Source organism: Larimichthys crocea, chromosome XXII, assembly GCF_000972845.2.
Source record: "Larimichthys crocea isolate SSNF chromosome XXII, L_crocea_2.0, whole genome shotgun sequence".
In the NCBI taxonomy this organism is placed as follows: domain Eukaryota; kingdom Metazoa; phylum Chordata; class Actinopteri; family Sciaenidae; genus Larimichthys; species Larimichthys crocea.
In genome coordinates this window covers 11,310,828-11,594,391 of record NC_040032.1, presented here as the reverse complement: position 1 = coordinate 11,594,391, position 283,564 = coordinate 11,310,828, and the positions used below count along the sequence as shown (strand labels likewise).

At 42.3% G+C, this 283,564-nt stretch overlaps 12 protein-coding genes across 25 annotated transcripts; 1 reads left to right on the top strand and 11 right to left on the bottom strand.

The window, feature by feature from the left end:
* Window positions 1–8,806: 8,806 nt before the first annotated feature.
* Window positions 8,807–20,256, bottom strand: exoc3l2a (exocyst complex component 3-like 2a). Of its 2 annotated transcripts, XM_027273489.1 has the most exons (13): window positions 19,572–20,256; window positions 17,102–17,670; window positions 16,155–16,372; window positions 14,919–15,672; window positions 14,700–14,814; window positions 14,505–14,615; window positions 14,318–14,418; window positions 13,983–14,093; window positions 13,766–13,901; window positions 13,270–13,392; window positions 13,030–13,185; window positions 11,991–12,112; window positions 8,807–10,825 (listed from the first exon to the last, which is right to left on the bottom strand). In XM_027273489.1, the coding sequence occupies exons 2-13, from the start codon at window positions 17,644–17,646 to the stop codon at window positions 10,504–10,506; spliced, it is 2,814 nt and encodes a 937-aa protein (XP_027129290.1). In that variant the 5' UTR covers window positions 17,647–17,670; window positions 19,572–20,256; the 3' UTR covers window positions 8,807–10,503. The 2 variants fall into 2 exon arrangements, with proteins under 2 accessions (XP_027129290.1, XP_027129289.1); XM_027273488.1 differs by lacking the exon at window positions 19,572–20,256 and having other exon boundaries at window positions 17,102–18,574.
* A 1,121-nt stretch (window positions 20,257–21,377) lies between these two features.
* Window positions 21,378–27,026, bottom strand: ppp1r14aa (protein phosphatase 1, regulatory (inhibitor) subunit 14Aa). 2 transcript variants are annotated; one of them, XR_003461456.1, is made up of 5 exons: window positions 26,657–27,025; window positions 25,041–25,121; window positions 24,902–24,934; window positions 22,968–23,211; window positions 21,378–21,903 (listed from the first exon to the last, which is right to left on the bottom strand). XR_003461456.1 is itself a non-coding variant. In XM_027273487.1 (4 exons), exons 1-4 carry the CDS (start codon window positions 26,852–26,854, stop codon window positions 23,035–23,037), a joined length of 489 nt encoding a protein of 162 aa, XP_027129288.1. In that variant the 5' UTR covers window positions 26,855–27,026; the 3' UTR covers window positions 22,967–23,034. The 2 variants fall into 2 exon arrangements, 1 of the variants encoding a protein (XP_027129288.1); XM_027273487.1 differs by lacking the exon at window positions 21,378–21,903 and having other exon boundaries at window positions 22,967–23,211; window positions 26,657–27,026.
* A 1,470-nt stretch (window positions 27,027–28,496) lies between these two features.
* Window positions 28,497–33,340, bottom strand: dlb (deltaB). Its single transcript, XM_027273248.1, has 7 exons — window positions 33,051–33,340; window positions 32,719–32,958; window positions 32,542–32,599; window positions 32,173–32,430; window positions 30,627–30,988; window positions 30,318–30,534; window positions 28,497–30,075 (listed from the first exon to the last, which is right to left on the bottom strand). The coding sequence occupies exons 1-7, from the start codon at window positions 33,099–33,101 to the stop codon at window positions 29,360–29,362; spliced, it is 1,902 nt and encodes a 633-aa protein (XP_027129049.1). The 5' UTR covers window positions 33,102–33,340; the 3' UTR covers window positions 28,497–29,359.
* Window positions 33,341–40,792: 7,452 nt separating this feature from the next.
* zgc:153990 (nuclear apoptosis-inducing factor 1) lies at window positions 40,793–47,555 on the bottom strand. Its single transcript, XM_019267821.2, has 5 exons — window positions 47,254–47,555; window positions 45,519–45,749; window positions 44,916–45,335; window positions 44,725–44,778; window positions 40,793–41,864 (listed from the first exon to the last, which is right to left on the bottom strand). The coding sequence occupies exons 2-5, from the start codon at window positions 45,643–45,645 to the stop codon at window positions 41,422–41,424; spliced, it is 1,044 nt and encodes a 347-aa protein (XP_019123366.1). The 5' UTR covers window positions 45,646–45,749; window positions 47,254–47,555; the 3' UTR covers window positions 40,793–41,421.
* Window positions 47,556–49,693: 2,138 nt separating this feature from the next.
* Window positions 49,694–55,536, bottom strand: capns1a (calpain, small subunit 1 a). 3 transcript variants are annotated; one of them, XM_027273670.1, is made up of 11 exons: window positions 55,471–55,536; window positions 54,037–54,093; window positions 53,921–53,957; window positions 53,742–53,834; window positions 53,587–53,644; window positions 53,409–53,473; window positions 52,776–52,844; window positions 51,954–52,032; window positions 51,516–51,632; window positions 51,349–51,407; window positions 49,694–51,254 (listed from the first exon to the last, which is right to left on the bottom strand). In XM_027273670.1, the coding sequence occupies exons 2-11, from the start codon at window positions 54,081–54,083 to the stop codon at window positions 51,228–51,230; spliced, it is 651 nt and encodes a 216-aa protein (XP_027129471.1). In that variant the 5' UTR covers window positions 54,084–54,093; window positions 55,471–55,536; the 3' UTR covers window positions 49,694–51,227. The 3 variants fall into 3 exon arrangements, with proteins under 3 accessions (XP_027129471.1, XP_027129470.1, XP_027129469.1); XM_027273669.1 differs by having other exon boundaries at window positions 55,410–55,529; XM_027273668.1 differs by having other exon boundaries at window positions 55,350–55,487.
* Window positions 55,537–64,158: 8,622 nt separating this feature from the next.
* nova1 (NOVA alternative splicing regulator 1) lies at window positions 64,159–87,015 on the bottom strand. 2 transcript variants are annotated; one of them, XM_027273718.1, is made up of 4 exons: window positions 86,100–87,015; window positions 78,780–78,923; window positions 71,399–71,565; window positions 64,159–71,020 (listed from the first exon to the last, which is right to left on the bottom strand). In XM_027273718.1, the coding sequence occupies exons 1-4, from the start codon at window positions 86,272–86,274 to the stop codon at window positions 70,001–70,003; spliced, it is 1,506 nt and encodes a 501-aa protein (XP_027129519.1). In that variant the 5' UTR covers window positions 86,275–87,015; the 3' UTR covers window positions 64,159–70,000. The 2 variants fall into 2 exon arrangements, with proteins under 2 accessions (XP_027129519.1, XP_027129520.1); XM_027273719.1 differs by lacking the exon at window positions 86,100–87,015 and adding an exon at window positions 81,650–82,054.
* Window positions 87,016–88,076: 1,061 nt separating this feature from the next.
* Window positions 88,077–94,927, bottom strand: kptn (kaptin (actin binding protein)). Its single transcript, XM_027273965.1, has 12 exons — window positions 94,474–94,927; window positions 92,727–92,809; window positions 92,559–92,643; window positions 92,374–92,428; window positions 91,569–91,647; window positions 91,029–91,102; window positions 90,496–90,602; window positions 90,066–90,170; window positions 89,850–89,913; window positions 89,615–89,750; window positions 88,879–89,052; window positions 88,077–88,421 (listed from the first exon to the last, which is right to left on the bottom strand). The coding sequence occupies exons 1-12, from the start codon at window positions 94,673–94,675 to the stop codon at window positions 88,257–88,259; spliced, it is 1,329 nt and encodes a 442-aa protein (XP_027129766.1). The 5' UTR covers window positions 94,676–94,927; the 3' UTR covers window positions 88,077–88,256.
* Window positions 94,928–101,350: 6,423 nt separating this feature from the next.
* crx (cone-rod homeobox) lies at window positions 101,351–104,327 on the top strand. The gene is made up of 3 exons (XM_010746711.3): window positions 101,351–101,845; window positions 102,734–102,885; window positions 103,062–104,327. Exons 1-3 carry the CDS (start codon window positions 101,749–101,751, stop codon window positions 103,695–103,697), a joined length of 885 nt encoding a protein of 294 aa, XP_010745013.2. The 5' UTR covers window positions 101,351–101,748; the 3' UTR covers window positions 103,698–104,327.
* A 2,392-nt stretch (window positions 104,328–106,719) lies between these two features.
* On the bottom strand, window positions 106,720–110,398 carry h3f3c (H3 histone, family 3C). Of its 2 annotated transcripts, XM_019267863.2 has the most exons (5): window positions 110,249–110,366; window positions 108,732–108,761; window positions 108,466–108,609; window positions 108,152–108,305; window positions 106,720–108,058 (listed from the first exon to the last, which is right to left on the bottom strand). In XM_019267863.2, exons 3-5 carry the CDS (start codon window positions 108,591–108,593, stop codon window positions 107,930–107,932), a joined length of 411 nt encoding a protein of 136 aa, XP_019123408.1. In that variant the 5' UTR covers window positions 108,594–108,609; window positions 108,732–108,761; window positions 110,249–110,366; the 3' UTR covers window positions 106,720–107,929. The 2 variants fall into 2 exon arrangements, with proteins under 2 accessions (XP_019123408.1, XP_019123407.1); XM_019267862.2 differs by lacking the exon at window positions 108,732–108,761 and having other exon boundaries at window positions 106,724–108,058; window positions 110,249–110,398.
* Window positions 110,399–113,171: 2,773 nt separating this feature from the next.
* Window positions 113,172–208,207, bottom strand: arhgap32b (Rho GTPase activating protein 32b). Of its 6 annotated transcripts, none has more exons than XM_019267849.2 (25): window positions 207,705–208,207; window positions 178,633–178,999; window positions 168,505–168,610; window positions 165,212–165,306; window positions 164,834–164,918; window positions 146,347–146,433; window positions 144,595–144,732; window positions 143,627–143,719; window positions 142,959–143,081; window positions 142,631–142,708; window positions 140,380–140,461; window positions 138,889–138,939; window positions 137,622–137,696; window positions 126,257–126,406; window positions 123,674–123,776; window positions 122,509–122,653; window positions 121,946–122,028; window positions 121,495–121,602; window positions 120,906–121,051; window positions 120,602–120,803; window positions 120,149–120,294; window positions 119,923–119,997; window positions 119,022–119,831; window positions 118,020–118,705; window positions 113,172–117,043 (listed from the first exon to the last, which is right to left on the bottom strand). In XM_019267849.2, the coding sequence occupies exons 2-25, from the start codon at window positions 178,728–178,730 to the stop codon at window positions 114,773–114,775; spliced, it is 6,036 nt and encodes a 2,011-aa protein (XP_019123394.2). In that variant the 5' UTR covers window positions 178,731–178,999; window positions 207,705–208,207; the 3' UTR covers window positions 113,172–114,772. The 6 variants fall into 6 exon arrangements, with proteins under 6 accessions (XP_019123394.2, XP_019123395.2, XP_019123399.2 ...); XM_019267850.2 differs by having other exon boundaries at window positions 178,633–178,950; XM_019267854.2 differs by lacking the exon at window positions 138,889–138,939.
* A 6,399-nt stretch (window positions 208,208–214,606) lies between these two features.
* On the bottom strand, window positions 214,607–222,684 carry vps26bl (vacuolar protein sorting 26 homolog B, like). Of its 3 annotated transcripts, none has more exons than XM_027273567.1 (7): window positions 222,267–222,684; window positions 220,114–220,270; window positions 219,231–219,395; window positions 218,938–219,113; window positions 218,717–218,859; window positions 217,605–217,756; window positions 214,607–217,193 (listed from the first exon to the last, which is right to left on the bottom strand). In XM_027273567.1, the coding sequence occupies exons 1-6, from the start codon at window positions 222,487–222,489 to the stop codon at window positions 217,619–217,621; spliced, it is 1,002 nt and encodes a 333-aa protein (XP_027129368.1). In that variant the 5' UTR covers window positions 222,490–222,684; the 3' UTR covers window positions 214,607–217,193; window positions 217,605–217,618. The 3 variants fall into 3 exon arrangements, with proteins under 3 accessions (XP_027129368.1, XP_027129369.1, XP_010745011.1); XM_027273568.1 differs by having other exon boundaries at window positions 217,609–217,756; XM_010746709.3 differs by having other exon boundaries at window positions 214,607–217,756; window positions 222,267–222,679.
* Window positions 222,685–226,298: 3,614 nt separating this feature from the next.
* Window positions 226,299–256,724, bottom strand: jam3b (junctional adhesion molecule 3b). The gene is made up of 10 exons (XM_010746708.3): window positions 256,579–256,724; window positions 233,265–233,333; window positions 233,067–233,180; window positions 232,828–232,980; window positions 232,164–232,366; window positions 230,736–230,835; window positions 230,077–230,206; window positions 229,933–229,987; window positions 229,352–229,543; window positions 226,299–226,697 (listed from the first exon to the last, which is right to left on the bottom strand). The coding sequence occupies exons 1-9, from the start codon at window positions 256,625–256,627 to the stop codon at window positions 229,508–229,510; spliced, it is 909 nt and encodes a 302-aa protein (XP_010745010.1). The 5' UTR covers window positions 256,628–256,724; the 3' UTR covers window positions 226,299–226,697; window positions 229,352–229,507.
* Between the last annotated feature and the right edge of the window lie 26,840 nt (window positions 256,725–283,564).

The following is a 283,564-nucleotide window of genomic DNA, read 5'->3' as shown; positions in this document are numbered from 1 at the left end:
TTTTGTTAGAGGATGGAAACATGGATACAATACTGTATCGCTTTATTTGCAACTTTATTTAACTTGCAACCCATCATCATAATCAACAGTGTTATAAAAATAGGAGTATACTGGGGTGCAGATGTTTTAACTCTTATAGAGTGTGTGTGTGTGTTTCTGTCTTTTGCATATCACTTCCCTTATCTGGCATGTGTTTACTGAATTTTGGACAAGAAACATAATGTTCATTACGAAGCGGAAAACCAAAAAAGAAAACTGTCAGGTGGGGAGGTGTCTGAGACAGTTCATTTTAAGAAAATTGTATAAGAACCAACTGAACCAACTCTTTTCTCTGTAACCCCTTTTGTGTGTTGCACTGTTAAACGCTCCTTCTTGTACAAGAATAATAAATTCAACTTAAACTTTGATACTTTGAATCCAGTCCTCCTTATTCAAGAGTTTTTTCTGTAACAAACAACACTGTTTCTGCTGTGGAAACGTTCCAGATTCTGAGATCCACAATCTCCCTGGACCCAAAGTGTAAGTCCAACAAGGACACTGTCATCAAGAAGGCCCAGCAGAGGATACAGTTCCTGCACCGGCTTAGGAAGCTCAACCTGCCGAAGTAGCTGCTGATCCAGTTCTAAACTGCTGTTATTCAGTCTGTCCTCTGTTCATTGATCACTGTCTGCTTTGGATCTGCCACTAAAACAGACAACAGTCAGGGCTGCAGAGACAATCATTGATGCAATCCTGCCCTCCATTCAGGATTTGTCCAGAGTTAGGAAACGGGAAAACCATCACTGTAAGTCCAAATATTCTTGACTTCCTCTTTGTACAGCACTGATGTACTCAAGGCTCTGAGTAACAGATTTCTTTTTCTAATTGGGTTTTTAAATGTGATTCTTAAGCATTTCTTTTGCCTCTGGGGTCAAAATAAAGTTGAGTTGCCTCTTAGTGAAGGTCTGAGTTTGGTCTTGTAATGCCGCTCTAAAGCCGTCAGAGGGCAGCAAAGTCTAACTGTTGTCTCTAACCATTGTTGTCTGGCTCTGGGAACATGTGGGGGTAAAGAAAAATACTATTTATCACTTTGTATCATAAATACAGCAGTTATACGTCTAAAATGATGAATTATACTCTGCATTCATCAAGCTGGATAATTAATTTGATATCATGTAACAGATTTGAGATTTAAGAGTGAGATATCTACAAATCTAGTTCTTCTGTTTACATTTAAGAGATGATACCTTCTGCTGCTTGTGCACAGTATTCGTACAAGCACATAAACAGACAGTATGATGGTGTTGCTGCCTTGATGTGCTGTACCTCTACTACCCTGTAGGTTTCACCACTGAGCTTCCATATAACACCAAACGCCTCCTGGGTTTCAGTTGAACCTGACAGGTGCCCCTCAGCTGGTTTCATGATCCACACGTGACCTGTTGTATAACACAGACAGGAGTAAGCATTAGGGTGCTCGTACAGATGCACCGAGCGGTGTGAAAAAGATGAGTAGGTTCATGTGTCAAAAGGTTACACGGTCCAATTGTTGAGTCGGAGAGGGCAAGTATGCGGCGCACCGTCAGCAGCAGGGCAGAGAGGATGTGGAGTCATTAGGCTCAAACTTAAACTCTCTGCTGATGAAAGATGGATGGGGGGTTCATGAAGGGGTGAGAGAAACTGCTTGGACCTCATGCTGCATTCACAACACAGCTTGTTTGGAGATTTTAAATCATTTGAACTCATCTGGACTGCAGGAACAAAGATGTTTGTACAAACTGGTAGTTGTCTCTTCTCAGCTAGATGGAAATGAACCACAAAGAAATTTAATGTCTAAAACTTGTCAGCAGTATTGATCATTAAATTTAAATTAATAAAAAAATTCATGCAATGTCAGAATTAGCATTAATTGTCTCATGTCTCATGATTCAGGTTTCTTGGAAAGCTTAAATGCTTCACACTGATACAGATCAGGATTTCTGTCCCAAGAAATCCTCAGTCACAATGTTTTAATACATTTCTGACATGTGTGATATGATTATGTATTTAAGAAATCAAGAAGTTGCAGAGGATCTGAGCCCGGATTTATACAACGCTTCAGAATTACAACAAAGCTCGAGGTAAAAAGTCAATTTGGAAAATAAAGGAACAGCCAATAAGATAACAAGAATTTAACCTACACTACGCCCATTGTTCGTTCTTTTAAAAACAATTGGTAGTGGTTACCAACAAAATGAAACAACACTTTAATATCACATTAATCTAGAAATGGGAAAGCAATAACAGGAAAAAGTCTGAACTGTAAACAAAAAGAGAACAAATGTCGAAACAGAAGGAAAGGTCACGGTTGGTAGATGATGAGAGAATTATTCTTATTGTTTACACTCTGCACTTAAGAACAATTTTGTACTTTATTAAAACATTTCCATTTTCTGCTCCTGCAAAAATACTTTTAGCCGACTTTACACATCAGTGTGACAGTTCTGTATGCTGTATGAATACTGCATATTAAATGCTACAAGGTGGTGATGAAAGACTGTTTGCGTATTGATTAACTGCTCTATTATTGTTTGGTGTGTGATGATAGTGATAAGGAAAATTACAGCACCCGAATGCAACAGGTTCAAATAATTACCTCAAGAATATCTTAAAATAATGTATGAATTTATTTTATTGTAAGCCTTTATCAAATGGTGCAAGGCCTGGTACCGGTGGTTGCGAATGTCTATCTTAAAAGATCAGTAAATACAACCACCTAACATGTAAAGTTGCACAAATAGCTGCACCTAAACAGGCTACAATATTAATACACTTCTTACAGATTAATGCAGATTAGTCAGTTAGTATTGTAGCTTATTGTGGCATTTTATTATTGAAATTAAGGATATGTATAATAATAATACTCCCAGTTGCAAGTCAGAATAAATACAGTGATAAATGTGATTATCCAAATCCAAATTGTCACTCTTTCACATCAACACATGGCACAGGAGCATGACTCATAATATAATCCAGCCTTCAGTGTGTTGAGTTTGCGCATGATGTTCAACAGTGCGTCAGTCTCACACCTGTTTTTATTCTCTTTTCATGTATCACGTCATGAGCTGTTGCCGTTGAAAGGTTAATGTGCAATAATAATTGATATTGCTGGAATTGAACACAATAGACAGGTTACATTATGGGTCAGCATAACCTCCTTTGCTATGTGGAAAAAAAAACACACAGTCCTCCAATCAAATCCAGTAAAGTGGATCTTTGGCTCCCTGTGGGTACTGGTGCAGAGGTCATACTTGTGTTTACACTTTCCTTCACCTCCCTGAGAGATCAGATAAGCTCTCTTTTGGGGTCTAATGTTGTGAGTTTACTCTAAATCCTAACTGAGATTTGGGTTTCCTGCAACACCTCTTCCTGATGGGGTACAGAACACAACCTGCTTACGTAAATAAGCCGGGGGAGAAGGCACAAGGAGCCAAAGGTGAGACTCTCTTGCCATATTTCACAAGAGGAACCATTGTTTAGTTCCAGACTTATTTCTTGCCATGCAAAGTAGTTTCCGTTCTTGCAAATGGCCCGAGCCAATAAATTTGTTGTTAACGGTCGGAACAGACAACTTACTGTGACAAAACAGCACGGGGGAGGCTTCTTCACGAACAGTGGAGCTGCTTTTAGCTGGACAAACAGTGCATCACCTTTGTTTACTGGCAGAAACACTGGCAGACCCAAATATGTAGTCATCAGGAAAATATTCAGGGCCAGTGTAAGCAACAAGAAGTCCTTGAATGATATATAGATCGACTGATTCATGCATGTTTTCATCCATTTTTAGATTTCACATTTGCAAAGCCTCGGCCGAACACATCGAGACATCATCTCCTGCCACTCTTTTCTGTTTTCTAGTTAGGCTGGTATGACTGGCTGTTTGTTTTTGGGGATACAATAACATAAATCCCTCCCAGAGGGTAAAGTTGAGGCCTCTCGGACAGGCCATGGACTTCCCTCACAAATACACAGCTTTTAAGGATGTCCGTTTGTCCACCCTGTTTTCCATGAAAAGATCTGACAGCACAGTCATTCACTGTCAACCCCACTCTCTCCTCTTTCTTTTGCCTCTCATCTATTTTTAACCTCTTGTTTTCGTCGAGTTACTGTGCGAGCTGTGGGGAATAATGCAGCCCTCTGTCACTGACGAGAAGAAGAGGCAAAGTTATTCTAATCGTGCTGTCACGCTGCGAGGCGATGAGGTCTTTCGACCTTCTTTTCAACACGGAAAAATCATCTTTTAAACACTGTTGCATGTTTAATTTTTCTCTTTAACTCATGCAAGCTCAGCACAACAGAAAAACTAACAAGCTGCAAGTTATAATTTCACTATGACAATGCATATATGCGGATGTTTGACATTCAAATGGTCAACAGCAATAAGCTGCACATTTTATTGCAAGGAGGGACCATTTAGTTTGACACAGAGGAAATGCAGGTGAAGAGTATACGAGTATTTATATCACTGTTACTGCTGCATGTCAAATAAATTCCTCTGCATGCAGGTAACAGCTCTGTGGCACACGGTTAAAAGGCAGTTAAAAGACGAGTGTGGAGGATTTTGCCGAGTGCAACCACCTTGCCGCAAACGTCTTAAAAATTAATCTCTCTGGAGATATTAGAGTATTATTTAGTCTCTCTGCTCTAAATGTCAGTTCAACGCACATGTCTAGAGATTTTAAACCTTGACAGTAAAAGACCATAATGCCATAAAATATGACAAAACTTTACTGTATTCAGTAAAACACAGTCATATATAATAAAATCTGTTTATGCAGCATTTTAAGGGAATTTATACAGAATGAAGTAATATTTTATATTAGAGACAGTTAATTGTACAGTTAAACTGTTATATTTAAAGGCATATGTCATTGTTTGGCAGTTTTTCACCCAAAAATCTACAGACATTTTAATAATAAATAAAACATAAACCTTAAGCCTAACATCATTTTGCTGTAATATTAGCTATGCTGCATTTACAGTAAAATTCTGGCAACCACAGCTGCCAGTTTTCACCATCAAAACAACAGTTATTTATTTATTTATTTATTTATTTTACAGTGCAGTGTTACAGACTCTGTGGAAAAGGACTAGCTGCATCTGTAATAAAAACACAAGACTTCTTATTTTCAGATAATTATGCACAAATAAAAACATAGTTATGTGTTTTATATTACATATTCTGCAATATTCTGTATATAGAGACCCCCAAAACTTACAGACTGGACCTTTAACACAAAGTACAGCTGATGCTGATGGGAATTTCATTAGTTAAATGTCTTTAGACTTAAAATGTCTTTACGAAACTTTATGGAAATCCATCCAATGTTTGCCATTTGAGCAAAATTTCAATGGAAATCCATCCAATGTTTGCCATTTGAGCAAAATTTCAAAAACTTCAGCGTTAGTCGACAGCCCTCCGTGGATCCATGCCACTCACTTGGCTGAAAAAACAAACAAACCGATGACTTTCTAAGATTATAAGTCACTTGCTTTTGTTCTTTCGTGATGATCACCACCTGCAGGTCAGAGGTTTCCCATCCTCTTATTTATCACTGTATGATTGGTTGATTGGCGTTGATGTAATGAGGCCCTTTCTGAGGCCAGGGGATGTGCTCGCATAAATACAGACATTCAAGACCAACAAAGCCTCCCCCTGTTTTTTTCTCACTATTATATAGACGTCAAAATAGTTTAAACAAAGGAAAACAAATACCTCCACAGGTTGGGATGTTTACAGTGTAAGTGGCATCAGGCCAACGCGGACCTGAGCAAAATATTTATATCCATGTATCCACCCAGTTTTAGCACAAATCAAATGTCTCAACATGTAAAGAAATAACGGCGCTGGTGCGTTCACATGTTTTCTGATATTTTTTAAGAATGACAAATGATTTTGTCTTTCTTAAAGTTTATTTTAGATCATAGTCTGACTTTTGAACAAAAGGTGAACTTCCTCCACTCCGCCTGTGACCGACGTCTGAGAATGATGATTTAATAGTGACTGCTGATAATGAAACAAACAGGTTGCCGTGACTGTTTCGGGCCTGATTTGGAAGTTGAGCGGGCACTGGCAGGCAGAGTGCATGCAGCTCCTCATCGCTAAATAAAGATTCACTTGATGGATACACTCAGATAACATAAATCAGGATATCCCATCAGGAGTGACGAAGTGCACCATTGTTTTGGTTCAAGTGGGCAGCCATCCTGACAGACAGTGTATACTGAACATGGGAGAGGACAGGAGGTTCTTTCTATTGAATCTTGCCCTGATAGGTCATGTCAGAATGGGACATTCATATGTAGTTACGCAAAGTGCTGGCTGAAACACCCAAAACCAGCTAAAAAAGTTGACATCTGATGAAGCTGATATCCTTTTGATGGAAACGTGGCTTGATTGTGTGATTTAATAGTCCTGGTTAAATAATTTAAATGGTATCATCTCAAAGAAAATTGTTCTGCTGAACAGTTAGGGACATTTTCCAAAGAAATGTTTGTGTCTGTGCAATAAAGCAACTTCATATCAGGACTGATTCATAAACTATGATGGAAAAACAGGTATTCAGGTCAAAGTTAATTTTATTAGTTATAGTTTATATTCAAAATGAAAGCATGACATCTTGAAGAATATGCTTGTTTGCTAAGAGTTAGATAAATGCAATGCATTTATTTTAAAATAAAAAAGTAGACTGTATGTTGCATCTTTTATTTTCTACCCTCCAAGTTGCTTTCTATTTATTTCAGTATGCAATCACTTGCAACAGTGCTTGCTGCAACTTACAGATATTAGTTTGAGACGCATTAAAGGGAACAACCCAATATTACAGTGAGCTGAAATATGAGTCTCATAGCCTGAGTTATGGGCGTATTGGTTCAATCATGAGTGGAAAAAAACTGCGGAGCGGACCTCGTCTAGACTAAACAAGAACTGACCTGAAACAAGTGCCGCTCTCTCTGTTACTCACACTGTCTTAATTGAGTACTTTTAGATATACGTAGCACTGCATGAGAAAGCAAACAAACAAACAAAGTGAAAGAGTGCAACCATGAAAAGTGCATCTCAGTGTGAACAAAGACAGGGCACGGCTTGCTTCCGAAAACAAACAGCGAATACAGCCAGATGGGTTTTCCATTGCAGAGCTGTGTTAATGAGAGGAAGCAGGGGAGTGCTTCCCAGGGATTGCATTGTGATACTGTGGCCCGTTCCACCTTCAACAAGTTGATCGAGGGAAACCTCCAAGAGCTTGGCCCTCATTCCTACCTGGCCTTCTCAGTCAGGAGTGGTAATCCCCGTTTGGGATACCTGGAAAACAGTGCTCCAGCATCCGCCTTCAGCCTGCTATATGAAAGGATGTCTGATAATGCTCTTAGATATGCATATGACTCAGAAGCTACCCTGCCAAACTTAACATTCAGTTTATGCCAACTTCACTTAACGTTCTTCCTGTTCTGTCCCACAAATTCGTGGAACATTAAAAATAAAAACAAGTGCACGGTGCAGTCCAAGGTCAGAGATATCTGAGATCTATTGTTGGTAACAGGTAAACAGCTTGAAGAAATATTTAAGGATGTTTGAAACTTATTTTTATTTAAAGGCATACAGTATATGAGTCATTCTGTTTTGGCGCATTCACACGTGAGCGCGCTGATTATATTTAGACATAAATCAAGCGTGTGTCAATAAGCGGAAATTCCTGCAGGACCAAACATTCAGAAAAATGTAACCTGTGAAGGGAACAAAGCACGTAATGACACGAGCATTAAACTAATCTCTGAGCAACTAGCCGTCATGAATGTCGGTAAATCTGAAGCAAAACTAAACAAACAAACCACTTACAGACGTCTGCAATAGAATCTGTTATCTAATGTCTTACTGTAACAATAATTTCACAACTTATAAAATATTATATTCTCTGTATTTGTCTATGTACAACACATTTAAATGCATTTCATCTTCTATCTACCACTCCATAAATAGCACAGGTATGTTCTGTTGTCCTTCTCAAGATTGAAACGAATCATACAGCCAGACATTTAAATCACTATCATGCATCTCTAATGTGCTTATAACACACCACTTCTATCCTAATATGTAACTTGTAAAATTGATGAAACTTGCAGGACACTTCAACATCATGCACGCTCATGCGTTTAACCTCTGACAGATTAATCACATGACACAAAACAGTCAAAAGGTATTCAAAGAAAGTATCAGAGAAATGAGCTGAAGCTGAAGTCCTTACTACTGCGTGTCATCTCTCTCTCTCTCCCCTAAGTTTCATGTCTATCTCTGCAGCTGTCGCTATCGAATAAAGCTTAACTTAAAAGTGTCAGAGAAAAATATGAAGACACCACATTTAAATTCACCCGTAGTCATGAATGTGTTGCACTTATTGTTCCTGAATTGTGACGTTTGAACTTCATTGTGCAGAATCTTATAATAGGACGTGCAGAGACATTCATCTGCTGAGGGAGGGAAGTTTTTCTGTGTTCACTCTAAATCCACAAGTGTGCACACACGAGCAGAGTTTTATGACAATGCAACAAGAATTCTAACACTGAGATTAAAACTGAAAAACAGGAGACATCCTGTTCATCAGTTAAACTTTTGAAATGAGCATTATTATTACATGTAAGGGAGGGGTAATTGCTTTTTTTTTTCTGGGAAAATGTCAAACATCATTTTTATGAGACACGTCTGCAGGGAATCGTAACGTCTTTTAATTTGTTGTTTCTGCTTCTATCACTGGGTGGTGCACTTTTATGGATCAAAGGGAAAAAGGCAGGATTTAACACTTTTTATTCCTTTAATGAGGTTAATACAGATTTAGGACCGGTCACAGACCCTGCTTGGCCAGTCTCCACAGGAGGGGCAGCGGTCCAAGCCCACTGCGTGCTTGTGGAGAGGAGCAAACAATGGAACACATCATTCAATCAGCTTGACCTCTCCAAAGACAAAAAAAAAACAGAGGATCAGACACCCTCCATACAGCAGCATTCACTAAATAAATACATGTTGTTAAATGATCTGGATGTGGCTGTGATTTAGGTGTGATAAAAGTCAAAATAAATCAGTTTAGTACTAAAATATGTTAGATGTTAGATGTATAATTCAAGTTTGCCAGATGATGGTAGAAAATTTAAATTTAAATGTGGCCTCGCTGGCATGCGGAGATGATGAGATGTCCAAACACCTGACAAGACTTCCACGATTTTTGGATAAATGTGTGTCAGTGTATCCAAAAAAAAACAGCTGTAAAATTCAACAGCTCGACAACAGACCTCAGGAGTTATTTCTACATTTCAGCCAGCTGGTCATTTAAGTTCAGATTCTCACAAAGGTCAGCGTGTAGAATGACCCCTGCTGAGGCTGGCTGACTTTGTTTTGAGAAGCCCACGAGCAGCTCGGACATGAAAAAGCTCCGTGGCCGCTTGCACCTTCACTCTGGACGGCAGAGGAGGAAGTTCCCTCCTAGCACATAACGTAAACTTGGCTCCAATAAAAGCATCCGTTGGCACCTCGGTGGACAACAGGAAATCTTCGTTTATCGAAAAACATCCCGTTGTTGGCCTCGGGGTGTATGACCCCTCTTGTTGTATGCCGGCAGAGCGTCATGTAGTAGCCGTGGTGGAGCCCCATATTTCAAGCTTTCAGTTTACTGAACAAAGCTGCCGTATCCTTAAGATAAACAACTAAGGCATAAAATGTGTATGTATATGTACTGGCTGCATTGGTTCTCTCTCAGGACCTCGTCTGCCTTTTGGTATGTATTGTTTAAAATCACTGTAGACTTAGTGTCTGACACTCCCATGTTCAGGGACCAGAACACCTAAAGTTAGAAGTAGCCGGAAAACCACAATGACGTCCATTCTAAGTGCTGATATAACTGTGACGGTGTGTTTTTCACCTGACGTACAGAATTATGAAATCTGTTTAATCTACCCAGTCAATGGGTTTTTATTACGTTTCCAGCAACAGATCCATTTCATTCACAGTGAGAGTTCAACACATTTACATTTCCACACACTATATCCTCACATACATATGGACTATATACCAGAGAATGGGTATATATATGGTTGGGTAAATACATGTTAAACAGCATAACATCATATTGCATTGCATCTGCTAGCAGATGTTTCTGATATCGGAGAATAACTGACTGAAGTTACATTTTGAGGATATTTGATACCACTTTGTTTACTTCTGTAGATGTGTAGATCAACATTAAAATACTAGAAATCACGGTGAGCTATCATGATACACAGTCTGTTTCACATTTCCATTAAAAATGCACATCTGGAGATGGAGAAATGCCGATAAGTCTGTGAGCGTGTACAGTACGAGGAGTACCTGAGGTCAAGTTTCTTTAAGTGGCTGGTAATAATACTTGGTACAATCAGTTTTAGGTCAAGGTGCATGTACATCTCATCAGTATCTTCACAGTATGTCTGTGACTGCTCTCCTAACACAAACACCGACAGCTAGTCTTCCCTGTGATGTTTATTTACGTCTTCCACATTCTGGCCCTCCGCAGGTTGAGATGATGCATTTCTGGCACTTGCCCTGTGGTTTCGCCTCGGACGGTGCTCTGAGAACCAGTTGGTGACGGTCATGGCCAAGCGGAGGAAACCCAGGCTGATGCAGTGCACCTCCGAGGTGATGGGGATGTCGGAAAAGAGGGCGTGGTCCCTGCACATGAGGGCATTGCTGCATTCAAAGTCTTTGACAATGTTGAGGATCTCCTGGCGCTCCGCCTGCCGCATCATCCCCCGAACGTTCAGCAGGGTGGAGACGTGCTTCTTCCTGTGGGGAGGAAGGATACGGGGAGGAAGGGGGGCAGACGGGTGTTAATGGAAATTGGGTCTGTTTGGTGTCGTCAAAGGCTGTCATGACTTTGAGTAACAGTCACATCTCTGTGAGTCATAGATCTTTTTCTGGGAATTAACAGAAATTTGGTGCCTCTGGTTGTGAAAAATCCTATTGACTGGTGCAAATACTTCCTCTTCGGTAATAATGCGGTCATAAATGTTTGAGCTATAAATACTCGTGCATTTCTCAGTCTGGAAGTCTGGTAGAAACAATGATCCATTAAATCTCCAGTTGGTGGATTAGTCTTGAAGTAACAAAGACTTTTCCACAATCTGGGGACCAAAATGTTAAAGATAGTTCGCTATTTTAATGACTTATGACTAACTTACAAAGCTTTAGTACATTTCTGTTCTTGGAAAAGCTCCAGGTTTCAAGGATTGACCCGTATGCCAACGTTTAGGCACAATCACGTGTGCATGAATGAGCTAAATGAAGCACCCAGAAAACTCAAGGAAGGCCGGTAGCCTTTGATCGCCTAAAATACCAGCAGGGGATGCCATGCAGTAAACAAAAGGGTTGAGTCAAGCAGTGAGTTAGCATGTCTCCAGGTCTGAAATACTATGTTTTGCTCTCCTCTTCCACACCTCTCCCTCTTTGATTCAAAGTGTGGCACCAGTCTGTCTCCTGCAGGGTGGCAGGAACAGGAAGTACTCGGCAGCAGCTTCCTGTCTGCTCCGCAGAGGGTTATGCGTCACACGAGGTCGTAGGTTGCCAACTGTCACTTGAGTCTTAATCTGTGCACAAACAGCCTGGGGCGACTGGGACTCCCCCCTTGAGGCCTCTCAGCCTCATCCATTCTCAAAACAGACCCGCACTGCTCTCCAAAAATAGCAAAGTTAATGTAGATATGTTTTCCGTGCCTCTTTTCCTTGTTTTGATCCATTGTGACAAAAAAGAAACAAAAAAACAAAAAAAAACATACGTAGTCTTACATTTTCCTCGCTCTGGCTAAGTGCCAAAAAAAGCACTGTGGATGTGTAGCAGTAAGCATAAAAGAATATAGGACCTTCGGGGGTACAGGGCCGAGAATCTGTTTTTCTAGACACTTCCTGGTTGCAGAAGAAATGTTCCAACACTCTTAGTTTGTTAAAGCTCTTACCGTATATCTGGAAACTCTTTCACCAGGACTGCAACTTCCATTTGGATGGAGGGAGTGTCCTCCAGGAGAATGATGTCAGCGAGGTGGCAGATGACGCTGTCCAACCAGGATGAACTTGATTCCTGAATGCAGACACAACAAAACTTCAAACTCATCATTCATCGTCATTCATCTTTGGGCTTTTCTTTGGATGCATTCACATTTTTTATCGCTGTTTATCCAAATGGCTTCTTCTTCCGTGTGTGTGTTTAACATGAGGCTGATTAATCCTTCTAAAGGCCAGAGGCCAAACACTGAAGTGATTTACGAAGCGAATAACAAAACTCCACCTCTGTTTTTCTAGGTCCTGTTTTTCCTCCAAGCCCTCAGGAAAAAGAAAGCAGAGTTCTTTGGCTTGGCATTCACTAAAAATAACGATGTCTTTTTTAGACAGCCATTAAAAACTCAACCTCCCACCCCCACAAGTTGCCAGTTTCCACGGACACTTCATCCCGCTCCTCGGCGAAAAAAGGCCATCAAGGCCATCCCAGAGCCACATCAAAGCCGGCCAGCTGACAGGAACAGGAAGTTCCTTCTGAACACAGCAGCTTCCTGTTGTCAGCCGAGGTGACGGACACTTGTTTGAACTCGCGCGCAGAGAGGGGGCAAATGCCACACTGTCAGGCCCAGTTGTTTTACACCCTCTTCCCCCCTCTGGCAAGTACTAACGTAAGCCCGGTTCATCCATCTCCATCTCACTGACGGCAGCCATTTTTCAGAGCTCACTGTATCAACACTGTCTGAGTTATTCCTGACCTAGGAAGTTCGAGGGTCAGGCTCCATTCACAGCCACCAGACTCTGCGTTCCCTGCGCCAACACCACTTAGTGTTTTGAAGAATCAGCATTTTGGAATTATTTATAATACTCAGGGTCTCCTGAAAAGTGATTATTTGGTCACGTTTTGGATGCTTTTGATGTCATTCTCCTTCTAGGGGTTCAAACTGTTTGTCACAATAAAGAGTATAATATCTTTAATGCCTGATTCAAGGACAGACTTACCAGATCCTTAAAGAGTCCTTTCAGCTGTTTGGCCTCATCTTGCAGGCGGAAGGCCATCCTCTTCCTCATCTTTGAGGATGTACAGATGACCCGTCCCCGCATGATGGATCGGACATACTCCACCAGGACTCGTCGGTGCACCTCGCCAACCAGCGTCTGTGAATCACAAAACGAAACCGGTTACATATAACCCAAACTTAAACATGTTGAACACCACCTGTTTGATCAAACAAACGTTACCTGATAAGGTGGAGAGTCCATCCTTCTGAACTTCTTGAAGTGTTGTTTGATGCAGGCTTCAATGGCCTCGAAGGCCTCCGTGTTGTTCAGCCACTTTCTCTTTATCAGTTTGTCAAAGAAAGGCTGGAAAAAAACAACAGACCAAGCTCGGATTAATACACAACACAAAGTACACCTGAATGTATGGCTGCTTTAAAAGATCTGAATACTTCTTTAACCACTAAACAGCTGTCATATTCCATGAATGGGAAACTGAAACACACACCAGACATTACTTTAATGGAAACTTCCAAATGTGTCACAGAGTATTTTCCACTTTGTTTTACTTTTGTATTGCATTGTCGTCATTAGATTTTTTTATTCCTACAGGAAATCGAATTTGATTGTTTTTTTTTTTCGGAAAACCCAGGAAGATATATCAAGAATCACTGAGTCATCTTATTAATGGGAAACCAACTTAGAGATCTCCTATGGGACTTGCTCATGACTTACTCACCCTGATATGCTCAAACAGTCTGTCGGTCAGCACCCTGACTGACTGGTTGATGATCCTGTCCAAGGAGGAGTTGGCTCTCTGTGCCGACTCCTCGCTGCTTTGTGGATCACACTGCCTGCAGCGCTCCACTAAGGATCTACAGGAGATAAGAAGCTGAACTTTCAGCGAACTAATGTAAAAAAAATATGAAAAGTTGAATAATGAATTGTTTATCTACCTGAGAGGAGGGCAACAGTTGACCAGAGCTATGGTCCTCGAAACATATCCGTCCCCTCTGTCTCCAAATTCAGCTTGAGTCTCATGAAACATTTCCACCTTCCTCTGGAAACTGGACACACAGTGAATTTATGAGAACCTACTGAATGCTAATACAATCTATAAATGAACAATCCTGTCCCGTCCTGTGCTAAAACACCAGGGCTTGCCCAAAAAGTCTTCAAGATATACTTGAATAAAAGATATACCAGCTCACCTGAAAAGACACCCTGTTCTTCAGGTTATAGATTTTGGTTAAAGCCAAGATTTTATGCCTCTGTGATCGTATACACTCACTTGTAGAGAAAGTCAGCCAGTCCAATTAGACTACAGCGAGCCACTCTCGCCCCTAGAAACTGGTTCACAGATGTAGATCTGTCCAAGTCCACCTTCACCCTCTGCAAGTGTGAAAGACATAAGCAATAAGACAGCTGCTATAAAAAAAGTAAATTTCCAAGAAGTTTTCCACTTTGTGATAACGTACCTGGATGACTGAGCGAGCCAGGTGAGACTGATACTCTTCTATGTGCAGAGTTTGGGCCCATCGCCTCTCCTCTTCATCCAGAATCTGAACCAACTCTGTTGTCACCTTCTCCTGAAGATTACAGCAAAAGAATTAAAATGTGTCTATCCAGATCTTTTGAGGAACAGCTGTGCCTAAAAATAAGTCCATTCTTACCCTGACAATGCTGATGCAGTCTTGTTCCAGCCTGTCCACTGTGTTTTGGGCCAGAATGGGTTCCAGTGGAGCATAGCTGATTGGTGTGGTTGTGCCGATGGTTCCGAGAACATCCCTGTTAGAAAATGACAAATCATTACGAAAGAAGTTTCTAATACAAGTTTGATATATCATTGTTGCACAGAAACATCCAGGTTTGTGGTCTGATAAGCACCCTACCTGTTGTAGATGTTGTAGAACCAGTCGAGTAGTGAGTAGACGTCTGTGATCTGCAGTGGGCCGCTGGTAATTGTTCGAAGACGTTTGGCCACGGCTCGATGGTAACTTTCCACATACACTTGGAAGGCAGCAAACTCCTCTGGGTAAATGGATACAGCATTCCTCCTTGCTGCATCCAGGTCATCCACCATCCGACTCCTCAGGCGCTCGAGGTATGAGGCCAGCTGGCCCGCCTGAGTGTCCACCTGATGTGGCAGGCTCCAGTCTGCAGCCTCCGCCACAGCCTGCCTCCACTTTGCCTTCAGTCGTCGGGGGCGCTGACTGGGATGGACGTGGATTTGGGGGCTCTCTCGCTCTGGCTTGATCTCCTCTCTCAGGGCCCAGGCAGCATCAGCATGCTCCTCCTGTTGGATCACCAGCACCACCAGCCCAAGGTTGGGACCAGCACTGGGCTGTCTGAGGGACTCACGCACTACATCCCACATCTCCCTCTGCAGGGCCTCATACAGGAGCTCCACATCCTTTGCCTTTCGTCGGCTCGAGTCCAATGTTGCATTGGAGCTGAGAGATTCATCATTCAAGGATGAGGATGATAAGGGGATCATGCCAGGAGGGGTGCTGGGGCAAAGGTTCGGAGTAAGGTTGGGAGGAGTCGGCAGGTGAGATAGCAGCTCACACTCTCGCTCCAGCTCCTGAATGTGTGTGTCAGCCAGGAGAAGATCCCTATGGTTGACCAACTGTAGAATCTCCAATACTGTGGGGAGCAAGAGGAGAAATGGTGTCTACTTTCATCCGCAAGAGTCACAAAATGGTTGACCAGCAAATCAGGAAAGGGTATATGTGTTTTTATGGTTATTGGGTAGTTGTGCGTATGCCTGACTGACAAACTGGGTTATTTGTTGCTCATTCTGCACACTTTTCTATTCCTAGCGAGGTTCCCTGTGGAGTGTGAACAGTAGCTTGGTTGAACGTCTATCTAAAGGAACCTGGTGTTGGAGGAAGTACAGTCATTTCCTGATTTCACAGTCTGGTGGTGATTGAACCCAGTGACTCGGTGATCTGGGGACCTTTCAGCATCATGAGAGAGTTGTCTAGGATTGGGAGGAAGTACAGCTGAAGCTTGAGGACCAACGTTCTCCACAGTAAGGTAAACATCTCGCAAAAGACGGATTTTTCTAGGTCAGTTGATAAGAAAAGGACCTGGAGTTTGTTTGTTTTTTTACACCTGATCGTTACCTGAGAGGGGCTCTCTGGTTTTCACCACCGGCTCCTCCTCGTCTGTTTCCTCCTCGGCCTCTTGGGACGCCTTGTCTGACATGGATTCCCTCTTCAGCTTGCCCAGACTGACCATCCTGAGGAAGGAGGACCGCCTGGAAGCCTCCGCCTCGGGTTCTGTGAACAGGTTTCCGCAGGGCAGGCTTTCTCGGCGCTCCTCCTTACGTCGACCTGTAAAGCTGTATGGTAAACACAGCAGCAACAAAGAACACGAATGAGACAAAATGCATTATCGGACTACATTGCTTACATATTTAGAGATGTATCAATTGGAGGAACAATTATGAAGCTTTGTATTGTACTGTACAATGTGACTGAGTAGCAGCTATGTTTGGAATGCCACATATTCACGCATCTGTTAAACTGTGCTGCTGTAAGCATGACGGCCTCGGTTAAAAATAGTCCCATTCAATGAGCACAGCAAGTACATAACACTGAAAAACAAGAGGTTTCCGTTGATCAACATGTTGCTATAGCATGTTACATAACTCCTCAGGAAATATTATATTACAGACCAGCAGCAGTAACAGTGTGTCCTCTGGGATTTACTCAGCTGTTCCAAAAGGCCTCGACTCGAACAGTTTTTCCATGACTGTATTGTTTAAAAATTCTCTTGTAACTGATTTCTTAAAATGTGCTTTTGTAACTAGGGACGATTTATTTTTATTTATTTGACTTCATTCGGTGGATGGATGGATTGTAGTAGAGCCCTTAAAGAAAGGTGTCATTCTTTTGGTTTATGAAGTTCTTAATAATACTACTCTTAATCAAAGATATCATACTTTTCAAGATTCATCCACAACTGCTGAAGCATTTAAAAAACACAATCTAAATTCTTCATAATTTAATGATACAACATCTAAAATCTTCTAACATTTGAACTCTTCTTCCTCCCCACCCCTCCTCACCGGAGCAGGGTCATAATTCCTTCGGAGCCCCTGCGTATTCCTTTCCTTTTCTCCCTCTCTGGTGGGAGAGTGTTTGAGTCTCCAGGGCTGTAATTCGGAGAGTTGTTCCCCCATACATTGCGTCCCGAAATGCGGAGACCCTTCCCCAGTTTTCCAAGGGTTTTGAGGGGTGACACTCCACAGATCCGCTCCAGGGTTCCCTTAAGAGGCCTCCCTTTTGGATTCCCTGCCCCATGTCTTTCTGCGTTTACCTCATTTTCCTCCTCTTCACCATCTCGAGTGGATCTGAGCTGGAGGTTACCCCTGACACCGCCCCCCATGATGAGGCCCGTGTCACCTCCATTCCTCTCGTCGTCATCCAGGTCCACATCCTCAAAGGGGTTCAGGTTCTTGTTCAGATCCGACAGGTCATTCAGTTTCAGGTCATTGAGATCATTCAAGTCCCTGAGGTCCAAGTCCAGCCGGGGCAGGATGAGTTCACCGTTCACTCTGGGGAACTCGTGGCAGCTTTTGGACCTTCCCGGGAGCTTCTTCAGGATGGGCATGGTTGCACTTGAGATTTTAATAAACTGAAACATGAGAACAATGTTAGCTTTAATCAAAATATTCAAATAACACTATCTAGTAATTTAAAATTGGGGTAAAACACAACCCATACAAGGCAGCAGTGATATCATAAAGAATTAATAGCCAGGATATCTTGCATAATACATGATAAAACCCTGTACAACACACGACTCTTTCCTCCCAGTGCATAGGTCGACAATGTGTGACTCAAAATTGAACTTGTGAAATGTAGAAAAAGTGTTTTTTGGCCGTACATCAGCCATCGGACAGTTTATATAACTCGAAACAAAAACATCCTTTCTCATGCTGGTTATGCAATACACTTCGCTAAGCAAAAAGGAAATATGTATTCAAAATATTACTGCGTTTACACGTGCTGAACGACGACCTTGTATAAATATTTTACAATCCATAAAACAAATAATTATGTTCGGTGGGTTAAGAAAGGTTAAACTGCAACCGACACAGTGGAAACAGGAGAATTATACAAAGACAAATGTTCACAAATGTTCAGGTTTTTGGACATTTTACTGTAAATGAAACATATACATATTTAAATACATTTAATTTGAGTCCAACTTTAAGAGTAAAGAAGATTTTCTCAGAACTCTAAACTAACTTTTGTTGTTTTCACAAGCCTATATATGCATTTAAATGTTTTTTTGTGGTAAAAACCAACAAAATCCACATTCATTGTTCTGTCCTTTCCTAATTTCAGTTATCAGGCTAAGCTTATATGACTATCAGTACTAGCAGAGCCAAATCAAGTGGCGTTTTTACCACGAAAACTTCTTCTTTGTGTTACTATCCACTGCAGCGCAGCAAGGAAACGCTGAGACACAGAGAGGAAATTTTGCACTTTGCATTGTTACTGCTGAAGGAACCAATAAAGTCGTATCAATAAAGTATATCTGGACATATCCTTTATGTATTTAACGTGGGTCTTCAACACCTGTACTTGCATATTATCCAAAGATCATTTGTACCATAGTTTTCTCATTTTCTCAAAGTTTTTTTTTAAATCTGATCCAGTAGAGTTGTAAATTAGCAGGAACATAATTGTTCTCTAATTGTACAAAATAAACAACATCCATTTTCTTTGTCCATGGCAGTGTTGTGTTTTTTTCTCAACACTGTAGTTGCACACCTGAAAGTTTCCTTGCTGCTGTCCTCTGAGCAACTCCACACTAGATAGTGGGAAAAAACTGTTTTTAATGCACTGGAATCAAAATGATGACTATGTGGTAATAAGTTGGTTTCTATGGTGAAATCGTGGAGCATTGGGATTTGAATAATTTCATGTAGAGGCAAAAAAAAAATCCAATGCCAAATGGAAATCATCAGTTTGACTTTTTTGCCTATTTGTGGTCTATATGTTAAAACAAAAAATGTTTGTTTGCAGTAGTTATAAGAGCAAACTCTCCAAACTTTGATATCAGCACTGATTCTTTCAGCTTTCATCCAGTTTGTCTTTGTGGCATGGATGTGTAATTCTTACTGTTTGTTTTTCTTTGTCTGAACATTATGTTCAAACTTTGTGTGTAATGCTGCAGCTACTCAAAAACTTCTCTTTTAATGTCCAGAAGAGTGGAGAACAGGAAAACATCTGCAAACGGCTGTAAAGGAGTTTACGATCAAGGCAAGAAACAATAGATGATATGACGAGAGCAGACATCATTAAGGATCTTCGTACAATAGGTCAAATCTAATCTTGTGAGATAAAGTCAAATCACTGTTTTAAACCTTTTTCAAGAAAACAATAAGTGTGGAGAAAGAAAAAAAAAGTCTTCTACAGTGAAACATTTGATGACACTGAAAACAGTTCATTCTACGGACCCAAATAAAAATTAATTAAAGCACCAGACTCCAAACAGTGTCTGTGAATGCAGATAAAGAGACTCACCTGATGAGATTGCCTTGCAGTGTTTCAGTACAATGTCATCCTGGAGTGTGCTGGCTTTGCAGGCTGCCAGGCTGTGGAGTGTGTGCATGTGTGTGTGTGACTGATGAGTGTGAGAGCGTGTCCGAAAGTACTCGGCGACTCAAGAGAGCAATGTGGCTGCCTGTGGTTTCCTGACGGGCTCTATTGTGGTGGAAGGTGATATGTTTTCCTGAGGAAAGGCCCGTCCCGTCCTTTCTCCCCCTCCTACGCCACAGACCCTCCAACCCCCCCAACACCCTTGGGACACTTCTAATTACACTAATTGCATTAACTGTACAGTGAAGGAGGACAGAGCATTCCTCTGCAGTATTTTATGTTTTTATCAACTCTGCACTCTCTTCATGTGTTTGCATGCACGTGTGGTACGTGTGCAATCTTGCTGTGTCTGATTTCTGTTGAAAATAAATTATGAGGATGATTCAGTGTCCGTGGCCTTGAATCCAAATTCCATTCATACACCATCAGCCGTGTAATTTTCCCCTGCGGAATATTTTAAGTGGACTGACCCGAGCTGAAATGACAGTCAACACTGACAACATATTGTCTTTGCTTTACAGCAAGAGCTTCAAGGTCAAAGTAGACATGACAGAGCTCAAATGTCACACAAGGAACAGATCAGTCAGGAGAAACAGCTGGAGTGCAATTCTTTAGAAAATATCCGAGCAAAGCAGCACGTCAACAAGGTAAGAAACACTTTTATTAAACATTTCCTGCATTTACTGTGGCTCCCTCCTGCCACCTAGTGCAAAGTCTGGTGTAGGACAAGAGGCAGTGCCCCACTGGTGACAGGGTCAACTACTATTTAGTTTTGTTGCTGGTGTGATAAGTAGACTTTTCACCATTTCAGCTGTTCCTGTCCTAAGAAGCGCCACCCTCTGACCTTTGTGGAGTCAGATCCGGGTTTGTTTGGGGTAAATAACCTGAACTCTGGTTATTTTGGAGTTTTTGTACTGAGCTGTACTTTCAGGATTACCATGGTCCACTGCTGTTGTGCGTCTATGTGTGCTAAACCCAGTTAACAGGTGGATGGGCTGTAGAAATGTTGCTGTCAAGACCTACGGTTTGCTAATTATCGATAGGGTTTGTACCACATGGACAGGGTGGTGTACTTCTGGTGACCTTCTCCCCTTCACTGCATGTGGTGGTGTGCTATTTTAACTAACTGTGGCTTTCGCATGGTTTTGTAGTGTTTAGTCTGTGTGCATGTGAGGTGGTGTTTAGGTATCCTGGTAGCACTCACGTAACCTTCTAGATATCTGATATCTAGAAGGTTACATGAGCGCTACCAGATTCTCTCTGCATTATTCTGTACCACTACTTCTGGGGAAGCGTGTCCACCTTTAGTTTTCCTGGGGCTTCTAACCTCAGGTGGCTTAGTCCAAGTTTAAGGCCCACAAGCCTCACTACTTTGTCCTGGTCACACATATATTATTTTATGTGCTGTATTTCTTACTTACTGTACTTCTTTCTCTGTATGTGTGCCATTTATGTAAATATAGTGATTTGCATTGTCGTGCATCTCTCCTGCAAAAGTTGTGGAAAAAAACATTGGAAGTGGACACTGGACACAGAGATATTCTAGTGACCCATGCTCCTCTCGATTTTAAGATACCAAACAATATTGACAGAAAACGAAGATTATCACTGTTCCGTAAACTGAAGCATATGAGCAACAAAGACAAAACAGATATTCCACGTATTCTAAGTTCACCTGAGCCTTAAAACCAGCACACACTACAGCATAATATAGAAGATAAAACACGCGCCCACATTGAAAGAAATTATTTTATTAGCAATTCCTGCAGAGAGCTGGTGTCTCTTTGCAGGAAAGTAGAAAATGTATTAACAATACATCTCGAAAAACAAAAGGAGGTGTTGAATGAGAGTGAGATATTAAAAAGAAGCTACTGTGTGTAAGAAATGCAACAGGATTATTTCCAGTGTTACATCATGCTGCTATGCTGAATCCACCTGAATTTCCTGTAACCATGACAATAAATAACATCATAATTTAACAGATGTTAAATAAGAGCATCTAATCTAGCAGTTTTAGAAAAAATTTTAAAAGTGGTGCGGCTAAAATGTGTTTCGGACACGTGTTTGGTGGAAGGTGGAAAGTACTGCAACTGTGACTCAGATAGTGAAGTCTTAACATCCACCCCTGGGTGATCTGTCTGTGATGTTGGATGCATATCAGGATGTTATTTTAAAATTAGAAACTGTGTATTCTATCCGACTTCATCAGTTAGTGTCAGAAGTGTGTGTGTGTGTGTGTGTGTGTGTGTGTGTGTGTGTTGGAGAGTCATAATAACTGTAAGAACAAGGTGGTGGCACATTTTTCCAGTCGAAGTCACATGTTTTGGTCTCCTGGGGATCCTGAGTGATGTGATTACTGACTATTTGTGTTAAGTGAGATCCTGAGAGTGAAGCTCTTACTCTTAGATACATTTCTATCTCATGTCTTGGCCGATTACCCAGGAGATGTGTCACACAAATAGTTGCTTTTTAAGTGGGTGGTTAAAAGGAATAATTTTAGATTTTTGGGACATGTGCTTATTTGCTGTCTTGCAGAGTTAAATGAGGAGACTGCTCGCACTCTCATCTGTCCATTAAATATGAGGCTACGGCCAACAACCATCAGATTAGCTCAGCATGAAGACTGGAAGCAGGAGAAATCATCTGTCCAAAGGTAATATAATCTGCCTACTTAACATCGTCAATCGTCACAAAAACTAAATGACATGTTGTTGTTGCTGTGCAGCCTGATTCTTAATCAAGAGGAGTGACTTCCTGTAGTCTTGTTGTGTTCATGGTTCAGCTTGGTGGATTTCCAACGTCTTTATGCAAAGCTAAGCAAATTGCCCCCTGGTTGTAGCATATTATTTAGTGCCCTGTTCCCAAAAGTTGGTACTCAGAGAAAAGGACAAAATGTGATGATGTGCAAAACTTTAAAATCCCAGATTAAATTGAAAACATCACAAATACGACTTATCGAATGTTGAAACTGAGAAATGTGATTGTTTTTGTGAAGTCCAATTAATCTCATTAGCTGTGAGTTGTTCCACCAGTTTGTTTTCTTTTAGCATTTCACAACTTTTCCAGAAAGTTTATTGCCACTGACCCAACTTTTCTGAAACATGTTGCTGGAATCAAATTCAAATTTCTCGGTTTCAAGATCTGATAAGTTGTGATATTTCTATTTACATACAGTGTTGCAACTTGAAACAGGGTTGTGATGTACAGATTTTTTTTTTTAAGTGATATTGATCTACTGATCTAACTCAACTAACTTTAAAAGCCGACAAAACTACATTTAAAGTAAAACTTTTTTTTTCTTGTCTGTGTATAAATGCATATGTGTGTGTGTGTGTGTGTGTGTGTGTGTGTGTGTGTGTGTGTGTGTGTGCCTTGGTTGGAGGGGTTTTCACAGGGTCTGGTTTTGGCCTCTGGTGTGTTGCAAGTGTTGGTGTGGGTGGTTGAACTGGTAGGGCTCATGGCGGTAGTGGCTGTGGCAGACGACCGGATGCTCGACGCCTTCAGTCTGTAGCTCTTTCTCCTTGTGAACTCCTTCCAGCTTTCCCACCAGCTCTCTGATGAAGGTCTGAGGAGGAGCACAGCCAGTGTCACATGATGCAGAGATAAAATTATATACAGTGTATATATATACTCACAAGTGTTTTGTGAGTATAACCACAATCTGTTATTTGACAAGTATTTTTCAGTAGCAATGAATATTTACAACATCATCTCTGATTCCCAAAAGCTTGTCAAACATCCACGCTGAGCTTGACATTTAGCAGATATGCAGTTTGTTAGCCCGGCTGCCTGGACTGTGAGCGCAGACCATAAAGGGACCACAGAGGGGTGTTTGTATCACAGTTTTTATTTTTTGGGACCACTGGGTTGTTGTTGGACTAGTCAGTAATATTAGCTGGCGGCTATGTCTTGTGTTGTTGACCTTGTTGATGTTTGGTTGTTTTTTTACACGTGTACAACTGTCCATATTTCCCACAGTGGGATTACACCCTGAGGACACTAAATCCAAAACCAATACCAGTTCCTACACAAGGTTGCTTTAAATACTGTTACAAGATTTATAAGAGATGATAATCAAATTTAATCAGGGTAAAAATCAAAACATTTTTAGCTGTTAAAGAGAGAGAGATACTTTATATGGAAACATGAGAATGAGGTCGCCGACAGTAACCCTGCTGTCAGTTTCGTCTATTTGCACCATTAAAAAAACAACTGGATAAAAATTCCAGCCAAGTGAAATGATTAAAGCAATATCCTCGCAGCTCTAATCAGAATAAAACAAACAGAAATTAAGAGTGAAGCAGCAGAAATAGTGCCAAACACGTGTGGCGTTCAGTGTGTTTCACGGTCGCATGTCCATAGATGGAAAAAGTCCTTGGAGAGATCCCAGGAGGAAGACCCAAAGACCGCCGAGGAGGAGCTTCCTACTAAAGCTCCTGCTATGACTGTATGTGTGGTGTGAATTCTCATTAGTCAAAATAACTCACTGGAAATGCTAAATACGTTATCAGAATATGAAAGCACACGCCAGACGTTACTTTCTTTGTGCATGGCATTCGGTTCACCCCTTCCACTGCTCACTGTGTATAAAGATGAGTCAGTATACAGATGGTGCGCTCTGTGACAGCCCCCTTCTACCAAACACTGACTTTAAGCACGTGTGTGACACTGGATTTATGTGTCTTTGCTTTGTTTTACGACATTAAAGTTATTTTCAGCATTGACTGTGCCTGTGTCAAAGCCTCACAGTAAGTACTGAACGTGTTTTAACTCAGGTCTCATGCTGTGGTATGTTTCGTAGAAACCTGATTCAGCTCTTAGAAAGTTTTTCAAGTTTCATGTTCAAATAAGGCTTCATCAGTTTGTGATAGACAAATCAAATGAGTATCTTCTCTCTTTGTATTCCTGCCTGTGTAGACATGGACATATTGTTTTTAAGACCGATCCTTGACACTGAAATAAAGGAAAGCAGCAGCTACTCTTTTGCCTGTGTTTGCATCTCTGACCAGGCCACAGCGAGGCCTTCGTTTGAGTCCAGAAGGACTCATTGTTTCAGCTTTAAAATGAAAAGAAAAGGCAGAAGAGCACAGAGAGGCTTTGTTGGGGCGTATGGAGTGACAATGGGTGAGACGAGGTCTCAGAAGCTGCAGCTTCGGTTTCACTGCATGTGACCAGTGTGTGTGTGTGTGTGTGTATTTACATGAATACAACGTGGGCATTATCATGACTAATCTATGTTTCAAGTTAAAACATACCAGTGTGTTGTTCTTGCAATTTTGAAGCAGCTTCTGTCAAAAAAACAAAGGTATTGTGTTATGTCATGTAACCAGCCACTCAATCATATGTTCATTTATTAATTTGTGTGTGTGTGTGCGTTCAGGCAGGTTGTGTTACCTGTAAGCTTTTGACTCGCTCCTCGTCATTAGGCAGGTCAATCAAGTCATCAATGTTCACCTCATCTGGCATGTCACCTTCCTGAAGTAAACATGGACACACAGATGCAATCTTAAAGTCATCATGCAGAGCGTGGACACACATTTATCATCTGATTCAACCACTTTAAACCCTCCTACAGTTTTATCCTATTGTCCTATTTATTCCAAGCCTTCACTGAGGCACACATCACATCACACTTGACTGGAGACTAAAGTTTTCGTAACTACATCATCACTTAAATGTGTAAAACATGTTAATTCAACCTAACATATCTGGTATTCTTCAAATTAAAGGAATGAATCAAGAAGAATTTATTGATTTATCTGATCTATTGTAAAAAAGATAACGTCTGCAGCCGTGCAACAACAAACGCTTCACTGTCGATCCAGTGATGTTGACAAAACTTCATAAAACAATAGAGAGAGAACTAATAATCCGACCTGAAAAACTGGATCAGGGGATTTTCTTTTTTCTACTTAGCAGATTTTTGGCATGCTTTTACATAAGGGTGGAGGAGGGTATGATACATTCTGCATGTGTGCATTGATTAGTGACAAACCATTGCTCGCACAATATAATATTTTCTGTTTCAGGAGCAACTGAAGACTTTGGGGTTCAGCCTGCACACATTTGTGTGTCCATCATTTGTACGTTTGGACTCAGGCAGCTGAATAGTGACAATGTTCACGTAAGACTGTAACAGTGGCTTCTTCTTGTCGGAACAAACAGCCATTGTACCAGCTGAAGGGAACAGTCCCACCCGCTCATCCACACCACTGCACTGCACTGCAAGTATAATTAGGAGTCCAACTCTGCAGCCCACCTCACCAGCTGCAGGGTGGGAGTTCAGGGTTTCGTCAATACAGTAAAACACAGAATGTGATATTTTGTGATATTATAAGAACGGTTGTTGTAATTGATAGATATTGTACTGTGTGATATTTTATTTTAATCTCATGCTGTTGCACATTTAGTCAAGAGTTTTGGATACAAGGACAAAGTTAATATGTCAGCTCTTGCATCAGATCTGCATGCATTGCATTGCTTTCCGTTTCCTTCCAGTCAACATGTTTGGCTTTCCTCCTCTCCTCTCCTCCATATTTCCTCATGAGAGCTCCTGAACTCTTAACAGCAGCCTCAGCAAACCAGATGCACAGTGTTTACCTCCTCCGGGGACCTTCAGCAACACTTCTCCTCCTCTATAATCGCCTTTTCCCTTTTTCTCATCATTCATTCCTTCCCTCCGTTCTTCACTGCCCATGTAAGGCAGAAAAGCCTTGGACAGATACACATCTTTAGGAGGGGAGGACAGCAGTGGACTTAACATTAACAGGATGATTGGCCTTGTAAGGAGAACCTCTCAGCTCCACATGTCACATGTCTTTGCTCAGATGTCAACTTTATTGTAAATATTTGAAACTTTCTGCCTCGTTTTCTGTGTTTAACTGCAGGAAGACACATTTTTAAAAATGTCTTTAATCTTTAATTTTGATGTCTATTTTCTCATTATATTACAATATACTTTAAAAAAGCAGCCCAGCTTTATTCTCTGAGTGCAGCTTTCTCTCACCCACCTGACCCAGGTACAGCTGGTCCAGGCTGTCTTCGATCCACTTCTCCACGTCCAGCCGTTTCTGCAGCTCTTTCCTGTTGTACTTCACGGTGACCCGCACATGTCTCTTCGGGATGTTACAAACATAATCCGGAGACAAATCCGATGAATGAACGTCGTCTTTTTTCTCAAATCTCCTGCCGGTCCGGTCGGCTGCCATTTCTGGTCTGGGACTGGTCTGACTAGTTCATCTCGTCTTTTTCAAGAGATGCGCGGTGGGAGGCGACGACGGCGCAGGCTGCAGGAGAGTTTAAATACAGGGCATCTATTCAAATACTATTTCCATGCCTTGAATCACATTCACTTGTAAACTTGAGGCCTGTCTTATCTAATCAAAGTTTTTATTCAAGTTACAGAAAAAAACATTCTTAAACAACTTGTAGGATAATATTATTCCAAAAATGGGCATGTGTAGCTCTAGATTCAGGACAGGAAATCAAACTAATTAAAGAGATGTGTCAGCTGATTGCTGATGATGTTACAGACCCAAACAGTTTACCAGATAAATACACAATCCTCTGCACAGCATGGAAACAACTGCAGCTCTTTAAAGCTTTCCATGCACTGTTCAATGTCACGTAAAGACAGAGGATGACTTTATGTTTGCTTTTATGTATGTGCTGTTCTATATCAGTCTGTAAATCAGAATTTCATTGTGTGTTTTTGTGGGAAGCTACAGTGTCGTTGCTGTATTTGATCACCATCTGCTGATCCCAGCATTAAATACTTTTCACAGTATACAGATGGGACTATGGTATGTGCAACCAGAGTCAGTTTAGTGCACATGACAGGAAATGGAAAACAAAGCCTGCCATGAAATGCAGCATACATTTGGTGCCAATATATATATGAGTTAGATAGGTCTGACAACAGAACAGCCAATGGGGGATTTGTTTATTGTATTTTATTTTATAAAGCAGCAAGAAAAATATTTAATATCTTAAAAACAAGAGTATTTGATAGAGAGAACATGTCCTTTAATTGTGACTTGTCTATCAGTCTATAGGCATGTAGACGACCACATTACATTTTCATTATAGGTGATATTCTGAAACAGAAGGCTATTGTTTCGACCTATATGAGTAACTTATATACAGTTAACCCAAATAAAATACCAACCGGGTCACTGTATACTTCCCACTTAAGCTTGAAATTAGTCGATTGTGTGTGGGGTGTTTCTGTTTTCTAGAGTTCTACTGGGATCTATAGAGGTTTATTTGCACTGATTGTAACTGTTGTGAAACAATCACATTGACTAGTCTCTCTCCCTCTCTCTCAAACATACAGATTTTGCAGCAAAGACTGAACCCAGACTCCGGTGTAGAAGATGGTACATGAAATAAACCATGCTGCGCTCGTGGAGGTTCAGGTGTCTTTGTTCTGGCAACCCACATGAGTTTTGAATTTGGACTGCAGTACTTATTTTAACCACGAGCTGTCAGTGTTACACATTTTACATCATGCTCCTTTAATTACTTTGGCTTGCCTTTGACATACTTTCCAATTAGAGATCAGTAGACTCTGTTTGAACTCCATTGGCTGACCATAAAATTCTTCAGTCTGCATAACGGGAAGTCTTCTTCTCTCTTTATTTGTGAATACATTCCACACGATCCGTGAAGGCCTAAAAATATCAAATATTATCTGGTTCCAGCTTCTCAAATGTGACGATGTGTTTCAGCTTTTTTAGGCAACTGATTGAACCAAAACAAGCAACTTAAATGAACCAATTAAAACAGCCATAAAGCACCGGAGACACAGACAAATTGATTTCAATCAGACTTTGAGCTTTGATGCAAACCTTTTATTCCACATCACAATCATAACACGATGAAGTTAAATAATATGAATGAAAAACATGTAACGTAACACAAACTTTGGCATGAACACAAAATGGCACATGAAAGAACGGTGTGATCAATAGTATATAAACTATATATATAAATTACAGTAATGGCTGTCCTTGTGTCATAAAACACACATTTACTTTATATCCCTGCACTGAATATCTTTGGGACATTTCACACAGCCTTCACAGCCAATAAAACATCCAGGTACAACATCAATCGTCGGTCTTCATTCACCATCATATAAATATATATCTACATCTGTGACAATCAAAGTGAAGCCATAAACTTAAGTTTTCAAATAAATAAATAATATAAAGAATAAAAAAAATGATGGTACTCACAATAAGGAAATAATGACCAAAGGAAGATTGAAAAGCAAAACAAAAGTTTTGTGTTTAAAATAATGAGAAACAATTTTTTAAAAAGTGAACATATTAAAAACAAAAACCCAGTAAAACATATTTTTGGGCAGGTTTTCCAAAAGTGGTCAGAGTTAAATGACTTCCTGTATTTGGTTTGTGTTGTAGGTCCTGTGAGAAGTGGATCGTATTATTTGTTTCTTTGGGTCTTAAACGTGGAAGAGCTTTGCCCCATATACTCTTTCAATAATCTTTGTAAATCATTTTCATCGTCACAATAGTTCATTTGTCGCTATTCTGTTTCTTGTGTTTACACTTTTAGCAGTATGCTATCTTCAGCCTGAGCAGAGACATTTCCAGCTCATGGATTTGCTCGTCTATTCACTGTGCATGAAGAGAGAGGAGCAACAAGTGCTAATATTCTTCTACGCCTTTGTGAATGTTTTCTTCCCTGCTTTATCTCAGCCCTGCCCCAGAGCCCAGGCCGGCCTCGTCCCTCCACATGAAGTCCTGACGCTCTCCTCTGGCCAGGCCGCCCTCCACGGGGTTGTGTCTGTACCCAGATCTTCCGTCGGGGCAGAGGGTGAGGCTGAGGCGAGCCGTGCTGTTGCTGATCTTGAACATGCCATTAGGACTGAGGAAGGCTTCTCTTTCGCTTCCTCCCAGGTTGTTGACCGTCTCCAAGTCATTGTAGACTGCAGTGTCGCTCAGCTGCTTCCTTCCCTGCATTCTCCTCCTCCTCCTTAAGAAGATAATACCCGCCACCAGAACCAGCACCAGGACAGCCAGAATGCAGGAGACAGTGAGGGTAGCAGAAGAAGGCTGGGAGGTTTGGCGCAAAGCAGGCTTGAAACTTGGCTGAAGTGTGAACTCACAGCTCGGGCCCATGAAGCCCTTAGGGCACTGGCATACAGGCCCGGTGAAGTGGGTAAAGCAGGTGCCACCGTTCTGGCATGGACGTTCGCCACAGGCGTCTGAGCGCACGCTGCAGTTCTTGCCAGTGTACCCCAAGGTGCAAGAGCAGGTGTAGTCATTCACGCCATCTTGGCAGGTTCCAGCATTCTGGCATGGGGTTGAGGCGCAGTCGTCAATGTTGATCTGGCAGTTGGCACCGGTGAAGCCTGCCTGACAGCGGCACAAGACGCTCTGGCCGAGATCCAGACACTCACCACCTGCAGAAGGAAGAAACGTTCTGTTCAGCATCCAAGAGATCGGGGACGACTACTCGTTTACAGGAGTGTTAATGAGATGACATGAAGCATTCTCTTTGGTTTAAGTTGCTGCAAGTGCATTAATGCAAGATTGTTGACTAATATTTATTCATGGAAACGATTTTATATTCAGCCAAGCAACTGCTGATCTGCACTTTGGCCACAAGATGTCACCAGATGGGAGGTTTCTTCTGCTCGCTCACCATTCAGACACGGCCTATTGCTGCAGCGGTCCAGCTTCTTCTCACAGTTGGAGCCGGTGTAGCTGGGAGGGCAACGGCAGGTGTAGCCTCCGGTCATCGTCTCCACACAGGTACCACCATTGAAGCAGGGACCATCTGCGCACGTCATGGCGATGATCTCGCAGTTCTTTCCATAAAAACCTTGCGGGCAGGTGCATGAGTAGTCGTTCTCCAGGTCCTGTGGACAGAGGAAGAAAAGCCTTCATGTTAGGGAGGTAATATCAACACAAAGTTGTTTTTATGACTATTTTAGTGCACCTTTATACTTACATTACAGCTGCCTCCGTTCTTGCAGGGGTTGCTGTCACACTCGTTGGTTTCCAGCTCACAGTTGGTTCCTCCGAAGCCGGGTCGGCAGGTGCAGGTGTAGCTGCCCTGGCCCGTGTTGGTGCAGGTTGCACCGTTGGCACAGGGCTTGTGGTTGGTGCAGTAGTTGAGGTCCTGGTCACAGAAGAGGCCCCCCCATCCCTCCTGACAGTTACACTGCCATGGCTGGCCGCACGTCCCGTGGAGGCAGCCAGGGTAGCGAACGCATTCATTACAGGAGGGGCCCTGCCAGCCCATGCGGCATGTACAGCCCCCTGGGGCCTCGCAGTAGCCGTGCTTCTCGCTGCAGTCCGCCGAGCAGATGGCTGTGGGAGGGGAGGGGAGGGTGTTTGATTACAATGGGCACGCCTTCGCACACATCTCTCTCACACACACACACATGTACAGGGCCCCCAGTCTGACCCCAGCCCTGTTCCAGACTTCACTGTTGGTTAAGTATTAAGCCAAGCAGCTGGTAGGCACACTGCCGGAGAGAAATGCTTTCTTTTATCTCCTCACACACACACACACACACACACACACACACACACACACACACGGATCACCTTGAAAAATGTGTGTGTGTAATGGGGGGCCACGGCTCTTTCTCTCATTGTAACAGAGAACAAAAGGCAGATGGAAGACCACAGACTGTCTTGCAAAAGAGTAAAACACTACACTACGGGACATCGCTCCAATAAAGGAAATACACTGCGTGCTCTGAAAGGAGTCCAGTCCGCAGTGTTTGTGAGGGAGATCAAATATCAAATATCAACCACAAGCTGAGCACTAAGAGACAAATCACCTTTTTATCCATTAACCTTAACAAAACCTAAATCTAACCCTTCAACTCATGGGAGAAAAAAATGTTTGAGTTTGCAAATTTTCAGGCTACTGTACATTTACTTACACAAAAGTATGTCTACATAATGTTTGGTAAAATTTTGTCTTTGGAAACTCTTAATTATGAGGCCATCCTCTTAATTTCTGAAGGTTAAATCGTGTCTTTTATTTGTTCATTCTGCTGTTTTTATTCAGGAATTTTACAGTTTGTAACTTTATTTTGAAAGGTTAGATGAAGTTTGTTGCATTTTTATAATTTGAGATATTACATGTTCTCCAAATAAATATGATATCAATATATTTTTGATATATAAGACTACAAAATATGAATTAAATTCAAGTTCATGGGCCACATACAACCCAATTTGGGCTCAAATGTTCTGGACTAGTAAAACCATTTTGCATAACAACACCTCCAAACTTTGTCCTTTTTACAATTATTAACTATTCATTTAAAAAACATGTTAAACAGCCTTAAGAAGTGCAATTAGTCGACATTATGTCTCAGTGTTTTCACATTTAGTCAGTCTACTGCCATTAAATGTACATGTATACTAGGGAAGTTCAGTTATCGCTTGCTCCCTCTACAGGCTGAACACTGAACTTCATCCAAGCACCACAAGTGCCTTGCTTGGTGGCGCACAGGTAATCTTTAACAAACACTCACGCTCAGAGCAGTAGTTTCCCTTCCAGCCCTCCAGGCAGATGCGGTTGCCCTCCTCGTCGCAGGTGTAGTGGCCCAGCGTGTCGTCTCTCGGCCTGCAGTAGTCAGCGCAGCCGTCTCCAAAGTAGTACTCGTCGCAGAATACATGGTAGGAGTAGCGCAGCTCGCTCTGCTCGCCGAAGTGCACGTCCTGGGACCAGTCCTCACCGATGGCGAGTCTCCTCCTGGTCGCCAGGCGGCTCACAAGGTTGTTTTGGTTGTCTGTAGGGGGGGAAATTATGTGTTTAAATAAAGTACAGCTGCAAAGCAGTGAAGCTGGTAAAGTTTTAGTGTCATCAGTGATTTCTAGAAAGAAGAAATAAAACAACCTACCTGTGTATTCAGTTGGAGATTCCGCGTTCCAGGCTTCAATGATCAACGAAAAAGTTCCCTGGAACAGGTAAAAACGCGTTTAGTGTTTGGCAGATTTTACGCAGCCATTTGACATTGTTAAGTTTAATGACAGATCAACAACTCTGTTATCACTTGTGTAAATGATTATTCACTTACCGGCCACTTGAAGTGGAAAGGCACCCTGATGGGAGCGCTGCTAGAAATCGACGTGTGATCGGCTCTGATGACGTTTGTGTGTCCGGTTCCGAAGGTGCACGGCGGCTCCGCGGAGATCACATCCTCCGGGTGTTTAAGGCAAATCCTGAAAAATATGTGACAGTCCCTGTGTCTTCTACAGATGCGCTGCGCCGTGTGGAATGAATGAATCTTCAGCTCGAACACACCAGAGGACAAAACCTGCAAAGACAGAAAGAAAGGTGACATCAGACGCGCTGTGCGTAAAGACATTTTGGAGGATGTTATTTCAGCACAAACGTAAACCAACTTACAACATGAACTAAGGCCAAAGCCAAGAGGTATCTCAGGTGTAGATGTGCCATTTCTTCTCAGAGTTTGCTCTCCAACTTCACTTAGATATCCGCATTCGTCGAGTTCAGTAATATTCCCAAAATATGTTTGAAAAAAAAAGTCAAAAAAGTTTCATCACTTTGTCTCCTTGATCCCTGTAGTGTCTCTTAAATCCTTGTCTTCTTCCTGGTCGTCTTCCCCTTCTTCGTCCTAAACTCGACACTTGTTTTGGTTCTGGTGTGTGAAGATGCTGAGTGCTTTTATACCCCTGAAGCTGCGCGTCACAAGCAAAGAGGTGGAGCCGGATCAGACCTCAGGGGAACAGTGCGACACAGGGGGGGCTGCTTGGGGATTTAGGGAACCCACACTACACCTGGACTGCTGCCTTCATAGGAATATGCATAAGAAGCTGGCGTGAGGCTGATATGGTTGAGATTATTGCGTGAAGCTTAACCATCCAGAAAAGTGAAAACTGGTGTGGGTGATGGAAGTGAATCCAAAAATGCGCAGAAAATGTCCAATGTGAAACATTTAACATCAGTCTGTCTGAAGTTTAAGATGCCAAACTGAAGAAACATTTTAAATTATAAGGAGCAATGTGTTTGGAAAACATGTGACTAAAATATTAAAACAAAGTTATCCAGATTATCCAGATGACACTGACGTTTTATTTCACCAAACATGCGCGTCAACCATCAACTTTAACACTTCAACACTTCCAGACTCAAAGATCATTGTTTATAAAGTTTTTTTTTCTTTGTCAAACTTCAAAAAGATCATAAGGAAGCGGGAAGATTAGCGCGTGGCCTTTCTTTTCTTTACATCCAACATTATAATTGCTCTGACGCGTGCGCGCTGACAAAGAGTGGGCAGGTCCCGGATAAGACGCATTGTGAGTCTGGCTGCTATTCAGACCTCTTGTCCTCTTGAAGGGTGAGAGAGGGGGGAGGAAAGAAAGAAAGGGGGAGATGTTGCTCGTGTGTGTGTGTGTGTGAAGAAAGAAAGGGGGAGATGTTGCTCGTGTGTGTGTGTGTGTGTGTGTGTGTGTGCGTGGGGTTCCTGCAGAGTTTGGACTATCATGTTGCTTTTGTCTGGGCCTCATGCGAACAGCTGTATGGTAATCAACGGCACATGGTCGACCGTGTGGGGCTATTGTGTCCCCATAGCGTCCACCCCACCCCAGCACACACACACACACACACACACACACACACACACACACACTAACCGCCACCCCCCCTTATTAATTGGTCGGCAGTCGGTTCCAGCACCTGTCGCTGGCAGGGCAGGGATGTAGTGGAGTGTAAACACACCTAAACTGTTATTTACACACTGCAGAGCTGATTCAACCGTCAACACTGATAAAACCACGTCTGAATAACAAGCAGCCAACACGTGAATGTTGCACGAGTCTGAAAAATAAGTTTACTGACAACATGAACGTGTGTTTGCTCGTTTTCTTCATGGTAATCGTCGCCTGGAGGTGAGTTGAACCACTTGTGTATCCCAACACTGATTGATCAGATACATAAAGATAAATAATCACTAACTGATATAAAAAGTTATATAAAGATTTCCATGAAACAGTTTGTTAATAACCTCACACTGCGTGTGTGTTAGGTTATGTGTCTGTGTCTGTGATGGTAGGTTGATGGGGGGTGGGGTGTTTTATTGATATTATAATGAGGAACGAGGACGCGTGCCTGAAGTGGCCCCCTTCTATAACCCGGCACGCTTCTCTGCAGGACAACAAGAAAACACACAAGTAAAATGGCAGCAGTGTTGTTCTGCTTTCTGTTTACTGACAGCTCACAAACAAAGTGACACCAAGAGGTCAACTCTACCACCATTTCTGCAAGTCACCCAAAGTAGAGACTACACTAGAGCTATGATGAGGTTTATCACACAATCCATTTAATAATAAATCAACCACAGACATGTTCTCTAAAAATGTAGCTTGTATGTAATAGAGGAGCACTCATCTTTTTAGTTTTAAGTGTAATTCCAAGGTCAACTTTTTAAATGTGCTTTACTGACTGTTATGTTTTCGGTGTGGTACCAGCGCGCCTTTCGCTTCATGATTTGTTTTTTGTTTTTTACAAAGATGAGGCAAAAAACACAAAGAAGGATTTTTGCAAATATTTCTGCTTTTTTTTTTAGTAAAAATACAAAAACAAGGGAAATGAAAGGGATAAAAATTATGTCTGAATCTTCTGTTAGATATTAATGGTTTCTTTGGACACCTTCTTAAGTTGACTCTCAAGTCATTTAAGATAATATATTTATGGAACACATGACAAAATGGTGAAACTACAGCCTCGGGCCTCAGTATAATCTGAAGAAAGAGCTCATAAATAAATGGTTATTACAGCTAATGAATAAGTGAACCAAGCACAGGCAGCAGCTCTGTGGCTTAAACGAAATATGAATCTGACATGTGAGAGGATAAAAGCCGTCTGCTCTCTATTTAGCAAAAATATAAAAACAAAACAAAGAAACAAAAAATAAAAATATAATTTTCATACAGTGCCTAGCTGATGCATTACTGTTCTCACATTTCTTTTTAAAAATCTCTTTTTTATATATATAAATAACACTGTTTTGACACTTGTTACTATGAATCTTGCGTGTGTGTGTTTGTATGTAGCACATGTTCCTACGCATCATATCTCTTACATCCTACAACCCGCATGTCACACACAAGGCCCATACATCATCTCCTGTTTCCTTATCAGAGACACTAACACTTGTTTTGGACGTATGTGTCCGTCTACAGTATACCTGCTGCATCCCTCCGCGGAGGAGGATGTGTGTCTTTGTGTCAGGAGAGCAGATGGACAGTGCACCCTCTCTGCTGTTGTCATCTGTATTACTTGCAGGAGTGTGACATGAGTGTGCCACAGGGCATGGGAACCAAAGAGGAGTCATGTCATCCCCCCTCCCCGGACTTCCCATTAGTCTGAGTGGACGGCATCTGCCTCGTCCACGGCCCACAGCAGCTTGGAGATCCTTCTCCCTGAGGACACTTGGAGAAAGAGAGGAGGAGGAGGAGGAGGTGGAGGAGGAAGAGGGGGCGGCTGCTGCAAATCTGACTCAGGCAGGCCCTCGGGGGAGAAGTCGGCCTGTTGTGGCCACTTCTGCAGCCCCAGCCTGCTGTCTGAGTGTGGGACAATGGGTGGTGTGGAATGGGTGTCTGGTGGGTCGTGATGTTTCTGTATGTGTTTGTGTGCAAGTGTGTGTGTGTGTGTCTCACAATGCATGCATGTCATTTGGTCGATCTCATTAAGATGCAGGATGCTTAAGCACTGCTGGGTACCAAAAAATGCAAACAGACCTGCCCCATCCCCATCCCCCCCATAGAGGGGTGTGAGGTGTTACTAGGCAAATCACAGGCTAACAATAATTCACACATAAATACTGTACGGTAACTTACAGCTTTTTATTACTCTTCCTGCCCCCGTCACAGATAATAAAGCTGGTGTTTTGGAACATTTCAGGCTATTCTTGTTTCCTCAGGCCATCTGTGCCCACTGAGGAAATCCAGTTTTTCCTTTACCCTCCTCCAGACTCTTGGAGCTGGCTTAACACAGACAGAATTAGTTCACTTTTCTTTAATCTGTTTCTTTTTTGTCCCAGGTTGTAAAATATTTCGAACCATCTGTTCCTAAAAATACAGATGTGGTTACAAAATACATCCATTACACTGTTAACCTTTACTGTATTATATTTTGTATTCTGCTATGCTCTGTGTGTGTTTAGGGATTATGACTACAGTTTGCAACTTCTGTATCTTGCAGCTGTGACTTGCTACAAGTTCCTGAGTAGAGTTGAGTAGCAAACTACATCTGAGAAGTTATTCCTGATAACCTAAAAGATAAATGTCAGATTCCCATTATAGGAATATTCAGTTATCAGGCCGAGAAACAACCGAACTTTAGTTTTAGTGTGTGTGAGGATCTCTGACCTTTCAGCTGAAATACTAATTCTGTTGTCTCATTGTCTCTTTTGGGGCTTAATTACCTAATTAAATAGCCTGAATCCCCTGAGCTGCAGCATCATCATGTCCATCTTCATGTTAGTTAGTTAGTTAGTTAGTTAGTTAGTTAGTTAGTTAGTTAGTTAGTTAGTTAGTTAGTTAGTTAGTACTTGTCTGCTGATTGTGGCTGAGAGGCTGCAGCAGAAAAACTGTCCGCAGTACAAGAGACTGGAAACTTCTTATACGTTAAAGTAATTAAAGAACTGACGAACTGCGAACTAACTTGAGCCGGTAAATGAATGTAGCGCATACAAAGCACAATGTTTCCCTCTGAAATGTTGGATACTTCTGTTAGTATACTATAGTGTACTTTCTGGTGTGGTGCACTATTTGACAGCTGTTGTGAACTTGAACTGGAAATCAAAACATTTTACCACTTCTTCTTCTTCTTCACTGAACATTTGACTTCCTAAATATAAATATAAAACATTATGTTCATTGGTATGGTAAATGTAACCTACTGGATCATCATACCTGTCAAGCCGATGCTCATGCAGACTTGTTTTTCTCTTGCCAAAGGCAGTACTAGTGAAAACCCTGCCATTAATAAACAGTGTCAACTTTCTAGGAACAATGAAACAGCCTAATTTGCCGAATCTCGAAAGGCCATAGATGTTTGAGTTTCTCCAGATGGTTTTGAATGGGTTTCATTGTCCATAAGAATCAATGAATTTCCTCATCCTATAGAAGAATGTGACTCTTTGATTGCAGTAAAAACTGAAATGATGACGATGAATCCAAAGTTTCACCCAATAGCAACAAAATATATGTTAAGACTGCAGTTAGACTGTTAAATACTGCGGTATATACTCTGTGTTTTTGCCTTAACATATGGAGCAAATAAATCTATGTGACTCATTAATCACCCCAAAACAACAGATAAGATGAGGTAAATAAAACTGAACTGTTTGACTTGGCAGCAGATGTATAATTACTCTTTTGTTGGAGCACAAAAGATAATTATTTAATCCCGACAGATCTGCCTTCCTTCTATCCTACCTTCCCTCTCCGGAGCCAGACTCTGTCCTGCAGCAGCTTCAGTGACAGATGGGAGATGAAAGAGGGAGCTGGGGAGGAACGAGGGAATGAGAACAGGTGGGGGTGAAAACTGAAGAAAAGGAAAGGGTACAGGGGTCAACTGGGGCAATAAGAGGGGGAGGAAACTTACATATAGATTTGCAGAAGGACAGATCGATGGATGGATTTTTCCCCCCCGTTTCATTGTGCCTCTCGAAATCTGTCTCTTTTTGCCAGATGTCGACTAACTCTGTCGAAACGTGAAAACATGCCTATAGGATAACGCTTGGATGAAGGTTGGAGCAACACCTATAATGATTTTATTCACATTTTTGGAGAATATAATATAATATATGATCCTTAAGACTGGTTCTGCTGACGCAGCATTGGACTGAACTGAATAAATGCAACATCCCATGTGGAACAGTACAGAGAAATGCAGTCTATAAAGGAATTTGGTACAGGTTTAGTGTAGATATCCACTTTCTGAGTAAAATAAGGGTTAGTCGTATTTTATTCTAAAGAAAGGAGAGGCGCATGGAGTAGAATACAGTTTTATAGGTACTCAAAGTGAATAATGCCCTTTCAGAGAGGCTTAAGTCTCAGGTTTAAGGGCTCCGTAAAGAACTGGAGGTAAAAGCCCGGCACACAATGTGAATACAGCTGCCTATTCAGGAGTCACCCAGCCCCCCCACTGCCAGACTGTAATGCTGCCCTCCTCCTGCAAAGGAGGAAGCCCCCAGCAGACTGTTGAACTCCTGCTGCATCCCGCCCTCCTCCCCTCCCTGCTGCGGCACGCTGGGCCAGCCCTGGCAGCTGTTTAGCTAACTGAGGCAGAAGGGGAACAATGCAATTTGACTTAACTCAACCTCCTTCTGTGTGTGTGTGTGTGTGTGTGTGCATGTGTGTTTGCATCAGTATTTTAACTAAGAATAGAGCCGTAGATCCAGCAAAACCCCCCCAACCTAAAATCCTATTATCCTCGGCTATTACACCAAATATAAATCATTTTACCAGTAGTAAAATTATAGAAATCTCTCTGTTGAATGCCTAAAATGCATTTAACAGTATCGCTCCATCTGGATTAAACAGCAGAGTGGAGTCACATTGTTATAACCAGTCTACCAAAGAGCGTGCCCAGCAATAAAGTTATCGATATTTGAAATAGAAAGGCAGAACTATGAATAAAACTTCCCATCTGTGACAGGAATAGTGGTTCTGGCTCTGATTCGGCATGATGTAAAGCAATGACACTACATAAATGGAGCACTACGACTATCTGGACTAAACATTATTTCATACATTGTCATTGTGAAGTTAAAAACTATGGATTCAAGGTTGGTTTGTTCAATCCAATCAGCATGCTAAAGAACAGAGAGTGCAATAAAACCTTTTAAAATTAATTAATGATCCTCACTTGAATAGATTGAACAGGGAGCACACGACCCAGGCCAAACAATAGAACAAGGCATCACTCGAGCAACTACAAAAACTTATTTGAGTTAGCTCATCTCGTTCAAAATAGTTTTTATGTTGAGAATTTTTACAGTTGGCTCTTCTACCAGTCCTGTTTGGTCATGTAATGTATCTGCTAAAGGCTCTTTGCACGTTCAAGCATGAGCAGTGCATGATTCATGGCACTTAAAGACTCAAGTGTCTTTGACACGAGTTACAAAAATGAGTTAAGTATATTGAAAGGTTATCAAGCCACCTTTGAAAACTATTTAGATTGTATAAACCACTGCTGCACAATACTTTACAGAGCAGAATATACTCTGGACACACATCTACCTCGTCTGCAGTGAGTCAAGACTGTGCAGCAGAGCCCCCTGCTGCGACTTACAAGAAACAGCAAATCTGGCTGGACAGAAAGTCGAGCAGGTCACTGGTTTAACTCTTGTTTGGCGCCTTGCACTGCAGCCCTCTACCTCTGCCACCTGTGTATGAATGTGGTATAAGGCGTCATATATAAGTCCAGTCCACTGACCTTTGTCTACATTTGTCAGGGTTGGGGAGAGGACAGTAACAGAAGAATAAATCTGAAGTTTTTCAACTTTTTTTGATGGCAACAGATCCAATAAAAAGACAAAAAAACATGTTAGTCTGTGTCTCAGTGCTTTGACTTTTCTTGTTTCTTCCTACTGAAGATTTAAATGTTCATAAATGGATCACGAACATACTTTAAGATAAAGAAGAATCAGATTTTTAGAAAGTTGGCAGCAGATTACTTTCCAGTTGGTGCTCCTGCAGCACAGTCATCACACATTTCCAACGGTGTGGCTCACTGATGCGTAGATTTTGGGAGAATAATTTGGCTACACAGATACAATCAGTTCATTGTCGGCTCTGTTCTTGTCAGAGTATTTATTGACAAAAGAAAACATGTTCATTTCCAGCTTCATCCTTTAAGGTCTGTGTGTGTGTGTGTGTAAAACAGGTTTTCTGTTGTGTAAACCGCGTCTCCGAAAACAGCCGACGGCTCATTTACAAGTCTTAAGATTAAAATCTGAGCACGAACCTCCCGAATGAACGAGGATCAGAACCGGTTTCTCGGTTTAACAGTCTACTGGATGATCAGACTTTGAAGCAGCTCTATCTTTAAGCTAAAAAGTGCAGCCCTGAATCCAGTCGGATTCCCACTGGAGCACTTTACAGACGACTTGTGTTCTGTTTAAATACATGAGGGTTTTATTCCATATTTCAAAGAAATTATTGAAACTTCCATATTCAAGTGTTTGCAATGTAAAAAACAAAAATCAGACAATCACAAAGTATTCAGTTACAGGTATTCTCAAAGTATCTTAGTAACTTTTAGCTTTCAGACATATAGACCATATAATGGTCAGGTGCGGAAATCCACTCACCATTACAGTACATGTGATAACCTCTCCAGACATGATGCAACTACAAGGACACATAAACGGATCTGACTGACTGACTTTTCAACATTAAAAGAATGTAAAGGCTTTGAACGTGGCGTGACTTATAATGCGAGTGGTAGGAGTCTCACTTTCAGTAGCAAAAAAAAAACAAAAAAAACAAAAACTCCACGTTCTTTCGTTATGGCTGACATGGTTTGTTTCTCAATCCATGGTCATGTAACCTCACAGACAGTGATTCCATCAATACAATGTTTCTATGAATACAGTTTTAAAATATAACCACAGAAAATCTGCAGAGTACTATCAAAAAGTACAGTAACCAGCAGTGGAGTCCAGTGGAACGTAAAGGTTCCTGCACCTGAAGGCCATGTATGTAGTCAGTGATACAGCTTAACAACATCTGTCTAAACTCTGTTGCTATAACGCTGGCCGTCCGTTTAGTTTGTCATGCATGAGTGCAATGGCTCCACCTGTGAAGTCTCTGAGAACCTGCACCGTCTCCCGCTGGAGCTGCAGCGACTCGCGCACAAACTCCTGCTGAGTCTCCGCCAGCTGCTGCACCGACTCGGACAGAAGCTCCAGAGAGCGTGAAACCGTCTCCAACAGGATGTTGGTGGCGTGCTGCTCTTGGAGGCTCATCGATGCGTTTTGCAGCATGCTGTCTCTCACGCTCTGTGAGGGCTGGCCCGGCAATGGAAGCGCGGCTGTTGACGTCGAAGGTCCGGAGGACGTCTGAGGTTGTCCTTGTTTCTGGATGCCGTTGTTGCCTTGGTGATCTTCTGTTGGTTTTGCTGTTTGAGTGGAAGGAAGCACGTCATCCCTTTGGTCATCGTCCGAGTCTCCGTACGCAGCTTCAGGATCTGGACGAGAGAAAAAGACTCATGTTGCTTTCTTTGTTTGTACTAGAGATGCACTGATCCGCTTTTTCCACCTCCAATACCGTTCTTAAAACCCACCTCTTCTCATTGGCTTCTGACACCATGTAGTGTTGATTTTATGTGTACACATGCATATTTTTATTTATTTATTTATTTTTATTTTATCTTGTGCGGGTAGTGCTTTTTTATTTTATAGTTTTTTTTTATTGTCTACTTCATGTTTTTACTGTGTTTCTATTGCGTTTTATCTTGTTGTGCAGCACTTTGGAAACCTTGTTTTTGCAAAAAATTTTGCTATAATTCTGATTCAATTGCATTGTCCTATTTCAACCTGTTTTAAATGTTGTATTCTTGTAATTTGATACTTTCATGGTTCTTTTTGTTTGTTTCTGTTATTTGCTGTCTACTTTTATTTATTGTAAGGTGTCCTTGGGTGACAGAAAGGCTTATATAAATAAAGTGGATTGGATTGAATATCGACATCTGAGGTTTAGTATCAGCCGATACCGATCCGATACAGAAAAACAGAATTACAACAAGCGGTATGTCTCATTCTTTTGTGCAAGGCAACATCAGACTAACTTAAACATTTCTTAATTTTTTAAAAACAAATAAACAGATATAAATGTACTGAATTACTTATTTAATACTCAGCTCTGCAGCCACTGACACTGTGGGTGTATGTTATGTGTTATTGTGTGTAACTGTGTATTTTGTGTTATGTGTCCTGTGTATTTTTTTGCTTTGTACTGTTTGTTATTGTGCTGTAATATGTTGTAATATATGTAACTGTGCACCAGTACAACAATCTTTAAAAAACAAAGTCAGTTCTTTGTAATGTTTTAGTTTAGTGCAGCACTAAGGTGGAGTCTTCACCTCTTCCCTTCTCCTCCTTCACCTCCTTCACCTCCTTCACAGTCAGCTGCTTCACGCCGCCTCCATGTCGCCTGCTCAGTTCAATAAACTCCGCGTGTTCTCCTGCGTGACATTTCTCCAGGTGTCTGATCAGGTTGGTCGTGTTGAAGCGTTTAGTGACCCGGCCGCCCCTCGAGACTTGCACTGCGCAGGTTTTGCAGGTCGCCGTGGATCCTGTAGAATTAGTGATCGTGAAAAACTTCCACACAGCTGATTTTTTCTCTCGCTCCATTTTTTAAAAAACAACGTGAGCTTCCGGCGTGTTGCGTGAGCGTGACGTCACTCGCGGCGCACCGCATAGATTCGGGCTGAACAGATCGGCCCATTGTCACCGAGACCCGATCTAGAATTTTCTTCAAAATCGGGACCGATACCGATACAAAATCTACTTTTCATCTGCAGTCACAATGAAAACATATTACACAATAACAAACAGTACAAAGCAAAACACACAGGACACATAACACAAAATACAAAGTTACAGTAGCACATAAGTAGTATTAGAGTATTAAATAAGTAATTCAGTACATTTATATTTGTTTATTTGTTTTTAAAAATTTAAGAGAGGTTTAAGTCAAGTCTGATGTTGCCTTGCACAAAAGAATGAGATATACCGCTTGTTAACGTAATTCTGCACTGTTTTTCTGTATCGCATCGGTATCGGCTGATACTAAACCTCAGATATCGGTATTCAATCCAATCCACTTTATTTATTCAATAATAATACATTTTATTTCATAGGAGCCTTTCTGTCACCCAAGGACACCTTACAATAAATAAAAGTAGACAGCAAATAACAGAAACAAACAAAAAGAACCATGAAAGTATCAAATTACAAGAATACAACATTAAAAACTGAACTGGTTGAAATAGGACGATGCAATTGAATCAGATGGAAAAGGCTGTTTTCTTTTTAATCAGGTGCAGACTTGAATATCTGACAGTGTTGTGAGTGACGTTAGAAAGAGAAATCGACGTTTGGAAAATCTTCCTCTGCTACGTTTTAATCACTTTGAAGAGTAAATGGAAGTGGACGATGGGGAAGTGTGAAGTATTTTCATAGTTCGGATATTTGTCGTTTCCTGTGTGCCACTGAGAGATTTTATTGTTTGTGTTATTCAGCCTGTTATCATTTTTGTTTGACACAGAGGCAGCTGTTCACATTTCTGACAGATTGTTCACTGCTCGTTAATTTAACCTTTAACCTTAACTGCTATTTATTTCATAAACTAAATTCTTTAGAAGGTTTTAAGATTTACATATTGCATAGTTCACTGTTACTGGTTTTATTTAACTGTTATTTATACATGTGTATATAGTGTTAAAATAGGATATAGAGTTAAAGTTTTGTTTTCTTGCTGTCACTCACTATCTCACTTACCGTTTGGGACCTGCTGTAACAAAAACAATTTCCCTGCGGGGATTAATAAAGTATTTCTGATTCTGATTTCTAAATGAATCTGAATCTGCTACCTGTTTACCTCATACTGTGTTTACTTAAGCACACTTTCATAACTGCATTTGGGTTAAAAAAAACATTAAGGAGTTACTTATGTTAAAAAAAGAATGAATTAATAAAACACTATGTGTTTTTCCTGTTGTTGTTGTCCTGCAGAGTTAGTTTGGTTGGATGACTGACGTTCTTCATTGTCAGGACGTCTCGGTGCATTTAAAGCAGGCTGTGTGTCTGTGTCAGTTAAGTTGCAGCATGTGCGAGGCGCTGCAAACGGCTTTTCATTTTTGGTAACGCATGAGTACTCTAACGCGTTACTTTTATTCATAGGTAACACTGTAACGTAACGGATTACTTTTAGTTGATGGTAACGTTGTAACCTAATTAACACTAATATCTGATTAGTGCATTTCTAATTTGTACCCAAATTTATTTTATTTATTTTTTCTTTTTTACCCAGATTTTGAAACTCACCTTCTATTGGAGGTACGTCATACTGTACATCGAAGGCAGATTGTGATGAGTCCCCTGCATCATTAAAAAAAAGAGTCATCTATGTGCCATATATTTATCTTGTAGGCAAAATAAGTTGACATATAGAATTGAGTGATATATAGACTTAAATATAGGTGAATAAATATTTAATTTTTGGGTGAACTACTCACTCATGTTATAGGTGGTTGGTGGGGGCATAGGCAGCATGTCCAGCGCCCCGTTAGGAGAATTCTGCAATCCCATCATATCCTCCTCTTCCATTTCTTCTTCCTCCTCCGGCACGTCGTCGTCATCTCCCAGCGGGCCGAAGTCCGCTCCGCTCTGGTCTTCCTCGTCCATCTCCAGAATTTGTAGCACTATTTTCTCCGTTTGATTTAGGTCTCGGGAAAGACGCGAGTTGAGACCCCTGTTGGGAACCGTCCCCGACCGCATGGCAGCCACTTTCCGCTTGGTGTCGCACTTTAGATCGGACCATTTCTTGATGACCTCTATGACCTCGCGTTGGCACTCGCCGATCTCATTGACGCGGGCAGTAATCTCTGCCCACGTGCGTTTCTTCATGTCTGTTGGGACGCCACGATTAAATTTGCCTTCAGGGAGAAAACAAAATAAGATTAAGCACATTTTATTATTCACAGATTTACCACCATTTATAGTAAACCCTTGTTTGGTTATCTTTGTTTATTTTATGTTTTTGATTAACCAGCTTCTGCACAAGAACTCTCAAAGCACAATCTCCACATTTAGACAGAGAATGACTTGAAGTCACGTACCCACGACGACCATACGATGCTTCCTCACTTCATCCAGCAGTATGTGGACTTCACTGAAGGAGAAGCGAGCTTTTCTTTTCTTAAAGCGTGTAACACTGTCTTGGTTGTAGTATATCGGTGAAGACATCCTCCACACACACACACGCACACACACACACACACACACACGCTGTCAGTAGGTATCCAGCTGTTTTGTAGTCTCCGCTGTGCTTCTCCAGCTGTGCCAAGACTCTGATTAACAAGAAGAAGAGATACTTTAATTAATCCATCGAGGAGAAATCCTTTTTTTTAAACATGCATTACATGCAAAAGTGGAGAGAGATGGTGGAGTGATGGGTAACCACCCAGAGAGCAGTCAGAGGGGTTCGGTGCCTTGCTTAAGTGCACCTTGGCACTGCCAGCTACCAGTCCACTCGCCATACTTTGGTCCAGTCAAGCCAAGTCTCAATGGACTGAGCTACTGCCGCCCTTAACAAAGTTTAAAATGAATGATACTATCCTCATATATCACTCACATACTGATCCATAAACTAGATAGATACTTTATTTATCCCAGTGCAGCAGCAGCATTACACACAGTGACGATAGACAACATAAGAATAGAAATATAAAGAACAAAATATACATAATAAAATATCAAAATAGCAATAGTAAATAAAATATATTGTACAAAAGTATATACAGCAAGTTGGCAGTGTTGATTTGGTGCAAAGTAAGAAAGGAGAAATGTGAAGTGACTGTACATTTTTAGCTGTTGGCAATCTGAAACTGATATTCGAGGCTGTAAACAAACAGCTGATTCGATGAAAGCTAAAGTATGTAACATCAAGTTTATTATAATACAGTATTTGTGAGTTACATTACACTCGTTCAGGCTCAACAGCTGAGCAATCATGGTGTGTGTGTGTAGGTAAAGTTAGTTCATCAGCTAAATAAATAATGAATGAGTGTTATTCACATTTAAACTGTCAGGTGGTTGCATGCACGTGTTTACCTGCAGAGGAACAGTGAGAGACTTTACAACACCTGCACCACCTGATCATGGTTTTTTCTTGCAGTTATTATTATTTATATCATGGTCACTTAGTTTTGTAATAGTATTTATATTAGGGTCACCACTCTTGCAATAATATTTATTATTTGTTTGCAGTATTTCTTACACTATACAATACTCTTTTTATACATCATGCCACTTTTATCCTCAGTCTGTTTTGAAGGTTGATTGTTTCTCGTGTTTATTTTGTAGTTTATAGATATTTCTGTTTGTTTATTGTTGGTTTTTTTTGTCTTTTCTACTTTTTTATAATCCTGTAGTGTTTGCTACACTCTCCTCTGCTGCTGTAACTAATAAATCTCCCCGTGTTTGGATGAATAAAGTGAATCTAATGTAATCTAATGAACAATGGACACATGCTTCAGCCCAGTTAGCTCACAGTTAGCTGCACCTACAGCTCAATGATACACACCTTTATCTACGTTTCACTTCATGTTTAAATACCTAACATTAGCAGGTGTTTAATCCCACACACACGCGGTGCTGTGTGCGTTTATTTTTATTTATTTCTCTGGCTTTAGTCGAGTGTTACACAACAACACACACCGGGCTAGCAGGACGGTTTAGCTCGAAGCTAAGAGCCGTTAGAGAAACGGCTGCAGAGGCCGTTAGCTCGCGGTAGCTCACCCCACAGAGGTTACACATGAATTATACAAACATTTAAAGAGATGGTGAACATACCCCTGAGTCAAACAAGTCGGGTTTTGGTCCAGAAACGTAATGATAAACTTCCTTATCGACAAAGATAGCTACGGTCAAGTTAGCGCGTGTGTGGAGATGTCCGGTAACCGTTGGTTTAGCAACTGAAGCTAACTTCACCGACTAACGTAATGACACCAGTTTGAAAACACGACTTTATATTTTAAATAGTGTAAATTAAAACAATAACTACGGCTGCTCTGGTGATTTATTTCGCTGACTACGCGGCTTTGTTCTTTTATTTCTTATATTTTTTTCTTCCACCCGTTGTAGTAATGTGCTTTTATTTTGAAGGAGCGCCAGTATAAAGCTGTTTTCTGGTGTTTGTAGCTTTGGACTGACTTCAAACACACACACACACACACAACACACCACACACACACACCCACACACACACACACACCACACCACACACACACACACACACACACCCACACACACACTATCACTGTAAATGTGCATTAAAAATAAATAAATAAATAAACTCAGGTCATAATTTACAGCCACTGCACATTTCTCCTTTCTTACTTTGCACTAAATCAACACTGCCAATTTTCTGTATATACTTTTGTACAATATTTTTTATTTACTATTGATATTTTGCTATTTTAATATGTATAGTTTGTTCTTTATATTTTTATTCTCATTGTCACTGTGTGTAATGCTGCTGCTGCACTATAATTTCCCAGCTTGGGATAAATAATAAAGTCAAAGTAACTTTACCTACACACACACACCATAATTGCTCAGCTGTTGAGCCTGAACGAGTGTAACGTAACTCACAAATACTGTATAATAATATACTTTGACGTTACATACTTTAGCTTTCATCAAATCAGCTGTTTGTTTACAGCCTCAAATGTCGGTTTCAGATTGCGAACAGCTAAAGATTTACAGTCACTGCACATTTCTCCTTTCTTACTTTGCACCAAATCAACACTGTCAATTTGCTGTATATACTTTTGTACAATATATTTTGTTTACTATTGTTGTTTTGATATTTTATTATGTATAGTTTATCTATCTATCTATCTATCTATCTATCTATCTATCTATCTATCTATCTATCTATCTATCTATCTATCTATCAAATCAGATCAAATCAAATCAGTCACAAAGTACATTTGCCTCTGAGGGCTTTACAATCTGTACAGGGAGTGACACCCTCTGTCCTTAGACCCTCGGTTCGAGTGAGGAAAAACTTGCCCACAAAAAACCTTTAACAGGGAAAAAATGTGTAAGAAAGCTCAGGAAGAGCCACAGAGGAGGGATCCCTCTCCCAGGACAGACAGGCATGCAATAGATGTCACGTGCACAGGACAAATCAACACAAACATATTGTACAATTACAATAAATGATAGAATGATTACAGCAGCAGTGGAACCTGTGATAGAGATAGAGAGACACAGATGCACAGCGGCAGCAAATCATCAGAGAGAGAGAGAGAGAGAGAGAGAAAGAAAGTCCCCCAGCAGTCTAATCCTATGGCAGCATAACTAAGGGATGACTATCTATCTATCTATCTATCTATCTATCTATCTATCTATCTATATTAACCAGTATGTTGCTGTTGTTGATGATCAAGTAATGTAACATGCAAAAAAAAAAAAAAGTATTTGTTTTTATTTTATTGTGACACTTTTTCTGCCAGTGGAGGGCACTGTTGGTGGATGGATGGATAGATGACTCATATTCACACAGGTAATATACCAGACCAGATTTAGGTAGCTATTTTTCATGAAAACACTTTGGGTGAAGCGTGGTTACATTGAGTCATTAAGCGTCTCCTTGAAGTGTGTACAAACTGATGTGTTCTTTTGGACCCTGTTTTTGCAGATGGACTTGAATTTCATTCCAAAAGATTTGGCTGATGTCTCCTCCCTCCAGACAGTTAAAGAATAGATCAGACACAGGCAATTAAGTGACATCCCTACAGTTGTGGTCTTGAACTAAAATCTAGAGTCCTCTTTGTCTGAGACCGAGTAAAAATGCAGACCGATTTCGAGTACTACAACACTCTAATCTACCGTTTCTGTCAAAGGAGTCTGGTGGCTTTGAACAGAGCAATATAACATTAAGAGCTTCCGTTCCCTGTTGGATGTTATCAGCCTGTATATAATGGAGTAACAATATGAACCAATTACTTAGATCACTGTTTTTCTAACTTTTTACACTGCGTACCACCTCAGAAAAAAGTACCACAGTACAGCAGTGTAGGCCGACCCTGTTCAGCTGCAGACTGTTTACACAGGAGGCAGGTTAATTACAAATAGGAAGATTATATATTGTTGACTGTTGAATGCTTCATTTGTTGTTAAGGGAAACTCCCAATCTGCACAATATCTGGGCATGCATGCGTGCAACGGGCAAGAACATAACTAGGTTATTATTAGGTAGAGCATCAAGAATAAGACAGACACATTTAACATACCCCTTTTATTTCAAATATGGCACACGTATTTATTTCACCAAGCATTTTAACAGTTTAATGACTGTGGCTAAAACTACATGGTTAAAAACCCTTTAATATTGGCTTCATGCATTAGTGGCATACACGTTATAACGTTATATATCTTCAATTTACATATTGTGCTGGAATTTTTTCCGGTGCAGGAAGTCTGAATAAAGAACACAGTGGTAAGAAAAGTAAAGTGGAAGCTGAGACATAGATAATGCCGCGGCCAAGTTAAACTAACCAGCATGAAACATTAAATGGAAAAATATTAGGCTGCCCAGACATAAACAAACTGGCATTCCTGACTCCTATGCATATACAGTAACAGTGCAACTCTGATGCAAGCATAATGGAGTGTATTAGTCATTAATAAACCATAATTAACTTGCAATAGGCTGATGCAAGTTCACCTAGATTGAAATATCTACTTTACTCTCCGGTCAGTGAACTTGGGGCTTGTTTCACAAAGACAATGAACATGGCTATCTCCTAAAGACATGACACACTGACCCAAATACATCTCTTCTCGTGGCTTCACGGGCGTATACACACCGACAGTTTTGTCACACCTGTTTGGGTGGGACAATCTACACCCTTGTGATTCTTAGTGAACGTGCAAGCTGGTTATTGAGTGAAGCTGCTAAGAATTTCCAAAGTCACCAAGAACCTTGTACTAACATGAACCCGAAAGGTGTACAATGACCTGTCTAACAGGTAGGACAAAACGAACAGTGGAGAGACAGGGATGTCAATCAAGCAGTCCGTACACGCCTACACAGTTCTGAGAAGAACATCATTAAAGAGATAAGTGGTGTGTGTGGCCATTAAAAACAAAAAACATGGGCCGCCTAACTAGTTTAACACTGTTAATCTGTGTTCACTCCGACAGAAAACCTGTGACGAGTGAGCCGGCTTTCCTGTTTTTGTCAGCAGGTGACAAACAGTTCAGTCAGGTATGTAAAACAATGTCACTCTTTATTTCTTAAACTGGCCTTCAGCAGTATTTCCTCATTTGCCTGTAACCTTTTAATCTTTGTGAAACCAGACCCAGCCACGCATGAACAGGAGCCTTCACATTAGTTAATTTTTTTTCCCATAAATTTCACGGTGTAAAAGCATCTTAACGTTGGCCTGCTTCCTCGTGTGTAGTTTTGGCTTGAGGCAGGTTAAAAAAGCAAATAAGTGGCACCTTAATCGTGTTGGCTACATACGTGTCCAGAACATTCAGTAGCATTCATGTTTTTTAAATCCTCAGCTATCGATTGTGAGTGCAGGTTTGTGTTTCTCCCGACCGGTAACACAGTACCAACCCTGTCTTGCAAGTATTATGGAATATTGCACACTTGGCATTACATTTTTAACATTTGAAATAAACCTGCACACACAAGGGATTCGCTGACTAACAGGAAGTTGTAGGGATGGTTGAAAAAAAGTATTTTGTACTGTGCAGACAAACAAAGTGGTTTCTGTATGACACGCAGGAGAGGCCTCGTCCCGGACTCAAGAGTACATGGTCAACTGAAGCCACTGAAAGGAAAGAAGAGCAGAGAAGATGACTTTATGTAACCACTGAAGTCCAATCAAACCTCACTGACGTTTAAAATAACTGAGATTACGTTACCTCCTGAACGTTGACTTTGATAGTCCCATTGTTGTCCTTATCCAGGGTTTTGAAGGCACCTGAAGAAGAAAAGATATTACAGCTACAACTCCTTCAGTTCAGTCTCATCACGCAGATAAAGCTGCTAAACCAACAAGTTAATCAATATATATTTTTTAATGACTCACGGCACATGGCGTCCAGCCTCACGAGGCAGCCAATGTAGTTGTCGAAATCCATGTTCCCGCTTTCGTCGCTGTATCTGCGGATTATCAGGTCGAACAGCTGATCGTTGAGAGGGAAACCTGAGGAGGAGATGAACCACAGACTGACTTTAATTTGACTGGCTTCCCATATCTATCACGGAAATTTTGACCAAGCGGTTCATCCATTTAAATAGCGTTCCCTCAAAATGACAAGATAATAAAATGATGCCAGCGAGAGCTAAAACGAATCACGATAAAACGCTCATATTTACATTCAGTTTATGAAACAATGATCCATCCGATGTTTGAAATGTGCACTTCATTTGTGAAGTTCTGTGGCTTTCATTACTGGTTTTAATAATGTGTGGTTTGCTCTGCATCTTTTCAGTAGCTGTGCAAACATTCAGCCAACAAACTCACCTGCGGCTCTGAATGCGCTTGGCAACTCGTCTGCACCGATGACACCGGAGCCGTCCGCGTCATAGGATTTGTACACTCCCTAAAAAACAACAATGTAAGTACTGAGAGCATTTATGTCACGTGAACGTTTCCTAGAAAGCAACAACCGCTGATTATTGTATGTTTTACAACCGGGTACGGCCGTTTTTCTTGTACTGTATGCTTCATCATGCACTAAATACATGAGTCACGTGACTGACAGAGCAGATTGATGCTAAGATTTTCCTTTGACAGAAAATTAAATCATCTGTTCCACATGTTGACAATTTAATAATGTGTGAACCTCAGTAAACGCAGTATACAGATTTATGTCTATGCAACACATAACAGTTAATTAAAATATGAGGGATTTGGCACTTTATACATTCAAATTAAAGTAATCCGTAACATCAATAAACAGCTGATACTGTTTATGATTTAAAAGGTCCAGTGTGTGACATTTATGGGGGCAGAGATGAAGCTTAATATTCGTGAGAACCTAAAAATTTGTCAAGAGCCAAGAGTCCACCATGTTGCACCATCATGTTTCTACAGTAGCCCTGAATGGACAAACCAAACATCGGCTCTAGATCGGGCGTTTTGCATTTCTCCCTGCCACTGCAGTTCCTCCTAAACAAGCAAGATTCAGTCACCACGGAATGCCATCTAACACACTGGCTCTTCGGGCTACAATGTCTTGTATGTTCGCTCTAACTGGAGATGATTAACACGGACCACAGGAATGTAACTGCGCTGCACAGAAACAGATGTGTCCAACGAACGCAACACGCCTGCTGTACTCGCCTGCCATTTCTTTATATTGTTCCAGAGGTGTTTGAATTCGTGAAAGCCGAGTTTCCCGGTGCTGTCGCTCTGAAATAGCGTTAAGGACAACAGACACAGAGTCATCAAGATTCCAGCTTTGATAAACAGTTGCCATACTTGTGGGTACGCTGTATTTGCCCAAGGTGTATCTTAACGTGCCTTCCTCTTTCATGTAGCACAGAAGTCACAGTAGAAACTGCAGATGGATTTTAAACTACTGATGTGAGGATGACATAAATCTCACTGAGCTACCTTTAAGTGGTTTTATAGTTAGATGTGAAAATATTACTGCTTACTAATAAAAAACTTCCAGAGCTAGGAAGCCAAGCACAGTCTTAGAGATCTTTTCATAATTTGGCCAAAGTTTCGGGATCATGGCTCCGTCTTTGGAGCAGCATGTCCAGATATCTCAGTGTTTAACCTTCACAGATTTCAAGGTCATTACTCATTACTATCCAATGCTGTAAGGGAGTTCATTTTTATGAGTCACTTCCCTTTTTTAAAATTCTTATAGCCAACTGTTCTCTCTCTCTCCTGCGCTGTCACCACCGGCTTCATACTGTCACCTCGATTACACAAACACATAAAGTCTCCTAACGACAGAAAGGATACATCCATGACTGCCACCATGCTCCTGCAAGACTCAATGCTGAAACCATCCGTCTTCAGGTCGTCACCTGAAACACAAGAAGACTCATCATGTTGTTTGTCTCTTTTAAAAAGATACATAAAACAGAGCACGAGACCACAAAGAACTACAAGAACCAGACAGACTCAATGTGACACTTACGCTTTGAAATGATTCTGTTGAGGATGTTCATCAGCTCGGTCGGGCTCACTTCCATGTCCTGTATGACAAACAGTCAACAGTGTGAACATCACAGCAGAAAAGCAGACATGGATGAAGGATGAGATGTTCTTATATTAATAAAAGGTAGCACTCACTTCTCCAGCGAGCTGCTGGAAGACTCTGCGAAACTGTTTCTCCTCGTCGCTCTCATGCTGCTCTGCGTACACGGCCGGCCTGCGTGGTGGAGGCTGCGGGAGAAGAGCGACGGCAAAACGTTAGAAAACCAAAACGGTGACGGTCAGACAGAGCCGGTAACATCAGTGTCGATACTCACAGGGTCAGAGGGCACAAACTGGTCTACGTCGATGTTGCTGCGAAGAGACGAGCAAGAAGTTAAAAACACAGATCAGATTTTTTTGGGGGGGTTTTAGACGGGTGGCAGATTCTCACCTGACGACATCGATGATGCCACTGATGAACTTCTTGGCAAAAAACATTTTCTCTCAGCTGTGAACGCAGAATGCGACATGAGTTAGACACCACACAGATCACTTAAAAACACTCGGAAACTATCACAGCAGTGATTACATGTGGTTAGAGCAGGGGGTCTTCAACCAGGGGTCCGTGACCCCTAGGCGGTCCGCAGAGGTACTGCAGGGGGTCCACCAGTTTGATTTAATTTTATATTTATACTGATAATTCTGTTTATACTGTGCCATATTTATACCATTTATATCTTTTCTATTCTCGGATGTCTTTTAGCTTGTATATATTTTTATATTTATACATCTTTTATATTTTATATTTCATGTTTATTGCTGTTTGCACCGGGATAAGAGGGAAACGCAATTTCGATTCTCTGTATGTCCATTGATAATAAAGTTAACTTAATATGCAATAAAAAGCTACTTTTGACAAAAACTATTACTATTAACATATTATTCACACATTACTGAACGTTTTATCAATTATAAACACATCTGGGTTAATAACCCAGCATATAAATAGGTTAATAAGGTGAATAAAGTAAATATAAGTTATTATATGTCAGACACGTTATGTTCTGTTTGTCTCTCGCCCATGAGGTCCAACAACTGACTATATACGGTACTGTGCAGAGGTCTATAATTAACAATTAGACGACATACAATAGTGAACATGACATGCATGCACAATGTAATGCTAATGGAAACCATGACTGGGCCTAAGCTGTGTGCAGATCTACGGCTGAACTTGTTATCTCTCATGCATTGGCTTGTTTAGTGTGTGATTCCCGGTTACACCCACACTACAGCTGCAGCAGCCACTTGAAACATTTTTCCTGTTGCGAAAACAAAAAATGTCAAATGCCGCACCCTGAAAGCTGAAAACAGAGCCAATTAAAAAATTAAAAAAGGTCATCCTGACACATTAAACCTTTATAAAAACTATAAGCACTTTAAAAAAAAACATTAACGGGTAAAACATGTTGTTTTTGAAGTTTAAAGATCGGCTACGCTCAGGTTAACTTACCGTAACTGTCAGTTAAACACGCACGAGAAAGAGCAAGAGCCGTTAAAGTGCGTTAACGTGAGCTCGGACATTAGCAGCTTATTTATTAATCTAACTAAAACCAAACTGCCGCTGACAAATCCAGTTTGTAAAACTGTGCAGCCTCTTAACTTAGCTCGGTACTCAGCCACCAGGACAGCTAACTAACTTTAGCACTAGCACGGGTTAAACACGCTACATGTTAGCACGGGTTTTCTTTTTACCGTAATTACCTGTGCTCTGATCCTCCACCGTTTATGCGCTAATGTCTGATCTGGATTGTGGATATTTACCGGGAGGAAGCTGCACTTTGTCGGAGTTGAGTCTGACGGTGATTGCGTGAGTTTCACTAACCTCAGCTAGCAGCAGTCCCAGGAGGAGGAGGAGGTGGAGGAGGAGGTGGTGGAGGAGGAGGCTCCGTCAACACGCCCCAGCTGACGCCGCAGAGAGTCAATGCGACACAAGAGCATGACTCGCCTCGTGTTTGCGCAATTTCTCCAAACACTTCACACACAGACTTCTCCATTCCCAGCGGAATGACAGAATTAATAATGAAAAGCTATAAAAATCAGAATGTGCATGAACTATTCTTCATATAAATGGTGTTCCCGAGTAAAACACGCACTAATAAACAATGTTAAGGAAATAACACCGAGAGGAAAAAACATTTGTATCTTTATGGATGTTGATTGGCATAAAGCCTGGCTTGTTGCTCCTTTTAAATTCTGTGTCACTTGCATTACATTTTAAAATAGTACATAACATACACCCATATAAAGCATATGTATCAAAAACTCATTTATTTTATAGTTGCCCATACAGTAGCACATTTAGGAAAGAACTTCAAAACTATATATCGTGTGAAACAAAACATAAAATCAACATTGAGGGAAAAAACTTTATTACTTATTTTGAATACAAAGAAAAGAAACTATGTATTATTGTCAACCTTTATATTTTATTAGGGAAATTTCACATCCATAAATGTAAATTTAAAGATTCATCACCATCATTTAAGCTTTGATTAGTCTCTTAATAAAAAATGTCTATAATGAATATTCATGCAGATATTTTCAACAGTCATAACTAGAAATGTATTTATATGTAAGATTACAAAGTCTGTTACATCTAAGTTTTATTTTTGCTTTTTTGTTTTCATGCTTTTCCCCTTTTGATCCTTATTATACTATCATGTAATTATGCTGGTGATATGTTACTATTGCACAACGTGAACTAGTATGACTGAATTCTTTATTTGTTTGTTTGTCTATATACATATACGTATATATATATATATATATATATGTGTCTATGGGGCTAACATAAAGCCTGATATAAATGGTTTGTTTTGGACATGCGCAGTGCGACGTGCAACGCTGGAAAAACGCATAAATCGCGTTATATTATGAACATAAAGAGTTTAACTTACACTCATACACTTTGTTATTGTTAAAAAACGTTATTTCTTATTAGTATATCTCATAAAATGATGGTAGAGTTCATTTTTGACAGCAATGCGTAAATCTACGTGTCATCTCCGGGTTCGAAGATTTATCTCTTCACAGCTATTTCATCTTTGTTGTGTTTTTCTTTTCTTCTTTTAATTTTTCAGTTTTATTAATTTATTTCTGGGCAGTGTAGGAACACAGTTAGAGCACGTCTCTGCCACCGTCTGGTCTGGAGTGTAAGTTTCTGTCTTTAGACAGATGAGATGTAAATATTTCTGCTATTCTACTTTTATGTTTCCTCTATAATGCATGCACAGTAAGTCCTTACACACACTTTGAGTTTCCCCCCTTTCCCCTGAGGACACACTTCCATAACACGCCTTTACTTGTTCTACACAAAACCCAACTGAACACAAGGAAGAGTAAAAGTCAAATATTTGTAGACTCACATGAAACACTATCTAAACTCTGACAATATCTATTTTTCTCACCTTTACAACTTCAACTATGATTTCCAAACAAATATTTTGAGGCAGTACAAACAGTAAATATATAACAGAAACACACAACAGTCCACTGTACGGGCTTCCAGACTAAAATTAAGATATCAGTATGGTGTGTGTTTGTCATTAATTCTTATGGTATCAGTATAATAAGCAATATAGAAGATTAATGAGGGTCATAGTGTTGCTGTAATATTTTCAATGTGTTCGCTGTAATGACAACTACACAAAGAAAGGTTATTACTAACTGTGCCAAAGTAAACCAGCTGCCGCACACCAACATTTAAAGCAAACAAACTGGTTCAGTTGCACCCTGCAGAGAGAAACTCAGCTCAGAGTCTTAACAAAGTCTGTTGCTGACTGTCTGCTGCTGTTTATATATTCATATATTAATACAGAAAACATTCAGACTTCCACAGAAGCGTTCGTTCTTTTATAGCCAAACAGGACACATGGACACAAGTCGGTCCCTGGACTCCCTGGAGTCTGAGAACTCCTGCTTCATAGCGACAGCCAAGGCCCCACTGGTGCTTCCCTGACATAAATCATTCAGTCTGACTTTGCTATATCTATAAATGAAAGCCGAATATTTTTTATGGCAGTTAAAACAATTTCATAGAGGAACTGCGACGCTGTTAAAAAATCCCTGACAATCCCTCTGAAGATTTGCCAATGGACTTGGGGCATGTTTAAAAATGATAGCACACCACATTGAATAATTAAACACAGCTTAATGAGAACGGAGAGAAAATTGTGTTTTCATTTATTTTGACAAAATCCTATTCTCTGATAATTGGATCATATAAGCAGTGATTACCCCGTACTTGTAATGGATTGTGCCAAACTGCCAAAGGAACTTTTTTGTGTGTGTGTGTGTGTGTGTGTGTGTTCTGCGATCCAGACTATGCAGAATCATATCAAGGAAATTGCTTTTCTTTCTGCAGAGCCTGAAGTCGACACAGATACAACCGTCGAATGTTACATTTCATCCTGTTAGGTGCACTTGGGGCTTGACCAGGAACTACAAAGTCTCTGTGAGTCCATCTGGGGAGCTGTGTTGTGCATGTTGTTCCCCATATCTCTGTCAAGTCACTTCCTGTAATCTGTATTAAAGATCAAATCCTGCAGTTTATTCACTCTGCACAGGGTCAGATATCAGAAAACATCCCTCACAGGCTGCAGGCTGTCTTTTAGCTTCACAGAACATGTCACTGAAACTCTGTGGCATCTGGCATGAAATTTTGAATATTGGCACAAAGTTCAAACGTCTGCCTTTCCTGCCATCGCTCAACACAGGCCAACACGGGCCAACAACAGAGGGCTGGAGGGTCACCCACAGAACAGCACCACCCTCAGGTATAACAGGCACAACATGGGATTGAATTGTTTGAATTGTTTGTCCACCACGCTGCCAAAGTGACACCTGAGGCATTCAAAAATGACAGATGATGGCCGTTTGACATGCAGATTTTAATACGTGTGTGTGTGTGTGAGTGAGAGTGTGTGTGAGTGTGTGTGCATGTGTGTTAAATAAAACCAGCAGGTGGAGTCAGAGAGCATTTGACAGCTCAGTCAAAGCAAACACAATACTGTATATATCTGCATTCAGCATGCAAATACTCCAGATCCAAGTCATTTCTATAAATGTTGATATAACCATGGATGATGCATGTTGCCACTGCTGATGTGAACCGGTCTGTCTGCTACATTTTAATCAGGCCTAAAGCTCTGACTGTCTCTCTGTGTGTCTGTCTGCCTGATGAATTTGCTTTCACAAATCAGTCACAATCACAAGAGGATCCTCTACACACACCTGACATCATATTTTATCTTTCTGCAACCATTGCAAAAAGAAATGATCCCAGTGTTCATTCATCACTGTTTTTCTCTCTCTGTAAAACCATGACAACAACAGCCAGAAGATGTACAGTATATTCATCCACCTGTGAGTGATCTAACACTCTGTCTCTCGTTTCTTGACTTCCAGGAAACTGGCCGAGTTTGTCTCAGCGCTGCTCTGTTTTTATCATAGCTACATCTTCTTTTAATCCCTCGTGGCCAGCACTATCATGGTTGCCTTGACAGTGCAGACACTTCGCCTGCTCTCTCTTCAACTGATAAGACACGGTACTAGAACAGACAAAAATAGGATTCATAAATACAACGGCAACATGTCCATGAACAGTGTCTGGATTCACTGCTGTTTTATTGCAGTGACGTTCAATCCTAAAAACAAATTGTGACCCCCAAAACGTCACATGGAATCATAGAAAGAAATCTGTGAACGTACAGATATGTATATAATCTGCTTGATTTCCTAACTGCTGTTTAGGTTACTAAATTATATATAAGTGGAGCCACTGCATCACAGACACCTGCCTTGATTCTGTGAATGCAGAATCCACTATTGTTCTGCAAACAAAACACCCCGTATGTCAGTTATCCGCCGTGCAGTGCATTAAGCAGAGAGAGAGAGGCATCTTCACTTGTGAAAATGTGACATTAATTGTGAGATTATTTAAATGCACGTGTTTCAGTATATCACATTTATTTTTATCTATATTTAAGACGTGATAATATATGATGTGCAGTGCAGAAACGGTGATATCTATCCTTCAGATCCCACTCCAGCTAAAATTACTCCATCCATGAAATAGAGGTATCCATGGTTACATCAGGAGCCATGTTAAAGGGAGCCTCAGTGTATCTCTATTCTTTAGCAGTCCCCACCTTTTTTCCTCATTCATCATTTGAAAGAAATCACTGTGCCACCCCAAGGTTTCCGACGGCTATGATTTGGTTTTGCAAATGAGATTTGCAGTGAATAATTTCAATAACATTGATGAAGACAGACTGGCTATTAAATACCTCTTAAATTATGAATGCAAACCATATTACATCTGCGGTTACCTGCTCGACTTTGAGGGAGTGAAACGCAGAGCTTCTGTACTTCAGTGCCACAGAGGCTGCAGATTGAAATATTGTATAGGAGCATCCCCAATACGACGTATTTGCAGTCTTCAGAACAACCTGTTACCTTGACAACGCAATTTTATCATTCAAGCCCATTGCTACCTTCTCTCACAGCAGGAATCAAATGTGTCTTAAATGTATACTGCTGCAGGGTTTTACACCTCAGTTCAAGGTAGAAAAGAGACTTTGGATGTGCAGAAAATATTTAATTGTGGTTTCACTGCATAGTGGACAATGTAAGATGATTTTCTTGCCTTTACAGAGGGAGGAGGGTGCTTTAGATCTAAACTGTACGATTAATGCAGATACTGTTTAAAAATAAGATAACCAAGACAAAAAAATGCTGTTGCTTTCTGTCAATTCCCCAAATACCAGTGACCTCAGGGTTGCTACTACTTCCAATGACTTATTCATGCGGTTATACGCCTAATTGTCAGGCCATATTTGCAAGTTAGTTAGTCATTCCGATAATTGTTATGCAAACTACATGCAAGCTTTCCACGTCCATCTGTCTCGGTCACTGAATTTCAGCATCCAAGCATCCAGGAAAGAATTTATATAAATCAAATTAGCAGTAAATGTTTGTCTTTGGACACCAAGAACAGAAGAAAGTTGATACTGAGTATCACTTCATTTACTGACATCAGCTCTCTACATGCATCTAAATGCAAAACTGGCTGGAATAACATTCTTGCAAAGAAAAACCTGAAATATATTGAACCCAACCTTTATAGAATCCCTATGTATGCCTCTAGTGTAGTATGTAAATTGAATCTTGGGTCTACAAACTCTGTGAAAATACTGTGGAAATGACCTCAGTATAGCTGCAGACTGTACATGTGTGCGTGATGTCACCTTCCTTGCTTGTGTGGCTGAGCTCAGTAGATTAGGGATGTATTTGCTTGATAATGAAGGTCAAACAGCGTAGGAGGAGGTGGACGAGGAGGAGGAGGAGGAGGAGGAGGAATGGCTGTGTGTGCTGGATGGATCATGGCAGGCTGACATGTTGCAGAACTTTTGAATTATTTTCCCTGGCTTGTAGTTCTGTGTGAAACGTGACTGGAACTGTGCTCAGAGCTCAGATTTCATTCGATGATGTCACATGTAGCGTGTGATTACAATCAGTGCTTTTTTTGCCGGGTCATGCACTCGAGTTGAGCGTCAACCTGGTTCAAATAGTAGCGATGGCATGCAGAGATCATTTCAATACCATTAAATAGCTAATTACTGGCTGTACAACCCAGTCATACATGGCTTAGATTGATACACTATACCATCACTGGCTCACACTGAGTATCAGATGTTAGTCAGTCTTATTATCCACCTCTGATTGTAAAGCCCTCCGAGGCAAATGTACTTTGTGACTTTGGGCTTTACAAATAAAATATGATTTGATTTGACTCTGGTAAGACGTTCCTCTCTGACCACAGCTACGGAGACTTCTCAAATTAATTTAATCAACTTGATTAAACAATGAGTTGCTGCCCGTTGGATAGTCTCACCCTGCCATAGGGAGCCTCTAACAATGAAAGATATTCATTACTCTGCAGGGCTTTGGTGGAGAGTTTGAATGTCCTGTGATGTTCTAAGTGATTACTCAGAGGATTCTCCATCATAAGATAGAAAAATGTTCATGGGAACAATAATCCTGATATTTTTAGCTGTAATATCCCAACAACTGGATGGATTTCCAGTCTACCAGCTTTGGTGATCCCGACATTTCCTCCGGCGTCACCAAATTTGCCACAAATGTTCATGTCCGTGTACAAGATGAATTTTTGAACGTTGTAATTCTTTAACTTTTCATCTAGCACCATCATGAGGTGCCAGGGCGGCTGTAAACTTGACTCTCGCTGGTTCTCTTTATTGGCCACATTAATTCCAAGTAATTTAAAAGGACCGCTACTAACTGAAACCCCCTCGCCTCACCCTCCTTCATAGCATGAAGGCAAACAAACAAGAGAGTAGAAACAAGGTGGTAGATATATAATTCTTGTTATTTTTCAGGTGATTATACTCTAATGAAAACATAGTTATTAATATTATATTTAATTTATTAATGTACCATTAATATCAGCCCTCCCACACACTTAATTAGGAAGTGCTCCATATTCTTCACTTATCTTCATCCGTCTGTTTGGATAGTTTTGGTCAGGTATTCCTAGCATAGTACCACCAAATGAAAACACTAATAATGTGTGGGTGTGCTGGGTCAATAGGTGTAAAAATAAATGTGGATTGGCACTGGCCTGTACAATCTAAGTTATTTAGCAGTGAAACCGCCTGTGATCACACATAGGACAAATATTTGGAGCTAGCCCGGTGCTAAATGAAACAAAATGTTGCTGTTTGTGACAAAAGAAGCTTTTTACTAAATCTAGTATCCATGATCTGACACCCTACCCTGCGTAAACAAACCAACCATCAAATGAATTCATGTAAATCAGCCGTGATATTTATGCTGCAACCACATAATTTGTTGCACCTTAATCTGATTCCTCATCACCCGAGCATTGTGTCCATGTAAACACGCGGCCATTGTTCACGTCTAATACGTGCTCAAACTCGACACTCCAGAAATCGATCTATTCATAGAACGTGTTGGTTGCGATTATATAAACACTCGACCTTTCACTCGAGAGCGAGAAAGAGCAAGGTGGCGAATAAAAGGAACAGAAGACAAGTGATGTTAAAATGAACATTTATAATGACTCTTTGTTGCCGTCGCAAAAATAATCTTTAAAAAACAATTCAATTATTAACACTGAAATGCTGACTTCACTGGTAGTCCACGAGTCATAAAACACAACTCACTGAATTTCTTTTACAAACACAGTACTACAGTTACATTAAATAGTCATTACCGTTAAATCTATTAATGAATAATGTTCAAATAAACTAATAATAAAAACAATGACACTTTTAAAATCCTCTCATTCCCTCACCATAGTAGCTGTTGTCGTTTTATCAACAGTGTATCATTTAGAAAATATACTGCTTCTGAGATGTTTCTCTGACAAAAGCAGAAAACAGACTGGCAGCATAACAATAATGGTACATGAGCTCAAACGTCGTACAATTACGGTGATGTTTTTCAAGGGGAGTGGAAATGGGACGTAACCATTCCAGTGATCTAACATTTAGTTATGTAGGCTGGCTGCCTTTTGGCTCAGTATGGAATTATTTGGCACTCTTGCTGACAATATTTTGCCATAAAAAGCTTTCACACTTTTTCTGAAATGGCACAAGAAGACATTTTTATCCTCTCATTTCTGAATAAATTCAGAGGACTTTATCGATTTTTCTTTTTTTAAAAGACATATAAATGCTGTCCTAGAAAGCCCTTAAGGTAGTTAACACTGTGGACTTTCACAGATTCTCCTCGTCACAAACGAAAGACAGAACCGTTGTCGGTAATATCAAAGAGAAATGTACCCAATCGGCAACATCACGTTTCTTAGTTTGGAATATTTTGATCTTATGCTGTCAGTCCATTTTTTTTTCTGAGATGGAAAGAACAGAGGTTAAAACGAAGTAGAAACCAAACCCCGAAAGAAATTTTACAATGACGTGAAAATGGTTGCAAGGTACCGGCATGCTTTCTTCAGTTTACACTTAAGCAAGCGTTCAACCCTGCAGAATTGTCCAGATAACCAGAAAAACAAAAGAACAGTCTCGCAGAGTTTGACAGTAAAAGTGGTGCAAAATATCCAACACGTAACATGAGTTCTTGGGGGATGGAGAAGGTCAACCAAGTTCATGGGAGGTTCAGAGGGTCAAAGACAAAAAAAATGGCCTCATATCTGGTTGGCAAAGAATACTGTATTTTCTCAGACGAAAGGGCTCAGAAATACCTTAATCCGTTTAAAGGGCGGACACAGTAGCAGGTGCTCAGTGTGATGAAACACAAATCGTGATATCGTGTAGGCTGAGAGAGTGAGACTCATGGAGAAGAGGTTGTAAGAGAGGAGCAAGCAGCCTTAGCCAGTTTGTAGCTTTTAAAACCAGTCCTAGCTTTCTTGTGAAAGGGCTCCGTGTGGGCGGATGAAACGTCCAGGATACATTTGGAGTGGAAATAAAAACAAACATAACAACTTTTGGAATGATACTGTAATTCGTTTTTTTTTTGGCATTCTGACATGAAGCCGTAAAATGCAACGACATGGGATTTGTAACACAAAATAATGAGAGAGAAATATCATTCATGTAACTAGGCCACTCAAAGTCTAATAGGTTTCCTCTGTGATTTTGATCATGTTGAGGTGGCAGAGGCAATCTTCATTTTTTGCTGGTGCCGATTTTGTCTCTTTGTGATCTGACTGTAATATCAGCCAGACCTTGAGCTTGCATCCCTCAGTACCTTCAGCCCAGTGCTTCAGTCCCAAAAAATTTGCTGGACAAAATGAAAGCCGTGTTCTAATTGATAATTTAAAGCAAAAAAAATAAATAAAAAAGGACAAACAGATCGCTCCTGGTTTCACATGTTCGCTAAAAACAAAGCACTCAGTGATTGACACAAACCTCTGCTGAAGGGAATGTGAAGGAGAAGCCTTCAAGTGAGGAAACAGGTGCTACTTTTCTATTTTGTCTGAGACTCCAGCCCTTTCCATCATTCATGAGACCCAACAGGGAATAAATACATTTAAAAAAAATAATAAAAGTAACATCAGAGCAACAGCAAAGAATGAGAAGAAAAAAAAAACTCTTGAATGCCAACATGGTTTGCTTCATTTCACACCCAGTATGACCCCACTGATCAGTAAAGTGCATTTATGCAACACCAAACAAACAAGATAATGTTGACAGCGAATCGGAAGTTGTGTTAAAACATATCTGGTTCATGACTATGGCCCGTGTGAGGCCTACCTGACTATAGCTGAAATCTGTTATTGACATAGATATTAACTCTACATGTATTTGACATTCCTGCCCTGAATTTACATTAAAGACTGATATAACATTCGACAGAAATTAAAAATAAAAAAGTAAATGGGTACATTCATAGATTAGATCTGGGCTTTCAAGCTGTGACATTAGAAATAAACCCTTGAAACATTATGGGACAGGTTATATGAGGTTCAACCTGTTTTGTAAAAACAAAAATAGATGCATGCCTGCTATCTTTAAAAAAAAAAAAAAAAGCAAAACACAAGGAGCCAATGCACTGAATAACATTTTCACGTTTGCTTGTTTCACATTTTTAATACTCCTCACTTTACCCTAAAAAATCAAATGATCTTCTTCTCGGATGATGTGTAGAGAGAGATGATGAACTTCATTGATGAGAATTGGATCTGAGATGTGTGTGTGTGTATGCGTGTGTGTGTATGTGTGTGTGTGTCTTTTTTTTTCTTTTTTTTTTAGGGCCAACATGACAATAAATGAGCTCCCTCCCAACTCACGACATAAAAAGAACAAAACAAAAAAACAAAACAAAAAAAATCTTCTTTTCTTTTTTTTAAACATGAGGCGAGTAAACTTAAGTGCTTTACATTTGACTGCATGCAGCGTTATGTCTTTGAATGTTTTGCGAGAGACACCTCGCAAAAAATTTTTGTAAGATTTTTTTTTCCTCCATAATTTTTTTTTTTTTAAACTTTTGATACCATGCAATAGAAGACGTGCAAAAAGATAACACCTAACTCCACAAACACATTTTTGATTGTTAATGGTATGTTATGAATGCTTATAACATGTTATGCTTAGTCCATGCTGGCCTATAGAGACATTTGTGAGACAGCAGTACTTAAGCCACAGGTCAAACAAACACACAAGGGATGCATGGAGTGTAAAACAACATGGATCCATAAAAATCACAATCTTTAACTCTTACTCTATGTACCTATGGGATAAAACAATGCACAAAAAGTTCTTTGTCCTTTGTTTTCTTAAGTAATGTATTTGATTATCTTTTCTTAACTTAAAAGACAGTGTTTGATTGGCACTTGATCAGCACTTCTAAACAAGTTATTGATATCTAACATTTGATCGCACATCTACAATTTCAGAAGCTGCGGAGGTCTAGTTTGGCACAGGTTGTACTATGGAGTCTATTATTACTTTTGCTATCTTACCAATACTGTATAGTATTCTATACACCTCGTTTTATGCTCCAGCCTTTCAGAGCATGTTTCTAATCAACAGACCAGACATCTTTTCAACTAAAATATTTTGTATAGTTTACTTATCAAATAGCAGCATTTTCATAACTTACAAAAAGTACATGTAAACCTATTCATTCAAAATCTTAGTAATTTCAAAGGTTCATACAACAGACATAAAACACAAAACAGGACAACATGCTACTATATTGCTTCCAATATTCTTTACATTTTCTTACTGTCAAACTAAATCATCAATGACAGAAATATGGACACCACCGGTTGATGATGAGTCATCATAATGCACAAACAAATCGCGAAGCTAATCTTAATCAGGCTTAGTTGGCACTCTCATCATCCACACAAATATAACATAGTTCACATTGTATCGACAACGCTGGACTGCATTTGGACTACAAACTAGAATAGCTACAATAAAGTACATATAGATCATATGACATGACATATTGTATTCCACAGAAATGAATTCTAGTCATTTTTCAGATAAGAGGATATGCATAAAGGATGTCATTGTTTCGGCTTGAGGTCACGAACAAGTTTCCACCTTACACTCGCTATCTTATGCATTCTGTCCTTTCTATGCTTTGTTTTGAGGCTGAGACTTGAGCTCAGTTTGTTCAGCCAACATATGAATATTTATTCAACCAAGATTTGCCTTCTTTTGGAAGAAAAAAACGACACTTTCTCTTCCCTTAAAAAGGCCAAAGTTCACGGTCTAAGCTTTTCTAAATCCTACTTGTTCTTCTTATAGAGGGAATTTGATACTTTGAGCTAACGTTGCTGGTTGGTCTTGTGGGTGTCACAGTTTTGGAGGCAGGTGTTTTCTGTGCATTTTTAAGCCTTGTGAACTCTACGGCCTGGGAAAATATTTTCATACCCTTATGACCTATAGTGCATAACTCCCACCAGCAGCACACCCAACACACCGCCCATGAGAAGACAAGACAGGAGGAAGGAGAAAGAGGGGGAGAGCACAGTGAAGGAAGAACCACAGACAGGGTTTTTAGGACACAGGAGGAATCTCAAGAGGGGTGAGAAACAGCAACATGCAGGGGGAATAAAATGTTGAGAGAAAGAGGAAAGTTAATGAGGGGCAGAGAGAAATAGTATTTGGCACAATGTATAGATCAGAGAGCTTAGAAGGAGAGCTCTCTGCAGTCAAGCAGTCCAGTTGCATTGATAAAACATCCCTTTGTTTTTGTGCTTGTATCTTATTATATGCTAAAACCTTGGGCAGTAAAAGGTTATCTTATGCTATGATTTCATTAGTGGCCCGATTGTAGTTATGGATGACTGTGAAGCCTTCCAGACACGTAGTGAAAGGAGAGATTTCAGTTAGGAAGAAAGGCTCACTGTTGCAATTGCCACACATAATGTTCAGACACAAAGACCTGTTTCAGACACCTGCAAATCCGTCTGCTTTCGAACATGAATTATGAAAAATGAAAAGGCTATTCGTTAAATTTCCCCAAAAAACGGGAGTGGTTCTGATTTGTGTTTTTTTTTCTTGGACGCTACTCAGCACCAACCCTCACAGCCGTGCAATTCAGAAAGCTGATCATAGAGCTTGGGTTGATTGGGGGAGTGGGGGGACGGGGCACTTGAAAGATGTCTTTAGAGCGGGGAGGTGGACGTCAATAAGGACTGGAGAATACAGTGCAGGAAAAAATGTGGTGGGAATAATTTGTGGTTCGCTGATCAGAAAAATGTCCGCTAATTTAAGTGCAGTGCATTGGTACTGGTAAACAGAAACATCACAAGACGCTGGAGTATAAATGCTCTTGTGGAGATATCCCTTCTGTCAGTATTGGTAGTTTTTTTTTTTGTGTATGTGACATAGATGTGCACATTAAAATATACTCACATCCCAGCAGGGACAGACACGCTTTACATTGTGTTCTTAATGTCTCACAGTGCAGTCTTCAGAGACCCAGTGTACTCAGGATGAACACCATGGATAGCAGCACAGAAGGAAGCCAAGGTAATCTTCGAGTGCTTGGAAATGCTCTAGACAATTAGCCTCCCTGCATTAGACAAACAATTGCCCATAAAAGACAACGATGCCAAAACATTTCATGATGTTTTATTACATGCTCCACCCGAAGTTAGAGAGCGTTAACGTGTTTTGGGAACGATAACAGGCTGCCTGGATGAACTGCAGAATCGCTTTTTTTTTTTTCCCACTTTTCTATTTTTTTTTTTTGTCTTGATGCAAATTAGGAAGGATGGCTCGCAGAAAAAGCGAGTCCAAACCTTCTTTTCAAGTGTCACTCTACTTCCCTTTCATTAGTGTATGTCTCTTGACTATTTGGTACCCTTAATGTAAAGGCAATAGTTTCTTTGTTCACAGATATTGGTTCATACAGCTTTTCTTATCAAAATGCTTTTTGTAGTGCTTTGTTCTCTTTGCGAACTGAACTGGTTTAGACACTGCGTCAAGGTAGTCTGAGCTTTAAGTTAATTCTCGGGAGTTACAACAAATGTGTGACTAAGGCAAAAACATTGTCAGGTAAAATCTTTGTCCACTATGGCCAATTGTTTTAAAATAAATACAAAAAAAAAAAAAGACCTGCAATGGGAGTGAGGATGGACTTCTTAAGACTGGATTGCTTTTCATCATGAAATGCTGAAATCAATCCTTTTTCATTAGGTGAGAGGGTGGGTCAGATCCAAATGGGCTACTAATGGCTGGACGACACATCAGCTCTTTTTTCTTTTTTATTTTTTTTACATCAAGTTAAAGAGAGTAGTCGCCAGAGAGGTTCTGATTTCATGGTAAAGGAGATATAAACCTAATTCTATAGCACCAAGAACGGGTTAAAGAACAACATATTTCTGTGTGTTTGTATTTGTGACTGAATATGCAAATATGTTTCAGCGTTTGTGGGTTTGTGGGAGCATTATCTATGTGTGTTCATGTAAAATATATTTATACATTCCTGTGTGTCTCCTCTATCCTCTCACATTGATTATTTAACCCCTGAACTATACTTGCAGACAGCAACAGTGAAGTTCAGACTGGGTTTGAGTTATACATTTCTTTCACTGCAACACAATATTTGATCCCTGTAAATGAAAAATAGCGATAGGCTAATATTGTTTTTACATTCAGATCAACCTGCATTCACAGGTTTAAATAATCTATTTGTGTTTGAATGAGACCATGTCAATAAATAAAGGATGAAAATATATAAAATACCCAAATTTAGAAACTTCAATTATGATATGAGCCAGAATCAGAAACATATGTCAACATAGATATGATTTCTTTAAAGAAATTATACTCAGATTGCTTCCCCATTGACTGAGATGACCTCAGGTGCTTGTCATAAAACCTCTCCCCTGTTAACAATGCCTTCTGCATTGTATACAAAGAGCAAGGTTTGTAAAACAGCTCTATCAGCTGGCTGGAACTTCATCTGATATGCTCAACTCGCCGGGAGCTGAGGTTTGCAACTGAAATTAAAACCAACACAACCCAAACAGAACAAAGGAAATAAAACAGCTATGAGGTTTTGGAGGAGGGTGAAACCCTGCGGCCTCACCCTTGAATCTGCAGCTTGGCAGTGGACCAGTTCAGCTTACTCTGATCACCATCGTCAAAAGGACTCGACACAAACTTTTAAAAAACATCAGGACGTCAGTCCTAAAAACACATTCACATATCACACACACTTATCTTGGTTGTCTCCCCCACCTCCTCCTTTGTGATTCTCTCATTTGATACTGAAATATTAAACAGATATTTGGACGTTTCTTTTTTCTATTCATCGTGACCCTCTCAATTCCCTTCTATCTCTGTCTTCATCCTTTCCTTCTTTTCCTCTTCTTTTTCCTTTTAGCCCACCTTTTGTGGGTTGGTAGCGCGCACGCCCTGCTCGTACGTGATCCGCTGGCTGATCAGATACTGCGCTGCTTGCGTAGCGGCTGGCGACCCTGTTATGGTAACTTTACGGTTCCGAGTACCAGGAATGAACTCTCCCTTTTTGGAGATCTGGATGCGGGCCCCTGTTAGCTCCTGGTACTCTACCAGCGTTTTCCCTCCTTTCCCCAAAATGGCACCGACCAGATTCTCGGGCACAGCAATCTCAACCACGTCCTTGGCCCCATCTGCAAGCTTCTCTGTTGCCAGTAGGGATGAGGCCATCAGTGGGGATGAAGCATTTAGGTAACCATTGGAAGCCCCTGTAGCAGCTGCTAGAGAACCCAGGGAGAACCCCCCGAGGCCTGTTGCAGGGTGGCCAGCACTGCCGGATGCATCGCTGGCGTAGGAGGCCAACAGGTTAGCTGCAGCAGCAGCAGCCGGGTTAGCACTGGCTGCTACTGCAGCGAGGACCCCAGAAGCAGCTGCAGGGTTGAGGCCCAGGCCCAGGGTGTTAGTGTTGTAGCCGTAGCTGGCCAGGGTGTTGAGGGCTGAGGTGATGGCCAGCAGATCGTTGCCAGAGAAGCTGGACATGGCGGCGGGGAAGGCGCCCATTCCCGTCAAGCCAGCCTGGCCCAGAAGGCTGGAGGCAGTGGCAGCCGCTGCGGCTGCATTGGGCAGCACCTCGGCCGTGTTAGCGTAGGGGGAGCCGGTGGGGTTGGAGTTGGCCACTGGGCCAGAGACGTTGGAATAGCTGATGTTCAGGCAGCTGCTGCTCTGAGGGTCCTCCTGGATCTTCTGCACTATGATTTCCACAGCCTTGCGGTTCTGTTCGGGCTCCCCACTGATGGTCACCACTCGCTCCTGCAGGTTGATGCCTTCTGGCTTCTGGGAGAGCTGCACCCAAGCCCCTGACTGCTCCATCACTGCCTTCACTGTGGCACCACCCTTGCCAATGATCAGCCCAGCTGTGCTATTGGGCACGATCAATTTGGCCTGTGGAGAGATAGAAAGATTGAAGTAGCAATAGAAAAAAAAAGGTAACAGGAGAAAGATTTAATAGCATAAATGGCTGACAGAAAGAAGGATATCTCTCACTGAGTCAGAGTACTACACCAGCCCCCGCTTTACTCAGCGATTTGTTAATCCCAGGGGTTTAGGCTGCAGCTGCCACACGGCTCTGTCTAGCTATGAAAGACTGTAGGTAAAAATAACCACATACCCTCACATTTTCCTGACCCTACCAGACTGTGGGTCACGGCCTAGAGAACAAGACTTGCGACTAATAAACAAGGTGTCCTGGAAGTGAACTGTTCCTACCACATAGCGACCACACACACACCCCTCACGACCCCTGAATGTCCGGCCTCTCACCTGTTTGACGCGGTCGGGGTTGACGGTGGTCTGTGGCTGCAGTATGCTGACTGGCTCGGGTTTCTGGGCGCTCTGGGGCATCTCGCGCACTTTCTCCGCAATAAAGTTGTGGACGCCATTGAGGGCTTCGACTGTACCCTGTATCAGACAGACACGTTCTGTTGTTCCTGTTGTGACGAGAGAGGAAGAAGACAAAGAAAAGTGATCAGTTGCTGTAATATTGCGACGAGTGGATACTTGGTGAGCAGATTTGAGGGATTTGCTATAAGGGGGCCGGACAAAAAAAAAAATCTACATTTATATTAAGATGTCTTGGCATTGAGAAATGTTCCTTGACATTTCACAAAGAGACCCAATTACGAAGCTATTCCTCGCTTCCTCCATTTACACAATCAACAGAGAAACAGCTGAAAGAAAGAACCGTGCTTGGTTAGCGAGCCACAGGGGGGGGGGAGGAGGATTCCTCTTCAATGATGTAACTCTTTCACTGCTGTAAAACTGAGCCCGTCCGTGCCTCACAGCCCTAACAGACTAAACACACACTTGTTTCGCCCTCTAGGCTTCTTTCTACACCCACATTGACGACCCAACCGGCATACCGTTGCCATGGTAAAGGGGCCAAGCCGTGGAAACAGGTGATGCAACAGGGAGTCCTTTATACTTCGCTAGCACGATTTTTTAAAACACTATCCCTTTTGTGTTTGTTTCTTCTTCTTCTTCTTCTTACTCTCTTGAACATTTCACTGTTACTTTCTTAAAGTGTCTCCCGATTACTTAACGGGCTGCAAATATCTCAGTGAGGGAGAAAAAAGTGTCACCACTGACGAGAAAAGACCACGCTGATAAGGTGATCTTGTGCCGGAGAAGTGCTGCTCTGCTTCGCAGTCGCTGGCATTTCCAACGGTACAAGATTGTGCGACGTACACATCCGCATCCGTCCTTGAAGCCGTTTATCAGCACTCACAGGAAATGCTAAGATGAATCCAGGGAAATTAGTCAAAGTCAGACCTCATTGGCTTTACGCCACAGACATGTCTAATAATGGGTTTAAATAGTCAATAGGTCAGCCGAAGCATATCAGGAAAAGCAGTGGGGGACTCTAATTGGGTAAAATGGGGGAAAGGACACCTGACCTGCAACTGACCTTATTTACAGAGTCTCCTAGTTAAGTTGCTGTTAATATATAAACAGTATTACAAAATGTGTTAAAGTCCCTAGTTGACCCTATTTCTGACCGTCGCCTTATTTTAACTAAAAATAAACCAAAACACAAATCCGACTGAAAGACAAACAAGCGGGCTATAAATGAGAGACGCACAGTTGACGCCTCCTGGTGTCGTCCTGCACCTGCCTGTCATTCTTGTAGTGACAAAGTGACAGCCTGAAGCCTGCGAGTGCAAGCACTTGACCTGCCGAAGATACAATTCATTACATAAATCACATGCGCGCCACTTTCTAGGCTTTGGCCGCCGACGGACGTTTTTTAAAAAATGTCAGAAGAATCCCGGGGCAGGTGTTTGAAAATGAATCAGACAAGATAAACAGTGTTATTTCCTATTATGCCCATTTCCTGTTGTTCCCCCTCGGTTTCTATTAATGTTGAATATACTGCAGGATATGGTAAAAGGATATTAATTCTCGTTTGCGAAATGTTCGTGTATATGCAGCTGGGATACAAACAAAAGGGCACAAAATATAAAATATGAGGAGGTTGGAACTAATGTGTGCAAAACCTAATTAGACTGGAGGTAAACATAAAAACTGGGCCGTGCAGACAGTGATTTCACCTTAGTCTGACTTATTTAGACTGAGCAATCTCTTTGTTTGTCCTACACCGATGCAACACATTATAAACTAGGCCATCTCAAGACATATTGTCTGTAGTAATCATTGCTTTAGCTTCACTTTTCCAGCATTCAAGGGGGAAGTAAGGAGGTCCCTCTGCTTTGCTCGGTACAGCAACCTCGAGTTAAATGTAGAAAGCTCTTCAAGGAGTGATAATACTGCTTCCAGGTCGGTTTATCCTAAGGCGGTATACGACTACAACTTTTGTCACCTAAAGAGGACGTGAAACTACTTTAATTCTTTCCATTTTTGCTCTCCACCCTTCCTCGATTGCTTGCATCAGCATTTTGACTTCTGTCTTTCTTTGAGGGTGACAAATCTCTTAATAAAAAGGTCTGGGTTTTGAGATGCAGTAAGAGTTAGCTTGTCCTCTTGCTGGCAGTAGGGGAGAGAAATGTGTCAGTGCCCCTGAGAGCACACATCTCAGCCTTCACCCCTCCCCCTGAGAGCAAGGACTTTCAGGTCTTCTATCTTGATCCTGAAGTAAGAAAAGTTTCAATACTTCTGTCTTGTTGCGTGAGCTTCCCTGTGATGAGAATCTGCCTTCGCTTGTCTAAATCCTTTGTCTGATGTATTCAGACTGTTAGCAAGCCACACGTAAAGTATCACCCGTAATTACTGTCATCACATCGGCAGATTTTTAAAGTAATTATTCACACTACAAACTGAGCTGAAATGTTTTTGTTGGAGATCCCAGTGCCGACTATATTCATCGTGTTACGTTGTTGCCATATGGCACGCTTTTGTAAAATGTAAACACTGAAACGAAGGGATCTTTTGTACCATGCCATTTATAACTACTAAATGAAAAACAGTCTCCTGGACAACTTTTACATTACTTCACTGTTGTTGCCGTCTTTGCAAATTAGACACACCATGCTTATCATGAGACTCACTCTTTCTGGCATCTATACAGACAAATACGGCATTAAATTACAGACTGCTGCATGTATCTGGTCCTAATCAGCTGTTAAGATAGACGAGTTATTGTTACCGGTACATTTCGAAATGCAGACAGAAACAGAATACTGTGGGACCTTTTTAATAAGCGATAGCATCATTTAGGACTGCAGTAGTGTAGGATCTAATGTCTGTGTCGCATTAAAATACACCAGGGATTTTACTATAGGGAGGGATACTGACACAGAGTGCAGCCTTCCAGGTTAACAGAACAGGAGACTGCTGTTGTTTGACGTTACACATGGTCAGTTTAAGGGTGTTAAATGGCAAGGTTGGTGATATCTTACATGTTTTGTTATTATATGTGAACAATCTTCATGAAAATACCAAAACCAACGCCATTGGTTCCTTCAAAATCTATAAAAAATTACTCAGCAATATATAGTTTAATTTTTCTGATGCTGACCACTGTCTGGAAGAGGAAATTTGCATTTGTAGTGGGACTATTTTCAGCAGCGGATTAATACGCTTAAAAAAAAAAAAATCAAACACATCAAATAAATCAAATGGTAGAGAGGCCGGAGAGCTGTGCTGAAAAGCAGACACAATTAAATCAAGATGTGAACTGGAAAACAACTGGTGGTCGCACGACACCGTTTTTCATTTTCATTTTCATGTGAGGACATCTCGCTGTGTGGTGAACGAGGCTGTGCAATCAAGTACAGCTCCATATTAATACTAACTGTGACAAATGACAACATTTAATGTCATCCTAAGCAGGAGTGACACTGTCCCACGGGGAGCATTAGAGAGTATATACTGCATATCGTAATGTATTCCATGTGCAAAATGCACGGAGCTAATAAACTGAATACTAATAACGGAGGGTGGTGTGATGGACTTCAGAAACACTTTGTGAAACAAACAAACCATTAAAATGTTTTACTCGTTAATAGTGAACTCATAAAATGTGATATCCACTGTATTATTCAAAGTACTGATAGAAGGTGGTGTACGTCCTGTTTTTATTATTTCACGTTAGGCACATTACTGCAACATTTTGTTTAGTCACTGCTAAAATAGAGCACTGTCATGTTACGGACGTACCTGGTTGCATTAATATTTTATGTAACTGCAACACAGTAAATTATATTAACAGATTTAATACAGTAATTAAAAAGGAAATCTGGCATTTTGTTGCAAACAACACACAAAATAGGATTTAATTTGCCATTTACTGCTAGGATTACTCAATACTTCAGTATATACTGACACCTGCAACAGAAGCTGACAAAGAAAATGTCTGGCAACGTAGTAACATGTTTCATTAATGGGCAAAAGAAGAGAAGCGGAGAATAATTCATCTCTAACTACTGCCTTTTCCTCACTTGCTGAAGTTCTTTATTAAATCACTAGGTTTGCAAGCTCATGCCCATCATAGCACTACTCCTTGTGACAAATAAACTGACGTCCTCGTGCCCCTTTAATCAACCAACTTTTGCCAATCACTAAAACAATTGCAGCAGCTGTTTGGTTGCCGTGTAACACGGAGACACATCCAATATTGTGCTTGCGGACTGGACAAACAGAGAGGCTTGTTCTACCGACACAACATTAAACACCACTTATCACTTGTATGTGATAAAAACAGAGCGATACTTCAGAATACTACAGTGTACACTGAGGTGCGACAACAACAAGACTTCCTTTGGCTTCTCCTTGACTAACGTCCACCGCGAAGACGTTGTGAGATATGAATCAGGAGAAAGAGGAACAAGGCTGCAGTTTCCATTAGTTTGAACTCCCTGCCCATGATGTCATCCTGCACATAAGTGATACTGTCCTATAGGGAGCATTAGTGAGTATATACAACATATGGAGATAGAGTTGGAAAAGCGTACTTTGGCTGGAGTTTCTTTGTCCGCTCCCTTCTCGAGGAAATACCTCACTTTATACCCAGTGGAATAGTTTTCCAGTGTGAGGTCACATTTTATGATTGATATTTTAATGATCAGATAATGGAAAACATACAGCCAGTGTTTCTATGACATCACACACATCATCTGTTCGTGCTGTAAGTAACTCAATACATGTACTTGGCCGTAGCCCAGCTGCACAAAGCAAAGACGGGTTTGAAGTTTTGTTTCTAAGTTTATGTTCAAATCGTGAACTCCCACGGCTCTCTCTGCAGCTGCTTAAATATGCGGATGTGTGTAAGTAGGTGTAAGTAGGTGTGTGTGTGTGTGTGTGTGCTGAATGCACAGTACGAGTGGGTGAATGCATAGCGTGCCGCATTTATGGGGGCTCGTGTAATCCAACCATGCAACAGTTCAAATGGGTTCAAGCCAAATAATAAAAGCAAGAAAGAAATCAGTGCCGACGTGCGAGGAGGCAAACATGCAAACAAAATTTTAAGAGAAGTATGATGTCATCTTATCTGGACTAAACTCTCCCAACTACCAGGAACCAAATCTGAGAGAAACAGTGAGTGGGGCGGAGGAAAGAGGAAACTTGGCGTGTGTTGGAGCAGCTTGAGTACAGCTGGGAGAGGGGTCATGTCCACAGAGAGAGATTGAAACGGGCTATTTCTGGGCCTGCCCCCCTGTCCCCTCGCTCACATACAATCATGCATCATCCACACCCTTCACTATCTCTCTGCTCATCCATCTCAGTCCACCACAGCAGGGCCCAGTTGTACAGTTCCCATCAGGACTTTGAATTCACGGTCTCATGTCTTACGCTGACGGATGGGAGAGACGTGAAGTGGGTGGGAGTCTCAGTCTGAGCTATCACAGAGAGGATTGCAGAAGAAAATGGCTGCACCGGTTGTTGTCCCTTGATTTCTCCAGTGTGCCATTGTGCTGTAGTTGTGCCGCAGGATGAGAGACGAGGGCGTGAACTGTGTGTAATGGCATTAGCATGCTAAATTCAACAACGGAGGAAGGTAAACAGATGTTGCCGTCAAGTTTGACGCGCTGAAACAAACGCCACTGAAATCCTGGACGGGATTTTTCATTCACATCTATATGTCGCTGTTACAAACTTCCCCAAGCTGCCCATACTCAACATAACTAGTTATTTAAAGCCTGATCTGACTTCTCAGAAAGTGGCACTCTCAGCTATTGTGCGGTCTACAGTACCAGTCGTTTCATTTTACTTGTGTGGGCCAGAACAACCGCCCAATCAAATTCTTGCCAGCACCCTCTCCCCGAACTCCTCTTCTCACTCATCACGATAATGAGTAGGGGGATGGGCAGAGCAGGTGGTGGCCTATGAACACATCCACAATCCAAAGAGAGAAATAAGGATACATATAACTCCTTTCATATGTTCCTATCCCAGCGAAGCAGCCATAATTCACTCCCTTAAACATAGTTGGCCTGGTGTGTGGAGGCTTTCATGCCGTGCCCCTCTGCACACGTGTCTTTTCACCATGGATAATGGTGGAGGAGGAAAGAAAGTACAGGAGAAATATTTGCGAGCGTATCTCCTTTTCCCTCTATCCCCACCCTCCCACCCACCTGTGCTTCCAGTAATTCCCTGCCACGGTTCAGGCAGTCCAATATATCACACGCAACTCCCAGACAGAACGGGTCAAATTCAAACCATCTTGTGCATTATTCGCCTGTGTAATATTTAGCGCTCTAAATAATCTAAAGACTCTCTTTCAGGCGAGATCGCTGAGGTCACGTTAAACACATTTAATAATAAAGGTGGCTATTATGATGGAAAAATGAGTCCTGGGGAACAATCTGTCTTTGCTATCTTTTAGTGGTGGTTGCTTAAGGCAATTAGAGAACTGACTGTGAACCCTATACTTCAAAAACATCTGTAGTATTTCTGCGTATTTTGTACTACTCATATTTCAGAGGTCATACGCACTGCTAACAATCTAAAGAGGTAATTATGAATACATATACATTTAAGAGGACACTACCACAAAGGGATTATTTGCTTGCATCAGTTATCACAGAAAACATCTGGACATAATAAGCAGCGAGGCTCAGCACCTGTTATTTTTCAGCAGGTTGAAGCCTCCTCTGAGGCATGAAGGACAAACACCCAGACTCCGTTTGAATTTGGAGGATAAGACGGTTCGAGCTCCGACCTCCGTGCGATAAGGGTCACCGAGCACGAGCGGCCTTGTTTTTCCTGACACCCTGACTCTCCCGGCACAATTAATGCTTTTCGATGTATACTGCGTCCTCTGCGCCACACACACACACACACACAATTTGTGCTAATTATTTTTGGGAGGGGGTTTGCAGCCTCATGCAAATTTGCAGACAGGTGTGACAGCTCTTGTAATGCATGAACACATACCTGTGTATAAAAAAAAAAAAATGCAACCTGCGAGCCAGACGCATTAATGCCGTGCAGACTTGAATGCTGCGTCTCTGCGTGCACGTTTAGTCCTTCAAGGACGTAACGATAATGAAGATCAAAGTGTTTACGATTGCTGTAATATTAAAATCGACTGCAATTACTCATGGAAAGCCAAATGAAGAGGACATATGAAATGCTCTCCTGCACCGCGGCGTTGCTCCTCGAGCTGGGTAGAGAGCCAGACGACTCCTCTCATACATACATAAGCCTTTATGCTCATCGATTTTAATTACCGAGTGTCCATTCTTACCTGGGTAGAAGTCTTTGGATTTGGACAGCTTAATGGTGGCACCCGTCTCTTTCTGCAGTTGTACGATGGTCTGGCCGCCCTTGCCAATTATAGAGCCGGCTGCATAGCTGGGGATCAGCACCTTCAGGAAGTACTCACCCTCCTCTGGGGGAGAGACACACAAAGTGGGAAAGGGTCACATCCCGTAAAGTAGCCTGGCACATCATCATGTATCTCATATTGGATCCCAACCCCCCCAACAGCCTGAACAAGCAGAACTCCACAATGGGAATACATAGCTTTGACACATATAGGGAAAGGTAATAACATCATTTTCTGTCTGTATTCCTCTGGTGAAAGGAAGGTTTCTGGAGGGAGATTTTGCTTTTTGAGTTCTTTGTAGGTTTCAGTGCATTCACATTTTTATCAGAGATTGGTGACATGTTCTGTGTCCTGTCCCAGATTTCTTGTAGAGTAAATGATGACCTCCTTTCCAGTTTGCAGAGGTCTAATTTTAACTGTTTTCAAGGAGTTTTTTTAGCAACCTCTGACTAAATACAAAGCCGGGTCCGGTGTTACAAATCATTCTTCGCACAGACAAATAAAAAAGGTTGAATTAACGATTCAATTTGGACACAAAACTGGGGCCGTATTTTTCTGAGGGAAAGAAAGTTACACACGAGAGGGCTAAACGCAAACACGTGAAGTCGTTATCCACGCAGTTCATGAATGCCACTACAGAGTGATCCTTCTTAATTAACAGACGTGAGAAGAACATATGGGAACCAATCCCACAGATTTGTTCAAAGGCTACACTGCCAAGATGGTCTAAATCTCCTCCATTTTGGAAGGGGCTTCCGTGGCTTACGGTGGCTTGTAGCAGTCGGTGATTGACAGCACGTCAGTTTGAGGAATCTGCAGCTAGACATGTTTCTTTCTTTTGGTTGGGAAAGTTTCCTTTCCCTACCAATGCTTAATTAGGAATTAATCAGCACCAAAGTGGGCAAAGTGTCTGTCCAAGAAAACCCTCATCATGTTGAGTGTGCTAATCTAGTAAAAAGCAATCAACCACATATTGAGCATGAACCCGAATATAATTAAATAATCTGCCAACAATACATTAATAGTATTATATTTATAGATGTGGAGCGGCTGTTATTTCCAACACCCAACCGAAATCCAAATATTATATCGATGACATCATGGTAAACACTTGGTACAGGTGCGTTTCTAGCACCGATACAAATAATCCTCCTCTCCATGCTGATTTCGATGCAATGACGTCATGGTCGGTCCTTTTCAGCTGCCTCGAGGGTGACGTCACTCGAGCGGGCAGAGATGTAAAAAGGCACTGTCCATCTTTGCACAACGAGATTTCTAATACGTTTTTCGAGCGTACTATGATGGGGATTTTTTTCCGAATCGAGGATTGCCAAAGTCACACGGACTGCCACCGTGTGTCGTCTCTGCATTCTGTGTTTTTGTGGAGGTTATCGAATGTGTGTGTGTGGGGGGGCTTGACCGGCATAGTGGTGGCAGGAAAGACGGATGGATGGTTGGATGGTTAGATGGATGGATGGATGGAGGTGGACCGCCCGCCCTGCACTGAGACCAACCTGTTGCCTCAGTAATGCACTCATTAGATTCAGATGTGAATGAACATGGCACTGTGACATTAAGGAATTTCACAGCCTAGATGTTAGCTCCTCTCCTTATTGCATTAATATGCCCCTCATGTTCCATTCAGACACAGGCTTGTTTTCGTGCACATCACCCATAACCAATGCCTCTGACAAATATACAGACAATGACATGATTGCTAATGGAATTCACTTTTGATTTAGTTTAATTAGTCATGGTTGTGGAGACAATCCCAAATCCCAGAACATATTACACCCACATTCACCTGAAAACAAGAGATGTGAAATGAAAATGTACACCACCATCGAAAGCTAGTAAATATGTTGGGTGCTGGTCAATGTGTCATTTTTCTGAGAGCATCCCAAAAACAGAAATAGGAGATAAACCTTGACACAGACATCTCGTAACCATCCACGTTCATCTCTGGCCGTTGTCTGATCTTTAGATTTCCATGCTATATTGCAGTCAGCCCTCTGCTTTTCTCACAACGAATAACAATAAAATGACCTTGGTGGAAAAAATAAAGATCATGCATATCTGACACGGTCACCGTAAAGCTTCTGTGCACTCACTGCCATCCCGAGATATCTGCTATCGTAGCCACACAGGAGGATTTAAATTGAATGATGCTGATTGCAAACATCCAAAAAACCTGTTGTTGACAGACAAGCCAAAAACCCCACTGCGTAACTTTCTGCTCATCTTCAACCAGAGTAAACCCAGCAGGGGAGGAAGCCACTAAGATTCCCTCCATCGCCCTCACATCCACGCTTGCTGTCATTAGTCAATAATTAATTCTGTCCTAGTGTCTGAGATCACAGTAACAGGTTTTAATGGCGTCATGTGGTAGAGTAAACATGGCAATCTGTTGCTGCAATCCGCCAGGGAACCGGAGCAGTGGGGCACATTGGGAAGCTGAGCCAGTGGGGTGTTAGTTCAAACCCCTGCTTCCAATCCTGGAAGGATAGCTTGGAGGAGAGACGCGGACACTGAGCCAAATGTGTTTAGTTAAGTCACTCTAGGGGGGTGGGTCAGGAGGAAATGCCTTGTGACCGTCCTCCCTCCTTCCCACTACCCCTCCAAGTACCCATTCTGCATTTCAATGGACTAACCTGCTGCTGACAGGCAGCAAGGACGACGGAACAAAAATGAGCAATAATGGACAAATGAGATGTAGGTGTGTGAAAATGCACGTAGTCTAACATGATGGATAAATTCAACAAGTCAGACAAAAAGAGTTTGAGGCTTACCCATTCTGAGATCTGCTGCTTCTCAAGTCCTCTGTCAGATCGCCATCAATGCCGGGGCACAATCTCTAAAGGGGATCTTAACATTAGCCTAGGCATAGGTGCAATGGTAGTGTTGAGGAATGCGGCCAGTCGACTTTTTCACGAGGTCTTATTCATCAGTGGGTGCAGAAAAAGAGATTTCACCGCAGCATCCGAGCCATGCCTGCAGCTGGCCAGAGCCTCAATTGTCTGAGAAAATGCTAATGCAGGCTCTCAGTGTTTTCAGTGAAAGACGGCACGCATTGTTCAAGCCTGCATCGGTTTGAAGGGGGGGGGGGTCTTCCCTGCCGCATCACCCTTTTCACTGCTCTCATCCATATTCATCGAGTGGCCTGTCCGTCTGCAGCAGCGCGCAGGACTGACACCTCGCTCGGCCAATGGGTAGCCTCCTCCCTCCAGCACGTCATGTCCCCACCCACCGATGCCGGTCCCAAAAAATTGAATTTTCTCCCCCCTACTCCGCCTCTTTTGACGCAGCACTATAAAGTATGGCAGTCCATTCACTCACTTTTTTTAGTGGAAAGTGACAAAGGTGAAGTGGCTGGGAGAGCGCGATTCGGCGGTGAATGGGGAAAGCATGTAGAGTGACCTTCAGCGGTGACTGAAGAGGTGTATGGATAACATAAGCAGATGATGAAGGAGGTGGAGGAGGAGTGATCGGAGACAACGTGCCTTACGCCACCCACCCTCCTTTCCTCCCTTTCCCCCACCCCCAATCCCTTAGACGGCCATGTTTGAGAGGGCGGAGGGGCTCATCAACCATTGCAAATGGCAGTGCCGCAGAATGGTGGAGGGGGGTGATGAAGCCAATCACTACGCCTATAAATCTTACACCGAGAGGTATCTTAACTGACCGAATGTGTGTAAAAACTGCAATGTGCATGTGTGTTCAGTATCTGCGTGTGGACACGAGGAGGGGGGGGTCCAGCTTCATTTAATAGTGCTTTCCAGGGAGCCTGTAAAATTGCTTTTTTTTTCTCTCCTGGCTGCTGATCAGTTTCATCCACAAATCAAACCCTAACACCGTGGCCCGTTTGGTTTAGGTTTATCGAACATCTTCCAGAAAATTCTAGCATTCTCATTAACTGAGAGATGCTTTAGTACATAGACACAGCCTCCCTGTAGACTCCACTCCCTCTCGCAGTCTATCTATCTCCCCCTTTTCTCTACGCTTTGCTCTGTCTTCATTTCTATCGCTCTCTCTCGTTCTCTCTTTCACTGCCACCTGGCAAATTCACAGTCCGCTCACGTCACATCGCTCTGCAAGGGCACCTGTGTCCTTCCCACCAAAAAAAAAAAAAAATATATATATATATACACAGCTTACATTCCTGTGCCAACCTTTCCATTAGCAACATTACGAGCTCATACCTAATCCCTCAGCCACACAACCTTTTTGGGGAGGCAAACGCTTGCCAGCAAACATGGGCTCAGTGTGGGTAATTAGAAAGAGAAATGAATGAAAGATGTTCATTTTGAGGAGAGAAGGACAATGCTGATAAAAGAAGAGTAATTTCCCTCATTCAGTGTCCACGGCTCTTAATGCACAACAAGGGGGGGCTCGGCTTTGAAAGAGCACGGGCTTTCTTCTCTTTGTTGGAACTGCCAGTCATGTTAATGATCAGTTCGGCAGGAATAACGTGATCAATATCAGACGTAGTCGAGGGGTTGGTGATTACAGGGACGGCTGAGGATTATCAGGCTGTCTCCCACTACTGCCAGACAGGCTGTGAATTTGCAACGTTACACATAACGCATGCAGATAACATGAAACGTGGAGGCGACGCTAAAAACAAATTACAAGAAGCGCGGGGGTGACAAGATATTTCTGAAACATCTGCTTGTCGTGGTGGCCATTACAAGTGGTCTTAATGTGAATTTCATGTGAACATGGAGGGAGCTTCGGTTCCTGAGCTCAGCCTGTAGCACTGGGCTCCTTTTTCCCCCTTTAAATTAGACACTTATCAGAATGACCAGTAGACTGGCTGCCGTTTCACCTCTGTAAGTCTAATAGAATAAAACACTTAAATGCATTTATAGCGATTTTAGAGAGGAATAAAGGGTCTGTAGACCATATACCATTCATACATTAATTGGGATTTACATGTGAGTAATACTAAATTTAGCAACTGTGATCCTTAAATCAGTCACCATGGGCTTTTTGCCATTTTAGAGAAATTTTATAAGAAAGTAAGGCAGCAGAATTTATTTGTCAGACTACATATTCTCTCACAAATACTGAACATGCATGTTAAAATAAATAATCTCTTAAAGGCCTTTAAAAAATAGTTTCTCTTGTATACTGTATGCATTTATTTTAAATATTAATATATACTATATGTGAATTGCACGTGTCAACCTTTAGTCGGGGGATGAGATGATGCTTACAAAGGGGATTGTCTCATTGCTTTCTTGATAAAGTGATCGTGTATTGCACACACGCATATTAAATCTTGCTTAGGAGGCCATCGGGAAAACCTTCTTCTTCAGAGTCAGACACGATTAATTGAGCAGCTCCAGACTCTAGGAGTATGCTGGAGCTGTGATGTAAAGGAGCACAGAGTCAGGCTGGTAAAATGGTGTCTATTCTTAGTATTATTATTTATTTATTTTTAAGATTTTCCAAACACAATTTCACACCGTCTAGCCATCCATATCACCTGGATCCTGGGAGGAAATATCAGGGGGCAGACTGAATGCTGAAAAGCTCGCCGACTTCTCTGTTCTACAGTGGTTTCGGGGGTGCTAATGGAGGACATATGGGGGCTGAATCTGCACTAAAATACTGTCTGGTGGCACAAGGGTCCTTATGTGCCTTGCTGAAATTACATTTCTGAGGTGCAGTGAGGTGCAGCAAAGGCGCACTCATGCTGTCAGAAATGGGATATAATGCCACTATCGTCGAATGGCAGGGTGTCCGGGACACGGAGACAGACAAAGCAAGTTTCAGTAACATATGGTGAAGAAATTGCCTGTTCTCCACGGACGTCTAATTAACACCAAGTTCTTGAATAAGTGGTGAGTCCCCATGTGCTGCAGACCATAGCAATCACAAGCTGGAATAAGATGTACAGTATAGCTGGCACGGTGAATCAGCCGTCATCCTCACTGCTGCAAATTCGACATCTTACTGATGAGTAATGAATAAAGCGACCGTGCACACCTCCTTGTTGATTCGGCCACCATTTCTCCTCCAGAGAAGGAAATCAGGATTTATCTCTTAAAATGTTCTGCAGTGTTTCCACACAGCAATAATCCCTGTAACATCTCCAACGTGTTATTATCCTTCAATTTAATGTGTGAGTTTAGACTTTATGGGGGGGCGGGGTTTCTTTAATTTGTCAACAACTCACACCATCCAGCTAAGCTCCTTGAGCACTTACATGTTTCTAATTAGTGTTTTTTTTACTATTTCATAATTGTAATCCTGTGTAACTGTGTGCTAACGCTTGAGACAGCCTAAAAAGCTTGGCATGGCATACACCATGACAGGCTAACAAAAATACCAAACAGATGCTGAGATTTGGCTAACACCGGCAACCTAAAAATAACGTGACTTTGATAGGAATCTAGGCTACGAGTGGGGATGAGTGTATAGCCTATAGTAACACAGGGTTGTGTGATTTTTCACCTCAACGTTTGCTTGTTTTAAATCAGAAGAATATTCCACTAAAACCTCAGAAATCCGGCACTACATCTGTATTTTTAAGTCGGTGTTCACAAATCACAACCCTCCAGCTTTGAGACTAGTTTCTTTTTAGGTTTCAGCACCTTGTATTCAGTTATCAGGCCATCAGAGTGCAGATTTGTGCCGTACCAAGCCTTACATGTGAATGGCTCTCAAACTAAAGGATGCAGCAAGGTGTTTGACTTCACCACTCATTCTCAGGATGTTTCACTTGTCATATATTCTCTCTTTGCTTATTCCTGCTTATATCTGTCAACAAAAGGCCTCCTCACATGGGGAGTGTGCTCATTTATTTCTGGCCTCTGCACAAGAGAGAGCATTAGGGAATCCCTGTCTTAGACAGACTACAGCCACAACACCACCACAACCAGAGGTCATATTAAAATAAAAAGCCTCCACACACGGATCATCACCTCTCTCACTCAGTCTTCATATCATACCTCCAGATGTGGAGCAAGTGAGGTGATTGGGTTCATACTCAAAAGCCTGACCTGAAGCTGAGGAGGCCACACTGACTCACTGAGGCTCTCCCTGCTGAGATATGCAGCGGTGTGAAGTAACCAGCCATGAGCACAGTCAGTGTTTCAAAGTGCCAACTGCACAGGTGCTGCAGCCCAGACCTGCCTTTATTTTTATTTTGCATGCATGCATTGTGTTTTACACTTCTACCAACACGTTAGGAGAGGTGCACGGTGGATGAGCTGCTTCTTGTGTGTGTCTTACCTCCAATGTTGGTGCGCTTGGTACAGCCGGCCTCCTCCGCCGGAGTTTCCAGCGGTCGTTTGCGGGAGTCCGCGTTATCCGCGTCCATGAGGGGCTGCTGCAGGCTGTGGAGGTTCGGATTTGAGTATATCCCGTTATGCTCCACGGCTGCTCCTCCACCACCGGCCATCATCATCTTTTTTCCTCCGGAGCTGTAGATAAATTTGCGCTATTGCCCTCACACACACACAAACACACACGCACACACACACACAGCGCCCTCACACTACCACATATCCCGATTACGCGCACCGCGATATGAACGACAAGTTTTGGGTGTCTCGAAACGCTCTCAAAGGGATCAAAATGTCAGACAACACCGGGATCAGGGTCTCCTCTTTCCGCTTGCTCGTCGCTGTCGTCCCCCCCTCCTCTCTCTCTGCCTCTTTCACGGAGCTAAATATAAAAATCCCATTGAGTGAAATGCGCTCATTTAACGCGCACACACCGTCCACCGCTCCAACGGCATGCTCCTTATTGTTGACGCGCAAAAACAACCCGCGCCTTAAAATAAAGCAGCAGCTCAGTGTGAGAGGAGACCAGCCATTTAAAAAACAAGTGCAACAGCTTCGAGGAGGTCTCAAGTCATCTTCACGTCATGTTTCTCTGCTGAAGTCCTCCTGTGTGATAAGTGCGGCTGTTGTTATTGTTGCCTTTTGTAGTGCAAGAGGGGAAGAAATAGAGTTTGGGAGCTCCACGGAGGACTACAGTGCCACTGACCGGCCGAAAGACGAGGCCAGGCAAGCCAAGATCTGATCTGATGTGAGGCGAGGAGCTTTTCCATGTCAGCTCACTGTCTGTTAAAGATGTTTCATTAGTTTGTCCTCGTTTTATACTTCAGTTTGACTTTTTCTTTTTCTTTTTTGAACCCCTGAGCCAAAAATGATAACAGAGGAGGGACCTAAAACATTATGTAACACTCAGCAATGAGTCATCTCAACTTCCACATTAAAATATAATTGATTGTATTTTTTATTTTCTAACACTAAAAATACATTAAAAAAAAATAAAAAGGCTGCACCTGTTTCTGACTTGTTAAAGGACCAGTGCAGAGAGTTTAATGGCATCTAATCAGAATCAGAAATACTTTATTAATCCCTGCAGGGAAATTGTTTTTGTTACAGCAGCTCCCAAACGGTAAGTGAGATAGTAAGTGAACAAGAAAACAAAACTAACACTATACACCTATACGATATCCTATTTTAACACTATACACACACATGTATAAATAACAATTAAATAAAAAACAAGTAACAGTGAACTATGCAATATGTAAATCTAAAAAAAGAATTTAGTTTTTCAGAGACTGTACAGAGAATACAGCTGTGAACTGTGGATTGTAACCGCCTCATTTCACCCTCTGCTTCGTAGCGTTAAGGAGACACTGCAAGATGCTGTAAAATGTCAAAGCTCCCATGTGGAGACAGAGTTTAGTTTGTCTGTTCTGAGCTACTGTAGAAACATGGTGGATTCCGCCAGAGAGGACCCTCTGCGTCTGTGGATATAAAAGGTTAAAAATAATACATTTTAAAAGGTTTTTCTAGATACTCAAAAGACACTTTACACGGTGAAAACATCAAACATCCAAACAGCACAATAAAAACACATTAGACAAATAAAAAATGTGTTTTTGTTGACTTGAAGGTCACGGAGAGATCAGCTGTAGAGAATCAGCAACTAGGGAAGCCACAATTTTTCAACTGCATGTCTGTCTCTGTGGGTTTCATGTTTACGAGTCATTCATTCATTAATCTGCATTAAAATAAAATGCAATAAAGTCAAGTGGCTTTTTTTTGTTCTTGTATTGCCACTACATTGATGTAAACATATTACATTTATGTCATATTCTAGAAATTAAATCTTTAATTAAAAGTAACATTATGAAAATCAAGATGAAGTCAAATGAATTGCACAAAGAAAGAACAAACAATCAGAGTGTATGGATGCAAATGTGTCATTTATTATCTGTAAATTACTGTACACTATCTACAGCACATTGATGTGAGCTCTTCACTTTCTTGTATTCAGTATTCAGTGTTTCGGGCAGCAGTGTGTGACGTTCAGTCTGAACCATCAGGACGATCCACATGTAAACAGAAGGCACAGTTCTTGTTTTTTTTAATCTGACGGTGTCTGAGCTGTACACTCCTCTTTCTTGGCTGGGGAATCATTTTCCTCCGTGTCTTGAGCTTTGGCTGACTCCGGCTCAGAGCCGGCTGTCAGCGCTGACACCCTCTGGGAGAGCCGCTCGAGGACCAACTCAGCAGTGCTGGTGAGAGTGTGCTGAAAAGAAAGGTGAACAAATGAGATGTGCAGGATGTCAGATGGTTCTGGAGGAAATATCATCAAGGAGCTGTTGGATGTGTGAGGATGACAGGGTTCTTTTGGGTTTATTAGGGTTGCTCAGTGACAGATAATGATGCTACAAGAAGTCTGATCTCTTTTAGCTTTCACACTTATGTGGTCCTCATGCGAAGGTATCGTCTTTACCCCCAAATGACGGAGACGGAAGAGACAAAGCAGGCACAGGGCCTGTGAAATCAGCTCCATCAATCCTGCTGCAGTCTCTTCTGATGGCCAGTAGAGGTCAGCAATTACTCCATGCTTGTTTCTAGTCACCTCTCCATTAGAAATAATATCTTTTGTCAGAGAATGCTCCTGTGTTGACCTGATAAGCAGATGAACCACCTGTAGCAGTCGGATTAATGAGGCACTGCTCAACACAGCTTCCTGCACATACCTGTAAGATATGCAGTCCCTTCAGTGTGAGGACAGCCATCTCCCTCAAACCATCCCCAGTCAGATCTAAGTAGATGATTGACAGTAGAGGACTGTTGAAGCTCCGCCTCCACTGCAGCTGAAACTGTCCGTCTCGCCCGCTCCCTGCCGGCTGGAACTTGTAACAAAGAAGTTCCTGCACGGCAAGAAAGGCAGATAACGACGTCGTCATCGTCGGTCACTCTAATCAGATCCGATACTGTCAACAAATCCCACGAAAAGACCAAACACCAACAACGAATCCAGAGTCTGATATCTTAATCCTCTGTGCCGTAGAGCTCCATTGTTGTCCAAAAACACATCAGTGAGTCAGACTGTTGTACTGGGTGACATGTTCCTTCGTTATTATGAGTTTATTTTGACTCAGGAACACCAAATGAGGATCCGCGGCTGCAAATAGTCCCCAACAAATGTCTCCTAATATCTGAGTAACATTCGTTATCGAATACCACTGAAGACACGAAACATAAGTCACAGTATTCGTGCAACTTGCACCCAAAGGAAGCAATCTGAAACTCTGATTCTTGTTTTTATTGGAAACGCATCACCTACAAAGTTTGGACTGCAAGTCACTGCAGAGCCTTAAAAATACAGAAAGTATGGAGAGCCGGACTAAGACGTTGTTTTTGATCTTTTAATGGAATTTATTAACCATAAGAAATCTAGACTATAACCAGTTAGTAAAGAGGAGATCTGACCTGTCCATATGTTCCCAACAGCACCTCCTTCTGCCCGTCAAAATCCAGGTCAATGACCAGAGCACAGAGCACTGCGTCCCACTGGTCACTCTCTGAGAGACACACCGGGCAAGACAAGCCTCGATCCTGGACGTCTCTGAGAAGACAAACACACAAAGACACCATCATGAGTGAAACATCCGCAAAACCAAGCGATCACACCACTGAAATCTTTGTAAGGTTTTCTGATTCTGACCTGTAGACGACTGCCATTTCTATTGTACTGGTTACCAGAAGGTTGTAGCCTTCCATCTCTAAACCTGAAAAACAAAGATGATTTTTGACAAACAGATCCACAGTGAGGCCAGACAGAAGACACAGCACACCTCCAAAAACAGCAACACGAAGACGAGACAGAGCAAACAAGCATGAAAGTCTTGAGATGTGAGACTGAAACAGAGCAGGAACGTACTTCTCTCGCCGCTGGGCAGGTCGGCATCAGGTTGGCAGCTCAGAGGAAACAGCAGCACTGTAGAGATCGGACTGTCAAACTGGAACCGCCAGCTCTGCAAAACCTCTGACACACAAAAGACACACTATCCTTCACACACAATAAGAATAGTTACTGAATTTTGTCGTCATTCAAAACAGAACCAAGATGGAAATAAGATATATAGATATCCTGAGCATGCACCGGACAGTGGTGGTGGTGGAGATGTCTAACTAGAATTACGACTAGGAGGCTGAACATTATTTCTGAATAGTAATTATGGTGTGAGCGATGTGTTTAGGGCCCCGGGATATATTCCTAAATCACACCGTGGAGGGAAATTGTGTGAAACGATCACGTGACAGAGTTTAAATCTCAGAGAATCCTTATTCTGGGTTCTGGTCTCCCTCACCTGGTCCCGTCTGGTTGACCAGAGCCAGTCCAACGCAGCCGTTCTGACAGCCAAACGCTGACAGTCGGCGGCCACCAGCTATACTCAACACATCCAACCACAGGACGCTGTGTAAAGAGAGGGAGGGGAGAAGTAAGCATTAAACACGGACAGTGAAACACTACTTTTCTTTATTCCCTGTGTATGTATGACTAGTTTCTCTTCTCTTTGTATGCCCCTTCTTCCATATTTCTATTCAAAATGAAACTGTTGTTGTCTTCAGACCTTTTCACTTCTCACTTTTATGCCTTAGTGATCGAGACTCTCGTTTCTATCAGACTCACAGGCTGAGCCTGAGCACAATCGTCTCTTTTGAGTCAATATTTGGGAATAAAATAAACTGGATTATGCCGGAAAATCACGAGACTGATAAACACGCAGAAATGAAAAGTGACTCACAGGTTGCTGATGGTCTAAATCACTCAATTATTCACCACACACTACCAAACAATAACAGACACAGAGCACACACAGCCAAACAGACTCAGACTAACTTGCTGGGCAGCTGTTGTAGCTCTGGGAAGAGTCTCTCCACTGGCTGCTCTTCAAACTGGTGGAGGGAGGCGTTCTGTTGGAGACAGAGCAGGGTCAGGCTGAAGGGTTAACCAAAGCTAACGTCTCCTGCAGATGTACAAAACTTGTTTTATCTCTCGTGCATGGAGAAATATGCTGTCCTGCAGCTTTCATCCCTTTTAATCTACAAATCTTCTATTTGACCGAACAGTGAATCTTTTTGTTGTCAACCGTCCAAAAACAAGGACGAACTTTGAGACTCGACTTCAGCCAGCATGGACGAGGAGGACTTTCCATTAACGACTGGGCAAACTCCAGCTACTGAAGAAGATCATGTGATATGATGGAAAGCTACAGAAGAGCTTCTAAATCAGGAGAATTAATCAACAAGAAGTGATGAACTAAAGAAGCATTGCTGCCGGCTCTACGGTGGAGGAGAAACTTCAGTAAGTATACAGATAAAGAAGAGTGACGGATTAAATCTACATCAGACACAGATTTCATCCAGCCTCTGATCTGACCTCCTTGTACAGGTGGATCCTCTGGTCATGACCGCTGAGCAGAAACACCGTCTCTCTGCCTCCATCGTCACACTGCACCCTGACGGAGAGAGAGGAGGTTGCTGATATTTAGTATCCATACGTTAATACGTTATACAAAAATTCACAGTTAAGTCCAGGCGTAAAACACCGTCAGATCAGGTGAGGAGGGTTTCGTATGAGATGCAGAGACATTAAATAATAAATAGTAGTAAATATAAATAAATAGTAACAGGTTCGGAGCAGCATATTAAAGGTGAGGTCAGTCTGATTGTTGAGTCGTCAAATACAAACAGCTCATCAACAGCTGCCTTTGTGCTGTGAATCAAACTCAACTTCAAAAAAGGATAAGGTCAAATTATTGATTCCCACTGTAGAGCAATGTTTCAACATCAGCGTCAATACGCAGTTGACATTTTAACTTGTTAAGTTGCTGGAATTGGAAAGTCGCTGGCCTGGAGCTCACAAAGTTTTCCTTTATTTACTGACACTTATAGTGGGAGATTAATTGGACTGTATATATTCTCTACATTTCCAGTATAACAGTAAAGTCTGTCCACATGTATGTAACGATGTCTCTCTGCTCTGTGGAACCGTTTTTCCTCCCAATTGATCGGTCAGGAGACGAGTCTTTGTTGTGTTTTGATCTGTGATCCTGAGAAAAACCTGCAGAGGCAGTTACCATAGCAACCCAACTCTTTAGAGACCTTAAAAAAAAGAAAAAGAAATCTGAATGCCTTTTGCTTCGTTCGCTCGCAGTGTCACAGCTCTGCGGCGGCAAACTTACTCTGTGTGGTAAAGCTGGAAGGGCGTGAACTGCAGCTCCAGATTCAGGCAACTCTCTGTCCAGAGAAACACACACCATCAACGTCAGCATGTGAAACGTCTGTTAGTGAGAGCAACACACACACACACACACACACACAACACACACACACACACACACACACATCAGGACACAACTTCACTCACGTGCTATAGACTCCAGGTTGAACTCGGAGCCGGGCTCATAGTCGCAGTAGATATTCAGGAACGGCGTGGCTTTGTCGCCGGAGTCCTGCAGGAGTTCAGCCGTAAATAACGATGAGAACCAGAAACGCAGACGCACATTATGACTCGTGGACTGAAATATGACAATACCTTCCCGAATGTGATGCCCACCACCAGACCTCTTTTGGGTGGAGACTTGTTGAAGGCGTCGATTGATACGATCTCTGCATCAACTGGACAGAGGAGACACGATCAAATCTTTTCACAGCATCGACAAACAAACATGTAATGTTAAAATGAAATAAAATCCTATTTGTACACTTAATACTTCAAATATTGATTGAGCCATGACTTTATAAGAAAATACATTTAGCTGTCTTTCATACCAACGTATTAAAAACAACTGAAGAAGTTAAAATAAATGTAACTTTATGTAAAGATCATAATCAGATATATTTATATATGTGATGTAATCCAAATTGCACGTCAACCATAAAGTTCAGGTCTTGCCATATGTAAATTTACGGAAAAAACATTTGAGAACTCTTAAAATTGAACTTTTTATTCACGTGGAATATTTTTTTATTATAGGAGAAACGTTTGAGAGCAGGACGGGACATCTGGCTTGGTGCAACAGTTACTACAGTAGTACTGTTTGGTTGTTTCATTGTTTATGAGCTCCTCTGTAAGTCACGTGCTTTGTATGGAAAATATTATTAATCAGTAAAGTGTAAAGAAATGTGCAGGTAAATAAAATAATATGCTGTTATAACAATAACAACAAATGTTCTGATAAGTTGATACTGTTAATCTGGGGATGCATGAAAGTATGTTCTTGTATAAAATACTGAAAGATACTGACATGTATTTATACATACATATAGATAATGTTTCAGTTTTTGTTGACTGTCAGAAAAGGTAATAACTCTAAACATGTTTAGGGTGGATGGTGAAGTATCTGAAATGTGGAGTAGAAGTAGTAATGGAAATATTCAAGTAAAGTGGAAATACCTCAAATTTAAATGTACTTGGAACTTGCATGTTTTTCTATTTTATTTTATTTCATTTATACCTTTGCAGTTATTATTTATATCATGGTCACTTACTTTTGTAATAGTATTTATATTATTTTTACCACTCTTGCAGTACTATTAATTATTTGTATCATGGTCACTTTCTTTGCAATATTTCTTACACTAACTTTACATTACAATACTCTTTTTATAGTTTTATCCTCAGTCTGTTTTGAAGGTTGATTGTTTCTCGTGTTTATTGTAGTTTATAGATATTTCTGTCTGTTTATTGTTGTTTTTTTTTGCTTTTTCTACTTTTTTCTAATCCTGTAGTGTTTGCTACACTCTCCTCTGCTGCTGTAACTAATAAATCTCCCGGTGGTGGATGAATAAAGTAAATCTAATGTAATCTAATACAGTGTATGTGTGTGTGTGTGTGTGTGTGCATGTGTTCATGTGTGTTTTTTACTCCCCTGTAAGAATATTGAATATAATTGAGGCCACACAGGGGCGATCTCTATTTAGCTGACCCATGTAATAATACTAATAAAATATATAATACTACTAATAATACATTTTATTTCACAGGCGCCTTTTGTCACTTACAAAAATGAGAGTGACGCAATAACAGAAACAAACAAAACGAGAACCATTCAAAAGTTCAACTTACAGATATACACTTTAAAAAATTAATAAAAATGTCTAAAATATTTTTTAATTAATTTTAAACAGGTTTTAAGTGTAATAATAAATAAACAAACAATAATAATGTGTTTACATCCCTCCATAGTCAGTCTGTCTCTCTGCTCTGGGTGTGTGTGGACCTCAGGTGCTGTCTCAGGTGTGTCGGTACCTGGTATGTAGGTGAACTGGAGTCTCGGTACCTGGTATGTAGGTGAACTGGACCTCTTTGGCCACGGGTCGGATCTTCTGCTGCAGCTCCTGGTACCTGAAGCACACCACCTTCCCTTTGAGAGTGGCCGCCAGCAGCTCCTGCTCGCCGGCCTGACACAGCCCGTACACGTTGCTCTGCGACGGGAAGCGGCTGAAACTGTCCTCGACGAAGGGATACGACTCCCGGAGCATGGTGAGGTGGACCGGGACCGGGACCGGGACCGTGAAGTGGACCGTGAAGTGGACACGGACTAACGGTTCATCGTCGGGTCACGAGTCACAACCGGTCAGAGAGCTGCTTAAGTTTAAGTTTAAACCTCCACAGTGTGATTTTATGTGTTATTATTTATCTTAGAGACAGAAAAGTCTCTAACAGCTGGTTCTGCTGGTTCTGCTGGTTCTCTCGTCTGACTGAAAATGAGTGAAACTCTCCTGAAAACAAAACATCCGGTTCTGTGACAAGCTGCGTTCAGGTCTATCGGGATATTTCACAATCAGGTCAAGTAAAGAAGCAAAGAATAACATAAATACTAACAATCCTGTTCTTGTTTTTGATTTTATTTATAGGTGGGCATGCATAAGTGCTCTGTGTGCATGTGTGCATATGTATAAAAATAGCCCTAGTTTTGCTTTTATATTGCTGCAGTTGTGTTTTGTGTCATTCTTATTTTGTCCATGTATATGCATGGGGGAGGGGCCTATTGGAGCATTGTGGTGAATGGATGTCTGCGTCTTTGTATCGTATGTAAACATTGTATATCTCTGTTGGCAACAAGGACCCCCTCGAAAATGAGATGATACATCTCAAGGGGTTATCCTTTGATAAATAAAGAACAAATAAAGAACAAATTATACAATAAAGGATTAATTTAATCAAACATAATTAGTTTTCAGGTGTATTCGTCATATGTAGGTTAACGCAGTTCATTCTTTCAGTTCAGTTCAGAGCTTTATTGTCCCTCCAGGGGAAATTTGATTTGCAGTGACAATGCAACTTACACAACAAACAATAAATAGACAAACAGTGACATAGAACAATGACGCAAAGTAAAACAACCGAAACTTGATTTAAACAATCCTAAATGGAGTAAAAAGATAAACAAATGCCTCAAGAACGGTGCAATTTAAGAGTTGTGCAAATTAATTGCATTGATTGCACGTGGAACAAAGGAGAATTTATAACTATTTGTTCGTGCCCTAGGTAGCATGTATCTCCGTCCAGACGGCAGAGAAATAAATTCCTGCAACAACGGGTGGTCAGGGCTAGACAGGATGGACCGAGCCTTCTGTAGGACTCGTCTGTCAAAGGGTCAACGGTACAATGAAAAAACTGTGAAAATAAACCTTTAAGAAACGAGAAACTCGACAGGACAGAGCTACAATCAGAATCAGAATCAGAAATACTTTATTAATCCCTGCAGGGAAATTGTTTTTGTTACAGCAGCTCCCAAACGGTAAGTGTGATAGTAGTAATAGCAAGAAAAACATTTTAACACTATACAGATATCCTGTTTTATACTATATACACATGTATAAATAACAGTTAAATAAAACCAGTAACAGTAAAATAAAAAACAAGTAACAGTGAACTATGCAATATGTAAATCTAAAACCTTATAAAGAATTTAGTCTTTGAGAGACTGTACAGAGAATACACTGATTATTTAAAGTGCAGGATGCATGTGTGGAAGATTTCACTTATGTATTGCACAAGCAAGTTCGATAGCTACTCTGTTATTTTGAGGGAGGAGTTGTAGAGACTGATGCTCACAGGTAGGAAAGACTTCTTGTGTCTCTCTGTGGAGCATCTTGGTGCCAGCAGTCTCTGACTGAAGCTGCTTCTAAGTCTGTCCAGCACCTCATGGACTGGGTGGGAGTCATTGTCCAAAATAGCCCGACACCTTAGACAGCATCCACCTTTCCAAACACCACAGTCAGCGAGTCCATCTGCACCCCCACAACATCACTGGCCCTACGAACAATAAATACTGAAGGTATTAAAATAATTGTATTTAAATGGATGCAAACAAATCCGGTCAGTCACATTCAAAGACAGTTAAAGATGTTTGTCCAGCAGATGTCAGTGATAACTAATGTTTCCTCTCCTGCTGGTCAGCTGGTTTATTTATTCCTGACAAGATGAAAGTTGGCCCCAACGGTGGAAGAATGCTACATTTAAAACGATGAAAAGCAAATTTAAATGTTGACTCCTACAAAAATGTAAATATTTAAAAGAAAGTTCATCTTTAACTGATAAATGCTGAGGGAAAAAAAACAGCAGAAGAAATAAGGCATGGAGGAGAAACTCCTGGATTATGTGAATTTTAGGTGCATAGATTAATCCAACATCGTTCTGTTCACACCTGATCTGTTGTCATTAACCTCTAATGGAATTAGCTGGCCGAGATACCAGAAACAAAACAACTCTAAGGAACAGAGGAAGCTTTTTAAACCTGACATGAAATGTCTGCTGGTTTTTAATCATGTTACTCTCTTCCGCTGTACTTGTGCACTGTAATATAAGTGCAAGAATAAGTGTAGGAATAGTGACTCAGTTTTCATATCATCAACTGATTTAGGAGCTGGTTCATCAATATTTGTTTTCATCATACAGCAGTTAGTTGAGTATATCGCCTTCATTCTCAGCTTCAATAAAGAAAACATCTACTACTGCAATATTAGGACTGACACAGGTTGTAAGTTTGTTTTGAAAAATCATGTTGATGTCACACTGACTCGTACGTCTGTTCTTACACTATGTAACTTTGTGCACACCACCAACTATTTCACTGATATGTCTGAGGATTTTTCTGATGGACAATAAAGTAAACATCTGCCAGCTGTAGCTGCTGTTAGCTACTGGTACTTCAGTTTGTTCTCTGCCCAGTTTTTGGACTACTGAGTGAAGGGGGTTTTCAGGCCCGGGGCGTGGGCGAATGTTGACCAGGAGGGAGGCTGGTGTCGAGCGATGTAACCGGGCTCAGCAGCATATCAACACTGTAGTCTTGACAACTTATTCATCAGTCGCTCTTGTCATCTGATCATAACAAAAAATGTGCGTTACAATGTCCAGCGTGTGTTATAATATCCGGTGCGTGTTGCAGGGGGTGAAGCAGACCGAGTCGATGCTCCATATTGTGACAGTTCAGAGGTGGCAGTGTGCTACACCCCCACTTCTCCTAATACCACCTGCTAATCCATCTGCAGGATTACTGTCCACTGTAATCACCCATCCTCCGCACTGACACACCTCCCCTCACACTGCAACTCCTGACTCATTACACACACACACAAATGTAGTTCTATACTGAATGTCAGACGTGTGAATCAGGTTCAGTGTTTCGAGTAATCAATCATAAAATGAGACATTCTCTACACGGATACACCGACAAGAGAAGACTATCCTTTTATTAATTTTGTTGCCTTGACACTATATTGATATTGTGAGTTATTGTTGTCCATTGGTGCCTTTTATATTTTTCCATACACCCATTTTTCCATAGTTCTATGTTCTGTATGTATTAATTATATTATGTATTAATATTATTGTCTGTTTACATCTCTATTTACATTGGAGCTGTATTACATAACATTGCATTGAGAGCTACTTGTGTACACATACTTGGCCAATAAAGCAGGTTCTGGTTCAGCCTCAAGAATGTAACTATAGTTGCAAATTTAGTCACTTTCCTGTGATAACCTTCAACGCTAAAAGATAAAGGGGCAGGTTCCCATTGTGGGAGGATCCGCTCGTCAGGGTGAGAAACAGCTGACCTTTAGTTTCGTGACATAAAGGTTTTACGATCACGTCAGATCAGAGCAGGAACTGTATGAATGTGTTACTCTTCAGACTCTGAACCACGTTGTGTGTGTGAGGACGTCAGCTGAAACACTTGTGACGTGGTATTCTTTGTCATGATGTATTAACAGTTGTACGCTCATGGATAAAGTACTTTACTGTTGTTAACAGCTGACATGACCACAGCTAAAAAACGTGACACAGTTTTGATTTTAATATTTAAAAGTGAAACCACTTGCTTTAAAGATCCAGTGTTTAGGATTTAGTGGCATCTAGTGGTGAGGTTGCAGATTGCAATCACCTGAACATCCCTCACCTCACCTTCCAAGTGTGTAGGAAAACATAAAACTTACAAAAAGGTGAGAGGACTCCATAGAAAAGTATCGTGTGTAGATATAAAGGCTCGTTCTAAGGTACAAAAAGCAAAACTATCTTCATTTAAGGTGATTATACACTACGTATGAATATTACATTTCTGCCATGTTCTGCCTATAGATCGCCCTAAATCTTACACATCGGAAATCTTTAAAACCAAGTAGATGAACTAGTTCACTGTTGTTGACTGAGACAGCTGACATGACGGCTGCTTTAGCCGCCGTAACAAGTGAATTTCCCCGGTGTGGGGAAGTCTTATCACGGCAACACTAGGAAGATACTAATTACTGCAGATCAATCATTGGACATCTCTTACAGGAAGAACAATCACAGCAGACACAGTGTACGTCTGAGCCTGTGGAGAATGTTTTGAATTTTAAAAATATGAGCCTCTGTTTCACGGTGTTCAGCTGCTCCCTCCTCCCTCAGAGGGTCAGAAGCATTGACACGGGACATGTTAAATCTGCAGGTTATATCGGGCTTCATAGTGACTCAGCAGCTTGAAAGTGCACACGTACTTCTAGGTCATGGGTCTGAATGTCCAGGTGGACTGGTGTCACACCTCGTACCTGTCTGTCAGCCGCGTCGACTGTCTCACAAACCAGAAGTGACTTTGAAACCATGATATAACTGAACGTTGAACACGGTGCTTGGTGGTGGTGGTGGTGTAATAGACTCGAGTGTGTGTGTGTGTGTCCAGTCTGACAGTATGGAGCTCCAACTGGACTGGAAGGGGGGGCTGATGGGGTTGGTTAGTGGCGGTCTTTGCTGAGCTGCTGGTGGCACCTGGTTTGCACTGAGGAGATTATTACAGTGTGTGTGTGTGTGTGTGTGTGTTGGTGTGTGTTTGTGTGTGTGCGTGTGTGCAGGATGAGTGATTGGGGCTGACAGCAGCCTCTGCATCGCTGGCTGGCCCGCAGATTTAGTCGACCTGTTTTAGACACTCTAATCTGGATTAACTGCATGCAGCAGTGTGTCAGTGGGGACAGGAACCGGAGCCTCCTCCACCCTCTGCCCCTTCACCTGCTTCACCTCCCCTCTGTCCACATACCTGCTCTCCCTCCTCCCCTCTCATCCTGCTCTCTCTCTCTCTCTTATTTCCATCTTCCTGAGTTTTCAGGCCTCGGTCGGCCGGCGAAACACAAATCTGCTCGGTCCTAAAATAAAAACGCATGCTTGCATCATTCAGAATGTGTCTCTATGAGTCCAGCTTTAGGGGGGAAGGGCAGTCGAGCAGGGATTATACTAGCTCAGTCTTCTTCCCCCACTTCCCTATTTGCTGTTGCAGCTGCAAGACAGAGCTCAAGCTGTTGGGTGGAGATTGCATTGCCATCAGCAACATCATCTGGACAGTGTTTATATGACATGGAAATAAGTCATAAAAACACCTTTTCCCACCTCAGAATCAACATTTTGATTTCAACGCCTCGAGTTAATGATTCCACGATATTTCAAGGCGACAGATTGTCCTGATGACTGAAATTAAGACTTAAGAAAATGTCAAATTTGTTAGAGACTTTCAGAGCATGATATGAACCTGTAATGCACATACACAGCCTCTTCTATGAGTCACCGTATATGTGCACATGCATGAATCTCAGACTCATCCCTGAGCAGTATTCTCTCAAACACTGTAGTCCACACAGACAAAAACAAAGTGGGACTCCAGGATCCTCCTGATTCTCTGTATCCATTTCTATGTAAAACTGCTGTCTGTGTATGTTCCCTTCAGGTGCTGCAGCTGTCTCCTCGCTCTGAATCCACGTCGCTCTCCCTCCTCTCTCTCCACCTTCGATTCCTCCCGTTGCCACATTCTCTCAAATCTTCTTACAGTTTTTTCTCGTTTCTCGTTTTACACCAACTCGTTCCACTTCCACATGTTGTAGCAGCCACACTTCGCCTCCAGCCTCCTTTCCTGCTCCACCACTGAACGGATCGCTCTGACTTTCCTCCCTTTATCTGGAGATAAGATACTTACTTTTCAGATAAAGCATATTATGATAAATCAAATGAGCTTTGTCGGTTTTGTGCATCTGTGTGTGTGTGTGTGTGTGTGTGTGTGTGTGTGGATGCAGCATGTGTGTGTGCAGCTGTTTTTGGAGATAACTGTAATCTGTCAATTAAGTGTGAATGAATGAACTGAATCAGAGGTTAATTTATCAGCAGGAGGAAAGGAGAAAGCAGAGAAGACTGAAGGAAATTGGCATTTTAATAAAAATAATAATATTTCTAATATAGAAATTATTGCTGTTCTTTGTTTCTTTTAAACAAATTAAGGTAAAAAGTTTTAAAAATGAAGGTTTGGAAGTGGAAGATATTCAATATTTGCTAGTTGTTAAATATTTATCCGTCATACAGATTTTAAATCAACATCCACAACATTTTTTAACATATTAATGTCATTATTTATACTTGAACTACTTGATTTATAAGATTGTATTGTAAATTTAATCCCAGTGGGTCAGGGTTATTCATATCAGAAAAAAATGGGACAAATAATCTAAAATTTATATGAATAAACTTAGTTTAAATATAGTTTTTCTTACTGTGTAGCCTGTTGCTTTGGATAGTTTACCTTTATGTGCGTGCGCATGTGTGTGTGTGTGTGTGTGTGTGTGTGTGTGTGTGTGTGTGTGTGTGGGAGGGGTTTGCTGGAGCCACTTGCTCCCTCTAATTAGCAGCGTGTGCCGGTGAAGAAACTCAGTGGAGCGACTTCACCAAGGCGCAAAGGCATCCGGAGGGCCACTTCACCTGTGTGTGTATGTGTGCGTGCCTGTGTGTGTTTGTGTGATGACTTAACTGTGTGAAATCCAGACTTGCAGAAGCAGTTCGGATGCTCAGTGCGCTGCAGTGTGCTCTGCTGCAAAGCTGACACACAGTCAAATCTGAAATTTCAGACAGAGGAAAAAGGAAAATCAGAAACAAGACTTTGAGGTTTCTCTGGTGAACTCTCCGCGCGTCTTCTTCTTCAGCAGGTTGGATCCGACGCACCGACTTGTTGCCCCCAGCTGAGCTCTGAGGGGGCCCTCGGCTGTTGTGTTGCGTGTCCGACATACAAGTCAGCGACAGGACTTAAAAGCCTGCTGTAAGGATGATGTCCTACATAAAGCAACCTCATTACACCATGAACGGGTTAAATTTGCCTGGCCCCGGGATGGATGTGCTACACACAACCGTCGCATATCCATGTAAGTATTAACTATTATATTTTTTAAAACTTATTTTTCTGTTTTACCTTGACTGTTCTGTGCGTTCTGCTCTCGTAATTTAGATTGTATGATCCAGACAAAATGACGCGTAAAGGCGCTCCGGCTGTGCGTAACGCTGGAGAATAAATAAAAGATGATAAAGTATTTGTTTCACAAGAGCCCATGAATTTATAAAACAGCCTGGATAATAATGCAAAGAAGCTAAACTAACTATAAAATGCACTATGAAAATATCTTTACTACGCTGATTTAAGCCAAAAGAGAAAATAAATATTTAACAGTAACTTTTTGGAGGATGATGGTTTGTTTAATAAAAGGTTCATCTTTGAATTTTGACATTATTCTGCTGTCATAAATATAATGAATTAGCACAGATACATTTGTTAATGGGCACAAAGACGCAGATGATCTGTGCTCCTAAACTCTGTCCGGATTCAGAGAATTTTTCAAAATATTTTCCCATCAAAGGATCTCAACTGTAGCACTTACTGTGCTACAAGATAGATCAACATGACCACATCCATGCCTGCTCACTCTACTTGTTCTGAAACAAATATATCCAGGCATTCTGCTGTGTGCAACAGAGGGCAGATAGATATGACTGTACAAACTGTGGTTAAACTCATTAATTATTCTCTGGGAAAACTCTTCAAAGAGCTTCTGAGTATTTGTGATAAAATCAGCAATAATTTGATTCCCAGAGTCAAAAAAAAGTCATAAACAGTGGCGAGGTTTCAGCTGGAAAACAACAAATCTACCAAAACAAGCTCTTAGATAACTGTTCCCTTTAAAATAACAGTTATATATGTCATGTCGTCTCTTGCTGTCAGGATGATAATCCCCTCTCTGCGTCTCTTTGGTTTGCAGCCACTCCCCGGAAGCAGCGTAGGGAGCGCACCACCTTTACCCGGACACAGCTGGACATCTTGGAGGCGTTGTTCTCTAAGACGCGCTACCCGGACATCTTCATGAGGGAGGAGGTGGCCCTCAAGATCAACCTGCCTGAGTCACGTGTGCAGGTACTGGAGAAGTAGGCTACTGCCAAGATGAAGGCCAGGCTAGACAACTTTTAAAGGCAGCGAATGTCTTCTACAGAAGAACATCAGCATATACTCCTTTACCTCTCTATCCCGCAGCTCTAATTATCTCCAAGTTTCTGTACTAACATGTTGGATATTCTTCTTTTCATCTCCAGGTTTGGTTTAAAAACCGCCGTGCCAAGTGTCGTCAGCAGCAGCAGCAGAGCAGTGGCCAGTCCAAGCCCCGTCCTCCCAAAAAGAAGGCTTCTCCAGTGCAGGAACCCAACGTTCCTGATCCCGTTTCTAACCCATCTGGCTCCTACAGCCCCTCCTCTGCCCAGTCAGGCCCCAGCCTGGCTCCAAGCTCCAGCACTGGAAACACTGCTGTGTCCATCTGGAGCCCGGCCATCTCGCCCCTGCCCGACCCCCTGGCCTCCTCAGCCCCGTGCATGCAGCGGCCCTCACCTTACCCCATGAGCTACGGCCAGCCATCGGCCTACTCCCAGGGCTACGCCAGCACCACCTCCTACTTCACCGGCCTGGACTGCAGTGCCTACCTCTCCCCCATGCACTCGCAGCTGTCAGGCACCGTGGGCGCCCTCAGCCCCATCACCGTGCCCTCGATGGGGGGCTCCCTAAGCCAGTCACCGGCCTCGCTGTCCTCACAGGGCTACAGCACTGCCTCCTCCCTGGGCTTCACCTCTGTTGACTGCCTGGATTACAAGGACCAGCAGGCCTGGAAACTGGGCTTCACCACAATGGACTGCCTGGACCACAAGGACCAAAACTCCTGGAAGTTCCAGGTCCTCTAGAATGCGCGAACGGGTGGCGTTCATGTGCGCCATGTGAGATAGTGTGAAGCAGGTCATCCGGAGGACTTGTTATCTTTGATATTCAGTTATTTGTTTGTAAGATTTTGTTTCATTTTCTAAAGGTGACCTCTGTAGAAATGCATTTTATTTTGAACGACTTTGGAGGTGAAGATGGAATCTGTTGTCTTCTTCGTGCTACGTTAAATAAGAGAAGAAAAGCCGTTTGTAGGAACATGCTGGAGTCACGCGTGCAGCAACGCTCTGAGCCATCTCTCCTTTTAACACGACGTCATTTTTTGTTTTAAACTTGCATTGTCATAGAGCGAAAGGACCCGCAGCTTTGACAGGAAGGAGCTCTGAAGTCCTATAGGTCACTTCCTCCTTCAGGGTTTAATTATTTTAAGCTATTTATTATTATTTCATGCTACATTTAAATATTTAATTTGGTTGTTGTTTAGACGTTTTCGAGCATTTTCTTTCTTGTGTTGCATATTCCAGTGTTAGCCCTTTAGTGTTATCATCCCAATATGTTTGATGGAACATTTTTAGATCTTCTGTTTTAGTTGTGTGACATATTAAAGTGATCTATTCTTTACACCCTTTGTGCGCTGATGATCATTGAGAATCTGTTTGATTATAGTTTATAAACCTGTTAGAGGTTCTGATGCAGTTGGAGCTGTTAATTAGAGGTCAGGTGGACGTAAAGTGGTCGTGTTGTGTTCAGGTCTGGACCTGTCATGTTTGTCATATGGGCTGCACAGCTCTCACTGGTCCATCTTGGTTATTTTAGCTTATCTGATTCTGGGAGTGTCCCAATCCTCTTAGCCTCCCTTCAGCAATGCCCTAAGTGAATTAGTTAGGATTATTGCCCTACCCTCTGTCTCTCTCTCTGTCTCTCACCCGTCTCACCCATCTTGGCCTTCCCTTCCTTCTATCTTTGTCCATCTTTTGTTATTCTCTCTCCAACTGTCCTGTTTACTCAGGTTGTTGCTTCACCTCACTGTGCGCCATCAAAGGTAACACATATTCCAACAACAATGCAGTTTAATAAAGCTTTGAGATATCAACTCCCCGTCTTTCAACCTCTCCACACCCCTGCACCGCTCCGTCAATCTCCCCAACTCCTCTGACAACTTGGTAATCCCCACATGGCCTGATTAGTGCCACGCACATTTATCTATGACATCAAATATGCGAAAATATTCCACGGACGTGCGTGTCGCGTCTGTTTGTTTGTGTGTTGACGGTAAGGGAGGATTATTTCTCTGTTACTTAACAACAAAAACAACATTTGACCTATACGTTCTCGCTGATTTCCTGGACATGTTTTACCATATTTTTAACGTGAAATTTAATTTTAGGTTTCACATTTTGCTAAACAGTTCTCAATAAATCTGAAAGTTTTGCTTTTTAGCATTCATGTCAGCTAAATCAGTAAAGTCTCGATAAAGTATCACTCTGGAGAGATTTCTGATGTTATTCTGATACAAATAATAAAAACAAAGGCTGCTTGTCTGACCCTTGTTACAACATTTTGATTATATATTCAGATGTACTGCACTGAGAGAAGTGACCGGGCACTGAGAGACATTTCAAAGCATTTTTCCGCACTCAACACTGACCTAATCCCACTCTGTGCCCGGTTTAATCCCTCCGCCCTCCCTCTCTGTGGTGTGATTGGTTAATCCCTTTGTCTGTGCACCCTGATTGGTTAACCTCTCTTGGAGGGTGCAGTGCACTTGTAATCTTCCCCCTCAGCACTGAGAGTTTCAGACAGACATTTGCGCTGTAATCCCAGGGAGGAGCAGATGTGATGGGGGATGGACGGGCAGGCAGCGACCAGACCTTGAGGAAGGTGAACGCCCGGAAAACAAAAACATGGCACACGTCTGAGGAGGAAACGTTAATGTTGAACACACAACACAGAGCTGATAACAGCTTGGGTTTTATTTCATATAGCAACAGATGCTTTATGTTTGGCATATTAACCAAATGAAAGATAGCTCCAGGTATGTACAGGTCACTTCACCTACTACTGAGATCCACACAAATACATCTTCCTGGAGACTTTTCCCATATCATTTATTTAAAAAGTGATATTATCATATGAATGTAAATATGTTTTATCATATTAGAGCATTTAATGTGCTCTTTGCTCTTCTCTCTCTTCTAGCAGCAGTTGGAATCAACTTAAGGGTGTGGATTTTGATTTATTGTGGAAGAAGTATTCACTTTACTGAAGTTAAAGTACTTATACCACAATGTAAAAAAATGCTTAATTCTAAATAAAACTGGCTAAATACTAGCAATTACAAATATATTGTACTTATAAGTTAAAGTACAGAGGAATAATCAGCAAAAGTTTCAAAGTAACTATGAGAAACTAAACAGGTGGAGTTTCCCAAGGCTCTATTGTCGGGCGTCTACATGGTTTCACTAGTGCAGATTGTAGAAAACAACAAAATATCTCACTGTATGCAGATGACACATCGATTTATATGTAAGATTTAGAAAACGCACCAGTAAGCAATGATAAAATCAGACTTCTGACTGAGCAGGATGTAAAAGGTCTCTCTAAAAAGGTTAAAGGTTACAGATCACATCACTTCACTTCTCAGATCTGTGGCTTCCTGTGTGGCAAAGCACTGACTTAAAAAAAAAACACATTTCTGATTTGCTACTTTGTTATGAAGCGCCCAGACTTCTCAGATAAGACACATCAGTTTACTGTCACGAGTCAAACTAAACATAAGAGGCAGCGTTCAGCTTTAATGCTATGAAATAAACTGTTACAACTGACTGTGAATCAGGGTTTAAACTTTGTGGCTAAATTTATTAATATCTTTAATCTTCCATTTTATTTTTGCTTTCTTGTAAAAAATATTTGTCCTTCTATATTTTCCTGATGTCATTTTATCTGTGGTACTGTACAAATCCCAAACTTTCTTTAGGATACAAACTGAAGGATATGAAACACGATGAAACACTGAAAAAGGAAATAAGTCACACCGACGAGCATCAGTTTCTTTTAACATCTATTTATTACCACCATAATATGAGAAATTTGGAAAATACAAAGATCAGCTTATTTATACGTCTGAAAATCTCGAGGAATAAGAAAAATATAAAAGAAAACAAATATGAGGTTATATTGTGTATCACAAATTTTTTTTGAGAAAGGGAGACAGATTTTAATGCTCAGAAACTACAGAGTGTGCAAGAGACACACGGACACTAAACATGCAGAGTGTAACTTTCACTATAATGTCGATTCATACTGTTGTGACGAGTCTAAAGCCTAACTGTGGAGAGATGAAGAGAGACAGAAGCAGAGAGTGAGGACTGATCTACAGACGAGGAGATGGTGAAGCATCGCCCCCGTGTGGCTGCCGTTAGATTCGAAGTTGTGAAACAGAGAAGCCCTTCCTGATTTTCTATAGAGAATCAGATCACTGTAACAAAAAAAACTGTTTATTGTTTGTTTTTAAATCTTAATGTGACGATTTTAGAAGTGGTAAAGAGAAGAGACGCTCATCCATGAATTATATGTGTAAAAAAAATAGACACCATATCCACAACGATAATCAATATTCTTAAGCAACCAAAAGATTCTTGTTTGTTTTGAGTACAAGTGGGTTTTGAAAGATCAGACATCCACACGTCCACACAAACAGACCCGACAAGCCACCGTCGCCTCCCAGTTTGAAAAAGGTCTGGCTGCAGCTGTGGAGTGGAGGGGAAGTCTGGGTGTAGAGGAGGGAGGAGAGTGTTCAGACGGGGCCTCGGGACTAGTTTTAATAGCACCCTGCTGTGGAAGTTGCAGCTCCCCTTAAGCAGACTAGCCCCTCGGCCGCATCCCTCTGCGTCAGATCTGTTTGCCACACGAACTACACCCGCTTCCTTCCCCTCGAAAAGGTGGGCTTAATGTTTCGAGGCACCACCCAAACCCGGTGATGGATGTTTACCGTGTGCACGTGTGCGTCTGATCCGCGAAACCTTTTACATGCACAAAAAAGGTACCCTAAAAACATTTGGTGAAGACGAAAACCTATGAGAGACCAGACTTCAACATATTTCTATCTCTTCATAATCAAGGTTACTCTAAAGTCTACAGAGAAGCTGGGCACGGGGGAGGGAGGGTGACGGGGATGGGTGGAGGTGGAGGGTAGAGTGAAAGAGTGAGGGCAGGGATAGGTAAAGAAAAAGAGGACAGAGGTGAGAAATTAGGCTGTCTAAGCGCGCTCTCCGCGGATGCGGCGTGCCAGCTGGATGTCTTTGGGCATAATGGTGACACGCTTGGCATGGATGGCACACAGGTTAGTGTCCTCGAACAGACCCACCAGGTACGCCTCACTGGCCTCCTGCAGAGGGAGACGGAGAGATGATAGATTAGCAGGAGAAGTCGGTTTCAGAGTTTGAAAGATAAACTGATGTAGCTTTTTTATTTTTAATACCTGCAGGGCTCCGATGGCAGCGCTCTGGAAACGCAGGTCGGTCTTGAAGTCCTGGGCGATCTCCCTGACCAAGCGCTGGAAGGGCAGCTTGCGGATCAGCAGCTCAGTGGACTTCTGGTACCGACGGATCTCTCTCAGAGCCACGGTACCAGGCCTGAAAGACACAACCAGATTAATAATTTACCTTCTTACAGGCGCAACAGGATTTTAACAATGCCTCCATGTGTTACCTCCAAATGTTCAGACAGCTCAAATCATCTCATCTTGATAAACACAGTTTAAATGATGTTACATGTGAAAGAATCGGCTGTTACCTGTAACGATGGGGCTTCTTGACACCACCGGTAGAGGGGGCGCTCTTACGGGCAGCCTTGGTGGCGAGCTGCTTACGAGGAGCCTTTCCTCCAGTGGACTTACGGGCAGTCTGCTTGGTACGAGCCATTACGACGAGGTATCACCTGAAGGGAAGATTTCAATGGTACGGTTAATACTTTTTCAACGTTAAGTTCAGTGTGGGCACTGTGAATAAAACAGTCCAATTTTGAAACTAAATAATAATCTTCTATCTTCGGATATTTACATGTTTGGAGCCCTGAACGTGACAAGAACACTGTGAAAAAACAAAAGTCAAAACATATAACTGTTAAATGATGATACAGTCAATTAAATTGTTATATACGAACTGAGTGTCAGTTTTTTTTTGACTAGTTCTGGTGGTGACAAACAAAGAAATTATACAAAATATATGATGTCTTGTTCTCTTCCCACTACATTATGTTTCATTTTAAAGCTTTTGTTACTAGTTATTTTGCAGATTATCAGCAAATAAGAGACTTTGGTGTGACTATAGAAACTAATAAACTATCTGGCAGTAATGGCATCATAAAAAATGATCAAAACGAAAATACATTTTCAAAATTAAATGTGCTTTTTTTTTTTAATGTAGCACTGTTTCACTTTTTTTTTTACAATATAGATTTATATTTAATAGATAACACAAGATAAATAGGTAGATATGTTAATAACAGTATAATTAAACACTAATAATTTAATTTAGTATTTTCTACCTTGTGTATCATGAGCTTCTGTAACAAGTCAATATATATATACAAGGAACAGTGACAAAACAATATTTTATACAATTGTGTATACCATCTGCACATTGAAGTAAACCATGAATTAAATCATTAACAATGATTAATTCATGGTTTACATTCATGTAATATATATATATTAGTAGTTATTTTGCAGATTAACAGCAAATAACACTGTGATGTGAATATAGAAACTAATAAACAGTAATGGCAGTAATTAAATTAGCTCCACCTTTACCAGCTTATTATAATATATATATATATATTCTGCATTATATACATATATAAACACAGGGTTATGGTCGTTTTGTTGCTGTTTATTATTCTGTTTTTTCCACCTCCAGCTCAAAGTCTCGGGTGTTCAGTCACATTTTGGCCGCCTGGGAAAACTTTTCCTCCGGTGTTGGCAGCTGCACGGAGCCAATCCAGACACCGTGTCCTCCGGATCACACCAATCACACCGCCGAACAGCTTATTCGTTCGGAAAATCCACCAATCAGCAACGCCCGGGTAACACGTTCGGACCAATCGGGTTTGAGTCTGCATGGTTGACGGGGGGCGGGACCAGCGGGGCTTTTATACCGCAAGATTATGGCCGCAGACCGAAACGAACCCGCCGACACACAGAGGCGACGAGCGGGACGTGAACTCGGACGATTCCCGTCTAAAACAAACAACGTGTCCGCACAAGAGTGGCAACAAAACGTAGCAGACAAGTGTGGCTATCGAATAAGCGCCACGGCTTTGCTTAGAGGTGATATATTAAAGCGAAACAGCGGCACATGAAGAAGTGGAGCGGCTTGTGTTCAGGCAGTGGAAGTACTGAGCCGTTTCTTCACCGAGCCTCCGTCAACGGCTGCTTTTCTCTCCCTCCACACGACAAGCAGCGTCGAAATAAACCGTTATTTCAGCACTAAAACAACTTTATCCGACTGGTTTTTTCTCACCAAAAGGTGAACGTTAGCGTTATGTTTTAAAAAGTGTGATTAAAAACGTGACTTACCGAGGCTGAATGTAAGGTTTTTTTGTTCGCTCCCGCACGGATACAAAGTGTGTTGTGGTTGTCTGTCAGATATTTACTATCTCTCACACAATGGAAGCGGAGCGAGAGCGAGCAAAATGGCGGTGGTGTCAATCATCCGTCTGCCCAACGTTTGTAAACAGAGAAACTCTGAGCGGGAACTTTTTATTTTATTACAAATACTCATTAAAATACTTTAAAACACGACCTGACTCTACCGCTATAGTAATATTAATTTAAAAAAAGTGACGTAATATTATGTAATTATTTTATTTTTTCACTATTTACATGTTTTACCAAACGCCAACGTTTGTAAACAGAAACTGAGCGGGAACTTTTTATGTTATTACAAATACTCATTAAAAATACTCATTAAAAAATACTTTAAAACACGACCTGACTCTACCGTTATAGTAATATTAATAAAAAAAGTGACGTAATATTATGTAATTATTTTATGTTTTCACTATTTACATGTTTTACCAAACGCCAACGTTTGTAAACAGAAACTGAGCGGGAACTTTTTATGTTATTACAAATACTCATTAAAAAATACTCATTAAAAAATACTTTAAAACACGACCTGACTCTACCGCTATAGTAACATTAATAAAAAAAGTGACGTAATATTATGTAATTATTTTATGTTTTGACTATTTACATGTTTTACCAAACGCCAACGTTTGTAAACAGAGACTCTGAGCGGGAACTTTTTATTTTATTACAAATACTCATTAAAAATACTTTAAAACACGACCTGACTCTACCCTTATAGTAATATTAATAAAAAAAAAAGTAACAGTTATTTTATGTTTTGACTATTTATGTTTTCTCAACCGCCAATATTCAAATTAATGTTAAAAAATCAACATATGCTCAATAATAATAATAAAAATGATCAAAACAAAAATACATTTTCAAATTAAATCCACTTTTAACTCTATTTTCACTGTTATAATATCCTTTTATGATATGGATTTATATTTAATAGATATAACACAAGATAAATAGGTAGATAAGTTAATAACAGTATATAATAACACTAATAATTTAATTTAGCCTTGTAAGTAACAATATTATGTAATTATTTTGTTTTGACGATTTACATGTTTTCTCAACCGCCAATATTGAAATGAATGTTAAAAAAAATCAGCATATGCTCAATAATAATAATAAAAATGATCAACACGAAAATACATTTTCAAAATTAAATGTACTTTTAACTCACCATGACTTAATGTAGCACTGTTTCGCAGTTTTTTATAATATAGATTTATATTTAATAGATATAACACAAGATAAATAGGTAGATATGTTAATAACAGTATATAATAACACTAATAATCAAATTTTCTACCTTGTGTATCACGAGCTGCTGTAACAAGTCAATATATATATATACAAGGAACAGTGACAAAACAATATATTTTATACAATTGTGTTAAATTAGTAGCACCATTACCATCTGCAGCATTAAAATGAACCATGAATTAAATCATTTATAATGATCAAACATTCATTTAATATATTATTATTGTGAAATGGGACATTCTGCATTATGAGCGATTTTAGTTCTGGTACTTAATTGATGCTCTGATACACTGTGGTATTAGTAAAGATCACTACTTTCTCCCACTGATTTTAACGTTTAAAAAAGATAAAATGAACAAATCATTTGTGTGGAAAACACAATTCACGAAATTAAAGGATATACTTAAGCCTCAAAGGGTGTAGAGATGAAAACCAATATTAGTTTAGTTATTCCTATATGCACGTCATTGCTTATGGTATGTATCACTGAATATTATGAAATATGGAAGCAAAGTAAATATATTTACCTGCAATGGTCAGAGGTTATATTCTTGCGATGGCATCGTCATTTCTTCATATTCCAGTTAATGTGGATGAGATTTAATCATATGCTGTCATCAGTTATTCTGACATGAAGGTTATGCCCAGCTCCACACTGACGCTGCAGAAATACCAAGCTTCATTTTGATGGATGTTTGGCCCCGGAGAGGTCAAATCATTTATATGACCATTTGTAGTGCCCCCTGTTGGCCACTCAGTTTGACCATGTGTTAGTACTCCTCATGACACCAGAGCAGCCAGAATTCAAACTGAAGGATTTGTCTTTTAGACACTGAATATCAGACTGTCCCTGAATCTGGGGGTAATATACACTGAGTTAATTCGTCACAGGGGGTCAGAGTCGACATGTTTACTGAAACAAAGCTCTTATCTCTGACCAGAATGCTGTATCTGCATTATAGTAACATCTGTGCTCGCAGATGTTTTTCTATACCAGAAGTTAGGACGTGTAAGTTTAGGAAGAGATCAGATAGGGAGTGTTGAGTTATTGTAGGAGGAGGATGCAGCCTAGCGGGAAAGCAGGAGCAAATGACACCCCCGACCTGATGATTTCAGATTTACTGCAGTTGAGTTTTATGCATCCAGTCTTCATCATCTGTTAATTAAAAAGCCTGGAGCAGGTGGTGGCAGACTGGTTCTTTGAGGAGAGGTAGAGCTGGGTGTCATCGGCATACAGGGAAAAAAAAAAAACGTTGGCTGGAGACCGAGCACTGAACCCTGAGGGACGCCACGGAGAGTTTGAGGTGGTTGATGATGTCAAAGGCATTGTTGAGATAATGTTTTCTAATATTGGGATCATGTCAGTAACAATTCAGGATAAATATCTTTGACTTGAGGACAAAGACATTGGTTATAGTCTTCATATAGCTGAGTACACTCACTTATACCTTCATACCTGTTATGCTTCATGACAACTACTTAAATATTTTCTGCTCCTGTCTCCTAAATTTTGGTGTCAAATTGAATCCTTCAAGTAATCGTCAGGAGGTGGATTAGTAACATCACGCACATATTAAAAGACATGGATTATAGCTATTCCTGAACAGTTTTATTTATTTCATATCTAACTTTAGATACCTCTAGATTGAGACAAGAGTGTTTTCACATTCAAGTACACGGTGCCTTACTTCAAATGCCCCATCTGAAAAGGGAGAGGCTTTAGATAAGGCAAGAGGAGCAAAACCTGCAAGCGATATAGAAGTCAAACAGTTACAGAGTACAACCTGGGTTTAGACATATTTGAAACATATCCAGACATTATGGTGACCCAAAAGGGCGCGTAGTATAATACCAGATGAATGTACTATACATCGATTTCCAGCCTGAAAATAAATGGCCCCAGATATCTTTAGAAAACACAAACAAAAACATTTCCCACCCTCGTTGAACAAGTGAGGCGATACAAAACTAAATAACCCCAGCAGGTCACCTGTCAACCCTGAACTGTCAAGAATCATCAAAAGTGATCTTAAATCTAGATATCACAATGTTTGTGCATTATGAAAATGGTCTATGACAATGACAGTAAAACAAATCATGGTTTGTAGGGAACAAAATTTAAGGCTCATCACCGAGTTGTTTCTCTCCCCACAAAGCAGCGGCAACACGTTTCTCCACCACGTCGTTTGAGAGGACAATGTTTTCAGCTTTATTCAGTCTGTCCAGTTCATGAAAGTACCGTGAATGTGATGAAAAAAAAACAAGAAAAAACAAAACAAAAAGGAAATTAAAAAATAACCTCTTACACATCTGCTTACACATCTACAAAGGTACAACAGGCATACATCCAATCTTCACCTCTTTATCCCACATGTGCAACAACTGCGCCCAAAGTTGTTTGGTCCCTCTTCCAGTGAAGAACAAACGAGTACCAAAACATTCCATTAAGAAGTCGTTGAAATCTGTTTATAGCAAAGTTACATAAAATGGCACAGTCACAGAGAAAATTAGACAATGATAACCACTATATTAACTCAAAGTAACCCACTGCAGCCCCCTTTGTCGGATTCCTCGAGACAAACACGGACACGCCGTACCGCCTACTTGTGTACATGTTAGCAGAGGGAGGGCGTGGTGACCTACGTGTATCCTCCTCTGATAACTTGTGCTGTAACGTCCACAAAAATAAAAAATAAAAAACGCAATGGGTAGTGAAGTACACAGAACTGTTCTGTAAGAGATAAGAGAGTGCATGCATTTCTAAAATGCAAACCTTTAATCCCAGCTGATGCTCATACCCAACGCCACACCTAGAAAGAAAAACAAAATACAACTAAAAATCCCTTTTTACTAGTGATTCTATTCATATATATATATATATAGTATATATATTTTACATTTGTGTGGTTCCTGTAAAAGTACCTTGCGTCTTTCATATCATATACATTTATGACTGGCTACTGTCTCAATCAATCACAATAATATGACCTCTTGGACAATAATTTCAGGTACATTCAGGACTTTCTGTAAAAAGTCATTTTTCTTTACAATTCATTAAAAATACAGAGGAGCAAAAATATTGGTGATACGACAGTCCACTGTCCTGCAGAGGCTGCTCAACCGTAGCTCAACAGAGTCTCTCTTCTACACAGCTAAAGATAATTTCACACGTTTCGTCCGCCCCACTTAAACGCTTCATTCTGTACGGATCTCTGTCTCTGGCCTCTGCATGGCCAGGTCAGTCTGGATAAAGGCGCCCTGGCCCAGTGCTGTGGAGTACGCTCTGTTGTTGTGGCTCGCCGTGAATCCTGGGGCGGGATACGAGCCGGAGCCTCCACGTTTTTGAACAGGGGCCTGAGGATGAGGTACTGGGTGGTAATCGTCCAAGTTATCATAGTGGGACTGCGGCGTTTTAGTGCCGTGTTTTTGATATGAGTAGTCTCTGTCCAGTTCAGGCTTCCCCTGGCTGTAGTGCGGCGGCTCTCGGACGCTTTGCGATCGCTCCGGTTTGGAGCGGGCGAGTTGCTCCCTCGGGGCTGATAGCTGGTCGTCTATGTTGTGGTAGCCGCCCTGGTGGTGGTCGGAATCAGCACACTCGTAACGTGGTTGCATGTTCCTCTTGTTGGGATACTCCTGCTGCCAGTGTTTAGACCTGCTGCCGTCTCCACCCTGCTTGTCGTCTCCAGTCTCATACTTGGCCTCCTGTCGGCCGCTCTCCTGCGGATGGGAGAGGCTGTGGCTCAGAGTGGTGGGAAGGGAGTGCGAAGATTGGCATTTCTTGGATCCGCTTTGCTTGACCAGCCCGTCTGACTTGTCGGCCACCGCGCTGCCCTGGACGTGCTTGTCGGTCTCCATGTACATGAGGACGTCAGGGTCTGACACCATATGTCTTGGGAGGTAGCGTCCATCTTTGCTGTCGGCTGCAACAAGCACAGCTTTCCCCGGGTCAGATTTACTGCGCAGGTGCAGGGTTTCATAGCCTGATATATCCGCTGGTGCAAACAAGCCGACGTTGTCGTACTGAGAGAGGACGGGGCCTTTAACCTTCTGTCTCGCCCTGCTCTCCCTGCGAATGGAGTGCATGCGAAGCCTTTCTGCCTCTTCTGGGTCCCAAGCAAGGTAAGCGGCAGCTTCCTTGCTTCCGTGACCAGGCGGCATGTCCCTGCTCACAAAGCTGTGCTCCTTCCCAGGTGGGAGAACATGGCGAGCGAGGTAGTGGTATCCAGTTGCCTTTCCTCCAGGTCGGCTAGCGCCGGCTCCCGGATCTCGACCTCCAAACGAGTGGACGTGCCGGACTCGGATGGTGCCATAAGGGTCGATGTCGTAAAAAGGCGCCTCCAAAGGGCTCGAACCAGGGGAGTACGGACTGTAGCGATACTGAACCCGTCCATTCTCAAAGTAAGGCTGCAGCTGGGTGACGTGGTAGTCGGCTTGTGAGGACTGCTGTGCGGGCTGCTGGTAGGCTTTGCACTGATAGATGGGCCGGTGGTAGAAGAACATCTCGTCATCTGGAGGAACTTCAGTCCTTTGGATGGGCACTGAGCGGATAGTGGAAGGAACGTGGAGCGAGTGAACTCTGCGGATGGTTGGATAGCCATGGGTTCGGTCATGGCTGTAACCTGGATGCCCTGGCCCTGGAGACACGTACACACTGCGAGTGTTTCCTCTGGACTTTATAGAGTGGTGGTACGACCTGGGGCCTAAAGTGCTGTATCTGTTGTCTACTCGGGCACTGTAGGGTATTTGAGGCTCAGATTTGGACACGAAGGAGAGGTGTGGAGGGATGCTGTCTGGCCGATAGTGGTGCGGCATGGACTGCGGGCCCAGAGGAACGGGCCTCTGGTGGTAGTACGCAGCTCCTGGAGGCTCAATTAAGACGGGCTCTCCTTTAGCGTGGTACAGGTAGGCTGGCTGGTGCGTGGAAGATTTACGTGGAGAAAGAGGGTGGTGAGGCAGAGCGTCCTCCAGATGACCGGGCGCAGGGCCTTCACCCAGGAATTGGTAGGAGGCTTCACTTTGGCTCAGTGCTGCTGTGGCCAGTTTGCTCTCTATGGTGCGGACAGGAGGAGCTGGAGGCGCGGGTGTGTACGAGTCGTGGTACTTTGTAGACTCTGTGCAGGGCTGTACCGGTTTTATGGCCTCCCAAGGCTTCTCAACAGGGTCAGCAGAGGTGGGCGCCACTCTGGCGCTGGCCTTTGAGGGCGGCTGGGGCTGGGTTTGGGTTTGGGGTTGGGGTTGGACTTGCGGTTGAGACTGGGTGTGAGGCTGTGACGCCGGATGAGACTGTGGATGAGGCTGTGTTTGAGGTTGAACCTGTGTTGGAAGATGAGGCTGTATCTGAGCTTGGCTCTGCTGCTGGGTTTGTGTTTGGTGCTGGGAAAGTGATACCGCCTGCCGTTTGGGCTTTTGTGGAGGTTCTGACGGTTTTGGAAGGATCGGGGGCGGTGCAGGCTCTTCTGGTTTGACCTGAGAAAAAAAAACACAAAACAGACGCTTATTTAGCATTTATTTGAGATTAAAGTTGACGGGTTGATCTGCTTTCCTGTTGTCTCTAAAACAAACTTTTGCACACAAGTCGAAGTTAAAACATGTTAAAAAAAGCAAAGAACTGGTTGCCAATTTCTCGAAAAGGGAACTTGGTAACCTAACTCCACACACACCTCAGCTAGATGCTTTCCAGTGTCACCAGTGTGGTTACTGGGCAGTTCCAGCACAGCCTTAATGCCTGTTAATCTTTATGTTTATATGTCTTATGTTCCCCAGTTTAAGGCTTTTTTGGACTTTAAAGTAGTGAATATTTAAAAGGTTCTGAAGACTTTTTGCTAACACCAAATTAAGATATTACAGATGCAACAAAACACCCAAAGAGATTCTCATAATGTCAGATAAGCTACAAACTTGACATCCCTCATGTCAAATTTATCACCACGTTTGGTATTTTTTACTGTATGCAACAAACATTTTGCATGTCATACAGTTTAGTGTGCACAACTTGTAAAACACAGCAGTGTAATAACTGCAAACTCCACCTCACTGAAGTTCACTAATTAACACCTTATATCTTGTTTGTTTAAAAGCAGACAGGTGCAGTCGCTCCGCAGAGTCTTCTCTGGTTGTCTGGCAACATCACAGTGATGAACAGACTTCAGGGGAATAAACAAGATATAACATTTTAATTAGTGAGTTTTAGAAGTGCTGGTACTGTAAAGAGCTTTTCTCTTCTTCTCGTTTCCCTGTCGCAGCTTCATATTAAATGCACAGAGGTGAGAGTGGTGTCTATCTTCTCATCTATCTAGCATACTTCACAAAATATAGATCTCTACCTCGCTCACGTTAGGCTGCATATAAATTATGAATCCATTTGGATGATGCTCAATATCACAATGTAAAGAGCTTTAATAATTTAGCAGCCATCTACATATAAAGCTGACCGGACGGTTACCTCAGGAACAGGCTGTGGTAACACTTTGTCTTTGCAGCTGTCGTTGGGCGTGGTGGCTGGAGTGTTGTTAGACGAGCTGGCACAGACGGAGATCTGTCCCGTGACAGGCTGCTGCTGATGCGGCCTCCTTTCTGGACTTTTCCTGGTTGGTGAAGTGAGGCCGATTGAAGTGGGGAGCGGGGCACACTTGTAAAGAGGAGTGTCTGATGAAGTGGAGTCTGTTTCTGGCTGTACGCCGGGCAGAGCTGTAGAAGAGTTGCCACCCTCTGATAGCTTGCCAACCGTGCTGGTTAACTCTTGCGGCTGCTGCTGCTTGATTGTAGGACTGGAAGCGGGGGGATAAGATGAGGCCGGGGTGACGGTTGGAGCAGTGCTGTTAGGCAGCGGGGAGCTTCCTCCCCCTGCTCCCTCGTCGGGATAAGTCGGGAAATGTGGGACCAGTGGATGCGGCGGCTCCTGGAAGTTAGAGGCCTCCTGTGGCTGCAGAGGGGACACCGGCGTGGGGGGCTCAGAGGACCGGGACTGAGACTGAATTGAGACCTGCTGGGCAGACTCAGCGAGGGCCAGGGCCAACATGCGGGCAGCATTTTTAGGAGGGGGAGGAGGAGGTGGGGCAGTAGTGGGAGCTGTAGAGTTGTGGGAACGAGGGGTGAGGAGGTCCTTCGAAGAGTCCGGAGCTACGACTCCTAGCAGGGACACAAAACACAAGGTGGGTCTGAAGAATGATTAAGTAAGAGAGACGTAGGTAAAGACAAGACACGACAGCAGGCAGGCTGGTTGTAAGAGGGGAAAAGTTAAGTGTGGTGCTCGGGCATAATATGAAAAGACTCATTTAAGATGAAATCCATGCAAACCTGGGAAACTAAACCTAGAAGAAAAGCATTCATATAATTAATGACATGATTTGTGACCTTATTTTTAGCCTACATGGTGAAAACAAAACAGCGACAAGGCAGAAAATGCCAGAAACTGCACTGAAAAAGGTCATTCTCTGCTCCCTACCCTGGTGCTCTTGGCTGCTGGCAGCCGGCGCTTGCTGTACGCCGTCCTCTCTCTTCAGCTCTTGACTGTCCGCGCTGTCAAAGGCTGCCAGCTTCGAGTGCAGCTCTATTTGGAAAGCTTCACTTAGCGACGGCTCTGCTGCCCTCAGCAGCACACTGCCCATCAGGGGAGGAGAGTCCTTGGCTACTGAAGGAGGAGATAATGGTTGTGGAGAGACAGCCTGTCCACCTGTGTTCTTGTGAAGCGTCTCTGTAGAGAAAAGCTCTGAGGTGGAAAATGGTGTCAAACTCGTGGCCTTTCCACATTTAATAGGTGACACAGCCTGTGTGGGTTTATCAGTGTAAGAATAGGACGTGGTCAGTTTCTTGCTCTCCATCCTCTCTCCAGCAGCCCGGTTAAAGTCCGTGGACAACAAGCTCGCCATGAAGGTGGCAGAGATGAGGTCAGAGCCGTTGGTCTTGCCGGGGCTTCTCTTTAACACGCAGCCCTCGGCCCCGGCCGGTGAGTCATCCAGGGGAAAGGCGTAGGAGGTGTCGGGGAGACTGCACTGGAAAGACATGGGGTCAAAGTCCAACGAGGCCATGCCAATGTCTGGCGGGCTGAGGTCCACATCTTCGCCAGCTGAGCGCGGAGGTGAGATGAGGGCAGGCACACAGATGGGGCCGTCGTCTCCGTCGCTGTCCTCCGTGGCGTCCAGGTTGTCGTAGGAGTTGCAGTGCTGCCGGCTGTCCAGCAGCTCGCCATTAAAGGAGGCCGACAGGGCGTCGCTGCTGGAGCGTGGCCGTCGAGGACGGTACACCTTCGACTCTCCTGAAAGAAGAAAATATATAAATCAGAGATGTATTTTATCTTCTTTTAACTAGTTAAACTTGTGAATCAAAGCAAAGTGGAAGACTCAAACCTTCAACATTGTGCAGGGAACTCAGAGACTCTTCACTTTTGGCTGATCTTAATGTTGCCGTGTCTCCTCTCCCTCCTGAAACATATCAATTAAAAGGTATCAACATGTAAACAGGAGACAGACAAAGCTTTTTTATTTATGTAAAATTATTTAGTGAAAAGTCGCAGCAGTTCGGTCGGGTCGTTTGTAAAAAGGTTTTCATTCCACCTGTGGAGGAATGACTCACCTGCGAGAGCCATGGCCTTCAGTTCATTGGGCTCACTGGGGTTGCGGTGCAGCTTGCGCTTGGACATGGCGGAAGACTTGCCCAGGTTGAAGAACGAACGCCAACTACCCACAGGAGACTTCTTGGATTTAATAGGAGGCCTCTTCCTACGATTAAACAAGTGGTGGACGAGCAGGCGGGGAACAGTTAGTTTGACTAACTCACACATGTGTAAAATCTTTATTTTTAATATATCTGCAGACAGTCACAGGAGGAATATGACTCTGCCTGCAGTGTGACGAGCAACCAGCAGAGGGAGACACATTCCAGCATTGTTCTTCAAGTCCAACTACCTTGAAGATATTTTTTGTGACAAGCAGATGTGCACTGTAAGATAAACATCTGTCTGTTTCTGTGTCTAAATTTACATTTATTATCGTTATCATAACCAGAAGAGAAGAGGAGTTAACGAACCTCTCAGTCGGAAACTCGATGACGGTGTGGAACTTCCCCTGCAGGGCAGCCGGACCTTCGCCCACCTCGATGTACTTGCTGTCTTCAGTGACTGGAGAGTTGATCTGAGCCTGGGTCCTGGCCTGGGCCTCCTCCAGAGTCAGGAGTTTAGTGGAGGGCGATGAAACCAGCAGGGATTTGGGCCGTGACAATGAATTGTGACCTGGTGATGCGCAGAGCAGAGAGCAGAGGTGTTTTAATGCTCGAGTAGAAGCAGCAGTGGGCGGTGGAATGACAGTTTTATCTAACAGACGCCTGTGCGTACCTGCTCCCTCTCGTATTAGTGTGCTGAGTTTAGTGCTGAAGAGGACGTCCACGTGGTTCAAGATGAACTCCACCACCACCGACTGGATTCGGACTTCCATGAAGGCTGCCGTGCCGCTGAAGCACGCGGATTCGATCTGTTTAGACCTGAAATAAACATCAGAACATAATCAAAAACAAACAAGTGAAGAGCGGCAAAGGAGAGCTCCACTTCAAAACAAGTGTAAAATTTCATGCCAAAAGACTCCACCTGATTACGCTGAAGTGGTTTTGATTTTAAGTCGCGTAATTTGTGTCAAATTGTTTCGAGATGCAATTTCCCGGCATCTGATGTTGATCAGCAGCCTCCCAACAAAGAGAAGAGCTGCTTAAATCCTTTCCATTCAGAGAGAATGACTCATTTAAAGCAGGAGATGGGGCGCTTTCTGCTGCACGGAGCCCGTTATCATGGCAGATTCAAGCCTGACAAACCGTTAACGTGAGAAGTATAAAAAGAGCCAAACTCAAGTCGGATAACACCGACACGGAGGCAGCTTTCAGGGTGACGATTAACAGTGTGTTGCATACGATGGAGGAGGGTGGGGTCTCACCTCAGCAGGTTGGGCGCCCAGACGATGGCCAGGTTCTTGCTGTGCATGTTGGTGATGTAGCTGAATGCTGCCAGGCGGGAAAGGTGCCTCATGAGGAACTCCAGGGTCCTACGAATCAAATATTCATTTATTCAGATTTAATTGCCTCCCAACTTAACGGCCATGATAGAGCTACTTTCTTCAGTGCATCAATATTTCACTACGCACTCAAATCTCGGCGGAGCGACACTTAGAAATTAGCATTTGTATGCTTTCACAACGGACAGGAAATTCAATTCATCATCAGCGACGTAAAGGTCCGCCGGGACCTGTTAAATGATTCCACTCAGCGCAGTGTGCAAATCCCTGATTTTAACTTCAACAGACAGACACACACACACACACAACTTTTGACGGTGCAATCTGTACTTCCTGAGCCTGCTAAAGGGGGGCACTGTGCCTCCACGCTGACCTGTAATGCGGCGGAGGAAGCTGCTGGATGACATCATGGATTTTGATGAGTCGCTCTTCGTCCGTCGCTGCTGATACAGCATCCTTCAGGGTGAAAACAAAAGAGATTGTGGAGGGGAAGATAAACAGACGGACGTGTGAGTGTATCAACATTAAACTCATTCACTTGTCATCCCCGGTTTCACGCCGCTGCTCTGAGCGCAGAGGGGACATCAGTCTGAAACACCCCTCCTCCCCAGCTGCCATAGTAACCAGCAAACATTTACTTCATCTTTGGGGACGGCTCTGTTGTGCTTGGAGATGGTTTTTATTCCAAGTCACACACACACACACACAGCGGTTTGCTGCATTTGTAATGATAGGGTGTGTCAAGCACAATGCTATGATTTCAGGGGTGTCTGTGACTCATAACTGTAAGATAAATTTGAGAAATTCCAACGAGGAATTTGAAATCAGTGCTGTGAAGTTAGATCCTCTAAGTGTTGGCGAGCATGTGCTGTAAAAGCCAGAAGACTAGTGGTAAAGATCGGAGTGTGTGTGTGTGTGTGTTTTGTCTTTGCTTACAGAGAACTTCTCATAGAGCTGGTAGGTGAGCAGGGGGTTGGGCAGCTCTCTGAAGTAGAGCTTACACAGCGAGCCAACACAGTGGATGTCCTGGATGTAAACATCTTTGGTCAGGTCGGGGATCTGCTCAGAGTCAAACTCGTGCCTGATGAAAGAGAAAAGAGAAAAGAGAAAAGAGAAAAGAGAAAGAGAGAGGAGGGCAGAGGCAGCGTCAACAAGCTGAGTTCTTCTGAAGGGAGACGCATGAATGGACGACCGCTGCAGCGTGATGGATGGAGACGAGACGTGAAAACAAGTCAGGCTGCATTTCAGGAGGAAATGATTGATACGAGCTCATGCAACAAAATAATCCCTTCGAAGCTGAGGCTCTTTGAGCAACGTGAACCCAATCCACACATTCATTTATACTAAAGTAGAAAATCTTGATTTGCTTTGCATAAGTCTAAAAACTGAAAAACTTCGTAGCTGTTTGTTGAACTTCTGCTGAACTTTGAAATATTTGCACTATGAGGGGAGAAATCTGACTTTTGACCTCCTCCGTGTATGAATTTACAGCAACCGGGTTACGACAGTGCGCGTAAACATGTTCTCCAAGTATCTGCATGACTCTGCATGTGGCCTGAGAGGTGAATTCCAGGGGATGAAATGTTCTCTCTGCTCACAAAGCTCAATATTGCTGAGAGATTAAAGCAGCATTAAAAGTTGAATTAGAGTCTTTCAACATTTTTATGAACTCCTCTTTTGTCACATCTGGATTCTGGCAGCTGGACAATGAGAGGAGCTTAGTGTTAAGTGAGGAAATCAAACTTTCTAAGTAGAAATTACATGTTGTTATCCCCCCTATGCTATATATTTACATGTAAGCATTACCCTCACACATCTCACAGCACGGCAACAACATGTGACATGTCCACATCTCACATGTTGCCTTTTAACAAGCCACAACTGTCCTGACTGCCAAAGTACAAGTTCTTCTCCTGGCACGACAACATTAGATAGTTAAAACGGTTGATGAGGAACAACTGCTGCTCTTCTTTTTAACAGATGGATGGAATCCACATGTTGTCATCGGCCTTTTAGATGAGTGGAGTTCGTGATAAAAAAAAAAAGAAGCATGGATCAAATACTGTAAGAAGCATGCAGCGCGCAGCAGTGCGTCTCCTACCGCAGTTTCTGGATGTTTGAGGCGATTCCAGAGAGCCGGTAGATGCCGTCCACCACACCGTGCTTCTCGATGAACTCGGTGCAGCTTTTGAGGACCTGGGGCACTGAGAAGAGGAAAAACAGCGTGCCGTCACATAACACGTCAGTCAATGTTTGTTCAGTTTTCAGTGAACGCTACAAGGACAAGAAAAGGATGACAGAGAAACCTCTGAACATCCAGAAGAGCTTTAAAAAATATCTTATTTCTTTATTTAGTGCTGTTGTTTGACCTTTGAACTATTTTCTACATGACACATATGATGAGATAATGTGTTGTTGTATGAGAGTGAGACAGCCAGTCATGTATGCTCGGCTTCAAAGCACAATGCCAGTGATTGTGTGTTATGCACAGACCAGAAGAAACAACACAAGAGCGTCTTCATTCTTCTTCAGCGACCATGAATCATACAGACGTGTTATTTATATGTGCGTGCGTATGGGAGATAAGCATGGTGTGTATGCGTATAAGGAGGCTCCCAGGCCTCCCACAGCTCACAGCTCACACATCATTCAGAGGATGACAGAGAGTGGGACACTCGCTGAAGCAGCTGTTCAGACGAATTCCAGACATAGCGAGAGAGAAAACAAGGCGAGATTTGAGGAAACCAGCTTTGGCATTCTTCAGCGGAGGAACGGGCAGCGAGGGCGGACTACTCCCCCTCCAAAGTCCTTCATGTGGGAAGAATTTTGTTATGAGGTCTTATCGCAAAGATACTCAACATGTTTGACACATGAATTCATCCACAACAACACGCAAAGCTACAACTTTGGTGATGATTTGGACTGCAGACAGATCTCGCCGCCGTTACCTCTGCGGCAGAGCGTGTTTACATTCGAGTGGAAGAGGAGATGTTTCTGCTAATGACGGGCTAATTAATGTAACCGCCTCTGCCAACCTCCACAGTTTGGGAGGTGAAAGTGCTGCATGGAGATCTTACAGTAATTAAACCCAGCAGGAATTAGTTGCTAACCTAAGATTTAAGTCCTCCAAACTCTGCGATCGTCTTGCATTGTAATCAGGAGAAATGCATAATTCAGTAATGAGAAAATATAGTACATGGAGGCTTTGATTTCCATTTTTTACCCAGACGTTTGTTGTTGGAGCAGCTGGTGACAGCCAGTCTGTTCAAACTGGACTAAAATTCATTAAAAGTTAGGATTTAGGCGACTCTAACTTTTTCTAGAGGCACTTCCACACCCTGGATTCATCTTTATAGCAGTTCCAGAGCTCTACTTGCAAACTACAAATCATTAACTGTGTTTCTATAGCTACGACTTCTTAGAAGCAGTCAGGAAACTTTGACCATTTGACCCGGCAAAGTGTGACAGAGTGGCTTATCAGTTCATGTCAAGGTAAGGCTGGATTTAAAAGGGTCGACGGCTGACTCCTTCACCCACGAATGTGCGGCTCATCTGTGGGCAGAAGCTTATTAAACGAACAGGACTCACTACAGTGTGATTACTGTATGCTAATGTGCAGGTAAGATGAAAACCATTCATGTCCTGCACACAGAATATGATCCATTAACATGAACAGATGAGTTTTCAAGTTGGTGCCAACATGAACTGAAATGAAAGTTATTGATCAAGCCTCGGCAGCAGAGTAGCATCATTACGCTGGATGGAGCTGGTATTACAGTGTAATCAGGACACCATTATCCTCCCACTCTGTCATTGAGACCATCACGTCAGCTCACCTGCCAGACTCCACGCTGCCGACAGGCTCGGAAAATCAATGTGGCTGCAGCAGATAAATGTAGGTATGCACTTAAGGCAAACAAATATCTTAATTACAAGCAGAAAGGGCCGGCGGCTGGCGGAGCGAGCCGGTGTTTACATGCAGAGCGAGCTGTGTGTTTCCAGAAGATACGCTGTGATTATGCCATTAGCTCAAAAGTTGGAGTGGAAGAAGCAGCAGGTGTGTTTTTGGGCATAGTAAAAGTTTCATCATTTAATGGATCATGATGGAAAAGAGCCAGAAGAACGGCCGCGTCTTAAATAAATACCGTGAATTCTCAAATTAAAGCTGATGGTCGCCTCACATAATGGTCTTTTTCTTGTCCGGGCGCAGCCGCTTCCTTGAGACTAATCATTACTGGGAGGTTGCCAGCCAACCAGCAACCATGAAGTCATTGCACCAAGCCAAGAAACAGGCCTGTAAAAACCACAGCTTGTTGCTTTTTACACTTTGTTTTTTTTGTGCAAAGTAAACAAATGATGTTGAACTTGTTAATTAGAGTTTTAGAGGCGCTGGTTGGCAGATTCTGCTACTTACGGGCAGAGCAAGTCTAACTGTTTTTATGCTAAGCTAAGATAATTGGCTGCAGCTTCAGATTGAACAGACGTTTGAGAGCAACTCTCAGCAACTTTAAGGTGAAAGGGCTGCAGGGATTGTTTCACTGATGGCAGAGATGTGAGATGACATGAGAGGAATTAGTGCATCAGGTAAACATGGAGTAAAGGGTGAGTTTGCATTAACCAGGGAACAGGTGAAACCAGGAATTAAAGCCCGTCTCAGGGCCGTGTGTGTCTGCACGTTTCTCACCATCGTGTCCTGAGTTGAGGAGGTGTTCTCCCAGGTCACAGCCGAACACCCTCTCCCGGAGGATGCCTCTCTGCTTCAGCTTCTGCTTGGTGGGCCTGGACTTCATGAAGGAGCGCAAGAAGGTGATCAGCTTCCCGTGCTTCTTAGACACTGAGGAATGAAGGAAAAAGGAAGGAGGAAGGAACACGTCTTAGATTTCCCGCACGACTGTTTACTACTCTACAGTAAGTGTGGGTTTGACACTGGATCGGCTTTCACAAAAAGGTCCGTCTGTGCACTGGAGTGAAACCCCATACGAGGGTTGTCCCCTTTGTGCGTTTGGGCTTCATTCTAATGCAAACCCTTCCTTTATGCATGTGTAGTTTCCTTGAGGCTGAAAGCTTCGTTCTTAAATACCACCTCCCAGGCAACTACAAAGGAATCCTCCACATCCAACACCAGTATCCTCTGCTCCGCTTCAAAACAAGACAAAAAAAAAAAGAAAAAGCAGCAGACCTACTTAAAAAACCCAAACCACACTGATCAGATACTATGTCTGGGAAAGGGTCGTAAGCTCCTTAAACTACACACCAGTTGTTTTCTCTGCTTTGGAGAGATGTGGAGAGGCTATCAAGTGAATCAAACAAGCTGCATTTGGACGGAGGAACAATGGAGCTGGCTTCGACTCCAGACGTTTGTTTGAAAAGATCTTCACTGAAAATCGTCACGTTGTCAGCCAACGGGGAGATGACAGTAGCAGAGTGTTTTTCCACTCTTGGGGCAGTTACTTGACTCGATTATGGAGATGAAATTAAACGATGGAAGCATCAATTTAGCTTTGAGTGAGACTTTAAGCCTTAAACTGAGACAGAAATCTGAAAAATACAGAATAAAGAGCAGCTACGCTGACGGAAAAACGACTGACCGAATGTCACAGTGCATCCAACAAGAGATTTATCAGACTGTAGGTGCAGCGATGCAAGTTAAACCTATTTCAACATCTTAACACTGCACTCACTGGGGTGAATATTCAAGGATATTCCAAAGCAAACCTCTCTCTGTGAAGATGATCCCTCTAATCCTGATATTTAAAGCATCTCTCTCAGCATCAGTCAGCCTTCCCTGCTTTTCACACCTTCACTGCACCGACTCCCAGTCCGCCCCTTGTCTTTTTTTGTTCTCTCGTCGGTGTCAGTGGATCGGCCCCTCAGCTCCCGTCACCTCTTCAGGTAAAACATCCTCGTCTTGGATCTCACCTTTTTCTAGTCCCTCTTTGATCGCCTGTGGACGCTCTGCATCGCGCTGCCCTTCACACCGACTTTGACCAACAACTCTGTCTCTTTTATGCCTCAGCTCTTCCACAGCACAGCTGTCCTTTCTCAGTCCTGGATCGTCGACATTCAATCTGACAGCTCACACGGTCTCGCTCAAATAAACAGCACCCCAGGAACAATCGGACAGCATTGAAAACATCCATTCGCTCTCCGGTCGATGATCATTGTTCTTTCAGCATGACCATCTGGAACTTCACTAAAACTCTCAAAAAACAGAGCGATCACACCAATATCTCCGATCTGTGGTGCTCTGGGCTTAAGTGGAAAAACTGATGCGACACAGCAGGTTTTTATTTATATTCCAGGTCACAGTCCTTTAACTGATTATAAACAGTTAAGATCACTTCTCTTATGTGTTTCACAGCCTTGACATCATATTTATTTTATCTCCTCCAGACTTCAGACCGACACAAACGCACAGGTTGCAATCTAAACAAGACTCTTCTAATTGATGCGCTTCGCCGAGCTCCGCTTCGATTGCGGTACATCTGAAACTAGGCCGGTGCTCATCAAACCATCTCCAGACACAAAACAAGCTGAGTGAAAGAAAAAAGCTCAGACTGAACTGTGTGTGTGTTTGGAAGATACCAAGAAGACAATAAAAGTGTCAAGGCAGCGTCTTCACTCGCAGCTCTTTTAGCAACGATCTGTCAGAAGTGATGAGATTATAACCCTGATTCCAAAAACGTTGGAGCGCTGAGATTAAAAACAGAAAGCAGCGATATGAGAATCCTTTTTCGACTTAGACGAAGTTTGAACGTGGCCCAAAAAAAGTTGGAAAGACTGGCAACGCCGTGGAACGTTCAGAAAACACCTGTTTGCAACATCACGCAAGTAAACAAGTTAATCTGTAACAGGTGACGTAAGGGGCATCCTCGAAAGGCGAGGCCCACCGCTTTGTGAAAAACTACGAGGGACAGTTTCTCAAGACACAATCGTAATGAATTTTAGGATTTCACCATCTCCAATGCATAATTTCATGAAAAGATTCAATCCTTGCACATAAGAGACGAAGCTGACTGTGATCCCTCAGGCAGAGCTGCATTAAAAACAGATTGTATAAAGAGTATTACTGCACATGCTCAGGAACACGTCAGAATATCGGTGTCGGTAAACAAAGTTGAGCAAGTTAAGGCATCAGATATCAACACCCATAAATGCCACGGCCTCTCTGGGTATGAGATCATGTGAGATGGACGGCGGTGGAAAGGCGTGCTGTGGTCTGACGAGTTCACATTTCAAACTGTCAAACTGTCAAACTGTCCTCCAGACTGGTCCAGACTGTTTCCAACACAAGGTCCAATTGTTCTGGGACTTGTTACAGGCATCAAACTCAGAGAGTTTGTCAGTTTGAACATTAAAATCCTGTCTTTGTATTTATTCAGTTAAATAAAGCTCCAAAGTTCTGTTTCTGTTTATATCTGAACTTTTTTTTGGGAGACTTTCGTGGCATCATGAAGCTCACACGCGTACTGTCATGAATATAACGACTTAAAACAAGCATCCACAAAAACCTCTGCTGTGTGAGAGTTGTCTCTCCCGCCCGGAGATCATTAGGTAAAACTTAATGACTGTGCCCGTTTCGTATACTAAACGTACACAGCGGACTTAATTGACAGTCTGTCGAGTGCATTCAGAATGCAAACATCAAGACCGCAGTAAAACTAATGAGCTGATGGGAATGGAAAGATGCTTTGTAGCTTGAATTAATCTGACAGTAGAAGACTAAAAAAGTCAAGCGACACTCATTACTTCTTGATTTCACACATCATAGTTTCCAGGTGTTGGCGAGCTTGACTACCGCTGTGCAGAATCCGCTAAACGTCCTTATGTGATGTCACTTGAGCGTGAAAGCAAAGTTCGGGTGGAGGTGGGGGTGCGTTGGGTTCGAGTGAGCTCAACAGACCTCTGCGGCAGATGTCTCTGCCGGCTACATCAGCCGCTTCAAGCGCAACAACCTCCACCCTCCACCTCCACCATCACCACCACCGACTCTGACCAAGCTGTCAGTGGTCAGCCCGCATTGTGGGTAGAGTTTGTGATGCCTGGTTTTGACAAGGAGGAACAATGGAATAAAAAAAAAGACGATCTCGCTGTCTGTGCTGCATCAATTTTGATCTTTTTTTTATTAAACTGTCTATCACGAGTCCAAATACTGTTGAGTGTTATGTCAGTGGAGTAAGATGATTCAGGGAGAAAAACTGGACACATGATTGTTAAAAATAACTAGTGACAGTCCGCACTCTGTTCTCTGCATGTCTCTATGCTGTAGTCACACATAATCACACAGGTGCCATCATATGAATCAAATATATTCTGCCAGTTTGTGTTTTCTACAGTTGAATTCTTTCCGACGACGCTCGAGGTATCTCAAAATAAACCAACCCCGACAGCGGAGACAGATTCATAACCGTTTCTCTCCTCCCGAGTTCAATTAATAATGTTTGAATCAAACTTTTGGGTCTCTATCGTGTGCCGTTTTTTAAACGAAGCAGCACAATCAACAGTGAATCAACAGCCGGGCTCCTGTGCCGGCATCCGCAAACAAGACTCATCGGTCCATCTCAAAAAATATAAAAAACAGAGCAACAATTCACCCCTCAGGGAGAAATTCCTTCTGTGCTGCTGTGCCCGCACACAAAACTGCTGAGGCAGCTTTGTTTACTCACTGTTGAGGCATCAAAAAAAGGCCTTCGGTATCATGTAGAGGAGGAAGGGAGGAAGGGAGGGAGGGTGACTGTGTTTGGCTTTACACTGACACGTCACTTTTTATTCAGGAAGCCAGACTTGACTGGAAGACGTGATTGAGGAAGAGGAGTGCAATGACAAGCATGACTCTCCGGAGGACGGACAGAGACTCCCATCTGCTTACTGTCAAGCTGGATGACAGCCCCGAGGGCCGGCAGCTCTCCCAAGCATGCTCGGCGCTGAAACTGCCTCCGAAGCACTCACTGCTGAAATCCAGCAGGGTAAAAGCATTTCATTTAAGAATAGCAGCACTGATAGAGCCTCTGATTACAAGATTTATGACCTGTGGGCACTTAAAGGAGTATTCCAGCGATTTAGGGGTCTCATTTAAGAGCGATGGCTGAGATATAATGACTTTTAGTCCGTTGTATGAGTCAAACTCCCAGCCCACTAAGGCATCCTTCATTTCCCATGATGCAGGGGGGGGCGGTAGGAGGCCCAGATGTTCACAGTTTTCCTCGCTGGCATTTGCATTTCTAACAGATAAAATCCAAAGCTTAAAACACAGGGAAGGATGGTCATAACACCCGAGGAACCGGGACAGGTTTCAGTTTCAGCCCTTCAACCGACTGTGTGTGACTATGACGAGGCTTTTCCCCCAAGAGGGCCCAGCGAGAGAGAGAGGATATGATGAGCCGGGGGTGAGGAGAAACCAGGCCAAGCATTACAGCAGACGTAATGGCAAACATCATGCTCTCTCTTTCCCCCCCCTCTCTCTCCAGCTCCAACCCAAAACCCGGTCGCCTCATTCTATTCGGTTAGCAAGCAGCTTTTTCCAAAGAGAAGGACACAGATGTGGAGGAAAACTCGAGCTTCATAGCGACACAATAGACTTCCTAAAGTAGAGCAGTGACACCATAGAGCCAATCGGCAGACTCTAGCCTGAGATATTTGATACAACTACTGTGTGTGTGTGTGTGTGGCACTGAATACACAGCCACCGGTAGGCGTGACCGCCGTTCCTCGGGGGCTTCAGAATTCTCACTTCGCGGCTCGGCTCAGCCCTTTCACCCTTTCAAGCCCTCGAGACTCAAAAGTCACGCAGGCATCTGAGCGGGAAATTCAGCTTCGCTGTAGTAAAAACATAACGTGAATGGGTCGGATGTGATTGCATCATCCATCTCGGGATCTGCATGGTGTGAGAAAACACTTCTGACTGAGGAATGTGAGTCGTGGATGATTTTCTGCTTCAGATTTAAGACTTTTAAGGGTGTTTGCAACGCGGAGGAGTCTGACAGTCATGTGAGTCGAAGAATGTGTGAAATTCTGTCTGTCAACTTCTTTTTGCCATGAGTAATCATGAGCCGGGACGCAACGAGCACAGCTTCTGATGGAACATCTCTTTTGTATGTGTTACGTCTGTTTGCAATGCTGCTGCTGCTGCTGCTTTACTGAAAAGATCAACTCTTAACTTGCCGCTACTCTGACGGTTTTAACGTCGATGTAGCTGAGCCTTTACGCAGTTAACTGTAAAACTGGTTGATCGCTGCATCCCTAATTGTGACAGAGACAGTTTTTACAAAGTAGTTTGTCTTTTAAAGCCACTTAAAGGTCCAGTGTGTAGGATTTCGTGGCACCTAGTGGTGAAGTTGCAGATTGCAGCCAAATTAATACTCTGCCACGTCTCACCCTCTCCTTCTGATCTAGATCAGAGTTTGGTTTGTCCGTTATGGACTACAAAAATGGTGGAGAGAGGACCCGCTCTCATTGCATGTATAAAGGTATAAATAAGACGTTTTCTTTCATGTCTATTATAAATATCACGTCCTGATCGCTCCTGCTGAGGTCTTTAGGATTGTTTCCAAGGTTTAAAAAGATAAATGAGAAATCAGATTTCGGGTCTAGAATCTGAGAACCAAATGGCTCGCTCCTTTCCAAATAAGCTTAACAGATGGGCACGAGCAGAAAATGAGAGCGCGGCCTCCCGAAACCGATCCACACTCTGCTTCTGGTTCGGGGGTGATAAAAAAAAGCGATAGTCCAAAACAGAGAGCAAGTAGAGATAGACTGGGTTTCCCACACTCGCCTGATTGCTGTTATTGAATAAAGGATGTTCACCGAGAGGCGACTACCACGGAGATAATGTTTGGATTACTTATCCAATGCTGTGTTTACACCCATTCACACATCCTGACCATCTCCCTGGATGGATGTTTAGTGTGTAAACAACAGAGCAGTGTCTGCCCATTAACAGCCAGTCATGAGTGACAGTGACCTCTGTTTGGACAAGTGTGTGTTGATAGTAGGAGCAAAATGTCTTATTGTTCCAGCTCTCAACGCACCAGTGAACATAACTTCAGCAGAGGGAGGAAGAGAGGACAGAGGCCGGCGTGGTCTCACACCATAATAAGGCTAAATGGTTTAATGTGGACCACAGCAGGCAGCATCAGTACGGAGAGCGGCAAATGGGCGTGACTCCACCTTTAATAAATACATTTAAATTTATAATAATTAACTGTCAAATATTTATTCTTTCTTTGCTAAAAAAACAAGTTCAATAACAACAAAAACTGCATTTTAAAGTCAAATGTTCCCACTTAGAATATTAATGACACTAGAGGGGAGTTATAAATATTCTAACACAAAATGTTATTCATAAGAATAATAATAGAATATGAATAAGAGTAAATGGAAAAGTGGAGTCATGAGAGGAAGGAGCAATATTTTCCACACTTCTTTAATGGTCTACCATCCTTCAAAGTAAAACCTTTTCACAATAAAAGTCATGCATCACAAGTTTAACTGGTTTAATTTCATATCCGTGAAGAAATACTGCAGTAAATAAATATACTGAGCTGTCATATAGTTCAGTTCCTTTCTTACCTTTGCTTCATAACGCTGGCCTTCAGGCTTTATGACTGATTTCACACACAACAAGTCCAAAGTGCAGCCGCAGACTTTCTCTATATTCTCGCAGCGGTGAAACCTCAGCTGAGAGGCGCTAAAACCGGCGAGGTCTCTTCAACCGAGTGAGAAAAGTTATTTTAAAGTTGAGAGTTTGGACACGCCGAGCAGAGGAGCAGGAGGAGGTGCAGCAGGAGCAGGAGGAGCAGGAGGAGGAGGAGGAGGAGAGCCGCAGACTGTCCTCTCTGCTCTGTCAGCTCGTGTCCGCACAGCGCCGCTTCACCACAATGTGCTGCGTTCACGGGCTCCCGGAAATATGGGAATTACCGCTTGCAGAGTAAGTGTGACAGAGGTGGATCAAAACGACGTGTGTTCAAACATTAGTGGCACTCCAGCCTCCAACAGCGCCTCACTAATAAATATAAATATTCAAAGACCTGAGGTGGGCTGGTGCTCAAACAAGTCACCTGTCAACGGCTCTTAATCCTGCATAACTTTAAGCCTTAATATAACCTGAACAGGTGAGTTGTATATAAATTCACCCTCAGTACAGTTGTCATGAACGGGGAAATTAGCTACGGACACCAAAACTGTTTTTTGTACCAGGCTGTAAACATGTTTATTTCTGCTGTGAAGTTGGACATTTGGACATGGGGACTTATGGAGACTGACTCACTTCTGGAGCCAGCCTCATGTGGACGAACTGCATTTCCTGATCCTCAAACTTCAGTTGAGGAAGTGCAATAGTTGGCACAGTCAGAAAGAAGGGCCAAAACAGTGACTTTTAGTAGGTATAATAAAAAAAAACACTTGTTGCCATGCCTGCTGGCTGTTTTTTGATTTCTTACTTCACGACACTACTGCTCCTTCTAAGATCCCATACCTGAGGCCAGGTATATATACACAAGATGTGTCAACGTGTTGGCCATCAGTTGCTCACACAGCGTTCATGTTCACTTCCCTTTCTACAGCCCTAGTCCAAGAAAATGTTTGCCAACACGTGCTTGATTATGTTACTTCCAACGGCATTTGAAGGCAGCACGGGAGTCAGGCAGCCAAGACACAAGCTCCTGGTTTACACAGTGGAAAACACACACACACACACACACACACACACACACACACACACACCTAACATGCAGCATCCACGTCAATCCTCTGTCACAGTTCTCCAAATGTGGCTGCGTGTTTAATTAAAATAATTATAATATAAATGGACTAATTGTTCAAAGCACCAAGTTGAAATAAAGCTGTTACAAACCCTCGGGCTGGTTCAGTTGACATACTTTGCTGTTACGGTTAATATCAGAGTGGAAGTACATTCAAACACGACTTCCTGTTATTCTTATTTTCTTCCCCCCCCCTGACCTAATCTCCTCTTGGCTGCTGCCAGGTTTACGGTTTCAGCGTCCTCCCACACTGACAGAATCAAACACATTTAAAAAAAAAACTTGTCAGGCTCCAACTGGTCTGGTGTCAGGTGGGAGGAGATATCCTCAAAAAAAAAAACTTGTACACAGCTGTCCAACCGACCCCGAGCTGATACTCGGAGAACGTTTCCAGTCCGGTTCTGAACACAGACGATGTCCTTTCCTTGACTTTAAAATCAGCTCCCCCCCCTTCCGAAGGGGCTCGTCGTCGTCGTCGGCGCCCCCTGAAAACATTATCTTATTAATTCTTTAACTGGCTTAGTCGCTTCGCAGACATCAGTCAAAATAAAGTCAAACTAATTTGTTGTTGGTCCGGAATCACAAGACCGCGGTCAGACTTTTCCTCTGCATGTGATCGCTTCGACACGCGTTTCACAAGTTACACAGAGACAAACATTTCAGATTTCTCCCAGCACGAAGGTTCTGGAAAGTAACTAAGTACATTTACTCAAGTTGTATGTTAAAATATTAGCAGTATACTTCACTGAGAATATTTCAGTTGCTTTTACTGAAGTTGGATTGCGAGTACAGGACTTGTATGTGAATACTTCCTCTGACTGTCCTTCCTCCTCCCTGCGTTACAATGAACAATAAGAATTTAATATATAAACAAGATACAGGGGTTAAATAGTTACCACATGATTTAAAATAGATTTAAAGGTGGATACTGAGTTTGCCTTACTGAGATCGTCAGGGATCGACAGGGACTTTTGTCAGGCAGGGAGTTTAGACCATGAACTCATCATGGATCAGTTTCAGTGACATTTCCGGGCTGACTGTGGAGGAGTTCGACTCGTCAGATCACCGGATTGGCCGGTGTGAAGTAAGCCTCCAGAAACTGAATCTGGCTCAACTGCTCCACCGTGTCGGCACTTCCTGTGGCCCGCACCACTGCAGCCAAAACGGGGTAACACCATTCAAATGAATAGAAATCAGCCTTTTGGGCCACACTGGATTTGGGCTGAATTTCTACAGCTGAGGGGCCCCGGCAGCAAAAGCCCGGTCACCTTTGGTGGCAAGTTGAGCCCATTAGAGGGGCCCTGCCGGAGGATCTCATGCTGGGATCAGGCTCATAGGACGACAGCAGATCACAAATGTAGGCAGACTATTCAAGGCTTTAAAAGCCAGAAGTAAAATCTCAAAGTCCAAAACTCAAAGCATGTTGTGCTCTATAAAACAGTTTTTTCCCCTATTATCACCCACTCAAGCTGGTTCTGAGCATCATAGTTTGACTTCTGAACCTGCTGATCATGTGGAGGAGCAGTCATAGACGACACAGGGCTGAATAAACAAGATACAGTACAGTCACCTGTGCAGGAAGTGGTGAGCTCCTGCCATGATGTCATACAGCAAATAGGATGAGAGCTTTGTGTCGATGAAGTACTTTACAGCTGCTATTTTGCATTTGATCTGAATCGTCTGGTTCAATCCCGGAAAGAAAAAGGGGATGTAAGTTTACAGTTCAATTTCTACCTCGTGTTTAAACTCCTGTGAGCTCTGAAGCTTTGCAACAACACGGTACGTACGTGACAATTTGTTTTAGTAATGACACCAAAGCAACAGATCACAATAACGATGCAGCACAGCTCTGAGTAATGTAACTGCAGGTATGTTTGGTCCACTGAAGGGAGCAAAGGCGTAAATAAAAAATAGTTTTACACACTTGCTCTCGGTTTACAACTCAACCCGAGTTTGTTAGTCTGTAATCACAAGCAGCCTCCCACAAACAAAGGTGCGGCCTACAGCAGCAGCAGCAGCACAGTCTCTTATTGAAGCTGCACAATGACACGTTACACAAGGGAGCTCGAATAGTTTCACAGCTCAGAAGACGGAGCACCAGGAAATGATCTGAGATCCTCGGGAACGGGAGGACAAATCTTACTCTGTCTCACACACATTCTCTCCCCCATTTCCCTTCCCCTTCACATAACCAGCTGTCTTGGCTCATGTGTGCTCACAGCTGCCCAAATCACTGGTCTCCAGACATGACGAAGACCCGCACCGAGGAGGGGGACAGAGGGGGCTCTACATCTGGGTCAGTGACTGGTGGGTCTGGAGCCGAAAGAAGGACGGCTGTCTTTGTTTTCATATCAATGTCAACAACATTTCTCAGTTTTATTTTGGTTGTGAAGAGAGCGGTCTCTATTCTCTGCAACACAACACACCCCAAACACATGGACCGAAGGACTAATAACTCCTAATAGCTTCGATCGTCTGTATTTTAACTGGAGCAGTGCAGCATGTTAACAATTTCCATGGTTTTACTGGGAAACAGCAAAGGTTAGTGGTGAGCAGAGTGGATTCTAGGCAGAGCAAGCATATTTTTCCAATGCTGTGTGGCTCCCTGCAGGAATTTGCTCTTTCAGTCACCATGGAGAGGGAGACAGAGATTCTTACTGTTGCAGGACAAAGCTTAACGCTCAATGGATGGGTTTACAGGCCCCCTCATTGTAAAAGGATTAAATAAATCAAGGCCGGCGGAGACCTAGTACCACGGCACCCCTACCGTGGCCTTTCTGGTTCAACCAAACACACACACACACACACAAACACAGCTGGCCTCCGTCCAGACACAGGGTCCATTCAGCGGCTTTGAGAAATGCTGTAGTAACCTGGCTCACCCCTCAAGTTATTTGCATACACCTTGAGCGGCGGAAAACAGAAAAAGAAGAGGCGGCTGGAGGGATAAGATTGTTCTTTTGAGAGAGAGCAACACTCAAAGAGTTGCTGAAACTTTTACACACTGTGTTTTTTTTTTTCAGACAGACGACATGCAAAACAAACTCAGGAAGAGAGATAATGTGGATAATTGTGTTAAAGGCCACAGACAGGACAGTTTATTATCTTGTGAAAGGTCCTCTTGTAATGAAACACCAAAAAGCACACAGGACTGTCCTGTGTGAAGCTACGGTGGCAGGTACACTAGTCACACAGTGCAAACACATCACTCGGGGTTGTAGAGTTAGTTTTTGGTTAGGGGGGGGTGAAGGATCGGCAGTGCAGCACACCAAAGGATTTTTTTTGGTCTACCTGAACTTAGGCTGTAGTGGTTTAGCGGGTCGGCCACCCATGCACTGTCCTGTATTACACTCTCCATCTCCAAGTCTGCATGCAGCCCGATGGACAGATGGACCAACAGACACATGGTTGGTTGGATGGATGGACGGATGGGTGACGGAGGGAAACATGAGAGAGTCGGCAGAGGGAGAGAAGCACTTCAAGTTAGAGAACAGAGCAACTGTTTAACTTTGAGGACTCTGAGGTCAGTAGCTTTGCATAGAAGTGATACTTTGATGCTGAAGCAGTAAACGCTTTTGTGAGACAGTGTGCAGATAAAAAAAAACAAAAAAACAAGCTTTGCATTCAATAATAAAACACGCAAAGACACGAGAGTTGTGTGGATTCTTAAATTTAACGTTAAAGTTATAATCCTTAAGATTCTCGAGAAATAAAATGACCCGCAACGTCTCTATATAATGTTGGTGGTGGGCGGGGTCTGCCATTCTTAACAGCATATCGGGGACGTATTAAGGTACACGTCCTACTTCTGCTGCTGACACGATCACAGGACACAAAATGTATTTTGGAGGACGTCCATTTGAGAGTTGCGAAGTTAGTGCTGACTGCAATTGTTCCTTCGAAAATGCATCAACCAAACAAGACAACGGTCACTTACGTTGGGGGTTATTTGTGGCGTTTTGGGGTAAATTTAGAACATTTTTTTGGGAGGTCATGGAACAGGACGGAACAACCACAGTGAGCTGTTAGATGAAAAACTTCTCAGCAAGCTAACCAACTCCTGATATTACTGTGTCCCTGCTGCGATGTGGAAAACTGCTCACGCTGTGTGCAGCACTAAATCAGATGGTGGTTGCGCACGACGTGATCGGAAAAGGCCAATTATTGACCTACTTCACTGAAAAAATGGAATAAAAGTCATAACTATGTTTTCATGAGTAATGGAAATAAGAACTTTTATGTTTTTCTAACCTTGAATGACCCGTTTACATCTACAGACACCTCATGGGAACTGTAATGTTTCTACAGTAGCACAGAACGGACAAACTTAACACTGACTAAATGGCGATTTTCTCGTTTTTTAGCTTGTAGATTCTCCGGGTGCTTTAAACGTCTCAACCGGGGGTTGAAATCTTAAGGATTATAACTTTAACTCTGTCCAAACTCGGATGAACAAAATCCAAATGTGTAATTACATTTGTGTGTGTGTGTGTGTGAGTGAGTAAAAAAGGTGGACAGTGAGTGGACGGGTGGATGAAGTGTGTATACCAACACGCACAGGGAGGGAAGAGACTCCAAGAAGCAGGCTGCAGGCCAGAGCAGGGGGAGGCTGAGGCAGAGGAGTCACAGTCAAATGCAACAAAATCAAGACACATGCTTAACACTACTGTACTTTCCTGTGCAGTGAGACAACAACAGGATTAATGATGCATTGCAGTGGAGAACAGGCAGTGCAGTTTTGACACATAAACAAGCAGCTTAAACACATTACATTTAGTTATTTGCTTGGTAACGAACTTGATCCAGGATCTGCTCGTTGTATTGTAATATTACTGACAACAGGGCATCTGCAGGTTATAGAGCACCAAATATTAGACTTATACTTTAAAGAATATAAGATTTGTTTAAAATAATCTAACAAATATACATAAAAATGAGCAATTCAGGAGAAAGAATTTAATATTTTAACTGTTGTCAGGACATCTAAATAAAATAGTTGACCTGCGGATACTCTGTAAAGGTTGACACATGCAAAAAACAAACAAAACGGCAACAAGCCTGAAAACAGACTTTAAAAGCAGGAGGGGAGTGTGCAGGCAGATTAAGTCACGGACTGTGAGTGCGCTGCAACAGTTAACTGCACTGCAGTCACACGGACTAAGAAGGCAACTTTGAATTTTATTTGGTTTGAAACTTGACATGGTAGTCCAACAGCGCTCGAAACCCTCCAGTGCCTTCAACGATACGAGCCCTCATGAACGTGGATCTCTGTGGCGTCTGTACTCTGTATTCTGGAGGAATAGTTAGGAACCATCCGACTCCAGCCGCTCACCCCGAAGCCGGCCGGGTGGTTTGTGACAGTGAGTCATATCGGTTGAATCTTTGGATTTGGAAGATGTGACGTCGACTCGAGACACTGAGGTTCGATGACACGAGCGGCTGTTTCTGTTGCTATGAACTCAGTGTGTGAAGGAGTGAGGGCAAAGTTCAAGGAGAGCTCAGGTCCGCCGTCGAGTGTTCTCTTTGATTCCCGAGAGGGTTTATGTTATACATTTGTCTCTGACGCTCTGAGGCGCGTGCTAAAGAGCTTATCTGTTTGCTCTGGACAGAGATAGATTAGCACAGTTATTTGCGAAGGATTTGCATAGTGCTGAGTCAATATAACATGATTAGCAAGCTATTTCAGGGGATGACGTCTCAGAATTATGAGTTCCCTTTCACAAGTATTATCTTTATACTGATGATTATGTGCGGTAAGAACAATGACAGAGCTCTGTTGTTCAATTTTAATTTTCATATTAGGCAATATTGAAACTTCAACTTCATATTATTTATTTAAAATCATAGAAATGTACTGTATATGTATGATACTATTAGTATTACACACACATTCTCTCATCCCAAACCACATCATCCATCACAGACTGAACCACTGCTTGAAAACGCAGCCGTAACATTACCTGCCATCAGTTATAAGAACCTTTTAACACATGGCTTAAGAGAAGAAGGAGGACGAGGAGGAGGAGGAAGGAGGAGGAAGGAGGAGTACCTGGTTTTGGCACCGTGTTGGTCATGGACTGCGGCACTTTATCATTTATGAGCTCCACACACTCGCTGGGAAAGAAGCCAACCTGCAGACAGCACAGGAATGAGACGGGCAGGGTGAGGCGTGAGATAGTTCAATCAGATTCAGGTAATAAAATGAAGAGAGACACACACACACACACACACACACACACACACACACACTGGGGTGTGTGACTGAGATGATGTTTTTGGACATCAGGTGTGTGTGTGTGGAGATGACCACAAGCTGTGGTGAAGCAGCTGTGTTTTTAAATCTAAAGGTGCCAGATGAAGCCCAGTGGCAAATGAGATAAACACACACACACACCAGTGTGGCTGACTGACTACCCCCTAATGGACACAGGTGGTACTGCACGTGTGTTTGTGTCACTTTACTAGTTAGTTTAGCTTCAGAATCGAGAAAGTGAAGCTCTGGTATATAAACCAGAAGGCTCGACGTCTATCAGAGGAAAAACAGCCTCTCCATGTGTTTATGTGTTCAGAGGGAGAGGCTCTGTAATCCAGAGGAGGGCGGTGGTCTCCTACAGCTGACAACTCGTCTGAAATACAACCGTACTGATCAGTAAGCTGGCTGCTGGCTGCCACCCTGCCAGTGAGCCTGACCGGCAGGACTCCTTCTTGTAGGGCGGCGAGCCAAAACACACAAAGAGGAGAGAGGGGCAGCGGGTCAGAGGAGGTTCAGCCAGACTTTAAGCCTCAAAAAACCGCTTTGTTGCAGCAGGGATAAGGTTTTAAGACTTTAAAATGAGTAAATGATGACCAGTATTTAATAATATAAAGTGTATTTACACAGCAACTCATTCTGACATTATTGAAACCACAATTTGGAGACTCGGAGCTTTAATTATCCCTCTTGCTTCATGCCTCAGTACACGTAAATGTGAGTTTTTGTTGAATTTGCGGCTGCGTTCTTCGTGTATTCGAGCCCTGATTTGCTGCAGCAGCACTTCATTCAGCTCCAGGGACTGACCTGCTGACACATTTTGTGAGGGAAGTAGGGCTCAACAGGCACAGGTCAGCTGTGGGGATTTATATGAGATCACCAAGCTCGGGAAATAAATAACACACTGACCTTGAATGCTATAATCTTCATATCTAATTATTAATGCCGCAGGATTTACAGCGGGGGAAAACAGGAGTTAATCAAATGGATATCATCCAAAGTTACAATCTTTAGCGCAGAATTTCCTCTTTGTGTTTCCCAGAGCAATATTTCAGCTCCACTGGGGCAAATCTGCACCTGACAAACAGGCCCAGTAGCCTGAGGCGCCGTGTTTTCATTAATTTGGATGGAACCGGTCCAATGATGCAGTGAGGGGGTTCCAACACGGAGGCTTCCAGCAAAACAACTCTCAACATCATCAGTGAACGAGTTGATGGTGACTCAGCTTCTGCAGCACCGGGACGTCGTCCGGTGCGGAGCTGCAGTGGTCGGTCACTTTCGCAACGTGCCCGGAATGTTACGACGTGTTTACCCGGCGGTCGCTGCGACGAGAGACGAAACAGTTGCCGAGTTGTAAAATCCTGTTTGTGAGCACCACAAACCGTTGCGCAGCGCTCTGGCATCTGATAAGCCTTTTAAATGCGTTAATCTGTCGCTCCAACTGGACTTCCTGGATTGTATTTCATCATTTCAGCACAGCACCTCCACCACGCGGCCCCATGACGCTCGTTTTAGTAAATCTGTTTTGTACACATTGGTCTGGGTGTAGCCTGTGTGCACAGAAGGTCAAAATAACTGGCTGTTGATTTAATAGCTGACAACAATTTCTTAAAGACCCAGAAAAGATTTATGCTCAAAAATATAATCATATGGTTAGTCAGCTGTGTCAGTTAGAGGCGAAATAGAGAGTACAATAAGCAAATAAAGTGCTTAAAGTGAACTGGAACTGGAACAAATGTCCTGAAGACGACACGTTTCAGTGTGTTATAGGATCGTCCTGAAGGCTGCACAGGAATACGAATCAGTTCGGCCACACACTGTGTGATCTGCTCAAAAGCTTCACATAAAAAGAGGATTTGTATCTTTGCTTTGTCTTTCCACAAACTCATAATATACGAGCTCTGGTTTATAAAAGCAACATTCTCTTCTTGTCCTTGAAATACCTTCAGATACAACCCTAATTAAAACTTTTACAGCCGGGAGGGAGCAGAGAGAAAAATAAAACGTGTTTGTATCCCGAGCCTGCAGAGTGTTGGTGCGAGCAGCGTACCTGAAAGCCGTGCTTGCCCCTCCACCATGTGGTGTCTTCTTTAGGGGGCATGTCAATCACGGACACGATGTCGCCAACCTGCGGCAGAGGAAGCAAAGACAGAAGATTAAAGATGTGTCTGATACATTTACATACGGTGAATATGATTTATCCGGACTCGATGTCTAAACACAGATGGCTTTATTTCTCCTGCACTTCTTTTGTTCCTTTCTCACAGTCGGTCTAATTCAATGTCATGAAATCTTCATGGAGCAAGTAACAACAGATGAGGAATATACTTTCAGCATATAGACAGAGCGTGTGTGTGTGTGTGTGTGTGTGTCGTCACCTCGAAGGACAGCTCGTCTGAGGCCTGAGCGATGTAACGCTTGATGACGTGGGCGGCAGCGATAGCTGGCACATTGATGGACGACTCTTCGTGGACCAACAGATGATTTCCCTTATTGTCGACCTAGCACACACAAACACAGACACACACACACAAGACCTACATGTCAGTTCAAAAGCGGCAGGCACTGAATATCAAATTACCATGGGAAAAAAGAAACACGACGATATAATAGTCCTGCCATTAAAGGCAATTTCGGTGGAGTGTAGAGTAAAATCAGAAACTTCTTCTCTACCAGCTCATTGGAGTATTTCTGCTGTTCAGGGATGTGTTAGTAGCTTTGAAGGATTCATGATTCAAGTAATCCTACAGCAAAGTGTGTGAATCCTTCCCCGAAAAGAAGACGATGAGGCTGCGGGTCCCTTATTTCAGTTTACAAGGAATCTTTCTGTCCTTATTTGTTGAAGCGTTTGTTGGTATTTCTCTTCCCTGGATTCAATAACTCAGCAGCGATTGAGATTAAGAAACCTCAGCGCGGCTATTATGCAGCGTTAAAAGAATGTTACCTTGCAGTTTTGTCAATAGAAAACTGCTTTTTAAATTATTATTTACTTAATTATAATGTGCAGTAACAGCATTCAGTAATCAAGGACAGGGCCAGGCCTTACCTCCATCCATGTGAGGGCGGGCCCACAGTTGATCTTGTTGTCAGCGATGGCCGAGAGCCGGGAGAGGTAAGCTAACAACATCTGGGAAACGGACTAAAATGAAAGAAAACACACACACACACACACACACACACACAGGGCAGTTAGAGTCATTACATTTACTTCAGACAGAAGCATTTACTGCTGTAATAACCCACCACTCACACACACACATAGAGAATAGAGCAGTAAACTTAGCTGCTTCAATGGGTGTTAATAATTACCATTAGCTCCTTTTGTTATGTGTTTCTCGAGTGACAAAGGTGGCCAATTACGAAGCTAAAGAGCGTCATGTGTTAATAAAACACTAAATGACATTTGCAGCCATGACTTCATATTACAAGGGAAATGTAATTTTATGGTTTCCACTGGCCAACATCTGCACAATGGAGCTAATGATGACACTAAACTCTAAAGAGAAGAAGTGCTGGGATGGAAGTTCCAGCTGTGGGAAGCGGAGATCTGCTTAGTTACATCACTGCTCACTGTTACGACCTTATGACCTTATAAACGCAGCTCCTGGTGCCCTGCAGGCAGCTTTCGGGAAAGCTTTCATTTCCAAAGCGTCGACAGACACAATACCCCTCTCAGTGGTGAACTGGTTTTACCAGTTTGGTTTGATACCTAACCTCTGCATTCCTTTTAAAGCTTCAATCTCGATGCATTCCACAGGCGAGCTGAAGAGAGAACGACTGGCGGAATATCAAATCGCGCATTCCCCTGACAAAAGCCACGTAGATCATATTGGATTTCAAAGCACAGTAAGTGGAAAATGTTTTATCTGGATAGCCGATACCTCGTTATCTTGTATTTTAAGGCCTGCAAATGCTATAATTCATTTAATTTAAGGGCTGGCTGAGCAAACTAAAGCCGTGTGAGACTGAAGAAAAGCAAAGAAGTGCGCAGATGTGCGCGTGTTCGGCGCTTACCTCTGACTGATCAGTCAGACTGTCCAGGCGAGGCAGCTCGGGCAGCTGGGAGAAGCGTCGGTCGTAGATGCAGAGGTGCAGGTGCTTGTCCAGGACGCGGAAATCCTCATAGCTGCGCTTCACGATCCAACTTCGACCCTTCGGAACGACAACAAAAATTAAAGATACACGCAACACACATTAGGGACACTGTTTCTCTCACAGTCTCAAAATAAGTGAGTCAGATCTCCCATGGACTTGTGCACCGAGATATTGGACATGTCTTCATAAACAAGGAACATCAATGGCTTACTCAGCCCTTCTTAGTAAAACGCAGTGATCAAATGCCAACAGTGCAAGTGCAAACCAAGAGAATTTGACCCTCAATCCACCACATTAAATGTGACTTTCCTTTCAAAAAATCTGAGGTTCTTCTTCCATGGGTTTGTTGTTTCTTTTTCATCCAGTAAAACAGGACTCCAAACCTCAAATTCCCTGCTGACAGAAACTAGCGGTGGAAAAAGTATTTCACTTTGATTTGGCCTAGAAACATCCGTCTGTACTGGGGCCAGGGCTTGTGCGCGACTGGGACTGCACTGCACCACTCGGCCCACTGAGTACTCGAGTACCGCTTTAAATGCGCCAGGCTTGGTTAAAGAGACGCAGGGAAGGAGCTCGGGGAAACTCTTGATGCTTTCCTGCTCCACTTTTCAGACGGTGCTTCTAGTTACCCCCACCTTTTCTGGGTCTGTGGAACTGAGTCTCACTGTGCTGTGCTACTTTCTCTGCGCAGAACTCAAGGCCAACTTTCTCTTCAAGTAGCACTAGTGTAGATTGTGCAGTTTTCCAATGGCAGTTGGAAGAAGTCGGAATTTCCAAGTGCACAGCCACATACTTGTGTGGCATTGAATTTGATCTGCAAAGGGGAAACGCATGAAACCAGAAAAATGTCACTGGGGGAGGCTGGGGCAAAGCAGCTGGAGTGCATGTGTGTGTTCTACTTTAAGGCTCTCGGGTTAATCAGATTTCTTGCAAAACTTTGTATATGATGTAATCATAAATAATTCGGCTGTTACTTTTTGACAAGACCTCTGCAGTGAGGATTGCACAACGGTCGGTAAGAAGAAGGCGACCGTAGACAGAGCGCTGTGATAAATAAAGAGGGGAATGCCACACAGGCCATCAATGACAGAAAGCAATACTCGGCGGATGCTGCCACCAGTAACTGTTGCAATGTATGATTGAATGTTCCAATAATGAAAACATCCAAACAGAAAACATGTGTAACCGAGCCTCCAAGAGACCAACATGAGCAATTAAACCCAAATAATTCAACTGTTGTAATATAAAGTATGCAGAAACATGCGCACAGTGCTTCGTGAAAGCTCGGTTTGATGAAATCACTCCCCGAAGGTCTCTCTGTCCGTCGACCCGTCCTGGCGTTGGTCCACGTTTCTTTTTCAACACGGCTCCCAAATAACTCGGATTTTTTTTTTTAAAACAATAAGTTCGGTGTCTCAGAAATGTCTGAATTTGAGCCAGCTCTCTGCTCTGCGGAGACAACTGTGCTGAACAGGTTGTACTGAGCCATCACTCGAGTCGGGAATCACCTCTGACAAGTTTTTAAAGAAAAGCTGAAAAGCATGGGTATATTTGAACAAGTGTGTGTGTGTGTGTGTGTGCTTATATTATGGTATATTCAGGTGTGTGCATGCTGTGGGAGGTTAGGTATGTGTCTGCACCATCAACCCCCAGAGGAGTCTGCTGTCTTACCTGGCAGTAAATATGAACTAAGTACACCAGCTCCTTCGACTCGTAGCCATTCCGTGTCACTTCACACTGTTCATCCCCGAGGGACAACTGAGAGAAGACACAGAGAAAGAGAAAAGAGTTGGAGCGTTAGATAAAGCATCTTTCATTTCGAGACTGGAGAAAATCAGATAGCAGTGATGGAGAAAAACCCACAAAACTTCAATTTAGATTCCTGAGGTTTGCCAAACATGTCAGGTGGAGAAATGTGCGAGACAAGAGAAGGATTTTTCATTTCATTTAATGATGCAGCATGACTGACTCAGGCATAAATGTAATATGATGTAGTTTTAATGAAGCGCTGGCACAGGATCTACAACAAATATGCAGTCTTTTATTAACTGTGAAGCTACTTTTAAAGGAAATTTCAAGGCAATATCAAGTTTCACTTCCCCAACGTCGCCCTTATTTCAGGTGTCCAAGATATTATTACTCAAAGAAAACATCTCTAAGACCTGCATTACCCTTCCTGCTCGAGCCAATCCAGACAAAGCGAGGATGAAAGGCAGCTTTTAATCCCAGTTCAGACCTATAATGCATTACAAGGAAAGAAAGGGGGGCAACACAAAACAACCGAAAGAAAAGGAGGGCACATTCAAACACCGACGGCCCACCGACAGGAAGCTTCTGAGAATAAATGGATATTGTATAAGGTGATTATACTCGCGAGTTCCAAGTGGAACAGTGCTGAGCGCCCACATATTGATGAAATCAAAATGAGGAAACAGGCATGAGCGCTGGCACTGCTAGAAAACAGAATCATATGGACAGATGTGACAGATACTGAGGCAACAACCTCACTGTGATTTAAGAAAGAGATCGCAGTGAGACTCTGGCTTCACATTCTTGTAATTATCAGCTGTTGCATTGCTTTATTGTTTATCATTAATTATATCCAAGGATAAACAACACATCATCGTCGTTACATAACGACACCTACACCTGAAGCTATGACATATTCTTTCTGCATTAATCCAATATTCCATCCCCGGAGGAGGTTCTGTTTTCCATGCTTGTTTGTTTGTCTGTCTGTCTCTCAGCCAGAAGGATTACAGAAAACTGGCCTGAATTTCATGAAGCTTGGTGCAGCATGGGTGTAGCATGGGCCAAAGAAAGAACCCATGAAATTTGGGTGGGGATCCGAAGAGGTGAACAGACGCCAGATACAAATCCCCCAGACCTCGTTCAATGTAATTTCGTATATTTTCCGATAAAGAGCAATCCCACAAAGGATGGAGACAAGTCCTAGCTACCGTCCTCAGTCAATCCCATTCTTTAAATATTCCTCATCTCCAAAAAGAGAGACAGAAAGTCTTGTAGAAGTCTGAAGAGGGTTACCTAAATTACTGCTATCCTTCTGAGCTAACTTGGCAGTTTTAAAGGCTCTGTAATAAACGTCTAAATTTCTAGAAGACCTGGTCCCTTAACAACGGCACCAACTGTTCAACTGTGAGAGTATCTGTCGTGATTTGTTTCAGGTATGAAGTATCTTCTTTTCAGCAAGTCTTAATCAAACTTTAATTAACAAAGGCCTGTTCCACTTCACAAACTTTATGACCCACATCTTAACTTGTACCCGGCATCACGGGTTCTGCTTTTTTTTAGTGGGAGAGTTCCTGAACTGCTCAGGAGGTGGTTCTACATCCAGGTTTGAGATACTGCCGGGGGGAAATGCTCATTTGCAACACCACAATTAATAAATACATAAATAAAACAGGTCATGCATATAGATAAGCACTCCAAGGAAGTGTGTTTGCAAAACTCTGTGCATGCATACTTTAACATACGTCATCTGGTGGTTTTTGCCTCCCCAGAGCATCACCCGGTGTAATAAATAGAACCTCGGTGGTTCTGTTATATACATTTTGCAGCAGCGGCCCACCACTCTGAAATTACTGCAGCCACTGCATCAGAATTTTATCAAATGTAGGTCGTAATTACACGACTCTGCTGGGCCGTTTGCTCCACTGAACTCAAACCAAAAGGTTGTCTGTGCTCTGTCTCCATTTTTAGGATGAGCAACTGGAACAGGGGCAGGACAGTCCCAAAGTCATGATAATGAAATAAAACAACGGGGCGACACAGAGACAAACGGGGCAGGGCAGAAATCCAAAAAGGGCCGGTCGCTCTGTGGTCAGCCTGTTAGACAAAAACAAGACAGAGTGAGATGCGTTGTTCGGCATCCTTTCTTATAATCCTGAATCCCAGCTCCAACAGTTCAAACGCAGAAGACTACATGGACAAGGATAAGTAAAGTCAACGTTCTGGCACGTGTGCACCACCCAGGGACAACGAAAACCCTTTCCACCGCTGAGGAAATACTGAAGCTCGTGCCTCAGCAGCCGACTAAATCAGCATACAATGAAGCACATCACTTAGCCAGGTATTATGAGGTCTTTGCACATATGCAATTAGCTCCAGGCTGGAGGGAGTCTCCATCATTAACAATGGTTATATTGTTAAAAGCCACTGAAACTAAGCCTGGCAGTACCTGCTGTTCAGGATTGGCTTCCTCAGCGTCTGTCTCTGGTTGTCAGCGCTCCAGGCCCGTCCACGTTTGGTACATCTGACTCATCACTCTCTCACAACTGCATTGATAAAGCCGTTTTTTTTAATTCTCAGCATCTGTTTGTTCAGACAAAAGAACTGTTTTTTTTTTCCTGAGCATACAACAGGAGGCATAAAAATTAAGACTGGAGGTATTTATGTGCTCTGAAGGTCCACTAAACAGATACTGTCGGAGCCGCGTGGTGGTGCCAGCAATGGGAGAGAAACACATGGAAGTGTTTTTGTTCCCATTAAAAAGAGGGCTTGATTTAAAGACAGTTGTTAATGGAGGCGCAGCAGTAAATACAGCCCTCACAGAACAACAATGTCCTTTTCTGTGGCTGGGACACAAACTAGCGTGGCAGCAAATGACCTAATTACCCCTCTGTTGTTCAGTCTGAGCAACCCTGAAATGTTTTGCACTCCATGTACAAGTAAAAGCCGTTCTCTCGACCGAGCAGCCAGCGAGAGCAATAAAAACAAAGTTTCGAAGTAAGCTCAGACTTTCAACCATCTCTCCCATTTCACTGGAAGAGTTTAAAGGTTTGGACCGACTATATACTTTTGGGAGAAGGACAGCTGCCCAGTGACCGACTGTGACCGAGGAGACATGTTGTTTTGATCGACTGGGATCACTGCAAACCAAGACGTCATGTAAGTTTGCTGTTTTAATATAGAACGTGGAAAAAAACTTTGCAGTGTGCCCGGATAAGAGCGGCATTACAAAGCCGTGACACGCTCATGATGGAATATTTTACCGATGATGGATTACACCTCTACGGGTTATCTTCAGCTGTGAATGTATTCGGCCTCACGTCCTCGCACTAAGCTGCTGTCAGATGGATTTTTAATATCGTTTGCTGGGAAAATTATTTTTTATCTATGTCAGCGTCTCGGCTGGTCGGCCAACTACAGACTAAAATGTCTGAACAACTATTGGATGGGTCAAAATTTGGTACAGACATTCATGGTCCCTAGAGGATGAATCATACCTACTGTGGTGATCCTATGACGTTTACGTCTGGTGCCACAAGCAGATTAGTTTCCACATATCCTTATAAATATTTGAACATGTACTTGATGGATCAACATCTAGCACTGATATCAAGTCAAACTTGTTTATGTACAAATAACCTAATAAAACTTATGAATCTGAACATCGGCTTCAATTGTAGTTTGTGTTTGGCGCCAATGAATGAATTAAGGTCATCCTGGAGACAGAAAAAACACCATCGGGTCGATACAAAACATCATTTTGGGACAGTTATGGGACGGACGTTGGACTCGGCCTAAAAAAAAGAATTAAGTGTGAGAAACGTCTGACACAAGCACACACGGCGAGAAGATGAACCGCAGCAATTACACCTGAAAGCAGCGAACCTGTCGCCGACCAGAAACCGTGGTGGGAAAATGCACTGCCCCCTCTCTCCCTTTAGCACAGCGAGGGAGGTTGGAAGTAATGCTAATGATATTAACTTTATTTGTGTAGAACCTTTCATATTAGAAATGCAGTTCAAGGTGCTTTACAACAGAAACATGACATGCACAGAGTTCTCTACATGAAAAAAGACGTAGAATAAACAAAAAAAACATAAAAGCTAAGATTGTTCAACCTTGACAAGTCTCTGTCGAATAAATATCTAAAATTTATGTTGTAATCTTAATCCGAAAATCAAAACCCTACTGAGATAAAATTACGAATGTGAGCTGTAAAGTCACCGCTGTAGTATTCCCATCAATCAGAGCCACACAGAGAGCTCAGGTCATCTAAGTGGACTCCCAGCAGCCTTCGCACTGTGAGTTTAATTTGCTTCCATTGGGACAGATGTTTTACCTCCCGAGAGGTGGCACTCGCAGATATGAGGTCATATTTCATCCTATCTCGCTGTACAATACTCGCTCTTGCTCTCGTGAATGGTATTTCTCAACAATACACAAAAGATATGAGGTCATTTATTCCATCAGCTATTGGCGTCTTAAACAAAATGTTATTTGGCTGGCTGCTTTCTGGCGTCCTCTCTCTCTCTCTCTTTCACTGACGGAGACAATAGCGACGAAGTTGACCTGTGCACTTTCTCGTATTTATTGCTGTTTTTATTCACTGCTGCACTGCCAAACATAAAAGCCACAGTGTGTTTGTGTAACACTTTCATGAGAACGTTTGATTGGAACAAAATGTGTGAAAATGTGTGAAAATCAGGACAAAAACATCTGGCCTAACCTCGAGCACCAGCAAACAGGATGAATGGGAAAACCTTAAAGCAACATTACATGCTGATGGAGCGCGGTGCTGGTGTTGTGCCAGAACCCGAACCAGGTCAGCAGGCAATGTAACTGTGCTCAGCAGCTTTTTTTGGACATAGTTAATGGCAGAGGGCAAGAGACCGAAGTGAGTGACTTTTAGTCTCTGGCAAGCGCTTTGCGAAATAAAATGATGAAAGACAGACAGACTGTTCGCTGGCTGCAATGACTCGCTTGGTGTCCGGGTGTGTCGGCAAAGTTGTCGATTCACTCACAAGCAATGAAAATCATAATAAATACACACGTACAAGTTGTTCAGATTTATGACTCTGAAACTGCAAACCAAATTGCAACAAATACAGTAAAATGAGGTTGGTAAAAAAGTTATTCTGTGGTACGATCAATGAGGTAGTGTGTCAATCAACATCAGAAAAACTGATAAGAATGAAACCCTTTACCCAACCACCAGAGGTGATGATGACATTATCTTATTCTGCAGTCCATGCCAGGGCTTGTACTTTGACATTATTTTAAGTATAAGACTAGTGCCTGCTCGACATGACAAATTCACCATTTCAGCAAGTGCATCTGCTTTTAGCCAGCAGTTTAAACAAATTACAACGTTCGACGTGGTCCAGTGCCAGATCCTGTGCACCCAAACTGAGCGGCGTGCTACAAAAGGTCTGTCTGCCGTTCTAGCTCTGTTTTCTGCAATGCATGCAACACACCACATTATAATTTGATTTCAGTCCAACCTGCACTGCAATAGCACACTAGCACACGTTGTCCCTGTAGAAGCAAAGCTTCAACAACACATAGGGGAGCTGCAGTCTGGCCAGTCCTGGGATATCCTGGGTTTTCAGTACAGTACAGTAACCAGCAAAATAATAGTGAATTTAACAACATATATATGTAGAATTAGCTGTTCTAGATGCACTGGGTCAAGCTCAAGCTCAACATTATGGGAACAATAGAAACAGACATGAAGGCAAATCAACTGAGCCAAGAAAGACCATTGTAATAACTCAAACAATCACACAGCTCTCTCTCTGTCCTCAAGCTATAAATGGTCATATTGGAAAAAAGGGTAGTCTGCACTTTCTTCTTGTTTACATTGTGAGAACAGGCTCAAAAAATCAAGAGGAATCCATCGTTTGAACCATCAACATGGTGGGGATTTTTCCACAGAGAGCAAGTTAGAGAAAGGTGAAGCTAACAAAGGTTTCTGCAGAGGAATCCATCAGCCGTATCTTGGACATGAGCAATTCTGATGAGTCCTCCAGGCACACAAGGACAAGGGGGAAGCATTGCTCTGATAACTGCAGCAGCAAAATGAAAGAAAAGAGCCAAATATCACAGATACAAACACAAAAAAAGACACTTTGTACTCACAGCAGTTTAGGTCTGCCTTTATGTCCTTGCTTGTTTTAGTTCCTACACTTTCCTTCCCTTCACGCCGCGCAGCTTCATGCTCTGAGTTTTGCCCCTCCTCAACACTCCAACACCTGTCCCCACTCTCTGTCTCTCTGTGCGAGTGTGAGAACGTACATCCCCGTCTCGTAAGAGTCCTGTTTCCCCCCCGGCGGGACGTAAATGTCAACTCTCCACTTTCTTTCTCTGCCGGTGACAGAGGGAGGCGGGAGGGAGGCAACAATATTAGCAGCAGCAGCAGCAGCGTTGTTGTTGTTGGGAGAAGGAGAGGAGGAGGTGATTTGGTGGATTCCTCAACAGGACAGCTTTCATCTCCTCCATTTTACCCTCACTCCCATCCTACCATCGTGATGCCCCATCCTGGTTTCCTCGCCTGTTTTCTTCTTCTTCTTCTCTTGAGCTTCCTTAGCAGAAATCTAACACCCAATTTGATTAGCAGCAGTTAATAACAGGAGGGAGTAAGCAGATGTGAAAATATCTCCTTTCAGTCCTCTTCTGCCGACCTCAGTCTGTCCCTCCAGCACATGCTATTCTCTCTCCCTTTACCCGAGTCTCCCCTGTCTGACATGCTGCTTCACCCCTCCCCCTTCTCTCCTCCTCTTCCCCCCCTCGCTGGTTGGTACGTTCCCAGGACAAAGAGAAGGGATGGAAGAGAGAGAGAAAGAGAGAGAGAGAGAGAGAGAGAGAGAAAAGAAGCAGAGGAGAGGGAGAGGGCAGGAGGTAACACAAAAAAAAGGAGGGGGAGGGGGTGCACTTGAGGGAGAGCGGTTTCCTTCCACATGTGCACTCGTCCTCTCGCACGGTGGCGTTTTGTTGGAAATCTGCAGCTCTTGCAAGTAGAAAATGAACAGAGAGTTAAAGCACATCTGGGCATTACACACCTCCAAGTCCATTTAATTAAGTTAAAGACTGATGCTTTGCAAGTGCAGCAAAAAAAAAAAAGGAAGCTGCTTCAAACTGCAAGCGAGCGTCTAAAAATTCACTCCACAATAAATAATCGCGGAGTGTGTCCAGCGCACTTTGCAAAGTGGAAATGGAGCCACCGAAAATATAACGCCGAACTAAAAGTGCAGGTTGCATCAGCTGGGATGACTTCATGTGTGCCATCCACACATGAGAGGGATTAAAAAGACATATTGCTGGAGAGCAGAGCAGAAATCTGAGCAAAAGTAGGAGGACATGTGGGAGCCAAGAGAGGCCACAAGGACACAGAGCTGCAAGAGACCAGCAAGACTCACAAAACTGCTTCCTGTTCTGCTTGAAAAATATACAAAGTGTGTGTGTGTGTGGGGAAGAAAAAGAGATCCAACCTCAAAAGAAGTTCAATTAAACTTCAGGTTGAAACAAACTAAAGTACTTACTCTTATTGCTGCAACCGTCATTCCTGAACTGACTTCCTCTAACCGCACCTGCCTCCAAACATTTCACAGCAGAAGTGCAGCGATGTGTCAGTTTGCTAAAAGTCACCGCCGAGCCAAAATCGTCCCCCGAAGATGAGCTGTCGGACGTTCCACTCAGTGAGTCGGGACGTCCGGTCGGACTGGCTGCCGAAGCAGAGCATCAAATCATTCTCTGCTACAAGTCTGCTTATGCTTATCAAATGATAATCCAATGATGACCCAGTTCATTCATCTCTCCGCTCTGCTATGCCAGCGACAGGTCGGACTGATTTATCACAAAGCACACGTGGGAAGGTCAGACGGTGTGTCCAGGAAATGCAGCCACGGGCTGATTCGGATTAGAAGAGTACAAACCCTCAAAAAAAAAAAAAAAATGTTTAGCATTTTCTGACCTTGCAGAATTAATCTCCCTCATTATTGTGTAAAATCTGTTAATTACAGATGTTCTGTAGCAGTGTGCTCTCGTCCTGAGATCCATGTTGAATTCCTGACTTCACTCAGACATGAATGAACTGGACTGCAGTGTTATCTTTGGGCCTGATCACATTATACGGAGCAGCTAATAGTAATCGACTACTCTGTGCACTACTGTTTTCGGGCAGTTAACTCTAACTTTATTTTTACAGGCATTTTGTCACATTTTAAAGAATCAATTAAACACGTTTAAACTTTTATAACGGATGGAGACAAATCTGGGAATCACCTAATTTCATGGCAATAAACCCAATAATTTTCCGAGACAGAATAAATCAGAGAGACACTAAAGTCAGACACAAAGTCTAGAAACGATTAAAATAGAAACCATCAAACGGACGTCGAGATATTTCAGTCTGGACCAAAGACAGACTGATACCTCCATCCCTGGAGCCACGCCGTCTACCTGCCTAATAAAAACAACCTCACTGCTTGAGGGGCTAACACTAATAATAATGTTATTTTCATCTATGGACATTGTAGGATTTGTCAGCGGCTTTGTGCAGATTCATCTGGGTTGATGGATGAGATGACTGATGACAAGACGCCAGGAGTCGGACTGCGGTCCCAAAAAAATAAAAAATAAAAGAGTATCATGACACAAAAACACGACAGGCCCTGGCAGCAGAAACACACTCTGCTTAATGAATTGTGATATAAATTTGTGTCCGTCTTTCTAATTTAATCTATGATGGGGGAAAAACAAGACCTCAATCCATTAGTCAAAGAATGTGAGGACTGTGACTCACATCGCGGTGATTCATCACTAATTAAGAGTAGGCACTACACAGGTGGAAGCCTCTCATTAATGTCAGAATAAATGGAGATGAAAGTTTGCAGAAAGCACCAGAGTAACGCTGCGATTAAAAATAATGGCCGGTCTCCCATGACACTATTTTCACGCTGAGGTATTTTTGTCAGACTGCAGAACTGGAGGTTTTTTCTCCGAGTGCAGGACTGCCTGTGGGGCTCTGCTGCAGTAACTTCAAGAGCTAAAGGAGGAAGTGTGAAGGAGCTACATCTGAAATCATTACTAAAGCTATAAAAATGGATGTAGCGAGGGGCCGAGGGGGGCGCAATGGGATTTAAAACACAGGGAGAGATCACTGTAAGGGGATGAGATCAGGACTTGGAGCAGGTTGACAAAACAAATCCCATTATGAGAAAGATTTGTTTACTGTAAGACATTTTTACTCAGAGGTCCAACAAAGACGACCGCTCGTTGCCGCCTTTTGCTGTTTCACACTGAACCAGAGAGATGGAAGTTACAGAGGAATCATGTGAAATGTGCGTAAGTAGATGTGGGCCTCGTTTTATACAGGCGTAGATTCTGCTGTTATTACCTCCACTGCCGGCTGAATAATGCCGCAATACCGCTGTAAACAAGCTGCAACCTTTGTGGCTATGAAGTCCCCAAGCGTCCACTTGAGGCTGGCTCCAGAAGTGAGTCAGTCTCCATAAGTCCCCATGTTCAAATGTCCAACTTCACAGCAGAAATAAACATGTTTACAGCCTGGTACAAAAAACTGTTTTGGTCTCTGTTGCTAATTTCCCCGTTCATGACAACTGTACTGAGGGTGAATTTATATACAACTCACCTGTTCACATTATATTAAGGCTTAAGGTTATGCAGGATTAAGAGCGAGGACGCTTTGATTGACGGGTAGGTGACATTACAGGTGTCAGGTCTGCCACTTGTCCACGTCTTCACCGATTTTTAGATTAGCCAGGAGGCCAGGAGACTACCTGTGCATATTTTGCCTGTTGGTGATGTCACGCATGTGCCGTCATTGGCTCAAACACAGAAGTACAAGTTGAAGGGCACTAACCTAATAAAAGGGCACCGAGTGGGGCTAAAATGGATTTCCACCTTAGTGCTGGGTCCATATTGTCAATATGTGCAGCCTACTAATTTAGGCCACTCTGGACAGTGACCATAGTAGTCACACGCTAATGTGTCAGTTAATGTAAATAAAAGGATATGAATCGATAACACAGGTCACGATGTATGGGCCGACAAATGGAAAGTATTTTTTCATGACATCTCAACATTCAGGCTTTACAGGAATGTAGAAAACACCATCTTGATGTCGAGAGGATGGTGCAATTTTGTCTTTTTTTTTCGATGTCAACTTTATTTCCCGGAGGCCAAAAAAGAGGCGAGACGTTCCGAACATGCTTTCAGTGCTCCTGGAGCGAAAGCTGTTCCTCCAGCAGCCAGCTCAACAGTTTAAGTGTTTTCACGTCCCAGGCGTTTCCCCCGCTGCTGGAGGGCCCCCCAGGTCAGGTAGGAGAGGAAAGGATGGTTTGTCAAGTGTGAAGGAGGAAATAAATCAGTCTGGCTGAGCTGCAGATGACATAACAAGAGAGAGAAGAACATGGAGAAGAGTTTGGCCGGACGGACGTCGGCTTAGCGGACAAATCAGAAGCAGTGTAGGAAAACATGAGTATCACTCTGGGAACATCTCCATCTGTACACAGCCCTGATGCATCTGACAAACACGTTTGCTACATGAATACAGACATAGACGGTTTTTATACTCGCTGACCTAAACAGCACGTGCTTTCCTTGGAAAAATCCTCCGGTGCACAGGAAGCGTTTTATACTTCCAGTTTAGCTGCAGGTGTAAAAACAACGTCCCATTTCTCCCACTGGCTTGAAGTGGACAGAGCCTGACTGTGAAATCAGCTGATTTGTTTGACTGTTCAAACTGTTGTTTAACTTTGAGTTGGTTTAAGGAGGGCGCGGCAGGTTCTGAGTTCGAATGTGGTTTGCCCTTGCCTGCATAGCTTTTCTACGATTTCTTCCCTATCACTACCAAGGCATCGGATCGACCTTCCCCGTGACGCTCCCAGTGTCCCCAGAGACCTCTGACAGCTTTGCTTTGTTTTAAAGGACCCCAAGCTGTAAATATCTGCAAAAGATTTACATTTTTTATTCACAGTTTTACTTAACAAGACACTTATTTTGACACAGTAGACAAATCTTAATGATTTGTGTGTAATTTGGGACTAAAAGTCTCACAGCTTAATGCTAAATTAATCGGACAGACCGGGCTCATTTCTCAACAGTGTACTGGATTTTCATTTTTTAAATGTTTGTGACAAACTGCATCAGCGAGTGTGGCAATTAAAACTAACTTTCTTAAACTAACTGAATTATAAGTAGTGATAAAATATGCAAACGCTTTCATGACTAATTGTGCAGTTTTTCCCAGACTGCATCACATATTGAACAGACTAACCGAGAGGTTTTATAATGAAAATCTCACAGTTACAAGCCTCTTGTTGTCCTCGCTTATATACCATGAGAGGGAGGTTATGTGTATTGTGTGTAGCGTGTGTGTAGCGTGTGTGTAGTGTGTGTGTGTGTGTGTGTGTGTGTGTGTTCCGGCTGGTCTTTTGTTTCCTCTAACAAGGGCAGAATGAGTCTAACCGTTACATCATCCTCTTCTCACAAGGAGTGAACAGAGGTCCTCTGGATGACCATGTGACAGAGTGGTTGACATCATATTTGTGCAGGCCGTGGTTCAAGTTTCAGTCGGTTAAACCTTCGACTGGTTTCTTTTATTCACGGTTGGAAAAATTGCATTTTACTGTCATGAATATTCTCTCGACCGGGCTGTTAGTTACTAACCCTGTGCCTTTAACGGACAGCCTGGGTGTGTGCTGTCTTCGCCGTGGTGCTGCAGTTGATGGATTGGGTCCCACTGGGGGAGGGAATTCATCTCTATACATCTCTCTTGGTTCATTGTGAGGGAAGGGGATAAGCAGCAGGAGCATATTGTGTCACGATGCTCAGCTAGCAGGGCGGACGCAGGCGGGCGAAGTGATGGAGGTATGGATAAGAGAGAAGGGTGGATGGTGCATGGATGAGTTAGAGCGCAGGCAAAATGACAAGCAGATCTCCCCCGCCCTCCTCCTCCTCCTCCTCGTCCTCGTCCAGACGGTTCCTGTCACGTCACAGTCTGAAGGTAGACGCAGCTGAGACGCATCAGCCGTACAGCAGCGCGCAGTGACCTGGCCTAAAGGAAAGCTGAGAGGGGCGTCAGTCTTCATCACACGCCCGAGCGCACACATACATGCAGCCCGCACACCACAATCAAAGCCTTTATAAGTGTCGTCGAGATGAGAGAGGGGGCACCCTTCACAGCTGTTAAACTCAGATTGATTGGCCGTGATGATTGTCAAAGGAGGGATACACCACCCTTCTCTGCCTTTGTCTCTCTCACGTACACACAGGCCACATATCATGCTCATGTTTATTATTAATCTACAGATGAGAGCATCGGATTCTGCAACATCTGCACAATGCAGGCAGTAAAAGTCACGTTTTCTATTCACGTCACCGTCTGCTGTGCATAATACTTCCTGTGTATTCCAGTAAACGTCTGCATGTAATGGAGAGATCTTTTGTGTTGGGAGGGCGGTGCACGGTACTGACGGTGGAAGAAAACAAACGGCAGGGACGTGAAAGATGGTGGACGTCAGGTTGATGCAAGAGGAACGCTCTGCTGTCGTACATTGTCTGTGAACTGTAGGGTTTATTTTTATCATCGTTTAACCTGTCTGGATTAACAGTCTGAACGCTTATGAGACAGACTCAATTAATATTAATGCTTCTATATGAGATACATAAACAAGCAAGACAATCAGTGAGAAGATCGGCTGTTTCTATTTGCTTATTCTTGATGCCAACATGACCCCTTCACCAGATTAGATTTGTCGGATTCCCCTCGAAATTAAGTCAACTTTATTGTCAATGCTGCCATATGTACAGGACATGCAGACAACTGAAATAATGCTTCTTTTATATCTCTGCTGTAAACAGCAATAAACGTCAAACAAACATGAATAAACATGAAATTTAAAATATAAACAAGTTTAAAGAGATCTAAGAAAAATATGGCAAATCTAGAAAGATATTCACGGTGTCGATCTAGCAGTAAAAGTGGTAACGTTAACTCTTACAGGTCGCAGTCTGCAAAGATATGTACGCAGATGTCTTTAAAGATCCCCTGCAGATAGATTTTAAGTTCTTACAATTACATTTCTCCATCATGGAAACATCCAGAATCTACCAACAACAAATGACTGAATTTGTTTTGACAAGTTTTGACATCACACTTGTGCAAGTTGCACACTCGCTCATGATTGGCTCCAAACTAGTAGTGACATCACCTCATCCTGCTCGTACATGCACGTGTTAAACTGATTTTTAATCAAGGTGACCACAAAGAAACTTTCCACAGAGAGAAGCTCAAACATCACAGTCACAGAACAACAAACAAAACACTTTTTAAGTGGAGTCCCCTTTAAAAAAAAAACTTCAAATGCTGTTAATCATCATACACTAAACAGTAGTTGAAAACTGTGGCAGTTTTTGGACGGTGCCAGTTTGTGCGGTTTTCAACTCTCCATTAATAGTAAAAATGTGTAAGTGCACGAACCTCAGTGTGCAACAAGGCGGGACAAAATGCTAGGTTGTAGATAAACCATATGGAAGAGCACTGCCCAGTGGCACAGCGGGATAGTAGTGCCGGAGTCAATAAAGTTGTTTTCCTTGTGTCTGGACGCAGACTGTATGGAGTAGTCACTGGCCTGCAGGGCTGGGAGACGGCTGAGTGGAAGCAGAGTGGAAAAGAGGGAAGCTGGAGGCCGTTCAAGAGAGACATCAAGCAGGGCACAAGCCACGGTGACACGGTGAAACTGTCTAGAGCAGTTTAGCAGTAGACGTGCAGTACGTACTCAGAAAAAGGAAGAGTAAATTAGGTTTTAAGAAAGTGGCTTCTTTATTAGATACACATGCTTCTTAAGGCAAACAGCCATCTCCTTTCAACAACAAACTGTGGCTGCAGCTCAATATAAACAGCATGTGGAGACGAGGTCAGCAAGTCCTTTTGCTGTTAAAGTAAACATAAGAATGTGTAACTTTAAATGTTATATGGTTTCATGTCTTGCTGCCAGACGCGGCCGTTCCGTCGTATCGTAAATACCTGCCCTCCGGCGATTTTTAGACAATGCGGAAAATGATCCAGTAAACCGAAAAATAGGCATTAATAAAAACACGCAGCGCACGAGCCAAAACGCAACGTGGACGCGCCAGGTCAGAGGAGAAAGGCCAGAAACTTTCTAACTACCAGGAGTCCAACAAATATCAGCTCAGAACAATCAGCACTGGGCAGAAAGGTGTTTGTAACTACGCTGGATCTCGACGTGGAGTTAGAATCAAGTGTAAACGTCGAGTTGCATGCAGTAAAAGGTGAAGCGGTATGGAGGATGTTCCTTTGTTGATGTGTCTGCCTCTCCACAGTCAGTCTACATTTATCAAAAGCATGCACACACTCTCAGAGAAACACAACCATTAATTCAGTTCTACGTTTTCCAGAAGGTCTGAACCTATAGGAGCACCTTTGGGACGGGCAGAGGAGAGAATACGAAGCATGATCACGTGGCAAGATGCTGCAGAGTCAGCACGGACTTGAACACATCCCCTACAGATTTTTTCTTCTTTTTCCAGCAGTGGCTCAAAAGATTTAATGAGTTGTTTGATCAATACCAATAAATCAACTTGAAAATTTTGCGAAAAGTTTTGACATTCAATAGAATCTCGGGCAGCGTGCCACAACAATAATGTGTCACCTCCATCAACTGAAGAAACTGAAGAGCTGTGTGAGACTTCTTAAGAATTTTTAATATTTTCAAAAGTAGCATGTCTCCAAAGATGAGCTCGAGTGCACTGACACTGTTCTGGCAGCCCCGACTGGACAAACATTACATTGTTTCATTCTTTTAAAGAGGCTCTATTCATAATGGTGGAGGTGGAGAACGGGCCCATCAGCTATTGTCACGCCTCAAATCCTCTTTACGGATTAGAAACTCAATATGGAAATACACAGTTGCAAAGAGTAAGAGGCTGGGAATGTCTCCTGTGTCAAAGCAAGTAAAAAAGTTGAAGATTTAAGTGCTGTTGAGGTGCAGCCGACCTCAAACTGTTGGTTTCTGGTTCTGTTTTAGTAGAACAAGCGTTTACACTGCATGCAATAAACAGCGAGTCAGACAGACTGTCATTAGATTTATAGATAATTCGTCTTTAGACAAAGTATTGAAAAGTTTGAGCTGATCATGGAGCTGGAAATGTCACAGTTGACAGTTGTAGAAGGGTAGATGTATCATGTCCAGTTGTTGGTAATGTTAGAGAGGAGGTCCTCTCTGAAGAGCTGGAGGTCTTCTGGAGGTTTTTGAAGGTAGTGAGGGACGCCCATGATCTTGTAGGAACTGGTAGGACGTTCCACCAACGAGAAAAGTTTGGATGTTGGAAGATGGATGCAGTCCATGAAAAGCAAACACGCAGAATCTGAATTTATCGAGTCACACAGTCCAATTACATGCAATACTGCTTCTCTGCATTCCCTTTAACTGAACCTGCATTAAACCGTGTGTACTAACACACCTACAGAAACACACAAATTGCATTCGCGGTGAGTCAGCCGCTTAACATGTAATTTGTAAACACTTTACCTCGAATCATCATGAAATTACACGTCTGCATGGACAGACTCCGCCGGGAGATAAACTCCTGTCAGATTCTCAGCTGAGCTGGAAAAGCAGGTTATTTGTAACAAGTATACAGCTACGGGTAAACCAACAAATGATACTTGTTCTGAGAGGAGAACAACCTTGATAATAATCAGACCGAGTTTAGAGATCTGTCCCCTCCCTGTCTGATCTTTGAAAGAGTGATGTAAATCCTACACATTGGTCCTTTCTCATCAGCTAAAAAGAAAAAACACAACCCCCCCTTTGGCAAATTGTCCGGCAGGTTACCAGAAAATATGATTCTGGTATTTTAAAAAGGGAAAAAAGTGCCACGCAAGTGCTGCTCTGAATGCTGGCACACTCCTCTCTGGCCTTCTGGACTATGAAATCGTAATGTTTCCACAACAAAAACCTTGTCTGACTCAAATTCTCCCTTGGCAAGGTTTTTTATTATGGAAATGAAAGAATGTGTCTTCCAGCAGAAGGTCTAGAGCCCGACCCCCGAGTCCTAAAGCCGCAGTTCAATGCACCGCACACAAAATCTTGGCGAAGGCTTGATGCGAAGTGCAGAACTACTGGTGGGTTTCTAACACAAATATACAACTAACATCACCAGGCCAACCTCGGCACAACGTCAAGGAGAGCCAACAGAGATGTAACAGATGCATCAAAACTGTCGGCCAACATGCAAAACTCATTGCAGACACATCGGGCGTACAATGAACTATGATGAGCACAAACATTTTATTCAGGGAAACACTCCCTGAATGCTTAACTGAGCAGCAATGTTTTCATTCATCAAAAACTCTTTAGTATTTACGTCGTGTCAGAATCATTTGGGCGAAACAAAGAGAACGCATTCGTGACCAGTTCATTAAGCGAGCAAACGTGTTTTGTTGAGACAAGATCATACATAGAATATACTGATTGACACGGGGAACAAATACAGATTAATGAATCCCTTAACAAACAAAGACAACGCCGACTTTTCTCTCGGGGGCTCGAGAAGTCGTGCTGAATGCTGAAACCATGGAGCAGCAAACAACCAAAGCAAAAGGCAGGGAGAATGTCTGCGAGCAATATGAAAAACCACAAATGGCAAGACAGTCATGCTGTGCCAGTATGAGCAGCCAGCAAACACACAGCTGGGATAACAAAGGGAGAAGCAATCTACTGATGACAGACAATTCAGTTTTCTTTATGCGCTGGATGAATAGATGGTTTCTGTGGGGTAACCTGAGTTACATCAACAAATGATCTGCACGTCAAGTGCTGCAGATGTGAGCTTTACAGCACACGCTGCCCTCCTGACAGCAGTGTTTAAAGAAGTTTAGCTGACTGCTGTCCCCTACTGGTTTCTTTACATAATTACAACGTCTGTTTGGGTGAGAAAGGGTAGAGATCGGACCGTGTGTGCAATCTTTATGACGCATTCTCTGAAAGTAAGAATACTTTTTTTATATTGACATGGACTAAAAATAATTGTTTCATTCTCTACAGCCGCTATTCAGCTCAAACCGATCCATCATCCACCAACAGCAATGTGTATCCTCGAAACAGCTTTGAGGTCTTTTGACAAAGCAGCAGAAGGTCGATACATCCAGACTTTTAGTCCTTAGTATGAGAACCCAGCAGTGCATTTCTTTTAAATCCCACAACTTCAGGCTGATAAGCAACTTTCTGTGGAAGCTGAGATAACAATCATATCATCCTCAAACTTCCAAGAGAAACACAGCAGACAATAAAGAACTGCTACCCTACAAAGTTGCACCGCTTTCACAGGTGGTGTTGTATTCCAGCTGACTCGACTCCGTGTGTAAAATTGGCGGAGCGTCTCTTTGATTGTTTCTAATCCTCGTTGAATCCAAGCTGTAGTGCTCACATTAAAACTCTTGGGTCTCTTTTCATGAATTCCTCACTGTTAATCATACTTTGATTTATACTCGGGGGTGCAGACAATCTATAACAACCTTGACAGAGTCTGATTTCAAGCATCTAAAAAATCCAGACAGGTATTTTAGCTATGAAAATCTTACCAGTTTCAGAATTTTTAAGACCTTTTAAGTTCCTTGCTGCCGAGTACGGAATTTTGATGATTTGGGAAAAAAAGATACCTGTCTGTGAAGGTTCTCTGTTCTCAGGGTTTGTGACTACAATTTCTGTGATTCTAACAGGATGACAGTTAATTTGCTCTGGTTGCTTCGCCCTCCCCACCACAACATGGGATGGTATAGGAGTCATGATTCCTCCAGGATTGGGACTCTTATGTAACCCTCTACTCCACAGCTATACGGCCACTGGCGGTACTTTAATGTCAATACAGTTTTAATGATATTAATAGACCTAAATCTTTTTTTTTTTAAAGGCTTGAGTAACAGTGAGCCGAGGTGTGAGCCGTGGGAGTGAATGAGGTCGTGCTGAACCGGCGACTCGAGAAGAAGATATCAAACAAATGCAAATCACCAGCCATCTTCATGATAGCGGGAAAAAAAAACGCATGAATTCAGCTTGACGTCAATCTGAAGAGACACATGAGTCATACTCTGTGTCTTTATGAACATCATCTTTCCATTTCTTACCCAACACCACGGGGGAATCACTCGAGCAAACAGTCTTTTTCAAAGTTTAAAGCTTCGTCTACTCAATGATTGACATCCGCGGTGCTGTAATCTCATACAGCAACTTCCCATCAACATTTTAAAAGCAAACACACTGCTCTGGGGGCAATCAGTCCAACCCACAGCTTGAATTCTTCATCAGTTTGGATACGTGTGTTTAGACTTTGAAGGAAGAAGAAGAAGAAGCTTTGAGCTCTTTACCTGAATTGTGCCAAAGTCCACGTTCTCGTAGTGGAAGTGAGCGCACTCTGCCAGTTTGGGGAAGTGGCCCTTGGTGAAGCAAAGTCTGAAGACATAACACACACAGTTAGGTTTCATCCCCTGCTCATGATAACACCTCAGACTGTGTGAGTGTGTGTGACTTGTATAAGAAGGGAGAGTGCAGTGCAAACAGAGGGAGTAAAAAAAAGGAGGAGGAAGACACAGAAATAGACTCAGGAGGAAGGGAACAGAGGTGATAAACAGCCAGTTAGCAGCGATAAATAGAGATGAACAGAGGAGAGATGTGAGGGAGGTGGAGGAGACAGGCAGAGGCAGGTGTGTGTGTGTGTGTGTGTGTGTGTGTGTCTGTCGACTCACTTCTTGACATTCTTGACCTTCATGCTGGCCGTGCTGCTGCTGCTTGAGCGCATGAGGGGCTCCGTCCTCAGCTCGGGGATCTCTGCGCTCCTCGCCTAAAACACACAAACACACACTTTACGTCGGCTGTCAGCAAAAAATAAATAAATCTCTGCCACTGTTATGCTGTCGGACAATTTCCCATTTAGCTTTTTGCTTCGCAGCGACATTCAAACAGCCGACAGGCTTTTAACTTCAAATAAATTCAAGCCGGTCGGTTATAAACATCGCTGATTGCTCGATGCGAGATGAAAAAACTTTCTGAGGGGAGGGGGGGTTTAGTGAAATGGCTTGTAAAGAGGATGATAACCTGAGTGCACGAGGAGGAGAAGTTAACTGATTTAAATCAACTCCCAACAACTTCGTCTGGAACAAGTGAATATTCTAACGAACCTGTATGAACGGCTGAGAGAAGCCAGGAAGGTCAAGTGGTAAACCGTTAAAGCTATTTGACTTTCAATTTATCACGACAGCGTCCTCAAAGCTATAGTGCATCCCGGTGTTGCATTACAGTCCATTAAAGCTGCATGATCTGGTTTCTTTGAATGCTTTTTAAAATCAATTTTGAGGATGCTTAATCTGATATTGTTGAGTTCTTGGCTTGTACTATGTTTTTATTCTCTGGGATGTTATAAGTAAAACAGTAACACTGTCTGTTTTGTATCCGTTTTAATTTGCTTAGTTTGTGCTGCTGCTGCCTGTCTTGGACAGGACCTCCCTGAAAAAAAGAGATTTTTAATCTCAGCGGGGCCTTTCCTGGTTAAACACCACGACAAAATGCCAGAACCAGCACAAAAATGCAGAAACCACCGAACCAGAACGCAGGAATGCATCTGGCAAGATCTAAGCATGCATTGCTTGTAGATTATTTTGCAACATGAACATAAGTTGTAAAATCTTCTGTGGATCGTGGATCTTTAACTGGGACCTCCTAGATTTAGTTTTAATTAAACCAAACACTCTGGCTGTGACTTTAACGGTCATGTTCGAGCGCTCACGCTTGTTAGTTCACGAACTAGTTGATATTCTGTCAGCTTTGTTTACCGGCCAGCAGCATGAGAAGATGAGCTCAGCCCTGTGTTTTACATCTCGTCACATTTGCATTTTTAGATTCAGTTTTAGAAAAAGATGAAAAAAAAAAAAAGATGAATCAGTCTGAGTCTGTCTGCCTCGCCGGAGGAGTGACGGGACCGCACAGGCGGGGGGTATGAAGACGGACTGACTCCTTAATGTCTGCTGCTTCGCTGCATGGTGTGCGAGCTCCATGCTGCAGTGTTATTAAACAAATAGATTTCATCTTCCTCTGCACAGATCTTTGCTTCAAACAGCACCTTTGGGTTTGCCGGTCTTCTCACTGCCATGTTGGAGAACAAATCTGGTTTGTTGGAGTGAGAAAGCTCACACACCTGACATGGAGGAGTCTGAGCATCATGATAAACACAAGAGTTGCATTTAATTATATTTGTCTAACCACACCTGACGCTAAACTAGATGGTACAGGGTTCAACCAAAACATGTACTGCATGCAGGGTTTTATAAACAATCAGCTGGTCTCCTCGGCTGTAATATTCCTTAACAAAGCCTCTCACTTGCTTCATTTAGCTTAAATCAGAGTTAAAAAACCAGATGCAGCTGTGGTCAACAAAACATTCACAGAGCCCGGGGAATCATGTTCATTGTAAAATTTTCATTTCAGTAATCTGACAGCAGGTTGTTTTGGAGACACCCGGGAGACAAAACAACATCGAATGAAAGAAGGTGTGACGTGTGAATAAGGCTACGTTCACATTAATGTGTCCAATGTCAGATTCTGGTGTGACCTGGTCACGCCCCTGAACTGACCCACCTGAGTCAGCCGGTGTTTACGGTTTCATTAATAAGCCGTTTTTGTAGACCAATGGTGGCTGCTTTTCTGCGGAGGTGTGCGGTATGTGTGTGTGGATGTGAAGTCTGAGCTACGAGTGGCCGGATCGTGACGTGAATGGCTTCACGGAAACAGATTTCAGGATGTCAAGTGCTACTTTTAAACTCGATCCGTCAGCGGCTCTCTCTCCGCAAGACTCTCACGGCAAAATCCATCTTCATGACAAAGTGAGTGTCACGTGAATTCAGAGTGTGACTGAAAATCTAAATCAGATCTGTAACTGATGGGTCAAGGTAAAAGTCAAGGTGGAGCCGGGCTGTGAAAGTTTCCTTTGAGACTCTACAGCCAGACGGTCAGTGACAGCTAAGGTGGTATGCAGATGAGGAGACCGACCACCTTTATCTGAGGCGTTACCTGGACGAGGCGGACACAGGTGGACACGGGAGCAGCTCTTGACACGACACGGCGGTCGATGCCAAACCTTGTCTTGTTCCAGCGTCTCGTTTGATCTGTTTCATGTTACACTAAACTGAATATCTCTGCGCATTATTAATTACTTAAAGATTTTATTCTTCATTTGATCGTCCTGTTGGAGGGATTATGGGACTGTTTTGTTCCTTTATGCACAGAATATGATCTATCCTACACGGTGCAACAGGGCGGTTGGTGTGACAGCTTACTAAGTTGCTTAGCGCGGCTCATCACCTCCTTGAACCACCGGAGACATGAATAATTCATGCCACTCCAGTATCAAATATTGAACAAAGAATAGCAGACATGCAGTATTAAAAGCCCCGCCTCTGTGATCAATATTCATCAGCTTGGCGAGATTGTTGTTTCTCTCTTTCTCTCTCTCCCCGTTGCCCGATCGAAAGTGAGCACTTGCGATAGGGCTCCAACCACGCGCCGACCACGGGTGGCTCGGCGCGTTACCATGGAGACGGCCTCATTTTCACCGTGCTGTTGATGCAAGAAAGCAAGACTCGAACTAAAGACGGGGAAGGAAGAGGAAAGTAATGAATGATGCTGGTCTGGTGAATGGAAGGAGAGATAAACAAGATGACACAGGAGCACACAGGTGGCAGGTAGATGACTATCTGTGCAAAGAGTTTGTGGAGTACGGTGGCTTCAGGACGCCAACAGTCACCTGCATTAATCATGAAGGCGCGATAGAGTTTCAGGAACACAGGAGATGCCGTTTCGATAGGAGGGAGAGGGAGACGACTAATCAATCCGCCGATAACGATGTGACGAGCAGCAAACAGCTGATCGAGTTATCACACGTCATGAAGGACGCTACGATGCCAATATGAGCTTGAGTTGACCCGTGATGAGAGGACGACGTTGATGAACCACCTCACGTCTCTAAATGTGTGTGTGTGTGTCTCACCATGGCACTGATGGTCTCCTCCCAGTCAGGTCTCTCTCTGGGATGGATGTAAGCCAGCTCAGGCACAATATCGTCGTCCTCCAGGTGACGTCCAGGCCTCAGGCCCCTACAGCCAAAACACACACACACAAACAAAAGAAGGATAACGTTTGGATTAATTATTATTTTCATGACTGATTTGTGATTATTTTAATGAGTAACTACTTCTATAATCAGTGACAATGACATCTTGAAATTGCTTGTTTTGTCCAACCAACAGTCCAAAATCGCCAAACTGTTCCAGCTTCACTTATCTTGATACTGAAATTTATGTGTCAGCGCTAAAAGTGCAAATAGAAAAACTCAATGTGGGAACTAAATATTTGCAGCGCACAAAGTAAACAGGAATGTAATTAAGCAAAATTATTGGAAAAGTAATTTTAGTCTGTGAGAAAGAGCTGCTACAATTAGTTAGACAAACATTTTCAGGCATTTTTCATTTCCAACTTCTTCAATTTCAGGATTTGTTGCTTATCTTTAAAATTCAGACTGCTGGTCAGCCGAATTAATAAAACTGAAGACATCACCCTGGGCTTTCTGAACCTGTGTTGTGCCGTTTTTATTACTTTTTGGATAAATCGACATCAATAAACATCAATGACAGTCCACCAGACCTTTCTGGGAGTTAAACGCATGCTGAGGACACATCCAGAGTCCAACAGAAGAATATCAAAGAGGACAGGACATTGGACAGTTGATGAAGGTAAATTTGAGTTAGCGTTGCCTTGACGTCAGACTGTCCTTGTTTTTGCAGAGAGGCTGAGAAAGACGGTGGACCGGGATGGAAATGAAACACATTTGCACATTTCTCAAAGTCTAGTGACGCACACACACAGTGTACAGACTGTCCACACACTCACACACACACATAATATCTCAAGGATGATTTTTAACCCTCATCCTGAGTGAAGCACTCTCGCTTCATCTACATGAGTCCGATAAACTCGAGCACACGACAGGAAAGCGTTTTGAGGAGGATGGAAACAGTCCACAGCAGCTGCAAGATGACAGCGCCTAGCAAACATTGAAACAACGTCTCCGCGTTGAGATAATTGGACTTAAGGGCCGGGGACTTTGAGACAAGATGCAGCGACGTAAAGTAAAGATTGGTAATAAGCAATTCTCTGTACTCCTCCTGCACGACTACTCACTGATCTTACTTCATCGTTCAGTCAAATTGTGACACTTTTTCTCAGCCTTTATACCAAAAAATCAGGAATAAGATACAAAAAGGCTTTCCCACTGATTAACTTGATCAGTGGGGGGAAAAAAACATACACAGGATTAAACAGTTAGAGTTATAATTAGAGAGCAATCATGCACAAAATTGTCACTTTTGTCCAAAAATCCACAATTAAAGAAAACAAAGACGTTGATGCTGGTAAGAAATACATTAACATAATTATGGAAAATAAAAATAAAAAGCTTAAACGTGATGTTTTCCTGCAGCAAACCCTGAACAAGACACACACACACACACACACACACACACACACACACACACACACAGTACATAGATACAGTTCTGGTCCCAACGGACCTTGTTAAAGCGAGTGAGGCTGAAAAAGATCACTGAAATTCTTTAGAAACGGTGCACACACTTCACAGCTTTGGGACCCGACAGGTCAGCAACATAACCTTGATTAGGAATTACTCAGCAAGAGGTCAGAGAGAGACGATGAGGGTGAGGAAAGAAAGTCCTGCACGGGAATGTGCTGGGAGGTAAACATTTATTAATACACACACAAAAAAACAAAAACAATCAATCAAAATGAAACATCCGTCCTGAGGCTTGAACGCCTCGCGGTGCTTTCAGTGTACTCAAATAGTCGCCTAGCTTCAGGTAAAACCGTCGTCTGCAGTTTTATATCCCGACACAGCTGTCAGATCTGAATCACCTCTGCAGCACTGTGGTTACTGCAGGCCTTAAAAAAAGGTGTCACGTTCACTATGCATTACATACTGGGAGTGGAGATGAATATTTACAGCTGGTCTGGTGCTTCTTTGGCACTGAAAGATTTGTTATCAGCAGCGGTATTTCTGCCATATTGCCTAAAGCAGAGGTACAACAAATATGTTGATTAGATTTTTGATTATCAAGGTTTTTAAAACCCTGACAACTATTTATTTTCAATATAAGACACGGCTACTTGGTAAATTAGAAATCCAAAAGCTACTGATCATGTGGCAGGAGCTTCTAGGGTTATTAAAGGTATTGATACTTTCTCAATACCGCGTGTTTAAAACAATCTACACATTTAATAGTATCAATAAGTACCGAAGCTTGAACCACAACAGTGAACACACCCGGCTGGTACTGATGTCATCGGGTATCACTTTAGTTCTGATGGACTACATCGTTTAGAAGAAGCCTCACACCTGCTGCTGTGAAAAAACATCCTAAACGTGAGTTCACCATCTGGCCGACTTTATAAGAAACGCTGCTGGTTCTGTGTGGGGTAGTGAGAGAAATATCAAGAGGCAGGGTAAGGGAGTGTGTGGCGATGACGGAAGGAAAAGCAAGATGAGCCAATTAAAAGTAGTTTGTGAGTAAACGTTAAAATAAGTTGGAGAATTAAGTGGAATAAAAATCGCGAGACGAGAAGTCACTCCCTAAAAATAGGGAAATATTTGGCTCTGTGGGAAACGCACACAACTGACGTGTTTTCTCCAAAATAAAATCTGTGCTTGCAGAAAGTGTTTGTCCTCTACAAGTCCCGCCATGCGTGCAACAGAGCAGTCACAAACATAATTCATGTTGTTAGTTGTTTATCTCTTGGTGTGAGAAAGTGGTCGTCTTCAGCGATGCAGACTCTCTGTCATGTGGCGTCGAGCGATAAGAAATAACTTGTGAGAATGCTTCCAGAATTTCCGGGGCTCGCTGACTGACATCCTACAGCCACAATGACACTAATGACATGCTTTAAGCACCACTTAGCAGGGAAAGCCTGAGAAACTATTGACTCAGTGTGAAGCACTTTTCGGATGCCGGAGATAAAGGCCGAGCTTCAACGCTGGATTTCAACTCGCCGTGTATCACCTTCTCTGCTCAGGAGCGCCGTGCACTCCCGGCATTCCCAGCATTCCTCCGTGAGGAGAAAGGAGCTACCGCACCTGCTCCAAACACTCTCAATGCAGCAGCCAGAGAACCTCGCTTTAGCCTCATGTTAAGCAGCTCTCTCTCGCCTGCTTCCCGCCTACCCTCTCCCTTTCTAGATATGAGGGCCAGATATAAGGAGAAACCGACGGAGGAGGAAGAAGGAAGGCTTCCCTCAGACCTCCCAAGTTTGCAGCCTGCTGAGTCAAAGATTTCTCTCGTAGCTCTGTAAGAAAAGTCTCAAACCTGATTTCCCAAACATTTTACAACAGCCTCTCAATTCTGCTGCTTGAAAGCAACAGCAGCTCCATTTTGCACACAGAATAAACTCCATGAATCTCTCTGCATTTATCCTCAGTCACCATGTTCTCCGGGCCTCTGCTATTAGGCTGCTTCACCGCTGAATGCCTGACTCGACACATGCTCGACCTCAAACACAAATCATGGTTTTTATGCGCTAATATTTTAACACAGAAAGTTCAGCGCGGGACTTTTCCCCTCGCAGTGACCAACTCAGCAGCAAGAGATGTTCACATTGATGTCATTCTCATGTCTGTGGCTAGCCGGTCTTTGTCCAAAGGTAACAGTACCTCACATCAGTACGTAACCCATCAAACCTTACATTTGTTTGTTTTTGTATGAATCCTACAATTGGAGATATGACGTGTTAATGTGTGAGCTTTAGCGGTGCAGGTGGGCAGACCACTGACAGTTTAAAGAATGTACAGCATGTGCATATTAAATCCCGCCTCTTCCGCCTACGAGGCCGTAAACATGTTTATGTCTGCTGTGACGTTGGACATTTTAACATGGGGACTTATGGAGACTGTTCTGTAGCCAGCCTCAAGTGGACGTGTGAGGAACTGCAGGTTTTGGCTTCCTGCCGGCTGTAGCTTTGTATGTTGTTTAACAATTTTACTGTATTTTATAGTTCTGAATGCCTCAAACAGTAACAAAGCTATTTTTCTATACATATATTATAACATATTACATGTGATTTTGCATACAGTTTAATATTTGAGACATATATTAATGTTGTATGAATGAATTTCAATGACCTTTTCTATCTAGATATACTGCACCCAGGCTTTTTTTTAAATCACCAGGCAGCTTGTTAATATATTCATGAGGGTGTGTGTGTTTGTGTGTGTACATGTGTGTTACTGGAGTCCTTAATGGCCGGTGAAAGCAAAAATAAAGTTATTTTTGTCCCCTCAAAACGATCACATGTGGAAAAACAGTCCTGCTAGAAGAAGGTATTTAAAAAACGAATAAACAAGAAAAATCTATCGAGGAGGGAAGAAGCAGCCAAACCCGACCAGGCAAACGAGGCGAGTGCTGCCAGTTTTGGTGGCTGTGATCAATGTTTATAAGAGCAACTCTTAAGAGCACTGCATGTTTTCTGTACTGGACTGAACACACGTGGACACATGCCACTTTTAGAACTGCCAATAATACCCTCCGGAGAGTATTATGGCACTGGTCTGATGAAAGGGATATCCGATGAGCGGTGACTAAAGGATGAGGGAAGTGTTGCGCCTCATGTTTCGGCTCTGCAAGAATTTAACAGTGTTTTGGTTCAGTTGAAAATTGTTTGGAGTCAATAATTCATCCACAAGGAATAAAACTACTGAATGACTCAGTGTGTGTGTGTGAGCATCTGTACGTTACACACAGCGGTGACTGTTCCTCTTTTTCTTTTTGGAACCGAGAGTCGAAACCTTGTTTGATTGTTGGTGTTGACAGTTTGACTCGCTTTGACAGAAATATCTTCCCCCCCCTCCCCCGTTCTCTCCCACCTCCTGCACTCGCTTGTAATGTGACAAAGTTTCTGCTCGCTGCCTCTGGCTGAATGTATGACAGCAGAATTTGTGAGGGTGAAATTCAAGCTCGGTTTCGGGGGGTCGCTAAAGACTTTCAATCAATGACAGAGAATGTCTTTGTTAACCGGCAGAACAACACGGAGAGAGGAAATAAATCCTGCAGGGTTCAGCAAGTTAAACTGAAGACTTTGTAAGACCTTTTTAATACTACACAGAACGCTATTACCAGCCACAGAATGAAAGTACGATGTGAAATCTGCAGGGACAACGTGGCCTAGAAACATTTTTAGTACTTCCAGACTGTACACAACAATAATTACTGAAGATATAATGAATAAAATCAATTTGTCGTGGACCCGGATAAGCTTCAGAAAAAAGCTCGATGGATAAACCAATTAAAAAATGATGAATTAATTCAAGTTTATTTAAGTTTTTCAATGAGCTGCTGAGCTAATGTAGCTCACAGAACTACAGGCCTGATGGTGTTGATCACTGTCACAGCAATCGATGTTTAGATATACACTTATATTTTATGTTTAACGTAAAGGAAAGTATTAAGGACATTTGGAAATTAAATGTAACCCATTTTAATGTCATCAAAGCCATTTTTAGGACAATTACTTCAATGCTTTTTCAGACTTTTCAAGACCTGCAGACACCGTGAAGCAAAGAGCGCAGACCCTTTGTGACTTTCAAAGTGTCTCTTTGCTGTTTCATGACTCAGATCAGTGTTCCTCAAACTTTCTACACCGCGTACCATGTCAGAAAATTTCTCCAAGTACCACCAGACGTTAAAATACAGCCGACCCTGTGCAGCACTGCCGACTGTTGACAAATCCTGAACACAACCGGTTCAAGAAACAGACCCAGTTTGGTTTTGGTCTCCTGATCTGCACTTCTCTTTCAAAAATAATTTAAGAGATTCCTCGAAGTACCACAACAAGGAGGTTACGTACCACGGTGATAAAAGTACAGTCTGAGAACCATTGACTTAGAAGGTATTAAAGACAGATGCTTGTTACCGCTTGTCAACATTGGTTATGCAGCACAACCAATGTATCTTAAGCACGACAGCAGCACCTCTGTCTTCTCTACACTGGATCTGTTTGGCCAGAGTACAGCTGTGCATCCAGAGGTTAGACAGCCCCCAAAAAATCATGTGGTTATGTGTGAGACATGAAGTATGAAAAGATGAAGCAGTGTAGCAATGCTCATTTTCTCCTTTCCGGTTCACCCTCAACAAGGAGCAATTTTATCTGATTCTTTGAATGTGGAAATTGGGTTGTTACAATCAGAAAATAATCAGAATTTAAATCACGGTGGCTCAGAAAAGTGGCATTTAGATATTTTCCTCAAAGCGTTTCATCCCGTTTTCATGATATAAAGAGTGAACAGGTGCAAAGAATGAGCTCATTGTAGCCTGTACTGAGTAAATAAATCAGAATCAGATCTATTGTAGAGCCTGCACACGTTTCATTCTCACTGTTAAAGAACAAAAAAAACCTTCACAAAAGCAACAAGCAGGAGAGAAAACACAGGGAGGAAGCCATTAGTAGGCAGCGCACGGGACTTCAACCTTATGCATGCCCTGGATCTCGTCCACGGGCTGGAAGTCTCTCCAGTCGGCCAGCAGTCTAAGCTGCTATCCCACTGAGGCAGTTTATCTGTCCTACATATGGCAGAGTAGACGAGACAGGAGTCAGCTGAGTGTCTGTTGGTTCTGTTCATCCTTTATGAACTGGTCATCATCCTGCAAAGGTAAACTCTGCCCAACAATCTGATGTGTGATACAGCGACGTGCTTAAAATCAGCTCTACAGCTCAGCCACGACACGTTGAACTGAAATATTCCTTCATGTCTCCATAAATTTTACTCTGCTGTTGATACAAATTCATACAAACGACCGAACACTTCCTGGTCACTGACTATAACGGTTATTTTTTCCCTCCGCAGAACTCAACTATGGATTTAATGGACAGCTGTGTTAGTAACCGTCCACTGAATAGCAGCACGGCTGGTGTGAAGCATTGATTGGTTGAAAACTCTCTCTTCCACAAATGCAGTTGTTGTTGTAGCTGGGTAACGCTGATGGACAGGACACATACCGGAGGTTACACCATCTTCATAATAAAAGATTAATTTCTGTTCCTTCCTTTGCAGAAATTTCAATTTCCCAAACTGAAGGAGCTGCAGCTCAGACGGCAGATCAAGGTTACTGTTCATTCGGCAAAGCTCAGTCTCCAATTTAAATGACTGGTTTTGAACACGATCTCGAGAATACAAGAAGATGCACTTCTTTTCACTATGATTGTACCTATATGAATATATGTGACAACTGATGCCACAAAAACTGTTAGATATTTTTAACCTTTTTTAAATTCTTGGACTTTCAAAGTGGTGACTTTGAAACCACGATATTCATGGCGTACTACAGAAAGAATCTTCCATTAGAGCCTCTTGGTAAATGTCCACATCGTTCAAACTCCAAACCATGACATAATAATTCGTGCTCGACATTTGTAATCTCCAATCTGAATCCTAAAACCCTCCAATGACGTCACTGTGTCTTCATCGGGGTCGACTTGTCAAAGCTCCTCCAGAGCCACAGCGAGGTGAGTAAACCAAAAGAAAAAAATCATGATGGCTTCATAAGACGACCAACCAATATATCGGCCGATATTAGCATCAGCTGATGGTCGATGTGTGCCGATATTTCCGGTATATAATGCAGAAAGAATGCTACTGGTGTCACAGCAAAGTTCATCCAGCAGAGTGAACTGTGATTTACGATCCTACGAGAGAAGAAGCAGCTCTCAGCATTATGTTTGATTGTTTAACATGTTAAAGAACATTTAATACTCTTTAATAAAGTTAATTGTTGACGAGAGCAGCCTTGCATAGTCGTATCACTGCAAAAAATAACTTTTCGCCGCCATAATCTGTGAACTTTTTCCCTCTAAACGTCGGTATCGGTTTCACAGATTCCATATCGGTCGGGCTCTGAAGGGAAGCACGGCTCTCTAAGCTTACTCTTTATTTAATTACTAAGAACAACAAATGCCTTGTGTTCAAACGACTGCCTGTACAAGCACACGGATCGCTACGCTGCTCGCAGCCTGCGCGCACCTTAAATTAGCGGCGACGTGATCTGTTTAGTTACAGATTCAGGAGAGCTTGGTGGCTGGTGGTGGTGAGGACCTCCTCTCTGCACAGTACGTCTCTTCTGTCCGACTCAATCACATAGTATATGTTTTTTTACAGCATTTTTATCCTCTTATCCTCTGTGTCACCTCCTGGGGGCCTCGACTGTCCCCGATCCAGCCTTCACAGTTCTGACCGCTGATCCTCTGATCCACCCCTGTCCACGAGGATTCATTGGATAACTTCTCTAATGCACTAGCCCTCGCCCAAACACCCTCCCTGTCGCCTGTGGTAAGAGAAATTATCTGCTGCAATGAGCGCGCACACACACACACTTGTATATGTGCTGTATATGACATCATCTAAGATATTTAGAAACATATTTTTCCATTTTGTTTCCCTCCTTCTCTTCTTTATCTCTTCACTCACTCACTCTCAGTAGTAATGTTGGACCGCTGTCTAATGTATGCTAAGCTGCTGCTGCCATGGTAACCCCGGTGCAGGATTTAGACCCAGTTCAGGACTGTGGAGGGCTGGTGTGTGTGAGGGGCAGGTGGAGGGGCTGAGCAGCCTTAACTGTAATCCCCCCTCCCCTCCTTCCCAAAAAAAAAGCTAATATACAGCAGCAAACATTTGCAAAAAAACACAGGCAGATGTACGCACATCACTAATCCAGCAGCGGTGGGAATAAACCCACATCATGCTGCCTTCGCAATAATGTAGGGCTAACCTGGTTCAACGGCGAGAGAGCATCAGTGTTTGAAACAGACGAGGTTGGTGGAGTCAGAATGTGAGCGGTGACTAACAGAAATAGTAAGGAAACGACAGCCAAATGAGTCACGGCATTAATTTCCATCTCTGATTGTACAATGTGTCAAAAGGAGATCCCCGGGAGGTGTTGGAGATTAGTTATCCCTCATTGGCAGAGAGAGAAAGAGAGAGTAACAGCTGTAAGGAGTGTGTACGTATGAATGTAGAGGAGATAAGTGATATCCCAACAGCACCTGATAGATGACGGAGAGAAAGCTCGGCGTGCGCGGGGAGGGAGAAACATGCTGAGAAGCCCCCTAACAACAAAGATTAATCGCTGTTTGCTGTCTGTCTGCGCGTTTACCGCCTGCACGTGTGACAGCGATGTTTGTCCTTAAACATCCCTGTGAATCGTGCGCACGTATGTGCTTTTGTGAATGTACATGCTTCAGGGTGTGTGTGCGTGTGTGTGTGATGACAGTGCACAGGCATGTGGGTGTACAGCTGTAGCAATGACGTAATTAGCTGAAAGCTGATACACTCGGCCCCTCGGTGGAGGCTGTGGTCGTCGGAGCGGCGAGTTGACTGGCTCCAGCGGTAGGCGAAATCTGAATGAGGGGTTTCCAGCGGTTTAGTGATGGCTGTCGCCCCAGTTGCTATGTGCTGCCGGCGTGAGGGTGGGGGTTAAATAATAGGGGGTGTGGGGGGGTGGGGTGGTGACTCTGCAAACTCACCCTATCGGCTCAGCTACGGCGCTCAGGCACGTCTACAGATTGCCTCCCCCCTCCTCCCTTCCTGCATGCGCATACCCTGCTGTCATTTCTCCTTGAGGTATAGAGGAAGCCAAGTAACACCCCCTCCTCACTCCTATCATCCACACACACACACACACACTCCAGCACATGCACGCACGCACGCACACACACACACTCCACACTGGCATTGCTACAAGCACAAACCAGATTGTCCAACTGTCACAGAGGAAGACACTCACATGCACACACTGCATAGAAGATAAGCTCGTGCACACACACACACACACACACAAACACAAACACACAAACACACACATACTCCAAGCCCCCCTTATTAGTATATAAACAAACTAGCATGCTCACCAAACCAAAACCCAAGGTGTGGTCTTCCTCTCTCTATCTCCACACACACACACACACACACACACACACTCTCACACACACACACTCTTCACTCTGATGGAAATCGGGGGCAGCCCGTCTCCTGAGGGCGAGCGGCCAGGCCCCCGTCCGGCGCTCTTACCTGTCCAAGATGTCATGGCTGGACGCGGCTGCTGCAGCTCCCAGCAGTCCTAGTGCTGCACTCCCCACCGCTGCGGCAGCCCCGCTGCCTGCCTCCATGATACTGACTCACTGCAATGAGCAGCCTGCCAGAGAAGCGGCGAGGGGAGGGGAAGGGGAGGGAGGGAGGGAAGGGAAGGGAGAGAGGATGTGAAGAGGTAGATCAGGAGGGAGAGAGAGAGAGAGACGAATGAGATAAAAAGAAAATCACATGTAGAGGGAAGAGGATGACGGGGGAGAAAAGCAAGGGGAGGAAAACGTGCGGAATAATGAGACGAGACTGTGAAACAGATGAGTGGTGAAGGAAAAAAGAGGAATGAGCAGGAAGACTGGCATGGGAGCAGGATGAGAGGGAAGGGAGGGAAGGAGGGGGGGAGGAAGAGAGAGGAGAGAGAAAAAAAAAAATCATTAATTGTGTGTATAGCTCAAATAAAGTCAGGCTGATGGAGGCTCGTGAAGCAGGATTTCACTCCGGTTGTTAACACATGGAGATCCTGGCACACACGTTGCAGCGTGAATCAACAGTCAAACACCAGCATCGGCTGCCCTCGCTATCCTGTGGTGACCGTGCTCTCCGAGGTCTCCGTCCTCCAGCCTGGATTATCAATCGTTTAAGATGACAGCACAGTGTCCAGACATTCATCCACAGCTGGACGGAGCTCAAAGTGTAAGACCAATAAAAACAACACAAGCTTGTTACGCAACAGAGAAACTTACTATAAAATTTCTGCACACACGACAGACTCTGGAACACTCTGACAAACATAAGGCACTATGTTCCCAGAATAGCTTCAAGTCAGCAGATTTAAGTTATACTAGCACCGAGCCTGTGAACCTTGTCCCATTACTAATGCTTAGGAAGCATGTAAAAAATATTTTCTGTCCACATAAGAAACCTCACGCGGAGAGATATGATGCAACCGCTGAGAACATCGTGTTTATTGTATCGCAGGGCAGAGACAGTCACTTGTATCTCGGATAAAGAAGGTTTGCGTGAGCGTGTCCTGTACGCGATATTTCATTGTTCTCTGAGTGTAAAATGTCAGAAAATTGGGGATTTTATTTGCAAAACTGCGGCTGATTATTTTTCTGTCTATCAACTTTATCATTTTAACCTAAATGTGCATGTGATAGACATTTTCTCAAGCTATTTGGAACCAAGTGAAGCCTATGCACAACTGCAGTTCCTCAAACGTCCACTCGAGTCAGTCTCCATAAGTCCCCATGTTCAAATCAGTGATTCACAGGTCCATGTTTGATCGACCCGCACCGACCGACGTTTTAAACTTACCCGCCCGAACTCGGACCGCAGCAAATAATTGTGAAATACTGTACCCAACCCGCTTCCTGACCCGCATTTTAAAAAGTAGTCTATACTCTTGATTAACTTCGTAGAGTCATCGAGTTACATAAAACTGGCATTACTGAGTTATTATATTCATTTAAATGCGGTTAATGGCATTGCTCAGTTCCACGTGTTGGGAAAATCGGGCTTTTTGTCCCGAATCAAAATTTTACTCTGCATCTTTATTTCAAACGATCCGACCGACCGCAACCCGAATATCGTTAAAAATATTGTTTGGTGACTCGTGACCGCGGGCGACCGCCCAATTTGGATCAACCCTTATATTAAGGCTTCAAGATAAAAAGATAAAAAGGATTCAAATGTCAAATATTTACAACTATTTTTTGAAAGGTTATATTTATTTAATACAGAGAGTGATTGGTCACATGATCAGAGTTTAGTTGAGAGAGCATGGATGCAGAGAGAAGACCTCCATTGTAACATGTGGTCCAACAGGTGCATGCAGTTTGCATGATGTAAAAGTGTTTTAATATGGACAACGTGATATGTTCCAGTAATTTCATCTGAGATAACTTTTCTGTTAACGTGTTTCAAGCCTGTTGAGCGACGGACATTAGCTCGGGAAACGTATGTTTGAAATTGTTTATATCCTTAATTATTATTATCCTTCATAGTTTTCACAGTGTCTGATGACCAGAGAGAAATAAAACATCAAAAACATCTGTATGTTTCGTGGCCATCATTGGACCAGTGTGGTTACACCGATGTCATTTAGAGCTTCAAAACAGCTCTTCAGAAACCTCAGGGTGACGTCACGGACGCGCTGTCATTGTTCAGAACCGACCTTTTAACCAGGTAATTCAAGAAGAGGTTTCATCTCTTCTTGTGTTCTCATTTATTGTCGTCACAGTCGCTATCTGCCATTTAAATCTCACATTTACTGTGATTAAGATGACTCTGGGAGTATCAACAGTGCTCATCACCTATCCACTGAATCATCGGTGTACCCATAATCACAGCAGAGAACGCCCTCCCGGGTATTACTGCTATAATGCGACCCACCGGCGTGACAACCTCCCAGCGAAATCCGAATGTGACGCTGTCAGCAGACGAAAATAGATGTCAGGAACACGACGGGAATGACCCAATAAAACAAGAGGGAGGAGAGAAAAGTCCATGCAGGCTGATTTTCTGTGGCAGTCAATGGCTATGTGCTTTAATCCCAGGAGGCTGACGCCAAGAGAGACAGAGAGAGAGATGGAGAGGGAAGGTGGGGAGGGTGGAAGAAAAGCGTGGGAGGAGAGGATCCTCACAGGCCACACTGAAGCAGCTGTTTCTACAGCTGAGGGAGACTTGCTGGGCATACATAATCCCCAGGGCTCTCTGCAGTGTGCAATTTAGCCAGAAAAAGTCATCATAAATAATATGCACACTATCTATATAACAATATTCATAAGCAGATAAAGACAGAGAGGAAATAAATACATTTTATTTTATTGTACGGAGCAGGAAATCCTCTAAAACACTTACAATTTACATCTTTAAGAAAGTTTTCATTCACAGTTATTCAGGGATCTTTGTTCTAAATATAACAAGGCTCCAGTATGACTCATGAGTGAGTAAGCCCCTCTCTGAACCAATCAGAAACTAATGCATCACCTTGTTCTGACCTGTGATCATCCGTAGCACAAGAACCAGACAGTCTGGACGGAAAGATATTATAAACTTCTCTATGTGCTCAGCAGCTCGGTGCAAGAGTTCATCTATTTAAAACCAACACGTTATTGATCAGACAACTACAGCGTGCGGCGTTATCGACTGCTGTGAACGAGTGAGTGATGTGATACGGGGCGCGGGCTACGTGATGAAATTCATCTCATGTGCCGGACAGTAAACTCATGCTATTAAATCACCCACAAACACGAAGGACACAAGCTCAACTCATCTCACAAGAAGTGAGTTTTTGTGAGCGTATGCTGCAGGCATGAAAATACACCTCTCTCTCTCTCTCTCTTGTTATGTGTGCAGAGGGAATCAAGTGTGTGCATGAGTTAAGGAGGAAGTGGCAGGCAGGCAGGCACGGTAAAGCAGGCTCCCACAAATACCTGATGCAGCAGAAAACCCATAAAATGGCCGACCTTGGGAGAGGACGGAGCCTCGGATTCGAGGAGATTAAAAATCAAGACTGAATAGTCTCTCCACGCAGTAAACATCCCTCAGGACGGACGGCGGCGTAACTCATGACAAATTTGTTCCTTTTCAGAAACCAAGATCGATGCTGACCCCGAGTTTGAGTCGGGAAATAATAAACTTGTCCAAAAGTTAAAGAGAAACACACAAATAAAGTTTGTTTTTCCAAAATAAATGATGACGTGCGTCTTGATGAGTAAGATCTGTGTCAGTGAATTTTAGTGCCATTTTTAGATGCCTGTGTTTACTATCCACAGCAGATAACCTGCATGATGAGGCAGCTAAACATCAAACTAAATAGTGGACACACATCAAACAGCCACAGATATGATGTTTTTCCAAAAACAGCAACAGATCGAAACTAAATGACAATATAAAGAAGAGACAAATTGATAAATTATTGTTTTAATGTGAAGTTATGTCCATTGTGTGGGATCACACATCCCGACTGTTGCATGGACGGACCTTACAGTCCAGGAACAAACAAGTAAACAAAGCCTTTTTCACACTAACACTCACAATAGATGAGCGAACAACTCCTGTAACCGCGGCAACCATACACATCAAAGTTGGCGACGGCTGTAGCTCGAGGATGCTCGAGGCAGACGTGAGAATTAAAAACCGCTAAAGGGCTAAAATGAAATGTCTTAAATTTAACGTGGCACACGAGAGAACATGAACGGTGATATCTGGTGTCTTCCGCTGAGTCCGTTAAGTTTCCGTTTTTGACTTCTCGCTTCGGTTACTGCATTTTTCTCTGCCGGCAGACTCGATCTCGTGTTACAGTCCTTGGGAAACGAAACACGAGTGAGCCACATAAAAGCGCACAAATCCCACAACGTGAAATGAATACAAGGAAGGCAAAGTTCAACCTACATGACCTCTTCCAATGCGAAACACCAGCGACCTTTCTTAATTCCTGCCATGGTCACCTTCAGTCCTCATGGAGGCATACACTGAATGTTTGGTACTGGAAAAATTGTCACGATTAGTGGTCAGCCAGTGGCAAACTGTGATGAACAAATATTATGATTATATATCATTCTGTGCAGTAATGCATGATCCCACAGAACAAAGACAACGTACTCATCACACTTTATTATCTGTTGCCAAGTTCGGGAGTTTCGGTAGGTGACTCCTGCCTTTCATCATGAGTTCATCACCACCTTTTCTTTTTCAAAGCAGATTTTTGTGCGATTAATATCAGATTAATATCAGCCAAACCAGGGTCTGATTATTGGAAAGACTGGTCAAGATGGTTTGAGTCTGTTTAATATTGTTTTTGGTAAGAGAGAAACTTAAACTCAGAAGGTTTAGGGTTGATTTTTCTGTTTAAATAATGAAAATTCAAGTAGAATATTTCCTTTCTTGACATTTTGTGAGTTCATTTTGTTTATTTATTCAAATGTAGCTCACATACACATCCTCCAGGGTGGCGTTGGTGTTGGTGTTAGTAGTTGGTGGGGGTTACACCTGTGTAAATATATCTCCAGTCTATGGCGGCTGGTTGGACGGGCACAGGGCTTTGCAAATGAAACACATTATGAGCCGAGTTACAAAGAATGCCTAATGACCACGGCCCAACCAGTGTACGCCCTCAATTGAAAACAGCACTATTCAAACACATTGATATGTAAATTAGGTAATGACATCTCCTGGGTACTTCAGGGCCGCTTCTTGGAGCGCCCGGCAACAGCATTCAACTTTCTATGGGGTCTGCAGCGCTCTTGTGCAGTGTGACCGACTGTCAGCAGTATGAAGTCATTTCATGGTTCCTGATATGGACAGCGGAGTAGCAACTTGTTAAGTTAGTTCTGCTGAAATATCAAGGGGGGCATTAAATCACCACAGAGCTTCTCTACTACAAACTTAATTTACCACCTGACAGCACGACAAGCTGGGCAACAGCGCACAGACTCAATCTATCTGAGGTTTCTTTTCACGGGACTCCTCTTTCCATTACATTCACATTGTCGACGGTGATTTAAGCTCTTCTTTTCAACGAACCAACACAATGCAGTGGCATCTTTTAACAGCTGTGTAATGTAAAGAGCTCTGCTATGCATTCCTAATTTATGTTGATGCTCTTGTATCACGTCTTTCTAATGTATTTTGCTAATTGGAACGCCCACAGCTATTTTTGTGAAGATGGGAATTAGTTAATTATTATATTTCCAACTAAACCACTACTACTTATAGAAGTACATATTGTGCCGCTCATCGTGTGCATGATCAATCATCAGCATTCAAATCATGGACACTAACTTCCCTGAGTATTCGTAATAGACTTATGAAGTGGGAAGAGTTATTTTGGTGGAAGTCTCATTCATTTTCTCCACAGACAATGTTACGTGATTCACCGTTGGAGCGCTGTGACGTGGATCAGCATGAAACTCTCCTGAATCATCAGCGTGAAGATAAACATATCGAGTTCTTTGATGAGTAGTTAAATGGTGTGGTGCATGAAAACTTCAGGGGAGAAGTTAACTATGACTTCCAAGGTGCATTTCAGCAGAAAAACATCCAGTGACAGAGCTGTAATTTCTGATGCGAATGAAGCCCGGTGGCGGCCAACACCTTGTTACAAAGCTGTACGGACCAATTTAAAGCGTATCTGAATCATCAGACTGAAACGCCTTGTTTCAACAGCATACATTAGTTTGCTTATGTCAATTTTTGGATGGATTCAGCAGATACGGGGCCGTGTTTTATCCGCAAATTCAACAACAAAGCCTAATGAATCTGCCATCGCTCTGCTTTGTGCCTTTGACTGACGGCTTCTCCACAACAACGACTGAGGCTCATGGGCATTGAAGCCACATCAAACGAGATGGACGAAACATGAGTTCAGTCAGAAAGGTTGTCTGTACACTTACTACTCAACTAAAGCAGTCTCAGAAGATGTGTCGTCAAATAATGTTCAAGTAGCCCACTGTGTGAAAAGTCAAGATCAAATGCAAGATATAGAGTTGCATTTCTCAGATAATTCGCCTTTGCTTTTGTCAAACCTTAAACTGTCTAAAGTCAAACTAACATCTTGGGCTTAATTTGTGCATAGCACCAAGCAGGAGAAGCACAATAGAAATACTTGTTTTTATGGCTAACCACATAGAACAAAATAAGTAAAGATGTGAAATGTTATACTAAAACTAAATAACTATTATTTTGGACATTTATGCTTCATTAGCTGTAATATTCACCTTTTCTAAGGATGGATTTTTGGGTTTACAGCATAGATCAGAATCAACGCTCACACCAAAAGACGACTCTGTAAACGTGCTGCTAGATTTATCTGTGCAAATATTTAATTTCTGTAGAAAGATGTTGCTACTTGTCTCAGGGCTGAGCTGTTAATGTCATCACTGGAGGTTGCCAGTAAAATGTTCTGCAGTTTCAAATAAAATGAAACTCTTTGACTCGATCAGTGATTCGCGCATGTATCACATGGGAGAAACGGCAACAGTCAGGCTCGTCCTCTTCTACATTTTGTTTGATGAATCCTTTTCAGAAACATTTTTGGGTTGCATTATCACTGTAAGCACTGTGGAATCCTCTTTGGTGCCTATTCAGAGATCCCCTGTACTTGTAACTCTCCCATGGCTCTGTAAAATCCTGACATTTACACCTCAGCTTTTTTGTTGAATAAGATGAGAACCACACTCAACATTCCTCTGATTGTGTCCACTCGTTCAGCGTAGCCTCTTCAACATTTGCAGCAACCTTAAGGCCTTCTGCTGAGGCTACAGTATGTGGGGAAAAGTCTTTGTTTGCTGCAGCCGGTAGGGTCTTCATAAACTTTTGAATGTGATCGACAGCCGGCAGCGATCGCTCTGATGTTGAGCAGCATGTATTTTGCAACAGCTGATGAATGTACTCATCCATGCTGCATCTCGTCTTTATTCTCTATTCAAGCAGTTCGATGCGCGGCACTCGAGGAAGTAGCAGGTCTGCCTGCTGATTAGAGAAACGCTGTTCTGAAAGGTCACTTCACAACGTTTCAAAAAAGGTTACAGGTTAAGTCCCCATCTGTTCTGTCAAAGTGTCCTTGAGCAAGGAACTGAAGCGGAAGAGTCTCATTCTGGTTTGGAAATATTGGAAGTTATAAAGCACCATCCGTCACAGAAATAAAAGAGTGTGTCCTGGTACTTATAAATAAAACTGTAGCACACCATGGAGCATCTCTGCTGGCGGGCTGCTGATGAGTCAAGCATGCTGTAACAGCTGTATCAGCATCTGGTTCACGAAGATTTATTTTTAGTTCATCGCCATCATCGTCTGGTCACGGTCGAGGTCACGGTCAAGTTGTTGGCCAACATTTTCCATCATGATTTTTGGTAATGAAACACCAATTGTCTTTAATTCACTTAGAGTTTTGTAGTTGGGTGATTTTGAGACAAAAGAGTGGAAAGAAAAGTAGATCTTTACGGGTTTTCAGTGTCGACAACTCTTATAGGAAGGTTTCTTTCTCTCTGCCGTGATTCCTTGTTGCAAGTTGCGACAGGGAAGATGAGTTTGATGTCACTGTTTTGCGCAACTGTCAGAAAAACATGCTGACATCGATAAAAAGAATTGATAAGCTTGGAGGCAGATGATACAGATGGACGATTTGGAACAGGTTCTTAACTGGAACAGGTTTTCGATTCCCATTCTTAGACAAGACTCTGCCTGTCGTGTGCTATCCTGCATTACTCTGAGTATAATGGCGAAAATTGCAGTGATTTCACTGATAAAATGAGAAATGACTTGGGGCTTTCGTATCAGGATGTCCCACCCATTAGTGGTCAACATTTTTTTTCTTTCCAGCCAACTGCATGACTCATTCTGGAAGCTGAGGCAAAAAAAAAATGACTTTGGTCTCTGGAAGTTTTCACTTCTGTCCAGACAAAGTTTCCAGATAACTTTGACCTCAGATTTGAAGCAAAGATCGGATCCATGCCTCATAGATATGGTTCTTCTACCAGTCATTGTGAACTGTGTGCATACAACCAGAAGATGTTCAGAAATGCTTGTCTTTGAAATCCATTGAAAACAATGGATTTCCTCTGTGCGGTGCCCTGCTTGTGTGTTTGGTTTGAAAGCCGTGTTAGTCATAGAAGCCTGTTTAATACACTGGCATGTGGTTGGGTCTCAGGAGATGAAGCAGAGGATTTAACGAACTAGACTACATTTGGGTTAGCATCAGGACAGCTAATCTCACAGGCAGCAGGATATGAGAGGCTGCCAGCAAAAGACGGTACAAACCCACTCTACCATGAACATGTCAGTACTGGTGTTTAGGACGGAGCCTGGCTTTCACTATTGATACATTTTACAAAACAGAAAGATCTAGTTATGCAGAGAAAGGAGAACTAAACTGCAGACTGTAGAAGCAAAGTTTGGATAATCAACACAACAACAAAGCAGACAGGGAGGACTTTGATCAGCCTGTGAATAATGTCTACGTGATAAACAGATAAAAAGCTATTTTTGCCACCTGACTGGAGACTTCAATTGATGTCGGATGACTTTGGGAAATCTCCCCGATGAAGCTGAACTCATCCGAGTCATTTACAAGTTTTCTTTTCACAGTTTTCAGTAAGACATATCCTTACACCTAAGTGGGACTCGTCGCCAGGGATGAGTTCATTAAAGAATAATTTGGTGTGCAGTGGAAATCAGTTATTCCTCAACCCAACCAACAAAAGCACAGCACAAAAAAAAAGCGCACTACATCCTCCCTTTTAAAGTTTTAACTGATTATTTTGGCCCCAGTGGATACGAGACTGGCAGGAGAGACAATCCAAAAGAAAAAATACGATACAAGTTGCTTGGCCTTTTTACAAGAAGTATAGAGATGAATAACCTTGAAGCTGATTTGGAAGCTCTTGAGTAGAGCTGGGTAATAAAACTTGTCTTGATAATTAGCAGGCTAAAATCTGATAAGGCACCCACTCATAACAGCTTGCTATGGGGCGAGCACGCTTAGTGAATTACCAGAGAAGATAATGCAGTACAAGGTGAGATGTGACTCGAAATTACCACATTGAAAAATTCATATGCTTCCTCTACTGATAAAACTGTACAGTAATAGTAAGGCAATGGTGGTTATTTGAATTGTCGTGTAAACATCTTCATCCAATCTGAATAAGCGTAACTTAATTGACAGAGTTTAAATTACTCTTGCCACGTACAATTCTTCGCCTGGTTGTTTCGATTCTTCACACGCACACAGTCACAATGAAGCGGATACTAAATGTTGAGTTTGAAAAAGGAGTTTGGCAAGTGGCAGCGGAAAAAAAGGTTTTGAGGGAGCACAAAACCTCCCTCATATGAACACAAATACCACAAGTAACAGGACATGATCTACAGCAGGCTGTGAACCTATCACAGCAGGAAGAATTTTTCATATTCCATTGACCTGTTCGCTTGCAGATTCACATCATATATTCTTACACAACAACATGTAAACTCATGTTACTGCCAAATATGGACATGCCTTAACTGAGCTGTAACCTTTAGCTAAGGTTTCACAGTAGTCTGGTTTCGGTATGTGCACAAGAGGCCTGAAAAAGGTACAGAGTGACAGTGACCATTAAAAAAAACTGTAATGTCACACAACCTCTTTCATATGAAAACGGATACCTCAGGTGTGACGAAGCAAAGAGCAAACGCTCCATGCAAAATATGCTGACAGTCTGTTTATCAGCTGACACGATAACCAGCAGGAAGCTGTGTTTACTGTAAACCGCAGAGAACCAGTGTCGCCTTGCAGCCGAAGACTTCCTGAAGCGTTGGCATTTATAATAAGTTATTAAGGGTTCGGGCTTTGTCAGAATGTTCCTAAAAAACATCATTAAATGTTACAACATGAATACACTGCTGCCACAAGTCGGGACTGTCCATCAGCAGAGCTGAGGGGATTTTCTGGACACTGCTCCACTTTCGGCCAATCCTCTTGACAGATTTTCCACTGAAATGCATTTTCCACACAAATGCATACATACTAATCACATCAAGGATTTGATCCCGGAGCCAATTTGTGTGCCCAGTCGCAGCTTGACCATCGGGTGTCCAATCTAATAAGTTTAATGGGATACGATACTGGGTCATGTGAAGACAGTTGGATCTTCAATGACATCTACAGGGTGGAACAGATTAAATGGCATAAATTAGAGTCATGTCTAATTCAAACATCGATAAAAACTGTGTGAACGAGGCACAAAACCAAGTCGCCGATAACCGGATAACGGGAATGATAACCCCACGTTAATTAATCAGTTCTTTAGCCAGTCACGCCAATACCAGAGTGTCAATCAGGCAATCTAATTGGTCAACTAGACATGTAGAGCGTGCTCAGATCAGCACTGTACTCATCACTAAAAATATTTTTCCGCCATCGCCATGGTAACACTATAGCTGCAAGAGCTGGAGCAGAAACCAGTCGGCTACAATAAAGTAATACATCTAAAACATGTTTTGTTCTTTGTTTCAAAAGGTAAAATCAGGATGTTATGATATTTTATAAACCACCAAATGCTCGTGAAATTTTACAATATGTGTTGTCACACACATACAGACTGTGAAATCAGAGGAGAGTGTTATTGAAGTGAGTCTATATATATATAATGCTATGACCTCCTGTTATGATAATTAAATCAACTTTCTTTAATTTTACTGTGCCGTTAAACCGCCTCGTTAATACAGGTGCCGCCTCGTTTATGAGCAGCGCGTCTGAGAGCAAACAGCTAAGTGACTGCAGGGCAAATGTTGTTTTTGAAAGATTAATATGGACTGAGGCTGAATATGTCATTAGATAGAAACATGTTAGGAATTTTGACTTTCGGACATAAGAACGCTCTGGAGTTATTGGAAATGTTTGGATCACACCCTCCATCAGCTGTGTAGTGAGTTGCTGACAGCCTTATTATCTTCTAAAAAAAACATGTTGTGAAGTTCACAGACGTGGTTGCTAAATTTGTCAGAGGAAAACTTATTTTTTTCAACAGATATCTTCATTACAACCAGACCGAGCTAGTAGCAAGGCAGTTTTGTGTTCATATGTGTTGTGTATTTATTAAGTTTGGGAAACGATCTCTACAAACTTTACAGTCAGTTGCCTGGGACTAGGAATTATCTCCATTACTAGGTGGTTAGTGGGACTACCTGCTTGAGAGAGTAACCTGTGTCCATTACATGTTGGAGTCTACTGACATGACTTCACCAGGTATTAGTCAGACTCAGTCAGACAGTATAAAGAATGGATGTTGTTTCCGTGAAGTCACCTACATGTTGACAAGCCTGCCTCTTCCTAAAACATCAGCAACCATCAGTGGACCTGAACCTGGACCTTGAACAGGTGAGTTGTATATAAATTCACCCTCAGTACAGTTGTCATGAACGGGGAAATTAGCTACAGAGACCAAAACTGTTTTTTGTACCAGGCTGTAAACATGTTTCAGCCAGCCTCGAGTGGACATGCGAGGAACTGCAGTTTGCCACATGCATCTCCATAAAAACTGAGATAACACAAGCAAATAAATTTTGAAGAGCGACCTGCCCGACACTATGAATACATTCAGATAATATATTTTATTTAGTTGGTAATTACAAACACGCCTACAGCCGTGCTGATGGTAAACAAACCCTCTCATGTTAAAGTCAAACAGCTGCTTTCTGTATCTGCAGTTTGAATTATTCAGACAGACGTATCATCCTACATTCACTTGACATCTTTACTGGAAACTATTATTTTAATTGCGATGTTGACTCGGCAGCAGCTGTACATTCTGATCACTTAGCACTCCAGAAACAAAGAAGGCGAGACAGTGAGAGAGGAAGTCCGAACTTCTACTAAGGCTGGGGCTTCATGTTTGCTCTCTTTATGGCCTCTGCGGTGAATCTGTGCAGCGGCTTGCCATGGGATGATTCCGCCTGTGTGAGAAGTGTTTTGCCGAGGCGTGTCACCACCACTGCGTAGAGAGAAGAGAGACGAGTCACCCTGCCCCCCAACGCTGTATGCTGACTCACTGTGACAAACACTAATAAATAAGTGATTTATCAGGGATGCTTTGACATAAATCTCCTGGAAAGCTGTGCTGAAAATGCCGGTGGGTTCAACCGAAACTAATCCTGTGTCCAAATGTGGCATCTCTCCTGTCAATTATCTTTGACTTCGTCTGCAACAAGAGGAAAAAAAGACATGCTAGAACAGACCCAAGGCCCAACAACTGGATGCTTCCTTGCATGTCTTGTTTTAATTACTTTCCCTCCTGCTCTGATTAATGTGGAAAGGATAGTTTGCAAGTAGTACTCTGTGTCAGTGCATCACTGAGTTTTACACCAGAAAGGTGCAAGGCGCATGCCTTAGTCTATTAATCTCTTAAATCCAAGACATGTTAGCCACATTCTGAAAATGTGACCCATGTTTACCAGAACATACATCTGATTGCATGCTTGGTTTTCTCAGCCTACGTGCCAATCAGGGTCTGTAATACTCCAGAGGAGATGTTAGTCCGCCTGAAGCTTGATAGACAGAAGTTTGAGAGGAGTTTTGGTAGCATCAAACTCCAAAAGAACTTAATACATGGAGCTTCATGGATTTTGACAAAGAGGACATTCACGCCAATGCATGGAGAAGTCTTCAGGTAGAAATCATAACCTACTATTCACCCCCTGTTGCAAATATGCATATAACATTTTGCCAGTAAAACCAATTTGGTCGGAGCACACAAATACAAAACTCTGAGTTCTCGTTTTTCTGTGCAGTCGAATGTGGCATCCAAAGGTCCAGCCCCCGTGTCCCAGATTGCAATTCGACACGCCCCACAGAGGTCAACCTTCTTTGAGGTCAAAGTTGAACTGTGGATATAAAATCTGACAGGTGGTTGCATGCTGCTTTCACTTACACAGCTATTTAGGAGAGTGGAGTTGTTCTCTCTGGTGAAAACAAAGCCTTCCTCCACATAATGCCTTCCTTGTGAAAGCCTGCATCCTAATTTAAGACGCTGGTGAACAAAGACTGTTCCATGTTCAACCAGAGCTTCTTCTCCGCGGCCCATAATTTCAGTGGCACACCTGTTTACTCAAACATTTGCAAGCCGTATCATCTTTCATGACGCAGTAAAATAAAGACTGCTGACTGTTCGCTGCCATCACAATGTGTGTTAAAAAGAGGTGAAGATTTTCTCAGGTTTGCACTGAAGTCTCAAACACTGGGTGTGATGATTATGTGAGACAGATGTGAGATACTGAGAAAATTATTATCTGTAACAAGTCTACTATTAGAAATAGGACTGTGAGAGAGAGGGGCTATTTAAATAAAATGAAGTTTAACAAGAGCGGACTGTTGATTCCAAATTTTAACACTAGGTGTCACATGTTATCATGAGTGAACTTTCCAACAATATCTTTCACAAACTAGTTAACCATGAAGACACTGCTTAGAAAGATCTGCTCAGCAGTGATGTGTACTCTGCTAATACTAATGTCACATGTCCTGCAGACACAGTTGAGAGTTATGTAGCAACTGCCCATTAAAGGGTTGCGAATGCTGGGAAATGCTTCTTGAACAGCTCGTGATGACGAATGCTGGTTCAGTCGGTTTGAACGAAATCAGACTGGTTTAAGCTCGATCAGACCGCACCAGCAAGACTAATGACTAACCAGTTAAAAACTCATGTTCTAACCTGGTCAAAGCAACTTCTCTAAACATCTGCAAGCTTACTAGGAGAAACAATTGGAAATATATCTCTAATCACCAACAGGCCAGTTTTTATTTAATTTGTAACACCTGGTAGAGAGAATTAGACTATAAAGAGGATATGTGTGTAATGAAACCTAGATACCCTAGAAAAGTTAAAACTATATTCTCATTACAGTGCTTCATCATTTGGCAACACATTGTGTTATTTTTCAGTTTTCTAATTTATAACCTGCAACCTTAAGAATAATTGTTTTCCAGGTGCCATCCCTCAAAAGGGCAAATTAAAACTTGATAGACTCAAAGACTTTTATAACATATGGTTTTGTGCTGTGTTGTGTTTTCTACTGAATAATTAAAAAGTTTGGCATCTGTCAGCTTCTGTGCATAAATAAAAAGGTATTTTTTTAATAAATGCCCTCTTCGGTTGGCGTGAAGGACAAGCTCCATTAACAGTGCTTTCTACGTTTTTCTACATGAATAATTTATCCAAATGATGAGCATGGCCACCCACAGCTCGGATCCTTTTGTGAAAACACAGAGTTCTTCCTTTGCGAATACACAAACAGATGTGAAAAGCTAAGAAGAGTCTGTATATCAAAAATAAGAACTTTCCCTACAGACCTAAGTGTGAGACTGCAGGAGTTGCGACTTTCCGTTGTAGACAGGCAGCAATTTCAAATCAGGGACCGGTGTGGAATAAGCTGGCAGGAAGACAGGCTATAAAATAAGACTTATTAAATCAAGGACAGGAGGGATTTAATGCTGTGTTGAAATAATAACCTGCTGAACTTATGTCAATAAAATGTATATGACGTTTTTCAACCTTAGGGACTTAAATAACTGATGTTTTGGTGGCAGAAACTAGCTGTAATCACTCAGCACGGTCATATTATCACCTTTCAATTTGGTACTTGGTGATAAATAATCCTTAATTAACATACACGTTGCACAACACATTGGATAAGAACATAAGCCAATCATCTAAAATACAGAGAAACCCTGCAGTGTTGTTCTGAAGGTTTCCCACCCGCACGCCACCCAAACCAGTATGATACTGACCGTACTGACAGGTACTGACCCTAATTCTGTCAGCGGTGCATATTCATGAGGTAATTTGGAGCTTTACAAGAATTAGGCCATGACAAGGCGGTCCGCTCAGCATCCGTGAGTGACATAAGCACCTTGTCTTGTCTTATAGCTGCAGCTGAAGGCGAGCTCTACATTCTGCACCGTGGTGATAAAAATGCCGCCAAACTCGAGGGAAACATCGCTGTGGAGATACTGTTAGACATTAACTGGAATGATAGATTGTGATCTCATGCATTACTCCCTCAGCTGTTAATCCATCTGGCGAGTGAACCGAATCATTGTAAGACAATCCAGATCTGGTCATTTGGCCGCAGTCTCCCATTAATGTCCACCCCACCCCCCGCTGGAGTCAGCCCGTCTGCTGTTGGCTGTCCCAGGACAAACTCAAGACAAAAATCAATGCGTGATGCAACGTGTTTTTATAAAAAGGAGGCATCCTAATGCTTGTCATTTGATGCCTTCTCTAAAGTCTACTGTCTTCACCCTCTGGAGGCTGGATGTCAGTAGAGTGACCTTGTTAATTCAACTTAGGTTCACAAGATGAATACAAAGTCTGTCTGTCAAGGGATGGTTTGGGTATCAGAGTCAGGTAGTTTATAGAAAACTTAACAGCTCTACACCTCAGGGTTTGAGTGTGTAACATGAGCTGAGTTTCTGTGTGTCGACCATTAAAAGCTCCTTAAAGCAAATTTCTATTAGCATTAAATCATTGATTGAACTTTAAAATGACTCCCTGTAATGTAAAAGGTTTTATGGTGCCGACAGTCCCAATAAGAACCATCACACAAGCCTGCAGCTCTATGCAGCTTTCAGCCAGTTTCAGTTCATTGTTTTGGTTCGCTGGTCCACACGGTCGAGTTTCACCAATCCCCCTCCAATATGAAACACTGAGCAGCCATTTCAGGTCACTAGTATACCATCAATATGGCCAGCACAGGAATGCAGCGAGCCGATGTAAACAGCTTTTTACTGGCTAAAAACCTCGTAGAGAAGATGTTTCCAGATGTTTTTTTCCTCAGGGGTTGCCATATCATTTAATTCAATCTGACATTGTGTTCACGTTAGCTGTTCTGTTTTGTTTTTCCCTCCCATGTCATTTCCAGTTGACACATTTTCAGTAGATTGCTGGGAGCATTTAACGTTCGAAGAAATATTAAAACTGAGTTGTCAACTTGCAGAAACCTCTACAGCTGCTACCCAAGTTTGGTGCTATATTTGTATTGCTACTTTTCAAGAATGTAGCTAAGCATCTACCTTGCTGTGTCGAAAGATGACATCCCCATCCTTAATCCCACGCACAAGTGACAGGTGAATTTCCCCCGGCGTGGGATCAATAAAGTCTATCTTATCTTAATCCTGTTATCTTTCTGGTTGTTTCTCCAACTGGGACTGACTTAAACTGCTCACTTAAACTGCTGAAAAAATGGAGATAGAGAACATCTTTACTTTCTTAGAACTCAGACTTGAGTTGGTAGACTAAACCAAAGCTAGAAAATGAAATAGCATTCCTTAGGTAACCAAGAAACAAACACAAATAAGCCATAAAACCTTCAAAAGCTGCTGTTATGTGGCCAAAAACTATGTAAGCACCTCTTTGTTATCACCCAGAAATGTTTTCAGGGCCAAGAAGAAGGCCTTTAGTCCAGTTGTGTCCTTATTCACAAAATCAACAACCAACGATCTACAAAAAATATTAAAATGTCTGTTTTGTTCATCCTTATTCACAAATGTGGAGGGATCTGGAAATATCTATCGTAGCTGTATCGGCCTGTTGTCCTGCCCGAATCTTAAACTTTCTTAGCAAATAAACATCTCAGTACGTAGCCTTGTAAGTGTCAGATAAGAGGAGATTGTTTTTTTTAGTAGCTCAGTACATACAATATGAAGCCCACTGCAGACATGCCAGGAATCCAAAACTGACCCTGAATCACCGCTGACTGCAGAACATATTTACAGACTTGTTTCTTGGCAAAAAGTTTAAAAATGTAACCATGACAGGTTATCAGGCAATCAAGTATTAGAAGCAATTATTCAAACAGCATTTATTTACCTGCTCTAAGCCACTCAACCCCTATGAAATTGATTTCACTGCAATAAAAATGCCGCCAGCCCCTGTAAGCCTTTGGAATGTCCCATTTTGTAACTTTCCTACAATAAAAAAAACAGATTTGAAATCATTTTGATGCTACACTGACTTGTAATCAGGTGTATCCGTCATTTGCAAGTCTGTTCTCACACTATTAACACTCCAGGTATGATCTCTGACAAGAAGTATGTAGTCACACACCAACTATTTCACTGATTTTTGGTGAAACTGGATCATATTTTATGGAGAAAATGGTTTTCCTCAACTCTCTGTGATTTACAGAGTTTCCTGCTGGACAGTGAAGTAACCTGCTGCCAACTGTAGCTGCTGTTAGCTCAGTCTGTTAGCCGGGCTGTGAGCTCAGAGCACCAGGGAAGTGTTAGTGTTTGTACCACAAGGCGTTTTGGACCGCTGGGAAGTGTTATCACGCCAGAACCGAAACTAGGCAAGCAGGGCAATGTAACTAGACTCAGTAGCCTCTACGGACAGAAAGAAGGAAGCCAAGAAGTGAAAAGAAGAGCGAGCGAGCAAGAAGCTGTCGGACAAGAGTAAATGTGGGACTGACTTTTAGTGGTTGGTGAGAGCTTGGTGAAATAAAAGGTGAAAGACAGACGCCGAGTTGGGCTGACTGCTGTTGGACTAGTCAGTAATATTAGCTGCTGTTGGGTCTGCTGTTGTTGCACTTGTTTGACGCTTGGCTGTTAGCAAAGCTGTGTGTACAACTGTTCCTATTTACCACAGTGGGATTGGAAATTGTTGGTACTAAATCGCAAAAATACTAATTTCAGTGCTGCTTTTATAGAGTTCAGCACTGGATTATTATATTGGGAAGTGAAAGGCATGCATAAACAAAAGGAAGTCAACTGCCTGTTGTATAAAAAAAAAAACATAAAATGGAAAATCTTTTTCAGTTCAAGGCCTGGAGAACAATAGATTCCAGGTCCTTTCAATGGAAGAGAGAGACAAAAAGAACAGGAGAGAGACACAATGTGCTTCACTGACCAGCTCTGACTGCTGCCAGCAAACTGTTCTGCTCTGTTGTTACAATGAAACCAACTGCAGATCAACCAGAGCTGTGCAGTCTATAAACATTACTCACATGGCATTTCAGACACAGACTCGAGCACAGCAAACAGTCTCATCACTGTCTGGGGACCGAGAAGTTGCAAACTCAGGAGGTAATCATAATTCAATGTACCTTGATTAGCAAGCGTTTTCATGGGTATAAAAATAACCAAGAGAGGACAAAGACACACTGTAGGTTTTAGTATTCTCCACATGAACTGTTGGGCAAAGGCCTGCCACCATTTAACACAAGAAACTGTGCAGATAGAGAAAACAGTGCACACTTCGGGACGGCGTTTTCTCAAAACGTATGTGCAGAAAGTGATGGAAGCAGTCCAGACCCTGCCCAGATTCACACTGCTGTGCTCCTGGTCAATCCCTGCATGAAGAGGGTGTGGTTCGCGGATTGTTTCGAAACATAGCCAGACTTGTTTGAACTGCATCTGCTTAGTGAAGCCTCAGCAGATGCAGCACAGGCGGCAGGCCTTTATCACAGCAGGCACTGGGAAAAGACGAAAAGTAGAGGCGTAAATGACAAAATACCAATGTACTCCAAAGATCTCACGTTGCTCTGAGTCTCTCCGCTACAGATTCACCTTTCCACCACAGTAAACACACATTTAAGCTTGCGTTGGTCCTTGGAGACTCATTTTTTATGCAACTAGCGCTGCTGTAATATTAAATCTGTGCTGTACTGCTGTGTTTTGGACACAAATTTAAGCCTTTTTTGTCAAGCATAGAAAGAACCCGTATTGTATCAGGCCTTGAAGTTATACAACTCAAGATGTTTTAGAAAGATTCTTTAAAAAATGAATAAATAAAAGACTGAATGAGACACAAGTGATGAAGGTTTTACATTCATGGAGCTCTTTTTGGATAAATGAATACAGAACATTTCAGAGAACATGGACTTCTGATGGAAAATGTTTTTAATTTCTACTTAACTTTGCACAGTAAACTGACTAAGAAGACACCGCTTGTACAAATGCAAAGTATTGACAGGCATCCTGTTGTGACACGATAGGTGAATCTGACCTTAATGCACCCAGACAACATGACACCCATCAACCTAATTAGCAGAATGGGAAAAAGGGCGGGGGTGTTGGAAAGTGGGTGTCCAATGAACGGTCTCAGTGAATGGACAAGTGTGACCCACTAGATGAGCTGCCTCACTGGGCCTTTGGTGTCTGGAGCCCCCGGGGGGGGGTTAAGAGCAGCGTGGAGCTCCGGAGCTCGGCCCGGAAAGAGGAAAATCAGGCTACGGTACGAACAAAACAAGAAGAGCTGAATGCAGACGCATGGATAGATGACATGATGAGGACATAATGACATTAAACTGTTTCCTATGCACTGAAAACTGTCTACAAAATCTCCTTAAAGGATAGGGTTTGGATTCAATTCTTAAAAAACGCAACTTGAACTTACGATATAAACAGAATAACGGCGTGTCAACCCACTCCAAAGCAACATGTAGAGTTCAAAGTTTAACTCCAAAAGTACAGAGGATAGGTTTTGGTCACTTGGTCAATGTGATGCTTTTGTAAAGATTTATCCAAGGAGAACAAAATCTATCTACAAACTACACAAATGAAGCACTTCTCACACTGTCCAGAATGTGTCTGTAGCAGCTCTTTATTGACTACAGCTTCTAGCAGCTTGGTGGAGATTCATGGACTAAAGCTGCTGGCATGGATCATTTATTGGAAACGATGCGTGTGGGGCTGCAGCAGTGAGTGGCACACAGATATGAGGACTGTAATTTAAATATTGGCCTGATTTAAAAACACACATTTCAGACTACATCATCGCTAGACCTGAAGCCAGCACATCTCGTCTGCTCACATACTCATTTCAACAAGTGTAATAATAATAATTGACAGCAGAGTCATAACCACATGAGCTCCTGAGCACATGAACATGTAACCAAATATGAGACGATGATGAATAAAAAGGCAGATTATGTATGATTGTATAGATTGGAGAGTTTACAGGAATCAAGATGATTTGTAGATTTTTAGTTTGACCACAGAAGAACCTCTTCCCCTCAGCTTCCCCTTCTTAGCCACCGTCGAACATTTCTCTTCTAACTCTGAATATAATGGCAGTGCTTTATTTTAATATTTCACTTTATTATACATTATTTATGTCTCGTGCTGCCTTTTAGTCACACATTTCCCCCCGGCTCTGTCTAAAATGACCCAATTTCTCCCTCGAGGATCAAAAGGCATGCAAAGCATTTTATCCTGTTCACCAAATAAATAAATAAATAAATAAATACATACATACATACTGTGGCTAAGACTGGAAAGTATATTTTATATTTTGCTGCACCACAGTTTTGACATTGCCTTCCCTCCTATAACTCCAGTTAAAGTGCTGACAGAAAACATAAAAGACAAATCTCTGAACTCAGGTAGCAGCAGCTCTGACAGCTTCCAGTGCCTCCCGGATGCTTTCAGCAGCGTGTCAGAATAAACTGTTGAATGTTGACACTTTTTTGGGATGGGGTGGGTAAAGTAGGAGGCTAAACTTTTGTCTATATGGCTTCCCTAAACGCTTCCAAGTAGTTTCACACAACTTGTTGCCAACAAAGTCCTGAATGAGAACTGATCTCATTATCCTCCGCTGTGCCATTGTGGGAATACCCTGGCAACTCCCTAATCAGTGCCTATGTCAATGCTAGGATTGTTTACGGGGGAATGGAATCTCCTTTGGGAATGTCACGGCATCCTCGGAGGCCTGTGACTGCGCACCGCCGAGGCTGGAGCGAGATGCTTTTTCACACTAAGAATAAGAGTCTGCGTCTCCGTGTGTGTGTGGAGGACAAGGCCCGAGGATAGCGGCGTATGCATTATGCATAATTAATGAACATGCGGAAAGGAATCACAATAGATGCCCGGCCCCGCACAATGCGTCAGTATCTAAGGCTTGTGTCAGAGGTCACGTCTGGCTTTGTGCGTGGCCGCCGAGGACGAAGACAAACAAGGAGACCTTTGAGAGCGCAGGAGGATTCATGTACACAACAAGAAAACAAAAGAAAGCGGTTGGTTGCGTAACAGGAGACAGGACGGTCTGCACATAATTTTAATTTGATTTAAACTAAAGATTTCACACTAAATTACTGTGAATCATATTAAAAGTTTAGCCTTCAAAGTTTTATCTCATTCTCAAGGAGTAAACTGAACGCTATGACTAATCCTCAGATGATGCAAAAGCAGCGTCCCCGTTGCAGAAGAGATGACGACAGGCTATTTACTGGAACTCATCACACCCTTGATGCAAAAGCTGGAAAACAGCAGGTCAACAGAGGGGAAGAAAACTGGCATCCATCTCCAGTGTTTTTCTCAGACAAATGATAACTGCTCAAAGAGAAATTAAGTTTTCTGTTTCTGGGTGTGGAGTCACCGGCTTCATCCAGGACAGCCGGCAAAACAAACAAAAACAAAAGTGACAGGCAAGAGCGCTGGTGTGAAGTCTAAAAGAAAAATACTCACTTAGGGAGTTGGCGTTCCCCGTGTGCTGCTTACTGAACAACAGCCACGTTAGCAGCTCTGTTCACCATCTTAGTTTGGCGTGTTAGCACGTTTAATTAAAAACAAAAAAGGTAGTGGACAAATTAAAATGTTCACCTGGTGATGGAGTTTGAGGTTCATCCTCAGCGGGAAGCGCGTGTACTAAATATCATGGCAATCTCTTCAAAGGTTGTTGAGACGCATCACTTAAAATCACAAAGGAAAGCTTCATAAGAGTGCCAGAGTGTCAGCAAAGTAAGGAAGATTCACTCTTCGCAGGTCTGATTGCACCCATCATCATGCTGGTATACGGGGTTAAAAATATGCTCTGGCTTGTTTGTATTACTTGCAACCAACTGCATCACATTGGGTGGTGCTAACTCCAGGATGCAGTGATTGATGCCCCCGTAAAATAGTGTGAAACATGCACATAAATAGGATATCCCTGCCAACTTGATTCCATTTGCAAGTGTCTTTGGCTGTTTCCATAGTTAGGTAGTGAATAAGCAGTGAGGGGGATTTTGAAAATCGTAACAGGCAGATAGCAGAAGCAATGAAGAATGCTGTGTGACAGATGCACCCAATGGCAGGCTTATATATTCGGTGAGTCAGACTATCTGGGGACGACAAATGTCTACAAAGAATTTCATGACGATCCGCCCAATGCTTGTTTGGATATTTCAGTCTGGACCTTCAGATGGAGCCATGGCTGCTAGCTGGACTAGAATCCGCTGTAGATGTGTGTAGAGTGTTTGAATAGGTTTACAATATTTATTACTACCCCACCACGAGGCAGGTTCGGGCCACTTAATGCAGTTTCTTGTGCTGCTTCTCTTAGTGTGTCCTCTTCTCTGTTAGAACCTGAGTTGTTGTATCTTGTCTGCCTCTTCCTTTATGTATAATTCATGAGTTTCACTCGTCCACCGATACAAAAAAACTCCAAAGCTTTCACTTATGGGACAAATTTGCTGCAGTCTCCCAAGATTTGCATCAGCGATAAGCAGCTACGACTACATGTACCATCTGTATGTTGAGATATGGCTGGTCCTGAAGTTACCGCAGCAGTAAATCTGAAATCATTTGAGTCTTATCTATTGCACCCACAGAGTGTGGTGTCATCTCTGCTGCAGCAGACTGTCCACACTTGTCACACTGACATTCGCTGTGCTCATTTGCTTCCATCTCGTACCACACTTTGGTAATGTGAGCGGTCTTGTTGGGGAAATTTGTTTAATCTCAGACTTACAGCAGCCACAAATGAAACAGCTCTTCGTACACGTCTCGCCTTCTCGTCTCGACTTAGAGCACAGGAATACTGAACTCCACTTCAACACAAAGCAAGCCAAAGAACTGTCAGTCACATCTTTATTATGCAATGAGACAGAGTATTTTAATGGCATATAAATCAGCATTTATACTCAGGCCTCTGTTCACTAAGAAGGCTGTTACACTAATAGCCCTTTTTGATACACGTGCTGGCATCAGCCCAGCGTGGCATGGATTACTGACTTGAAGATACACCCGTCTTGAGTGTGTGACATTAAATGCAGCACTGTGCAACAGTTGTTGTTGGAAAAAAAACAGAGATGGGATGTGAAATAGAACGAGAAGAGGAAGCGTTCAGACACCGCAACCTGCTTTGACCCGACTCTGGAGATCCATCTCAGGCCTGACTTGACAGCGCGTTTGAACTGCTACTGGAAACTCAACAAGTCGACATCATGCCTGCAGGTAAACAAACTATTGAAACGAGATCAAACAGCTCCTCCTCATCGCTTCTAATGCGTTAAACAGAGTCACATTCATCTGCTGCACCAGATCAAATAAAGACTGAGTCAAAGAGCCGGTTTCCCGGCAGTAATCACCTGATACAATGGATCGGAAGACACGCGGCATTTATGTGGTTTGTACATAAATGTTACTGCGGTATACATCAGATGTTTAGTCATATAAAATAATTAACAATGAGTCATTTATTTTATGAGTAATTTGTTGTAAAATTTCTCCTCAGCTAGAATAAAATCTAAGAACAATACAGTGAATCATCCGGTTTTAATGCCCTGTGGGCTAAGAACACAACAGAATTGCAATTACAGCCTGATTGTATGTGAATCTGCAAATAAAAGTCCATTATTCTAAAAACCGCACACAAAAAGACAAACTCGCTGAATGCTGCAAGTCCCACAGCCAAATTACCTCTATTGTTGAACTCGGTACAAAAGAAATGAAGCCATGACTGACATGAAAATTGATTGCTGTGATAATTGTGTCGAGCTATAAGCGACTCCGTGACACATGGCCTGAACTTTTAAGAAGGTCAACACACTCTTGTATTATTCAGAGTGATCAATGGCCCACTTGGTCACAGCTTTCACTAGAAAATGTAAATAAATATACCAGAGATAATTCTGGAAACTCATGGCACCACTTTGAAACTGTGGCTAACGGGGATTTCGCAACAATGGTGACGCCTTTTTATTTCTACACTGTAAAAAACAGGACTGCGGTAAATTTTACGGCAAAAAACTGCCAAAACATGACAGTAAAATATGCCAAGAAGTATGACTCTGCTTTCATGTATACAGTAAAACACAGTCTTTGTTCAAAACCTTTAATTTTAAGGTCATTTATACAAAAAAAAGTAGTGTTTTATAATAATTATACAGTAAAACAACGAAATATTTACGTCCTTTTTTTCCTTTTACTGTAATTTTATGATTTCTGATCATAAAATCTATAGGCATTTTAAAATATGCCAAGATTTTACATGAAATCAACAGTACTTATATCCTATTACTGAAATATTAGAAAAGGTTATATCGTACTTATGCAACCACAGCTGCCATTTTTTACCGTAAAAACAACAGTTGTTTTTAGTTAGTGTTGTAAAGACCAAAGCAGTCCAGTAAAATATCACTGTAAGAAATGTCTGTAGATTTTACGGCGAAAAGCTGCCAGATGATGAGTTGTTGTTCAAAACCTTTACTTTCTCAAAACCAATTTTTAGGGAATTTATACAGAAAAGAGTAGTATTTTATATTAAGGACAGTGAATAATACAGTAAAACACTGTACCAATTCCTTCTATTGTAATATTACCGTTTTTCATCGTAAAATCTACAGATATTTTAAAATATAAAATAAAACGTCAACCTTGAACATGAAATCAACAGTACTAATATCCTATTCCCGTAATATTAGAAAAGGTTATGCCGTATTTATTACGGTAAAATTCTGGCAACCACAGTTTTTTACCGAAAGGGTTTTTTTAATTACAGTTAGTGTTGTAAAAACCAAAGCTGTCCAATAAAACACAAACCGGAGATAAAGAGTTATTTCTTCAAAGAAGAAAATAAACGAGAGCAGAGAGCTGGATCAAAATATCAAGCACAGGGAATACCAGCACAGTAATACAAATGCAGATAAGCTGTAGTGTTTGTTTTCTCAAATACACACACACACTGAACACACACAGACACACACAGAAAAAAGGCCAACTGGTGCAGGTATGTTTCCTCCTGCAGCACTGAACCGTGACCCCTCAACAGCAGAACACACAGGCTAATAAACCACACGACTTATAAACTGTTCCACCCCGGTCGTGGTGGAGCTAGAAATGTAATAGGTTTTAGAGGCATGTTGCTAGAATTCATTAGTCATTCTGACCGGGAAATGTTGCACCAGGGAGATGATTGGAAAACATCCTGAGAAAGCGATAAATGACGTGCCTTTGAGCCAGGCTTTAACAACCCAAATGTTCCACTGGAGATGACGCTGGGATGGTATGAATATGAATGATGTGTACTTGCGTATCCCTCCTTGTTTGTAGTTGGTTTGCCTCGTTAAATTAGGATTAAAAAGGGCTCTGTGCATATCTGATTAAATCGTAATCTAATAGTGAAAACATCAGAAGACGACTGGAAGTGTGGATCAAATGACATGTGAGAGAGTTCAGCTTTTAAAAGACACAAAGTCCCTCGTGGATCACACCTAATTTAGGATTCAACATTTTAAATTCAAATCATCAGCAAGAGAGAATTGCAAATAGAAAAACTACACCAACTCCCAGAGCTAGTGGAGCCTCCACAGTACCTGAGCTTTTAAAAAGGTAATGTTGTGTTTGTGCTGGCTGTTCTCTTCACCTTGTAACCATGGGCACACCGTTGCAAGTTCTATTTGGTTTTATGCTGTTTTTGTAGTTGTCAAAGCTTGTAACTATTCTAGCTTCGTGTTTTATTTACATAGGTATATTTTTCCTTTGTTCCAGGTCATGTCTGCTCCTGCTACTTCACGTCGTAAACGCCTAAACAACCCTGACTCCTTTTGCTGTATTTATGGTAGTTCCACCGTTCCAAGTCAGAGGAAAGTAAACATCAGTGCATTTGTCAAACAAGCATATTTTGCATATTTTGAAGTAAAACTCAGTGATCAAGACACAAAGTGTGCAAGCAGTGTGTCGAGAGTTTACGGATGTGGACCAAAGGAACACGTGAAAAGTTAGCATTTGGTATCCCTTGGTTTGGCAAGAGCATGAAGATCATTGCTTAGACTGTTACGTTTGTTTAGTGGAAACAAGCACATATCTGTTAAGTAAGAAAACTGGGATCCTATAGTTCAAAAACTTGACGTGATAGAGAAAAACTGAGATCAGTTTTGGATTCCGCACCCAAAAACCAGTTAAAAACAGCTGTCAGACCGAACTCAACAATGATTGTGTTCCCCAAAAAACAGCTGTCAGACCGAACTCAACAATGATTGTGTTCCCCAGTGTTATCCTTTATATACCGTATTTTCCGGACTATAAGCCGCTACTTTTTTTCCCCCGCTTTGAACCATGCGGCTTATACAAAGATGCAGCTTTTCTATTGATTTTTCTTTAGCCGACAGGGGAAGTCAGTGCAAAGAAGAACACGCTAGTTTTTATTTAGCTCATGCAACACGCATGACGAATTATTAACAACGAGAAGTTCGTATGATGCAGCTTTTAGGTAACACGTAAGCTTGGCGTTAATGAATCCATGGTGAGACGTTGGAGACGGCAGCAGCATCAATCAGTTCAGGTATATAAATAAACATTTACGGTACAAAATCTTTCTGTGTATCCGGTAAATATCTAATATATCGGCGGCTTATAGTCCGCTGCGGCTTATATACTATTTTTTTTTAACTTAGTGGGTGCGACTTATATTCAAGTGCGCTCTATAGTCTGGAAAATACGGTATAGGCCTATATATAAAGTGGGAGCGGGGGTCGTCTTTCATTGAGGCCACCATATTGAAACACTGCGTTTCTACAGTAGCCCAGAACAGACAAAATAAACAGTGACTCTAAATAAGGGTCCTTAAAGTGTTTGTTTCTTATTTACACCAGGAAGGTGAGGGGGTTGCAATGCAGTGATTAGTCCACTACATGCATCTAAATTCTTACACACTGGACCTTTAAATGCAGATTTATGTTATAGGTTATTTTTTAAACTGCAGTATATGTTATTTCCCTCAGGATCATTAACCCTAGAACACTAACGCCGGGTGATTTTCACCCACACAGTTCTTGTCATGTGATTTTCATTGTGTTGCTGCTGTCTGAGTTGCATGGGTCCTTGGGTAGCGTCATTAATGGTATGTTTGTTTCCCTCCTCCCATCTGTGTGTCAGTGATACAGAGTGCCATTTTTTTTGTCTATACCTCCCACAGTTGTCAGTGATGCAGGAAGTCTGTGCCTTCACCAGACAAAGCTCACATGTCCCAGGAATGGGTGGACCAAAGAACAAGTTCCCAGCTTCCATTCTTTTTTTTTTTGTTTGGAAATTTCTCGTTAAGGATTACCTGATTTTTAAAAATACTTTTGCTAAAGGGTCCCCTATGGTACCTTTTTATTTAAATTTTATGTGATATTGAATATTGGGAAATTAAAGAAGAGTACTACAGTTTGGCATACAGTGTTGTACTTTTTGTAAGTGATGAAAACTGTATTTTATCCGGGATATTATATCGGGTAAACTATACCCGACGTTAGTGATGGTGTTACTAATTTTAACGTTAGTGTTCTAGGCAGGGGCCCACAATGTAAATACCAATATAAAATGATTAAATCATTATCATTGAGTACAGTCGTCCCTCGCTATATCGCGGTTCACTTTTCGCAGACTCGCTGTTTTGCAGATTTTTTTAGTGTAATTTTGCATGCTTTTTTTTTACAGCGTGCTGTACAGTATGAACGCGCATTGTGTTCTGCGTCCTGATTGGCTAAGGGAGAACCGCACATGTGTTCTGCGTCCTGATTGGCTAAGGGAGAACCGCACATGTGTTCTGTGTCCTGATTAACTAAGGGAGTACTGTACAAAATGTGTGTAAAAAAAGTGTATAAAAGTGTGTGGTTAGGGGTTTTACGGCCTTAAAACATGTATAATAATTGTAAAACTCACTGCGCGGATTTCGTTTATTGCGGGTTAGTTTTAGAACGTATCCCCCGTGATAAACGAGGGACCACTGTGTATATCTTACATTTCCAAATATAACAATGAAAATTAATTCTGTTTGTTTTTACATGTTTTGGGCAGTAAAAGTGAAATAGAAATTTAGCCTTTAGCACATTTTTATGGTGGCTTTTAATCTCGCATCAGATAGTGAACCTGTATGCAGACTTGCATGCATGTACAAGTCAAAAGCAGTTAATATTGTGCTAGTACTAGTATTAAAACAGTGATTAATTAGAGTTTTGTAAAGCTTTTGATGGGATAGTTAGGTCCTAGAGATGTGGGGACAACAGCTGCACAGATGGGGGGGGGGGCCCAATTTGATTATTTTTTTGTCATGGGGCCCAAAATTCCTGGCTGCGCCCCTGGTTCTGGGGTTAAAGTATCGATCATGTTGCAGAGGCTAAAAGTTAGAGACACTGAAAGCAGCTTTAAGCTGCCATATCATTGAATGGGCTTGTGCACACATACATGGGAGGATTAGCCGACTCCATACAGACCATGCCTTGCCGGGTGCACACACACACAATACACATGTTTGTGCCGACTAGCAGATTCCTCTAACAAAGTGCTGTAAAGTCTGCAGAGCACACACACAGTGTGAGCATGCAGCCGTGCTGAGTTTAAGTACCTGTGTGTCTGTGGCGGTTGACCACCGACCGTTGGCCGCTCCGTCGTCGTTGTCTGGGGGGGAGATGAGCTTTAGCTTTCGCTGTCTCCGTCTGGCTCTCCACCGCTGTTTAATTCCCTCCTCATCACATGTGAGTCTCAAAAACGCGCCAGGCTCCAAAGTATTTGTTAAATATATTTTTTAAAACAGTTTTAACAGAGCAGACACAGCGGTGGTGTGTTCACTGTTCAACCCGAAACAACACACACAAAAACGGCTGCCCTCCTCCTCCTCCGCCTCCTCCTCCAAGCCGGTTCAGTCAGTTACCGCTCCGCTTCTGTGTTCCCTCCAAAAAAAAATATTCCGTCCGTTTGAGACAAAAAAAAAAAGTCCTTCGCCTTTTTTGTTAAACTCCCAGTTTAAACTTCCCGTCCAAAGAGGCTCTCCTCCGTGTGCAACTCAGCCGAGAGCAGCGCACCTCGGACTGGATACCGAGCACCGAGGAGCAGCGCTATCTCTGCGCTGCGTTCACGGGCTGTCGGAGGAGCAGCGCTATCTCTGCGCTGCGTTCACGGGCTGTCGGAGACGGAGCAATCCCAGCGGATTTAAACGAGGCAGTTTGATTTTTACCATCATTATCCATTTATCAAAAAATATGCCGGGTTAGAGACTGTCTGACTCTTAAAATCGCATAATAAGTTGCTAAAGAGTATTTTCTCCCATTCATGATACAACAGCTTTTAAAGGTCCAGTGTGTAAATATAATATTCATTAGTATGTTTTCATTGGTGTATAATCACCTTAAAATAAGAACTGTCTTAAAAAATATCTACAGTGGGAGAGGTGGGGTCCTCTTCCATGGAGTCTGCCATTTTTCTACAGTAGCCCAGAACAGACAAACCAAACCCTGATCTAGATGTGGCCCTTTGCTTTTAATGTGATTAATTTGAGTTAAATGCCACTAAATCCAACACAATGGACCTTTAAAAACCCCAAGAATTCAGCTTTTATCTGCAGTATATCTAAGTATTTATCTGCAAGATTGGAATACAATATTCATTAGATTCATTAGTATGTTTTCATTTATGTATAATGACCTGAAAAAGGTAATTGTTGTGTTTTCGTTGTCTTATAATGAGCCTTTTATATCTACAATGGGAGAGGTGGGGGTCCTCTTCCACGGATTCTGCCATTTTACTACAGTAGCCCAGAACAGACAAACCAAACCCTGATCTAGATGTGGCCCTTTGCTTTTAATGTGAGTTAAATGCCACTAAATCCAACACAATGGACCTTTAAAAACCCCAAGAATTCAGCTTTTAAAGGTCCAGTTTGTAAGATTTTTAAGTATTTATCGGCAAGATTGGAATACAATATTCATTAGATTCATTAGTATGTTTTCATTAGTATGTATAATGACCTGAAAAAGGTAAATGTCTTATAATGAGCAATATTCATTAGTATGTTTACATTGGAGAACTGTCTTAAAATGAGCCCTTTATAAATAGAGTGGGAGGAGACAAACCAAACCCTGATCTACAGTAGATGTGGCCCTTTGCTTTTAATGTGAATTTGGCAATCTTAAGTTAAATGCCACTAAATCCAACACAATGGACCTTTAAAAACTCCAAGAATTCAGTTTTCAAAGGTCCAGTGTGTAAGATTTATTACTTATACTTATTGATTGATACGTATTTATTTTCAAGAGTGGAATACAATATTCATTAGTATGTTTTCATTGGTGTATAATGACCTGAAAAGGGTAATTGTTGTTTTCGTTGTCTTATAATGAGCCTTTTATATCTACAGTGGGAGCGGTGCCATGGATTTTCTACAGTAGCCCACAAGAGACAAACCAAACCCTGATCATCACCGCTAGGTGCCACTAAATCCTACACACTTCTGACAATAATTCAGCTTTTAAAGGTCCAGTGTGTATGATTTTGTGGCATCTATGTGAACTTGCTGATTGCAACCAACTGAACTAGCAATTTGGTTACCAGAGGGCTCATTATATCACCTCAAAGGCCTTAAACAGAGGGAAGTTGCAACACAGTGGGTGCACCTGAAGGCAGTGCAGAAGTAGCACCTAAAGAGCTCATTATTTGTTGCAGGATGCTGCTCCATCTCTACCTCCTCATCATCTGCTTGGGATAAATAAAGTATATCTATCTATCTGCAGAAGCAAAAGTGAGAAAAACTTAAGTAAACTGCCAGGACCTTAATTGTTTCACCTCAAAGCTAGTAAGTGGATCTTCAGTTGAGTTGGGATTTTCTTTCAAGAATGAACTCAAGGAAGACTCTTCAACAATTAGATTAAGCCAGTAGAGTGTTGGCATGCGTTATAGAGCAAAAAAAAAATCACTGTATCTTATATAACAGTTATTTATTATCACAGTATGTTGGTCTTCTGTGGTTCCCAACCTTTTGCCTTAACGGACCCCCTTTCTATCATTGAGTAAACTGATAACCTCTGGCTAAGTGACATATTTTAGGGATATTTCATATAATATTCAACACTGATGAACTTTACACTTAACCCAAACAGTGGACGCAATAACTGCAGAAAGTTTGTGTAAAATGAGGCTGAATTTTTAGCAGATATCAGAGTTTTCTTGATATGTTTTTAGGACATTTTTATACAGTCCTCTGTCTATTTCACAACAATGATACAACCTTAATAAACCTCTTTTTACACTGTTTTCTTCTCATAGTACTTAACTACTTTTTGAATGCAGGGCAAGGCTGCTTTAGCAGAGGGAAGGATCTGTGTTCAGGTCTTCTTCGTGTCCGTATCCTGTGAGGAGTTTATGTCTTAAATAACAATCTAATCGTTAAATATAACAATTTATTTTGACCGAACACGGCCTCTTAAATTCATAAAGGTGTCATGAAGCTTTGGCGACTCAGTGCTTACAGTACATGGACTGGCAGCTTGGCTGCATTAACACATTATTTAGTTTTCCTCAACAGCTTTTAGTGTTTGTGTATCTTTGTTCAGCCATGATGCAGAAACAGCTGGTGAAGATGGTCAGAAGAACAATTTAGTCAGCTCAGTTCTTTCCTACAAATTAGCACCGTTTTAACACAAACAACTCACAAGAAAAGTGTCAAGTCACCCAGAAACAGCAGATTCAACATCATCGTTGGCATTAGGAAATGCTGCAAGAGTTGCTGTAATCACAGATTCGGGAAGTGAGAGGTGGATTTTGAGCTGTTTTAGTCACGTGCAAAGTAGAGACATTGCACAGAGGTAGTGTGATCTTCTGAAAGCATATACGAGAGCTGTGTGCCCGATGAGACCCAGCATCACCTCCCCAGTGTCACTCACACATCAGTGCTCTCAGCAGCTACACCTCCTCCTTTGTCAATCATCCACTGAAATGAGCTCAGGCATGGATGTAAATCTACAACAGCGACGCTTGAAATAATCATAAATCATATTTAGAAATGTCCAGTGACCTGAAGCGAGCCATTCATGCAAGATGTTCCCAATTATCAGTGATCTGAAACAGTGCTGTACAGAGGGGAAAGGTCCAAAACATATTTCAACTTTGTGCTACATTATTTGTCATTTTTAGATATGTCCTTTAAAGATTATACCCTCATTTTGGGACCAGTTACTGCCAATGGTGTACTTGTACTGAAATACTGTTAGGTAGACTGGCTGGCAAGTAAATCTATCCGGCTGGTAGGATAGTTCAAGTGGCTGCTGGAGGATCATAAAAACCCTGCATAGTTCCAGAAAGGTACTTAAGGAGACTCTGAATTCAGACTTGCTCTTCTCACAAAGAAGATGGCAGACCTGTTTAAGTTCACTTCCCACCTTGAAGGTTTAAGTGACAGACACCCTGAGGATAGGAGCGAGCAGCCTAACTGTCCACCAGAAAGGATTTCTGCATCTGCACGATCCTTAAAACACCCTGAATCATCGACAGCCCCAGCACGTATGACTCATTCTGCACAAGTGCTCCCTTCAAGCCGTCCCTCCACACTGTTATTACATGCATACACTTTAAAGGCTTTCATTCACAGCAACTGCGAACACAATGCACATCAATTGTCATCAAGACAGCGCAGCTACAGCACTTAGAATATGTACTTTTTTAGTTCATACATATATAAAGGCTCCGTCTGTCACTCACTCCCTCTTAATAATCTACATCATGTGCTAATATTATAATAATAACTGTATATTAGGGCTATTTTGTGCCAACTCTGGATGCTTGGATGCTGAATTTTCAATCCTTTACTTACCTCTGATGGTCATGGCTGAATCATTGCTAAGCCGGAACAGTGATGACAATATTACAGGGGTTTTGTATCAGCTGGAACTGTCCTCAGGGTGTTAATCATATTATCAAACGTCATTGGGTTTTATCTGCCACAAACTTGGATGTGTCAGGACTTCTGACCATAACAGATTACATAAAGGATGGGTGGGACGATTATATCACCCCTGATAATCAAGTCCAGGGGAGAGGCTGTTCTTATTCATAGAAATAGCTGTTTTGTGACATAAAATGTTACTGCAGGCCGTCGGGAGGGATCTGTCGTGGTCACAGATACGATGTATCTGACCTGAACTGGGACGATGGACAGTTCGTGAATACATTCTTATCCTCATTTACTGGTGAGGCTTATTCTTGAAGATCAAGACTTCCTTTTATCAGATGTATAAGTCTAATTCCTGGATTTTCATTGATCATTTTGTAGTTGATAGCCAGTTGCTGACCTTGTGAGAGATTACAGTTATGGAGATGTTGTCATTTCCGACCATCAGCCTGTGTTACTGCAAATATCTTTCCAAAGAAAGCTTCAGGGCGCCCTCCATTCTCTGGGAATCCCTTGAAGCCTCTCTAAGATGATGGATCATTTCATACAACTGCTGCTGAACTGACCCTGCTCCCGAACTTTTCAGGAAGGGGTCAGCTCTGCAGACGGAGTTTGACAGAACAGCTACTCCTTCAATCTTCCTCGAGCCTGTATAAGCACTCAGATAAAGTGGACAGCTTTTTACTTCAGCCAAACATCCGTAAACATGTTAGTCATCTTTCCAATGACGAGCGGGGGGATTAATCATGAGTTTAAAAGATTTTATTCCTCTCTTCATACTTCTGAGATACGCCTTGTCCCCTTTAAACTCAATTTATCTTCCCAGAGCATAAATCTACCACAAGTAAGTGAATCATTCATGGAATAATTGGAGGAACGTCTGTCTGTGGAGGAAATGAAAGCTGTCCTTTACAGTATGCAAAATGCAGAAGCTCCTGATGGATTTACTGCTGAATTTTTAAAGAGTTTTGGGGACAAATTGCTGCCAGTCTTGCTCTCCGTTGGAGTAATCCTTTATCGAGGGCCACGTTCCAGCAACCTTCAGTCAGACTAATGGGTCATTTTGTCCTATATCGCTCCTTAATGTGGGTTGTAGACTGTTGGCTAAGTTTTGCCTCAGCGCCTAGAGTCCACCCCGTCCTCAATTTTTTTTCCAGACCAAACTGGTCTGACACCTATTTCCTTTCCTGGCTTTTAAATATCATATCATCATCTTCAGATCCACAGTCAACCAATGCTGTGAATGTTGCTACCTCTTATCTAGAGTCTAGAGGAATTTGAATTTGGTCTAAAATTCATATAATGCGCAAAATAAGTCCCCAGTGTCTTCAGCATGCACCAATTCTCTTAATTCCCAATATTTTTCACTATAACACAGCACAGGGAAAGTTAAAGGTGCCATATTTCCAAGTTTTATATCCATAACAAGATATATTTGTGGTTTTAATGACCAAAAATCTGAATATAGTTTTGCATGCGTCTCGCTGAAGCTCTTCCAAGAACAGTGTTTGTTCCTGTTTTGTCTCATTAGTATTAATGGGCCTCTCTTCTGATTGGCTGATAATAGGTTCAGGTGAGCTGTGTTGGAGGCGTGGCCGTCCTCACAGCTTGTTAAAACGTAGTTTTTATGCATATAGACTGTGTGTATTTCTCAATGGATTGAGCGTTTAATACTTTCACAGTATTTATACAGCACATATACCTGCTTTATAACAAACCTGTGACCTTTAAAATTGGTTTAATATTGAGAAAAAAATCTGTTTCAACCGCTCAGCATTGCACTCAATCGACTCTATTTCAGCTGACACAGACTCTGCAGTTGTTGCTTGTGTCTGATGGTTATAATGACGTCTCACTCAGAAGCAGCTCACAGTGACAGATGTGACATAATAGATCCTTCACTTATGTTCATTCAACAACATTTTTCTTCTCTTTAGCTTCAAGGTTTTCTTTCACATAGCAGACTTTCTTTTTTTCTCTCTCTCTCTCATCAGATATCGAGAAAGTCCATTCATCACATAATAACCGTGCCACAATGTAATTCCTGTGGAATCTATTCGCTCCCTGTTCAACATGAAGAATGAGTCACTGGAAACCATTTTAGCCGTGTGCAAACTGAATAAAAGCAGAAGATGTCCCGGTGTGACAAGTTTCTGCTTTATTTGTGCAGACTTTAAATTACACATTTAAATAAATAAGAATACCTGCATGTTATCACTTGGTACAAATATCTCTCTGCAGAATAACAATGTCTTTCACTTGCACAGCTTCATTCTTTGCCCAGTGACTCTTAGTTCATTCAATGAAATCTGATCCAAACCTGCCCTCTAGTGACGACAGTTACTCCACGCAGTGAGATTTACTGGACATGTACTGTCAGTGGAGCTGTACCTACAAGTTCATCACTGACAGACGGACTAAACAGACAAACATTACCTCTGCTTGAATGTCCCGATAACCACAGCTCATGTACACATCTGATTCACTCATGTAAGACTGGAATATTTATCATCTTTAGGAAGAACATGGATTTATTCATCAGGAAGAGCCTCAGACCGAGGAATGTTTTGTAATGAACACAGGAGAGATTTTAGTTACTCCCTTTTAATTCAAAGTAAAACAGGAATATAAAATGATTAAAATCAACATTTATAGACAGGAAGATAAAATATGTCATGAACAGAAACAAAAGAAAGAAGAGGGATGCATTTACATTGTGCATTTACACCGTACATTTCATCATTCGTTCTTATTTTAATCTCAGTTTACTCTCCATAATGGACATGGGTTAGTTTAGCTACTGTGTGCCTGAACCAGTACTGGTAAAAAAATAATAAAAAATAAATCACAGCCACATAATCAAACAAAAAAACAAAATAAAAGAACAAATATGAACTGTGTATAGTCTAAAGTTGGTAGTTATTGTATCAGTGGAGGTAACTGCCAAAAGGACGGTGAGTTAGGCAGGAAAGTAATGCAGTATACATTCTGTACGACTTAGGGACTGTACGAAAATTATTAGGACGGGAGCTGGAGCTGGACTCCAGGTTTATTTTTTATTTCATCCTTTTCTGGTCAAGTTTATTGTTAAAAAATAATTCTATTTTGTGCACACCATGGATCATATACACATCTCTGTATAAAAGAGTTTATTTTCTAGCTTTGTGACCAGTGCAAATGTTTTGTTCAAGCCGAAACATTTTTAACTACAAGGCGGCGTCTTTGCACCAATTTCCGCCTGATCGTGTCTTTCTATAGACTCTTAGTTTTATTTTGCACATCCTCTTAATTTCAAACACTGTGCAGCTCTTTTCATTTTAAAAAACATAAATCTCTTTACTGTTTTATATTTAAGATTCTTTTGCAGTACTTGTTTATTTTTCTTCAACTTTGTTTGTTATGCACCAAAATACCAATTATTTTTATGTGTCACCTTGACTTTAAATTCATAACCTATATTTTCATGCATTTTCAGCACAATTACCAATATGTGGAGCGGAAATGTGACAGTGCTGAGGTCCTTCAGCAGCCACGGAGCTTGAGTGACAGCAGTTATATAATAATTTATATTTATATTAATAGTGAGCAACTGGAAGGCTCGGTGAACAGACTGTGCCATTAGTTATGTTTACCATAAACTGACAATTTATTGCACAATTCCTAATGTGTGATTTGCAATGTGTAAATGTTTAGGCTCTTTTTTATTCATTCCATCTCTCAACCAAAATAATTTTAGCACAGTCCCTTAACACAAATCACATTTCAGCTTACAAGGCAGTGATTTCTGCCACCGTCGAGTCACGTCAAAGGACGATTCTCTGAACAAGGAAAACTCAAGTCAACCCTTTGGTCAAATTAAAGTTTCTTGCAGGCTCAAATCAACTCGTTAGGCAGATGAATCCTCGATTTTTTAGCAGTTACCTGAACAGCAGTCCGTCGACAGTGCACACGTTTCTTTAAACACAGCAAACTGACAAATGAATTTACTGGCAGGTGAAGTAGGAAATATAAAAAATTATCTAAAACTAATGATACACAGTGATAGGATTGTGCAAAAAAGTTGCACGGCTTGCTAAGCTTGTCAAGCAAATAGTTGCAGGCTAGGGCAATGTGAGGACAACGGGGTTCAGTTTCAGTGCTTCACACTCTGTACTCACTAGTGTGCTTTTTTTTCTGACGGATGGAGGAAATAAAAATAAAGAAATCATGGCACAGGAACTTAATAGAAAGCCTGATTATGCTTATTTAGACAATATACAAACTTCTGTTTCTGGATTTTCTGTTACATACATTCATTTTCTTTTCTGAAACTCTAAACCCATTTTTAACTCATGAAAAGTGACAGAAAGGGCTTTAGCAGTACGCTGTGGCAATTGTTCTAAAGTATTGCACTGAAACATTTTGGCAATAAATCCGTAGGCACGAAGCTAACTAACCAAACAGGGGCAGTCTATGAAGAGGCCGGACTAAAAACAGGTGTAACACTGTCTATTTTAGATTTAAAGTCTGACTTTCACTCTACACCTGAACCCTGACGTGAGTCTGGTGAGTTCATAAACAGCACTGAGAGCAGAGAGAGAGAGAAAAAATTAAAAAGCAGAATGAGTTTATAGTGCAAATAAGAAAGCAGGGCTTCAAGCTACCAGAGACTGGACGTAGAATCTCACAGCGCTCACACACGAGTGCCACGTTTGTTTTAGCAGCAGTGGCAACTCCCGAAGGCCGAGCCACGGCCGACTGATGCGCCAAACATGTACGACGCTGGTTAGAAAGTGGAATTTTCTTAAAAAATAAATACTCTACAGTCATGATTCTTTCTGATGAGAGCCTTGGAATGTATGAAAATATTTTAAAACGTTGTTTTATACAAACATGTAAATGCTTTCATTTACAGCGTCTTTTAAGTCTTCTACTTGTGTTTGGAGTCTAAAATTCATATTTTTTTAAAAAGGAGGGCATGGCAGCAAAATAATAAATGATAATGATTCATTCATGTCACAATGTCACATCCCTTTGAGGAGACATACAGAAATGTGCTGTAAAATATGTTTTTGTTTTGTTTTAGAAACCCGCTGTATGACTACAGCTTCTGCACAGCGCGATCTTCCAGCCGAGTGAGTAGTTTGAAGGAAAGGTCGTGTTAGAAATACACCCGGGGTGGCTCCGTGCTACGCACTGTACATTCATACACACACACACACACACACACATACACACCAGGAATTCAAGATATTATTCAAACAGTACTTGCAAATGATATTTAAGTGCATCTAAACAGGTGAAGTTTGCCACGCAGAGCTGTACGATGAAACGTTGCAGAAGTCGGATCTTGTGCAGTTTTCTTTGCGTCAGTCAGTCTTAAATGCCGTAAACTCCACCCAGGTGGTACTTCAAGGTGGTCGAAATAAACTAACACTTGCAACTACAGCCTGAGTCTGGTCTGACTGTTTGTTCCCTCGACATACAAACACACACTGTCACATTTCAAAGCCTCTCTCACTGACACACACACACACTCGCTTGCAAACCAACGATATTCACATTCAGAATTTGCTGTAAATTTCTGCACTGTGTTCGCTCACGCACTCACTACACGCGCTTTAGCTGTCGTCTTCGGCGTTGCTCTGGGTCTGAGGTTTCTCTGGGTAAGAGGAGCCCTCGAAGCGCTGCGAGGCGATGGCCGCTTGGTGAGACATGCTCTTCCTCACGATGTCGCCTTTCCTCCACAGGGTGATCTCCTGCAAGAACACGACACCGTGATTACCCACGATGATATCTCATTTCATGATGGCTGAAGGGAAACAGTTCCTGGTTTTGCCTGATTAATATGGAACACGGGCAGGCTCGGTATAAATATAATAATGATTAATCCAAAGAGACTTCCTTTAATTGCTTGTTTTGTCAGAGAAAAGCAGAGAATCTTTACGGATGAGAAGTTGGAACCAGAGACTTTTTTGGCACTTTTGCTTGAAAATTATCTGAAACGTATAATTGATTATCAAAATAGTTCTGTCGATAGATTAATCTCCCTTATTCTATCATTCCACGTGCATCTGGGGCTAAAAAACTGATAACAATATAACCTAAAATGAGTATTTAGTGAATTAAAAGCAGTATGTTCAATAAATTAAATAGGTACTTAGGGCAGCAGAGGCTGACATATCCTGACTTTTAATCTTAACGGAGCCTAAATTCCCGTTAAGGCAACTCCAAAGTGTCTTTCATTGAATCCTTCCTGCCTCCTGAATGCCTGTTTCAAGTCTCAAGACCAAGCGGAGACCATCAGGGTTATTTTACGCTGGTTTGACTTTGTAAACCTGCTCAGATTTGGTGCTTCTGCCATGAATAAGTCGGCTAGGTGCTTAATTAGTTTGCCTTTTGGCAGTTTTTGCACAGGGTGTTTTTATTTTTTTGAAACTCAAAGCAGAGCAGTGCTCCTGAAACGGACCGCATCGCTTCTGTAGGGGTTGCAAACATTGACTAGAAGCGCCACGATCAGCTCTGGGTGCACATGGGAATGGAATTTAACCCTTAAACAATTGTTTTCTTCTTGCCATCAACCTGAAGTTTTCAGTTGAGCCAGAAAACTTTAAGTACAGAATAAAACTCCAAATACGTGCATGGAAAACTGACTGATCCAACATGGAAGAAGAACTTCCAGCCCGACATGAAGCCGTAGCGCAGTGCAGCCTGTGTACCTGCTGTTTGAAATAGCGTCTCTCCTCTTCATCGATGAGGACCAGGTTGAGGTAGTACCGCACCGAGAACTTCTTGTTAACGTCCCTCATGGTGGGCGTCATCTCATAGCCTGCTAGGAACAGCCTGATGGGGATGGACTCTCCTGCAACACAAGAAGTCACATTTAGTTTGCGACAGACAAGAAGCGCGGCTCATTACCCGCCGAAGACTCCGTCGTTACCTCTGACAGGCGCGCCGTCCATGATCTCGTACTTTGCTATGGTGTCGTTCTCGTGGTAGACGTTTGGCCCCGTGCCCGTGGTCTCCCGCTTGATGATGTCGATCTCCATGTGTCTGATCTTAATCCTCACCAGCAGGAAGTAAATCTTGCCTACGATCACGTCTTTTAGGTGATACCTGCGAGAAAACAGTTTGATCTGTCAAAGCCAAACACTTTCCCACTTCCCAGGATACGGGTACAAGAGGAAGAGCTCAGAGTTATTTGAGTGCATTATTGTACAAAGAAAATCATACTTGGATTTGTTGTACTCAAACTCTATGTGTAGACAGTCCTCAATCCCCACTTCCATCTTGATGGAGGAGTTGAGCTCAGGGTAGGTGCTGAGCGTGTGAACCACGATGTCCATCTCTTTGCTGATGTCATTCAGCCGCCGGCCTATTGTCGCCCTCAGAAAGTAGCTGAACGACAGAAAGAAAGAAAAAAAGACAAGAAACCATGACAAGACTGAAACAATACAAACAGTGAGTGGCGAGTTGGGCTGTCGTGCATAACAAACAAACTCGATGTTTGTCGAGGTTTCCCGACTCGGCTTGTCAGGCTCTGCTCTACGCTGTCAAACAACCATCAGTCTGAGCTGGCCCGGGTTTACCGTTGAGCCTTTATGGTGCAGGCACACCGCATCAGTTGACGGATGTCAAGCTGAGGGATCCTTTTCTACAGAGAGCAGGAAATCTGGCTGCTTGGTTTGTGATGGACAGGCAGCGGGGACTTAGGAGGATTTACTGGCAGAATATTCTACATTAATATATATTCTGCATCTTCTACAACATGTTGAACCTTGTGCTGAACGTATCTGCTGTGAAACTATCTTTCTATTACGCTGGTTAACCGGATTCATCAACGCCAGCGCTCGCTCGCTTTCATTCACTGTCTATGTCTCTCGACGCAAACCAAATTAAACTTCTTTGTGTCTGTTTTGCAGCGTAAATTGCGAGCCAGACTCAGATTTAGAAGCTGGTTCATGAAATAAACAAAGCCAGAACACAACAGGTAGAGTGTCAGAGTTTAGATAGTGTATGGAGGTTTGACCGGTCTGATTGGCGGCCAAAGCGTGACGTCAGGCTGCATTTGTTTTTTCTCCAAAAAGTTTAAATTCATGCACACAGTAGATCTTACCGTAATTTGACGTTCTGGCCGGTGTAGGACTCATACGGTTTCTCCACATGCGTGAACTCAAAGTCAAACGTCTGTGACTGTGTGAGCTCCCCCGGCCGAGCCAAGTCTTTCACAAGAGACACAAACTCATGGTGGTTTCCTCTGTCGTAGTACAGCTCTGGAAAACATTAAAAAAAGAGCTTGTACAGGTTTCAGCTGCAAACAGTGAAGATTTGGGCCGCCTTTGTGTAAACCATATTTCACTTTCTGTATTAACAATGCCACCTTAAAACATTTTAGATAGAAAGTTCTTCTTTTTTTGTGGTAAAGAGAAAGGAAAGGGCGCAGCAGAGATGGAAAAATGTCGACACGCATAAAGATCTGGGAAAAAGAGGAAGTCTGGTAGCTTAACCAAAATGCATTTTCATAAATTCCTAATCTATTTTTAAATGGCACGCACCTCCAAAAGAATTCAGCTGAAGCTGGACTGCCTTTACACAGAGCAACCTTTATGCAATCAGTTGCAGATTTCAAATTAATTTTTACGTGTTCAAACGACTCCAACACAACTAAAAGTTTAACAAATATAATAATGGGGAGTTGAGCTCAGAACACAGCTGGTTCCTATAGTAGAATGGGAGCCGAAGCCTTCAGGTATCAGGAGGCAGACCCCCTTTAAGAGGCGGCGTTAGACGTTCCTTATAACGAGCTTATGGTTAGTGCTGGCTCAGGTGAGTCCTGAAGTATACCTCAGTTATGCTGCTATAGCATAACTGCTAGACTGCCTGGGGATCTGAGGATGGACAGGAGAGCAGGGGGAGAGAGGCGAGAGCACCGGAGGGTGGCCAGCATGGAAGGTGGACTGGTAGTTCACCTCCTGGGTGCTGCCCAGGAGCCCTTGAGCAAGGACACTCACGACATGCAGACTGGAGGAGCTGGGGATCGAACCACCTCTCATGATCTGATTATGTTACGCCTATTGGTATTGGTTGAAGATGCAGTCACATCTCCCTCACTGAAAACTCACTTTGGACTATACAAATAAAATCTGATTCGATTTGATTAGTCGACGACCCACTGCACCTCCAGAACCACAATAAATGCAACTTCACTGAGGCTACTTTTATTTGCTAACCTGTCAGTGTCAGCCTTTTAATAACTGTATACTTCTTTAAGTCACCGTTATCATCTAATGCAAGGGTCTTCAACCTTTTTCAGCCCAAGGACCCCTTGGACAAACAGAACAGGGACCCCCCACATGTTATAATAACTTTTATATTTAAATCAAATCAATTTTATTTGTATAGCCCAAAGTCACAAAGTACATTTTGCCTCAGAGAGCTTTACAATCTGTACAGGGAGTGACATCCTCTGTCCTTAGAGTCCCCCAGCAGTCTAGTCCTATGGCAGCATAACTATAAGCTTTATCAAAAAGGAAAGTCTTAAGTCTATTCTTAAAAGTGTTGACCGTGTCTGCCTCCCGAACCCAGAATGATAGTTTGTTCCACAGAGGAGGAGCCTGATAATTTAACTAATTTACTTCATTCACCTTTTATTCTGCATTATTAACCTATTTATATGTTGGGTTAATAGCATTTATGTGTTTATGATTGATAAAACATTCAGGCATAATGGAATAGTTTATTTTGTAATTTTTTTTGTCAAAAGTAGCTTATTATTACATATTAATGCTTGCAGTTTACTCAATATCATTCTTGTTTTTGTTTTTTTTAAATTCTCACAAATTATTTTGGTGAAAATAATAATAAATAAATAATAAAATTATCAGTTATTGTGACAGTAATAGTCGGTGGACCCCCTTGCAGTCCCTCTGCGGACCCCACAGGGGTCACGGACCTCTTGTTGATCTAACGTTTGTTTTGTTTTTTTAAACACCAAAGGTCAAAGGTCACCGAGAGCCGCTAGCCAATGAGCGCTGCGTCAGCTGACGTTCTCTTGCACGCGCGCACACACACACATCTGTCACGAGACCTGACAGTTGAAACTGACACTTGTTAGCGCGCGCGCGGCGGCGGTCCGTTTGAAGCCGTTTCTAATTAAAATAAATGTAATTAATTAATGTTTGTTGGTGTTTGCACCTCCTGTCACACTTTCCCCACTTCTCCCTCTCTCTCCGGGCTCCGTGCGGACCCGCAGGCCCGGCAGCCGCTCACCTATCTGCCCGATGAACTCGATCTTGATGCCGTTGTGCTCGAGCCTCTTCCCGGGATACTTGAGCGTGACGTTGACCCTCCCGGACACCGTCTCTCCGTCGTAGAAGAGGAAATATTTGTCCTTCCTGCCGTCTTCGCTCTTGTGCTCGGCTTTCTTTCTCGTCTCGGCGTCATTCAGAACTATGTCGATGTCCGCACTTTGACCAAAGCCGAAGAAGCTCATCGCTCCGGTCCTTCCCCCGCCGCTGGATGCTGCTCCCGGTGTGTAAATAAAGCGGCGCACGGTAGTTTGCTCCGGTTCGGAGGTGTTCAGCAGCAAACGGCTACCCAGATTATTCAGTACTCAGAGTTACAACCGCGCCACTGCGCATGCGTCAACAGTCATGTGAAGCATCGATTATTTTTATTTTATTTTATTAACTTTCTATATAAACTACAGCGTCAGCCAACACGACGACAATTAAATGAGACGAATTAAAAAATAAAAATATATTTAGTTTCAACATGGCTGCACTTTTCTGGCGCAGTATCAACAGGCTTCGTCTATTGTACTGATGGGAAGTTCGTGTCTTCATAGGGAGTCGGATCATTTGACTCACTCAACTCACCAAAAGAAGATCCGGCTCTTTCGGCTCCCAAACGGCTCTTCATGTCACCACTCGCCAAATTTAGCACTGTTTTGACTTGTGATTTGCATGTGTACACATATATCGTGTATATATTCAATACATCTATTGTACTGAAGTATTCAAAAGTAAAAATGACATTTGCTAATATCAATAAATTGCTGTAGCCATTTGTTTTTACTGCATTTACAGACCCTTGTAACTCTGAAACTCTGCTACACAAAGCAGACAGAAACACATATAAAAACAGCAGTAAAGTTTGTTTGTGGACCCGGTTCTTTGAACCGGCTCGTTCACGTCCGACACATCACTAGTAGTTCAGCCTGACAGGCACTCTTCATTCATCAGGCCCTTATGCAATAAAATACAAAGTTCACCCACATAATAAAGTGAAATCAGTGAACCCAATAAAAACAAAAGAATGTGGCACAAAACAAGGGAAGACTACAACGAGCTGCAGCTCTGTAACACTGTCTGTTTGTATTTTTGTGTGTTCAAGTCTTGTGTGTGTGTAAACAGGCTTTATATTAAATAATAACAAAAGTCAATAAAAGTAGCCTGTGCTCTTCTGATATTAGTAAGAAGTTGATATGAATTATATTAATTGGTATAACCAAGGATTACAAAGTTGTTTACTAGTTCTTTAGTTGTAAGTTTATTTATGTAGCATCTTTTGAGAGTAATGTCACAAAGTGTTTCACAATAAAACATAAAAAAGCAAATAAAAAACAAAGCAGACATCGTGCTTATAACATAAAATATGAAGTCTATGATATGTACGTGTTTGCACTGTGCATGTGTTGTTGTAGCCCTAAGCACAAGAGGTCAGGAGAGCACTGTTTTGATTCGGTCATGCCTCTGTATATAAATATTAACATCTACAGTCAGATTATTATTTCTTTACCCGTGCATCTACTGATTCTGAGACGTGAAGGAAAGATTGTGGCTGACCCCTCACAACCTGGACACAAACACTGTCTTCTGGCAGGAGGCTGTGGTGCATCAGGATAAAAACAAGACTTTTACCCTCCACGCATGTAAACATCTAAATATTTTTCACTATGTGAACTTTTGCACACTAACTAATGAACTTTTGCACATTCTTCTGCACAAAGCTGTGCAGCTCTTTTCATTTTTATAAACATATCGGACATATAACTGTCCTTATATTTTTATGTTGTTTTGTATGTGACTTCACTCACAGACTGTGATGGCAGTGGTTCACCACAAGAGTGCAGAGTTAAATCACATCAGGAGACAGAGCTGAGTGCTCTGCTCAGGTTCATCTTCAGTTTTTGTACATTCCTGACATTTTGCTTCATTATTTAGTGCTTTAACATTTCCATGACAGAATGACCTCTGTCCAGATTTTACTGGAAAAACTTCTGAAGCTTTAAAAAAAAAGGTTTAAACTGGCATCCGGTGCAGCGTCGGCTCAACAGAACATTCTTGATAAAAACATATCATCCAAATAAGTCAGTGAGCTGTCAGTCAAAGAAATAAACACCATGTTTCACATCGTTTATACCACTGACACATCAACAACCAGAATTACAGAAATGGGTAGAAACAGTTGTTACAAATGGGGAACTGATTCTTTTAACGAATAAGTTCTGGAGAAATAACAGTGATCCTCCTTTTGCGAGAAGTCTTATGATCCCTGCAGCCTTCATGTTCATAAACATGACATAACACTGACTCACTTTGTCTCAAACTGGCCCTCAACAGTCTGCCGAGACATCCGAGTGTCATTTGGTGAAATTCACTCCAACTTCTTCTCATGCTCAGACTTCAAACTTTTTTTTTTTTAACAAGGATGATCCTTTCTGTCCCGAAGTGGCTCGAATTATTTACGTACGGCCGGTCAGGAGCAGAAGGTGCAGCTGCTGCTCGGCTCCGATGCTGACAAATATCTCGTCAGCGTGTCAGTTTGTCACATCATGCTGTGATATTTTCTAAATAGGCTGCGTTCCTTCTGTCGAGTACGATTTCCTCTGATCTGTCTGCTCTGCTCGCACGTCTGTGTGCAGCTCTCTGCTTTCTCTGTCTTTGTGGTGTTTTTATTTGAAATATGTGACACATTGGCACGTTAATGCAGATTATTAGGAAACTTTCATGTTAATTTTTGAAACGTATAAACTGTAAAACATACTTGAGATCAACTTTTTTTACATTGCACCACTTCAGGGAATGTAGGGAGACAGAAACTTAAACCACATTTACAAAGAAACGTGGTTTTCAAAGGAGTTCCACCAAGTACTAGTGGAAAAATGAGGCCCAGGTTGGTTCCATTTGAATTCATTAGCCTGTAATAATTTCACCTTGTGGATAATGTGGATATAAATGTTTTACATTCATGTTTGCTGGCATGTATTCTTCTTCTTCATTGTTTTGATGAATTGTTCCTGCCTCCCATTGTCAGTCGGTGGAACACTACGGAAGCTTTAAGCAGACAAACCTTTTATTTCCTCAGTTTTCTCGTGAGTTCATTTAATTTGTTTTCTCAAGATCTCAATTTATTTATGTTACTACTAAATGTATGACTGCTTGGGGCTTCTGTAGAATACTGTATACATGTCACATAAAATGTACGTTTGCTATGAGTTGTTGTGATTTTGGCTGAAGTACAACTACTTTAGCCAACATCACAACAACTGTTTATCTTAGCAGACTAGAAAGTCAGCTGAATGTGCACGGACGAGTAATTTAACAATACCTGACACCAAATCCTGTCTGGAATAACAAATTAGAGAACCGGAGCCGTGTGCAGTCACTGGATTTGTTTCCAGTGAAGACCTAACCCCACCTCATCATTCCAGACTGTGTACTGGCAGGGGGGTGATGGTGAATTACGAGCAGCACGACCACGAGCACAGATCTGACCGTCAGGTTTGTGAGACGCTCTGTTGCGTAACGAAGGCCGTGCAGCTGCAATGAGTCAGCCTTCTAAAAAACCTCGTGCTCTGTTCCGCAACTAAAAAAAACGTTTGGAAAATAAGATGATTGGTCAGGTTCACGGACAGAAATGTTTTTCTTGGTCCCACATTGGACCAAACAGACAAACCCCCTCAGCTCTAATAGATTTCACAGGGAATTAAACAAAGGCGTCCATTGGCTCTGTTGCAAACTACAATATACTATCCCTGCTGAGCTCATTGATTATAATACTGTTTATTCAGGAAGCTGCTGCCAGTTGGCGCGACACCCAGAGAGGAGGGGTAAGAAAGCTGTTTCCAGTGTAGGAAGCAGAAATGGCTCAAGTGGCACTGATAGATTATGGCTTTAGATCAAGAAAGATGCTGACAGTGATGGACTGTCACAGCGGAGTGGATTTCTGCGGCACTTGAGGAGGATTGAGAAATTCTGAAATGACACACACACGGTGAAGAAGAAGCAAACACGGATGTTTCCAGTACTATTAGAAGTGAGTTTTATTAATCACAAATAGAGTGGATCTAAAATGAACAAAAGAAACAAAAAACAGCCTCAGCGGGCGCTTAACGGACATTCTACCGTACGAGAGTTTGGTTCAGAGAACTATGTTGATCTTCCATGATGTACCGGTTTTAACGGTGGTGGATCAGTGATCAGTGGAGCGCCGCTATCCTTGAGTTGAAGTTAGTTTCCGCTCCTAATACAGAGCACACCCTGGAAACCGTCTCTCACTGTGGTGTTAGATGTTACGACCTCCGTCACTGCTGCCACCTTACATCCAACCAGGCCGCGGGCTCTGCAGCGTTACGGCCTAACTCGGTTCGAATGTTGCGGTGGATCAGCGGTGCGTTCAAAATTCTTCCGGCTGACGCTGTTAGAAATGAAAAATATACCTCAGGTAGCCATGACAACGCATCTTTTTTTTTTTTCCAAAACATGTTATAAACCACAGCTCATATATAAACGTCCCTGCTTTGGGTATCCTTTTTTAATTTTTTTAATTTTTATTTTTTTTGCCTAATAGTGCTATGTGTCTTTACCAAAAATAATTCCCACTATATTTAGGCACTAATATACTTCTTCTATTTCTACTTCAACATGTCTACAACCTTCAAATCTATGAAAAAAACAACAACAACAACAACAACAACAACAGAAAAGCTATTTACAAATCTGCAGATACGCGTGTAAAGAAGGGGGTAGTGGACATTTGCGGTGGTATCATTCCTCTCAAACGCCGTGCTCGTGGCTAAATGAACTCGAGGGGCGAAGCGTCGCGGAAACGTACGAGTGGGAGAGGGAGCATGGCCGCAGAGAAACTGGACTATGTTAAAAAGGCACTTAAGAGGAATGAACTTTGTACAAATGAAGAGATGTGACGTTTAGTGTTACCTGTGAACTTAACTGGGTTAATAGCACGCGTAGAAACTTTTTCTCTTGGTTCCTTAATGCGACGTGTTAACTCTGGGGGGGGGCTGAGCAGTGTCGACGCCTTCCTATGTGCAAACGTTGGGCAGATCGTCTCTACCATGACCGATACTCAGTGAACATTTTATCACACCAACAGCTGCACGAATACTGATGCGCGTTTTGTTCTCGCGTCGAGAAGGAGCCCGGAAAATATCCGAAACGATGAAGCGGTGAGCTGAGCATCATTTTAAAAAAGTGACACGAGGCTCGAGTGGCGCTCGAGTCGAGTTCATGTTTTAGAAACGATACGATAAAACGTCGCCTTTTCTCAGTCGTACAAATGGAAAGAGTTTCATATTGCCTCAAGAAAAAAAAAAACATTTTTCACCACTTTACATAATCCTGAAGGAGAGAGGAGAAAAAAAAACAGAACAAATATCTATATACAACCAGTACAACTGTTAACCCTCCAGACCTCAGCTGTATGTCACTGTGATGAAGTATCAGTCAGATGTGTGTGTGAGGAATGAGTACAACGTGAGCGTCAGTCAAACCTAAACAGGATTTTTTCTTCCCGTTTCCGTTAAAACATTTAGTCACGACTAAAGATTAGAAATGTTAGAGGAGCTCTACTCTCTATTCGTATTAGAAAAAATAGCTTGTAAACAGATTGGACACTGTGACTAACGTGGTCCACCTGATTTTTCTGTGTACGGACTAGAAAGTTTGGGTATTTGCTAATTTCCCATCCTGCCTGGTAACTTTAGTAACTGTAGCTTAAAAAAAACAAAAGGTGAGCAACATTATGTAACTTTTGTACCGATGCCACACTTCCTGCACAATTTTTTTTTAAGTACCATCGAGCACGAGAAGTACGTAACGCTTTACAACTTTTTCACTGATTCAGGTGAAACTGGATCATATTTTATGGAGAAAATGTTTTCTGGTTTTCCCTCTGATGTCCTCTGGCTGCTCCGCCTCAAACTCTCTGATACACAGTAAACTGCTGTGAAGTGTAGCTGCTGTTAGCTCTTCTCAGTTAGCTGTACTGCCCAGACTAGGCACTCAAAAAGTAGCACAGGAGCTTTAGAGTGCTGGGAGGAAGAAGTTTTTCCAGGCCCAGCGTGGGTGGAGCGCAGACAGAATCGGAGCCAGATTAGTGGGTCAGGTAACCACGCTAAGCAGCCTCTGCTGGACTGAATGGCAAATGTTACATAATGTTGCAGTTTTGTTTGTGTCTGGAAGGTTAACTTACAAACCCTGACTATTATTATCATCATCATCATTATTATTATTATGAATATTAGCATTATTATAGTGTAATGTGTGTATGACGGCAAAACTCTAAAACTGGACAGCAAAATTCAATATATACAAGATTAACAGCAAGCGTAGAAGGACACTTAAAAATCAAGAAAATGCAGCACTGATCGTGTACAGTGTTTCACAGCATTTGACTGGCACTCTTCAAAGCTTCTTACAAAGACTATCTACAAACATTAACATGGAAGTCTCTCGACGACAGAAAACTGGGCGTCCCCAGAGGAGAAATTAAATATGTAAGACCGCCGATCAAGAAAACCACATCTCGATATGAACACGATTCTTTTTTTTCTTGGTGGTGTAAATGCTTACGGCTTGATGCAAAGTGGTTAAAGTGTTACATTTTTTTTTTTTTATCATCCACAACCAAATAAAAGAAAAAAGAAAAAAAAAAAAGAAAACACATGTTAGTATTTTACAAATATTTAAAAAAGTAAACCTTTATCTATAGGCATTTTAAAATATATTCCATCAAAAATAGTCTGACAAATTTCAACAGTAGAAAAGAAATGTTATACAAATGACAAAAGGTTTGAAGCTAGACGTTTGTAGTAGAAAGGCGTCATGATTGACTGTGGAGGAGAGACTCCTCCTTTTCTACCTGCAGAACAAAGATCTCCTCCACCTCCACCGGCGTTTCAAATCATGCAATAACTGTAAAGTAAGAACTCCATAATTTAGCGAAAGAATTCATTTGTTGGTGATACGAGAGTTGGCGTATGAATCTCAGTCCCTACGTGTGTGTGTGTGTGTTAAGTCTGACAGATTGTTTGTCCCGTGGAATCTTGTCACCTTTGGCAAACTTGTAGTAGTTGTCGTTGGATTTCAGTCGTGCTGAGAGCTCAGAGCATGAAACTCGTGGCAGCTCCGTGGTCAGACAGCGTGGAGCGCAGTCCCACATGTCATGTCCTTCACTCAGCACAATGCCCCTCGTCGTCTTCTCCCTTTTCAGATAACGAATGACGACTTGTGTCGGAAATCCCCCTGCAGAGAAGACACAGAATTCATCACGTTACCGAAAGAGTCCACAGACGTTCAGATGTTTTCCTCCTACGCTGTATGTTCGTGTCGAGATTTTACATTTTCCTCGACAGTTCAAATCTGACTTATTTGGCAGTTTACCGAGGTGTAGACTTTCTCTGCGTTCTTTCAGAAACGCAGCCAGAGCACCAGAACGGCTGCCATGACACGTTACTGTGGCTATTTATAGCTCCCATGAATTCATCACACGTCCCTATAAACCATCGTCGGCGGGTTAACAGGTACGTCGGTACTAGACGTCAGGAAAGATAATCAATGATTGGCTGATTGGACTGTCCTTCACCAGCTTTAATAACACTGTCAGGCTTTCGGATCTAACTGCTTCTACAAACCTCGTCCTCCGTCCTGACGTAGTCCACTCCGTCTCCTTTAGCTGGAACCTTGTAACTAAAAGAACACAAAGCACATCGTGGTGTTAGCGGTGCTGGCCACACAGGAGTGCGTGAGTATTTGTGGATCGCGTCTTGGCGTCTTACTTGTTCCCCGTCTGTTTTTGGCTGGAGAAGAAGCCTCGCTTGTACGCACAGCAGATCCCCGCTGTTATACTTAAGAGCACTACGACCACCACCAGCACGCCCATGACGATCCCGACGACATCGATATCGTCTGTGGAGTTCAAGTTAAGAAGGTAGAAATGAAACACTGACAGTTTTTAAAGGGTCATTGCTGTAAAACAGTGAATGAAGTATTTCATTTGACCACAGCAGAGTTGGTTTATTGCTGGAACAGTGTGACAGTCACAGTTTTGACGAGTTTTATTCTGTTTCTGTCGAGTTACGTTGATCAGTGAGATCAAATTTGTGTTTTTGTCAGTGGAGATTGATGTTTCTGGTCATACATAGAGGATCTTACTCTGTGTGAGTCCTGTCCATTATAGTATGAGATGGACTTTAACAGGGAGATTTGACCCAAAGGTTTGGTGAATATTTTCATGTTTATTTTGACTAAAGCAGTTACTGCAGAACAGTGAAGAGACTAACAGAGATGTTTTGGTGAGTTTTATTTTATTTCTGTCCAGTTTGAAGTTTGATTAGTGTTTGTGTCAATGAAGTTTGTTTTGGTCTGAGATTCTAGTGCTGTAGTGTGAATAAATATATATTCGCTGCAGATATATGTGTGTCTGTGCGACACTTACAGACTTCCATCATCTGCGGTGGACACTCGGCGTATCCCGCGTCGTTCTTCGCTCGACAGAAGTACTCGCCTGCATCTTCTTTTCTGACTGAGATGAACTTCTGCATGGGAGAAATGACAAACATCGATCTGATTAATGCAAAGCCGTCGTCTAATGCTCCTTCTGTCAACCTTTATTTAGTCGATCGTTGTTTATCGAAGCTTTTAGAAATTGGACAATGATCAATTCAATTACGATTTGTACATAGAGTCCTTCAGGCAGTCAGCATGGAGGGACGGAGCAGCACTGACGGTTACTGTGTGACATTCACACCACATTTACATTCATTTTAATAACTGATTACCATGTCAGGGGACATTACATATGAAAATCCAGAAGAACTGGACTGCTGCCTGTTTCTGATAAAGGATTCACTCCTTTATGAAATGAACAAACTCTGGTCAGAGGTGTTCTCTGCGGCTGTCACGTGAAATCCTCTGGGACTCAGTGAAGGCAGAGAGCGTGTGGTGCTGTATTACATTAACCTATGTGAAACTGTAGGAAGTCTGCTGCTCTGAACTGAAACCTGAAAATAATAGTCAACATAGATGAAAAACATGAAGTGTGACTTAAAAAAACAAGATTTTTATAATATTTAAATGAACAAATGTTTTATTTTTGTTGTTATTTTCTTTTTGGTAACACCTTTGTATTGTATATTTCTTTTTTCCCTCCTATGTATATTCAACTATTTATGTGAAAGTTCTTTTTATGGTAAATAATCCACATATTATATTAAAACTGCAGGAATAACTCAGTGTAGAAGAATGAAAATAAGAAATGTGTTCATAAATAATAAGAAGTGTTGCTTCTTCTGGATTTCTCTCAATGTTCCAAAAACAATTAAACTGAAACTTCTTGACCAAATCCTGTAATCTAATCTAATCTAATATAAAACAATAATAAGTTCCTGCCTCCACATCGTTTGACGGACATTATTTCCTTACATGGGAGTGGCAGAGGGGAGTGATAACTGTTTTCCTGTGAACCGTCTAAAAATAACGAGACGAGTTCGGTCGAAAAACCTCATCAGTTTCCAGCTTTTGACTCTAAACTTGAATAATTTGTTTGTTTCGAGACGAATGCTGCGGCATGCTCTGTGCGTCACGTCTTAAAGGCCAGCATGAAGGTTGACAGGAGAGTTCGGGGCGAGCCGCCGAGCACATCGAGCCGTGCTGGAAAGCGAGCGAGAATTGAGGAATGTGCAAACGAGGACATCAGATTCCCCTCGTGGCTCAAGCCCTCCCGCACCATCAACTGTCTCCCCAAAATATCTGCCCCCACCCCTGGGCGTCAGGCCACCGTCTACACCCCCACCCACCCTGCTGCCCCGCCCTTGCCACTCGTGCGTGTCCTTGTCCAAACACATGCGCACGCACACATACTAACCAGAGTTCCTGTCTCTGCGTTGAGCAAGTATGAGGAGTTGAAGAATGTGTGGCTGGTCTTTGGGTCGGTGGGAATCTCCTCTCTGCTCTTGAACCACTGGTACTGAGACTTGGGGAAGCCCTCGTCCTCCACGCAGCTCAGCTCAGCCGACTTCCCAAAAGGCACTGATTTCGGGACGCTGCATTTCGGCACCACGGGCTTCACTGTGAGGACACAGAACATATGATCAGAGACGTCAGGGGGAGCTTTACACGTGTTGTAAGCATCAGACACATTCTTCCATGATGCTGCAGAGTTTAAGCTTGATTTGGATGCTGTGATTAAAAAAAAACACAACAACACAATGTCACTGGACCGGTTCACTGGACTGACGGGAACGGGTACGTGATTTTTGGCCTGTGCCAGAAAACGCCACCAAAACACGCGGCGCTCGCTTTCTTTAGCACTGCAATTCAGAGCAGATGCAGTTTCAGAGGTTTCCTCTTATAGCCCAGAACACGCCTTTGCAGCTGGGCAGGTCTGGTCATAACACATCCTCGTATGTATGCCAAAGGGTTGGTGCGACCTACAACGCGGTTTCATCTTACAGCATCTAAAGTGCGAATCACTGAGCAAAGGTCTCTCTTTAAGGACACAATAACGTCTCGTGTCTTTGAGTCAGTACCTCTTACGACGAGGTCGATCACGATCTCGTCGAATGACTTCTGGTCTTCGGCGGCGGTGACCTCGCAGCGGTATTTCGCTGTGTCCGATCTTGTGGCGTTGGTTATCACTAACGTGGCGGGTTCTCTGATCACCGCTCTGTTCTCCAGGTCACCTGTTGGAAGAAACACATCCTCAGTGATGCATACGTCAGCTTTAGACAACAGAGAAGACTGACCTCTGCGTTTCTTCACACATTACCTGAGATCTTCCTGTCAAAGTACACATAACTTGGTCCCTCGTTTGTTATCTTCTTCCACTCAATTCGTGGGTTGGTTGTAGAAATGGACTCAATCAGACATGATAACTCGATTTCTGCAGGACAGAGAAGAAGATGTGACTGATGTGACGAGCTGCTTTTGCACTTGATGATGGATGTATTTGTTTGTCGGCTCTTACTGTCAAACTCGTCGGTCCACGGCGACTCGTTGTTCGTTTTCAGGACGACTGCCAACACGCTGAAGTAGCCTGCAAAACACAAATGAAGACATGAGACTCGACGTGAGGCTCTCCGGAGCATGAATTTTCATGATACCGCGATGATCTCATGCTACTCGCACAATACCAGCTGACACCCAGTGATGCGCGGTGCTTTTTTTAAACACCCTCCTTGGGGATGTTTCGAACGTGTTCGCTCAACTTGAATTTCCACGAACGCAATTCAAGTGGCGATAAATGTGGATGAGCCGCATCGGCGTGATGTTCTCAACATCTCGGTGCTCTTTCGGTTCGTGCTCTGTTAACGCCCGTCTTCCATTTTTAGTTGTGTTGGTCAAACTATTGTGTGTGTCTGTAACGAGGGTGGGGAGGGGAGGGGGTGCTGTTTCTATGCACAGTGGATAATTGCGCAGGGAGGCATGTGCCCTTTTCAGGGCAAGCTCGCCATGCCAGTAGTTCAACCGCCTGCCGAGCCCTTCTCTCTCTCTCCTCTCTCTCTGAGCCTGATGCTGCCGCCCATGTGGGACTAATGGTGCAAAAGCGCCCTGCAAAGATCTGTGTTGGTATGTGGTGCAGGGCTAAGGCCTTGGGAGGGGGCACTGCTGAGTCATCCTGACACACAAAGTCACTTCCACATGAACGTCCGCCGAGGAACACGCTCGTCAACACTTCCAGAGACATAAAACGAACGTCTGACTCGTGGATTCAGGGTCAGTCGCGTCACATTGTGACTGAACTTCAGTCTCGCTGCTGAATCTGAAGGGTACATAAAGAATAAGGAGCACTCAGCTGGAGCATGTTCAAATGTAACATAATTGTTACACTGTGTGAACACCAGGTAACGACGCTTGTGTCTCCTCTCTTACCTGCCTGTCAGAGACGAGTCTATTCAGCAGAAGAAGAAGAGAGAATGTTGTTTAAGTGTGGTCTGACCTGACCCTAACAGACATGAACATTCAGACCTTATGGCCACTTCAGAGGAAGTTTCTAACATGCTAGTAAATCTCTATGGAGCATACAGGTACTTTGGTACTCATAGTTTCCATAAAACGACTGAATTGTGGAGAATCGAACCGATATCGACAAAAGACTCAACATTTAGATTTGTATGTGTGAGCTAAGTCGGCTTCAAGAGGTTTTATACATCCAAACAACTGATCTGGTGTCTGCCTGACGTCTGCATTTATGTGTTAGAGTGTGTAGCCACACATCAGGCTCAGCTTTTAACTGAAACATTACAACATGTGTATCATGGATGGATTAATGAACAGATCTACAAGAGTCCCACGGTGCATGCAGTGTACAAATCAAATGCCACTAATTAGTGATGCTAAAACGGTTTTGGGCCTCTCATTCAAAAAAAAAACTGCTCAAACGGGGATGACCTGACCTCCACCAACTGTCATCTGGACACGCAGCAGTGTCTAGGGTCACCTGCAGGAGCAGACAGGATAAGCTGATTAGCCCACGGATCTTTCTGGAGATCATGACAAGACGACAGCTTGTTTTCAGCCGCTGCTGACGGTAATAACGCGGCGTGGAGGTTAAACGTAGGTCGACAACAACAGATCGACCCTCGGGAAGATGCTCGGAAAGTCTGAAACTCGGAGTTTAGATTAAGATTCAACGTGATCAATTCTACACGAAAGATGCATTTTTGTCGCTACTTGTTGATGACAAACAATAAGTCTTTAATTGAACAGCCTTTATCTTCCCTGCTGAACAGTCCAGGAGCCAAAATCTGAATCCAGACCAGCTCCAGGTGCTGCTCTGTATGTAGCTGACCCTGACTTTAAATGTACCATTTGAAGCTACTTGCAGGGAAATGAAGTTTTAATAAATATTTGATTCTCCAGATTTTTCTGTACTACAGCAGCAAAGAAAACAAAGTTTGGTCCCGAGAGGAACAAGTTCTCGCCAACTTAAAAATCTGAGGACTTGAACAAAGAACTGCGAAGGAGTAAAGATGAGAGCGTGCGCTCCTTCTCTGAAACGTGACAGTCAACCAATCCGGTCGAAGCCTGTCACCTGCTTAGCTTCCTCGCAGCGCTGCACGCAGTCCTGGCAGAATTAAAAGCTGCGTGCAGAGTCGTGACGGTTTTTAACTCCCGACTGTTTCCGAGAGCTCCGTCTGTTCTCGTTCAAACGTAAAGCATCTTCTGATGAAGCGACTGGCAGCTTCTCTTTACAATGTAAAGGTAGAAGTACGATTGAACATGTGTTTACACACAATAAAATGTATTCATGTACTTGTAGAAACATGCTATTTTTACTGTTTCTGACAAAAGCTTTGTATGTGAGGCATGTCAGCGCTTACGTCTGGCTTTAAGTTTCAAACGCACTGCATGTACTGTGTAACTTAAAACCAGATCTAACTAGGCCAAGTATGCCAAGAGTCCAAAATATCAGAATATGCCGCGTTGAAATAGAATCTAAAGTTGACAATAAATTATTCCAGGTGGTTCGTCTCATGCTGAAACTCAGCTCCAGCTCTGGTCTGACAGAGCCAACGGTTTCACCCCTCACCCCGGGCCCGGCGCTGCTCCTTAAATCGGAGAGTATTAGTGCAGATTAGGTGCCTAAGTGAGCTTGACGTGGAGATAAAAAGCTTGAGAGGTCTGCCATGGAAACAGCTGTCCAGGAAAACACATGAAGCCCACACACACTCAGAAAGACGGCCGATGAAGTTCATCGACAATATAATGAGAGCTAGGAAACAAGGAGAGACGCAGCTGATAGTTATACGTCGTTATGTATGACACAAACACGTCAGAGACCCTTTCAATGCATGCATCAAAATTCTAAGATCTAAATATAATGAGGACTGGACGATATATCGATATTTCAACCCATATCGATATATTTTCAAACGCGATATAGCACGAGACCATGTTGTTAATATTTTGTGTTAAAATTACCAGTTCACTTTTATTTCTCCTCTCCCTCTGTCCAGGTCTCCTACTGCTCGTTGACGTCGTCACGTCAGAGTCTCCAATAAGTCCAGAAAAACTTGAGTCACTAGTCACTTTTAGGGAAAAAATAAATCACTAGAGGGCCTGTAAAGTTGCTAAGTTGTCACACTGGACCACTGATTAGTGTGTAAACCGGCGGGCCGTTAATAACAGACGTATGAAATTATCCGGCCACGGAAAAAATATCGATATATATCGAGTATCGCCACTCAGCTAAAAAATATCAAGATATGACTTTTGGTCCAAATATAATGCTGCACAGTGTTACGACGAGATGGGATGACACTTGTTTTCAAACAGTTTTCAAGTCTTATAGATGAACTAAGTGTTACTGATTAAAAAATGTTTTCCTAATTTATATCGCGGTGAAGAAGCAGCATTTTTCTTCTTTTTGGGTTATGGACAGACAAATGAAGATGAAGAAGTCTTTGTCACCTTTTATTTGGTGAAGCAGCTGAAGTCCGACAGAAAATTGGGGAGAGTGAAGGGGGACGACATGCACCAAGTGCCACAGGTTGGTGAAAGTGAAGGCGACCACTGCGGTAAGGACGCTCTAACAGGGGCGCCCCACTTTCTATCATCTTAGAGACAAAAGTGTGGATGAACAATAGAAGGAACAGCCTGAGAACTCTTTGTGCTTCTGCTGATATAAATAGTTTTTTTGTACTTCTTTAAAAAGTGAACTTCTGCTGCCGATTCGTGGAACTATCAAACACACAAACAGTTGCAAAAAGTGCCTCTGCTGCCCTCTGGGTATAATTTCAGCAAGGTTTGCATCTTTTTCTAACTGTGGGGCAACAACAGCGAGAAACAGCTGGACTGTCCGGTTAAAAGTCTGAGCCCGATGAAGCTGCAGGATGTGCTGACGGCGTGTTATGAGAGCGGTGTTTTCCATCTCTCCACCTGTCTGTCTGACACATCCTTCCCCGATCATGTCATACTCATCCTGTCTGTGTTCTTGTCTCCTTGAATAGCCTCGTGCTAATAGAGCCGGCGATAACTAGGCGTTACTTATTTCTGTGTGTGTGAGGGACGACTCTCTGACACACAGCGTGTGTGGACGATGATGTGGAACATTAGCTTTTAAACCATGCAGGTGCTCTCTGGTCTATGTCATGAATTCTGGGTTGGACACAGCTGGATGAAATCTTGTAAATCTGCATCAAAGTTTATTTTTTAATCTTCCTTCCCGCCCTCATGATGGGCGCAGAGCTTTCTCTGTAATCTTAGTGTAATGCCCTCATAAACCCCCGCAGGTTTTAAATCACTGAATAATACAATAGGCACGGAGGAGGCACGGAGGAGGCACGGGTGTTTCCTGATGCTCGCGCTCTGTAATGAATCCCATCTTTTTTCTGTTGTTCCCCCTGGGAAGCCGCTCTCTTCCTGCACCGCTGCTCGGGTGTATCCAGAGAGGTGAAGCCGCTATCATAAATAGAAAGGTTCAATTAAGCAACCTGGTGTTATTCCCCGTGGAACACCGCCTCCTCCTCATGCCTGTGGAGAATATTCCCACGCCTCTCTGGAAGCTCAGACATCAAAGTACATACAGCGAGTCTCGCTTACTATCACTCAGCTGCCGTTTGGAAACTCTTCACGTATTTTGCGTGCTGCTGGAAGTTGCACGGAGCTTCTCGGCCGCGGAGTAAGTGAAGAAGCTGTTGATATGAGCATCCGTATATATGTTCAAAGTGCAGACTGATCCAACAGAAACGACCTGCCGTGGCAATAAACAAACCCTCACCCACCGCATGAGCATGTCAACCGCTGACATCTCCAAGGCCGTGTCCTCCAAATGATAGATTTTTTAACAGTTTATAAAAATGACAACATGTGAGAATATACTGTACGTGTCAGTTCACTAAAAACATCTCACCTTACACGAAGCATGTGCTTTTAAACGTGTAGGAGCCAGGTTGGTGGTTATGAGAACATACATGCTGTATACGGCTGTATAGCTAATGTTACATGAAAAACATGGCCTAGATACCTCTGATACATATTCAGCACCACGTTTCTAATCCAAGAAGCAAACGTAAACAAGCGTACCGAGGAAGCATAAAAACACAATAAGTGTGTGGTGGAGAGAGACTGGAAAAATGAAAAGTAAAGAGGTCAGAGATGTGTTCGTCGTCACATCAAAAGCTCACCAAAGCAAACGAGCAGGTGATTAGCAATGTAGATCTGCGCTGAAGTAAGTTATGAGACTAAAATAAAAGTTTTCAGTGAAGTTCATAACGAGGTCCACGTCCTGTAAATGTTCCGTTATAAAACGATAACCTTCTCACAGAATATCACTGTGTCACGGTATACAGTGTTACACATTTATTATTCATGTTATTAAATGTATTGTGTCCTTTATATTTTTTACTAATATGGTAGAATTTAATCCGTAGATAAGCAAATGTACACGGTGTTATATATCATATATTATGTATTATTTTTTATACAATGATACACCGCTGTGACCCTAATTATCAACTTTCATTCAGATTCTCGTCCCCGGCCTGAAAACGAGCTTCTTTCATAGCAACTCTTAACAAAACATCCTGTTAACTGCCGTCCGCTGAAAGCTGTGTGCCATATTTTATGTTTACTTTTGTGGTTATGTTTAATGTATCTGTGTATTTATGTATTTCTGTGAGGCTTTGTGCACACTGTGGCAACAAATGTCCTTCTAAGGACAATAAAGTATCGATCTATCTTTCACCAGTAATGTTGACACAACTAAAAAACAATTATTATAAGACTTCCATCTTCGGTTCAACATCGAGCTGCCACTAAAGATAATTGTCATTTTCTTGATTAATCAATTATCTATCGTTTAGTCCAAAATAACTGCAATTTTTTTGGCCACTGGTCAAATGAATGCTCAGATTTTACCAGCCACCATCAACCCAGCAGCAAATCCTCACATTCAACAAGCTGAACCTGACTTAAAATGACTTGAATGATTAATTAATTAACAAAATAGTTAATCGTTTTTTTTCTGCTGATCAATTAATCAGTTGATCAACCAATAGTAATAATTAATATCTTTCCAGATGCATTTGGCTCTGGGTGAGTGAACCTGAATAGTTTGGAGTTGGATAATTCTGGATAAAGTCTCTTAAGATTCAGATCACACACTTAATTAATGAACTCAGATGATCAGATCACTCCTGTGAGTGGAGTCTCTTAGAACGACGAGCTGACTTGATCCTTTAGTAACCGCAGATAGACGGATAAAGGCCTGCCCTTCACAATTCATGCTGTGCTGAGAGGTTGCCAGGTCTCCTGTGGGGTTTCACTTGTGCGTCCCTTTGAGGAGTCTCTGCTGGAGTTTCTCCGCTGAAAGCACACAGAAAATCATTTAAGGGGTGTAAATGTTTCTGTCCTCCTGCAAACTGGGTTAAGAGTTTTTGGCACTGCTCACATGACCACTAGATTTCTTCTCTAGAGCTTGAAAGTTCATCGTGAGCCCCGAGCACAATGTAGCCGAGCCAGAAAAGGCAAAAGCAGAAAGGACGAAAAATAAAATGCCGAGAGATTTAGAGAATATATGCCACAATAATCATCAACCTGTAAACCAGGCGCTACGCTGACTGAGACACAAAGTTGCACAGCGCATTGCTGCAACATTGTCGTGTCTTGCATGCTTTACCCCAAGGAGACGCTAATTTCCATTTGATAAAGGTCTGTGATGTCAGCTGGGACACAAAGCCAGACAAATTAATTCATAAGAGCATCACATATTACCATAAGCTTCTTTCTGAGAGACGATTACAGCTAGATCCTACACAAAGCAAGCTCCGGCACTCCAGTTCCCATAGCGATATTGATGATATTTCCATAGTAACTGCTTCTTTTTCTGTCTTAGTCGTCGCTTCTCCTGCCTCCCACCGGTGACCAGCGCCCGACAGGATCCCACCTGTCTCGGTAGCTTGTGGGAGAAAGTCGCTGAACAGACCTCACACGTCTTCTTCCATGAAAAGAGTCGTCTCTTGACACGGTGACGGAGAGGGAGAGAGTTTTAGGGCTGAGCAGACAGGGAGGGATGACCCCAGGGTGTATTGTCACAGCTGTGGTCATCCACCAAATGATCTCAAGTCGCAACATTCTTCTCCACACTCGCAGCTACTTCTGCCTGTCTGGTAAGTTGTGATAGCTCTGTGCAAACTCCTGGACAGTTTTATCACAGAGGAACTATTGAAGCGATAAAATAAAACACAGTGAAACTTCAGGCGGAGTAATGTCTCTGTTTGATCGACTGGGGAAATCTCTTTCTACTAGTCAGAGAAAAACATTTTTTCATTACACACTTTCAAAGACAGACTTTTATTCCTCTGAGCTTAGACTGCACTACAAAAATGATCTAAGGCAAAAGAGCCTCTGAGAGAACGATTGATCTGTGTGAAAATGTCCAAAATTTGTGTGTCATGTGGAAAGGGGGCTCGGGGAACGCACGTGTCCAGTGGTAAAAACAAAGATGCCCCTTCAGCTGCTAAGCAAATGTCAGCACGTTTGAGCATAAATGGATGAACCCAGAGCAGCTTGTCACCGTAGGAGCAGCAAACTTCACGTGTATGTAAAACATGCAGCTATATTAAACCTGCATATAAATGTATCACATGCTGAACAGGGGTGGAGTGGTACCAGTACATTCATGTGTGGTAGCTTCATATTTACAGGACTAGCACTCGAGTGGTGTCAATCATCTCACCTAACTTCCCAAACACGTCAAACTGCTCTTTTATCTAAAAGTGCAGCATCAGGCACATCGGTGGGGTGGACTAACCCAGTCGCCCTGCCTCTTCTTCTTGCGGCCATGTAGCATACAGCAGCCTGCAGAATCCTAATGCTCCGAGATGAAAGTGGTCAGACTCACATTGTGTTCAGAATGCTAAGTGGTCTTTAGCTTCAACGAGCGCTGGAGCAGAGTACAGCACGAAGGCCAGGTGGAGGTAGGGGAGAGTATACATACGCATACATGATGTTACTTCATCTCAGTATCTGAATACATATTTTTTTTTATTATCTAGAAGGTTGCATTTCAATGAAATCAAACCGGCATGTTTATCCTGAACTCAAGGCGTTCTACCCCTGAACTCATTCTGTCTGACTAAAAGTTGTATCCTGGTATCAAGTGTTCATTGGAATGCATCCCATCTCTTCCAGGTGTACTCAAACACAGGTGAGCTTTCCCCCACGAGGGGTCCTTGTGTATTCATTTATTCTGCATTTACATACGAGGCTGCTGCAGGCGCTGATCTGTGCGCCCCGGTGAGGCCAGGGCAACCCGTGTGCCTTGCTGCTGGTGAGCCCTCTGATCCAGGCAGGGTCAAAGACTCGGCCTGAGCCAATGAGAGGATGGAGGGAGGCAGGGAGCGGGGAGGCTGCTGCTGCTGCTGGTGGTGGTAGGGGTGGAGGGTATGGTGTCACTGAATGCCTGGGAACCTGTCACTTTGTGTCAGTGTTAGCGTCTACATCTGGCCTGCTCTCACTTTGACCTCAAGCGAAGTACGACTAGCTCACAGGACTGGACCACAGAGTCGGGCGAAAAAAGCAACTTTTACTCTTCCACCTTCCACGCAGGGCCTTTCACTCGCATTAAGCCATCACTTCACATCAGGGGACTCGCAGACACCAACACTCACTTAAATGCCTGTTTGGGAAATGTGCACACGCCTAAAAATACTCATGAATCTCAATATTCATGAATCTCACTCAACTTTAAACTTGTCTCACCAGACTTGGATCTTACTTCTTTATCTCCTGAGTAAGTGAGTAAGTTAAAGGTCCAGTGTGTAAGACATAAATGGAATATAATATTCATTCTATATTTTCATGAATGTATAATGATGTGATGTGAAGAGATTGCAATGCAGCAAATACACCACTAGATGCAACTAAATCCTACACACTGGACCTTTAATTCTCCTTTACGATCCATTTCCCATTCAGGCCTTCGACTCCAGGGAAAACTACAAAGGTTGGACTACAAAAACATCGATAATATTCATTTCCTGTCATTCATGCCATCACACACGATTCATCCCTCCCTTTAATTCTGCCACATTTGTAAAATATATTTAAAACTAAATTGAAGGATATTTGCAAATGTAACCAAACACACTCGTGCACTGACAGCATCGATGTGCGTTGTTTACTTTTTGTACAAACCCTGCAGGCATCTTAATTCACATCAAGACATAAAACAGATAAAATAAATGAATGTGACAAGTGTTCATTATATAATTTGTTTTATATTATACGCTGTTACATAATTATAATCCCTTTATTATTAAATAATTATGCAAGATGATCACATGCTGTGATATTACGGAGAAAAGCTTCTAAAGAGACATTTCAAGTGTCACATGGACAAACATCAAGTCTTCCTCCACAACGAGGCATTTAGAAGGAGCCGATATTCACTGAGCGATCTTCAGCGATCATATTACTCATTCATTAAGTCATGTGAAACATCTCGGCCTGGAAATAATCAGATTGTGGCTGCTGTATAAAAATAGTACTGTTGTTCGGTGTCACACTGCTTCTTCACATGGTCCCAGCAGCCACGCATGCCAATGGAGACCTTTGTTATGTGACACAGTTTTCGAGCAGTGGGAGTGAATGAATGCTTAATTAAGCAGAACAATGGACGCTGGGTATTGAGGCTGAGGACACAATAATCACCGACTGCGTATATTACGGAAGTGTCGACCTAAATCCATTTAGCAGAAATCCAGTCATGAGATCATCTCAGGCAACATGATACTGCATAGAGTTATATTTGAGACGCAGTGTAACTCCAGTATTGCAGTCTCTCCTGAAACACTGCGCCCCCCTCCTCGAGCTGTCTGGACATGAATTACTGGCAGCATGACCGTGTCTGTCACCTGTGCACTCATGGTCTGTTTTATGAACCCTGCGCCGTGTAATTTCGTGATGTTTTCAAGATTAACTTGTAAAATAAAGTCACACATGCTGCGCGCTCACTGCATCAGCGGTGACGACAGTGTCACTATAAAATCTAAAAGGAGCTTGAAGGGAGATAAAAATCCTCTAAGTGGTGATACATGACAGATTTCTGTGTCAGTCCTGACACTGCAGTTTAATGATGACCATTACCATCATGATCTGCTCCTCACTAGAGTGAGAACAGGTTTGCATTCAGATGCCCAGACACTATTTATAGTGACTGTCAGCACCAGACTGAATCCCTGGAGTCTGCTAATTGGGATCCCTCCCAGGTAAGAAGTGTGAGCGGTGGTAAAGCTCTCCCCGACTTCCACAACGGCAACTGTAACGTCCCGATGAAATAATTGGACGCTCATTCTTCAAGCCCGGGTCAAACCTCTTGAGGAAGACGACGAGAACGCCTTGTCAAAACAGATCGAAGCATAAGGCCAAGAGGGTGTGCGGGCCTCCCCTGGCGCAGAATCTCTGTTATGCGAACAATCTGACATGCCGCACATGTTGGATGTCCGAGTGAATTGGGGAGCTCCGTGGCGTCAGCTTAAAGGAGATCTAACAGGACGAGGGGGAGGGGGTTAATTCAACTCGCTGCAACAGTTTTTTGGGCCGTAATCAGAGTCAAAATCCCTGCGCTCGAATTGGAGCCGCTACCACAAAAAATCTGTGTTAAATCGCGCCACACTCGGTGCCAGAATTAGCTCCTCAACACACTCAGCACAGATGGCATCAGCGGCGCTCGGTGCAAATGCTTCACATTCTGGTCCAGGCTGCCTGACCCCTTCCTTAATCCTAATTAGGAATGCAATTTCCACGCAGGCCCTTTTTCAAGCGTGATGAAAATAAACGTTTGTGCGTTGGCTCATGGGTAGTTTAGTTTTTTAGGATTCCTGCTGACTGCAACGCCATTTTACAGCGATCACAAATGACCATTGCTACTGTGCGCGCAGTCAACAATGAACTGGTCAGATAATAATACATGGTGGTAAATCCCTGGATAACATCCTGCTGCCTGTCCACACACCAAAACCTCCCCCACCCTACACACACACACACACACACACACCTCAATAGAAATAGTTTTTTTTTAAAGCTTTCAATCAGCACACCACAAAGGATTAACCAATAATTCCTCTACAACGTATAAAGATCTGGAAACACTCATATCATGCTAATCTGGGTGCCTGGATATTAACATGGGTCTATTTTTGACCAGCCAGCAGTTCCTCTACCTAATAATGCTCATTTGGCCAGCACACCGACAGAGAGATGGAGGGAGGGGGGGTGTTGGCTGAGCCACAGACTGCATAGATAAGCGCTCATTGTTGAGTGCGTGGACCGACCCCGATGAGCTAAGGCTCAGCTGAACAATAATACAACAGCACACAGCAGAGACGTGTTGACTTAGCAGGTCCAAAAGGTTTAATCTGCCTCGCTTCCTGCATGCTCCAAGGATGCCCCGCTGTGGGCTGAAAAGAGCTGAACTGAAAGGGTGCTTTTTGTGATGCAGCCTTTAGGCGCGCTCTAACTTTTTTTATTACAACTCTGCTGACTTTTACTTTGAGCTGTTTTCACGAACCTGCACACGTCCACAGCGTGGACAGGAGCTCGGCGCCGACTTACTGCCTCTGCACTGCACTGTTCTCTCATCTGAGGCATGTCGTAACTAAATGACACTAACCGACTAAGCATGAACGCCGACAGACAAATGCAGCTGTGCATTAAAAAAACACACGTGCATATCCGAACGCACTCATGTCTTGAGCTGTGTAGCTGTGCGTTTACGGCACTCGGGGAGCATAATGTGTGAGATGGCAGCAGGAAGCTTATAAAGTCTTCATAATAGGGCCTCCCAGCAGCATTCAGCTCAGTCATCAAGATGCTATCAGCTCTGAAACAGCAGGCCCAGGACAGAATCCCACTATTTCTAAAGTCTACTCTTACAACAGTCGCTTCCCACAGCTCAGCTTATTAACCGGTCTTTGTTTCCACTCTGGAACAAAAGGCATCTTGTGTGGAAGTCTGAATACTGGAACAAAAAAAACTTGGTGGTTAGATTGATGCATGTCTGACGTCTGGTGCCGATCGCTTCAGAAAGGCTCATTTTCTAACAGTAAAATTTGTTAGAACTCAAATTTCACAAAACTTAGTGTGATTTTTGCTACTCATAATTCTTCCACTTGGAGCTCCAAGTGGAAGAGTGTGGAGTTTAGTTCATCGATTAGTTCAGTAGTTCCTAATGCCCCCTAAAACCTGCACACACAAAAACACACAAAGCAAAGTGATAATATTTCAGGTGTGATGTCATCATTTTCTGATCATATTGTCATGTTCACATCATCATGTTGCTATCATGTTTCTTGGACTACGGTAGCCCAAAGTGCCAAAATGCAAGATGCCACTAAATCTTACGCAATGATCCTTTAAGGTATCTGAACTCTGGTATACTTCTACTAACTTGTTTCTGGTGGAGAACCATACACACACTGTTTAGTTAGACTGTTCTACAGGAAGCACAGAGGTCATGCAGTACACCGTCACTGAGGCTTCTAACCTGGGCTATCAATCCCAACTAACAAAGTCCAGATGCAGCTGTTTAAAGAAATACAATACAAAGGAGAGTTTTGAGGGAGTGTACTCATTTCATCCACAGTTCCAGACAAAAGGGAGTGTCTGCTGACATTGTGAGAAAACAAAATATCTCATGATGGTCAAACAGAGTCATAGGGTAAAAGACGCTGCTACTGCAAAGAAATTTGTGCTTTTGACAAAGATTTCCTTTAAAGCAGCGCCTCGCAAAAACTATGGCAACTGGCCTGCATGTTGTATAATGCTGTGGGAAGCAATTCTGTTGCATTGTTCCTTAGTAAGCACTAATGTGGAGTACATGAAGAGGAGTGCAGAATGTGAGGTCGCCAAGAGTGTGTGACCGTGTGGGGACGACTGGTCACAGGTGAAACGGGCTTTGACAGGCAGGCGTGGTTGACGGGGGACAGGGGGTCGCATTTTTAACGCAAGACTTTAAATGGGGAAAGTAACGTCACGAGGGCGCGATCATTTGGGAAAAGAGAAATAACTTTCTCCTCTGTTTGTTCAGGAGCCCTGAAGGAAAACTCTTACTGGTTGACATGTGAGCTCAGTGAAACTCGGTGTATTCACACCACAGAACAAGCTTACAACTTGGTATTTTGCTACATGTTTACTCCAATCTGTGAAGTAACTCCTAATTAGAAGGGTGGGGACGCCTTACTGAAAACAGACTTTAAAATTCCATTTTGCAAGACACATAACTGGGAACAAATCACGACTGTTAATCATTTCAAGAGACAGTTGTTTATGAACATTATGTGCCTACTATGTCCAAAAAAAAAAAAAAAAAAAACCCAAAATAAATATTGAGACATCAAAGTGTGCAATTCCCAGGCAAGAATTTGCCATCGAGCAGCCCCCCTCAGACAACAAATGTGCATAAAGGCATACTCTAGACTCAAATAGTTTGCACAGGCTGGCTGAGCTGTGGGACAGGGAATGTTGCTTAAACAACAGCTGGGCAGGGAAACCATCTGAGGCTCCTGCTGATGACTCCCACCCCCACCCCCTCCCCAGAGCCACACTTCCATCACCTGCTCAGAGAGGAATCCTTGATGGGTTTCCGTGGGAAATACCAGACAAAGGCATCAGACAGCCAAAACGAGCGGGCATCTCATACCTCCCATTCTGTTTCCCGGCTCTGACTATGCCACCATGCTTTATGGTTCACACAGGAAGTCAAGGTGCGCTGTACATAGATACAGTGCAACCCTACTGGTCTGGGAAACAATTGGCTAATTTCCAAAGTGCTTGCACGGTAAGAATAGAGGACAGCTGGCGACCTCAGTCACCTGCTGTCTCTGTTTGTGTCAAACAAAACTACTCGGTGGCGTTGTGCTCGCTGAGCATGACGCACGTGTTCAATCGTTTCTTGATTGCACCGAAAATTAAAGCCACACACGACAATCATTTTCTGGTTTTCCCCTGTCTATAACTCAGAGTATCTGACTAAGCAGATTATAATGCACTTTCTGTTGTTTACATGCAAACACAAAAACAAAAATCTGCACACATCTGGCGCTTGATCCAGTGAGGCAATCCGACCCTCGTGGACCTCCATCCCAAAACTTACAGACTGTGCTGCTGCTTTACATGCAGAATAAATGTGGAATGATCATTTGAAATGAGCATTTGTCACAGTGAGCAGAATATTACATCAATTAGAAACTTACTTAGTCTGCCTGATGCCACCCAGGAAGGAATATCCAGACTGCAGTGAATCCTGGCGTGTGTGCTCGGCAAGCCCAGCCCTGATAAGACATAACTGCCACTGACTGGCAAAACGCCAGCCTCAATCTGCTTAACCGCATCCATCCCAACGCTGAGAGGAAAACACTATTATAGAGAAGGCGTAAGTGGTTGAGTTGGACTCATAAGGACTGTTGTACTCGGATCTGACCGGGACCTTTAGACTGGATACCAACATGTCATAGCCGTCCCTGAACATCTCGCTGAGCAAATGTTGCCACCCTAACAATCGCCCCAAAGGAAGCCGGCGCACAGATGTGAGTGCTGATCATCTCGAGTGTTGATGACCTGAGATAAACCTGTACAGTCGCTCAGTTCTGCATGATAGATCCTCGACGAGGGGTGGGGTGGAAGTGGGGGATTCATTACGTGGGGCGCTGACTGGACGGAGGCTGTTTAGAGACACTCGTCAGCAGATACAGATTCCCTCTGAAGGTGGAGGAAAGCTCGTGGAACCACAACATCATCGAGGCCTCAGTTCAACTCTGGTGTGGCGTGAGTTGGTGGCCTGTTGTCTTGTTGTTTCCCCTCTTGTTCACCACCCACACGCAGATATTCTGAGGTCTCGTGTGTGCGCTGGTAAACTTTACCCCTGCCGACTAAATTGCCTTTGTTCTGGTATTTTCTGCTGTTTTCTTAATAAATTATTTGTTGGCTCTTTCCTTTTGTATGTTGAATATTTTAGGAAGTGCACATCTGTGCTGTCTGAGCTCAAGACTAGAACTTTGAGATGTGTTTTAGAGACAGGCAAAGAAAGAAGCAAACTATTAAATGTATCTCTATTCAGGTAACTGATTCATGATTTTGAGGGGTTTTTTTAATGATTTCAGCTTCTCATATGTGAATATTTTCTGTTTACTTTAGTCCTCTCCGATATTAAACTGTGATCTTTGGGTTGTGGACAAAACAAGACGTGAGGACGTCGCTTTCGACTCTGAACAGTGATCAACATTTTTATTCAGAGAGAAAATATTTGACAGATTAAATGATAATGAAAATAACCATCAGCTGCAGCCACAGCCAGCAGCTCATCTGCTGATATTTTTATATTCTCAAGTCACTAGATTTAATTAAAAGTGATAAGAGAACAGAATGGAGCTTTTCATCACGGCACATGAGAGCAAGTTCAAAAAGGATTGTTTTAATCCTGCTTTGATTTCTATCTTCGTTTTCTACAAAGTGAAAATGTACAGGGAGCAACACATCATTCTACAGCATGCGTTTGTTCTGAACTGTACTAGAGGCGTGAGATCTGAGAAGTTTTGGAAAACCTCTCTGATTATTATGGCTCTGCAAAGAATCCCCACGCTTCCCATTGGTTCCTATAATGTTACCTTTTTAGATCTGATAAACGGCACTGTATAAATATTGATCTGACTGTGGATGTGAGTGGTCTTGTGAACGGAAATGGCAGAGCAGATAACGCGTTCATTTTGGGAATGACTGTACTCTCTTACAGGATATGAAGTTTAATGTTGAGACGCTGACAATTTAGTTTAATTACAATCTTAACGGCAAAGAATTCAGGAAATCCCTGAACGCACGGGGGCTGTGGATTATTCCCTGGCTAATCATCTATTTCCATTTAGCCCCTTTCTTGTTTTCCATCATTTAGCCTGGGTTAATACTGTACTCAATTTGAAAATAATACGCTCCTCGGAGTGCTGCTGGTTGGTGGTCTCCATGAATTACAGGATGGTGATCAGCTCTGAGGGTGCAGCCTGGACATTTTGAGTGACCTGTTACGATGATGACAAATGCCTGACAAACCACTGAGTCACGGTGAAATCCACCCAAATTGCTTCCCCTCTCCATTGCTTTCTATGACACATATGTAAACCCCCCTCCCTATATCGGCGCTCAGACAGGGGCCAGCAACCGTGTTACAAACTCGTCACCTATGTCTGGCATCCTGACAAATATGTGAGGCACTTACTTACCCAAAGTATGCCCTCACACTCGCATGTGGCCACAGCGCCGTGTGCACCGAGCTTCTAGCTCATAGCATGATTCAGAGCGAAGCCTTAAAAAGCACGGACGATCCAGGCGCTCATGATCTTTTCTGACAGAATCAAGAAATCCCATTAATGCGCCGCGATATCAGCCTTTTAGTATTCATCCCTGTCCCATCCGACAACACTTTGTACGAGGACACGCAGCTGATGAGGAAGTTTTAGTGCATGCACTCAGCTGGAAGTCTTCGTGATCCTCTGGACTTTGTCACCAATTGACCTGAAAGCCGCTGGTGTAAAGAGATCAATGCCGTTCAGATCAATGCCATTTGGATTACTGTCCACTGTCTAAAGGATATTTTGGCAAACTCTAAACCAGAATAACTGCTGCTATCAATGCCAGTTCAATCTCAACATATTTAACACTAAGTAGCCCAGAAGGGATAGCCCTCGCACCATATGGCCACATGGTCTGGTAACAATCTGCCAGCACTATCTGTCCAGTCAGCTGAATGTATTCTGACAGTACTGGTGGGCTTCCTACAGCAGCAGTGCTGTTGATCTCAGCTTCCTGAGTGTTGAGAGTTAGATCGAAAAAATATGAAGCCCCGGCCGTCAGCTCAGCTTATAAAACCCTCTCCAAAGGTAACAAAATCCTCCTATCATCCCCACTAAAGTTCACTCCAGGAAGTTCCATCTCCGGGTCAAGAAATCGCCCGTCAAATAACCTCCAGTAAAACGGAGACCCGTGTTTTTGTACGGATTAAACAAACAAGATATTCATTCCTGAGCTTTTAGTTTAGAGGTGATATTTTGGTGGATTCTGTTACCTTCGGACGGAGCCAGGTTAGCAGTGTCCTCCTGTTTCCAGTCATTGTGCTGAGCTAAGCTAACTGGCTGCTGGCTTCATATGCAGCTGACGGTAATGAGAGTCGTATCAATCTTCTCATCTATTCTCTGCCACAACGAGAAGCATTTCCCAAAATGTTGAATCAGTCCTTAAATATTTAATATATGAAGACGATTTCTCTTTTGGGTCAAATAAGAAACACTTAATGTCTCTAAAGTGTGACAGAAATAGTGACATTTGGAAATACTTGAGTATCAACGACAGTTGCAGCGGACTAATCTGAACCAAAATCTAATTTGTGATTGGTTTTGGCAGTCAGCAGTGTTCTATAGAGCCAGGTTAGCAGCGTCCTATATTATTTTGAGCTGAACTTGAGATGGTGTTAAAAATGACTGCAGATGCTTTGATGCTGAGCATTTGCGTCACTGCGCCTCGATAATAGTGAACCGATAAAACTACTGCATTACTAATATTTCTCTTACTCACACACACACACGCAAAGTTAATCATCACTAATAACTCATTTGGATGAGTGCCAAGATTTCTGTGTCACGTCTCAACCCGGGCGCTCTAAAATCCCCTCTCTGCAGACTGTCCTGCCAATTATGGAGCTACTGAGTCCGTCTTTTCAGAGATGAGGACTGAGATCAATCTTTGACGTGGATTTTGAACCACAGAGAGTGATTAGTTTGTCCTTTTCAATTAGAATTGTGTCTCAGATGGATTATAGATCTTGTTTTTCTGTGCTACATTCAGAGCTCTACAAAGCCAGGCTTTCCAGTATGTAATAAATATTTTTTAGTTAAGAGCATCAAGGTCTGGGTCTCACTGACCAAGCCCCGTATATCATTTCTATGCTGTGCTGTTTTGAACCCATTTTGCGCTGCAGGATGCCCGTAACTCACATGAAGTCCTCTGTCTGACATCTCTGCTGAACTGGCCTGGATTTACCCCAGAAATATTACGATGAGCTCAAACAGTTCAAACTCGAGCGTCACTGAAATTATTTAAACAAACAAAAAAAAGATTAGATGCTTTTTATTTTGATAGTCACGTGTCTGACAGGTGCATCCACACACCCCTGCTGCCTGCACAGTAGCACACTGCGGGGCCTGACGTGCACCTGGAGGTGGTGGATGGAGGTGTGGAAACCCCCTCCCTAATTACAGACTACCAGATGTAGGGAAAGGAAATGAGCTTCAAGCACATTCGCTCCTTGCTCTTGTGGTAAAAATAACTAGTTGTGTACCAATCTTATTTGCATCCTTTGCTGTGGATTGCAGGTACAGCTGCACAGATGAGATTTGTTCTGCAGAATGTTATCGCCTCCAAGAAACCACAAGTGTCTATTTTAAAATCGTAAGCCATAACCAAGCTATCATCTTCCAAAGGAGATGATACATACCAGGAAACTCCCCAAAAAATCTGGACTTGCAACAGACAAAAGACTTCAGCTTTCTCGGCTTCCTGTTTGACATCTCTGGGAGGAAACCCACGTACACACACTGAGGAAGAAATATGATTAAGTGATGTAAGTTTTGTCCACAATCATTATCACTATCTCAGTAGATTTTCACAGTTTTTATGGTTCAGAACGAACGTTGATCAAACACCTGAGGTTTTCAGATGACTCTGCCTCGTGGCTATTTTTAGCCAGTAATTGCCCTTTTGTTACGGCCTGGTAAACAAAACATGAATCCGAAGCGATTATCTGGTTATGACTCTCAGTGGGAGCGCAGCCTCCAGCTTTTTCCTTTCAGAGCGACAGTGGCTCGGCCGCATGTAGTTCATTGCCTCTGCCATGTCATTAATGAATAACCCTAATTATTTCACTAAGCTGACAGCGTCCTGATGTTTGATCGATTGTGCTCTCTTTTGACCTATTGATGTACTCCGTCGGTATCCAGTGAATACACGAGCAGGAGCGGCCATGGCGCTTGCTTCTTCCCTCCGGGGACCACGTGACCGCCGATAAAGATCGCCAAACAGGAAACCTCTCCTGCAGCCCTAAGCTCAGGGAGTCAGCGCAGAGGCATCTTGGGGATTATCCTGTTGATCTAGAGTAGCCTAAACACTGAATAATAATGTCAAAACAAACAAGCACTTAACCCTTCTTTTGAGGAAGGACGATCATTTCCAAAAGCTCATTAGCCTAAACAGGACGACAATTCACTCCTTATTCTTGTAAATCCATCTCCTGGGTCTCTGACTGTAAATCTGATATCTGTGTGTATGTGTGTGTGTGTGTGTGTGTCCATGAAGTCTTTCTTTTTCCACACCGAGAGCATTTTACTAGTTTCATATGACGTTTTTTGGCCTGTATGCCGCCCGTAGGCTGCTTCTGGTTTATGACCGATGGTTCTTTCACATGGTAGTCTTATTGACATTTGAAGCATGCACATGCCATTGCCATTTCTAGAACGTGAGCATGTCAGTGTTTGCCTGTCAGCCTCGGCATCTGCTGTAGCTCAAAAACTATGAAAGCAGGACGGAGAGCAGAATCCTCCTCTGTGTCAGGTTAAAATGGATTTCTGTCTCTGGAGATGTATCGTCACACCCAGCTTGTTTTCCCGAACGCCTTCGACCAGCAACACTGCCGAGCTTTCTTCAACAAACTCCCCCCTTTTTTTGTGCTCCGACCTCAGCCAACTTCATCAACAGGGGTCCCTTTTATCTCCGAGGGAAACAGGTGGTTATGATTGTTAGTCAGTGCACATATGATGAGAAGGTTTCTGCCTCCATGTGTTTTCTATTTGGAATGCTGCATTTGCTAACATGCACGCTCAGGTTTGGGGAGGGACGCGGCAGATATTTCTGGTTACGCCTGAGACGCGTCTCGAAAACACCACCACCACCCACGCCTGCTCAGCTGTTTCGGGTCATTCCACAGTAAGGGGCCATGTGCTACTTTGACTTTATCCCCATGGAGAGACTGTTGTTGCGCAGACATCCACATGGCTGACTGTGCTGATTTAAAAAAAAAAAAAAAAAACGATCACAAACCTGTGCGATTTTGTAAAAGTAATTCCCAGTTAGGCAATAAGCGGAAACATCTGAGCTGAGACCAGAATGACAGCGATGATAAATGTGTTATTCCACCGACACCTCTCGCTCTGGGCTGTCTGGAGAGAGGAACTCCTGATTGTAACAAACAAATGTTCAGCAGCGAGGGAGCGACTGCGTTCTGTTACTCTGTCCCTGTTTTATTCTGCCATTTACTGTCTCTGTAGTAAAATGTCAGACTGTATGTGACTTGCCCACAGGGGCCATACATGCCATTCAAAGAGTGCTCCAAACATTTGCTCACAAGCTTTGGGTAGGGTAGGGAAACATCTGACGACATGCACCTCCTGGGAGAGCTACGATGTGCAGTTATCTCGGTGGCGGCGATGCCAAAGGAAAAGAAAAAGCTCAGACGCTTTGGCACGAATTTAGACAAATGTTTGAAGAGTGCGCTGGGTAACGTCACTCCACGAGCACCCCAGTTATGTGGTGTTCAAAGCTCTCTGTGTGATGCAATGGCCTATCAGCCGGGAACACAGGGGAGGCTCGACAACAATCTGGTGGACGACTTTCTCTCTTATCTTATCCATTCAGATAAGAGATTAGCTCCAATTGGACTCGTGCTGACAGCCGTGAATGAAAACAAAGATAATAAAAATGTCACTTTTGCTCGAGTCGGAGGTTTCCGTGGAGTGAGATGTCTAGATCTGCACAGGTGTTTCTCACAAGAGTCGAAGCGGTGATCTAAAAGTTTATATTAGCTCAGTACTAATCCACTTGAGCATCTTCCAAGCTCCCACATATCTCGGTCCTGATCTTGGCAGGAGGTTTCTGGCAGATGTCCGATTGAAGAAGTACCACTTTTCCTTGGAATATTTAAAGTGTAAGTGCTCAGGTGAGGCCAACAACGGAAAATTTTAATGCATTCCATTAGATCAGGATGGAAAGTCCGCTGTGAGCATGTGTACTTAAAATAACAATGGCCCTCATCTTTCGCTCGGCTGACAGATGACTGGGCTGATATTTGCAGCTATGTTCAGCCACGCTGGGTTTAGCCTTCACTTGGAATGGCCGGGGCCTGCGCCGGCCATTAAGATGATAGCTACCCAAAGAATGTCCTGAATTGAAAATAACAAGCGCATCTCACAGACACAGAAATAAGCGTGACCTACAAGAAGAAGAAGCGAAGTGACACGCTTATTCCTCCGCATCAGAAACTTGAATTTGGAGCAAAGCTTTCACCCCCCAAAAAAACACAAGAAGAGAGCTTTTTAATTACAGTCAGTGCCATCCAGCAGCAGTCCAGCCAGATCTGTCCTTTATCTACAGACAGTGGCGTTGCTGGCCGGGAGCCAGTCGGCCACATGGTTAAGCCCTGTCCAGGCAAGACAAAAGAAATTCTTAAATCTTCGCCAGCTCACTGCCCCACCCCCTGAAAATGTCAATTGTGCTGTTACCATGCCTCTCTGAAAGGTTTACTCAGGGGAACATCATTACAAAAGTGTTTGAAACGTAACACTTGAAAAAAAAGGGGGAGAAAAAGTAAAATTAAAAAACAAGCACACAGCCTCGAGGTACGTCAAGAGAGACGCCGCTGATCGCACAGCAACAGATTTCAAACGAGCTCCGTTGCTATTCCTAATTAAACCTAAGAGCCAACTCACACACTTGAGAGATCACAGGAGGTTCTTATGTCTGTAGCTCGCTTTGATCTGTGTGTCTGTCCTCTCTCTCACACACCTTGGTTAACAGAGGAAAAACAAGCACCGCATCTCATCTGAAAAACTAAAATTATTACCAGAGCACAAACAGAGAAATTTTTTTTTAGTTAGACTTAAAATAAAATTCCTCTTTAATTCAAAAAGCCAAACATCCTCCGATGACTTCATAATGATCTGAATATTATAAAATCATAATCATAAATCAAAGCTGGGCTTTAATCCATAAAATCTATAGGCAGACATATGATATACCGTCTGTGTCAGGGCTGTAACGAAGGGATGAATTAGTATCCATTCTTTTAACCGTGAAGTGAATCGATCTAGATTTACAGTATGTAAACTAGAGCTTTACACTGGTGTGATTTAATAAAACCTTTTATTTTGAAGCAGTTTTGAGGGGAAATATGAGTAAAAACAATGAGAACTGATCAACAAGTCGCTCCACAGCACAGCAACAAGTGCTCCCTGCCTCCTTATTACAAATACTCATATGTAGCTACGTGTAAATACTGATTTAACTCTCATATATATACATTAAAAGCGTGGAAGAAAAGGAGCTGCGTCGCTCTTACAGGTGAGCGGCTACAGGGCTCGATAAACCGGGCATACATGGCCGGTGTTTGAGCGAAAACAAATCGATTGCCCAACGGTTGTTTCTGTTTAGCAGCCCGGCTGTGAAAGGGTCCAGCAGCGAGGAGGAGAAGAAGGAGGAGGAGGAGGAGGTGGTGGACATGGTGGAGGCTGGTGGTTGTGTGTGGGGGGGTAGAGGACACTCAACCGGCCTGGCTGGTGTAGCTCCTCCCGCGGACAACCGCCGCAGGAAGAACCGTTATCTCGCATCACTACTTCCATCACCAACCCACCAAAAACTTTTTTTTAAATAGTTAACAAACACGGACTTAAACTTTTTTTTTCAAAAAAGCTGTGTTAATTCATATTTAACTCATAAAAAAACTCTAAAACTTTTTTTTTTTTTTTTTTAATTTTAAAAAAATCTGAATTCATGCGCGCGAGCGTTTAACGGTTAACAGCCGTTGGTCGTGCTAAGCTAATATGTTGCTACATCCGAGCGGGTTTTTAAATATATATATATATATTTTTTTTACCGTAACGGAGCCGTTACACCGGCAGATAGAGAGATAAACAATAAAAGCATCGCTCGCACATTCGTCATGTTAACCCTTTTAAAAAGTTGTGTCGAAAAATGGCGACTACATTCAGTCAGTTAAACTGAATTAATAACTGTGTTTTTTCAGTTTGGGCTGTCACTCCCGGCGTGAGTTTGCCGTTAGATACGGTTACTTCAGAGCTGGAGAGAGGCTTTTTTTTCTCCTCTCTGCTTTAACGCCGGTGTAAAATCCCGAGCAAACGGACACTTGAAGTAGAAACCTTTCGACGGTCATCTTTACCGGAGGAGAAAAGGAGGAAGATACTAAATAATAAATAAAAAAAGGCACTTTGGCGTGATTTTTCTGTACTTACAGTGAGTTGTGAGGAGAGTCAGGAGGCAAGCCAGACGTGTTTTCGCCATCTTGGAGTCGATGCAATGCTCGGTTTGACCGGACGTGCATGCGCAAAGTAGCCTGAAGAGCTCCGGTGTGGATGGAGAGAGAGGGAGAGAGAGAGAGAGGGAGGGAGGGAGGGAGGCGGGGTATGGAGGTATTATATTGGGTTTCCATAGCTACCGAAAGCATCACTCACACACAGACAAGGATTTATAGTTGAGGCTTTTTTACTACTGTGGCTTTATACTGTAGGTAGGCAGCAGCTGGGGGGGCTCAGATAGGAAACTAGCAGCCTCCAGTCTATTATGTGCAATGGAGAGCAGTGAAGTAAACACAAACATACACATTCCCTGTGCATCTCTGGGAACCATATATGCGCATTGTAGAATCTGGAATGTAAATTTATTTATTTATTTGCTTTTCTTTTGTGTGTATATTTAAATGTTTTTAAGGGGGACCCTTATTACATTTTATTTTATTTTGTTTAGTTTTTTTCTCTCTTGTTTTTGATTTGGCAAACCTATACATTAATATTGTGCAAGTTTGTGTGTGTGTGTGTGTGTGTGTGTGTGTGCGTGAGTGATTGTTGTTGGTTCTGTTTGTGAAGTGTTGCAGTAGTGTAATTGTTCTGTAATACTAATAAAAACCAATAAATATATTTTGGAAAAAAAAACATACACATTCCTACTTCTCCTTACTTGAAATGAAAGGAAGGGAAAAGTGTCAATATCACAGTATTATAAGCTCTGAGGAAACGCTCTTACCGTGTCATCACAGCAAAGAAGTTACTCAACTCAACTTTATTTATAAAGCCCTTTGAAAAACAGCCGCAGCTGACACAAAGTGCTGTACATAAAATAGAACATGAAATATAAGACATATAAAACAAAGAAACAATATAAAAACAATAATAAACGATAAAACAATGTTAAAATAATGTTAAAGCGAAACAGAAACAGAGTCTCATGCTGGGTTAAAAGCCAAGGAATAAAAATGGGTCTGAGTGAAGGGGCTTGTCTAATGCGTAAAGGGAGGTCATTCCACAATTTAGGACCAGCAAAAGAAAAGACACACAGTCACAACAGTTCTTATCACACAACATGTGGTTATGTTTTTTTTTTATTATTTATTAAAAAGTCCTGGCTAAGACAGCAAGCAGCACACAGACAATATTACAACACATAGCAATTTAGAACAAAATAATAAAAGATAAAAGTGCAGCACAAGGCATGAATTCAACAATACTTCAGTTAAAGCGACGACACACCCATGATTCTGTCTCCAGGTCTTTCATAAGATTAAAAGCATTCAAAGAGATCAGATCTTTCAGTTTCTGAGTGTGATCTAACCTGGAAAGAATATATATATTTATATAAAGAAGACCAACAGGGAAGATAAAGGTGGAATAAATACTCCTGGTACATTTTATCCTTCTATCTACCTCTTTGTTTTATGCATTTATTCCTTCTTTTTATTGTATTATTTTCATTATTTCTCTATTATTTGTGTTTAACACTGTTTGATCCTTATATACAATCCTACATCCATGATTGCACATGAATGTATCTTTATATAGATGAAAACGGCCACTGATTTAACCGTTTACTGTATGAATAATCCTCTGAGGCTCAATAAAAGAGTATGGCTGACACGCTCTGGGTTCTCGCATAGAAAACACAAACATGAATCTGCATTTTTAACTCTTGGCATGTGTGTGTGTTAGGCTGCTTAAACCTCCACAGATGCTGTTAAAAGTTGAGTCTTAGCAGCCTGTCACTGCTGTGACCAATTGCACACAGAAGGATTTCAATAAAATATTCACTTACCATTTTTCACTGGCTGTAAATCACAGCACTGTCGAGCTGACTGCAGGCCCGCTCATATGTCGGATCTCAGTGACAGGCACTATACGGCCATGTCAGCCTAGAGCTCAGCCTGACTCTGTCCTCATGATAGAACAACAGTCTTGTAAAGTCCTGTTTTTGTCATCTTGGATATGGCCTGGCCTCCAGTTCCAGTGACATCCATTGCTTACTTGGAGCAGTTTCCTCCCACTGAGCCCTGGCATAACTCTGGAATGACAGCTGATGCAGCCTGGAATATATAATACTACTCAAAGCATGCCTGTGACACGCTATTCAACCTCTTCTTCTGCACAGCAGGCAGAATAAGGTTATATACCTGCATCTGTGTGCTGTGGAAATACATCATTTCTGTGGTTATTCAACATGTATCAATACTACATTTAAAAAAAGTAAAAGCTGGGTAGACTGCAATACTGCATTTTTCATTACTGTGCTAATTATATCTAAATATAGAACGCTGTCTAATTATGCTAGCATGCATGAACTGTATTACATAACACATGTGTATCTGTAATTCAAGTGAGATTCTAATGTGAATCAGGTGAAGTTATTTAAACCACACTGTCGCCCTGAGGCTGTGCTCTCTAAGTTTGTATAAATGGAGGTGTGGAGTGTGTTAGAAATGTATTATTGATCATATTTAAACAACATTAGAAGCTGTTATTAATACCCAAAGAAATTACAACCAGCATTTTCTAATCAGGCCAGACTAAATTGAAATACTATGTGCAAACTAAACCCTTCCAACGCTGTGGTTACAAAGAATAAATCAGAACTTAGATCTGAATTAATAATTACTTGATGAGTTTTACTTCAAGGTGTATGTTTCTGAAAACATCTCACATTTGCAAAGTGATATAAAATTATAGAAATGTCATCTTGATGCATAGCTATGGTGTATGAGCATGTGTTTGTAAAAAAACAAACAAACTGATGAATGCAGGATAAAAACTAAAATTGGTTTAAGGAAAAACAAACTGTCTCGTGGAGAAACACTCAATCAGAACTGATTCTGCCATTTTCGTAACTGGCAGGATAAAGCAGGGTTTAGCCTTCGCTGTTCCACTTCCAAAGCATGCAGTTTATTTTTACTTTTTATTATTTATTTATTTATTTGAGCGCGTAATCCTGTCACTCGGAACAACATTTGAAAACGATCAGAAAACACCTTCATAAAGAATTCATATCTGTTGCTACTACGACATGACTTTTTGATCATTATGCAGTTATTACACAATTTAGCGATCATGGTGTGACACAGCATTACTTTAATTTGCAAATTCAAAATCCATCTACTGTAAGGAAATATAATTTTATGGCAGGTTAGTAATGACTTTAGTGTTATAGTGTGCTTTCTTTAAGGTGTCAGCTTGATTCTAGAGCTTTCATTATGGCTCACACACAGTATGGCAGGAAAGCCATGCTTTGTAGTGCACACGTAGAGCTAGTATACATGATTAATGCTTATTAATTACGCCTGTGCTTTCCCTGCTATGACATGTTAAAATGTCAGTTGCTAAAAATGTGTATTAATATCAAAATCATGTGATTAAAAGTACTAGAGTTTAACTTCTTTACTCTTCTTTAAACTCCCAGTGTGTGTGAGAGAGACATTACCACTGTGTGTCATGCTGCACTGAGGTTTATTACTGACACTGAACATCCCAGCTGTCGTCGTATCTTATAAACCTGTTGATCTGTTCACACTGCTCTGTGAGGCTGCCTGTTTACTTTCTTCTCTGGGAAACCTGGAGTAAAATATCTATGTATGACCACAGAAGTGTTCATTTTTTTCTGTTTCTTTCTTTTTCTTCTCATTGAGGCAAACTGAATCAGACCAAAGGGCTTTCATGCACTCTGCTCACACAACCCCCAAGGGGAAATGATGTAAAACTAAAAGAGCCGGGCTCTCTGTGTGAGTTTAAAATGATTATGAAGGGTTCAATAAGAACCTGATTATTCTTTGTTTCAGCTTGTTTCCTCTTCCTGCTGATGCACAATTGGCATTTACCTGTATGTGACTTTGAATTGTGTTTCTGCTCATGAATATTTATGTAATTATGCCAAGTGTGCACAGCTGCAGTGTTTGTCATGACGCTTATTAATTGGCTTTCTTGAACAGTTAAAAAGGTTACACCGATTTTTTAAAATCCTAACGATACTACCTGCACATAAAACAGCTAGAAAATATGTCATCAATCATGCTTTTTAGGACAGCTTCCTCTCCTTACTTCATCTATTCATCTATAAGGTGGCCCTTTTTGTGGTTGTAGTTCCTAGAGCTTGTTTTTTTATGCAGAGGCCGCCATCCATGGATCAACAAGCCAGATAGTAATATCTAATGGCATCCCAAAGGACCTGAAATTCCAGTCTTTTATTGCTGTCATGCCAAGTTAATCCTGCACTATGAACAAGGCATTGCGGTACCATCAGTATGACCAAATTACAATTCAATACATATATTTTGTCTTGTGCATTGCACTGCACAGGTCAATCATATGCAGATGTTTGTTTTTTTTCCCCTGCATATAAAAAAGGTTTTCTTTCTAAAGCATCGTCCTCGGGTTATTGTTGTGCAAATGAAAGATGGCTGAAAGTCAAGAGACTTTGTTTAGCTGTTCAGAATGGCTGCTATCGCCGCTGCCAGATGCAGACATCAGTGCCATCAGGTCAGGCAGTCACAGGGCTGAGCGTGCCCTCCAACAATGTTTTTATTTCAATGAGTGTAATGATAAAAACTGTTTTAGCAGGCAGATCTTGTTTTATACATGCATCAGGAACTAGATAAGCAAACAGCATAAATGATTAACAAAATAATATATTCCTGTGAAATAAAATCATAGTTTCTCACATATCAGTATACATTTTTTTATTATTAATTTAAACACATTGTCATTGTCAATACATCTTAATTGGATTGGAGTGTGTGCTTACAGCAGTGTGGAAAATTTCATGTCACATGTGCCTGCCATACACTGCAACCTGGAACTGCATATGTTAAAATACAGACATACACACTTCACTGATTCCAGCAGCCAAAGAATCTGAAAACATTTATAGCTTAGGTTCTAATTAAAATGAGTTGATACAAAAAGTCTCAACAATACCGATTACTGATTAGAAAGATAGTAGTTTGAGGACAGCAGTTAGAAGAGGTCTTATATGTTGTGTATTTAAACTATCCCAAATGTTTCCAACATTCAAACCCAGAGAAATCTGTAATTTTATTCACGGTAATGGTGCTTGCTTGTCAGTAGCGTCATATGCCCTCCACCCCCTCTAGTTGCTGTGGCTTTTGGGGAAAGATACAAGTGAAGCAGGAATTTGGCAAACGTGACTAAACAACATTGGTTATTCCAAACAAACTGCTTCTGCTGTGGAAAACATACTTGCCAGCTGCTAACATGACCTTGTAGCATGTGTCTGAGTTCATATTTGACCACTGCAGTCTCTTTGCAATCCAAACAAATGATTTTAAGGATGTATTCAGAGCTTGGTTTCTTTGGTCATACTATGTGAATACAGCTATCGCTGATGTGTGGCAAAACAAGAAGGTCAAGATCGCCTACAGGGAGTGGTCTCAACTTGTTTTCAGTGAGAATGCAATCGACCCCACCATCTCAAACAGCTGGCTCACGTATCGCCTGATGATTAAAAATAGTCTAATCAAGTATATCTGATACTCTGTGTAAAAAAAACACAACTGCCGTGCGAGTGAGTGGTGGTATGCACCCATCAGAGCCCATCTCCGATAGTGCTTCGAACTTTTGAGGTACCACATCTTCTAATAAGAAACATTGGGACATTTTTTTTCTCATTTCTAAAATTTTTGATGTTTGCTGGAAATTTAATGAAGAGGACGCACATCTTCCCAGTTATATTTTTGACCAACTTGCCAGCACAACTTTTCCAACTTGACTGCTTTTGGATGCAACAACTGTATGAAATTAGTCCTTGACCTGGAACAGAGCAGACAAGCCACAGGTATGGAAACACCCCAAAACCCAGTTTTATATTTTCTATTTCGAACACTATAACAAGTAACAAAGGTCGGCAGCTCTGTGGTATTGTTACCTCAAATGTTATGCCCTCAAAAACAGCTTGGTGTCCTCAAAAACAGCTTGGTGATAGACCATCTGTGTAGGCAATTTCATAATAGAAATAATATGCCTGCAGTCTTGACATCATCTCTTGTGATCTCATCATTCATCTGTACGAATCTGTAATTGTATCCGCCAAGGAGGGTTTCCTTGCTGCTTTGCTTCTGACTTACTCAAAATAATTAACTGAGGAGTAAATTTTACTTCCATGTAATGTTACTGAGAAAAACTATGTATTATACAATCGATATGCAATCTTTGAGTCGTATGAAGGTGGATCCAATCGTCAAATAGCATCCACTGTCACTCTTTTTCATGAACTTTTCATTGCAGTTTGTAGCTCTGATAAATGTGCCTTTTCCAGAAAATAATATTACCTTTCAGTGTTGCATCTGTGTGAGATAATACACAAAATGACAATCTTTGATTGACAGCCAAAGCATGCGTGTGGCATAGCCTTTGGTGTCACTGAACTAAGTCAAAAAAAGGCCCAAAAATGTGTGATTTTTTACTTTATTCATACTTTTGTTAGTTGCTGAAAACAGAAAAATCATCATTGACAATATGCTGATTAAATATAATCACCTGATGTGTATGGTGATGAGTTAAAAGTGCATTTGCTCCACTTGCTCCTCTGCTCAGGTGCTCGTGGTCATGTAGACTGCGTACCCATGTACTCCTTACAGTTCAGTTATCTCCATAGAACAATGATGTCAGGTCCCACAGAGTGGAGACAGATACAACACAGCTAAATTATGCACCAAACGCATCAAGCTTTCCAGCGAGATGTTGATGGGAGGAAGTAGAACCCCGCAACACACACATATCCACACGCACGTCCATACACACTACATTGCCTCTTTTGTTTTCATTGTGTTCCTTTGTGATGTCTTTTGAATAATAGAAGTGCCTGGAGACTTATTGAATTCTCAGATTTACTTCCAGCACTTAGAACAACACTCCCCCTTTTCTCCATTCACTCAAAACTCAAGCTGCTGGCACTAAGCCTACATTGTATTCGCAAACCTTTTTCTTCCCTTCTTACATATCCGAGCTTACTCTTTTACCGCACTCGCTGAGAATCGGACGGACAGGAGGAGCAAGAGATGTTGAGCAATGCATTAACCCAGGATTGAATAAAACAGCAGAGAGGCTACTTGAGGATCATCTCCGGCTTGTTTTCTCAGCTGCTACTCATATAACCTGTACGTGACAGCATGCTTTTTGGAAAGAGTGGTCCAACTATAAGTGCATAGTTTTATTTCTGCAGATGTCATGATGTCATTTTTCCATCGACGTAGAGTTAAATATAAAATATTAGCCAGGCTAGTGGTGTGGCTCCAGGGATGGAAGGATCGGTTGCTTCACTAAGGATTGCAAAATTGAAATTTTGTTCCACACAACGACCCCTAATGACTTTGGTGATCCCAGTCTCCCATATCAAGGATGACAGTTTTAGTTTCAACTATTGGATGGAGTGCCATCAAATTTGGTTCAGACGTTCCCCTCAGGATGATATCTAATAGCCTCCGTGATTAATGACTAAATACCTGCAAACTTAATAACATTCCCATCAGCTGCAGCTCTACTTTGTGTTAAGAGCTAATTAATCAACGTGAGCGTGTTAAGATGGTGCTAGCTGTATTAATATAGTGAGTGTGGTAAACATTGCTGTTGTGAGCATGTGGCTCAAAGCAACACTGTCACTCTCACAAAGCTGCTGTAGCAGTATGGTGAAGACTTGGTCTTGTCAAATACTTTTGCAAGATCCCTAACCCAGCAGAAAATGACAACCTGAGATGTTGAAAAGTGAGTATCTCAGGAGGCCAAATTATTTGGCACCAGAAAATGTGATGAGTGAGGCTACTTACTGTATATAACTGATAACCTGGTGTATATCACTGTGTGCGGAAATTCACAGCTGATGTAAATGTGAGAAAATGTTTATTTCTAAATGAACTTCCAGTTGTCTGCTCTAGCTCTTGCTGACCTTGAGGTGCACCAGGCTCTGTCAACACTATAAACTGTGACTCTGCGGTGTCCTCATTACAGCCAAACACAGACATGTGTACCACCAGACTGCACGCAAGCAAAGCCTTCTGCCGCTCTCCCACCCCGGGCGAGCCATTTGTTTCTCCTCTCACACTAGCCTACATCTCGCGTCTCCACTTGGAAGTTCCCACAGTGATCGAACACGCTGTAAGATTGTGAATGGACTCACAGCTTGGATGTGCGGCTTTTTCGGATAACAGATGGACACGTTGGCCCTCTCGTAGGCAGAGAAATCCCTTCAGCTTGCTTGGCTTGAATTAGAGTCAACATTTACTGGCACTGTTAGTATCTGCAGCAAACATTTATGTTTGCAGGAGATCACAGGGTTTAAAGTCATCCTGTACTAAGGTTCAGATTCCTCCAACTCAGATCCAACTCCAAAACAGTAATTTCCTATCACCCTGCGAAAGATTAATTCAGGCTGGACTGCTGTATCTCACTCTACATCGGCATCTCTCAGGCTACTATTTCCGGTCTACAACTAATTCAAATGCAGGCCGGTCACTAACAAGGTCCAAGAAACAAGACCACATCACCCCAATTCTAGGGGACAGGGTGTTTTCGGTAGCAGTAGGCAGTCTGAGCCCCTTGATGCTTTTATGATGCACCTTTAGACCCACTTTCATTCTCCAAATTGGCTTTTAACTTTGTTAAAACTGTATAACATGTTGAACTTGAAACTAGTTAAAAAACTGACCTGATGATGGCACAAAAGGAAACGTTAGAGGATCACTAAACTTACAAAATGTACAAACTATGTGTCAGTTTAACCTCTGTTGACTTATTTCACCTGGTGGTACCTGGTGACCACCAAAGTCAGTAGGCTTCATCCTCTGTGGACCATGAATATCTTCACCAAGTTTTATGATGATTCATCCAAGAGTTATTTTATCATATTTCAGTGGTTGACTGTGAGTCAGCTTGATAAACATCCATTTGTTATGAAGCACGTCCATTCATCCTTTAACACTCTGTACAGACTGCTATAATGTACTGCAGAGCTGCCGGGAAACCAGGAGTACGACGCTGAAGTGTTTTTCGGTGGAAGCAGACAAACTCATACTCTACTGGAATTATTGTTTCTTTTATGGCAGGAATGTTATGAAACATCTGGTCTGACATGTGTGGAGAAGGTGATGTTGAGTTCATGCCAGTAAATCTTAGCTTACTTTCATTTTTAGACTTTCTTCTGAGATACACTTGGCACAGAGAGTACATTTTTATCTAACACACGTGATAACTTACTGTAACCCACATTCATACCAAGAAATCTAGCACACACAAACACACACACACACACACAAACACACACACACACACAGTGTGTCCTAAATAGCACCACATTTAACACAGTGACTCCAGTGATGAAAGTTCACATCCTGACACCTGTTCGATGTCAGAGTTAGGCGACAAAGCTCTTATGTTAAAGCAACATTACGTAGAAATTGGTATTTTTGCGATTTAGCACCCCGTTAGCGACAGCAGTCAGCCCAACTCTGCGTCTTTCAGCCTTTTATTTCACGAAGCTCTCGCCAACAACTAAAAGTCAGTACAAGATTTACTCTTGTCTGGTGGCTTCTTGCCCTGTTGTTCTCTTCTTCTCTTATTTAATTCTTCTGGAAACATCTTCTTCGGCCTCTTCACCTCTGCCATTATGTCCGTAGAGGCTGCTGAGAGTGGGTACATTGCCAGCTTGCCCAGCTCCAGTTCTGGCACGACACCGTCTCCATTCCCCATCAGCACCTCCTCCTTCCTGGTGGTCCAAAACAGTGCTCTGAACCCCAGCCCGGCTAACAAACTGAGCTACTCTTAGCTATCAGCAGCTACAGTTGGCAGCAGTTTACTTCACTGTCCATCAAGAAAGTCTGTAAATCAGAGGGACATCCAGCAAACATGAAAATATCATCCACTTTCACCAAAATCAGTGAAATAGTTGTTGGTGTGTGACTTAGTGCCGTAAAGTGTAACGTACGTCTCCTGGAGCACAAAGTTACAGAGTGCAGAAACAGACGTATGACACAACATGATTTAAAATCGTTATTTAATCGTAGATAAGTTACACAATGTTGCTTTACGGTTAGTTACAGGTGTTTTGTGTCTCTGAGGATGACCGTGATTGAAGACCATGTGCATAAACAGTACCATAAAAAAAAGTAGAATAATGGTGTCGTGGATATTTTGGCAGACAATAGATGAAATATGTTGTCAGAAAACATTTTTTTCTAGGACACAGCAGAGATTTAGATGTGTGTCTAAGCAGGAAAATCATAGGTGTGAATAAAAACTTTAACAATCGGTTCCAGTAAGTCGTGTCAGAGAGCGAGCATGCCCAGTATGAGAGCTCTGGAACTGGCTCATCTGAATGGAATGCTAAGCCAACATTAATGTTATTAATTCCATCTGTGCTTTTATTGCTTTGACAAGTCAAAATAACTGCGGTGAGATGTTGGCACCAGTTTTCAATTTTAAAAAACATCTCTAGGAGTAGTAAATGTCATGGAAATGACGACCTGACTCATTCACTTTGTCAGCCTGTCATGTGACGTCGTTGTCATCTTTAACTTTTTCTTTTCACTTCTCTGGAGCACTCCTCCACTGTGTAAGTCAGCATCTGGAGTAAAGCAAATGCACGCAGGAAATATGTTTCTACACACTGCATTGATGAGCAAAACTGAGAAGGAGGCTGACACTGTAATACACGCCTCTAAAAGTTGAGCTGTTATTGATCGGGCCTGCTGCAAAGCCATTGCAGTGCTAATAAAGGGGCAGACAACAGCGCTGGCTGTCAAAGCCCCTGTGGACTGCTGAACCAGCCACATCGCTCCCCCCTTCCCTTGATTGATAAAGATTCAGCCGCTGAGTGATTCAGTCATATGTTAACTCAGGCTGACATGCTTTTTCACATGACACAGCCTCACTCCGTCTCCCCTACCCTCAGAGGTATTGTGTATGATGTGTGTACTCCATGATCCTAAATGTGCCAGTCAACGAGCTAGACCGCTCAGATACATTTTAGTTTGGCTCGCTGCTCTGACAAGCGTGGCGTCATTTTTGCACCGCACATTAATTCTTTAGGACTTTTTTGCACTCAGCAAGCATATTTTTTTATTATTTTTTTTTAGGTTTATGCCTCAGAGAGCGAGATTGTCAGGTATCCAGGCGTCTGTCTGCCAGATCTCAATTTCATTTAATTTATTGCTTCTCTTGTGGTTTGTCGGGGCTTGGGTTTCAAGGTGTATTGAAAAATTGATAGTTTTACATATCATAAAGTGTCTCTTTTTCCTACTTGTATTGTGTCATGATGTTTTGAAGTAATTTGACTAAGAGTGGGCACAGACAGGCACATAATGCAACAAAGGGAGCCACTTGAGTGCTTTCAGCTCACAAGACAACAGAAGGAGAGACACACAACGAGTGAAAACATTTAGCTCCATGGTTAAAATGAGCTTGAGGAGCCAGGTTTGCTTATGCTCGTGGATAAGGATGACATGGCAACAGAAAGCATGAAACATTGTATAAAAGTGTCGAATCCCTGCAGTGTAAGCACGCCAGAAAGAGACTGTAGCAACTGTTTGAAAGATTTCTTTTAAAACTACAGGCCAGAGCAGATTGAGACATTCTGAGCTTGTGTTTCTCACATGTTGTGCAACGTATCTCTTTGCTTATAACACTGTTAATTTGTCACCCATCTGGACGAAGGCCTACTGAATGGAATTAATCTAATAGCATTGCAGTAGATGGCTACATGCTCTATGAGGTTGTACTAAATGCTTACATGCTTGCAATGGCTGTGCTAACATACAAATGTTTACCAGACGTTCTTCTCCACCTTACTTTACTAATTCACACAAGAGTCAAAGTAACAAAGTCTGAGACTAATTAGCCCCATTAGACTTTCAGATATTTTTTTTATGTAAGTGATGGAAAAACAGCAAATTTCACAGATGGCGGTACCAGATGAAAATTCACCCTGAATCCATGCACAAAATCCCATTTAATGGTCGTGGAGATGTTTCAGTCCGGAGCACAATTCCTCCAAAAGATGAAATAAATCTCACCCATAGGTGTTCGGCGGCGACCGTGAAGGTTGCAGCGTATGATTCACATCAATTTCATACCCATTCAGTGACCCCTCACAGCCTGCATTCATTATATTTCTTCACTCAGATGGGTTTAATCTCCCGTCTCTGTTTTTTTGTTTGATTTTCTTTCTATATTTGTCTTTATGTCATATACTGTTTTAGCAGCCATCATACATCCCACCTCCTGACACGCATACGCCTACAATGAGCTTTGTATTTTTATATAACACTGAAAAAATTCAAATGCAGGGAGCGAGATTGACTCTGATTACAAACATTATTGGTTTTACTTTGAAAAATGCAAAAAGGGAAATACTCTACCTGTAACATGAAGATGTAAAACGACCTACATATAATATATTCCACCCACTCTTCTTGATTGAAGGTATTTCTGTGTGCAGTCTTTTCCCCTCTGGCCTCAGGTGTTTGATCCGGGTCACTGCATCAGTGTGTGCAGCTCAGCTTGTCTGTCTACACAGCCAAGACATTTGTTTGGCCAGCAAACTAGACGATGGATGCAGAGACTGAACTGAACAACTCCGTGCTACAAGGTCGCATTCTCTGCTGAAAGGTATAATTCCTATAATCAATCAAATTAATCTGCCAGTGCGCACGGTACTCTGCTGTTTCATGTTGTCTTAGCGTATGACGGGAATGAAGACAGAACAACATAATGCAATAAAAGCGCCGGATCCGTCTCGTCTGTGGTTTTGCTCATTACATCGCATTGTTGGTCCAATTTGAGAGTGATGGAGGCTTTTTGCTATTTTGAGGTCCTTATCAGAGTCATGGAGGGCGAAGCACTCCCAGCACTCAGACGACGGACCTCCAGCCTCTGATGGGCCATGGGAGACGGGTGGTGGTGGTGCTGGTGGTGGTGGTGGTGTGCAATCAGAGGGACCACGTGAGAGAAGAATGGTGAAGGATGGGGACAAGGGTATCTAGGCTGTGTATTTATATCCCCTCATGTCTCACGTCTTACAAAGTGATAGACAGGCAAACTGAAAGCTTCTGTCACACAAAATTCTCCATGGCAGCATCTTGCCCCGTACCCCCGCTTTCAACCAAAGTAAAAAAACAAAAAAAAACAGAAATAATCTGCAGCATTGAAGGCGACTCATGGATTTCCATGGGTTAATAATAGTTTTTCTCCTTTCTTAGTAATTCCCACTCAGGCCCCGTAATGTCAAGCTTCGGGGAATCAAAAGCTCGGGCCATAAAAATAAATAGAAAGCATAAATTGAGATCAAAGAAATAGGACAGTTTTTCTCAGCGGGGGGGGGGGCACAATATGTCTCAAGTAATCATTTCTCATGCTTAGCAGATCTGTCATGGAAGCATCAAGTATGATGCTGCCATGCTGTTATCATACAGTAGCTTAACTACTGCATTTAGCACTATTTATACTCCTGATCACCCCCAAGGCAAAACCTTGATCCTCAAGGAGGAAAAAAAACAAGCCAGGGCTAAAATTAGATCTGCAAACAGAGTGTGAAGAGTTAGACCTTAAGACAACAACCATGCCTGCTTTGTGTAAAGGTTATTTTGGAAACTGCGTCCATAAATCGGCTTGAAATATTCAGCGCAACACAAACACAGTTAGGGATTTTTCTAATTTATCATCAAGGAGTGATCCTAGATAATCATCAGTGAATATTTATCGTGTGTGTGTGTGTATGATTTGATTACATAGCTAACAGATATAAATACTGCCAGCGTGGGAATGGAGGTTTTCCCACGTTTGTTTACCCGTCAAAATAAACCAACAAATGAATAAACAGAGGCTGGTGAAACATCTGCCCCCCTGGATCGCTTTCGCATCCAAGGTGCTACCGTGAGATAAAAGGTGAGATCAATAAATCACGGCGGTAGTCGGTGTTTACATGTATGATACTGGAGAACAGCTGCTCAGTTCAGTGCGCACACATGCACATGCACAGGCAGAGTCAGGCATTCACACACACACTCAGATAAACAAGCAGATAGACAGAGTAGGTCTCCGTCATGTGGAAAAAGGGTGCCAGATGGCTCTGTGGGAGGGTGGTCAACAGGGGATGAAGCGGGTGACGCCCCATCCCCGGTGAGCTTATACGTGAGATCATCCATGCGTACACACATTTACCCTCTCGCACAAGTTAAGTCATTACCACTGAGGAGGAAGAAGAAGAAGAAGAAGGAGGAGGAGTGCGTTGAGGCACAGGAAATGCTTTAATCAGGTTCAAGGCCTTGATTCAAGGCATGTTAAGACTCGAGGTGAACGGGCAGCATAAAAGTAAAGATACTGTAGATTTCACTGGCTTTTACTGCCAAAATGTAATCATCAAACATTAACATGAAGCTCTCGACCCTGCATATACTTTCCCCAGTCACCGTGCTTAAAAACCACCATAGCAACCCATTGCCATGGTAACCTGTACAGGAAATAGACTTTGACACATGTAAAAGAGTATGGACAGATTGAAAGTACCTTTCAGAGAGTGCACTCGCATCACTGTGAGTGTCCACAACACACCGAGGCTACATTAATCAAACATGCGTTTCAAGCCAACTGCTGCCGTTACTTTCATCTCCAACTAAAATGCAGCAAACAGGGAGAGACGAGGCTACATGAGTCTAACACACCGCTCTCAGTAACTGAGTCAGGCATCAGGTAATGATGTGCTGCCGCTCGCTGCTCCAACAGCCCACATTACAGTGATAACCGGTGAGTAAATGGAAACTTAGGCCCGGCCTCTGGATAAATGGATTTCTCTGACAGAAACCAGAGGTGGAGAGAGTCCCAAAATAACCTGCGCAAGTTAGAGAGTACTCTGCTGAAGTTTAACTCACTGACTTTCCCCAAACTGTTTCATCTATAAATGAAAGTACAAATCGTTGCTTCCATGCCGTGTCTTGTTTCAGCCTCAGAGTGGAAGAATAAAGAAAAATACACATTTGAGTGTTAAATCTACTAAACATTGTTTGTTTGCAGATGTAGATTTCTCTAAAATCCACCAAAAGTTTGATTTATTGATGCCTCGTTGGAATATTTAAATACAAAATCTCAGAAATTGTTTTAATGTGAGTAATCAGTCAAGTAAAGTTGTACTTTATATAATGCAAAGAGTAAAGGATGATTCACAGAGTTCACATTAACAAAGGAAGCATTAATCAGAGGATGTAATTATCTATAATATTTCCTTCTTATGTTCACTTCCCAGAGACAAAGCTGTCATATCAGCTTCAGCTGAACTGGAAGGCTTATTGTTTCCCCCCCTCATCTCATTGGAATTGCATCAGTATGGGATGTTTTCACGCCAAGTCCTTAAAGACAAACTTGAAACTGCTTTAATCTCCTTTGATCCATATCCAGTTAGCCAGCGAGGCTTAAAGGTCCGGTGTGTAAGAGTAATGTGTAGAAAAAAACGTGTAAGAGACACTGCAGTGAGCGTGAAACTCACAAAAGACTTGAGGGACCCTGTCAGTGGTGAAAGTCAGGAAACATTTAGAAAGCCTGGATAAGATTAAAGATGTGTTATTATGTGAGTATAACTGCCACACATCTGTGATTAAACACATGAGGAACTATTGAATTACACAAAGACACACATGATCATGTCAGTCAGAGTGAGCTGTACACCACGGGGCTTTGTCAAGGTCAGGCTTAGCATCCTACTTTGTTTTATCTTCACAGCAAGAAGGTTACTGGTTCAAACCCCGGCTAACAGGTTCTTTGGTGACTCTAAACTGCCTGAAGGTGTGAATGTTTGATTTGTGTGATGAACAGTCGGCTCCAGGAGGATGAAAATACAGAAAATGGATGGATAGTTAGAGGTCCAATAGTTTTTTATGCAGCACCGAGGGCCACGAATCACTATGACAGTCACTTGCGTGACAAGTACCCATGATTGGCAGAGTGTAGGAGGATGTTTGTTGCTTTTTCCTGCTAATTTTGGGGAGTCTGATTTGGATGCCTACCGGGCGGCTTCTTTAGGAGGGCACGTCCATCTCATGTCCAACCCAGCTGGAGCGCCTCTAGATCCCCCCAGGAGGTGCCCTGCTAAACCTGCTGTCATCGTGACCCAACCCCGGATAAGTGGATGATAAGTATGTGATCATCACTGGTGAATAAGCGGTGACATTAAGAATCAAATGGTTGGTTCAGGTTTCTTTTAAATATGATGTATTTAATAGCTCCATTATGGTTCTTTTTCTTTGTACACGGTCTAGGAGGAATCTGCTGTGAGCTTTTCATCTCTTTCTATTATTAAAAGGAGTCGTTCAGCTTATTGAAATAGTTATTTTAGAATCGTTTGGTCCTGCTGAGGTACTGTGATATATACCGTTGTCTTAGTCCAGCTTTATTGTGCATTATCTCCACAGATTAGTCCCAAAATCTGCTGCTGTATTCTGGGAAACGTTCATCCTTTCTAAAAGGCCCCCTGACTGGACGCCATTCAGCCTTTTGTGTCGGATAAATTACGTTGGTCTTTTCGGTCTCATCGCGGAAAGGGGCTGCTCATTTGTTCTCAGGAAGAAAAAAAAAATGAAAGTCAGATATCTGCTAGCCCACTCTACTCCTTCAGTATATCACTCCCAGGACCGAGGAGCGCTCGGTATTCAAGGCGGAGCTGTAAATCTCACTAAACACGTCCATATTGCACTTTTTTTTTTCATTGTGGAACTATTTCAGGCTCCTTCATGTTGAGAGAAATGGCCAAAACCACAACCTCAAGGATGAGGAAAGATTCAAACTATCTGCTTCTGAACGACCTTTACTGCGAGAAGACTGTGATGAAGAGTGATAGGAGGTTAGGACAAACTCTCATTACATTTCTTACGAAATACCCAGAATAATAAAAGCATCAGTATATATGAATATGAATATGAACGTGAGGGACGAGCTGGAGAGTGGGAACGAAGTTATCTCTTACAATTAATGCTTCCTTTTGTTTCGGAGCTCTCATTTTCTCACAAAAGATGTCCTCAAACACTTTGAAATTTGGGTCATTTGCCAGTAGTTTCTCTGCTTAAGTTAATGGATATTAATGAGCTATAATCCATTAGATGTGACATGCTACTTATATTTCCCCCCACGGAAAGGAGGAATCATTCTTCCCAGACTATGGCGAGGAGAAAATCACTACCAATGATGTGGTTTTTTCACGCCTGATGATATAGCACATCCTGCTCAATGATGCTCAATGCCACGTGGATCTAAATGTAGCCGTGGAAAACGTCGTCATGGATCTCAGACGTGGCGTTGCAAGGTCACTGATCCTGACAGATACAGAGTTTGAAGTACAGAAGCTGCAGTAATTTCACTAACAGTGAAGATGAAGCTGCTGTAGCATGACAGATCTCATGAATTAAACAGTGCTCTTATTAACTGTAGTCAAACCACAGGAGCTGCCTTCCTGCAGCTGGCTGTGATCTGCTCCGTGCCATCTTTCATTTTTTTTGTAGTAAACGACTGTTTGACCACACATCAGGGGGGAAAAAAAAAAGCCTCTCCCAGCGGGATGGCATGAATAAGAGTCCTAGAGGAGGGAGGGGTGGGAGGCTATCTCTACCAGGAGTGCAGTGCAGACAAAAACGCAGGCCAGATGCATCTCAATTCCAATTAGGTAATGGGAGCTGACAGCAGGCATGAGCGAGTCACACGTGAACTGCAGAGCCAGAGCCGAGGGATGGATGGATCTTTTACAAGCTGCATTTTCAGAGGCTCCTTGACCCAGGGTCTCTGGGAGATGAAGGCAGGTGGTTACACTACAATCAAAAATTAATAGCAGGAGCGAATAGAGTCGGGAGGAATGACAGATCCCTGAGCGGGGAGAGGATGTAAAAAAACGTAAAAGAGAGAAGCATCCAGAGAGGCGAGGAAAGAATGTAATAAACAGGGTGTGTGAATGAGAAAGAGGCTTCTCATTCACACAAAGAGGTGCTATGAAATTGATTTGTTTTAGTGCAAATCTGGCAAGACGAGGAGGTTTTTTTTTCTCCATCAAGTTGAACCAAAAGATGACAGAGTTCCATTCATAGTCGGGAGGGTGAATGCGGCTGCATTCCAGCTTTTAATGCATAAAGGTGTCACCCTGCACCTGCTGTAAACAGGCGGTTATATGTTTACAATTTAGTGTCATGGATAAAATATCAGTCATCCTGCACAACCAGCCTGTCAAACACACACACACACACACACACACATGCTCTCCCTCTCCCTCCCTCTCTCTCTCTCACACACACACTAACCCTGAACTGACAGACTGAATGAACCCTACTAATCTGCTCATAATTTAAGTCATGCAGGCTAGCCGAATTTTGCACATCTGTCATCTCTGCATCTTGTCCAATCTGTTTGCATGATGCTGCTATATTGTAACTATTCTTCTCTTCTTCGGCGCTAAGACTGTTAACTCTACAGTCACGGTCTGTCAAGCCCTCTTATAGTTTGTCCTGCCCTGACACTAATATGTCAACGTAGGTCGTCGATAGGTTATCTGTTGGAGGTCAAATAAAAGACATATTGTCCTTATTCTGTGTGTTTAAGGTCAAATGTCTCTTAGCTTCTCTCTCTCTGGTTCGGCTGCCTGGACTGTGAGTTCAGACCACCGCGGGAGTGTTAGTGTTTGTCCCACATGTGTTTTGGACCACTGGGAACAGGAGGTTTTCAAGCCCGGGGCACAGGGGAATGCTGACAGGGAGCTGAGCAGGTGTCATACCGGGCTCAGCAGCCTCTATGGACATGATGACATAGGAAGCTGAGAAGAGGAAAGTGGGACTGACTTGAAATCAAAGACAGACGCAGAGTAATAGTGTAATAATAGTGTAATTAAGGAAATGAGTCTCCGCTGTCACACACTGTGTTTTGGATGAAGAAATACACTTTGAGCAGCCACACACTGTTTTTATATCACACTGTTATAATAAACATATCATATAACAAAAATACCAATGCACTCTGACCAGTCACCATGACAACATGATCAGCTGATCCCGGTGCTGCGTGGGCGGAGAACTGATCTAATTATCGATGTTTGTCAGACTGCTGCTGAAGAAAGTGTTTCATGTTCCTCTTCCTCTGTCAGTCAAACGCAGTGTACACCTACACAGTGTTATAAAACTGGACAGATGTTTCTTAATGTGGACACACGCTGATCATAAACAACACGTCAGTGCACACAACGCAACATGTGCTTTCCACGGTCAGACTGTTTCACCTCATTTACTTCTGCTCCTGCCGTCACTGTGAGCATCCTGACGGGGAACATCAGTGTCTGATGCAGAAACAGCATCGAACAAGGCCCTGCAGTGAGAGTGGTTTGTTCAGCTGAACGTACAGAACATTTTTTACCAGACGCTGCAAATATGTCTGGGAGAATCTTTAAGGATGACGACCTTTTCTCCTCACTGTGGTCAGGGAGAAGATTCTGGATACACCGGATCAGAACTAAGAGGCTCAGGAAGATCTACCACCCTCAGGCCACGGGGGTATTAACCCTCTGGGGTCCAAGCAATCACCCAAGATTGTAAAAGCAACTGATAGGACCCCAGAGGGTTAAATAAAGACACAGCTATTAACATGCATTACACAATTATTACACTATTACTATTTAGTATTTAGATTGTATCATTGGAGCCCACAGAAATGATTTACTTTGGTTGTTCTTTCATGATAAATAATAGACTGAAACACATAAGGTCAATACTGTAATGTAGAATTTTACACATGCTAAGCTTTATATAGGAAAAGCTGCAGTATAAACAAGTAAATAAGTGCATTTAGCATGAGTTTCATTGTTGCAAGTTTCTTGTTTGATGATCATTTGCTTTGGTTGTTTTGTGTGTGAGCTGCTAATAAAGATTCAAACTGTGTTACTGTTACACAAACTAAATATAAAATATTTAATGCTGCTGTTTACACCCCTATGAATATGATTGGATGTGAACAACACAGCTTGTGAATCAGTTAATCCAGGTTATGCTGAGAACCTTTAATTACAAGTAATGTACTAATAATATACCCAGATAGGTCTATTAATTCTCAATTAACAAGCATTTATTATAATAAAACACATAAATAAAAATTCATTAAACTTGGCAGGAAGAATCTTTTGAATTACAGTAAATAATCAGAATAATGACTCATTTAAAATATAAAGAAGAATGTACTAATTCATTTGTATTAACAAAACTTCCATATTCACTTTTAACCAATCTGAAAAATATTAGTAGAAGGCACTCTTGTTGATTTTAATGCAGCAGAATATGATGTTGAATTTTTGCGTCTTGTTTTTGGCGAATGCAATCTTCATTTGAAAATTAGCACCCTAAGAGTAGGCTCTGTCGAGTTCCAGTCAAATGCTTAATTAAAAAGGAAATGCAGGAAAGTCATTAAAAGACTAATTGTTTCTCGACCTGTCTGATGATGAAACCTGGCGTCCCCGGGGTTTTGGTTGGAATGGAAATGGAATAATTAAATACTTTTGATGCACCACCCAAGGTCAGAATTAATCAGACGTGCAGCAGGTTGGAATACAAATACATTGTGTACGTGTGATTTAAGTCTTTTAAAAGTTTGGTGCTTAGTTGGTGATAATAAAAAACATTTAGTGAGCTTCATGAAGATTTTATTTTCTTCCATAATTGGTGAAATTGGAGTTATTTTGCTTCTATGTGCCTGTATTTTGCAGCTCTTCCAATTAAATAACTAAAAAAACTAAGATACTGGAGTGGTAGGCAATAAACTGTGTCATGTCACGTGTCCTCGTCGGTCAGTGTTTTTCCAGCATGTTTACTCTTTTCAGGCATCAGCGTGCAGCCCTGCAGGGGTCATGTACTGGATTTCTGCATTATGATGATAATATAAAGCTTTGGCTGACTCAACCCCCTCACGCATGCAAAAGACTCAATCGGATGAGCTCTGCTCCACCTGTCCCTCCTTTCCCAGTTGCCAAGACTGACCGAATGTCTCTACTCTCTGCCCACAGCTGTCGCAAATCCCAGCATGCCTGGCATGCATGGTACACAGGGACGCTCAGGCCAACAAATTTCCTGGTTGGTTAGGTCGGTTTGGAATGCGTCTCAGTGACGGAGAGCTCCCTCGCCACCTCCAATGTGGCTCCAGGCCACAAACAGGACTGATTCGGGTTCCCTACTTCTACCTGTTGACCTCACATGTGTTTCAGATGTGCCAACATCTGCACAGAAACATGTGTCAGCTCGGAGCATGCATGGAAAAAGAGAAAGATCAACTGGCGCTGTTCCATCCTTCCAGATGCTTTGCCAGTATCACTGGCTCAGTATCACTCCATGTGCTCCACTGCTTCAGCTCTGCCCTCCGCTGTTTACCCTCCGATGAGGCGAGATGCTCACTGAGCTAATGCTAATTAACATGGATTGGGACTCGATTGCCTCTGGCTTGTGCTCTTGATTTCATCAGACAAGCTCACCTTCTCCACCAAGGTGATTTAAACAGATAATGCTTTGAGGTATTTTTCTCTGGCAATCTCACCGTGCTGTTTTAGTGATAAATCAGATCTGATACGGCGGCTGATAGTGATCTGCAAAGCGGTTTGTGCTCGATCTTTGTCTCTCCCTGTCATCAGGATACTTTCAGAGGACTTTGAATTACAGAGGGCCAAAACTTTTTGTTGCAAAGTTAGATTTGATACATATTTTAGTGATTTCAAATGAAAATTAGAAACCATCCAGACATTTACTCGCCTATATTATATTTTAAATATTGTACTTTTCGGCTCATTACATTTATTTGGCAGCTATAGTCAGTAGTTACTTTGCATTGCTGATAAAATGTAAAGTATGTACAAGCAGCAACCTCCGTTGAAGGTGAACCCAAAAACTGCAGTTCCTCTAACGTCACCTTGAGGCTGGCTCCAGAAGTGAGTCAGTCTCCATAAGTCCCCATGTCCAAATGTCCAACTTCACAGCAGAAATAATATAAATAACATATAATAATATGTTTACAGCCTGGTACAAAAAACAGTTTTGGTCTCTATAACTCACCTGTTCAGATTATTTTAAGACTTTATAGACTTGAGTGTCGTTACAGGTGGTTTGTTTGAGCAACAAGGCGTCATTCATCCCGTCTCAGCTCCACGGATGATCCACGTCTTTACCCAGTTTTAGGATTTTATGGATGGATTTTTTAGGATGCGACATCCATGTTTTATACTGTCTATTGGTATTAAACTACCCGCCAGAATACAATATAAAGTAAAGTCTAAATCAGTTTCACCTTGATGACATTTAAATGCTGCTTGCATGTGAATGCATTAGAAAGATTCTTCTTCTGTCTGTTCTTGGCGAGCTCTCTCGCTGCAAATGTCAGTTTGATGAATCTGAACATTCGATTAGATCAAAGCAGAGCAGAAATATTTGTTTTTTCAAGACAGTAACCATATGAATGTTAAAAATAATGAGACGTGGGCTGTCTTTTCTTTTTCTTTTAGAAAGCTATTTGAGGTCATGTGCAAAGCTGTAACAGAACAGAGTGAGCGTGTAGCTCGTCACCTCTTACATGTTTTCTAAAGATGGAAATGATATACGCCCCTGCGTGAGAATAAATTAATAAATAAAACCAAATCAAGCAGCCAGAGTAATTACCAGCCTAATTAAAAGCCACACACATACTTGAAATGCTTCAAGTGAAAGCAGACTCTCTTGTCTCATTCTGTCGGCATGCATGTGTTTAAATTACGGCCAGAGAGACTCTGCACTGCGCGTCTCTCGTCGAGATGAACCATCATGAAAGTACATTTTTAATGAGGTTTCTTAGGATCACAAGTCCAAGCCATTTCAGCAGCATGCAACATTTTTCATGTACCATATCTTCAACACGGTGGCAGTCAATATTGTGACAGCAAATATACCAAAGCTACTTGAGTGTTTTTAGACCAATGTAAAGCTACTCCGCTGAGCTTTCTGCAGAGAGTGTGAACAACTATTTCTCTTTAAGGACTCTCAGATATTCGGCACACCATCTGTTGGATATTTAAGTACTTTGAGACATTGTTGTAATGTCACGACTAACACCAGAGTATATTGAGACTATAGTGTATACCTTTTTCAGCTTCTTCTTCACTTTCTTGGAATGCATGTGAAGTGGCATGACAGCCGTTGACAGTAAAACAAATGTTTTGGATGCATTTTTAAGCAGAAAGTTTTACCTCCAACCACAGTAATGATCTAAAAAATGCACAGGCAGTTTAGTGATACCTCCGCAGTCGTGGTCTTGTCCTGAGTCTTCTTTGTCGGAGACCAGGACAAGAACAAATGTGGTTAATTCCAAAACCAAGACCAATCGCAAGTAGTCTTAGTCTGACTCAGACGTAAGTGTGAAGTGTTATATTTGCATTATATTAAAGTCTTTTTATGTTAAGTCCCAGCTTGTGTAGGGGAAGGAAATAACATAAACAGTTGTACTTGGTAAAATAAAGAACTTTATTCCATTTATCTTTTGTAGAATATCTCTTATGACTCTTTAACATATGATTGTTGTGACGTTCGAAGTACCACATCTAAATTTTGATTTAGAATAATACACGTGCTTCTGCAGTCACTATTTTAAGAGATCCTCTCAGAGCTCGCATAATTTGTATTAGTATGTTTTCAGCATTGTAACGTGACTCTCAGAGTTCCTCGTCCACCTGTCCACATCGGAGCTGATACAGAGAAAAAACACTCACCACTGAATTCTAATTAAATCTGCTGCTGCTGCTTACATAAGCTGATGGATACTGCCGCTCCCTGATATTTCAAAAAATAAGCGTGTTCAACCTGTCTTGAAAAGAATAGCTCCATCACGGATTGTTGACGTGCAACAAATACGATATCAATAAAGGAGCTAATGGGCTGTAGTTGGTGTCACCTCAAGATAATTTACAGCCTAATTACAATGAAGATGGAAGATACTAATATATTTATCTGGTCCAGGCTGACTTCAGCCTCTCCTATAGGCTATATGCAAGACGAAATGTAAGGTTGTAAAGGACAAGGTCTTGTCGTCTAATCGTCTGGGGATTTCTAAATGAACAGTAGTGACTTAGTAAGTGGGTAAGTAAGTAGAAACAGTCCTCTCCCCTCCATTCTCCTCGGCAGTGAAACAGATTTGAGATGGAGATCACTTTGCAACACAGAGAGAGCTTTTTAAAACAAGTCTTTCCACAGAGAAAGTCTCCATGTGGTCTCTGCTGAGCTGAATGTTTAGAGACCGGCTCGTGAGTCTATAAAAGACGCTGCTCCTCTTCCTTTGGTCCTGTGCTGGGAGATAAACTGAAGTATTTGAGCTATCTTAATGCACTGGTTCGGACTGCCAGCGAGCACAGTGTTGTTTGTGATTTTAAAGGTTAAGGATTCTGCCTTTTGTAACTGAGGTGCTTCTGACAGGCTGTTGCTGTCGAGGTAACATTCGGCCATTCTTCAGCGTGCCAGCGTCTGAACTTTTCTCTTCTTCCTGCGCTGTTGTGCTCAGCTTTTATCTGTCAGTGCCGGGTTTAAGGAGACGTGTCGGTTATGTCCTTATGAGGTACCATCTGTCAGAACCAACACGTGTCTCTTTGTCTTACAGGCCGGAGCTTAATCCGGAAGGTGTGTGTGTGTGTATGAGGGGGTTGTCATGAACGTCATCCTCAGTCAGAATTTATTAATTTGAAGCATTAGTTTGTGTATGAATTTGCTAAAGCAGTAACCTCAGCAAGTAAGTTTAGTTCAGTTGAACAGCAACAGTTCAATCCTACATCCCATGATGCTGGATTTTTAATTACAGAAACAATATGAAGTCTGTTTTGAAGAATATTTCAATACTTTGAAGTGTTACACTTCTTTTCTTTGATATCTTCTCCTGGTTGTGAAAGTTTAGACATCCCTAAAGGCCTTTTCCTTTAAACACCAACCTCCCCCATTCCTTTCTATTTCTGTCCACAGATATCTGCCCTCTCCACAATGACGGCGAAAACAATTCTCGCTCATTTTGAAAATCCATCACGTCATCATAACGTCTATGAACGATCACTAACCTGAGGCAGAAACAGCGAGCGGACTGTTGGTATCTGACTGAATATCAGGAGAGGATGGTGAGGTTGGAGAGATGTGTGATAAGAGAAGAAAAGGGAGAGTGAATGTTGAACAAATGTTGAGGGCGTGTGCAGGGTTGAGATTATGGAGGAATGCCGGCGGTCCGGGCCAGTCTCCATCGTGGATCCTGAGAGGATTTTCCACACAATTTTTAGCTCGAGATAATTTGAACAGAAGCTCCGTGATCGACACATTCCCTGTTTTTTTTTTCTTCTATTTGATGTGAGAAAAAGTTTGAAATTATTATTTTTTTAAATACATTTTAAATATTTAAACATTATCAGCTTCACAAGCCACAATAAGAATATTGTAAAGTCATTATTTGACAAATAAAATGAATGTCAACACACTCCTCTGTGAAATACACACTCCTGCTTTACTGAGGTGTTCTGTATTTAGAGTACATACAGTTTGGACACAGATTTCCACATTTCAGACTCTTCAGCTTCTACAATGGACAGTTTATCCAACATGATGAGAATCTGTAAAGCCTCCAGTCTTCCTAAGTATCACAGTATCACAATTTAAAAATACTCCACAAGATAAAGTCCTGCCTTTAAAATCTTATTAAATTTTTTAGAAACTTTATTATTTGACCCATCCTGTCAGAACGCACATGCACATGCACAGGATCACACACATAGTGGCAGATGCCTTAAGTCACAGTAAAGAAGAGTAATCAGCAAAATGTACACAATATGAAGGATTGCATGTTGCTATTGCTATTATAGCTGGCATTATTATTGCCTATGCATTTAATAGCAGTTTAATTTGTAACTATATATACTGTATATATATATAGTTGGGTAATATTTTATAGCCAATATCCATCTGTATTTACAAAGTAAAGTCAACAACAAAATATTTGAAATGTAGTCATGTTGAAATATAAAATACCATTAAGCATGTGGTCACATTCCAGCTCTGTTGTTTTCAATCTAATAATGTCATTTATTCGTCAATACGCTGCATGTAATGTAATATTTTAAATGAGGTTGAAGTTGAAGCTTCCTTCCTGACTCAAAGCATCAAATCTGTCCATGACACGAGGACAGCGACGACAACAACAACAACAAAGATTCAGTCAGCTTTCTTGCAGTGTCCATATGACCACAACACATCTATAGGATCTATGGATTATCAGCCGTCACGTGGTGCAATGTTCCAGCTTTACATCTCACAACATAAATATAGGCTAGATCAAGAGGTGAATGGGGATGTGATGGAGGCTAAAGCTCTACTGGATCCACTGGGCTGAAACCTTAAGCCCAGTTTACCCCACCGACCCTCCACCCACCCCGTTACAGAGGAAAGTTTACTCGCCTTTTGTCAGGCCGGCATGAAGCTCAGCCGCCTAAACGCTGTTTGGAAAATGGAAATGTGAGTTTTGAGGGTTTTTAGTCGCGCTGCTCTGGAAGTGGGATTGATTTTGTTGCTTGTGTTTGGTTACACACACAACACACACACACTCTGTCTGTCTTTCCTAGTGTTTAGACTCATTATCACTCCCACTCCAGTGATTATGTAATTTCCTGCACTGGAGTATTTATTTATTTATTTATTTTAATTTCCCATGTCATATTTCCTTCCCTGAATTTTCTGTTGTCATTTTGACTTTGTTAACTTACTCCAACTGTTTTAATTTCTAATACTGATCCTCTGCTGCTCAAACAAGATGTTAAATGTGATCTTGACAAACTTCCAATCACACTAGAACAGAGGGAACATTCCCCTTTTTTTTAATCATCAGGCTTTCAAACAGCGCCTCCTTTGCTCTGTTAATAATGCAC

What these genes read in the sequence shown, in the direction of transcription:
- exoc3l2a (XM_027273488.1), bottom strand. Translation starts at nt 17,679, where the DNA reads ATGTTTCAGTTTATTAAAATCTCAAGTGCAACCATGCCCATCCTGAAG. An exon ending in GGAATTATGACCCTGCTCCG is followed by an intron (nt 16,373 to 17,101) that starts GTGAGGAGGGGT and finishes TTTACCATACAG; the next exon opens with CTTTACAGGTCGACGTAAGG. An exon ending in AAAGAGTTTCCAGATATACG is followed by an intron (nt 10,826 to 11,990) that starts GTAAGAGCTTTA and finishes TCCTCCCCACAG; the next exon opens with GAAGAAGCACGTCTCCACCC.
- ppp1r14aa (XM_027273487.1), bottom strand. Translation starts at nt 26,854, where the DNA reads ATGGCAGCCGACCGGACCGGCAGGAGATTTGAGAAAAAAGACGACGTT. An exon ending in ACCAGCTGTACCTGGGTCAG is followed by an intron (nt 25,122 to 26,656) that starts GTGGGTGAGAGA and finishes TGTTTACTTCAG; the next exon opens with GAAGGTGACATGCCAGATGA. An exon ending in AGCGAGTCAAAAGCTTACAG is followed by an intron (nt 24,935 to 25,040) that starts GTAACACAACCT and finishes TTTTTTTGACAG; the next exon opens with AAGCTGCTTCAAAATTGCAA.
- dlb (XM_027273248.1), bottom strand. Translation starts at nt 33,101, where the DNA reads ATGGCACATCTACACCTGAGATACCTCTTGGCTTTGGCCTTAGTTCAT. An exon ending in ATCTCCAACTGAATACACAG is followed by an intron (nt 32,431 to 32,541) that starts GTAGGTTGTTTT and finishes CCCCCCCTACAG; the next exon opens with ACAACCAAAACAACCTTGTG. An exon ending in GGGAAACTACTGCTCTGAGC is followed by an intron (nt 30,989 to 32,172) that starts GTGAGTGTTTGT and finishes CCCCTCCCACAG; the next exon opens with CCATCTGCTCGGCGGACTGC.
- zgc:153990 (XM_019267821.2), bottom strand. Translation starts at nt 45,645, where the DNA reads ATGTCTTCACCGATATACTACAACCAAGACAGTGTTACACGCTTTAAG. An exon ending in GCATCGTATGGTCGTCGTGG is followed by an intron (nt 45,336 to 45,518) that starts GTACGTGACTTC and finishes TTCTCCCTGAAG; the next exon opens with GCAAATTTAATCGTGGCGTC. An exon ending in TGACGTACCTCCAATAGAAG is followed by an intron (nt 41,865 to 44,724) that starts GTGAGTTTCAAA and finishes TCTCTCGTCCAG; the next exon opens with ATCCTGAAGCTGCGTACGGA.
- capns1a (XM_027273670.1), bottom strand. Translation starts at nt 54,083, where the DNA reads ATGTTTTTTGCCAAGAAGTTCATCAGTGGCATCATCGATGTCGTCAG. An exon ending in AGTTTGTGCCCTCTGACCCT is followed by an intron (nt 53,835 to 53,920) that starts GTGAGTATCGAC and finishes CTTCTCCCGCAG; the next exon opens with CCTCCACCACGCAGGCCGGC. An exon ending in ACAATATAAAGAAATGGCAG is followed by an intron (nt 52,033 to 52,775) that starts GCGAGTACAGCA and finishes GTTGTTTTTTAG; the next exon opens with GGAGTGTACAAATCCTATGA.
- nova1 (XM_027273718.1), bottom strand. Translation starts at nt 86,274, where the DNA reads ATGATGATGGCCGGTGGTGGAGGAGCAGCCGTGGAGCATAACGGGATA. An exon ending in CAAGCGCACCAACATTGGAG is followed by an intron (nt 78,924 to 86,099) that starts GTAAGACACACA and finishes TCTCTCCCCCAG; the next exon opens with AGGAGGGTGAGTACTTCCTG. An exon ending in ATCCAAAGACTTCTACCCAG is followed by an intron (nt 71,566 to 78,779) that starts GTAAGAATGGAC and finishes TCGTCACAACAG; the next exon opens with GAACAACAGAACGTGTCTGT.
- kptn (XM_027273965.1), bottom strand. Translation starts at nt 94,675, where the DNA reads ATGCTCCGGGAGTCGTATCCCTTCGTCGAGGACAGTTTCAGCCGCTTC. An exon ending in CAACCTGGAGTCTATAGCAC is followed by an intron (nt 92,429 to 92,558) that starts GTGAGTGAAGTT and finishes TTCTCTGGACAG; the next exon opens with AGAGTTGCCTGAATCTGGAG. An exon ending in AGGGACTGCATATCTTACAG is followed by an intron (nt 88,422 to 88,878) that starts GTATGTGCAGGA and finishes CTTTCTTTTCAG; the next exon opens with CACACTCTCACCAGCACTGC.
- crx (XM_010746711.3), top strand. Translation starts at nt 101,749, where the DNA reads ATGATGTCCTACATAAAGCAACCTCATTACACCATGAACGGGTTAAAT. An exon ending in CACAACCGTCGCATATCCAT is followed by an intron (nt 101,846 to 102,733) that starts GTAAGTATTAAC and finishes TTTGGTTTGCAG; the next exon opens with CCACTCCCCGGAAGCAGCGT. An exon ending in TGCCTGAGTCACGTGTGCAG is followed by an intron (nt 102,886 to 103,061) that starts GTACTGGAGAAG and finishes TTTCATCTCCAG; the next exon opens with GTTTGGTTTAAAAACCGCCG.
- h3f3c (XM_019267862.2), bottom strand. Translation starts at nt 108,593, where the DNA reads ATGGCTCGTACCAAGCAGACTGCCCGTAAGTCCACTGGAGGAAAGGCT. An exon ending in AAGAAGCCCCATCGTTACAG is followed by an intron (nt 108,306 to 108,465) that starts GTAACAGCCGAT and finishes TGTGTCTTTCAG; the next exon opens with GCCTGGTACCGTGGCTCTGA. An exon ending in CTGCCATCGGAGCCCTGCAG is followed by an intron (nt 108,059 to 108,151) that starts GTATTAAAAATA and finishes CTCCCTCTGCAG; the next exon opens with GAGGCCAGTGAGGCGTACCT.
- arhgap32b (XM_019267849.2), bottom strand. Translation starts at nt 178,730, where the DNA reads ATGGAGGCAGGCAGCGGGGCTGCCGCAGCGGTGGGGAGTGCAGCACTA. An exon ending in TTCCCTGCACAATGTTGAAG is followed by an intron (nt 119,832 to 119,922) that starts GTTTGAGTCTTC and finishes TTCTTCTTTCAG; the next exon opens with GAGAGTCGAAGGTGTACCGT. An exon ending in TACCACAGCCTGTTCCTGAG is followed by an intron (nt 117,044 to 118,019) that starts GTAACCGTCCGG and finishes TTTTTTTCTCAG; the next exon opens with GTCAAACCAGAAGAGCCTGC.
- vps26bl (XM_027273567.1), bottom strand. Translation starts at nt 222,489, where the DNA reads ATGAGCTTCTTCGGCTTTGGTCAAAGTGCGGACATCGACATAGTTCTG. An exon ending in CGAGTTCATCGGGCAGATAG is followed by an intron (nt 220,271 to 222,266) that starts GTGAGCGGCTGC and finishes AATGTTTTCCAG; the next exon opens with AGCTGTACTACGACAGAGGA. An exon ending in GGCCAGAACGTCAAATTACG is followed by an intron (nt 219,396 to 220,113) that starts GTAAGATCTACT and finishes TCTGTCGTTCAG; the next exon opens with CTACTTTCTGAGGGCGACAA.
- jam3b (XM_010746708.3), bottom strand. Translation starts at nt 256,627, where the DNA reads ATGGCGAAAACACGTCTGGCTTGCCTCCTGACTCTCCTCACAACTCAC. An exon ending in GTGGACCGACGAGTTTGACA is followed by an intron (nt 233,181 to 233,264) that starts GTAAGAGCCGAC and finishes TCTGTCCTGCAG; the next exon opens with AAATCGAGTTATCATGTCTG. An exon ending in GATCGACCTCGTCGTAAGAG is followed by an intron (nt 232,367 to 232,827) that starts GTACTGACTCAA and finishes GTGTCCTCACAG; the next exon opens with TGAAGCCCGTGGTGCCGAAA.